Source organism: Dipodomys merriami, unplaced genomic scaffold (genome assembly GCF_024711535.1).
Source record: "Dipodomys merriami isolate MVZ:Mamm:240054 unplaced genomic scaffold, mDipMer1.0.p SCAF_72, whole genome shotgun sequence".
Lineage (NCBI taxonomy): Eukaryota > Metazoa > Chordata > Mammalia > Rodentia > Heteromyidae > Dipodomys > Dipodomys merriami.
This window is the reverse complement of record NW_027206313.1, coordinates 6404305-6627365: the sequence shown is the minus strand read 5'-3', so window position 1 is coordinate 6627365 and position 223061 is coordinate 6404305. Positions and strand designations below refer to the sequence as shown.

At 42.2% G+C, this 223061-nt stretch overlaps 1 protein-coding gene across 4 annotated transcripts; it reads right to left on the bottom strand.

The window, feature by feature from the left end:
* Window positions 1-1991: 1991 nt before the first annotated feature.
* LOC138818230 (GRAM domain-containing protein 2B) lies at window positions 1992-105060 on the bottom strand. 4 transcript variants are annotated; one of them, XM_070009248.1, is made up of 14 exons: window positions 104942-105060; window positions 29191-29310; window positions 25390-25501; window positions 22288-22354; window positions 20924-21027; window positions 19564-19659; window positions 16642-16713; window positions 16474-16554; window positions 13392-13503; window positions 11939-12061; window positions 10760-10847; window positions 10436-10540; window positions 7206-7299; window positions 1992-2701 (listed from the first exon to the last, which is right to left on the bottom strand). In XM_070009248.1, the coding sequence occupies exons 1-14, from the start codon at window positions 105043-105045 to the stop codon at window positions 2660-2662; spliced, it is 1320 nt and encodes a 439-aa protein (XP_069865349.1). In that variant the 5' UTR covers window positions 105046-105060; the 3' UTR covers window positions 1992-2659. The 4 variants fall into 4 exon arrangements, with proteins under 4 accessions (XP_069865349.1, XP_069865348.1, XP_069865351.1 ...); XM_070009247.1 differs by lacking the exon at window positions 104942-105060 and adding an exon at window positions 94038-94271; XM_070009250.1 differs by lacking the exon at window positions 104942-105060 and adding an exon at window positions 57471-57661.
* Between the last annotated feature and the right edge of the window lie 118001 nt (window positions 105061-223061).

Sequence of the window (223061 nt, the reverse complement as noted above, 5' to 3'; positions counted from 1 at the left end):
TTGAGACTAGATTCTTAGGGTTTGACATTTAAAGCTATGTATCCATTGTTCTGTTTTATGTTCCTAGGCAGCGAGTCATAGAAACAGGTCATGCGGCCCTTGCTCAATGCTTGCTTACAGCATTGGCTAGCTGTAACTAGACGATGTAACTTCCTGCTTGGCTTGCACCTACAGAAAAGAACACTTAGGGACTTTCCACCTGTGAGCAAACAAGGAGGTGGGTTTTCTGTCTTAAAAGGGGCCCCTAGAACAAGCCTGGGACTGCACTTTGGGCACCCGGCTGCCCAGTGTAATCCGGGTTGGTAATAAAGACTTTCTATTGGTTGTACTGTCTGTGTGGTCTCTCTTGGTGGCTTAACCCACAACACGCACTGAGCCAGGTGCTGGTGGTTCACATCTATAATCCTAACTTCTCAGGAGGCTGAGATCTGAGGATCATGGTGTGAAGACAGCCCAGGCAGGAAAGAAGGAAATGGAGCTGTGTCTGATGTGGTAGAGGCCAGCCTTGAGAAGGAAGCTCGGGACAGAGCCTACCTAGGCCTGCAGTTCAAGTCCCAATACTAGCGCGCGCGCGCACACACACACACACACACACACACACAGAGCCATGTGCTTCAGAGATGTTATTGTAACTAATCATCATACTGGTACTACCAATGGGTACTTCTAGCTTTATCAGAAAAATGAAAGTCCAGGGAAAAGGGTCAGGGAAATCTTACCTGGGGACTGGAACTTTGAGGCAAGCCTTGCTTTATCTAGTCATTTATTTATTTCACGGCTTGCTTTCTCACTGAACTCATTTTTTTTTTAACTTTTAAAATGCTTTTTCCGTATTGCCAGTTCTGGGATCTCCCTTGGCTTTTTCTGTGTAAGGTTAGCACTCTATCACTAGAACCACAGCTCCATTTCTGGCTTTGCTGGTTAATTGGAGTTAAGAGTCTCACAGAATTTTCTCCATGAGCTATTTGAACTCTGATCCTCAGATCTCAGCTTCTTGAGAAGGATTACTAGGGTGTGTCACCAGGACCCTTGATGTCTGAAGTAAATTGGAAGTAGTAGAAGTGTAGAAGGCATTATCAAGTACCGTATGTCTTAGTTTTGTTAGCAGGCTTTTTAAAAAAAATTGAGATTGGGTGATTACATAAAATTTACATACTTCACAGTACTGTGGAATAGTGATACTTAAAGTCACAAACACATTTTAACCATCACAAGGCAAATTGTCATCATCATGGTCTATAAAGTTTGCGAATGCTATGAACTTTGACAATACAATCATTTCTTCCACATCAGGTGATGTTTCCATTTCTTTCCTTTTGCTTAGTGTAAGCTGTTTCCCTCCCATTCCTCCCTTCCCATCACTTTCTTTGGGTTGCTTAGTTCTTTTTCTTCTATGTCCAGTGCAGCTGATGGGCCCATTTGTTGTATGTGTTCCGTTTCCCACTTATTCTTAGTAGGCTGTTTTATCCAATGAACATTATTTTAATAGCCAGTGGTGTTCCAGGCACAGTTGTCTAGTAGGCTAAAAATACAAATGATGTAACCAAAATTCACTCATTAGCTGATCTGAATAACAAAATACATTTCATAGAAATGATTATAAAATGCATTGCAGTTAGGAACAGAATATATTTTATACTTACATATCTTATGGTACCCTAAACAATTATTAATAAAAACCAACCAACCCAAATGGTAAATAGAGTAAGCAACCCACCAGTTCCGTCATTAATTTAGTTAAGTAAAAGAGAAAGATATACAGTTGCCATGCTGAAATAGGTTTATCATGGTTTAAACCTAGCCGACCTACAATCTTAAAAATTTCAGTGTTTTTCATCTGGCATTAAATCGCCATTACAACTTTTGGTTTAAAGATTAGTTTTGGCTTCAGAATTAAGTTTCATTTAGTATCACCTTCTCACATCTCACAGATTCTTGACCTGAGGTGGCTGAGAACCCATGTAATTAAATATTAGTTACAGAAACAAATAAAACATAAACAGGATAGTTTAATCCACTCTATTTAACATTCTTACTAAAACTGCATTGAGAAATTATGATACAGATATGATTTACATCAGAACATAACAGCAAAAGAATGAGAAAGAGAGAGAAAAAGAGAAATGTCAGTTCTGTTTGAAGCAAGCATGTCTAGTTAGACGTTCATTGCATTTCTGGAGACTCATGGCTAACTTATAAAGGACCACATGGGCCTTGTGGGTCACCATGTATCCCTTAGTCTGAAGGCTGGTGACTTAGAGATGGAGGGAGAGGGAAGGAGGAGAGGAAGGGTTAAAAAGGCATGAAGTGGAGTGTTCATTGACAGTCAAGATAATCTGGAACTACAGGAATTCCACAGTGTCCTCCTGGCCCGTCCTGAGGCCTCCCGAGATGGGTCTGTTTTCTTACGCAGCAGCAGCAGCAACAGGAGCAGCAAACACTTTCTCAGAGAGACAAGATCAACTTTTATTGCACAAGAAGCAAACGATTCCCCTTCTCCCTTTTCCTGAGCTGAAGCTCTTCAAGGGCAAACACAAACAAGCTGATTCTCATCCGCTCATGCCTCCGACCAGCAGGGGGCGCTCAATAAGACCCCCCTCTCGAGCACCTTCTTCAGGGGAAACTGAGGTATTACGTTGGCCCCAGCGGGTCTGGTTGGTCAGTCACCATTCTCTAGCAGCTTTTGTAAGTTGTTTTGAATCTTGAAATAAGAAAAGAGAAACTGTCATTAAACAGAATGGAGGATTTTAGGAACGTATTTGCTGTGGTTTGTAAATGCTTGAGATTAATCTACTCTACCTTGAGACTAATCTACCTTATGGATGGGTTAAATTTAAATGGGGTGGAATTAGGGGGAAGTGGGTTAATGTCTGTGTGTATGAATATAATAAGTTGTTTCACACAAAATGAAATGAAACATTAAAAAGTGGGGAAAAGGGGAGAAGAAAGAGTAATGGAGTGAATTTGATAAAAGTGTATCATATGTATATAGGGAAATATCCCAATGAAATCTCTGTCTAACCAGTACAGACTGATAAAGAGAAAATGAGAACAATGAGCTAGAGATACAGGTGTGACCCGATACATCCGGAGCCAATGTGGTCTTCACAAAACACGTCTGTAGTTTTAGTTAGACAATGGTACCTCATAATGTTGAGATTATAATGCACAACATGCCCAGGAGGATTACACATTTCATAGGGACAAGATCAACCATGTCCTGTGTTTGGGCCATACGACTCTAGTCCAAGGTTGGCCATTAAAAACACTCTCAGTGCTGAATAAATAGATTTTAAAGAATTCAGAGGGAGGCAGGCACTGAAATAACTAAGACTCTGATGGGAGTAGGAAACCCTGGGGACCAAAGGAACACAACCCCCCTTTGTTGTGGTATCGTATTTGTCCACCCTAACTCATTATGAACCTTAATCCCCGAAGTTACGGGTCAATGTTAGCTTGAGGTAGCTGTATTATAAGAGGAGAAGGATATACACAGTCAGCAAACTAGCTCTGTCTCACTATGTGAGGCTATTGTGGGACCTTACAGAAAATCCATCAGTAAGAGGTTGGTTTTTCGTTTTTTGTTTTTATGGTGCTGGTCCTGGGGCTTGAACTCTGGACCTAGGCCCTGCCCCTGAGCCTTTGTATTCAAAGCTAGTGCTCTATCACTTAAGCTACAGCTCTACTTCTGGCTGTTTTTGGTGGTCAATTGGAAATAAGAGTCTTAGGGACTTTCTTGCCTGGGCTGGCTTTGAATTGCGATCCTCACATCTCAACCTTCGGAGCAGCTAAGATTACAGGTGTGAGCCACTGCTACCCAGAGCAAGATTTTTCTTTTTTTCACTAGATAGAACTCCTTGATCTTGGTTCTTCAAGCTTCTAGAGCCATAAGTTCAATACATTTTTATTCTTTATAAACTATTCTGTCTGTGGTATTTAGTTAGGACTAGCACATCATTTGGAGCCAACCATGGAGGTGCATATGTATAATCTCAGAGAGGCAGAGATGGAGGATCATGAGTATAAGATCCTGAGCTACACAGTTAGCTCTAGGCCAACTTGAATTATGTTGCGAGACCTTACCTCAAATAACAACAACAACAAAAAGGGAAAAGCTACCCTTTGGAGGTGATCTGTGATGGACAGGTATACTCAGCGGACGCAAGAGAAGGGGGTTCTAACACATATGTACTGGGATTTGATGAAGGTTTATCTCAATCTGTGATACCACACAGCAAACAGAGGGCCAGAAAGAGTAAATAACAAACCACTTTCACAAGCAGTAACTTGCAGAGTAGGGAGAAGAAGAAAGGTCTGACTATGAAATTCATGATCTTTCTACTATCTCACTCTACCATTAATAAGAAAATAATTACATCTTTACACCCTGCTTTCTTCCCTCCACATTCTTGTTCCATAGCATTCCCGCCTCACCCTCAGGAATGAAGACAAGCAGAAAGACAGAGAAGGAAATGAAGCACAAGATTGATATCTAACATCTGCAAAACATCAACAACCCCCCCCCCCCCAAAAAAAGCCCAAACAAACTCCAAAACAACAAAAATCCCAACGTAAAGCAAATGGCCAGTAAATACATGAGCTGTGGCACTTTAGTAGTAATTAGAAAATACAGAGGAAAAATCCGTGAGATTCAGTTTTACAATGTCAGACTGGCAGTCAGGGGCTGGCTGGACCAAGAACGTGTGAATGGCAAGAGAATTGGAGAAATTTTTCCAACAAATTAACCACTTACTGGTAAAGTAGGAAAAGAACAGAGGTGGCAATTATTCTCAAAATTCCCATGAGGATGACCGAGAGAGCAGTGTTCACCAGGACTTTATTGTGGCTGTGAGGCTCTACCAGGTCTGCAGCACACCCAGCATGCGGCTGCTATATCGCCCCAGGGCTGTGCTGACTAATTTCCTGATTGCTGAGGAGAGACAACCAATCAACAAAAGCTCCAACTTGGATGTGAGGGCGATCTGGCTGTGACATCTGTCACCGCATTGATCGCCACGGTTGATTTGGCTGATCTGGCTGGCTAGGCGGGTGCCCCCTCCTCCCTCACCGCTCCATGTGCGTCCCTCCCGAAGCCATGCGCTCGGTTGAAGAGGATGACCATCCCTGATAGAGGAGGACCGGTCTTCAGTCAAGGGTATACGAGTAGCTGCGCTCCCCTGCTAGAACCTCCAAACAAGCTCTCAAAAAAAGCTCGAACTTAACCCTAGCAACTCAGGAGGCTGAGATCTGAGGATTGTGATTAGAAGCCTATTAGGGCAGACAAAGTTTGTGAGACTCTTATCTCTAATTATCCACCCAAATGGCTGGAAGTGGAGCTATGGCTCAAATGGTAGTCAGCATCCATGCCCTGAGTTCAAGCTCTAGGATACACACACACACACACACACACACACACACACACACACACACACACACACACACACACACACACACACACACACACACACACACACACACACACACACACAGTTAGGATGTGGCTTGTAACTCTTTTAAACACACATCTTTGAGCAATGTGTGCAATTTGTAACATTTTAGGATGTGAACTTCTTGGAATGTGCGTTTTGTCCCACATCGACTTTTACTTGGTTCTGATGGGGACAAAGGCGGGCTCTAACGGTAATGCTGGGCGTTGGAAGAGCAGCACTGCTCTGCCCTGAACACGCCTTCTGTTACTTGTCTCCTTCTCACAGAATGTGGTGTCCTGCACAGGCCTGGTAGGAGAGGGAAGAACCAAGGGAAGGTATAGCAGGATTCTGTGAGTTTCTCTCCAAAGAACATCATTTGAATGTCAGAATGAGCAAAAGCGAAAACCAAAGTAATAGAGAATCAGTGCCCAAGCACTGAGTTCAAGCCTCACTACCAGCACAGCGACAACAAGACAAAAAAAAGAAGAGAAAGAAAACAAATACATCCTAGTCTGTAAGTCAGCACGAAAGCCAAAGTTCTTTCTTAAAAAAAAATTATGTTCAATTCTCAGAACACAATGTGTTAAAAAGAAAAATAATTTTAGTAGCGAATCTATAACTTTTCTAGGCTGATATGAAATTCAAAAGCATTGTTTCCATGTTTGCCCAAAGATATAATGACTTTTTTTTGGTCTGGGCTTGGTTTAGATCAGCAGTTTGGAAACTCCTTGCTTAGTTGTTAAATACTTGATAACATTTAGGGTTGGAAAACAAACACAGTTTAATTTTGCACCTTTGAATTTCATATTTCTTCCCACACAGCACTATTATACAAAGCTACCAAAATACTGGAAACTTACAATTAGTTCAAATGAACACAGGAGTTCCCACCTTATACCTTTTCTTAAGGATCAGAGTAAAAATCAAAGTAATCAGGTGGAAAGGGACAGAAATGCTGAAAGGGGAAGAAAGTAAGACCTAGTAACTAGACTTGATTGTGGCATATTTCTGAGATGCTTATCTTCTAGTCTTAGTTCAGCCTCCTGTAATCTTCCAAGAATGTCACAAGCTAGGGACGCTCTGTCCTGGGAGGTAAGTACCTTTAGGGGCAGAGCTGCACTACTGCCTTGATCCATAATACCTAAGGCTGGATTCTGAGCAGCAGGATAGCAGAGGGCTGGTTTATTTCTTCAGTGCTGAGATTGAATGCAGGGCCTCTCACAGGCTAAGCTGTGAGAGCCCAAGCAGGGCTTCTCAATACAAATTTGCCGCTGAACATCCCTGGTTCAAATTCCAAGTCCCTAGTTAACTTTCTACATACATGACCTTGAGCAAGGGAGTTTGAAACTCCGTTCTTTCCTTATCAGCTAGTAGCAATGACATCTACTTTCTAGGGTCCTACTATGGACTGAGTGTGATTATTTTGGGTCTTGCAGGAATCAGCCTGGTGCAGTTGTAGCTGCATCTTTGTTCAGCCCCCATAGCAGTTGCTCACTTCCCACTGGGGCCTTCCAGAACCCGGGGTCGATGGTCACACGCCGCTGGCCTGCTGGTACAAAGAAATATGTCCAGCCAAGTAGGAAGCACAAAAGTCAGACCAACCAGGCCACAATTTTAAGGCAAATGTTTCTTCATTGAAATACAGAGTTTCTTTTTACACTGATTTTGCAACCTCTTGAACAAGGTTGACCACCTGAACGTATCTGAGTGTGTAAGCCTTGGCTGATTCAAATGACAGGAGCTAGTGTGATTATGCACAGGAAAGACGAAAGTCACCTTTTCTAGTTTCACTATGTTGGCTGTGAGCTCTTGGCAGAGGATCTCCACGTTTAACTGTACTTCAGACCCCAGGCCCGACGAGACAGTCTGTCTGTAAGAACAAAGAGAAGAGTCATTATGGGCAAGGGAACAAGAGACTGAACGCATTTTAGATCTAGCGGAAGAGAAGACTAGGCTACGGCAGAGGGACTGAGCACTTCTGTATGTATCAGGCCTCGCAGTAATGCCGAAGCCCACACCGGATATGTAGGAGACTAATCCCTTCAAGCTTAACTAGAAATCTGTTACACTACTTTGGAGCAAGCTGTGGCTTGGCTTCTAAACAAAAACCAGACCATTACTGTAGAACACGTGGTTTCTATCCCACCGTGATAGACACTTACAAGGATTACTGCTCATTTCAGGCACAGACATTATTATTTTTTCCTTGAATAGGAGTGATTTCTAGTAGAACTTTCAGAGAGTTTGGGAATGTCTTATCTAGATTAAGTTGCCACTGAAGTAGACTTTTTAGCTGATTCCTTGAGATCTGTCATGCAAGTATAGTTGGCCTTGCCTTACACTAAAGTAGGTGTAGTCAACATGCACTACTGAACTATTTCTGTCATGGGCTTTTACTCCGGGGTCTTGCATTAGCTAACAGTATATAGGAAATATGGGAAAGCACAATAAATACATTTAATTGCAGAGAGGGTCTGAAGCTATTTATGAGATATTCCACAACAAGGTTAAGAACCCTGGTCTGTACTGTTTCTGTATGTCCTGCTTTTGATTTCATGTTAGCTTTTTAACTTTGCATGTCAGTGACTGGTCTCATTGGTTTCACCTAGGGTCTACTTTTGAGACAGAGGCATTTGGTAAATGATGATGATGATTATTTTTGGCAGTATTAGAGTTTGAACTCACCCTTAACAGGCTGGTGCTCTACTGTTGAGCCATGCCTCCAGCCCTGGTTTTTTGCAGGCTAATTTTGGACATTGCCTGTGTGAGCACATGAACTATGATCCACTTATTTTAGGCTTCCCATTGTTGCTGAGATTACAAGCACGTGCCACATGTCTAGCTTCTCTTCACCGAGTTGGAGTCTGGTGGATTATTCTGCCTGGGCTGGCCTGGAATTTGGACTCTCAGTCTTAGCCACTTGGAATGACAGGTGCATGTCACCAGAGCCAGCTAGTGTTGAGGAGAGGTCTCCAGAACTCCATTGCCAGGGCTGGCCTCACATCTAGTTCAGCTTCCCAAGTAGCTAGGATTACAGGCATGAGCCACAGGCAACCGGCTTGCTTGGCAAATTATTGGCAATTATCCATATCTTAACAATTATCTGTTTTCTAGTGCTGAGACAAATACTGCACTCCTCATCTTCAACACATAGAAACGGAATGTAAATCTCTGATTTTCTAGATGAGGGAACCGAGGCCCAGAGAACTGTCATTCTGAGTGGCAGTGGTGTTCTCACTCCTGCGATGGGAATTCGGGGGAACAGCAGACCCTGAGGAGCTATAATCGACAGCTGTTGGTGTGCTGCAGCTGGTAACACGTATGGAGTCTGAGGGAAGGGGCTTCTGCACATGAGGAATCAGGTTGCCCGTGTGGATTAGTGTAGATGGGTCACTCCGGGGACCTGGGGAAGCTTGGCCCGGACTAGCACAGAAGCAACAGGCTTCCCTCCATGGGTGTCTCTCCATGTCCTTGAGCTTCTTGTGACTTCCTTTAAAGGTCTATTTTCAGACTCCTTCCTGAGTAGGTTCTTTCAAGAGGAGAATGAATATTCCACTTACTTATGGAATTTCCCCTCCCCTCACTTCCAAGTTAATGAACCGATAACAGGACATAAGGTATTATTCCCATAACTACTCCTATGTGACAGTGAACGAAAAGCCTGCAGAATCACTTGTTAACTTCAATTGTACTGGCATTCTGGACCAGATGGGAAAATAAGGGGAGGATCTGAATCTAGTGCAGACAATTTTTTAGACTTCTGTATTTCTCTCTCTCTGTGTGTGTGTGTGTGTGTGTGTGTGTGTGTGTGTGTGTGTGTGTGTGTGTGTGTGTGTGTGTGTGTGTGTGTGTGTGTGTGTGTGTGTGTGTGTGTGTGTGTGTGTGTGTGTGTGTGTGTGTGTGTGTGTGTGTGTGTGTGTGGTTTAAAATGACCTGAATACCAGAAGACATGTAAGCCACAGAAAAGAGCTCCTAGATAATCAGGTGACAAGAAAGTAGGTCCTAGAATGGTGTAGTACAAAACTTCTCAAAGTTCTCAAAGAAGTCCTAATCCCCTACCTACTGCATCAGAAATTCGGGAGTGGATCCTTCAATATCTCCTCCAAGGCCTCTAGATAATTCTGGTGCACACTAACGGATGAGAGGCTCTGGCGGGCTGGGAAGCCCAGGTAGCTATAGAGACCTGCATTTATACCATGTAACAAAGTCATTTAATTATTTGTCTCAGTCTCTGTTTCCTCATCTGTGAGACACAAATAACAGCTTCCTACAAGGCTACAATGAAAAATAATGAGGTTAAAATCATTTGACTTGTACATGTATATTTCCATTTTGATAATGATTCTGTCAGATGGTAGGTTCTATATAAACCCTGCTACTTAAGACTTGAGGCTGAAAGTATGCTTTCTGGTGGAATGTAATGATTTAACTTTATTTTTCATTCAATACAACAAAATCCTCAGGTAAATATGGTTTGGGAAATAATATGTCTGAATAGATTTAATTAGGTTAGGCATGTTGAAAAGTGACGCATGACTAAAGCCTTTATAGATGTATTCAACTGACTAGTAAACAGATGAACATTTATAGTGGTCAAGAAGTTTGTCAATAAGTTAATTTAATATGCATGATGCTCATGCTTGCTGACACATGCTGAGTTACTTGAATTGCTTCTTTCACTGCCATATCACAAAGACAAACTTGTATAGTCTAATAAATAGGCTGAAGATACCATCATGTCTTAGGATAACAGAGGCAGATAATTCAGTGTTAAGTGTGCTTCTGTCTGTTTCCTTGGTGACACTGTAATTCAGGAATAGTGCAGGGGTAGGTCATTTATTTCTATGGCCCTGCTACCTCTTTACTGTTCACATATACACTTAACCCAATGTCTCCTAGAGAGTGTGTTCTCGATTCATATTTGCTAAGCAGGATGCTAACTAAGCTCCAGTGAATTGGACTAATCTGAGCAGGGAACAGATGTGGGCTGGAGGGGAGGGTCTTACTCAGTACTGTGGGTGTCCACAGTGGATGTCAGGGACCCCAGCTGCTCCTCCAGAGTGTTAATTCTGTATCTCATGTAGAAAGTGGAGATGATAAGTGCACACACACTGGAAAGGAACAACAAGAAATTTCCAATAAGTTAATGGCAACCACCTGATAACAGAAACACAATAACGTCCTACACTGGAAGGATTTTCCAAAATAACTTGGCTAAAGAGATATTGAAAATGCCTTTTGAAGCCCGGTGCTATAAAGATTCCATGTGGAGATTTATTTAGAGAACTGAATCATTCACTTCTATACTTACTAGTCAAGAGATTACTTACACAATTGCATAGATTATAAGAATATGTTGAACAGCTGGACATTTCTCAGACTTGACTTTAGGTAAGATTCCAATTGTTTCTGACTGACCTGTTGGGTTAAAAACAAAAAAGGAGCAGTTTAAGACCAGGAACCTGAGGCTCATGCTTTTAATCCTAGCTAGTCAGGAGGCTGAGATCTTACAGGTTCTAAGTTAGCCTGGGCAGAGAAATCCCTGAGATTCTTATCTCCAATTAACCACTACCACCACCACCAAAAAAAAAAAAAGCCAGGAGTGAAGCTATGGTTCAAGTGGTGAGCTCAGCTTTGAGTGACAAAGCTAAGGACAGTGCTAAGGCCCCTAATTCAAGCCCCAGTACCAGCATATGCACACATGCACACACACACACTAACAGTTTAACACCATAATGCAGTATACTTCTTTCAAGAGGTACTTGTCATTCCTAAGTAAAGAAAACATCAACCAAGCCTCCCAGTGGCTATTTTAGCCAGTAGCTTCAAGACTTTCCAACAGTTTTGTTCAACAGTTTTTCTCTATGTCTATTTTATGAAGGGTTTCTCTGGGGACATATGGAGTCACTGGAGAACAAGAAAAGACCTTCCGAGCTCTTATGCCAGTATAACTAACAACTAGTGACTAGAACAATTAGCAAAAAAAAAAAGAATCTGAGTTTTACCATCAAAACTGTGGATTATCATTTCAAAGTAACTGGGATAATGAAGCAACTTTCATAAAGGGAGAATATGAGAGGCCGATCACCTAGTGAATTCAGAGCTGGATGCTATTTGTTGAATGAATAAGTGAGACTATGCAGAGACCTACAATAGGAGGGGAGGAGGAATATGAAAGGAGTCATATAAACGAAACATTGGGACTCTTTAGAAGTTCCAAACAGCCAGGTGCTGGTGGCTCAAGTCTGTAATCCTAGCTACTCAGGAGGCTGAGATCTGAGGATCGCAGTTGGAAACCAGCCTGGCCAGGCAAGTCTGTGAGACTCTGACTCCCAACACACTAATGAAAATTCCAGAAGGGAGCTGTGGCTCCAGTGGTAGAACGCTAGCCTTGAGCAAAAAGCAGCTCAGGAACAGCACCTAGACTCTGAGTTGAAGTCCCAGGACCAGCACACACACAAAATTCAAACAGAAATCGCCCCGTGTCCATAAAACCTTCAGTTCCTTACCATGTGTGGGAAGGGTCTTGGCTTTGCCATCAGGCACTCTGTTCAAATGGGTGTCGGCCCGAGGTGGTTTTGCCTCCCCTTTGGTGGCATTCAGAACTGTCTGGGATTCTGTCACGTGGAAGTCTACCAAGCCAAAGTGAGGTGGGGTCAGTTTGTTCCCAGATGGATTTGAAAACAGCATCAACCACAAAGCAAATCAATTCTTTTCCTTCTTTTTTTTTTTTTTTGGGCGGTGGTGGTGGTGGTTTTGAACTCAGGCATTTGCATACAACTCAGCTTACTTGCTTGGCTGGAGCTCTACTACTTAAGCCACACCTCCAATTGAGCGTGTGTGTGTGTGTGTGTGTGTGTGTGTGTGTGTGTGTGTGTGTGTGTGTGTGTGTGTGTGTGTGTGTGTGTGTGTGTGTGTTGCTACTGGGGCTGGGGCTTGAACTAAGGGCCTGGGTAGGTACTGTGTCTTAGATGTTTTGCTTAAGGATGGTGCTGTACCACTTGAGTCACAGATCCATTTCCAGCTTTTTGCTGATTAATTGAAGATAAGAATGTCATGGACTTTCTGCCTGACTGGCTTTGACCCTTGATCCTCAGATCTTAGCCTCCTGAGTAGCTAGAAATACAGGCATGGGTGAGTGACTGACACCTGGCTTAGCTGAGCTTTTCGGTGGTTCAAAGCCAACCCAGGCTGGCTTTGAATCCCAGTCCTCCAATATCATTCTCCGTGGTAGCTAGGATTAGTGGTGTCAGCCACTAGCATCTGGATAAAACAAATAAATTCTGAATCTGTACAACGGCCAAGAATATACACGGACTGGCACAAGTGGGGTGAGGTGGGTGGATTCAAACCCAATGCTCAAGCAAATAAGTAATAAAGTGATCCTGGAGCAGTTGTGGCTGAAGCCACAACAGTGGATACTATTACTGCAGCGAGAGGTAAGAAAACAGTGCACACTGTCATCCTAATAGAATGTCTTTGTGTGGTGTGTGTGTGTGTGTGTGTGTGTGCGCGCGCGCGCACGCACGTGCATTCGTGCGCGCTGTTCTGGGGTTTGAATTCAGGGCCTTATGCTCTTGCTTGGCTTTTTTTTTTTTGCTCAAGGCTGGCACTTTGCCACTGGAGCCACACTGACACTTCGGAGACAGGATCTTGTGAATGCCCCAGGCTGTTTTGGAACTTGCTTCATAGCCCAGGCTGGCCTCAAACTTTTGATCCTCCTGCTTTTGCCTCCTGAGCACAACACCATATCTGGCTCATTCTGTCAACTAATGAGACATTTCTTAAATACACATAAAAAGGAAATGAGTTTTTACTCTAGAAAGACATTTCCTTTTCTTTGAACTTTCAATACCCCCTTTCAGACTCCCTCTGCATCTGTTAAATAGGAAGAGTGCGGAGTGGGCTGTGCGTGTTTTGCGGGGAGTTAAGTTTGAGACAAGATACAAAGATTTTCCAGACCTCGGGAGTTCTCTGATTCTGGAGTCTGAGAACCCGAACTGCTGTATCCTTCCATGTCCTGCCTTCTTTGTTCAACCACTCCATCGAGGTCTGAGAATTCATCATTGAAGTCCTGCAGGGACACAGTGACAGTAGAATGTTCTTTATTCGTGAAGGGCAGGCCTTCATAAGCCCTGGCTCACTCTCACTTGACCCACAGAATATGGGGAAAAAAGGGACTGCCCTCTACTACTGGGATTTTCCTAACTCATCAGTTTCTGGTTACTGAAACTGAGATTCTTCTGGCTGGTTAGAATCCTGCCAAGAGACAGTAGCCAACTTGTTTGCAATAACAAATAGCTAGAAAAAAACAACAACACTAGAATGTTAATGGTGTAAAAGCATCCAAGCTTGAAACTAGAGAAGCTTCATTAATGCTTTGTAATAAGGAAAATGGACTGCTCTAGACACTTTACAAAAAGAAAACGTGAACAGAAAGTCAAGGATCCAAGTTTGAATCCATGTTTTAAAAAAAAAGAGCACATATTGCTAAAGTATTGTTTACAGAAAATACGGAAAGCAGAAAAGGAAAAGCAGGTTGCAAATTGGACCAAGAAAATTAGAAGCTCCTTAATCCCCCTAGATCAATCAAAACAGGTCAGACACATGACATTTATTATAGAACGGTGACAGGGAAGCAAGAGACAAAGCAGAGTGGTTCTGCTTGGGAAACCACCAGCTCCTCTAACGGAGGTCCCAGGTGGTGTCATGAAAATGTCCTGGCAAAGATACAATTAGGTTGAGCTTTTAGCAATTCCGGCAGCTGCCAAAGAAGAGACTCACCTTGTGACAGCTTTTCCCCTTGAACTTGCTGTCCTGTCTTTGGTTATTTAAATTAAATTCAATTTCATTTAAGAATTTACAGGTGTGTGTGTGTGTGTGTGTGTGTGTGTGTGTGTGTGTCAATTTCATTTAAGAATTTACAGGTGTGTGTGTGTGTGTGTGTGTGTGTGTGTGTGTGTGTGTGTCTGTGTACTAGTGGCTCAGGGAACTGAGATCTGAGGTTCTGAATTTGGAGTTAGTTCAGGCAGGAAAGGCCCAGAGACTCTTTTCTCTAATTATCCAGCAAAAAGCTGAAATGAAGCAGAAAGTTCAGGCAGGAAAGGCCCAGAGACTCTTTTCTCTAATTATCCAGCAAAAAGCTGAAATGAAGCAGAAGCCCAAGTGGTAGAGTACCAGCCTTGAGTGGAAAAGCTAAGGGAGAGTGTGAGTTCAAGCCTCAGTACTAGGACCCCCCAAAACAATTATAGGAGGAAGGAAAATTAAAACATCAAAGCTCTTCAACTTTATCAAATGCCTATTCTGTTTAAGATTATGCAAAACTGCTTATAAAATTACATTTAATCTCCATAGCCATGTCATGAGGCTGGCATGTCAATACATCAAGGAACTGAATGTGGGCAGCGACTGAACTTGCCTGGTGACCAAACATGACTGTGGGGACCCACAGGTAAAACCAGGCTTGCCACATTCCAAGCGTTCATATTTAATTGTTTTGACTTTATGGAAAGTGTGATACCTTGCAAGACTCTCTTACAATGTCAGGAAGTGACAGAAAACAGTTCCTGGGCAGCAGCGTGACTGTGAAGGGAACTGAGCAATGTTCTATGGTATACTGTGCTGTGTGGCTAAGGCACAATGTTAGGTCTATAAAATGCATTTTTCATGGGATTTTCAACCCATGCTGGGCTTATTAGGATGGAAACTTATCATCTGCAGAAGAGCATTTGTAAATGGAATCGTACAATATGTGGTCCTGTTTTCCCCACTTAGTATAATGTTTTCAAAGTGGAGCCTCTCGGTAACAATGTATCAGCATTTCTTTCTTTTTTATGGCTAGACATTATTCCTTTGTGTATATAAATCATGTTAAAAGATCTATTCATTAGATGAAGGACATTAGGCTCTTCCTCCTCACATTTTGGTCATTATGAATAATGAACAATTCTTTTTAATAACTTTTATGTAGTTGTACCGAGAGGTTACAACTCAAAATGAACATTCTTTGACAAGTTTTTCCGTAATCACTTTTTTTTTTTTTTTTAAATTTGAGACAGTGTCTCAAATGTGGCCCAGGGTTTAGTCTCCAATTCCTGTCTCAAACTTCTGAGTGCTGAGATTACAGGCATGTACCACCATGCTCCACTTGTGAACATGCTTTGAATCTAAATAAATAAATGCACATTTTTTTTGCGTGTGTGTGCCAGTCCTGGGGCTTGAACTCACTGCCTTGGCTTATTTTGCTCAAGGCTGGTGCTCTATTTTTTATTTTTGGGTCCGGTCGTGGGGCCTGAACTCTGGGCCTGGGTGCTGTCCTTCAGCTCTTCAGCTCAAGGCTAGCGCTCTACCACTCGAGCCACAGCGCCACTTCCGGCTTTTTTCTTTTTGCTTATGTGGTGCTGAGGAATCGAACCCAGGGCCTCAGGCATGCAAGGCAAGCGTTCTACCACTGAGCCACCTTCCCAGCCCTAGGCTGGTGCTCTATCACTTGAACCACACCTCCACTTCTGTTTTTTTTTTCTGATTAAATAGAGATAAAAGGCTCTTGGATTTTTCTACTTGGGCTGGCTGTAAGGCAGGATCCTCAGATCTCAGTCTTGAGTTTCTGAGATTATAGGTGTGAGGGCCTGATATTTCCCAGTTTGTCACAGAGAGTGTGTACAGTGCTTTGTGGTATGAGTTGTGCCCTACCTCATACAGACTTGTGACTCTCTTTGAATGATGTTACTGGTTGTGGATGTAGGTGAGGAGTTGAGCACTTGCTTAGAGTATGTGAGAGAAACAAAGCAGACCTTATGAATGGGTGGCTCACCATCACAACCTACTATCGTGTAGAACTTTATCTTCTGCAGAACAACTCTCAACTATGACAAACAAGCTTATGGCCTCCTGTGGTTCTTCTCCAGGAAAGATATGCTCTGTTTCTTCATCTGGGCCTCAAAAACTCTGCTCCTATGTTTTCCCCAGCCCTGCTCACGGTGTAGGCATAGTGCATTGTGGGACACACTCCTTTTGCCTTTAGATAGCTATGTAGGCAACTCACCAGAGGCAAAGATGAAGGGCGGTCTTCCCGGAAGCTGTTTTCAGGAGAAGATGGATTGGGACTGTTACCAACACTCGAATTCTGAAATTATTGAAACAACGTGAAAAACTAGACCAACCACAAAACCATACAAAATACAGGAATGGAGGCTCAGGACGCCACACTCACGTCTAAGTGTCCACACACAGATCTGAGCAGTTTGTATGTGGAATCTCTGGAGAGTAAGGAGACGAATATGTACTGAAAAAAAAAAAAAAAAAATCATGATTAACAAAGAACCTCTTGAGGAGATGAAAAAGTTCAGAGTTCAAAATAATATCTGTAATCCAGGCCCAGGTGGCTTATACCTGTAATCCTAGCTATTCAGGAAGCTAAGATCTGAGGGTTCTTGCCCAGGCAAGAAAGTCTGTGAGACTCTTACCTTCAATTTAGGACCAAAAATCCGAAGGGCAGCTGTGGCCCAAGTGGTAGAACTCTAGCCTTGAGCAAAAAAACTGAGGGACAGCACACACACACACACACACACACACACACACACACACACACACACACACACACACACACACACACACACACACACACACACACACACACACACACACACACACACACACACACACACACACACACAGTGGCTCATGCCTGTAATTGGAGGTTGAGATTTAAGATTACAATTTAAGGGCTGGGAAGGTGGCTCAGTGGTAGAGCGCTTGCCTTGCATGCCTGAGGCCCTGGGTTCGATTCCTCAGCACCACATAAGCAAAAAGAAAAAAGCCAGAAGTGGCGCTGTGGCTCAAGTGGTAGAGTGCTAGCCTTGAGCTGAAGAGCTGAGGGACAGTGCCCAGGCCCAGAGTTCAGGCCCCACGACTGGACCCCAAAAAAAAAAAAGAAGAAAAAAAGATTACAATTTAAAGCCAGCCCAGGCAAAAAAATCCTTGAAACTCTTATACCATTTAGCCAGCAAAAAGCTAGAGGTGGAGATATGACTCATGTGGTAGAACATTAGCCTTGAGCAAAGTATCTAAGAGACAGCATCCAGGCCTTGAATTCAAGTGCCAGGACTGGCACATACACACATTAAAAAAAGTATTGCTCGGGCTGGGAAGGTGGCTCAGTGGTAGAGCGCTTGCCTTGCATGCATAAGGCCTTGGGTTCGATTCCTCAGCACCACATAAGCAAAAAAAAAAAAAGCTGGAAGTGGCAGGTGGCTCAAGTGGTAGAGCGCTAGCCTTGAGCTGAAGCGCTGAGGGACAGCGCCCAGGCCCAGAGTTCAGGCCCCACGACCGTACCCAAAAAAAAAAAACCAAACAAAAAACAAAAAAAGGATTGCTCTACAGTTTTTATGTTTTTAAAAGACACAGACCATTCTCTCATTTATATTCTTAGTTTCCTCATTCAAACACTGTTTTTATTGCTTTTCTGGAATAAAGCAAGTATAGTCCTTCCAAAATAGCAACAAAAAAAAAATCCCTAAACTCTATTTAGGAGCAGTAATAAAGAAATGTAGGTCAAATGAAGCCTTTAAAAGTATGACCAAAGTGCCACACAAAAGCCTGGAAAGGCATGGGCGCTGTGACATCGGCAGTGTCCTTGGAGTCTCTCTCTCTTCAATCTGGTTTTTGTTTTGGAGGGTATTGAAGAATTCCCACGGGCCCGCTTTCTCTGCCCTGACCCAGATTTCCGCTGCAAACTTCCCAGCGGCTCTGCTTTGTGGGCTCATTTTTCCCAAGCCACCTCTGGATTCTTCCTTATACAAATATGGAGATTTCTAGTGGGTGCTTGCAAGTGAGCTATGGGAATGGGGTAAAATCTGAGGTAGACATATAATTTGGGGGCAAATGATAGATGGGAAACATTTACCATAAATGGAACATTCAGAAAATATTCAAAATATTCATCCATTTATGTGGGGGGAAAAAATCCCAGGATTTTGTGCTGATCCTCCTCATTTGCCAATAAAAGACGTTGATATCATTTCCAATGTAACAAGTAACAAATACTTGTCATATTCCAAAGTAATTAATACTGTGGGTTGTGGCATTAGACAGATCTAGTTGTAAATTTTAACTGCGATGCTAAGTGAATGCCATTGGGAAAATTGTTGAACTGTGCTTTCCTTACGGGATGAGAGAATGGGATTAAATAAGAACAAAGAAAGCCCTTGATTTATGCCTGACCATGAGTAGTAGTAGGATTACTATTTTAAAAAAATCCTAAAATACATACTTAGCTTATTTTCAGACTAGCCTCTTTTATCTTTCCATTTCTTTTCTCCTAAGTTATCCAGTAGGATAAAAAACTGAATATAACTTTTATGCTGCCATAAAAATAGCAGGTATAAGATTAAAAAATGGTTTCTAATGTAAATGAGTAACCAAATCCCTCTACTCCCTTTCTTGTATTAAGCTAAAACAAATACTGTTTCCAATGGAAGCATTTCTGACTGCACGTGCCTGAGATAGCCCAAAAACGAAGAGCGGCTCAATGATCTGGGCAGAAGGCAGGCTGCTCAGGCACCGGGCAGCCAGGAGAATCCCTGGAGCTCATCCTGAAGCTGCACTTGCAGAATAGGCCTGGGGTTCACGCATGCGGGGTGGCTCTGGGGAGGAGCCGACTGGGGTTATGAGGAGATAGTTGCCTCATCCCAGGATTTCCCAGTATCATCCTGCCTCACCCTGAAAGCAGGTGGTTGTTATTGTTTCCACTTAAGTAATAATAAATTAACTGGATATATCAATTTGTCCTGATGAAAAAGATGTTAGGGGAAGGAAACTCGGGAGGGTTTTTTTTGGTTTGTTTATTTGTTTTGGCCCTCTATCAGGCAAATCCATTTAAATCAGCAGGAAATTCAAACTTGGCAAAAATTATGTTAGAATATACCATCTTGTGGGGGAAATGATATTCCATAGATGTCTCTACACTATACTTGTACAAATGCACTTTCTAGAAGATAATCTGCCTCAGACATTACAACAGATGATAATATTTACGGCGCAGGGTCCTAGCGACTGTCAGCAGAAGGTTTATAAGGCAAAGGAGTCCAGAGCAGGCCAGAGGGAGAGGTAGTAGTCTTGCTCTTGGAGTACTTACCCTGTCTGTGACTGTTGTTATGATCAGAGCATTTGGCACCAGGAGAGCAGTTTTGGTTTTCTTTATTAGGGTTACTGAGAAAGCTGGAATAGTGATCTGAAACAGAAGAACCAACTTAATACTGGCTGAGACTCCAATTAACCATCAAAAAGCCAGAAGGAGGCTCAATTGGTCGAGCACTAGCATTGAGGGAAAATGCTAATGGACAGCACCCAGAACCTGGGTTCTAGCTTAACACAGCACCAGACCAAAACCAAAACAAATAGCAACAAAAAACAAAACGAAAATAAACCAGCCCACCTAAAAACCCTCCATGATTCACAGTCAGCGGTAGAGTGACTGAAAACTCAGAGATTACACAGGCCCAGGAGGGATTCTCTCTGACTCTAGGCAGTGTGAATGGGTGAAGATTAGATTTTCCCTTCTTTACGGGAGAGTTGGGGAAGGCGTGGCAGGAGGCAAATGACCGTGTCCTGTTGCTTTTTTCTTACACTCAGGATGTCACATACCTCAGTTTCCCCACACCCATATTTAATGAGGAGGAAGAGGTGTGCACCGGCAGGCACATACCTGGGGGTACAGGTGTGTGATTTCCCCAGACGGTGCCTTACATGCTCATTTACAGCCCTGACCCCTTCTCTCCTGGGAGCTGGTACGAACACAGTGCAAAAACAGATATGTTAAAAAGTGTTTTGGTTTCAAACATGCAAATTCTTTAAAAAGAATGTGTTCATGCCAGGGCGTGATCCCAGGGCCTCCCATATTCACCCGGCTTTTGACACGACTAATACTCTACCACGTGAGCCACACCTGCAAGTTCTAAATTCATTTGAAATGAAGCAAATTATGGCACCCTCCCATAGGAATGACGTAAGCATCACAGGTGACACCTGGGTAAAGAGGACTCAGGATATGGGGCGGGATCATCACGGCATGGTGCGTGTGTGCATATGTAAGGAAATGAGTGAACCTGCCACATAGGGAAAGAGGCAAGTTTGTGTCATCTGGGTGCATTTATTTCTGCAGTGTTCGGATCCTCAACAAGAGACACAATCATGCTATGAAATTTAAAATAATTTGAGTGGAAAAGGAAACCGGACAAGGATAGAGCAAGATGTCATAAAGGAAGCGGGATTTGAAATGAGCAGATGGGAAGGAGAGCAGGACCGATGGGTAAGTCTGATGAAGACACACTGAACTTGAATATGTAGAATTGCCCTCGTTCTGTTCCTCCTAGTCTCCCTCCCACATTCTCCTTCATAAGGTATTAAACTTAGGGACTTGTGCTTGCCAGACAAGCGCCTATCACTTGAGCTATATACCACCACCGCTAGATGTCATTTCTAGTCTTTACACTAACCTTAGTGTCTTTTCCAAAGACCTTGGAATGAAAACAAATCCAGTTCTCTGATACAAAGAGCTTTCCTTGGTACAGTATTTCTTTCTGTAGAGCACATGTAAAACCTGGGAGGAAACAGACAGATGTAGTAACATCATTTAGAAGTCCCATGAAAACATCATTTCCACTTAAAATAAAACCTGCATATGTTTTGCTGATTTAGGGATAGAGATAATAGAGATTAGAGATAAGCACTGTACCCTTGCGTTCTAGCACCTCCTTTTCAGGCTTTTCTTTCTACTGTTTCTTGTTTTGTTTTCCTGAGACAGGGTCTTGTTGTGGAGTCCATGTAGTTTGTGATCCTTCTACACAACTCTAATGAGTGCTCAGATTACAATTGTGGCCTACCATGCTTGGCTCTTTAGTCATCTTTAGTGGAATAAAACTGGTGACTAGAGTTTGTTTTTGAATTCACAGTCTTAGAGACTTCAGAATGGCAATCAAAATGGACGACAAATCTGCCACTGCCCATGAGAAACCAAGGATGATGCTTCAGGAAAACTCCAGGATTTGGGACAGCCGCCTGCCAGCCTTGTGCTAACAGGGCCGTCTGGCCTTCTTTCCCAGATGCTCATTAATGATGAGCCAGTTGCTTCCACTGGGGGCAAGAACACATGATGGCTCCTTTTGCCCGGACACCACAGTTGGAACCCAGCAGCTTGCTTTATCATTGGGAAGCAGACAGGCTGGAACTGAACCTCAAGGCCCATGATGGGCCCCTGCTGAACTTGCTTGCTGCGAGGCTGTTTTGATGTGACCACCACATCCTGGCTAGCTCTGGCATTACCTACAGCTCTGTGCACTCACACTGGAGCATGCACTTAACCTCAGTCCAGGCCCGTATCCTAACTCCTACCATGATTCAATTGCAGACATTTCAGCAATCAACACAGAAGGCAGGGAGGCCATGGTGGAACAGTTCTGGATGATTCCTTATCAGCTTTCTCATTCTTCTTTACAGTATGCTGGTACTGGGGCTTAAACTCAGGGCCTGGGTACTGTCCATTAGCTTTCTTACTCAAGGCTAGCACTCTACCACTTGAGCCACAGCTATGCTTCCAACTTTTTGGTGTTTAATTGGAGGTAAATGTTTCATGACTTTCCTGTCCAAGCTGGCTTCAAAAGGGGAATTCTCAGTTCTCAGCTTCTTGAGTAGCTGGGATTACAGGCGTAAGCCACTAGTGTTTGACTTCTTTTTCAGTGTTTTAATGTAAGGTGACTACATCTGGCATTATGGCTCCATTCTGTTCTTCTGGGTGAAACAGTCTTAGAAAGTGCCCTCCCCCACAACTACTTACCAACTTTTCAAACGTGTCAGAACTTACTTTGTCTCAGAGGCTCCTCGGTTGGGACTTCAAGGAACAACTTGTGAAAATGCATGTTTGCCTTGTACTGTGAAAACAGAATACAGACAGCACTTAACTTCTTGTCGGGCAGCACCACAATTCTGAGCTTTGGTATACATTAAAGAACAAGTGTTTCCTCACTAACACTTTTTTTTAAACCACCAATTCATCCTCTGTCATCTTCAGTAAAACACAGGAGCAGAGACGTTCATTATCTAACATGATGGGCACTTTGTTGAACTTACTAACTAAGCAGCTAGTGGACATTGAAGTATCAGGACCAGACAAGAATGTTGCTGATTAAAAAAATGGGATCCGATTCTAAGCCATCTCACTAGGGAAGATTCTGGGTTCTCACATGTACGTATGTAAGTAAGTGCCCTCTGAAAAGTAAGGGCTAAAAGTTTTGCACTGAAATAAACCTGAACTTGAGTCTTGCCTCCATCGCTTCCTTGGTGTGTGACCAGAGTCTAGACACTTAACTCTCCTGAGCCTCTTCTGTGACAGAGAGCAAAACCACTTCCGGCTTTAGAGGGATGTCAAGGGCTTCCTGGCATTATGGGTCTCAAGAGCCCTTGCTTGGGTTCTGTTGTATAGACTATGACTAAACCGTGGTGAAAGCCTTTCCTCCATCAAGGCAGGGCAAGTAGTATTTCAAATAAAAGACTGGACTCTGCAGGGCACTGGAAGGGGAAGGAGTCGGAAGTGTGGGGAACAGCTTCATTTTTAAAGCCTCTGTCTCCAGCAATCTAGTTTGTAAAATGTTTTCACAACAACCCTAGGAAAGCCTAGCATTCTCACTCTAGCCGTAGATGTCACAGCACAGGGCTGCTAGGAGGCAGAGTGTGGTCCTCCCTCCCCTCTTCCACAAGACGCCCCGCTGCCCTGCAGGATCTGCGGAAGACAAAGTCTGATAAGGAGACAGGGATGCTCCCAAGTCCGCCCTCGGTGCTTTCTTATGCACACCACGAGTGGTTTCAACCACACAACTAGCCTTACTGCAGTAAAAGAAAGTTCCAGACCAGGTCATCAAAATGCTAGATGGTCCCTGCAAGTCACTTTACACAACCTACACTAACTGCTGCTTCCTAAGAGTACATTTTGCAGCAGAACCCTGGAACTTTGGTTGAAAGTGAGTCTAGTCCTAGATCTCCATTTTAGCTGACATGTGAATTTTCAAATCCTCAACTCTGCACTGGTGGGGAGGGACACTGAGATTTTGGTTTTCATGGCTACAAGAGAGTCTTGGTTTCAGCCTTAATTTTTTTTTTTTTTTTTGGGCCCGGTCGTGGGCCTAACTCTGGGCCTGGGCGCTGTCCTTCAGCTCTTCAGCTCAAGGCGAGCGCTCTACCACTTGAGCCACAGCGCCACTGAGGAATTGAACCCAGGGCCTCATGCATGCAAGGCAAGCGCTCTACCACTGAGCCACCTTCCCAGCCCCGGTTTCAGCCTTAATTAAAAATATCCTAGGCCAGTTAGGCATGGTGGTGTGTGCCTGAAATCCCAGCACCAGGAAGACTGAGGCAAAAGGAGAAAGTTAGGCAAGTTGGACTATATAGGGACACTTTCTCAAGATTAAGAAAAGCAAAGGCTGGGATGTTAGCTCAATGGTAGGTAGGGTACTTACTTAACGTGTGGAGATCCTATGAACAACACTTGGTACTACAAAAAGTTAACAATAAAGATAAAAAAGGGAAGAGGGAAAGAGAGAAAAAAGAGGAAGAAGAGAAAACAAGAAAAAGGAAGGAAGAGAAAGAAAAAAAGAAAAGTGCTAAGAGCTGGTGCTTCATGTCTATAATCTTAGCTACTCAGGAGGCTGAGACCTGAGGATTGTGGTTCAAAGCCAGCTTGGGCTTTCTTATCCTCAATAAACTCCTCAGTAAAAGCCCAAAGTGGTGAAGTGGCAGTGTGGCTCAAAGGGGTAGAGTGTTAGCCTTGAGCAAAAGAGCTGAAGGGTAATGCCCAGGCCCCAGGTTCAAGCCCCATAACTGACAGGAAAAAAAAAAAGAGAGAGAAAAAATATATATTCTAGGCCATGGACTGTTAAAAAAATATCAGTGTAATAAATAAAAAACAAATATAGTAGGACTGATGTAGCTTAAAACCACAGTAACATAAATTCAGTATTTTGACTCCTGACTGGATCCTTAAGATAAAGAAAGAAAAGAACACTGTTATAAAGGACATCCTTTACTAAGACAACTGTGGACACTTAAAACAAATTTGATATTTAGTAAAATTCTGTGTATCAAAAAGTAGTTCATTTTAATGCCTCTTCTTAGGAGGTACATATTCAAATATTTAGGGATGATGTGTCAAAAAAAGAGAAAAACCGGGTGTGATGGCTCCTGCCTAGAATCCCAGCTACTCAAGAAGGCTGAGATCCGGAGGCTCATGGGTCAAAGTCAGCCCAGACAGAAACGTCCAAGATATCCATCTCCAAAATAACTACCAAAAAGGAACGCAGGAGACATGGCTGGAGTGGTAGAGCACCAGCCACGTAAATCCTGGTACTGTTGTTAGCATGCACAAGGTCCTGGGTTAAATCCTTAGCATTAAAACCAAAGACCAAACAAAAAAAATAATCAAAACCTCACAAACTTCTGACCTCCGTGAGCGTTAGACTCTGTGACACAGAATTAGGCTTTGTGGCCTGTCTGGGCATGTTTCAGGGAATTGGAATTACCCACGGAAAACGTGACCCAATGCGCAGGATGACCCTGTGCACAGGCCTCTCATGGTGCTCTTACTAGACTCTGAACTTCCTTACAGGTGTCACACCTTCCCCTGTCCTGCTGGTTACTGACTAGTACTGGACTGTGTGACCTCAGCTCCCTGGGTTCCCATCAGGGTTAGAAGTCACAGCCATATGCATGGAAGGGTCAGCTGTGGAATCTAATACTGATGAAAAGTTGACCAAAGGAATGGTTTCCCATCTGCTTTTCTAAATTTGCTGGGCTTTGTGCCTCTGTCAGGGATAGCCAGCAGGATGCTGAACCCTAAGATTCTTTTTTTTTTCCTCTACTGGCTCCAGTACTACTGTAAGTCTTGGAAGCCATATACATTCCAGTTTGCACTTACCTGGCTGGAAGATGAAGATTTTTTCCTTTCAGTCTTAGGGACATTTTTGCTTTCTGTTTTGCATTCGTTCTTGTCACCTGACACAGTCGCACCCTCAAAACTGGATTTTGACCTGGGGAAGTAAAACCCAGGGAGATCACAAGATGAACTGTCTGTGTCACGTATTAATTTATTGTAGCAAATCTCTATTATTACACATGTCACGAAGGAGCCCAACATTTGGTTTTCTCTTCTAGATATTCATAATCACTCCTGAGACACTAAGGAATTTGTCTAGCACAAGGCTCAGCAGGCTGTCATCCCAAACTGCAGAGACAGGGACTTACAAAGGGACAAACAGCGATGGAAATGTGAGTCAGCATATCACTTCCAAAGTGTCTTAAGCAATATAAAGAGGAGTACTTGAGGCAAATTACTAAATAAAAATTGCAGCTGAGGTTAAAACAAAGAATAATTCTGTTCCAGAATCTATTAATATTTAATAAGCATTAATTGAGAAGGGGCATTGTGCTGATGGCCTTGGGAACACAAAAGAGTCTTTATCCTTAGGAAGCCTATACACACACACACACACACACACACACACACACACACACACACACACACACACACACAAGCACACACACACGCACACACGCACGAAAAATTAGCTTTTTAAAAAGTCAGTACATAGCTGGGTGTTGGTGGTTCATGCCTATAATCTTTAGGTGAGATCTGAAGATTATGGTTTGAAGCCAGCCTGGGCAGAAAAGTCCATGAGACTCTTATCTCCAATTAACCACCAAAAAGCTGGAAGCAGAACTGTGGTTCAAGTGGTAGAGAGCCAACCTTGGGCAAATAAAGCTCGGGGACAGCAGCACCCAGGGTCTGAGTTTAAGCCCAGCATGCACACACACAGGCAGTACACAATTTAGCAGTATGCACTAATAGGGGTGGAGATACAATACCAATAGGAAGGGAAGAAGAAATCCACAGAACAATACACATTAGATATATAGGACCTAATAGGAAGAGCAGAGATGGATATGAGGGAAAGACAAAACATTCCAGACTGAGAGAACAGTACAAGTGAAATGTGGAGGGGGAGTAAGAACGTGTTTATCAGTTTTATTTTATTTTATGTTCAAAAGGGATTCACTGTGATATTTACATGCTGGCATACATGCGTCTAAATAGCTTCTGATCAAATTTACCCTGAAGGAGACATATTTAAATCCAAGTCTTCCACTGTCCTGTTAAAAGCAGCGGTCAGAGGCCCAGATTTTCTTTTTAGGATTATTCTAGTTCTGAGAATCTAGAAAGTTTATGCATCCTTTCAACCATAAAGCTAACAGCAGCAATTTTAGAGTGGAATGCATGATTTCTAGAGGTACTATATAAATGAGTTTTGTAGTTATGTAGTTGCTTTATTGTTTATGGAAGAAAAATGGTACATGTGACATCCACAACTCTTCATTATGATTCCTAAAAATGAGGCTGTGTTACTTATTTGGTTCAAAGTAGATTTAGGAAGAATTTGAAGTAATTTGGGTGCCATGGAGGGACAGAAATGACTGAAGTTAGACATCAGTCTCTGGTTTTCTCAGCTGGGATATCTCAGGCCTCTTCCAGCCCCAACAGCTCATGATTCCACAGTGCTCAAATCACAGGTAAAATACCTGTCAGTAGATCAAAGCACATGCATTCGATCCCCACCCCCTCTCTCTGTCAGGCCAGCAATGGGGATTAAACTCAGGGCTTGGGCTCTGCCCTTTAACTTTTCCACTCAAGGCTTGGTGTTCTACCACTTAGCCACAGCTCCACTTCCAGCTTTTTGGTAATTAACTGAAGAAGTATGTCATGGACTTTCCTGTCCAAGCTGGCTTTGAACTGCCATCCTCAGCTGAGCAGCTAGGATTACAAGCATGAGCACCAACACTTGGCTGGATTTGATTTCTGCTACTGGTTACTGAATCTATTCACCAGATAGAAATTCCCTGGGAATTCTAGAGATCATTGTTTTGGAAATTATAAAGAAACATCTGTACTCTTCTTGACAATAAAATTATTTTGTTGACAGTTTTGGGAATTTAACAGAGCTTTGTAGACAGGTAGGACCTGACAGGCAGGTGCTATACCACTTAAGCCATGCCTCCAGGCCTTTTGCTTTATTTTTCAATTTGGGTTTTGCTAGCTTGGACCTCAATTCTCTTATTTATGCTTCCTAAATGGCTGTGATGACAGGTATATACTACCTCACCCAGCTGGTTGAGATAAGAGTCTCATGAAGATTTTGCTCAGGCTGGCCTCAAATTGTGATCCTCCTGATGGCCACCTCTTAAATTTTTCTGAAAGTCAAAATAATAATGCCAAATGGAGTGCCGGTAGCTCACGCTTATAATCCTAACTATTCTGAGGATTCTGGTTCGAAGTGAGCTCAAGTGGAAAAGCCCATGAAACTCTTATCTTCAATGAATTAGCAAAGAGCAAGAGGAGGTGTGGCTCAAGTGGTAGAACACTAGCTTTGAGTGGAAAAGCCAACAGGAGTGCCAGGGACTAGTACCAGTACTGGTAAAAAAAAAAAAGCCATTAACTGATTACAGTGGCTTATTTCTGTAATCACAACAGTCAGGAGGCTGGTGCAGAGGACAGTAGTGAGCTTGAGGCCAGCCTTTGCTACACAATGAGACCCTATCGTACACGGACCAACAAAATGATGTCATTTATCATAGTACTACTATGCCGATTCAAGTTAACCTGTGCTGATGGGACTGCCGAGAAGATGGGCAGATCTTTTACAAATCTAAGGACTCCTACAAGTAGGACAGTGCTGCTTCTGATGACTGACTGCAAAGGGTTAACAGCTCAGTAAAGCGCATCCTGTCAACCATGCGATTCTCACTTGCTACAGGTGCACAGGACCAGAACCAGAAGCAACGTGAAACAGCAGCGCAGGGGCCCTTACATGAAGACAAGTAAGGGCCCTGTGAAAGGCACGGACTGTACGCCTGAGCTACGCAAGCAAGGCAGCCATCCAAAGCCCGAGGAAGCTTCAGTACATACATCAGGGTTGCGGGCATCGCACAGAAAACGACACATTCTGTGTCCTTGTGGGGTGCTCCCTGTGAGGTGGCAGAGATGCGCTGACGGGAAATGGCTATAGAAAAGGAAAGAGCTACAAATGAGGCATGCAAGACAGACAGACACAAAGATAAACAGGAGTCTGCGAAGGGAAACCGAGGGCAGAGTTAAGACTTACTCTTGGTCCTGAATGAGGCAGATTTGGAGAGATGATAAGGATAGGGGGTCAGGAAAGAAAGTGAAAAGCAGGAATTAGTTCATCATTGCTTAACAGAGGTGGAAGGAGAGAGAGAAAGTAGCAGTCTGAACAGTTCTCAGAATGGGGAAGGAGGGCAATCACAGGCTTCAGTAGAGATAAGTACCGTAAAGGCAGGGCCAGGGATGTAGTCGGGTGGTGGAAGACTTACCCTGCATATGCTAGGACCCACGTTCCATCCCCAGCACCACAGGAACACACACAAAGATCAAACAAACACCACCAACAAGACAAAATACAAAACAAAACAGCTGCACTCTGAGGTGCTTCACCCATCTACGCCTGAGCGTGGGAATCCCGCCCGCATCCATCAGCACAGCGGTGCTCCCCGAGGAAGCGGCTGCCAGGAAGAGATGAGAGCAGGAGGCGAGGGCCAGCCCCTGCTCTCAGGAAAGGCCCTGGGCTCTCTCGCAGGGCAGGGTCAGCCTCGAGTCAGTCCAGCTCTTCACCAGAGCCCCCACATAAAGAGCCGAGAGAGGACTCACCGCAGGCAGATGCTCTTTTTCTGGTCTGGAGATTCAGCTTCTGTGGATGGGGCAGGCGACGGGACTGTCGGGGACCTGCACACTTTCTTTCTGTCCTCCACACCATTCTCAGCCTCGGAGCTGGAGAAGAGAGAGAAGCACTTGATCTTAGACATCCAGAGAGAGGCGGACGGATGACCGATGAACATATCAGTTGCGTGTTTTGGAGCAGAATGATCTTCAGTTCTCACTGATAGGCTTGACTGGGATGGCTGTGACCTTTCCTGGGTCCATTCTAGCCCCTTCTAGTCCATTCTAGCTGGAAGGGCAGAGCTGCAGGTCACACCTGCTCCACTTGTAGATGTCTGAGTGTGCAGGCCCCTGCTCTGCTCGCAGGTCTGTGCTGCTCAGACTGTCTGGCCTAGATGTGTGCTGTAAAGCTGGGAGGGCCTTAGTGCACATGACACTGACACACACACACACACTTTATTTGCACTTCTCTGTGTCACTTACCACCTTTTGTTTGGGTTGTTGTTGTAAGCAAGCAAAGCAAGCACTTCCCTACTTTACAGTCTATAGTCTTTACAGGCCATGCAGGTGAGGCAGGATTTATTACCTTTGTTTTACAGGCAAAAACCTGAGGCTCTCAGATCCATCCTGCCCACGTTCACAGAGCTACCAACTGTCTTGGTCAGGATTCAAATTCCATTCTGTCCATCTGCCAGGTGTTTGTTCATCAGTTCTCTCTTCTTCCTCACCCATCACCCACCCCCATCCTTCCAATAACTTATTAATCCATTTTTCCTTCCGTGAGAGAGAGCTCTAGGGTGAAGTGAGAATCCTACTCAGTTTTGCAGTAACCACAGGGTCTAAGATATAGTCAGGATTAATAGGTTTAAGAAAAATTAAAATATGAAAAAAAAGAAAAATTAAAATATGGAAAATGAGAGATGGAAGGGAGTAAAGGAGAAGACCAGTGAAGAGCATCTGCCTACTAGGCCACCAGTAAATGGACGAGCAAAGTGATGGATGTAGAATTTCTGTAAACTCCCCCCATCGGTGGCTGAATTGGGGACCATTTTCAAGACGAGAGACAAGGAATACTGAAGGGAGGATGGAAGAAGGATTCATAGTTCAGCAGAGAACCCATCACACACACACACACACACACACACACACACACACACACACACACACACACACACACACACACACACACACACACACACACACACACACACACCCTTGGAAATGAGAACAGTGTGGACAAGCCTCAAGTAAGACACACAAATCAAGCATTGCTATGACAAGTTAATCTTCATCTACGGCAGTTATTGATCAGGCTGCTGGTAGACACAGCAGCACATACTAGGTGTCCTGTCTCAGAGGCATAAAGCATCGGGCAGAAATCCACTGGAGAAGTTTCCATAGGAAGACTTTCGTGCAGAGGGCAAGGATACATCTTAGCCTTCAGCTGAATATTAAGTTTTCTGCAGGGTCAGGTTACGACTCAAGGCAGAGCAAATGCTGTCTTGTCCTTGTGTTTAGCAGGAGTCATTCATGCTAAGAAGTGTCCCTTGGTGTGGGGATATCCTTCCTATTACATGGACTGGTGGGGATAAGATGCCCTGTGCTCTAGCACCAAATTGCAAGGGCAAGTTCATCCAGCTTGGGCTGGATTAGAACCCTTGATCTAGTCAGGCCCTTTCGTGCAGTGCAGGGTTCTTTCTAAGTGCTTAATGCTATGTGGTAGTTTGGCTCAGCGCTGAGCTGCTCAAGGTATACCTCTCTCTATTCATACTGAAGTAGCATCTTTCAGCATATTTCACCTGTGCAAAATACACGGGTGGGTTCCACTCAAAAGAGCCCATCCAGGTATTTTTCCACCCTTTGTTCTTGAACTTGAGCTTGTCTTCGGCACCGGCTCCCTCCTTCATGATCCTACCTGGAGCACATCTTCCTCAAAGCTTTCTGTCCTCCCTGGTCTCCTCCCACTGCACAGTCAGGAGCAGCAAACTCATCTCCTCAAAGCCTCAGTTACCCAGCAGGCTACCGAAGGTTCCGGCAGCCAGGGAGCTTCCCATTCTTCTCCACAGCACAACACTCATAATGTGCTCACAGTGGACATTTATATGTTGATTGGTGTGGGATTAATTATGCATTGCCTCATAGAAGAAGCAAATTCCAGCTAGGGGTCATTTCAGTGTTAGGTTTCATTTACTCAAAGAGGGTACTGGCTCAAGCAAGTTAATTCCCAGTAGGTGGGATTTTTCCCAGCCAGGGTCCCTTCCCTTGGAGGTCTTGGGAGAACAGGTGAAACTGGGTATCTAAACAGTGAGTGGAGTGTGAGGAAGAGGAACAGAAAGCGTCTGGGGCCTCTCAGGAACTGAGAAAATTCTAGTCAGTGAAGCTGAACAGGCTTCATTTGATCACTAAAATAAGAAAATCGGTTTCTGTGTGTATGTGTGCTTTTAAACCTGAAGACGAGGTCTTTGTAGAAAGATTGACTGGAAGAGTCAACTAGAAAACAAACAAAAACCCAATCCGCTCAACAGATGTTTACTGGGAAGCCCAGGACTTCCTAAGAGAGAAGTGAACCTGGCAGCTGTACCAACCCACAGATACAGAAGATGCTGGAAACTAGAATCAGCCTTCACATGGCCCAGTCAAGTTACTTCTTTCCCCTTGTCCGCCAAGAGTATGCAATGGTTTAGGGCCTTGACAGCTTTTCGGCAAGAATTTCAGAGCTGCCAGACAGTCATGATTATGCCAACTATGCCTCACTTCACCTAGTAGGAGACTGAATTTTTAGTACTAGCCAGGACAAGCTGGTTTCAATAAAACACTGCCACACACTGTTACACAATCTATAAATAATAATAATAATAAAACAACAAAAACAGGTTGGGTCAACTTTATCAACAACCCATTGTCACTTCCCGGAACTTATTAGCCTGATGATGACTTAAATTCGTATTTCACAATTTGTTCACAATTAGATTGTTAAGTATAGGGTCAATTAGCATCTTTGTGGAGAAGGGCTTGTGAGGTAAGGCAAATTCAACATGCTTTTCTCTGGTTGGACCCAGTGTCCCAGGTAAGCATTCTGGTATTTTCCCATGCAAGTCCAGGTAAGTAAGTAAGTGACTTTGAATAGAAAATTATGATTAAGCTGCATCTCAGGTGAATGAAAACAAGTACCTCACCTTAGTTTGGTTCGGGAAAACTTCCTTCTTTCCCTCCCTCCCTCCCTCCCTTTTTTTATTCTTTGTGCCAGTACTGGGGCTTGAACTTAGGGCCCAGATGCTCTTTTAGCTTTTTTGCTGAAGGCTGGGACTTCATCACTTGAGCTACAGCTCCACTTCTGACTTTTTTGGTTGTTAGTCTCAGGGACTTTCCTGCCTGGGCTGGCTTCGAACCTCAATCCTAGATCTTGGCCTCCTGAGTAGCTAGAATGACAGATGTGAGTTACTGGTACCCAAGTACCACATTGACAATTTCCTGTTGTGAGTGTAAATTCATTTCAAATTATTCTAAACGAAGGCAGAAAGAAATTCTGTCACTGAGCTTCTTTAGGAGCGAACAGGTGGAGGCAATCTTACATGTAGTACATTAAAAAAAAAAAAAAAGAGATCTCTGATCCTTACTTTAAAATCATGGAGCTCCTCAAGGAGCCAGGATATCCATACGGTAAATTCCTGAAAACGGCCACGTCAGGAAATGGAGAGCCGCTGAGCACTGTCTACGCCGAACACCCAGCCAGCCCCTGGACTTGCCAAGACTGGTGCCTCACCAGCTCGTGTTTCTGAGGTGCTGTGGCTCGATGCTGTTGTAAGGTAAATGATCAGAGAAGCCACAATTTTGGAAGATGGAATCCTGGAGCCTATTACATAGTTAGTGGTCTGCACACAGCTTCCCCTAAGCATGAAGACAAGATGCCAGACCCTACCATCCACTATATGGCCAATATGGTGCTGGTCAGACCTGACTTCCCTACTTCAAAGGAAACAAAGGACCTCGTCTTAATTTGTCTTACTGTTTTCAGATGACTCTGTATTCTTTACCTCACACACGGTGCACACACATGCACATCTGGGGGAAGCCGGCCTCGCTACTTCAATGTTTCTATGGTTTGCAGACAGAGGTACAAAATTTGGAAAACAAGAGTTAGCCAGTAATGACGGAGGAAAGTTCTGGGAACTGTGGTCTCAGAATAAAAACAGACATTCTTGTAACCACAAGGAGGGAGATTGGGGTGCCAAAACTCAAGAGGTTTGCAGGAGACCCGTTAGCTTCTCTAATTTGGTAAATTCAGAATTTCCCAATGTAGAGTTTTGCAAGTCAAGAACAGCCTTCCATTTACAATTCTATTTTACTGCATCCCTGTTTAGACATTTTCAATCAATCTATCAACGTACTTATATTTTGAACAGGAGCAGTACGCACCAGCATTAAACACAAGTTTCTAATGGAGACACACATTTCCCTCCTACACCTGTCGCCCCGTGGCCCATTTCTCTCCCCAAGACCCAGCTTTTCCCAGAAGCTGTGTGTCCTTTGTGCACACTGAAGTGTGTACCATTTTACATACAAATGATGGCACCCTATTCTTTGCTTTTTTGCTTATGTGTTTCCCCATCCCTACAGTCACACTTTTCCTCATTCTTTTAAATAACATCATGGAGTTCCATCATGTGGGATGAACTATAATTTAACCAGTTCCTTATCACTGGGCATTTAGGTGGATCTGAGTTTTTGCAAATACATAGAGCATGGCAATGAATGACTTTACAGGTTGATTATAGATGAACAGACCCAAAGGTAATTTCTTGGAAAGGCAACTACTGTGTCAAAAGGCACACTGCCCCTAGATAGAACTTCATGACCCACACCCACAAGACACAGTGGAGTTTACACATTCTTATATGTGTGTGTGTGTGTGTGTATCTATATATCTATGTTCATGTCCATGAATATGTAGGTCCTTTAGGTCTAGCTTCCACATATGAGCAAAAACGTATCTTTGGCCTATCTCTCTCAACATGTTCTCCAACTATTTTCCTGAAGATGACCTGATTTTTTCTTTATGGATGTGTCATATTCCATATCTGTATACCATTATCTTCTTTATCCATTCATTTGTTGTTGGGCATCTCCGCTGATTCCATTTGGCTACTGTGAACTGCAGTCACATTGCTATGTAATTATGTTAATGCACCTCTGTTCACAGTAGCCAGGGTGTCAGAAGTCTTATTTTCAGTTCCTTGAGGAAATGCCATACTAGTTTCTACAGTGAATGAAGGTTTCTGATTCCCTGAACCGTCATCAGCATCTGGTTTTGTTTTTTGTTTTTTTTTAATGATTGCCATTCTGACTAAGTGAGAGGGAATCCTAGTGTGGTTTTGATTTGCATTCTCTTATGGTAATGTTGAATACTTCTTCATGTATCTACTAGCCACTTATATTTCTTCTCACAGCTGTCTGGTTTGCTTGATCATTTAGTAATTGGATTATTTGTTCTTCTGCTATTTAATTTTTTTGAGCTCTTTGTATTACTCCCGTTGTTGAATAGTTGGAGAAGATTTCCTCCCAGACCATGTGTTGTCTCTTGGTTCTGATAATTGTTTCTTTTGCTGTGCAGAAACTTTTTATTTTTATTTTTTTTGAGAAAATGGACTTCTCTTTTTAATTAGTTGTAATGACAGAAAAGTTTATAGATGTCCTTGCCCTAGTATTATTTCAGACCATAAAAGTTATTATCCAGATTGCACTTTAGTTAACAATAATAATATGAAGCATGAACTCAGGGCCTCCTGCTCTGCTCTTACTTGCTTCTTTCACTCAAGGCTGGCACTCTGCCACTTAAGCCACAGCTCTATTTCCATCTTTTTGCTCATTAACTAGAGAAAAGAGTCTCACAGACTTTGTCTGGGCTGGTGTCACACTGCAGTCCTCAGATCTCAGCCTCTTGACTAAGATTACAGATGTGAGCCACCAGCACCTGGCTGAATCTTGAGTTTTTAATTTATAAATAATTTGAGTTAATTACATTAATTTTTGTTTAAATGTCCAAATAGTTGTAAATATCTCACAGCTAAATGAGAGAAATCTAACGTTTGCTACTAAGGTGTTTTTCAGATGGTACATTTTTAAGGACAGAATTCCAGGCAAATTGCAATAATGTAATACATTATACATTATTTTTTCATTTGTTTTCTTGGTTCCTCTCTATTGAAATTTTTTTCCCCAGTAAACTTACCAGTTTATAAGACTTATTTTTAGAAGAAAATAAAAAGTCTGGAATATAGCTTTAATTCTTTATTATTTATTTTTGTTAATTTTTCTTTTTTGCAGAAACTTTTTCATTTTTCCATTTGGCAATTCTTGCTCTTGCTGGGAAACTGGAGTCCTATTTAGAAAATAATTACCTGTGCCTATAACTTCCAGAGTTTTCCCTATAGTAAGCTTGAAGTTTTTTTTTTTTTTTTTTTGCCAGTCCTGGAGCTTGAACTCACAGACTCCCTGAGCCTCTCTGTGCTCAAGGCTAGCACTCTACCACTTAAGCCACAGTGCCACTTCTGGATTTTTCTGTTTATGTGGTGCTGAGGAATCGAACCCAGGGCTTCATGCATGCTAGGCAAGCGCTCTACCACAGAGCCACATTCCCAGCCCTGGAGTTGATTTTTATACAAGATGATGGATAGAGGTCAAGTTTCAGTTTCCGGGAAGTAGATAGCAATTCTTAGTAGCACCATTTATTGAAGATACTGTCTTTTCTCCAGTGTATTTGTGTGTGTGTGTGTGTGTGTGTGTGTGTGTGTGTGTGTGTGTGTGTGTGTGTGTGTGTGTGTGTGTGTGTGTGTGTGTGTGTGTGTGTGTGTGTGTGTGTGTGTGTGTGTGTGTGTGTGATAATAAAATGGCTGTTCTGTATGGTTTTATCCCTGGATCTTCTATGGTATTCCACATGACTCTGGGTCTGTTTTTGTGGTAGCACCAGGCTGTTTTTGTTACAATAGCCCTGTAGTATAATTTGAAGCCCAGTACCATGATACCTAAAGCAGTATTCTTTTTACTTAGGATTGCATTTGCTACTTTGGGCCTTCTATGCTTCAATATGAATTTTTGGATGTGTGTGTGTGTGTGTGTGTGTGTGTGTGTGTGTGTGTGTGTGTACCAGTTGTATAGTTCATTTTCAACATAGTGTCTAGTGGGAATCACTGCTACTCATTCTTTTTTGAAGCTATTCTTCTACTAGCGGTTGCTGTATATCAGAATAAGTTACTTTGCGTATACCAAAGATTTAATGGAGAGCATTTATTTGATTAGGGCTCTTGGCCTCAGAGTTTGTTTGCTTTGGAGAAAGAGTCTCAGCCTGGCCTGGAACTCACTACTCACTAGCCCAGGTGGGATTGAACTCATGACCCTCCTATTTCAGCCTCCCTGAATGCTGGGATGAAAAGTATGTACCACCACAGCTGGCTAGAACCAGTTTTTAAACAGAATAAAAAACATTCAAACATAAATACAAAGGAATGGGGCATTAAAGTCTAGAAAAAATTATATACAGTATCATATTAATAAATCTTTAGCTATTAGAGTAAATACTTAAAGTAGCATACGTATCGAAGAAGCGTGAACAGTAGCTCAGGGACCTTAGAAACAGCTATCAATTAAAACCTCGATTATGGAGAGTAACATGGTCATTGGGGATATTTTTTTAGACAGACAAGGCGCATGCCATGTAATAAATCAAAACAGCCAGTTGGAATGAAAGATAACTCTGAAGGATAAAATGAAACAGAGCTGTTCACTCTAGCTTCCAGGGTGATAAGAAATAACTTTCTGCTGTTTATGAGCCCCAGTTTATGGTGACAACAGCCTGATGGCATTAAGACACCGGGTTGTTTTTCTCTTGTAGGAAAAGAGTAAGTGTGGACCAGGTAGAGAGTAAGAAGTGAAAGGCGGGGAGGGGGGAGGGTGGTGGTGCACCGCCGTGGGAGGCGGCATCTCTAAGACAAGTTTTATGTGCAAAACATTCCTTCACCTTAATATAAATTCCTCTTGGATTAAGTTTCACTTCCCTTGCTGTTACTGTAGGGAAAGTGTACTGAGGGAAACAAATCTTATTGGGGTGCCAAGGGGTGGAATGCACCCTGGCAGGAAGCCGTGTATTTGGCCTCCAGAGACTATGGTACCTGTGGATAGTGAAGTCAGTCACATTTTTTTTTTCTTCTTCTTTTTGTTGGTCGTGGGTCTTGAACTCTGGGCCTGGGTGCTGTCCCTCAGCTCTTCAGCTTAAAGCTAGTGCTCTACCACTTGAGTTACAGCACCACTTCTGGTTTTCTGGTGATTTATTGGAGATAAGAGTCTCATGGACTTTCCTGCCCGGGCTGGCTTTGAACTGCGATCCTCAGATCTCAGCCTCCTGAGTAGCTAGGATGACAGACGTGAGCCACCGGCACCCGGCTAGTCAGCACATTTCAAGTTAAGAGACAAAGACAGGGCCACCAGAAGCAGTCTTGCGGGAGACAAATGTCTGCTTTGGTGTGAGGGCTGCGCTGTCCTCCCGGGGAGGGGCCGTGCTGCTCCTGCCCTGAGCTGTGTGAGCTGCCTCCCGCTTGGCTCCCGGAGCACCTGTGCTGGCTCGAAACAAAAGCCAGAGTGAGCTCCAAGCGAAGTTATACGGGCACTGCGCTAGACTTATGGCATAGAAAGGCCGGGCGCTGGCAGCTCCCAGCTGTAATCACAGCTACGCAGGAGGCTGGGATCTGAGGATCACGGTTGGAAGCCGGCTGGGGCAGGGAAATTCTGTGAGACTCTTTATCTCCAGTATACCACCAAAAGGCCAGAAGTGGAGGTATGGCTCAAGCGGTAGAATGCCAGCCTGGAGCGAAAAAAGCCAACTGAGTGTTGAGGCCCTGAGTTCAAGCCCCAGTACTGTCACCCAAATAAATAACAAATAAATAACAATAAAGGCACTGAGTGTCCAAAATATCGGGGGGGGGGCATTCCAGAAACCTCTCTCTGTTTTCTTTCTCCCTCACTCAACCTGCTCTCCTTCCTTCCTGCTTCTCTGGTGTGCTGATCTCATGGTTCAGTAGCACAGGGCATCCACAGGGCTGTGTAGAGGAACGTTCCAGAAGTGGGTGAGATGCATTGCTACATCATACCAGACAACCTACACAGTAAGCCACAATGCAGATATTGTTAGAACATGCCAAGATGATCTTTATTTAAAATCCAGGTGTTATTGCAGCCATCAGCAGGGGCTAGTAGTACCTGCTTGTAGTCTCAGCTACTTGGGAGGCTGAGGCAGGAAGATTGCTTAAGCCCAGGAGTTTGTAGTTACCCTAAGCAATACAGCAAGATCCGGTATAAAAAATATGTCCACACATGAACAATAAACACAAGCGAAGCAAAAGTAAAATGAACAAATTCAACCTTGAAAAGAGGCAATGTTTCTTCTCCCCCACATTTTTTTTTTCCAGCAGCAGGGCTTGAACTCAGAGCCTTTCGCTCTCACTTGGCTTCTTCACTCAAAGCTCAATTCTACTACTGAAGCCACCTTTCCTTTCCACAATGTTGTGTCTTAAAAAGCGCTTTACCTAAATATTAGAGAAGACAGTTCTGCACCAATGGCTTTGATTTAATCAAAGCAAAATACTTCTAAATCAAACATATTTAGAAAAATAGCAGTCACTCCTATCCTATGACAGAAATTAAGACAGCCTTTTGTTATTTCAAATTACAAAATTACAAATTTAATAAATGCTAACATAAGTGCCCTAAGAAATGTAATTACTTTTGAGTCAGGTTTTTCCCTAGAATTTACCTGTTTCTTGGTACATACTAGTGTCAATAATATAGTTATTCTGTATCTCATCACATAATGTAACAGTAAAATGTTATTATAATTTGTACATGCATGCAAGACACAGAATAATTGCAGAATTAGTGATAATTCCTCACTGTTGTTAAAAACTTTTTAATATTTAGTCCAGTAATTTATACTAGACAGCTGGCACCTTTGTTCAAGGAAATAAACAGATTCTAAACAGATTTCAGTTTTACTCGACATCCTTTATGTTTCCTGTCACAGAAACTCATTTCTCTATTGGCTATACGACACATGCAGTCTTGCAAAACTTTTTCCTCTGTCTCTTCCTTCTTTCTTCCCACTCCTTCCTACAGGGTTTCCCAGAGGACTTCTCCTTGCATTGTGCTTTGCTATTACCCTGCAATTTGTGCACTTTTTGAGGCACACAGTCAGACGAGAGCTTTGAGAGACCATAAAGCTGCCATCCTGGAGACTGCAGGCTCGCACTACTCTCAGACTTAGCCTATCACTTCCTCACCAAGACCCAATCAGATACCTGCCTCCTTGGTATTTTTCTAGTTAACTCTCCTCCTTTCTCTCGTTTGGTTGATTTAGTTAGGGTCTCAAATGTTTTGTCTGGATCACTCACTGCCCCTCTCACTCCTGAGTCAGACAATGTCTCCTTTTATTTCCCGAAAAGATCACTTTGCCCTGGGATCTTCAAGAAAGAGGACACCACAAACGCAGATGAGGTCACAGTATGCACCTGCCAATGAATCCCCTCACCTGCTTCAAGCCTTTGTGGTTTTCCCTGGCCTTTCAGATCAGAGGTGAAGCTGAGGAGTCCAGCAAACGGCTGTTCTGCAAGCCGCTGCCTCTTCAGAGGGTGGTGTTGTGATTGTTTGGCAGTACTGGGATTTGAGCTCAGGGTCACACTTGTGAGGTAGCAGCTCTACCACTGAGCCATACCTCTGGCTGCCTTAGGTCTAGCCTCTTGTCATGCTTTCTGCTCAGGACTCGACCTGGGATGGCTCTGCCTGCTCTTGTGTAGTGAGTGCGTCTGGAAGCCACGCATGTCCTTCAAGGTTTAGCTCTGGCTGAAGTCACATTCTTAAAGATGACTGCTCCACTCCATTGGGCCCTGAGGGCTGAAAGTCTAGGGGCTCCAACCCAGTTCCGTAGAAGGTCTGACTCTCATAGAAGCTTTAATCTTTCTCTGGCTTAGACCTTAAATCGCTGAAGGGTAGTTCAGAGACTGAACTAGAAGGCACTGGGGCTGGGAAGGTGGCTCAGTGGTAGAGCGCTTGCCTTGCATGCATGAGGCCCTGGGTTCAATTCCCCAGCACCACATAAGCAAAAAGAAAAAAAAAAAAAAAGAACTAGAAGGCACTTTGGCTAAGGCACCGGTCTGCTTTCCAGTTCTTCTGCACAAAGGTCAGACTGACTCCCTGAAGGTGCTGGGTGGAGAAGGAACATTTCCAGTGAAGCAGCTCTACCGGTCCTCTCCCAGGACGGACTGGACCTCCGTCATGGAGGACGGGTTACAGCTCTGGGTTATGGCTGGATGATCTCAGCGTTCCTGCTGGAGGGCGCCACCACACCTTCCTGCATTGGACTTTTAGAGTCTAAAGAGCCATGTTTAAATATAGACTTTTCTTCACTTTCCTCCTTCTCGGAAATGGAAAAGGCTCTAGAAGAGTCTTTGTTTTATGACAAGTGTCTGACTTAAGGACAGTCTTAATGCTGGAGCTGGGAGTGGCATCTTCATACAGGACGTGTGTCATGATGCATTGTCTGATGAAGATCCTGAGCTTTCCTGTCTCCACTCCAGGACTTCCTTCCCACAGCCTGTGTCACAGAGATGCCCGATATGAAGTGACTGTCCAATCGTTCTCCAGAAAACAGACTCTCCGTGTGTATGTGTGTGTGTGTGTGTGTGCGTGTGTGTGTGTGCGCGCGCACATGTATATGCCAGTACCAGGACTTGAACTCAGGACCTTGCACTCTCACCTGGCTTGTTTCCTTGGCTGAGACTCTACCACTTCAGCCATGCCCACAGCCTGGCTTTTTTTGCCAGTCATGGGGCTTGAATTTTGGGCTTGGGTGCTATTCCTCAGCTCTTGAACTCAAGGCTAGCGCTCTACCACTTGAACCACAGCGCCACTTCCAGGTTTCTGGCGGTTTACTGGAGATAAGAGTCTCACGGACTTTCCTGCTCAGGCTGGCTTTGAACCGCCATCCTCAGATCTCAGCCTCTTGAGGAGCTAGGATTACAGGTGTGAGCCACCACAGCCCGTCTGCTGGCTTTTTAATGGTTAATTGGAGATGTAATATTTTGGACTTTTCTGCTGGGGCTGGCTCTGAGCCATGATCCTCAGCCTCCCAAGTAGCTAGGATTACAGATGAGAGCTATCAGTGGGGCAGGTTATTATAACTGACATTAAAAAGTGAGTGCAATCTAGCTCTATGTAGTAGGATTTAGGACTAGAGTGGACTAAAGCCTCTCCAGGCAAAGGGCTGGGTATCTGGGAACCTGTATGCGGCTGGGGCCCCATTTCCTGCACTAGTCCCCAGGCTGCTGTTGCTTACACAGCAGGAAGTACTCACTTTGATGTCACCGGGGACCAGGGCCCCTTTTCTCTGGCGCCCTATGGCTCTAGCTATCCTCGAAAAGGGAAGAAACAAAAATGATATCCCCAAATCTCAATGGCTGGGTGCTGACGGGAGATTCCCAGTTGCAGGTCTCAGCATGAAGTGAGTTATAATTGTAAACAGAAAATATCTAAGTAAACAGAAAGGCATTACCATGACTCTAGGTGGGAGGATGGAGCCAAAGCTGTATCCTGTCTGTGCCTCGCACCGCTGCAGCTCCCCCATCCTCTACCCAGTGGAAAGTTCTAAGAGAATGTGAGTGCAGACACTCCATCAAGCCCACACTCAGGACTACCTGGGCTTTCACACAGAAGTGCTCATCTGGCTTCCCAACTTGGTAGACCTGAATATAGCTCTGAACCCATCTGAAGAAGCAGCACCATAAGGGTTTGAAACAAAATATGGAGTTCTAGGCACACAGTCCAGTCCAGTCCCTTGCTATATATAATTCAGTCCTCTGAAAAGGAAGCTTCCCGCTCTTGGAACTGTTTGTTGATTATACGCTGTGCTTAGACCCTATGATCAACGGTCTGTGGACTCTTCTCGGAGAGAGGCCCTCCACACGTGAGAAGCCCCTGGGGCTGGGAGGCAGGCGTGCTACCATGCACTCCTGAGCCTGACTTAAGACCTTCTCAAGTCTTTTTCCACCCTCAGAAGTCTTGGAAGCAGTGATCTGAGTACCAACAAAGCCAAGATTTTTAGGCCAAGTGGGAACAGAATGGATTGTTTTGCTTTTTCCACCCAGCAATTTTCTAAGGGAAGCTGGAAAGGAGTGGTGAATTTATCATAACATAAATATAGTTTGAAAAATGCACCTACAATAGGGTTTTGACTGAGTTTGTTTCAAAACGATGACTGACGTAAATAATTAACATTCAGATGAAGAAGGTGGCGAAGATGAAATGAGAGGTCAGTTGGTTAATGAAGTATCAAATCCTCCCTAGCTTTGGTTTGCCTAGTATTCATGGCTTAGATAATTTTTCTGTTCAATAGTAAACCCTTCTGTTTGTATGTAAGTGTCTTACATACACATTAGGAAGAATAAGTATTCCTCTTAGGATTTTACAATGCTGTTGTAAAATTTAGTTGTGTGTTTTATAAAGACAACACAAATACACTAAAACAAGTTGTTTTAGCCAGACAAAAAGTTTGATTTAAAACTTTTCAGTGCTAGAAAACAAAGATTTGAGCAGATACAATCTTGTAGCCACCATTATAGTTATCTGTCATATTTCTCCTTCTCAATGAAACACCTGAAATTCAGAAGTACATTTTATGCATCTGTAACAAGCGGGTTCATGTATTTCTATGGAAATCCATTGGGGAGCTCTTCTGACTAGAACTGCATATATTGTCTGTTTCACATTTTATAATTATCCATTACAATGGAAATTGTGAAATATTTGTTGCAGGCCACATTTTGTCTAATGGTTTTCCCATGCATTGTGATTAAATAAATGACCTCCATATGAAAACTATGGAAAAGAAGAAAAGTTGGGCCAGGCACCAGTGACTCATGCCTATAATCCTAGCTATTTAGGACGCTGAGATCTGATGGTCATGTTTCAAAGTCAGCCTGGATAGAAAACTCTTCTGAGACTCCTATTTCCAATTAACTAATCCTACCAACTAACCACCCCTCTCCCTCCAAAATATAAAAGCCAGAAGTAGAGCTGTGGCTCAAGAAGTAGAGCATTAGCCTTGAGCACAAAAGCTCAGGGACAGTGTCTGGCCTCAATGACTGTCCTTCGAATACCTGTATATAATCTGAACACTATATAAGATAAAGAACATAAAATGGAGCTTTGTGAGGATGACAACAGAGAGGGGTGGCTCTGAATGAACTTGGGAAAAGTTCCCAGAGCCTGCTTCCTCCTTAACACTCACAGGGGAGGAGTCTATAATGAGCAATTCACAGCTCACAGTCCAATGCTGTCTGCCTGTTTAACTTCATCCTATGACCTAAGACCCAATTTCAGGGTTAATGATTCAAACAGTGGACATTATCTTCATGCTATTACATTTCAAATAATCCCAGTTAATAACACTGTCTTAGTGTTGAAAACACACCAGTATTTTCTATAATACTAGGCATCCAAGCTTAAGGAGAAGAATATATTAAATTGTATGTTTTTATTAAACTCCTGGGGCTTGAACTCAAGTCCTAGGTGCTGTGCTAGAGCTTTTGTGTTCAAGGCTAATGCTCTACCAGTTGAGTAACAACTCCTTTTCTGGCTTTTTTGTTGGTTCATTGAGATATGAGTCCCACAGACTTTCTTGCCTGGGCTAGCTACATCAGCATCCCAAATAGCAGAAATTATAGGTGTGGACCATTGATGCCCAGGTATTAAATTGTGTCAACGTTATTCATTTTTCCTTTTGTAATTTCTACATTTAAGTCACATGGAAGTAAAACTTCTTACTTCAAGATTATAGTGGCTTTTGCTTTCTTCTAGTATTTCTATGTGTTTATTTTGTGTTTAAATGTGTGATGTCAGGAATTTACTGTAATTATGAAGAAAATAGGTTTCCAATTTAAGTTTTTTCCTGGTTGGTTTACCAATTGCTTCAAATCTGTGGGCAAACCCATCAGATTTGAAAATATCTCCAGAGAGTTTTGGATTTTTTTTTCTGGACCTTCAGTAAGGTACATTTACTGTGATAAGTTGCAAGACTATCTTGCTATCATTCAGATTTGATCTGGCTATTCCGGAATACCTTGCTGTTTGAGAAGAATCTGGATCATTCCATACTGTTTTCTCAGGAGTCTGAGATTTTGTTTGGAGTTGCACTAAATTTATAAATTTGAGGAACACTTTTATATTCAATTTTCTTTTTTTTTTGGGGGGGGGACCGGTCGTGGGGCCTGAACTCTGGGCCTGGACGCTGTCCCTCAGCTCTTCAGCTCAAGGCTAGTGCTCTACCACTCGAGCCACAGTGCCACTTCTGCCTTTTTTTTTTTTTTTTGGCTTATGTGGTGCTGAGAAATGGAATCCAGGGCCTCAAGCATGCAAGGCAAGCGCTCTACCACTGAGCCACCTTCCCAGCCCTCAATTTTTCTTTGGAAGAAGGTTAACATCTTCATTTATTCTTTAGTAGGTATGCTGTTTTACTTTACACCCTATTAAATTTACTTCTTGGTCTTTTATATTTTTGATTGTTTGAATGTACTTCCTATTCATTTTTTTAAAAATTTATGTTGGCCACACTTGCTCTCACTCAGCTTTCTTGCTTATGGCTAGGGCTTTACAATTGTGTCATACCTCCAGTTTGCATTCTGCTGATTAACTGAGATGGAATCTTATGGGATTGATCTGCCTGGGTTGGCTTTGATGTTCCAGATTTCAGCCTCCTAAAGTAGCTAGGATTACAGGTGTAAGCCATGGTGCCCAGCTCCAATTTTATTTTTTTACTTGTTACTGTTGATAAGGAAGATACTTGAAATTTATAATTTTTCTATTAACCGGTCAACTTACTAAATTTTCTTGTTTTTAACTGCTTTTGTAAACTTGGGTTTAATAAAAACTATGTAACACATTTCTACCTCTACTTAACTTGAATGTGAAGAAAGTCCAGCCTCCCACTCATTGCCCTGATCTGAGCTGCCTTTATTTTTCTGCCCTCTGACATACTTTCCCTTGTTTTAGAATTCTGACATCTAACGACTGTGACCTTTACTCTTCACCACAGAGATCACTTTACATCACAGTGTGGCTGTACCATGGCGTAGATTGCTCCATATGGTGATCCTTTGTCCCGTACTGTAATGTCCCCACGGCCTGTCTCTGTTCACTTAATCTTGCAATCACCACCCACTCTCACCTTCTATGCTCTTTGGCCTCAGAGACAGACATGAGTCCTTCGTATTTCTGTGTCCTTCTAGACCCTTCTGACTCGAAGACTTCCTCCTGGAGGCAGCTGGGGCCACACATGTGACTGACTGCTCTGTTTCCAGTCATTCCAGTCATCTGATGTCCAATCAGCATAGTACCCCTTGCCACCAGATTAGCTCAAAGTCCTGTTACCTTATAGATCCTGGATTCTAAGTAGGCTGAAAGGGGAAAAAAATGTACAGTCCTCTGGCAGATCGGGTCCTTTGCTGCTATTTGGACCCTCAAAGGCTCTTGGACACCGTCCTCTCCCGCTTCCTGAATTCATACTAAAAACACTCTCCTCACCTCTCCAGCGCCTATCCAAACGCAGCTTATCCCTGTGAAGGAGCTATGCCACGATTACACTAAGAAGAATGAAATCTGAAGTCTTCAAATGAGATCACCACGGGTCTCCTCCTGACCCACAGCTCTGTGTCTGCTCCTACCACATCTATGTCTATCCATCTCTCTGGTTTCAGAAGTTAAGCTCTCTCCCTCTCATTCATGCCCCAGTCCATTTGCTGATATTTCTGGGCTTGATCCACCAGCTATTAGATCTACCATCCACTCCTTCTCCTAGTTTATACATAGGTTCGCAGACTTAAAAATCAAAACTGTCCACTTACCTCACTGTCCCAGTTACCTCCTCTTTCTTTTGCTTCTTAGCCACACTCTGAAGACTGCTGTCTACAAAGCTGTGAAGACTCTAAACCACTGTCTACATGGACATGACTGCTTCTCCCATTGCCACATAACCCAGCCAATGGCAGCCTGGCTTCAAGGTCTACAATCCCAAAGTTCACCAGTGATTTCTATACCACTAAATGCCAGGAGCATTTCTGGTGGTATCTCCAATGGTTGGCTATCTCTTCAGATTCTCCTTACCTTGTCTGTTTTTCCATGACATGCTTTTATTTTGTGTTTTACTCCCCGTGGCCTTTTTGATCTTCATTTTAACATAGGCTCATTCCAAGGTTCTTTCTCTGTTTTCCTATTCTTCTCTTCATTGGAAATTCTATCCAGTCTCATCATCTTAACTACTACCCCTAGGCTAAGAGTCCCCAAATCTATCTTCCAGTGATCACCTCCATCTCCTAATCTCTACTTTCAGACAAGGCAACTCTTTGTGATGCTCACCACCTTTACTTTCTATGTCTTGGCGTTCATATGCGCAGCCCCTGGCAGGAGAGTGCCTCAGTTTCTCCTCTATCAATCTAACCCATCACCTCATTCTTCAGATTGTTCTCTCGTCAGAATTTCTCAAACCTATTTGCCCCAATTTCTCCTAGCAAAATAATCTCACATGAGTTATTTCACAGCCAGCTAATGCCTACTTCCCGCACTGTTTTCGAACAATTTCTATCCTAAATTGAGCCATGTGAGTCTTTTCTTAAATACTCAAACTTGACTGCATCCTAACACTGAAGAAAATACCTTCGATGAGTTCTAATACCTGATTTTAGGAATCAGCTTCAGCTCCTCTCCATTTCCTAAGATGCCTTCTTCAATCATCTTCCTGCAGCTTACTGTCCCTGCCCTGTGTATTGCCAATCAGTTTTATATATTTTATGTTCTAGTAGAACAAATTCTCTAATCACCAGGTTGTTTCTCAGCGCTCTCTCTCTCTCTCTCTCTCTCTCTCTCTCTCTCTCTCTCTCTCTCTCTCTCTCTCTCTCTCTCTCTCTGTCTCTGTCTCTCAAAGAGGGCTTAATACAAAACTTCCTCAGGTACATGTGTAGAAAAGGGAACCCTTGTATGCTATTGGTTGTGATTTAAATTAGTGTAACCATTTTAGAAAACTGTATGGAGGTTCCCCCAAAATTAAAGTTAACTAGAAATACCATGCAATTCAACAATTCCACTTGGGGGTATTCAACCAAAGTAAATGTAACCAATATGTTGAAGAGGTGTTAACATTCCCATGTTGACTGTAGTACTATTCACAGCCCCAAACAAATAGAAATAAGATAAATGGATAAAGAAAATGTGGTAGACATATACCATAGGATTCTATTCAGCCATAAAAACAATAAAACCTGGTCATCTGCAGCATGAACAGACTCAGAGGACATTGTGTTAAGTGAAATAAGGCAGCAGGACCTCGCCTATATACAGAATCTAAAGGATTGATTCCAGAAGATGAGCATAGACTGATGATGGCTACCAGAGGCAGTGAAGAACAGAGAAAGAGGGAGGGGGGAAGAGTTAATCAGTGGGCACTAAGTTATAGGTAGACAGGAGTAGGAGGTTCTGGTGTGATACTGCACTGTGTAGTAAACTATTCCTAATAATAATGTGCTGCAAATTGCAAAAGGCTAGAAATAAGGACTCTAAATTTAGTTTTGCCATAAAGAAATAATAAATGTTGGAGCATACAGATGTGTTTAGCCTGATCGAAATATTATATATATTGTATATAGTCAAACCACACATGGCATCCCATTAATATATACAATTTCAAACGTGTTTACGTAGCAGTGAAAAAAATACATAATTAACGAATTATACTGAAATGGAAATGAGGTTTTTTATTTTGCTTTTTTTTTCTTTGTCACTGTTCTTTATTTCTGCATCTTTTGTCTTCTATGTAAGTTTATGTTTTGGGGAGAGTAAGGGAGAGCACAGAACTGGAGGGACAAAGAGTAAACAAATGCACAATGATACTCACTAGACACTATGTTGAACTATACAACTCGTGGGTGGGGAAGAGGGAAAAAACTGGGAGAAGATGAGGGAAGAGGTGACACTGTTCAAAAAGGAATCTACTCATTACTTGACTTATGTAACTGCAACCCCTCTGTACAACACTTTTACAATAAACAACTAAAAGAAAAAAATCATACTGATATATGGTTTGAGTGCAGGACAAATACCAAATATATGTACTTTAAGTATACCAAAATGCTATTATAAGTATTAAGTTGAAGTGAATAGCTAGGAGCCCTTAGCATTTCCCTAATTTGAATTTTGAGAAAAAAGAGCTTCTTAATCTTAAATTTTATTGTTTTCAAGTATAAAGTAATGATGGTTTTCAGATCTTAAATGTGGATAATGGATGCGGGCCCCATGTGCATTACAGATTTTAATTAAGTTCCTTGATTAGGCATGTCTACTCTGCCTAGTGCAGCAAGCACTGTGGCCAAGTTAAATAGTCTGAATGCACTGCACATATCTGTAAATTTGTAAGAGTACAGTCTAGGTTTGTTCCAGTGGCAGTCCTGCCTTATAGAGGTGTAAATTTAAGTACAGAAAAAAGTAAGTAAGTAAATAAATCAAGAGGCTAAATCATGAAAGTCACAATTCCACATGTATTTTAAAAGCTTGGCAGACGCCAGTGGCTCACACCTGAATCTTAACTACTTAGGAGGCTGAGATCTGAAGACCATGATTTGAAGCTAGCAAAAAGTTGGAACTGGAGGTGTGGCTCAAGTGGTAGAGTACCAGCCTTGAGCAAAAAAAGCTAAGGGACAGTGCTCCTTAGCTCATAAGTTAATTAAAATAAAATAAGATAAAAAGTAAAAAAATAAAAAGCCTCCCTCAGTTTGTTCAGGCAAATACAATTTTTTTACCCAGAGGTGATAGGAGATCACAAGGCAGTAGGGCAGTTTCTTCAAAGGCTGGTGCTTTGCTGGCTGGAAAGGACCTAACAAATCAGATCACTCCCTCCTCTCTTCTTACAGAGAGGAAACTGAAGACTGAGACTAGAATGATTTCCTCCAAGTGTCAATGAGTTGGTGGCCAAAGCCACAAGTGAAGCAGAGCCAGGAAGAGCATGCTGGCCAGGCTCTAAGTTCCCTGTCCCCTTCACACTTCACTGGATCATCTAGCCCCATCGGTATAATCTCCAGAAGCCCTAAATCCTCATCAAGCATACTAACCTTGTTCTTCTCTCTGCATGGGATTGTATTTTCTTTCTTATCCATCAACCTAACACTTTAAAGATCCTAAGATCATCCTAAGAGAGCCAGAAGATCTATAGCTCTGTTCCCAGAGCATTTGATGACAACTGTGTGTGTGTGTGTGTGTGTGTGTGTGTGTGTGTGTGTGTGTGTGTGTGTGTGTGTGTGTGTGTGTGTGTGTGTGTGTGTGTGTGTGTGTGTGTCCCACGCTCCTAAAATGCCCCATATGTATCACTTAGCCTTCTGTTTCCAAAGCAGAGGAGGCTAGGTAATGCTTGGAGAATTACACTGGATCAAAAAAGAGTGGAGACAACACATAGAAGCTACCGAATAGTGTAGGGTTAACAGATTCCAATTAAAATGGCTATGTAAAGGCAGGTCTACAGAATCTACTCTGACCAAGTCGAAAGCAGAGAAACAAAGCCAGGTAACAGTGGCTCACATCTGTAATCCTAGCTATTCAAGAGGGTGAGATCTGAGGATTGTGGTTTGATGCCCAACAGGGCAGGAAAGTCCGTGATACTCTTATCTCCAATAAACTACTCAGAAAAATGACACTGTGGCTCAAGTAGTAGAGCACTAGCCTTGGGCACAAAAAGGCTCAGGGACTGAGTTCAAGGCCTAGGATCAGTCCTCGGGGCTTGGGACACACACACACACACACACACACACACACACACACACACACACGCTTGTCCTTATTGGCAGGTAAGCGTCACACACACACACACACACACACACACACACACACACACACACACACACACGCTTGTCCTTATTGGCAGGTAAGCATACCAGACACACACACACACACACACACACACACACACACACACACACACACACACACACACACACACACACACACACACACACACACACACTTGTCCTTATTGGCAGGTAAGCGTACCAGAGAAGTATACATCAGTTAGTAGATGTTAACTAGAGGTGACACTTAGGACAGAAGTGGAAAGCTTGATGCTAATAATTGATACTTACCATATGACAAAGTCTAGAGTAGTGAGTGCCTTAGTGGCTCATGCCTGTAATCCTAGCTACTAAGGAGACTGAGCTCTGAGGATCCTAGTGTGAAGCCAGCCTGGGCAGGCATATCTAAGAGACTCTTACCACCAATACCAACACTAAAAAGTTAATACAAATAAAATTGTAGATCAAGTGGCTCTGCCACTTATGTGAAATAGCTAAGAGTCTGAGGATCTGAGCTGAAGCCCCAGTACTGACACTAAATAAATAAATAAATTAATTAATTAATAAATAGTAATACTAAAAAGTAGTGCCTCACATGCTATGAGAAAAGAGCGTCTTGTATAAAACCAACATAGGAGAGGAAAAGTTAAAAAAAAATAATGTAGGGGACTGGGAAGATGTTTCAGTGGTAGAGTGCTTGTATGCCATGCACGAGACCCTGGGTTCGATTCCTCAGCACCACATAAGCAGAAAAAGCTGGAAGTGGTGCTGTGGCTCAAGTGATAAAGAGCTAGCCTTGAGTTGAAGGGCTGAGAGGCTGCGCCCAGGCCCAGAGTTCAGGCCCCACGACCAACAAAAAACAAAACAAAACAAAAAATAATGTAATTTTCACACAAATGTAATTCCCAGTATGTACAATAAAATAGAAGGCAATACAAGATAACGGTGATTGTTGAAGTTTTACTGTATTAACCCAGGGATATTTTTTCCCAAAATTATATTTTCTAAAATACACAAAATATGCTTCTAAAGGAAAAAGGTTTATATAAGCATTGCTTTATTTATATAAGCATTGTTTTAATGCTTATGCTACATCAACATCTACTTGAGTATATTATAAGCACTAAGATGATTTTAGAACAGAGTAATAAACCATAAAGATTTGTTGTTTTCATAATGAGGTTTCAAGATAATAAATGCTGATTGGAAAGTGTAGAATGAGTTTGTAAGTACTGCCAAAAGCTGCCTTGTTATTTTATAATCACATTTTGTTTCTGATCAAAAATGATCTCTTTCACAGAGAGGTTCCTAGGTATTCAAACTATTTTTATTCACTAAATTTGGCTTCAAACAGCTTCAGGCTGGTTCCAAAGCCCCAATTAACTTTCTTTTTTTTTTTTTTTTTTTTTTTTTTAAATTTTTTTTGGTCCAGTCATGGGGCCTGAACTCTGGGCCTGGGCGCTATCCTTCAGCTCTTCAGCTCAAGGCTAGCACTCTACCACTTGAGCCACAGCGCCACTTCTGGCTTTTTTCTTTTTGCTTATGTGGTGCTGAGGAATCGAACCCAGGGCCTCAGGCATGCAAGGCAAGTGCTCTACCACTGAGCCACCTTCCCAGCCCCCCCAATTAACTTTCAAAGAAGACTTGCCAATCCAATGAGTATTCACAGTTGGTCGGCTCTAGGCTTTGAAAATAACACAGTACGAATTTCCAGATTCTGTGCAATTATGGCATTGTTGGAAAAGTTCTTGGGTTCCTTTGGTGACCATTTTTAAACAGAAAACAATCACATGCTTTCTAAAACAAATCAGTCATATTCCTTTATACAAACTCTCTGTGCACTTCTGTGTACAACTACTTCTGGGCTGATACTAGGGCTTTAGTTGTCCCTTAGTTTTTTTACATTCAAGGCTGGTGCTCTATTACTTGAGATATATCTCCATTTCTAGCTTCTTGTTGGTCAGCTGGAGATGAATCTCACAGACTTTCCTGTCAGGGTTGGCTTTGAACTTTGGTAGCTAGAATTACAGGCATGAGCCTCTGGTTCTCAGCTCCAAGGATGGTTTTAGACATTTGGAATTTGTGAGCAAGTATTATATAGATCAAGATATGAAACACAAACTGAAAAAACTCACTTCTCTTCTATCAGATGAATATATCTGAAGCGGTACATGTGCTTACAAACGCAGAGCAAAGTACCAGTGCTCAACTGACAACTAGTTTTATTTTCTAAAGAATACCAAAATCCTTCCCATGTTACAATTATAGAATGGAAGTGTGCTTTCATTTCATAACTGGAAAAATGTTAATGAAAAGTTCTGCTAGTTCTTGGTGTCTCATGTCTGTAATCCTGGCTATTCAGGAGACTGAGACCTGAGGACTGTGGTTCATAACCAGCCTGGGAGGAAAGGTCTACGAGATTCCTGTCTCCAATTAACCAGCAAAAAGCTGGAAGTGGAGTTGTGGCTCAAGTGGTAAAGTCTTGAGCAAAAAAACCTAGAGAACAGCACCCAAAACCTGAGTTCAAGCCTCAGTACCAGTACAAAAAAAGTGTTCTAGACATTTAATAGGTGGTATTGAACTGGGTACTGGTGGCTCATGCCTGTAATCCTAGCTACTCAGGAGGCTGAGATCTGAAGATCGTGGTTCAAAGCCAGCATGGGCAATAAAGTCTGTGAGACTCTCTCTTACCTCCAATAAACTACTAGAAAACTGGAAGTTGTATTGTGGCTCAAGTGGTACAGCACTAGTCTTGAGCTGAAGAGCTGAGGGACAGTGCCCAGGCCGAGTTCAAGCCCCATGACTGACCAAAAAAAAAGAAAAAAAAGGTGGTATTGTATCTTTTGCATCCATGTTCTTCCTTAATGAGCTTGTATAATGATTTTAGGATGCTAGTTCAGATTAGTGTTCCTGCCATTGAAATTTAGCTTCCAGTAGCTGTTAGGATATTGAGCAAGTTACTCTGTCTCTGTTGTATATAAAATGTGGTGGACATGGTACCTACCAGTCATATGTATATATGTAAAAGTAAATTTACTTCACTTAGTTTAAGTCTTAATGTGCCTCTTGGCACTATCTAGAGTCTTCTTTGAAAGATCAAATGTCAGAACTAACCATTTTTTCTTCTATTGCATTCTTCTTATCTTTCTTATCCTGCTATCTCTTCACACTGCTAACTGATGTTCCCAAATGCACAAAACTATTTAATGTCAGCAGAGCAGATGGTCAGATCTCTATAGTCCTTATCAATGACTAACTTCTTCCTCTGTCTTAGTTGACAGTGTCTTTTAACTCTCATCTCTTAGGTTCTGAGGAAAGGTCTGATATTTGGTGATTTTAGAATCTGAGAAAAAGTGTTATGATTCTTTGTGAAATCCTTGAAAAAGATTCATACAAGTGTTAGAAATGTATGAATGCCATTTCAAAATGAATTCAATTTTGCATACAATCGAATTTCTTTTTTAAAGAGGAGCAGAGTGGGAGAACTATATTTTCCAAGGTTTGTATAGGCTTTTAGCAGACCACATTATATATCATATATGATATCCAACACAATATTAAGAGGTTCATGAGGTGCAATTTTCTAATGAATTATAGAAGCAATATAGTGATAAAGTTGTCATGAAGAATTAGTGTTTTTCATCATTCTGCATACAATAACTCAATTTACAAAACAACTTTTATAGCCTGACATACTAGGGATTCCAAAATACTTATCCTAAAAAATTGCTTCAGATAATAATCCTTAAGAAACTGAGCATAGGCGGCTCACACCTGTAATCCTAACTACTCAGAAAGCTGAGATTTAGAGGATCATGACTTGAAGCCAGTGTGGGCAGAAGAGTCTGGAAGAGACTCCATCCCCAAATAACCAGCAAAAAAGCTGAGCTGGAGGTGTGGGTCATATGGTAGAGAACTAGCTGTGGGCAAGAAATTAGAGCTAAAGATCAAAGCTCTGAATTCAAACTCAAGTACCAGCATATTTACACACAAAAAAATGCTTAATGGTAGAGGACACAAAAATTGTTACATTTCTGAGGTTCTTCCCAGTTCGAACTCATTACGCAAGATGGAAGCCATAATTTAAAAAAATCTCAAATATTACAAGTATGGATTTTTCCATACACCTGATCTATATGAACTTTAAGACACCACCCACCTGCATACATAGATCAGCAGAAGATCATTAACTCTAGTAAGAAGAGAAATATCACTACTCATCTCAGTGCCTGAAACTTCATTCACAAGATATAGAACCACACTGTGAGAGTCAATTAACAACATCCCCCTTCCTCTTCCTCCCTCACTTTCTTCTCTTTCTTTTTTTTTCCTCTTGACAATCCTGGGGCTTGAACTTGGGGTCTGGGCACTGTCCCTGTACTTCTTTTGCTTAAAGCTACTGCTCTACCACTTGAGCCACAGCACCACTTCTGGCCTTTTCTGAGTAGTTTATTAGAGAAGAGTCTCAAGGACTTTCTTGCCCAGGCTGGCTTTAGATAACAGTCCCATAGATTTGTCTGCTCAGGCTGGTTTCAAACCTCTATTCTCAGATTTCAGCCTTCTGAGTAGTTAGGATTATAGGCATAAGCTACTGACACCCACTTATGTAACACTTTTAATAAGACATTTGAAATTTACTCTTTTGAAATATACATTGTATTGCCTGTACTTAGTGATGCTGCTGTGCACCAGATCTCTAACCCAATCTCTGCCATGCACCTGAGGCGTGACCAACAACTCCCCACCCCTTCCCATCATTCTGCTTACACGGGATCAACCCTTTTAGATTCTACACAGAAGCAAGATTATGTCGTTTTTGCTTTTCAACGCCTGGCTTATTTCACCTACCATAAGGTCCTATAGGTGTATGTCACAAATGACAGAATAACATGAACTTGAATAGAGGACATTTACATGACACCCTTATGCCTACGTTCCACATCCATCCACTGATGAATACACCTTGGCTACTACAAATAATGTGGCAATGGACACACTACAGCGCTACTAGTATGATTGCTTGTCTATAAGATGTACATGTAGACTAATAGTAAGAAAAAAGGTAGAGTTGGGAGTGTGGTTCAAACAGTAGGATATCTTCAAGGCTGTGAATTCAACCCTGGAAGGAAGGAAGGAAGGAAGGAAGGGAGGAAGGGAGGAAGAAAGGAAGGAAGGGAGGAAGGGAGGGGGAGAGGGGGGAGGGAAGGAGGGGAAAAAAGAAAGGAAGAGAAAAAGTGAATAGTCCATGAGTATCTTAGATCATGAAGCATCTTAAAGTCTTGGCAGAGGGCACCTGTGTTTTAGAACAGGCCATGAAGAGCCACTATCAACTCTGGAGTGAAGGATATATTATGGTGCCATGGTAACAACTTTGCTGTGGAGTTGGAAGATCTATTTAGGCTTGAATTTCAGCTGCTCTGTTATTATCTCTATGATAATACCTAGTTGTATAACTCTGCCATGTTTCTAAGGTTCTTATCCATAAAACAGAGATAAAAATAGTGTCTGTCTTACTGTCTTTGCAAATGCATACAACTTGTTAAGCAGACTGTCCTCTAGTAGCCAGTCATCTCAATCATGCCAGCTGTTGGAAAGACCTGTTTTGTGTAACTGGAGCTAAAGATTGCCTTGAGGGAGTCCTAGACCAAGAGTTTAAATCCCAGGTTCTAGTTTTGCTTTTGCAATTTCGTGCTCTGGTCACTTTCAACATCTGTAACATGGTGAAAACACTGTCCACGGACCCCTTTCTCAGAGAAGAATGTCCGGTGAATGATTAAGTGCAAACATAGGTATTATTTTATAAGTCATTCTTCTCTCTTAGATTTCCATGATTACAATGTGGGGTTTGGGGTGGGAGTTACTTCTGGCCACTTTTTGCCACTCATAAAGAGTAAGAAATGTGAACGTAAGTTGGCATTGCCAGAAGACAAAGGAAGGACAGAGACCCTGGAAGACCATGTAGCCAATGAATCAGCACAGCTAACAAAGCTCTTCCAGGATTTCAGCCCAAACCGGTAGCACACAGCAATGGTACACTTCTGTGCATACAAGTGTCTATGTACAACTAGAAGAAATGATGAATGACATAGGTGAGTCTTCACTACTTAGGAATTTGTTATCCTTTCCTGACCGTATACCGTATCAATACAACATTTTAGACATCCCAACCACTTTATACCTCAAAAACTGGGCTTACTGAGATATTGGTTATATTATTGCTTAATGTAATAGTGATATATGAAAGATGCTTATTTCCTTTAAAAAAATCTTTGGGAATACAAAACACTTAAAAGTCACATTTCTGAAATAAAAACAAATCAAGCCAATGCCAGGTGCCCATGCCTGTCATCCTAACTATTCAGGAGGCTGAGATCTGAGGATCACAATTCAAAGCCAGCATGGGCAGGAAAGTCTGTGTTACTCTTATCTCCAATTAACCACCAAAAAGTGGGAAGTGGAACTGTGGCTCAAGTGGTAGAGCACTAGTGTTGAGTAGAACAACTACCCAGGCCCCGAGTTCAATCCCCAGTACTGACACAAAATAAAATAAATTAAAAAAAAATCAAAGTAGTATGAGAAGAGAATTGAGTTTCATTATAGGAAATTAAACCTTGTGATTACCAGATTTGTTTTTCTAAAAATTTTTTTTAAAAAAATCAGAGATCTTAGAGGCCAAATAAGGAGCAAACCCTATTATGCACATACATGTTTTATGAAGACCGTCAGCATCCAGCGTCTGCTGTGCTGTTTTACACTATGTGGATTGTGGTCTCCCTTTCCCAGAGAAGTGGGAAATAAGTTTGTGTGGAGAAATCAACGGAAGTCGCCGGGCCCTGGACAGGGACATAAAACACAATTCCGATCCCACTGTGTTTCCTCCCCTGAGAGGAAATAGAGAAGGCGTTGGGGGACAGAGAGAGATCCACCAGCCCTGAAGCGGGACCCAGATGTACACATCCCTGTGAAAGCAATAATCCTATCACAGCCTCTAGCCAGGGTCGACCGGATCTTGCCAGACGGCCCAAAGAAGTAGAACAACCGAAATCCATGTTATAGTGTTTTGATAAGGGTGTGTGTGTGTGTGGGGGGGGTCCCTTTGGGAATCTTGGGGGGGGGAGAAAGAGGGGGGGAAGGGAGAGAAAGAATCAATCGGGAGGCACTAAGGACACAGACTGTCCATATAAAAGTTCCAGAACATGAGAGAGAACATGGGGGAAGAGACAGGTTGCAGAGGATCCACAGAAAGGTCCCAGAAAGCCCTTCCCACCCCGCCCTGGGGCGCAGGCGGCCCGGGCGCACGGCACGCGCTCCGGGCTGGGTCGCAGCACCCAGCACCCAGCACCCAGCACTTACTGAGGCGGCCCGACTTTGCTCTCCCTCTTCCCGAGCACCTTCGCAGGCTTCGTGTCGTCCACTTCTTGCTGTAGTTCAGTCATCAGGGATCGGGGCCGCGTCGGCACACCGGGACTCCTCGCCGCTCGGCTGCCAGCCTCCGGGGCTCAGGCACCGGGCGGCCCCCGCGCCGCGCCTTCGCCTCGCCGCGCCCCCCGCAGCGCCCTCCCCGTGCGCCGCCGCCGGCCGCCCCCGCGCGCATCCGGGCCGGGCCGGGCCGCCAACCTGGACACGTCCGGGACCACGCGATTGGTCCCGGCTCAGGGACAGGGCGGGCGGCAGCGAGCGACAGCCGTCTCCTCCAATTGGAGAGGCCGAGGGCGGGACAAGGGAAACCTGTGGAACTCGTCTCTCTGACGGGCGAAGCTCATTGGCTGAGCAGGTGACACATTTGCCTAACTAGGCATAAAGTTGGCGGCTCCCGGTGCGTTGGATTTTCTATGTTGTCTCTTTTCCCCTTTAGCTTCTTCTCTATCGGTAATGAGGAGAATGAAAGACAAATGCACGGGCTGTAGAGACAGGCAGTGGACCGGGCCGAGTGGGCCAGCCGGCGCCAGGCTGGGCGTTGCTTCAGGGAGGACTGTGCCTGCACACACCAGCACTTGTCCTCCTTAGGTACTTGGATTCATTGACTTAGTCACACGGCGCCGGGGCTTGCACGCAGGGCGCGGATGCTGTTTCTCAGCCTCTCCGCTCAGGGCTGGCCCTCTACCCACTGGAGCCGCAGCTCCAGAAGAAGAAGTCTCAGGGACTCTTCTTCCGGGCAGGCTGGTTTCGAACCGCCCATCTTCAGATCTCAGCCTCCAGAGCAGCCAGGATTGCCGGAGCGAGCCACCGGCGCCTTGCTGTTCCTCCGATCGAATGCGGGAACCGCAGGGGTCACCGGGGTGGCGGGCCCCATCACCGGGGGGGGGGGGGACCACAGGCCCCATCGCCTTGGGAGACCAGCCCGGCCTTCTCCTCCCCGATTCACTCTGCGCAGCCTGGGTAGGGCAGGCATGCCCTTTCTTGCTGGCCTTTTGACGACCTTTTGACTTCCTGGATCCTTGTTAAGTTTGGCATCCGAAACATCCATCCATTCCGTCCACACATTCTTTTTGTGAAAGTTCAGTAACTTTTATCAGAATGAAGTAGGGAGAATCCGGGAGGACACCAGAGACACATTTTCCGCTCCCAGTACAAGACACAGGAGTAAGGGAGGCCCAGATAACAAAATTTGAGAACCGTCTTGTTCCAGGCAGAGTTCTAAATAATGACTTGTGACAGCAAATAACATTTGTTTGGATGGTTTTCCGGTTTGCTAGAGCTGAGAGTAAGCCTAACTGATAAAAGACCTTGTTGGAAACCTTAAAACAGTTACAACAAAATGGTGAGACAAAGGACAAAGTGCAAACCAATGCAACAGAGCAGAGATACTCACAAGATAATACATTGGAAATGAACTTTACAACGTGGGGGGGGGGTGGTGGGAGAAAAACAAGGGGGGAACTAATAATATTTGAAAAGAAATGTACTCACTCCCTTACATAAGTCACTGTAATTCCTCTGCACCTCACCTTGACAATAAAATTAAATTAAAAAATGGAAGAAATGACTAAACGTGCTCTGAGGCTCTAAGTTCTTTCGTTTTAATTAGTTAAATTAGCTATAGAGGTTTTAAACTCATGCCCTCCTGCTTACTATTACTTATTAGAGACACTTTTTCCACTTGGGACACAACCGAAACAGTTTTTGTTTTAGCTATTGTTATTTATTTATTTTGACAGTACTAGAGTTTGAAATCAGGGCCATAACCATGCTCAACCCCTTGCACCCTGCCTCCAGCCCTTAAATGAATGTTAGATTTAGGAACAAGACTAAGAATATACACCCCTAGTCTATATTATTTATGTGATGTGATGCGGTGTGGTGCTGTGGTGTATATATTTGTATGCATGTGCTCTCAACTTCTGTGTAGTGACTCCTCAGACCTCTGGAACTTTCTGTGCTTCTGCAACTGAGCTCACACTCCCCTGACATTTTCTCCCCTCAAAGAAATGTTTTAATTGTGGTAAAATATACATACAAAACACACATTTTAAACCAGTGTAGTATACAACATAGTACATTAAACATATCCATAATGTTAAACAATTATTATCACTATGCTCCATTTTTTAATCATCTCCGCCATAAAGTCTCATCAAGCAATGGCTTCCATTACCCCTGCTCCTTCTGCCTAATCCTAATCCTTTGTAATCTTCTTTCTACTCTGTATGTAGGAATGTGTCTATTCCATGTGACTCATGTTAAGTGGAATCATCCAATGTTTTTCCTGCTGTGTCTGATTTCTCTCTCTCAGCATAATATTTTCAGTGTCCATCCCTGTTTTTGGCATATATAAAATTTTCATTTTATGGTTTGGTTAAATAATATATTGTTATTGCGGATAGTACATATACCATATTTGATTTATCCATTTATCTATTGATGGGCATTCAAATTATTTCTACCTTGTGTCTACTGTGAATAATGCTCAAATGAATATTATATTTAAATTGCTCTTCGATTCCTTGCTTTCAGTTCTAGATATGCAGTTAAGAGTACTTCGGCTGGGTTATATTGAATGTCCATAGTTAGCCTTTTATAAAACCATAGTCAGTCTTCTTTTGATGCCTGATAAAGAGCTGGCCAGAGTGACTCAGACTGCTCCATATCTTGAAGCTCATGCTTTAGTGTCTGGAAGGACATCAATGGCACAGGCTAAAGCGAGAAAGCACAGATGATGTGGTAGAAAGGAGGGGGCTTGTAGGGAAAATAGCTAAATGTAAAGTATATACTTTTACCTAGTTGCTTCAGTTTAAAAGACATTGCCAAACAATTGCCTAATTTGTTTATATTTGGGGTTATTATTACAATAAAATGGAGTACAGTGTTTAAGAGATAGCAGCAATCAGCTGGTAAGAATAGTTTGTGGTGTAACCAAATACAGAGAATTATTTTAGAAGGCTCTTTGATTTTGTGCCAAAAAGAAACACATTTCTTCTTCCAGGTCTCAGGAAATCTTTTTTTTAATATCAAAGAACAGTTTTAGCTGATAGTTTTTCTAGTTACTGACATACTTTTGGTCAGATGAAAACTCTTTTCAGAAGTAGAAGCATCTATTCAAATACCTTAGAATATTTGCCAAATGCTTGGGCTGTTTTGTTTTTAATATTGATCAGATACACAGTACATCTGTCCACAGGCTCAGAGTTCAAATAGTGAGTTTGGAAATGTGTGTGGAGATCTGGGGCTGCTGCTTATAGACAGAGTTGCCTAATCCATGATCCATGCCAGGGTGTGTATTTATTAGTCAATATAAGAGTACCTTAAGTATCTGCATATGCCTGTCATTTTATGCATATTGTCTCATGGGATGTTTTGGAAAATGTTGATGACTTTATCAAGATGAAGCATGGAAGCTCTGTCATAATTTAACTATGTGTGGTATTCATAATGAAACAATGCCAGGAGCACTGGTCAGACTAATCCTGCTCTGAATTAAGGTCAATTATCCAAAGGAGGAAATGGGAAGAAATGAAAACAGTTTAAAAGAGAGCTTTACAGTAACACTGAAGAACTTGATCCTTTTCTTCTTCCCTTCTTACTCCTTCCTCTCCATGCCCCCACCTGCTTCTGCATTCTCTTCTTTTTCCTCTTTTTTTGGGGGTGCTGGTGGTGGTGGTACCAGGGTTTGAACTCATGCTTGCCAGGCAGGAGATCTATCGTGTGAACCATGCTACCCAAGCTCCATTTTGTCTTAATTTGTATTTGGGGAAAGGATTAAATACTACACACTAAACAAAATTTAAAAAAAAATCAAATCCCTGTCATATCTTAGGGAGAGACCTGAGTTTCAGGGAGAGTTCAGTGACTTGGTCAAAATTCAAGTGGTTTCAACAGGATGAAGACCCAGATTTCCTGGCCTCCAGTGAGCCCAAGATACATTTGATTAATGGCAGGACACATGCCTTCTAAGAGAATGTGTTGAGGAAAAGCTCAGTTGGGTGTCCATAGGTGTGAATTCCCAGGAAGAAGCATTTGAATCTAGAACCATGTTGGTGGCTACATTTTACAATTTTGAAAATATGGCGGCTTAAAGCCTCGTTATGATCACACACGAGTCCGTGGGTTCAGTTGGCTCGGCTGGCGCCTGTCACTTGTAGTCTGTTATCAGTTATAGTCAGAGCTCAGAGTTGGAGTCATTTTGAAGACTCAACCGAGCCAAACATACATGATGCTTTGTACTTCTGTGTGTGGAGCTTTGGCTTATATAGCTAGAGGGGCTAGCCTAGCTGAGCATTACTCTCTCCATGTGGCACCTCCATATGACTAGCTCTGGTGTCTTATGGAATGGTGAGCTAAGTACAGTTAGATTGTATTTTTCTTTTTGGGGCCTTGCTCTAGATCATATGTCTTGCTATACCAATGTAAGGCTTCTCATGAGATAATATCAGAGGCCATGTGGCTTTATCTGGGCTACATTCCCACCATTAAAGGTGAGCCCCAGGGCCAGCCCACATTCAGAGTGATTAAACCACACAAGATGTAAGGACCAGGAGGTATAGCTTACTAGGGACCACCTTTGAAAAACAGCTACCACAGTGCAGAGAATAGATTGGTCCTGATAGTCATAGACTTCGTCATTGAGCAGGTGGGTAAATGGACGTTTCTAATAGTCCTGTATAGAATTAAACAAAGCAGGCAGAGTCTATCTTGTAGCTCTTATATTTTAGTGGGAGAAGCCAAAATTTGCAAAGTAAAACCAACGCTCTGCATTTGCAGATTCTGCAGCCTCAGATTCAACCATCTGAAGACTAAAAATTATATAGTTTGGTTGTGTTTTTTTTTTTGTACTGGATAAGTACAGGCTTTCATTTCTCGTCATTATTTCCTAAACAATATAGAAATATAGCAACTACTTATGTGATATTGGGTATTTTAAGCCATCTAGAGATGTTTTTAGTTTAAAGTATACAACAAGATGTGGGCAGGCTGTCTGCAGGTACTACACATTTCATATAAAGGGCTTGAATAGCCTCAGATTTCAATATAGGACATGGGTCTTGGAAACATTACCTAGAAGACACTGAGACACCACTGTACATCAATCACATAGTTTCATGGAGAAGAGTTATAAATAAAACAGAAAAGTAGATAAAAGAGTAAGGCAGGCTCGTTTTGCATGGGATAACCAGGGGAAGGTTTCATCATCACTTGAGCCTTGAGTGAGGAGTAGAAGGTCTCTCTGTAATCGTCTGAGTTAGCCTGGGTAAGGTAGCTTACATCTGTAGTCCTGGCTACTTAGCAAACAGATCTGAGGACTAGAATTTGAAGGCAGGCCAGGCAGGAAAGTGAGACTCTCATCTTCAATTGATCACCCAAAAGCTAGAAGTAGAGCACCAGCCTTGAGAGAAAAAGCTGTCAGTTATTTCTCAGTGCTTGGGAGCTGAGTTCAAGACCTCATATCAATGCGTGTATGTGCATACAAACACACAAACACACACACACATGCATGCACCAAGTCTGGGTGAAAAACTTGTCAGTCAGAAGGAAAAGGTGCTGGGGCATAGACCCTTGGGCAGGACTGAGCTTGGCATCTTTCTAGGCCTAAGCAGATTTTCTCCATTTGCTGGCAGTGTAGAGAGCGAGAAGGTTGGTGCTTTATACAAAGAATAGCTGTTCTATTTGTTCTCTTCCTTAAGACTGTGTATTTCACACAAACAAGGACCTTGTCTGCTTTGTTCACCATAGCATTAACAGGTCCTGTTCATCTTAGATGCTCCACAAGCACTTAGAAAGTGAACGAATGAATCAATGGGTGGTTGTTTCTATCCACTGAACACCGACCATATTCCTGAGTTTTATTCCTGCTATTTAATAACTCGGGCATACTTTTCATTCTGCATCGAAAGAAAAGGAGTAAATTAAAAAGAAATAGAATAGAAAATGTGTCCTCTTAACTAAAAAGAAAACCATTGACTCGTACGACTTGTCCACTAGACAAATGCAAATGGTAAACAGTCCAATAGAGAGGAGCGGTCTCATGACTCCATGGCTGCCAGATGGTCTAACTCTGGAGCAGGGCCAATCACTGTTTATAACAGTTTAGAGAAACATAATCTCTCTCTTTCTCTTTCTCTCTCTCTCTCTTCTTAGAGAAATACTCACACAGACCCTTCTTTTCCTTGTTTTGGGAACTAAGGATTGCGCCATTGTACATGGACTGGCCTTTTTTTCTGCCATGTTTTGGTATGTTCTCTTTCTTTCCCTGTGAAATGTTTTGACATTTCTGTCCAGATACTGCAATTATATATGATTTTAAAGTCACTAATGTTTAATTGTTATCAAGGTTCTTAATTGTTAATTGATATGAAGTCATGAATGTTTTAAAGCTGTTACATATTGTTCTATCACATACATATTGCATACTCTGTATTGCTTATTTTGAATTTTTCATTCTTTTTATACTTTTTTCATTTTCTGATCATTTCTGTTAGCATTATCTTTCTTCTAATCTTTTCTCTGTGTAGCATGATTCAGTTTTTTAAAAAATCATTCCCAAGTAATAAGTTAGACCAGGAGGAATAAGAAAGAAGTGTACATAAAAACTGTTCAGATGAAGTTTTCCTCCTTTTTTTAATTAGCTACAGATTTGTTTTACTTCTGCTTTATAGTTGCATCTGATAAGTAGACTCTTTGTTTGAGAATGATTTGTGCCCCTTTCTTCCTTCTCCTTTCTTCTCACCCTCCCTTCCTTGTTGCTGCTCTTCCTTCCTTTTTCCTTCCTCTAATATTGTGTTTTGGATTTCTTTTGTGTGCCAGGTCATATTCTAGAGATACAGAAACAGACAAGCACCATGCTTGCTCTGGTGAGTTGGTAGTCTAATAGAAGACACATGCCAATAAGCAGACATTTATCAAACAAACTTACACAGCATTAGCCAGAATTCTATGTTTTCATCATACAAGAAGATATGGTGCCATCAGGGTGTCAGGTGGTGGACAGGGAAGGCTATGGCCACTTGATCCTTTGTGTTCTGTATTGGGTCACCAGTAAGCCATCTTCCCCCACATCCACACAACTTTCAAAAGAGGCCTAAGGCTGGAATAGAGGAGAACTGGGCTCTGGTCCAAGCTCTGTGTTTTGTGCTGGAATGTGAATCTATTAATGGAATACAGATTGAAAGGAACAGAACCGTGGGCCCAAAGAAAGGACCCAGACCTCAGCGTTACAGCGGCATCACGTCTGTCTTGACATAGACAAACCATAGGAATGAAGGGGACTATTTTTAGGAAGAAATTTTATATGAACAAATTGAAAACAAATTAAAAACTTCCACAAGGAGAGAGTAATTACCACTCACTCAAGAAGTCAAATGCACCCCGGTTTCTATGCCCATCCTGAGACTTGAACTCAGGGCTAGGTGCTGTCCCTAAGTTTGTTTTTTTTTCCTCAAGGCTAGTGCTCTACCATTTGAGCCACAGCCCTACTTCTAGCCTTTTGCTGGTTAATTGGAGATAAAGAATCTCATGGACGTTCCTGCCCTGACTGGCTTTATAGAACAACCCTCAGAACTTAGCCTTCTGAATAGCTAGGAATATAGGCACGAATCACCAATACACAGCTTTCAAATGCCCATTTTCTATATGGGCTTGGTAGTTTGCACGCATTTCTACTTTTAAAAGCAGACCAGATGAATACAAAACATTTCCTCACGTGTCAATGTCATAGACTAATCAAAATTAGAGTTGAATTTTTAGTAGTAATCAACAATCAAATAAAAGTGTATCTTTACCCCAGCTCAACAATTACAACTTACTACTACAGCATGAGTCAGTGGTATGGCTGGGCATTGGAAATCCTTGGTATTACAGACTGTCTGGCCTCCAGATTTAAGAAAACATTGCACAGATTTGTAGCAGACAGCATGAAGAAACAGCTGGTGAGAGTTGCAGGATAGTCCTGGGTCCTGGCCCCTCGCTTGTGCTCCCAGACAGCCCACAGGATTTATTTTTTCTGCTTTGGATGTCCAGGGGATTGCTCGTGGTGTCCTTTCAGTGAACAACATTTTTTGTTTGTTTGTTTGAGCTAGCTGTGCAAGTTGTCCTGGTGATGAGAAAAGCCCCAACCCAGAGGTAGAGAAAGGGAACGTGTGAGAGTCAGACTGATCTGGGAATCTTTTTTTTTGGGTGGGGGGGTCCGGTTGTGGGGCCTGAACTCTGGGCCTGGGCACTGTCCCTCAGCTCTTCAGCTCAAGGCTAGCACTCTACCACTTGAGCCACAGTGCTACTTTTGACTTTTTCTGCTTATGTGGTGCTGAGGAATTGAACCCAGGGCCTCATGCATTGCAAGGCAAGCGCTCTACCACTGAGCCACCTACCAGCCCTGATCTGGGAATCTTGATGTACTTATCATTACCTTGGACAAATGATGTACCTTCTCCAAACCTCCATTTTCTTACTTGCCGGGGGAATTTATGAATAGCAGAGGCATTGCTGTGATAGAATCATTAGAGGATTTAAAAAGATAATATGGATTGGGGACAGTGTGCCAGGCATGAAGTAGGTGCTCAATTCACATGAACTATTGATAATCATCACCACATTGTAATTGACCAGCTTAGCACGTTAACAAATTGAGGCCACTGCCCTGCTTTATTTCATCAGCCCGCAGCATGTAATGGCAACCCACAGCACGCAAAGCCTTCAGTCACACGCTGGAGGGAGTCACTAAAGGTAGACAGATGTGACCTCTGTCCTCCTCTCAGTACTCAATCCCAGTCTGTTTTCTTCATGTCAGAAGTTAATTAAACCCTGGCCCTTAGATCAGACACATCGGCGTGTTTAACTTGCTAGATCTCAGTCATCACCTTTGAAAACTCCTTCTTGTTGGTTTCCCCCCCGCCCCTCAAATGCCTTCATTACCACAAAAGTTTTAGCTTAACTGGTAAACAAAGCAACACAAACATTGGAATGAAATGTTAATCAACGTGAACTTTTCTGGAGTGGAGTTGTGTGACAGCTTGGAGACTGTGTCCCGCTCCATGAGGGACAATTCTGAGTCAGTCTTGCTGTTCTGGCATCATTCAAGTTGACTTCCTCTTATTTTCTAAAAATGTCCCGCTTGTAAAATTTAGATAGTCTATAGTATTGACCAGACTAAAATATACCAGCTCGTTTGTTTAGAGCTGGCATTTAATGAACCAATATCTTGGATTTGACTGCCTCATTGTTAGAGGAAGGTGAGGATTACTGTCAGTCATTCAATGTACTTCCAACCTCTATTAAATGGCTTAAAAGTTGGCAGAAGAGTGGGGTGAAAATTTATGCAGGAATGCCAAATGATCACAATTACATGAAAAAAACTCAAGCTCATGCTCCATTGATATCAAATCAGTCTCTCTCTCTCTCTCTCTCTCTCTCTCTCTCTCTCTCTCTCTCTCTCTCTCTCTCTCTCTCTCTCTTTCTCTCTCTCTCTCTGTCTTTCTGGAGCTGTTTTTGCTCACAGGTAGCTCTCTACCTCTTTGAGCCACAGCTTCACTTCTAGTTTTTGAGTGGTTCATTGGAGATAAGAGTCTCATGGATTTGAATGCTGGGCTGGCTTCAAACTGTGATCTTCAGATCTCAGCCTCTTGAGTAACTAGGACTACAGCCATGAGCCACCGGCTGGCAGCTTCATGACCCAATCAAGAGTTGTTTGACTTGTGACTATTGCCTATCTTGACTTCATTAATCACAGGTGAAAGTTTTGTTCTGACCTTGTTGAATCAAACTGTGTTGACATGGAGAGTGTAAACCATCACTTCATTCAGTGATGATTTCCTTAACTATTTTGCCCTAGAAAAAAAGAAATCATGAGTAATCCCACTCTTTTTTTTTTTTTTGGTCAGTCATAGGGCTTGAGCTCTGGGCCTGGGTGCTGTCTCTGCACTCTTCAGCTCAAGGCGAGCACTCTACCACCTGAGCCACAGCACCACTTCCATTCTCATTCTTGTAGAAATAAATTGGAGGCTGCTTCCTCTCACTAAGTTCCAGCTCTGAGTTTAATCCCTCTGAATGAATTCCTTCGAGCCTTGGGTGTCTATCTAGTGGTTTCTAAACTTCCAGTATGTAAGCTCCTTAATGAAAGATATCATGGCATACACCAGCAAACAAACAGAAAACAAAATCGGGCTCAGCATTCCTTTGTGCTGTCAGCTTCCCTTTTTACAGCTGTAGCTGCTCTGTTTGAAAGGATGGATGGTGGTTTCCTGCAGTTGCACTGAGAAGGACGCGGGACAGCCTATGACACTGGAAATGTTCCATGGTGGCACGCACATATGCACATGGAAGGTTTTAGCCAAAAGTGGTTAACTCAAATAATGCATTCTATGTTAATAAAGTAACAGAATGAAGAAACTATATCTATATCTATATATACATATATATATATATATATATATATTGCCAATATGATCTTTTTCTCTTTCTTTTCCAGCACTGGGGTTTGAACTAAGGGCCTCATGTTTGTTTGGAAGACACTCCACCACTGAGCCACACCTCCTCGTCCTTTTTGCTCTGGTTGAAGTGATCCAACTCCTTTACTGGGCCCTGGTTCCTGGACCATTGTCTCCTTGTTTTTTTTTTCTCATGAAGGGAGGATGACAGGCATGTGTTTGAAAACAGGTCTTATGAACTGTTCTGCCCAAGCTGGCATCAAACCTCCCTGTTTCAGCCTCCTAGTAGCGAGGGTGGTAGGCATGGGCCACTGGCTCCCATCTCTATTTATTTGTTCTATTTATCCTTTTCTATAATGCTCATTATCTCTGCTTACTTTGAATGAAAAAAAAGAATTTTTGGAGAGGATTTTTTCTGACTATTCTCATTCTCATTCATACGTTTATTTCAGTATGTAGCATTACAGAATATCTGTTGAAAACTTCCTTGATCTTATCAATCATGGTTTGTAAATAGTATCTTTATGTCTTTGTTTCTACTTATGTAGCTTTTAGCTGAATTGTGTTATCAAAAAAATTCGAGAAACTATCTTAAAATAAAATAGCTGCATGGTAAAGCAGAATCTTCTAGATTAAGAAAAATAACTCAATAGACTCAAAGCTCTTACATTTTACTTCCTTTAGATTCCCCAAAAGGTATTTTAGTAATGTGTAGCCAACCATACAAGAGTCTGGTTCACTAGATTGACATGAGCTCAATTGGATGATATACAGCGGAAGGAAACAGAAAGCTAACCGTTCGAGGGTATTGCACCATGGAAGAAACAGACTGGGAGCGGCAAACAACTCACCCTGTGTCACACCATCAGTAATTTAGTCGTATTGTTCTTCAAGCTTGCTTTCTTCCCACAGTGTGCCACCTCCAGTGATGTCACAAGAAGTGAGTTCCAAGGCCATGAGAGGATTCCAGGGATTCTGGAGATAGTCTCATCATTGTTTCTATTCTGGAGGCAACCAATGCAGACCCCCGCCCCCCCACTCCGGGAGGTGATGCCATCTTCCTCTGAACAACATAGAACTTAATATTTCTCCTGCAAGTTTTCCCAACTTCTTTTCCTACCTCCCACTTCATCTTGCCCCTATACCAAAATCAAAATTAAAACCATTCCATTCTATCTACATGATAGATGATCAAGAAATCTGGGCTTCCATTTCTAGTACCAATCATGAGTGCGTGAGTGACTTCAGGCAAGTTATTGAGCCTCTCTGAGCATCAAGTTCCTCACTGTAAACAGGGAAAAAGGTATTAGGTGTTGTGATAGTTGAATGAGTTTAAACATGCCAGGTGTGGTGGGTGGCACATACTTGTAATCCTAGCTACTCAGGAGATTGAGATCTGAGGATTGTAGTTCAAAGCAAGCCAGGACAGCAAAGTCTGTGAGACTCTTTAATTAACCAGGAAAAAGCTGGAAGTGGAACTGTGGCTCAAGTGGTAGAGCTCCAGCCTTGAGTGAAAAAGCTAACAGACAGCACCAAGGCCCTGAGTTCAAAGCCAAGTACCAGCAGCCAGAAATCAAACAAAACCACTTGGAAAGCCATTAGAATGGGCTGTGGCATGTCCAAAGTGTCCCATGAGTATCAGCACTTAGCTTTAGTTATTATGCCCAAGATTTCTCTTCTGATTTGTGGCTTGATTTTTAACTTGATGTCCAGGCTTGTCCCCTCATGAGCACAGAGACGGAGCTCACATATCCCCCCAGTATCCAAGAACAGGGCCTGACAATTCTAACACTGAATGAAGGCCTTGGATCCATTGAACTCTGCTTTCTAACTTTTCCACATCTTTCAGATTGCTACAGTTAATGACAGAACTCAAGTCTCCCAGATCTTAAGCTGCTCCTTTTGAGGAGACTGGCTAAGGACTTTGAGGCTGGCATTTCTCCTTGTCCACGGGTATTCACAGGGGTAGTTGTGTAGGCACAGATTTGATTTAAGAGTTATTTCTTGTTTGTTCCTTGTTAGAGAACTAACATCAAGCATGAACAGACTTCCTAGTCTCTGCATTATATTGTTGATGCAAACTGGTCTCGAGTAACAGTGAATTGATTCTATGTGCTTTCTCCCCACAGCTTCCATTGAACTGGTGCCTTCACCTCCTACTCTCTGGGATAAAGAAAATTAAGAATTTTGACTCTTTTTTACCTTCTTGATACCTCTTTTGCTACCATCCCAGGACTAATTTGATTTTAGGGTTTCATTATTTTCTTGGGGTGAATTGTCTGTAGAAGCCTGCAATTTCCTGATTTTTTAGGGAAGGTAGCCACTAGTTTTTGGCTTCCACTTGGAGAATGTAGTCTTAGTATTTCACTAGTAGTACCAAGACTGTTTTTACAAGTGTAATATGTCTGTCGTGTGACAGGCTTTCCAATTGAATGCACTACTACCAGACCTCAGCATTCCACCTTCTTTTGGCAGAGTTGTACATTATTTTCATTTGTTTAACAAATTTTATCATGAATATTTTAAGATTCAACTATTATTCAATATTGAATGTTTAGAAAAATGATGTTCTTTTCCAGATCATCTCTTCTTTCTTAGCAGAACTTAGGTAATAGATGTACTCATTTAGATAGTCTTTCTGATGTTTGTGAAAATTCAGATACTAGGCAAAGTGGTCCTCAGATATGAAGGACAGACATTTCTTTAGACAAACAAAAGGTGTAGCTTATCAACACTGGTGGGTTTCATCCCCTTAGATAGAAGGATGGTTCAACATATGCATATCAATAAATGTGATATATGGAAGTGGCGCTGTAGCTTAAGTGGTAGAGCGCTTGCCTTGAGCTGAAGAGCTGAGGGACAGCGCCCAGGCCCAGAGTTCAAGACCCACGACTGACCAAAAAATAAATAAATAAATGTGATATAAAACATTAAGAAATGAAAGACAGCAGGGTGCCTGTGATTCACACCTGTAATCCTAGCTACTCAGTAGACTGAGATCTGATGATTGAGGTTCAAAAGACAATCCAGGCAGGAAAATCAGTAAGACTTTTTTTTTTTGGTGGTTCATTGGAGATAAGAGACTCACAGACTTTCCTTCCCAGGCTGGCTCTGAACAGCAATCCTCAGATCTCAGCCTCCTGAGTAGCTAGGATTACAAGCATGAACTGTCGGTGCCTGGATCCTAAAGATATTCTTTATAGAAATAGACAAAATAATTCTCAAATGTGGATGGAACAACAAAAGACTAGGGCGATCTTGAGCAAAACAAAGTGGGAGGCAACATACTCCCTGATCTCAAAATAGAATGGAATCTTACAGTAACCAAAATGTTAATTTGACAGCACAGAGCAGAGCTGGACTCTACCATGCATATGATCTACATCAGTTGCCCACAGCTGAGGTCTTCCCTGAGCCATTCTGGTACCATGCATAAGGGACCATCTGGCACGTGCGCCGAGGGAGCAGGAGATATTTGTATCCATGTTAGTTGTTAAAGGACATGGGATATTAGAAGCAAAATGTTCATGGGAATTGTAAAAAGAAAACAGATACATGGGCCAATGCAACAGAACTCAGAGCCTACTAATAAATCTATCCATCTATAATCAACTGGTCTCTGAAAAGAGTGCCAAGAATACCTGAGGAAAAAAATAGTAGCTTTTTCAAGGATTGGTTTTAGAAAATCTTGGCTTGTATGTGCAAAAGAATAAAATTGGACCCTTATATCATGTACAAACATCCACAAAAACAGACTGAAGGTTTAAATATAGGATGTGAGTTAGGACGTGGAGTTGTGGCTCAAGCTGTAGAGTGCTAGCTTTGAGTGAAAAGATGTGAAAGCATGGAAGGACTGGAAGATATATTGGTCTGGGAAGTTCATTTTTTTTGCATATGATTCCAAAGCACAAGCAACAAGAGCAAAAATAGATTAAATGGGACTGCATACAACTAAAAATCCTTCTATACAGCAAAGGAAAAAAACCCAGTAGAATCAAGAGATAGATAGCCTAACAAATGGGATATTCAAACTGTTTATCTAGTAAGGAGTTAATATTCAAAATATATAAGGAATGCATGTAACTTAATAGCAAACAAACAGAACCCCAAAATCTTGATTAATAACTATGCCAGGGAACTTAATAGGTTTTTTTTTTAGAAAGAAGGAACACACATGAGCAATGGGTATATGAAAAGTTAATATCACCAGCTATCTGAGAAATGTGAGTCAAACCTCTAATGAAATATTACCTCACATCTTTTTAAAAGGCAAAAGAAGAGAAAAGGGAAAGAAGGAAGAAAAAAGAGGGAGAGGAGAAAAAGAAAGAAAATGAATAAAAAGGGCAAAAGACAACTGCTGTTAAACAGAGAGACCGCAGAGAGACTATACCCTGTTGGTATATTGTATCTTTTAGATTTGCTTAGAGAGAGGACTGAAGTGCTCTCATAACAAAGACACAAGAGGAAAAATGAAAAGGCAAAACAGATCCAAATTAAAATCCAAAAGTTTACTGGGAGCATAGTGTAAATGGTAAAGTGCTGGCCCTGAGTTCAACTCCCACAGAACCAAACAAAACAAAACAAAATATCTTCTTGCTGTGGAAATTGAGTAGCATACTCTTTCCTGCTGCTTTTGACTTTTTCAGTCCCATTTTTCTTTTTTACTTTTGCTCTTTTAAACATCTAACATTCTAGCATGAATACTTCACTTGCTAAAAGATTTTTTTTTTAAGTCAAAGCACTAAGAAAAGGCTGTAAAATAAAGACGTAAAGTGAGTGGTTGTGAACGCAAATTCATTTTCCACGAGGAAATGCTACGAATTGTGTGTTGCTTGGAGCCAAGCTGGGAAGATCAGAGACCAGCCCCTGGAATTTTCCCATTGCTTCTCATAGCCTGACTCTTAGGGACTATCAGGTCTAAGAGGCCATGATTTCAAATTCTCTGGTATACTCAGACTGAGATCAGGATTGTTACATTCAGATTAAGGTAAAGTGATCATATAATGTGCTGGTTAATAATTAGAAAATGAAATTTGTCGATGAGAATTAACAAGCAAGAATAGATTACACTTCATTAGTTTTTGTGCATAAAGATTAAATCAGACACTAAATGTTAATCATAGTTTAAGAATCCTTTTGGTATGCTTTTTTCCTTTAGCCTTATGTTTCTTTTTTTTTAATTACACAACACTGCTTTTCCATTATTCTGAAGAAAAAGTATCTTCTAAACACAAAGTATATCTAATTGAGTTACAAAAATCATTTGCCTCAAAAGCACACAAAACACCAAATCTATGTAGCTCATTTTCTTGGACGATGGTTTATTCATCAATGTATATTGGAGACTTCTAGTTACAATTTTAATGACTTGATGCTAATAGCATCCCAACTATTCTCTAGGCAAGCTCTAGGCTATTTCATAGCTAAGTATTATTAATTTAGTTGCCATATGTGTGCTACTCCAAATGTAGAGAAACCCATGCCTTTTATTACATGGATTTAGAATTGCTTGGGTTTAGGAAATACTGCCCCCCTACTGTCTCCTCTAAACATCCAAAATGAACCCACAAGAATCTAACTTGGAGGAGAGACAAAGCCAAGACTTTTCTTCATCTACATACAGCTACGTCAACCCTCCACACGCATTTGATGAAGGAATGAGGAAGGTGGAAGAGATCTATCAAAGGCTTAAACTCTTCTAACTTCAGGGAACTCATTCCGGCTCATGACAGCCCAGTTTGTTTTGGGGGCAATTTTGGTGGTTCAGCATTTTCTTTGACTATTGCACTTCTATCTCTTCCTGTGTGCTTGATTTAAATTTAGCTCTGAAGGCTGCATTCACTTGCTCTATCATATGATAAGCTTTTAAGTAGGAGCTGCCGCTCATGCTTTACTCTCTCTACCTAATTCTAGGTTTGCTTCTAATATCCCATGTCCTTTAACAACTAGCATGGATACAAATATCTCCTACTGTCAGATCCTCCCCTCTGAGCCTGGGCCAGATGGTCACTTGTGCGGGGTACTAGAATGGCTCAGGGAAGACCTCAGCTGTGGGCATGATTACCATGTGCATTATAGAGTCCAGCTCTGCTCTTTGCTGTCAAGTTAACATTTTCCTTTCTTTAAGGAAACAATTGTTCGGCTTTCCAGAGGGAATTTTTGTAAACCTGCCCCGTGACGGACAGCTGGGGTGGGAAGTCACTGTGACCTCGGAGACTGGCTGAGTGCACAGCGTTGATTTGTTTTGTCTCGTTTTTCAAGTTGACTTATTCAGAGTAATTAGACTTCGTGAAGATTAAGCCTGGACAATTAGGTGAGAGGCCCTCTCTGGACAATCTCTTCTAGAATGTTTTCCCTGAGCAGCTAGGCCAGCTATTCAGATAGCCAAGTTGGATCCCAGGGAAGTAACATTTCCCCACCTGGGCAGATATGATGGAAAAGAGAGCCCTTTGACCTTTGTCTCGCATTTTGTTATTCCCCTTCCCTTCCCAGATCAGATAGATGTAAATTCAAGACACAGGGTACCAAAACCAAAAGCAGTGACAACACGGTATAAACCAAAATGAAGGAAAAAAAGAATTTCACATAGGACATTAAAAACACCCTTCTTGGTTCCACAAAGGGCGGAGGGTGAACAGTACAACAGCAATACTCACAGGTCACTATATTGGAAATGAACTTTACAACTTGGGGTGGGGGGAGGGGAGGGAAAGTGGAAGAATAGGGAGGGGGTCACAATGTTTGACAAGAAATGTACTCGTTATGCAACTGCAACTCCTCTACATCACTTTTATAATAAAATTAAAAAGAGATCGTTGAGAATTTTGAAAGACTGGTAAATAAGAATTGACTATATTGTTCCATAGGGCTGAAGGTACAATTTAGCAAAAATAATTTGATTTCCATAATCTATGGTTTCTAAAGGTCGTTTTAAGTTGAACTATCAATTTGGAAATTGAAGGTGGTTGAACACACAAACAGGAGTTTTAATTAAAATCGTCTTCTGGCTGGGTATGTGGCTTAGTGGTAAAGTGCTTGCCTAGCATGCATGAAACCCTGGGTTCGATTCCTCAAACGCCAGAAGTGGCGCTTTGGGTTCAAGCCCCAGGACTAGCAAAAACCAAAAATCATCTTCTAGTGATGTACTTATCTTTCGTGAGCCAGAGAAACAGAATTGTAATGGAAAACAATTTCAGCCCAGTGCCAGTAGCTCACCCTTGTAATCCCAGCTGCTTGGGAGGCTGAGATTAAGAGGATCATGGTGTGAGGCAAGTCTGGGAGGAAAAGCTTGGAGACTCCCTTTCCAACCTATCACTGGGTGTACTGGCACCCAGTGTGATGCCAACTATGTGGCTCATTTCTGTCCTCCGACCTATACAGGAGGCAGCGATGAAGAGGATTGCAGTTTGAGGTCAGCCAGGACAAAAGGATTGTGGAGATTCCATCTGAATCAGTAGCTGGGTGTGGTGACCTAAGCCTAGCTATGTGCAAAACGTAAACAAGAGAATCATAATCCAGTCCCAGCCCCAGCAAAAAGTGAGCTCTACACCTCTGCTGTCATCTGTCCTCACGTTCCTTAAAGGACACCCTGGATGGAGGATGTGGTAGGGGGCTCAGCTAGCTTGGGTGAGCCCTGCTCTTAGTTCCCAGCGCCGCAGGAGTGGAGCAGGGGGAACATCAGGGCTCCAGGGAGGCACCAAGATTTATTTCCACTGCAGGGACAGAACCCAGCTCACCTGCGACGTGGGCGTCAGCGCACTGAACTTTGGAAGCAGACCCTAGAGCGTGCCCTTAGCCCTGCAGTGATGCAGAGCCCCAGCCAAAGGCTCTTTCTATCTCCATCTCTATCTGTGTCCTTCAATGGGAGGTTTTGAGATCTTTGCCTTTTATCTCTGGGATGAAAAGTTCACCCAGAAGTCCTGGGGCTGCTATTCTTACAAAAGCTTGTTTACCAAGAGCAGGGCTCTCCCACACTGGCATGTGGGAGGCCAAAGTTTTGGTCTTGGTGCGGCTATGTAGACCAGAAAGGTGGCTCCTTGTGCCTAGAACTGTGACATGATAGGCTTTAGGTTGAACTGTGGCTTCCCCCGGGGGAGTGTGACTTCGGCGACTGTGCTAGAGGAGACCCACGTATGGAATCAGCCTGCAATGAGCACCTGGGGCCTGCGTCACAGCAACAGACTTCCTGGTACAGAAACCCTGCCCACATGTTGTTTGCACAACTCTTCGTGGGACACACAGGCACTCATGCGCGTCAGGAAGCCTGTGCACACTCTCCCCGTGCCTTTCCCCTGTGATCCCACTTCATGGATCCCTAGGATCAATTACGCATGCATGAAAGTCTTCATGAGGTATTCCTTCTGGTGAGTCTCTGAGGGTGGGGTGGTCTTGGAGTCCCCTCAATCCCAGGATTCATTCTGATAAATCTCTACCTTAACACATGGAGAGATAAAGAAAAGTGTTTGTGACATAGCACATGTCCAACAAAATATTCATCTAGAATATTTAGTTTAAGGAAAAAGTGTCAATCCTTTAGACAATTTTATCAGTCATGGGAAATTTGTTTATGTATTTTGTGCCTACAGAGTATGAACTTTCAGCAAGGAATGCCTGTTATAAGAGTCTGGCTCAAAAAAAAAAAAAAAAAGAGTCTGGCTCACACCTGTAATCCTGCCTACTCAGGAAGGCTTAGATCTGAGGATCAAAGTTCAAAACCAGCCTGGGAAGGAAAGTCCCTAAGAGTCTTATCTCCAAGTAACCAGCAAAAAGATGGAAGTGGAGATGTGGCTCAAATGGTAGAGTACTAGCCTGGAGCAGAAAGGCTAAGGGACAGTGTCTAGGCCACAAGTTCAAGTCCCAATAAAGCACACACACACACACACACACACACACACACACACACACACACTCACACACACAAGAATCTCTCATTAGCTTTTAAAATATAGTAACATTATTGAGATGTAATTCTTATACTGTAAGATTCTAACATTTGATGTGTATGATTCAATGCTTTTATACCACAAAACAGAATTGTGTAACTAACACTACTATGTAATTTCTGGATGTTTTCATGACTCTCCTCACGGGGAACATACTAAACCAAACCAACCATAAAACATCGATATTCAAAGCCCTGGGAACTAGTAATTAATTTTTAGTCTCTACAGATTTGCCTCTAGACATCTTCCATAAATGGAAGTATGCAGCCTTTTTTTTTGGGTCTGGTCGTGGGGCCTGAACTCTGCGCCTGGGCGCTGTCCCTCAGCTCTTCAGCTCAAGGCTAGTGCTCTACCACTTGAGCCACAGCGCCACTTCCAGCTTTTTTTCTTTTTGCTTATATGGTTCTGAGGAATCGAACCCAGGGCCTCATGCATGCAAGGCAAGCGCTCTACCACTGAGCCACCTTCCCAGCCCAGCATGCAGCCTTTTGTGACTCGTTGCTTTCCTCATGTTGTAACATATAATCGCACTCATTCTTTCTTATTGCCAAACACTATTTCATTCTATAGATACCACACATTTTATTGATTCATTCCATAGTAGATGACAGTTGGGTGTTTCTACTTTTCGGTCATTAGTAGCAATGTGGCTGTGAGTATTGGTCTTCTTATTTGGACAGTTTTCTCTCAGCTTTATTATTATTATTGTTGTTGTTATTTTCAAGTTCTTATGTGGACATAGGCTTTCCTTTCTCTTGGGTAGATACTTGAGAGTGAAACAGCTGAATCCTATGGTAGCTCTTTGAGAAACTACCAGTTTGTGTTTTCAAAGTGTGCACAGCTTTACATTCTCAGCACCAATGAGGAAGGCTCCGCTTATCCCCTGACTGCTCAGGCAGCCATTCTCTTGAAGAGATGCCTCTTCATGGTTTTAATTTTAATCTGCGTTGTTGGCAGGAGTAAAGACTTTATCAAGATGTGTTCTTCCTCTTCTTAGTGGCCACTTGGATGAGTACATGGGAAATGTCAAGTAAAACTTGTCTCTGTCAGTTAGATACAGGACTTTACAAAAGGTCATTTGATATCTCAGTTAAATATTTACCACGTTTTACAATATTGCCTTAGAACTTACATACAAATGCTGGGATCATTTAAGTTGAGAACAAGCTGCAGAAACAGGGCCACAATAATAATAATAATAATAATAATAATAATAATAATAACAATATAATAATAATAATAATAATAATAAGAAGAAGAAGAAGAAGAAGAAGAAGAAAAATGCTGTTTCATTATTATATACTCAGATATTGGTGAAAGTAAGAGCCAAACCACTTTCCAGTTTGGGCTGGCTCTACATGGCAGGTTCACTAATAAGAAGCATCTTCCAGGGCTGGGAATGTGGCTCAGTGGTAGAGTGCTTGCTTAGTATGCATGAAACCCCATGTTTGATTCCTCAGTACCACATAAACAGAAAAAGCCTTCCTTCCTTCCTTCCTTCCTTCCTGCCTGCCTGCCTTCCTCTTCATAATGCTGGTATGGGGCTTGAACTCAGGGCCTTATGCTCTCAATTGGATGTATTCCCCTCAAGGCTGCCAGTCTACCACTTGAATCACAAGTTCACTTGTAGCTATTTGCTAGTCAATTAGAGATAAAGGTCTTTTGGATTTGTCTCAGACTCTTGAGTAACTAGGATTACAGTCATGACCCACTAGCTCTTGCTTATGGTTTTCCTTTTTAACAAAGATTAAAGAGCTACTACATATTTTCCATGACTTTCTCTAAAATGAAATTCTGTATCACAAGTATATTCTATAAGCTAGTGGGCTACATTGTAGTATATTTAATGTGGTTACCCTGCATAATAATATGGACATTCTAAGTTAAAAAGAAGTATGTCTGGGAGTGGAGCTCCACCTTCTCCAGCGAACAATCATTTTCAAAATAACTTTCATAGCATGATAATGACTTCTTGTATAGGTTTGTTAAATGACCTGATGGTAATATGCCATTTACAAGAGTGAAATCCTGATACTATTATTTAGGAAAATAGGTCTTGGTGGGAAAGTTCATCTCCAATTTGACAATAACCACCAGGACAGTGTTAGTTTTGTCATCGGTGGCTTTTATGGTATGGGGAAACTTCTTTGAGGAAAAATAAAAAGTTTGATGTATATTAAATAGGATAGGTAGAGACAAGTGATAGACCTTCATTAACTTCATGGTCAATGTACCATGTTAGCTAGAACCAAGTAAATTCAAAAAATACCATGATAATAAAATAACCTATGAAAGAAATTATTCTCCTTTACCTTCCACACTCTCCCAAAGAAAATACTTATTTAATTTTTTCCCTTCTTCTTTTTGGAAAAGTCTTATTCACGATAGAGCACTCCATTTACGAGATATGGAGGGAGAGCGTTCCCTAATGCTCTCCAGGAAATGGAAGCCCGCCAGGGACATGGCTGGCACTTTCCGCTTTCAGTGTACAAATGTGGAGAAATGCTATTTTCAGTGCTCATATGCAACACCCTGTTTTTCTAGTGTCTTTATTTTTGGCTTATCCACGGAAGAAACTAAGGCTGGGGCCATTTAAAAGCATGCCACAATACAAATGGTCAAATTCTTGGGTATGAATCATCAGTTAACTTCATAAATCAATAGCAATGTTGGAAACATCGATCATTGTTGACATGAGATAGACTTGACCATTTGAACGTGTCTTTTTTCTGGAGAGAATCCTCTTTTATTTTTTCCAGAGAGCTGGAATTTTGAGAAACAGACATTGCTCAGTATTGGTATTAGCCTTTGGTTTTGGTTTGTTTGTTTCCCCTTTCTTTTAATTCTCTCTCTCCCTCTCCCTCTCCCTCTCCCTCTCCCTCTCCCTCTCTCTCTCTCTCTCTCTCCTTCTCTCTCTCTCTCTCTCTCTCTCTCTCTCTCTCTCTCTCTCTCTCTCTCTCTCTCTCTCTCTCTCTCTCTCTCTCTCTCTCTCTCTCTTTCTTTCTCTCTCTGTGCTGGTACCGGGGTTGGTATTCCAGGGCCTGGACACTGTCCCTTAGCTTTTTTTGCTTAAAGCTGGTGATCTTTCATTTGAACCACACCTCCACTTTCAGCTTTTTGGTTGCTAATTGGAGATAAGAGTCTCATGGACCTTCCTGCCCAGGACTGGCTTAGAACCAAGATCTTCAGGTCTCAGCCTCTTGAGCAGCTAGCATTACAGATGTGAACCACTGACACTCAGCTTTAATGCTGCATTTCCTTAAGTAATTAAAGACTTCCGCTGTATGAGAAGAATCTTAAAATCTTTATGGCTCCTAGATGTATTCAGATATATAAAAGTAAGTCACTTTTTGCTTTGTATCCCTTTTCCTCCCCCGTGTTTGGTTTGCTAGCTTATAAACAGTTCATAGAAGTAGAGCACATGGCAAAATCTTTAGGATTTGACAGAGTGTTGTGTGGGTGATGATTTCTAATTCCATGTCTACAGTAATGATTCTCTCTAGTTTCTGTATTGATCTCACCAATCATTTGCTCTGGGAGGGTCAGCTGACCTGAATTAAGGACATTTAAAGAACTCAATTCTCTGGGAGAAAAACTGAGGCCTGCAGGATACCAGACCCTCTGCATGTGCATAGAAACACCCCCCCAACCCCCCTACCCCCCGCCAGCCTTGGCTCCCAGAACTTCAGTGAGTGCCACAGTCAGAACGGCCTTGCTAGTTTTTAAGTTTTAATGTGCTATGAAGCAACCGAAAAGCCAACTCTCTCTCGCTGGCTCTCGCTCTCGTTCTTGATCTCCTAAGGACTGAAACCAAGGATTCCCACATGACAGGTCAGTGCTCAACCACTCAGCTACACCCCCAGCCCTAGCCGTCCACAGCTCCTCAGTGGGGAACGTGCTTTCTTGGTGTGTTTGTGTTCATGTCAGTGACTGACTGGAATTTGGATTTCACTTTGTATGTTGGGCAGTATGGAGTTAGAAGGTTCCAGGGGCCAGAGCCCTGGTAGGGAGGGCACTAGAGTGAATGTCCTTCATCCCTAAAAAGATGGGGGAAGGGGAGAGAGAGAGAGAGAGGGAGAGAGAGACAGAGAGACAGAGAGACAGAGAGAGACAGAGAGACAGAGAGAGACAGAGAGAGACAGAGAGAGAGACAGACAGAGACAGAGAGAGACAGAGAGAGAGACAGAGAGACAGAGAGAGACAGAGAGAGACAGAGAGACAGAGGGACAGAGAGAGACAGAGAGACAGAGAGAGAGACAGAGAGAGACAAAGAGAGACACACAGAGAGAGACAGAGAGACAGAGAAAGAGAGACAGAGAAAGAGAGAAACAGAGAGAGACTGCTAACTCACTTTCTACACTAGCTGGATAGGGTCTCTGGAAGGAAAGCTGGGTGATACTGTTTCTAGAGTTGGGACAAAATTAAGCCTTTGACTTCCTTTTCCTCTTGGAAGAAAATGTGTCCAGGCTCTACTTCATGTCCTCTGGCCCCCCCTCTTGTTCAGAATGGAAGGGCTTCTTCTCTTCCACAGACAGGGGACGGGAGAGCGGGCAAAGGCTCATCATTCAGGTAGAATGTGTCTTCCTCTTCTCTTCCAGCTACACCCATTGCCTAAGGTTCAGATCTCCCCTGTTTCATTTCCCTGCTCTTTGGCTTTAGGGCTGGGCTGCCTCCCCTTGCATTCTATCTACCCTGTGTTCTGTTCCCTAAGGAACCCTCAGAACCCTTCTTTAATGCCATCGTTGGACTATAAAAACCTAGACGAGCCAGGAGTGAACTAGTATACTGAATCTCAGCATTGGCACGCTGAGGCAAGAGGATCAGATCATACATTTGAGTTCAAGAGTCAGCTGGGGCTATATTGCAAGACTGTCTCAGAAAGTGAATAACTCGGACTGTGCTTACTTTATTCACTGCTGGATCTCTAGGGCCTTACTACACTATGAAGACTTGTTAGTTGAGTACTGTTTGAGGTAGCTATTACCCCAGGTGAAGAAAACAAGAACAAAGGTGAGAAGACTTCAAAGTGTGTGGCATGTGAGGGATTATTTATTAAATTAAAAAATGATGTCTTATTGGAGGAAATGCCTATTTCTTTCACATGTCATTTAGCTCAATTTTACACTAAATTTACTTTTAGACTTTAGTTCAATGTGACATTAAATGATATTGAAATTTCTAGAAATAGAAATGTCAGCCTTTATTGCTCCCGGTAGCCCTTTCCTTGTGTAAGCCCCTGCCCCCTCTCCCCCCCACCCCGCAACCCCCAATTGCAAAGATAAACCATTTGAAACCACAGAGAGTCAAATACTGGATCTGATCTAAGAATAACTCCAAGTGGAGTGATGACCAGGCCTGTACTAGGATCAGAAGGTCTGGGGCATCATCTGACTTGGCCATTAGCTGCGCCCCCTGGACTGGGCAAATTAATAGTTGGTGTGCTCCGGTATAATGCTGGGTGAGGTCAGCAGCGACCCCAGCGAGTGGTGTCCCGGGGAACTGCTCATTCATCCCCCACCCTCTCCACATTTACTCCTCTATCTAATGTTGATCATTATCTGTTTGGTGCCGGGAACCGCACTGAGCGATGGGGTAGAATGAAAAGACAGCCCCGTGAGAAGGAAAGACACACATCACAAGTGTAACTTAATGCCCGATGAACGCCAGGCTGGAACTAGACAAGAGTCATGGTGTGCACACAGACGTCTGGAGGATTTCTGAAGGCAGTGACATCAGCACAAAATGTGCTCTATCAAAGTGCTGTAGACAAAGAGGAACGTGCAGCGACCCTGAGTTAGCATGCACCCCTGGGTCTGGACTTCCCGGAGCACAGGGAAGAGCAAAAGATTGCACCACCTAAGCCGAGCAGGGTCTGAGCATCCTCCTTGAAGCTCCAGGGTCACTGTGAGATAAATGAACACACTTGGGCCACTTCACCATTCCTGCTTCTGAACTTCTTCCTTCTCTGCACAGACCTGTGTTTGAAGTGAGGTCTATTGTCCTGCCCTGTGAGGCTGCTGGGAGGAAAAATATAGAAGGTTTCTTCTCCTCCAAGAGCATCCTGGCAACCAGCAGTTTTTCCATATTAGGCAAGGTTTGTTCTGTTGCTCTAAGAATTTGAAATATCCATGTTATTTCTAGATAGAAGCATCATACCATAGGATGAACAGGAAGCATGTTGTAGAAAGTTATAGTTTAGAGAGTTAGGAAATAGCTGAATTTTCAAAGTGTATGCACATTATCTGACTTCTGACATGTGTGTGTGTGGGTGAGAGAGAGAGAGAGAGAAAGAGAGAGAGAAAGAGAGAGAGAGAAAGCCCATTTAGCTACTCAACAAGTCTCTTGTAGGTGCTGGGCTAGAGCAGAAAGGATGTATTTCTAGCTTCTAGAAACTCTAAGTGACAAATAAAGATGCCATTCCTCTGTGGACGCATCACCCTACTGCCTTGAAATAAGAGCTGCCATTAGAACATGTGCTGAGTGCTGCATATTCATGTATTATACCATTTAGTATACCATTTAGTATACCATTTAATGCTTACCTTGTGATAATGCCATTCAACAGTTGGAGAAAGGCATAGCTCTTGGTGTGTGTGTGTGTGTGTGTGTGTGTGTGTGTGTGTGTGTGTGTGTGTGTGTGTGTGTGTGTGTGTGTGTGTGTGTGTGTGTGTGTGTTTGTCCTGGGGCTTGAATGCAGGGCCTATGCACTGTCACTGAACTTTTTTGCTCGAAGCACCATACCACTTGGGCCACAGCTCCTTTTCTGGGTTTTTGGAGTTTAATTGGAGATAAGAGTGTTATGGACTTGCTTACCCAGGCTGGCTTTGAACCATGGTCCTTTCTGGATCTCAACCTCCTGGGTAGCTATTACTGGTGTGAGCCATTGGCACCTGGCCTAGGCACAGCTCTTAAGTGACAAAACTAGCCATACACCAGGGAGGCCTCTTTGGGCAGAAGCTTCTTGCGCAGATGAGAGAGGATACTCCACACTTATTAAATGAAAGCACCTGTCATACTTTGGTCCCTCATCAAAAGCACTTACAGCAAATACCACTGTCTTTTATAGCTAGAGAGGGTCCTGGACACAATTTTTTAATTTTTTCCAGATGTATCATCATTTGTATTTTAAATCTTTAATTTTTCCAGGGCTTTGGCAGGTGGCATAATCTTTTGCTTTAATGCCAGTTAATGGCTGAGAGCTGTAGCCGCATTTGGTCACATCACCATGAGAGGAAACCATTGACATATGATGCACACGTGTGTCTAAGCAATAATGGCCCATAGGTTTAGGTGAACTAAATATGCTTCAATGTAAGGTGCTTTCAACTTCCATTGGGTTAATAAGGAAGGAAATCCATGCTGAGCTAAGGAGCATCTGTACACTTCACTAGAAACTCACAGAATCACATGATGAGTCAGTGCAGGATTAGAACTCTCCATGATCTTGTTCCTCCAAACAATATTATATCTACTTCTGGGGCCAACATCCTCTCCAGGGCTCTAGAAATACCCCATGTGGGATAAAGAGATGGAACTGAATAACACTGGAAGAGAGATCTGAGTTTTGGAAATAGGCTAAATAATTTGAAACCAAGCCAGGTGAAAAAAACTTATCAATTAAGTTGGAGAAGTCATGGTTCTAGTTGTATGTTCACTCCTGGAACTAATTTTGTTGGCTTAATTTAGTAATATAGCCACAATGGAAAACTTCTTTCCTTTATCTGTTACTTGTTTTCCTCACTTAAGCAATATAGAGCACAACTGTACTCTATCACCTATAGTGAACAGCCACCAAGATTTATAAGATCACGTCTATTAAAAATAAAAATCTCTAGCTGGGTACCTACCATTGGCTCACAACTGTTATCTTAGTTACTCAGAAGGCTGAGATCTGAGGATTGTTGTTCAAAGCCATCCCAGGAAGAAAAGTCTGTGAGATGATTTAAATTTTTTTGTTTTTTTTTATTGTAAAAATAGTGTACACATAGCCGGGCGCTGGTGGCTCACGCCTGTAATCCTAGCTACTCAGGAGGCTGAGATCTGAGGATCGCGGTTCAAAGCCAGCCCGGGCAGCAGAGACCGTGAGACTCCTATCTCCAACAAACCACCAGAAAACTGGAAGTGGCGCTGTAGCTCAAGTGGTAGAGCGCTCGCCTTGAGCTGAAGAGCTGAGGGACAGCACCCAGGCCCAGAGTTCAGGCCCCACGACCGACAAAAAAAATAAAAATAAAAATAAAAATAGTGTACACAGGGGTTACAGTTACATGAAAAGGTAATGAGTACATTTCCTATCAGGCATTGTCACTTCCTCCTTTGTTTTTCCCCTACCATCCCTTCCCTCCCTACCTCCCCCCTCTCCTCCAAGTTATAAAGTTTGTTTTCTACATAGTGTCTTGTACATCTCATTGTTACAATGGGTCTTTTATCTCTAATTAACTACCAGGAAGACGGAAGTGGTGCTGAGGCTCAAAGTGGTAGAGCACTAGCCTTGAGTGATAAGCTCAGGGAGAGCCCCCAGGCCTTGAGTTCAAACCCCACAACAGACAAACATGAAATACATAAATAAAATAAAAATAAAATTCCCTGTGGGCCTGAAATCCTAGCTACCCAGGAGGCTGAGATACACAGATCATGGTTCCAAGCTAGCCCAGGCAGGAAAGCCCGTGAGACTCTCATCTCCAATCAACCACCAAAAAGCTGGAAGTGAGTAGAGCTCTACAGCCTTGAGCAAAGAAACTCAGGGACAGAACTCTGGCCCTGAGTTCAAGCCCCATTACTGGCGCATACACACACACACACACACACACACACACACACACACACACACACACACACACACACTACCAGTGACTCATGCCTGTAATTGGGGGAGGGGAGGGCTTTGAGAGGGAAAGAGGGTGAGCATGATCTGCAAAGTTTAATGTATGAAAACAGCACTAGGAAACCCATGGACATTGTTTTAAGAAGGAGGAGTGGGATGTGGGATGAGGAGAGGTGATACATTGTGGGTATGAGTGGAAATGTCACACCGACACCCCATTGGTCTGCGAGGGAAGTACAAAAACATGTCCCTGTGCAGAAGCCCCCTGTGTGTGGAGAGAAGCGGCGGCTGTTTTCACTGCTGGGTTATATACAAGCAGCCACTGGACACTCACATCCTTCCTGGCAGGGCGTCCGGCCTCAAGTATTTTCACGCCAGCTCCCCACCAAGTCCCATAGGAAGCAATTCCTGGAGTGCTCAGCTCCCTTATACCTGCCTGGCTCTGATCTGTTACACACACAGGCTAAAGAAATAATAAACAAATCAACATGATGACGGCAAGCAAATGAACTGGATTTGAGTTTTTCAATCTGTCAAGACAAAACGATTCTGTGTGTGTGTATTTGTGTGTGTGTGCACACGCGCGTGTGTATGCTTGAACTCAGAGCCACGGTGCTGTCCCTTAGATTTTTTTCTTTCTCCTTTTTATTGTTAATTTAAAGGTGAGATACAGAGGTGTCCCTTCGATTTGCTTGCCCAAGGCTGGTGCTCTACTACTTGAGCTACAACTCCACTTTCTTTTTTTTAGAAAAAAACGTTGGTTACTTGGAGATAAGAGCATCCCAGACTTTCTTGCCTGGGCTGGCTTCAAACCACCATCATCAGATCTCACCCTCCTGAATAGCTAGGATTACAGGCCTTAGCCGCCCCCCTCCCCCCAGCGAGTAAATATGACGAACAAAACAATGAAAGTGATGGAATGCATCACCAAAAAAGACTTTGATATGGGTTTAAAATTTCATTTAATAATAATAATTATTGGTTTTTTTGCTGCCCCTGGAACTCTGGGCTTGGGCGCTGTCCCTAAGCTTCTTTTGCTCATGGCTAGAGCTCTACCACTTGAGCCACAGCACCCCTTTTCAGCTTTTTCTGACTAGTTTATTGGAGATAAGAGTCTCCCAGACATTTTTGCCTGGGCTGGCTTCAAACTGCAATCCTCAAATCTCAGCCTCCTGAGGAGCCTGACTGACAGGTCTGAGCCACCAGCATCTGGCTAGAAATGAAATTCTTGATAACACTGACAAATTACATACATATCCTAAATCTACAAACGTATTGCAACACTCAAATAAATTATTTGCTTGACATAGTATGATTTTTTCCCCATAATCTTAAGTAATCCTCATTGAATTGATCACATGGCATCAAGTTTTAGTATTTTCAGTTTAGAGAATAGATTATTTTGGTTTTTTTTCCCCTCTCTCTCTTTTCTTTTTTCAGTCCTGAGGCTTGAACTCAGGGCCTGGACCCTGTCCCTGAGCTTTTTTGCTCAAGGCTAGGGCTCTACCACTTGAGCCATATCTTCACTTCTGGTTTTTTGGTGGTTAATTGAAATAAGAATCTCCTGGACTTTCTTACCTTGGCTGGCTTTGAACCACAATCCCCAGATCTCAGCCTTCTGAGGGGCTAGGAACCACAGGTGAGCCACAGGTGTCTAGCTAGGTTTTTTTTCTTAAAAAAAAAATAGAACTGAAATCTGGGCACCACTGGCTCATACTTGTGATCCTAGCTACTCAGGAAGCTGAGATCCAAGGATCAGGGTTCAAAGACAGCCCAGGCAGGTAAATCTGTGAGACTCATCTCCAATTAGCTACCAAAAAGCTGAAATTGGAGGTGTGGCTCAGCCTTCAGTGAAAAGCCTCAGTGCAACACACACACACACACACACACACACACACACACACAAACTCCGTACTTCTTAATACATAAGAGATTTTTTTTCAAATTCACCCCTATTTTTGGTAATGCCAAGCTCACCCATGAGTGACATGGAGATGTAATGGCTCTCGTCTAAGTGTTATTTCTCTGAAGCACAGGAATTGGCTAGATCTTATTGTGTGCAATTACTATCAAAAAAGAAGAAGTATACGATTGATTACTTATAATTTTATCAGCTGCATGACTAACAACACAGTCTTGGCAGAAGCTAACTTCTGTTTTCTCTAAGCAATAACAATAGCAAAGTCCAGCTAACCAATTTCCAGGTGTAACTGGAAGAATTTCCCAGAGCCTAGCTTCTAATCCCACACATTCAAGCCTTGTTTCTCTTCCACTACCCACATAATTCTGGTGCCCAGCACCTGCAGGGTAGGTTCATACGACGAGGTTATGTGTGGTCCTGCACCTCTGTGCTACTACTAAGCAGGGTGAATGGCTTAGTAAGTGGTAGCACTATTTCTGGATGCAATGCCTATGCCAGATGGCCTGCAAAAACTTCTGTATACAGAAAAGTGGAGGCAAATCACAGAAACGTGTTCTCCAGACTGCCAGCTAAATACATCTCCACACAACATCCCCTAGGTCAGGATGCCAAAAACGCCATTGGCTACCCTGGACCAGATGGGAAATGTGGCAGAGGGAAAACTGCCGTGGAGAGGAAGAGCAATCATAATTTCAATGGAGCTAAAAAATTGCATGTATATTTCATACAAATGTATGGCTATGTGAATGTCTTGTTAGGAACCTTCCCAGGGCCTGGGGGAGGTGGTGGCCAGTGAAGGTAGAAAGTTAGCCTTCCTAGGCTAAAAATATAGGTAAAAATATACCCGCAAACACTACATTCTGCTAAGTGGCTAGCTTAAGATACCATGCCAACAACAATGGAAAGACTGGAGGGCGGGAATGGGGCCACAGAGCCATCCCTCAAGATTGCATCTTTCAGGAGGTGGGTCATGAAAGATAAATAGGAATCTTGGGGCAGGCAAGGGGAGAAAAGGTCCTATGGCATATTTAGAAGCCTGCAACTACACAGAGCATGAAAATTGAGAAACTGGTATGTGCTTTGTATAAGTGGAGTATGAAGAAGGTCCAGTGGAGTTGGGAGAGATGGGATAGCTCCTTTCTTCCCAGAGGAAACACCTGCTGAGGAGCTGTATCCATCCCTGCTTGGAAAATACTAACTCCCCCAACCAAGAGGCCTAGTCCTATTGCTCTGCATGTATACTTCCGGGTCACTATGCCCAGGTGCATGTCCTTCTGTCTGCCTTCTGAATTAGCTCGCCTTTCATTCTTCTTCCTGAGAGACAGGACACAGGTACTAACACTGACTTTACTCGTTCACAGAAATATCTGCCTTACACCCAGGAAATGAATGCTGTTATCTACTGCCTTCACATAGACTTGATTTCTTTGACTGTTACCAACTCATCCCCATGAATACAGAAAGGAGCAGGAGCTTTTGCATTTCTCTATAATCAGCCTGATTCTAAGCATTTTTAAGCAGTACACTTAAGCATTACTCTTGTCCCAACAGCTCCAGTGAGTAAGAGCTGACAATGAGTCATGATAACTATGTCTGCCATGTTCTTGTTCTTCAGATTAACAGTCTCCTGTCCTTTGCCAGTAGTAAGAGAAGAAAGCAAAGTTCTTGGTAGGGAAGAATCCAAGGCTTAAAAGGCACACATTCTGAATATCCCCACAGATAGAAGAGCAAAGAGTATCAATAGCTCCATTGGAGCTGCAAGAGGAGGCTTGCAGGGCTGCTTTGGACTCCACTGGAATCAAATTGGAGATTGGTCTTTGCTCATCAGAGGAGGCAGTCTGGAATAGCCCCAAAACTCTAGAGTTCAGAGGTTAGCAGGCACGGCCTGGTTTATTCTCCTACATCCAGACTTAGCTCTGCATCATCATCTTTGCTCTGTTCAGCTGCCATCACGTGCCCCAAAGCTCATGGTACTCCATTCTGCATATTAATTCCACTGAGGAACGTTCACCTTTGACAAATGGCATATTAAGTTGCCAGAAGCGACTTAGTCCAATAGAAATTCTTGATTTTTCTATTTTCTGAATGACTAATTTATGTAACTATTAATTCACCAAAGCCTTTCCCAACCAACTATAGATAAAGGCATAACCATTTATGTGTATTTTTTATGAGGCTGTCTAATGTAATGCTTATTTTAGTGAATGATGCTTCTCATGAACTTTGAATTTTGGACTGCTGTACAGATTATGAATTCATACCCTAGTTTACAACAGAGCAAAGATCCTTCCAGAAAGGGCCTTGATGTGAAAGAAAAGCACATTTTCAAAAGAGAATACATCTAAATATTCTTATCACATCAGGGTAGAGAGAGATTTCTTAAATGAGTTATAAAGAAAACGATCAGTTAATTAAAAATAACGTCTTGAATATGGCAAATTCAAATGCTTGAAATACATTTTCTAACACATATAACTAACAAAAATATCACATGACAAAGTGTTTCAAATACTGTCAAGAAAAGGATGGTGAGCCAGGCTGCTGGTGGCTCAAACCTATAATCCTAGCTGCTCAGGAGGCTGAGATCTGAGCAACAAGGATGGAAGCCAGCTCAGGCATGAAAGTTTATAAGACTTGTATCTACAATTAGCCACCTAAAAGCTGCAAGCAGAGCTATGACTTCAGTGGTAGCGTGTCACCCTTGAGCAAAAAAGCTAAGGGACAGTACCCGGGATCCGGGTTCAAGCCCGGATGTTGAAACAATGCCCCTCTTACTAGTACAAGTAATTCACATGAAAGCTATACCAAGATGTCATTTCACACCTTCCAGACTGGAAAACAATGAGAGTCAGACAGTTCACAGGTCATGGAGCAGCAGGATAACTGTGGGTGGTAAATGACAAAGATCTGGAAACGCAATGGACATTGTTGGGAGAGTCGGTCACATCCATAATCTATAATGAACCAAGGCTTCTCTAGGTGTGAATCTTAAAGCTGCTGATGCGTAGATACACCGGGAGTTATGAGTAGGTGTAGCTTTGCTTGGATGAACAAATCACTGTTCAGAACCCACAGGGAGACCTGAGTGCTTGTCTGAAATGAGCACACACCACCACAAGCCCTCCATGACTCCTGGCACACTTGGAATAGAACGCTAGCCCTCACGGTCTCCTCGCTTCTGACTTTTCCAGGTACCATGCTCCACAGTTTCCCCAGTCTCAAGATCTTCTTCCAACTCAGCCTGGAAGGACATGCTCCTTCCCAGCTCTTTCCATTACCTAATTCCCCCCAATTTCACCTCTTCAAGGTGCCCTTTCCTTACTATTCCATGCAAATTAGCTTTCCTCTCTTATTCTCCTTCTCAGCTTTTACTTGTTTCCTATAACAAACAGTAATTTTTGAATTATGTGTGTATGTATGTATGTCTACATTCATTTGCATTTTCTACCTGCCTCTGATAGGAAACTAGTCATCTCCAGGAAGCGAGAACTCTGCTTACCTTGCTTGAGACTGGACCTTTCAACCTGCCCAGTAGCCTAGCCCTGCGACACTTAATAAGCTTCTACTCAGTTGAATGCATGCATTCAACTATTGCACAAATTTTCTCTGACTCTGTTTAAAGTACATAGCTTATTAGTTCCAGTTCATGGCAAAAAAACTGGATTTCAAGAAGTCATATGAATACTATTATTATTAAGGGAGAGCTTTCTCTCTCTCTCTCTCTCTCTCTCTCTCTCTCTCTCTCTCTCTCTCTCTCTCTCTCTCTCTCCCCTTCCTCCTTCCCTCTCTTCCTTCCTTTTTTTTTTGAGATTTTTTTTTTTTTGCTCAAGGCTAGCACTCTACCACTTGAGCCATAGCTCACAGTTCCATTTCTGGCCTTTTTTTGGGTTGTTCGTTGAGTCTCAGGAGCTTTCCTTCCTAGGTTGGCTTTGAACACAATCCTCAGATCTCAGCCTCCTAAGCAGCTAGGATTACAGGTATAAGTTACAGGTGCCCAGCTACTTCACATTATTATTATTGTTGTTATTATTTTATCTAAAAAGTTAACCAATGTGTGCCTGAAGGCTTCTGCAAATTATATATGATGGTTTTACACCCAAAACATAAATAGATCTTTCAGTTAGGTGAAATGTCTATACTGTTTCAAGTATGCTAAGTATTTTCAAGTGAGCCCTGATATACATTTAAAAGGAGCATTAATAAATGTTAAAGTTAGAAATTTAATGTTTCACATTCAGGGCTGAATATTCAGATTCTTTCTGAAAGAGGTTTGCATTTAGATTAATGTAAGTTTTTATTTTATTTTATTCTATTAATCATCATGAAAACCACATTTATTTATGCTTATTTAAGTTACACTTTCAAATATGGATTTGCTTGCTGATGAATTTTAATTTAATAATTTTTTCTGGTTAGAGGTTGAATTCCAAAGGGGAGTTGGCATGAATCTACTTGAAAGCAAGGTGAGTAGACACAGTGTTTTGAGAGATACTTGAAGCTAATGAAATATGGAAAAAATGCAGGAGTTTTACATTTTGACCATCGAAGTTATACTCTTGCCCGAACAACTACAAGCAAATAAAAAAAATTTATAGCTAAATCAAGCTAATGTGAAAATGGATCCTAAATGGATCTTTGCTTTGCAATACTATTTAACTTTATTTCATAACCTGACCTACTGATATATGAATGCCATGGAACAAAATGGGACTTCTTTGTTTTTAATTTAATTTTTAAAAGCCATAATTTAGAGTGTTTACTGTGTGAGTGATTTTAAATAATTAATTAATAAGACAAATAGTCATGTTTAATTCTTGACTTTCTCAATAGGGTACTATCTAAAAATAAAGCTGTGTGTGGAGATTATTCCTTTATTTATTTATTTTTTTCATTTAGGAAGTCATATGAAAATTACACAAAGGTTTGGATGAGATACTTCTAATATTTGGTTTCCACTTCTACTGGATTACATCTTAAAAATTTCTAGAGAATTCTCATTTAGAATATCTGATTGAGAGACAGGACAGATGAAGGAAATGGAGGCCTGGGAAAGAGGAGGCCAGGAACCCTGAGATTAACGTTGTAATAATAAATACCTTGATTAAAAGCACAAGGCATTATTTTCCTTGCTTTAAACATTACAACTCAGCAGTAAGCTGCAACACTTTGTAAAAAGAAAAACAAAAAAGGAGAAAGAGCATCTTTTTCCCTCTGGCCTTGCCCAAATGATTAGCATGCCTTGGGGACAGGTCAGAGAGAGTAGCAGCCTGGAAGAAGAAATAGCAAAGTACCCAAGAAATAGAAAGAAATAGAAAAGCAACCAAAACAAAGAAAAATGGGTCTTCTGGGCACAGAAAATTATCTGAGGACTAGACACTGTCCTTTGGACTGTTCAATTCTTAGCTTAAAGGGATGCTTAGGCACTCATATCATTGGGTCCCAAAATTGAGTCAATAGCCTGACCTTGGAAATCACTGGCCCAGTAATAAGACAGTTTTACAGCAAGAATGACAAAGCATACTAGGTGTCCAAAGCAGGGGGAGGGGAGCAATCACCCCAGGGCACATTAATGTCAAACTCCCAATCTACTTCTTAACTATAAACACTTTGGATGTTACAGTGTTCATTGCACTGGTGATCAAAGGAAAAGATAGAAAGAGAGTAAGCAGTTTTGGTCTCTGCCTCAGTGTATCTTAAGTTTTTATTTTTATTTTTAGGACAACATGACTAACTTGGTACCCAAGGGTCAGGTGGAGGGCTTGTCCCTTTTGGAGACTTCCTGCTTGGAGAATCATGTGTTCCAGTTCCGGTAACAGTGGTTTGGCCACTCCCCTGGCATGAGCATGATTAGTTTGGTAACAATTCCACTCTCTTAGTGGTATTGATGTGGATATTAGTATTTACAGCCTAAAAGTCTGTGCTCAGAATCAGGTCAAATCTACTATGTACATCTTTCTACAGGAAATCATTGTACCAAGGAAACGCCAATGCTATTTTCATATGTAATTTAGAAAGGCAAACGTCTTAGTAGCTTAGTAACTACTACTTCATAGGAAGAGTTTAATAACCATCCAGGTAGTTGGGGGTACCAGGGGAGGTCTAGTTTAATTACCTGGCTTTCCTTGCTGTGAACCTCAGAGGAAGTCAGGAGCGGAGACACTGCTCAGTAGCCAAAAGAAACACAAAAAAGAGAAGCGAGAGATGGCTTTGCTCAGAGCTGGCAATAGTTGTGTTTGCTGGGATCCTCGCTCTTCCTTTTGTACTCCGTCAGAAGCACTGGACCGGCTTCCTGGCCTGTGTCTTCCCTTTCCCCAGGCTAATTGCTACCCGGGGAGCTAAGCTCTCTACGGAGCACCCTGGGCGCCCCAGGCCACCTGCACTCACCTGAGGAACACGGAGCTGGGGCTGTCGGTGGAGCTGTGCGGAGTCTCTACTCCTGTCTTCTGCAGGCCGCCAGGAATCTCAAACCTGAACACGGTATCACCAGAAGACAATCTTTTCTTCACCATTGTATACGTGTCCACCGCTTAGGCAAGAAATCAGCTCGAAGGCTTATTTCCCAAGCTCCCAGAGAAAGTGGAGAATCTGGTGTTTCAATGCTGACGGTTCCTGCATTGCAGGAAGAGCCTCACCTGATTTCTAATCTAGCCGAAGCTATTTGTATTTTTCAAGTTAATGAGTAACTGATTAGTATGACACAGGTGGTTTCATCCTACTGACATTTGCTCTGGTAGAGAAATCTAGCTCTTAGTTTACTAGTATGAAGCCCCACCCACCGTGGATTTAGGCAAAACACCTATGGAAAATTAAACAAGCAAAATACAGGGGACTGGAGGCCAGAGGCATGTGGTCACTGAAAACAAGATGCTTTGCCTAAACTCCTGAGGCTGGAAGGCAGCAGGAGGATGGAGGATGAGCCCGCACCTGCCATGCACCGGGCACCGCCAGCCCTCTATGAGCACGGAGACTGGTGTCAGGCTGTACTGTGAGCGCGCACGGGCTGGTGTTAGGCTGCAACGTCTAGTTGCTGAGAGTTTGAACCCACACTGCTGTATTTGACATCTGCTGAGCCTGTATCACAGGCTTAGGATGCAACTAAGCAGGACACTACGCTTCAGCATTTTATAATCAGGCTATGGCTTATCGTTATCATCTGGATATACTTGGTGTGTAGCCCTAGAAAAGACAGGACATGAGTTCATTTGTGTATTAAGCTTCAACCACTTAATGTTTAAGGCCAGGAAGTATCAGGGGCCTCTCACCAATCCTTTTAGTAGTAGGAAAAGACTTGTTCAGCATAGCCGTGAGCGCCCTTCTTGCTGTCTTAGTGATTAGCCAGTGCATTAAGAGAAGCGCATAGGCTGTGACTGTGGAAGAGAACACAGTTACCTGACAAGTTAGGGGATGTTTGTGGAGGTGAGGAGCCAGCAGGAGAAGGGGGGACAAAAGGGTAGGGACTGTGACTGAAGTACTTTATATGCGTGTATGAAAACGGAATAATGATATCCATTAAGATGATAATAAGCAGAGGGAACAATAGTGTTGATTTGATCCAGGCATAGTATCTCTGTGTGTGTGTGTGTGTGTGTGTGTGTGTGTGTGTGTGTGTGTGTGTGTGTGTGTGTGTATGTATGGACATATCACAGCCAAATGTCCTTGTATGACAATCAATGCATACAAATTAATAAAAAAAAAGCAGAGTGGAATACGAAAGGGTAAACATGAGTAATTTTTTTAAAACTTCAACCGAAAAAACACAAAAAGAGCAAATAATATGAAGTTACTTGGGAAATCAAACCTTCAAACCTTTAGCCTTGGCCTTGGGAGCCCTTTGCTCTGTCCAACTGTTCAAGGACAAGTTTGTGGGTGGTGTGGTCTAGCATGCTTTTGAAATGATACAAAAATGTCTTCCAGGAGGATTTTCCTGATGCCTAGTAAGGCGACCAGCTTATTCTGGTTTGCCTGGGATGTTTGCAGCGTTCAGCATGGAATGCCCTAAATCCTAGGTCCCCATGGTGGTGGCTCATCGTGATGTCCTCATGTTGCTATTCTGCTCGGGCTCCACATCTAGGTTCTCTCCTACACTCAGCTTTTCTTCTGGGAAGGCACTAGGGCTGGAGGTCAGGACTTCAAGTTCTTCCTCAGTTTTTTCAATTGTGGCTGGTGCTCTGCCACTCAAACCATGCCTTCAGTCCAGGCTTTGTTGCTAGCTAATTGGAGATATGTTTCTTGGATTTGTCTGCTAAGGTCGCCTCAAGCCTTGTTCCTCAGATTTCAGCCTCCTGCGTGGCTGGGATTTTAGGTGTGGGCCACTAGTATGTGGTTGAATCCACCCTTTTATTGTTCTCTTTTGTCCCCTTATCTCTGTTCTGGCATTGTCAAGGAAGACATGTTGGAAAGGCATTGCATTAGCAAAGTTATACTGAGGGGTTAAATCACACCAGTCTCTATACTGGATATAATAGAGGCAAACTGCTCAGTAGCTTCTACTCCTTGTAAACAAAACATTCTAATCAGCACTGATGTTCCTACCCGATGAAGTGTAGTATATGACTCTCATGAAGGTTTAGGTTTTAACCTGGGCAATGCTTATCTTAGAGATACCTGGAGCAACTTAGAGCTACAGGGGATTCCAGGGTCAGAAACCAGTTTCCAAGCATAATTCTCACTTAGTAAGCTCCGTTAGTGCACATTCAATTAACACACATGCTTATGGGCAAGACTCTGTGGTAGGTGCAGTGGCTGATGGAAAGACAAAGTTTAGAAATGAGTCCTTGTTCCAACATTTTAGGTGCACAATTGAAGAGTTAACTAAAAATAAAGGAATTAGGAAGGTAGTAAATCAGGCTTGTATTTCTTGATTCTTTCTAGCACTTAGTATCTTTTGAGTCTATTTATCATCTCAACTAGGATATTAGCATCTATAACATGTCATGTAAGACTTGCTGAAACTACCTTTTTATAAATGAAGAAACAAGACATTTATAATTTGCTATTGCTAAAAGTGAGACTGTGGTTTATGATGGACTTTGTTCATTACACAATTATATATTATGCACAAGCCCTGAGTTCAAGCCCCAGGACTGGTGGGTGTACACACGCACGCGCACACACACAATGGAATGAAACAAAAAGGAGACAAGATCATCTGAGATCAAAATGACTTAGGAAAGTCTCATGGATTGACTTTCCATGAGGGCACACTGGAAAGGCAGAAGGAAAGGAGACAGGCTCATAAGAAGGTAAGTGGGCATGCCCAGTGTGCATGTGCCAGTTTGTGTTGGTGAAGTGGGGAACTAGGGTTAAATGTTCACATGGAAGCTAAATTACAATGAACGTCAAGGGCTGCTGTGGCTATTTCCCACTTTATCCTGTAGGAAATAAAACTGAAATGATGGAGGATTATTGTGATGATCACATTGATGACACTGTGAAAGCAGGAGATGACTTAGACCATCACTGTAGTTACCTGGAGATGTATTTTATTTTATTTTCCCAGGCAGCAACATTCTGGCCTACGGGAAGTTCTGAGGTAGTTCAAAAGTCTTGGCTGAACTCATGTGAAATGTTAAGTCCTCATCATAAGCGATTGTGCCTAAGATGAGATTTGCTGTGAATCTAGAGTGGAAGTCATAAATGTGAATGCTTTCAGGAGCTGGGAAGGAAGTAAAATTATGGGGCAAATAGGGAAGCCACAGAGGATGGTAGAAAATGGTTTATGCCTTCTCCAAGGACAGCCATGTTTTAAGAAAAATGTATTGTATTGTTATTGTAGAGGTGACGTACAGAGGAGTTACAGTTACACTAGTCAGGAAATGAGTACATTTCTTTCTGAATCATGTCACCCTTCCCTTGCTCTCTTCCAGTTTCCAATTTTTATTAATTAATTAATTAATGTTTGTGCTGATACTGGGGCTTACACTCAGGGCCCGAGGGCTGTTGCATAGATTCTTTGCTTAAGACTGGGCACTCCACCACTTGAGCCTGGTTATAAATTCTCATGGACTTTCCTGCCTGGGCTTGAACGGTGATCCTCACATTGCAGTCTCCTGTACAGTCAAGACTAGTGGTGTGAGACACTGGTGGCCAACAGGGCATCCGAATTTAACTGCCAGTAGAAGGAGGCATCCTACAGCTGTACTAGGACTATATTCAGCTGGTGCTTGCCTTGGAATTTTTGCTACTTTTGTTTTCAGTGTTGCAGATGGAACACATGGTAGTGAAACACTCCATTCCTGAACTACACCCCAGCTGGATTTCCTTCTTGATAGAAACTGCCATGGTGAGCCTGAAATAGTCGTTATGGTTACACTTTACGTTCAAATGGGAAGAAGGCTGTGATACACATGGCCACTAAAAGGAAATGTGAATTCTGACTGCTCTGTTTTTCTGATTAATGGCCGTCGATTGCTAGGCAGCGACCTACGCCACAAGCCCAGGTTTCCTCCTGCCAACGTTACTGTGGTCTCTCTTGTCTTTGTGATTAGTCAGTGACATTTAGAAATGATCTCCTTTGACCATTGAGATATGACCTTTGCCCACAGTATCCAACCCTCCACCAGCCTCCTCTTCTTCTTTTTAATATATGAAATTAGAACAGAGATCAGGATATCAAAGATCAGTATTTTTAACCTTTATAAAAATACCATTATAAAAAGAGCACATGCACTGGACAAAACAAATAATATATGATGAAAACAAGCCTACAACTAAAAAGCAGTAGAAACCCTTTTATATAAGAAGCTGAGGTTATTAACGACAACAACAACAACAACAAAAATTCCAGGCGCCAGTGGCTCACTCCCATAATTCTGGCTACTCAGGAGACTGAGATCTGAGGATTGTGGTTCGAAGCCAGCCAAGGCAGGAAAGTCTATGAGACTCTTATTGCTAATAAACCATCAAAAAGCCAGAAGTGGAGTTGTGGTTCAAGTGGTAGAGCACTTGCCTTGAGTATAAAAGCTCAGATATCGCTCTCAGGCTCTGAATTCAAGCCTAACATTGGCACAACAGAATAACAACCACAAAACTAACCAAAAACTGAAACTAAACAAAAACTGAAACTAAACAAAAACTGACACCTGGAAATTTCAAGTAAGACCAACAATAATTTAAATATCTCATTTCCCCCCAATACTCTTCAATAAATCATAGTGTTGCAGCTTTATAAAAAGAGTTTGACATAGATAAAAGAGAAATAGATTTGGGCTCTTGTCTTTGGTAAGTCAGTTTACATCTTTGGAATTTGCTTCTTTTCTCAAACCAAGAGATTGTAGGTCAGATTTGGTTTGCTGACATGATCTGCTGGGTCTTACCATGTTTTGCAAATAGATATTACTTACCCCTTTCATTTGACGTACATGTAACTGGTCTTTCCTGAAACATCAGACCTAACAAAAGAAGCTCCCTCTTGTGATGTGGCTGAACTCTTAACTGGCCTGAGACTCCAGCCTTTGTAGTCTCTGCATGATCATTTTCATAATCCACATTTTATTTTAAAATTCCTGGCTTAGAGGATGTTGAAAATTGTCTCAAGGCCTTTGTGAAAACTCCACTGACATCATTAATGTTTGACTATAAGATTTTCTTTCTTCAATAGCACATAGTCCATAGTTCCAGCAATTCAATATTATGCAATGACAATAGTCTTGTTTATTAAATCCAAGCATTCTGAAGTCCACACATAAGGAAGTAATGTACTTATTGGTGCTAGGTTAGATAGAAGGGAGGATTTTATGCCTATTTAGTTTCCTCATTCCCACTTCCCTCTCCTTTCTTTTTCCTCTTCCCTCCTGTACCTCTTCTTCCTTCTCTTCCTCCTTTCTCCCCTCCCCCTCCTTATTCCCCCTCTTCTTCTTCCTCTTCTTCTTCTTCCTTGTCTTCTCTCTCCTTCTATTCTTCCTTCTAGGTATTTAGAATTTTGGAATCAAGATACAAGGTCAAGTCAAAAACAATATATAAGTAATTGAGCTTCATTTACAGTGATAAATAAATGAGATTTCCTTCACAAATTAGGCCAAGTTAGAAATATTTGTGTTTTCCCATCTAACTGGGTTCCCGCTAGTGTTAGTAATTTGAGTTTGTATACTGCATGCCAGTACTATTGCTGTGGAAAGCCCCATCACTCAGTTTGTACATCATATAACGTCTTCAACATATGCCATTTATAATGATGATAATTTTTTAACTCATCTCATTTTCAGTAACATTGAGTTATAGGTCATCTTATTGGAAGGCATGTTTTGTTTGTCTCTGGGTGATCTATGCTGTGTCTGCATACAGCATTTCAGAGAGAGAGAGAGAGAGAGAGGGAGAGAGAGAGAGAGAGAGAGAGAGTGTGTGTGTGTGTGTGTGTGTATGTGTGTGTGTGTGTGTTGGTGTTAACCATTTGGGTGCCTAAGGTGCTGACATTGGTGGAATAGTCTAGAATATCCCAGTCTAACTCATAAACTAGATCACATCTGAAGTCTGTACTGGTCTCCTCAAACTCTTTTGTTCTGTAATTTCTGTGATAAACATTAGTGTGGAAGTGAGTTGCTCCCCTGAGGTCCTGACCCCTTGTTTGAGCAGCTGCAGAGAGAAGGCCTGTGTTGTCCTTGACAGACAGCTGTTACTACCTGGGTATCGTAGCTCACACCTGTAATCCTACCTACTCAAGAGACTGAGATCTGAGGACTGCAGTTGGAAACCAGCCTGGGTAGGAAAGTCTGTAGCTTCTTTTATCATTTATCTCCAGTAAACTACCAAAAAAAAGAGCAAATAAATTACCACAAGAGCTCAGGCATAGCACCCAGGCCCTGAGTTCATGCCCCAGAACCAGCACCAAAACAAAAAGAAGAAAAAAGAGAAAAGCTGTTTCAGACCATGGTGCAGGACTGAATTCTGCCCCCAGAAAGACTATAAACTTGATCTTCTAGTAAACATAGCAAAAATCAGACTTAAAGCAAACTTTCTGTCTATTGAAAAATATGATAGAAGATAAAGAAACGTGAAAACCCAAGTTCTTGCTCGGGTTCTCCTACCAGCTGGAGCAAGCCCTTTCCTGCTTTTCATTTTATCAAATGAATCATCAATTTATCAAATGAATAAGACAGCTGACGTTAAACATCGCATTTTTGTCCAGTTCTTTTGCTTGATCCACACATTCATTCTTAAACAGTGAGGTACGGATGAACTGGTTTTCTTGAAGAGGCAAAAGCCCTCATTTGTAGTGCTGGCCGACTTCCACAGTGTAAAAACATCCGTGATGAAAGGTCTCAAGCTCTCCATCTACCAAAGGTGACGCCTTGAACGTGGTTTTGGGAAGCGATGCTGACAAGTGCTCATTGAAGTTTGTACAACCCGACTGCCTTGCTCTGCTGTAAATGTTTCAACATTCTAACAGGGTATTTGCATTTGTCTCCAGAGTTATTGGATTTAGGAAAGCTGTGTTCTTTGATTTAGACAGCATTATCACCTGATAAATTGTACAGTAGCTACTGCGTATTCTGCCTTGGTTTGAAGAGCTTGGATCCAAGCCTCACAATGCTCACCCTTGTACAGTGCCTGCTTCGGTTTCCAATTTGTGACTCCAGTAGCTTGAATTATAGGTGTGTACCATCCCACTTGATGGGAGTTTTTTTGGTATTATTTTTATTGTATTGGAATATAAGTATTCTATTTAACAGATAAACATAATATATAATAGCATATATTATATAATATATAATATATAATAGCATATAATATATAATATATGCTATATAGAACATATGCCATATAATTTGTTAATTTCTATTATTCATAAAATATAAAATTTACCATTTGAAATTTATAATTTAATGACATCAACTACAACATATCATTGAACTCAAAGACTTTCAACTGCATTTTTTTGTTTCTTAAACAAAGACATATTTACTGAAAATACCTTGAACATTCACAGAGGGAAAAAGTTTTAAAAATATCTATTTTCCTTAGATCTCAGAGATAAGTATAATGAACATTGTAGCATTATTAAAATTAGGTTTTCTGCCGAAGCCTGTCAACTAGTTTGGTACTCCTGAAAGTATAACCAGCATTTGTTAAATGTACTAAAAAATCATTTTCAAGTGTTTTCTCCAATCTTTGCTCATAGCAGGAGCACCAAGGACCAAAAGTAGTTGAAATAGAATTAACTGCACATTCAGAGAATTCCATCAAACAGATGTGAGGGATGTTTGTGTTGGCGTCCGCAGAGTAATGGCCAAGATACTTTTGAGTTCAGTCCAGAAACCCAAGGTACAGTAATGAGATTTGAAAACCAGTATAGATCGCTGAGAGCATCAACTTAAGACACTGGAATTCGTGTCCGAAGAGGTAGATAACCTTCCCAAGGTCACAAAAGGAGTGAATGGCAGAGTGAGAAATACACCTGATCCACACTTCAGTTCCGACCTGAAAACGAGGGCGCTTTTCACACACGGAGCTGTGCGGGGAGCCTTCTCCACACTGGTAGCAGAATGCCATTCCTCCAGCAACAGCCTCTCTGTTTCATACTGTCTTCTTGTTTTGGGGTTGGATTTTTGTTTTTTTTTTGGAGATAGGATCGTGCTGTGCAGCCAACGCTGGTCTCCGACTCATTCCTGCCTCCAGTCTCCAATGCTGGGATTACAGACAGACACCACATCGCCAGCCCACACAGAGGGATGCAATCACATAGCCTACAGCACTTCATTTGCTACTGCTGCCTTATAACACAACTCTATGGCCAGGTGCAAGAGGTTCATCTGTAATCCTAGTTACTCAGGAGGCTGAGATCCCAGGATTGAGGTTCAAAGCCAGCTTGGGCTGGAAAGTCCATGAGACTCTTTTTTGTTGTTGTTGTTGTTGTTGGTCATGGGGCCTGAACTCCAGGCCTGGGCGCTGTCCCTCAGCTCTTCAGCTCAAGAGCCACAGCGCCACTTCTGGCTTTTTCTGCTTATGTGGTGCTGAGGATTTGAACCCAGGGCCTCAAGCATGTGAGGCAAGCGCTCTACCACTGAGCCACCTTCCCAGTCCATCCATGAGACTCTTAGATCTCCAATTAACCATCAAAAAAGCTGGAGGTGAAGCTGTGGCTCTAGTGGTAGAGCATAAGCCTTGAGCACAAAAGCCCAGGGACAACACCTAGGCCCTGAGCTCAAGCCCCAGGATATAATAAATACAATATATGCTGAGACAAGGACACAGGATGACCCATTGCAACAATGATACCCACAAGACACTAGATTGGAAATGAACTTTACAACTTTGTGGGGGGGGGGAAGGGGAAGAGAGGGGGGAGCAGGAATAGGGAGGAGGGGGAGGGAAGGGATAATGGGAGAACAACAAAGGAGAGGGTAACAATACCGGACAAGAAATGGACTCATTACCTTACTCATGTAACTGTCACCCCTTTGTATAGCATTTTACAATAAAATAAAATTAAAAAATAAAAAAATATATAAACATAACATATAATCAAATATAATAATAAATAATAAAATAAAAATAAACCAACCATGTGTTCACGTGGTATAAATTTCATTCTCAGGTTCTATTTGTCGTAGCTTCTGTCATCAATAACAGTGCTAACATTTTCTCAATCTCTGAATTTTATGGGTTTCCTCCTTAAAATTTGCAATTGGATTCCAGGGCCAGTACATATTTTGTTTGGAAAAATTGCACCCTTTGCTTAATTTTACTGTGCTAGGAAAATGAACCATCTATGTGTTAGTGACATAACCTGTTAGGTGCAATAATTATTTTTAATCAACACTTGCAATAAAATAATAGGGCTTTATGTCAAATAACAAGTTATCTCTTTTTAGAGCGGTTTGTAAACTATCTAATGAAGGTGGAATTTATACAGCACCAAGCTCTCCTGTTTCAAGTGTACAATCCAGTGGCTTTTAGTATATTTACAGAGTTGTGCAACGCTCCCGGTTCTCTAATTTTAGCACATTTCATCCCTCCTTTTACTCAAGAGCAGACACCTCCCCTCCCCCTCCCACTTCCACTCTGCCCTGGGCAACCACAAATCTCATACTTCCTCTATGGGAGACATCCCTATTCTTGTCATCTCTATTCTATTCTGAGAATAAATGGCAACAGACCACAGTTTTAGATGCAGGTCAGGAGATTCCAAAGTCCTGTGCCTGTTACACAGTCTCCCTCAAAGGAAAACAAAGCTCCTGATAACCTTAACCCATTTACACTTTATATACACACACACTCAGACAGTGTGTGTGTGTGTGTGTGTGTGTGTGTGTGTGTGTGTGTGTGTGTGTGTGTGTGTGCACATGTAATGTCTTTGAATAATTTCTGGACACATTCTTCTTATTGTCCTGAGCTTCAAAACCCCCAGAAAAGTCTTTAATCTGTCTTTGATTTAAAAATTGTTGGAATTGGAACAACAAAAATTGTCTTAGAGCCTCTATCAGGTGGCAGCTCAGAATCTAAGGTTCTCTCAAGGTTTAAGACAAGACCGACCGAAAAAGGAGTTTATGAAATTCGCAAGTCAACCTCCAGGTGGCGGTAGTGATATCAGCCTGTCATCCCGGCTATGTGGGATCTTAAATAGGAGGAACACGGTTGAAACTGGCCCAAGCATCAATGCAAGACTCTATTTGAAAAACAAAGCAGAAAGGGCTGGAGTCCTGATTGACGTGGTAGAGTATCTGCCTTGGGAGAGCAAGACCCTGAGTTCAAACTCTAGAGCTGCCACCCCCACAAACAAACAGCCCTCTACACGTAGTTGTTTCTCTGCAAAACTTAAGACTAGAAAGCTCTCTACACCAAAAACCTAAGCCATAGTGCCTGCAGGTCAGGAACTCAAAGGCAACTAATCCCAAGCCAAACCTAGCTTTCTGGATTGAAAGGAGCTTGAAACCATTCCCCCACCCTGCAGAGCGAATAGGGCAAGGTGACAGAGGTAACCTTCAACAGGAAATGCCTGGCTCTGAAGAGGCTGAGGCTCAGCCACAGCCTGACAACAAGCCACGCTTCTGCACAGCCCCCTCCGCACCAATGCTTCAACTTCAAGAACTCAGCCTCTCCCAGTTCTTTTATGCAACAGAAGAAGCCTGTGTCTAAAAGCTTCCCGAGTACATTCAAGTCTGTACATTCAAGTCTGTAGTAGCATTCTCGCGTTGCTCAGGATGACACACAAGGAAAATGCCTCGAAGGGACAACTGAAGCTCTACTCCATGGAGATAATCCATCCTGAGGCTCCCCAAAGACGTCCCAAGGCTCAGCGACAGCCCTCCACCCTCAGACATGCCAGCCCAGCCTTGAAAACCATCACTTACAATCCCAGCGCCGGGTCCCCGGGCTTCCTCCATGGCATTAGGTGGGCCTGCAGGGTGCGGTGCCTTCTTCTCTTTGCTGCTGCAGCCTGCTGTTTGTCCTCCATCTCCGAAAGGCCAATTTCAAAGAGACTCTGGGGAGTAGCAGGAAGGGACTTCACACAGCCATATACTTAGGCAGCCAATGGCTGTCCCAGTGGCCTCTGCTCTTCCCACAAGTGCTAGATCACCGTCTCTCTTCCAGAGCCTGCTCAGACAGGGCAGCCACACCCACCACTCACATCTGCAGGTCACAAAATGACCACAGCAGCTTGCGGCGTGACGGCTGAGACCATCCTCCGCCCGCCTTACCTAAGAGCTTCCTCTTATCTGACATTCTCAGAGCCTTACTCACAGCTTCGAGGCCCCACTCCACTTCAGATGGCCTGCCTTCCTAGGAGACAGTGGGCTCGTACTGCTCAGGATTTCTACCTCCCCCACTTCTCCTTAGTTGACTTCTGTGAATTCATCACTCTATGGAAGTAATACACTACTGGTGTTCAGTTAAGAGGGTAGCGACGAAGGAAATGGGTTAACGTGATTTAGAGAAAGGAGAACAGGAGACACTGCCTGGGGAAATGGAGTTTCCAGGGCTTTGCTGTCCAGGCCACAAACCGTAATCTTCCCAAGCACTAAGGATTATTATGGCACTAAGGATTATTATGGCACTAAGGATTATTATGGCACTAAGGATTATTATGGGCTTCGGTCACCATCTCTTTCTCCTTGTGGTTTTTTTTTTTTTTCTTAGAGAAAGAAAAACTAAATTAACCAAATGGAGACTAAAAAAAAAATACAAAGATTCAATGAATCCATAAAAGAATATTTTCTTCAAAACGGGAAGGAATATGTGAGCACACTCTTAAGGGTCATCTCACCTTGTGTAGAGATGACAACCTCTCTGTTTTGTTATTCGTTGTTGCTTTCTATCATTGTTTTGTCCGTTTATTTCCTTGCTGCTTTTTTCTTGTGTTGTTCAGCCTTGTGTCCCTGTATTAGTGCGCATGCCCCAGTGCTCAGATCCATCATAATCACAGAGTCGCTATGGTTTGAATTTTCTCCTTCAAAATTGAGGTATTGCCAATAGGATGCTTTTGAGAGGTAAGACTTCTTGGGCCGCAAGAACTTAGACTTTTTTTTTGGAGATTAAGGCTTTTATAAAAAGAAGTTTCTCAAAGCCTGTCACCAGTGGCTCATACCTGTGATCCTAGCTACTCAGGCATCTGAGATCTAAGGATCTGGGTTCAAAGTTAGCTCAGGTTAAGAAAGTCAGCAAGACTCTCATCTTCAATTAACCACCAAGAAGCTGGAAGTGGAGCCAGGGATCAAGTGGAGAGTGCCAGCCTTGAGCAAAAAAGCTATGTAAGAAGGCAAGGCCCTGAGTTCAAGGCCCAGTGCCGGCACAAAAATAAAGAGGTTTCTGACAGTGTTCATTGACTTTTCCTCCTGCCTTCTGCACCGGGGAGACAGCAAGAAAGCCTTCACTATGTTTCCTCCAACTTTCCTCCATGGAAGTCACCGTCAACTCCCAAATACTGGAAGCAGAGTTTTAGTGAAAAGGAGGTAAAGGCTTATTAATTTTGCTTGGCAAAATGAGAATTGTACACACACACACACACACACACACACACACACACACACACACACACACACACACACACACACACACACACACACACACAGATGGCTTCCAAAGGAAAGCCCAGAAGCAGCGGTTTCTGGGTGCAGGTGCTAAGGCCTGACTTCCGGTCAGATGGTGGTCTGGGCTCCACTTGTTTCCTAATGTGCCACTTCTGAACTTGTAACTCACCCTGTTCCTCTCTCCCTGGCCAGAGTTGATGGCCTTGCCTGGATCTAGAAAGAAAGTTCTCAAGTATGTGGGAATGGTGGGGCAGGTGGGAATAAGGAAGGAAGGAAGAAAGAGAGACGAAGAGAGAAAAAAAGGGCGGGGTGGGAGTGGGGGGAGGGAGTCTTGTTAAAACTTGTGCAACTAAAAGCAAGCAATAAACTGAATTCATTATCTGGCCCTAAACCACAGTTATATAATTAGATGCCTGTTCCAGTTAGAACCAGACAGAATGCTGGCATCTTGGTCTTCAGCCCTTAAGCTCTCACAAGAGTGAGGAAATCATGTTCTCTTCTTTATAAGTTACCCATTCTGAGATACTTCGTTATAGCAGTGGAAGCAGACTAAGACAAGCATTAGTCAAAGAAGTACAGTATTTGTCTCATTTAATTGGCTAGGCATTTCTGTTCAATGCATATTTAATAATAATCAAGCACATGTAGTGATAAATACAATGTCCTCACACAGATTTCAACTGTGTGGATTTTCCAGAGAACCTTTGAAATGAGCTTGCTATCTGCATTACAATTTTAATATGCAAAAATGCAAGTGAAGAAGAAGGAAGAAGGAAATAGCTAAGATGTAGACAAGTGCCTTTGCCCCCAGGAGTTAAGAAAAATACGCCAATGATTCCTGTTCACATTTGAAGTTCTGGCCATTGGGAGCAATCAGAAGGTACAAATGATAAATTAGCTGGGTGCTGATGGCTCACCACTATCACCCTAGCCACTCAGGAGGCTGAGATCTGAGGGTCATGGTTCAGAGCCAGCGCACTAGAAACTTGGAAGTGGCGCTGGAGCTCAAAGTGATAGAGAGCAGGCCTTGAGCAAAAAAGACCTCAAGTTCAAGCCCCATGATGGACAAAAATAAATAAATAAATAAATAAATAAATAAATAAATAAATAAATAAATAAAAGGGAAGCACAAATGATTAGTTGTGGAATTTACCCGATTCGTATCTGATGGCTCATTGCCAGCACACACGGTGGACATTCTCAACATTTGTACTTAGGAGGTAAGAAGCGAAGGGCAAAACTCCTGTCTATTAAAACCATGATCATTTTGAGGGGACACTCTAAGCTGACAGTGAGTGGAATGGTGGCTTAGTGTGATGTAATCCTTTTCTAAAAGTTAAAGGTGGGGAGGGATAGGTAAATGTATAGTGGTCCAGAAAGTCACATCTTTGAGTTCCTGGCACCATCTAGTGGTCAATGAATCCGGGTTGGCCAACAGTTGTTTCTGAAAGTGTGGTTTTCACACTTTCTTAGTGCGCTTAATTGCAGAATTGAAGCTCTGTTTTTAGACCCCAGTCCTAAAGTCCAGGAGTTCCAAGTTCGGACCACCCACTTGCCCCATGTTCCAAATAAAGAGGCCGGTGAAGTGCAGAGAACGGAGGTTTCCTACATGCTTATTATATTCATTACATTATGTCTTCCAGGGCAGCCATGGAAGATAGACAGCACTTTAGTACATCTTCAGCCATTTTCCTCTGTACACAGTGCCTTCAGATTAAATAGAGAGAATTGAAGGCAGGGAGCAAGAAAGGTCCACATAGCTACACCAGTCCAGGCCACAGGTATGTGGCCTAGTTGACCATTAGCTTACTCTTTGTCCTTAAAGGAATTCCAGACAAGTTACTACTTTATTATTAGAATAGAAAAGGAGCAAGGTGGTTTCCTAAAATTTTGGCTGTTTTAAGATAATAACAATAAGACATCGACTGTGTGAGGGGTAGGTTGCTCTTCACACCAGATGTTATCAATGAATGGGTTTTCCTTGGTTATCAGATCAAAGGCCCAACTACAATGGGGGAGAGGAGGACTTTTAGTTAATTCACTTAACCTGCAAAGGCATCTTCTAAATTGTCTCTTACAGAATGATATACAAACAACCCACACCTGTAGATTGTGCCTGTAGGTTTAATGTGGGACTTGGACATCACCATTTTTTTAAAAAAAGAAAACAAGTTTTCTAGGTGATTCTTCTTCAGTTGATTTTAAAACACAAAGCTACCCCTTTGAAAGCTAGACCACTCTCCTGTCCTGCAAAAGAAAAAGCACCGTGTAAGTTATTTTACAATGCATGATCCAAATGAATGGCGAGCAGCACTACTTAGAAAATTTCTACTGATTTTGTGACATAATCAAAATGAAGATGAGACTATATTTGGGAGAACTTAAGTTGCCTAAAACTAGCATTAGGAATATTTATCCTAGGCTGGGAAGGTGGCTCAGTGGTAGAGTGTTTGCCTAGCATGCATGAAGCCCTGGGTTCGATTTCTCAGTACCACATACACAGAAAGAGCCATTAGTGGCACTGTGGCTCAACTGGTAGAGTGCTAGCTTCGAGCAAAAGAAGCTCAGGGATAGTGCCCAGGCCCAGAGTTCAAGCCCAAGGACTGGCAAAAAAAAAAAAAAAAAAAAAAAGGAATATGTGTCCTCCTCAGCCAATAGCTACTAAGCAGGGCATGGATTTCTTTGCATAATTTCAGGGAGTATCTGCTAGTAATTATCATCTTCCATCCTACTGACATTTTCAAGTTTTAAAAGAAGTGTCTCAAATATAGGATTCTCGTATTGTTTAGCGAGATTTCCCAAATCATGATGTGGTATATAATCCTAGTCCAAAATGAGAAACACCAACACAGCTACAATACTATTTATTACTGAATCCACAGACCTTATTCAAATAAGGTCCTACTGATGTGCTGTTCTGGACCATGTCCCAATCCAGAACTAACTTTCTTTCTTTCTTTCTTTCTTTCTTTCTTTCTTTCTTTCTTTCTTTCTTTCTTTCTTTCTTTCTTTCTTTCTTTCTTTCTTTCTTCCTTCCTTCCTTCCTTCCTTCCTTTCTACTTCCTTCCTTCCTTTCTTTCTTTCTTGTGAAAATACCGTACAGAGGGGTTACATTTACATGGGCAAGATAATGAGTACATTTCTTATCAAGCATTGTTGCCTCCTTCTTTGTTTCCCCTTCCAATCCCTTCCCATTCCATCCCCCCCCCAAAGTTGTAAAGTTAGTTTTTGACATAATGACTTGTGCATCTCATTATTGCAATGGGTCCACCTGTATCCCTAAACGATTTGTTTTTTCCCTTCCCCTCCACAAATTATACCAACATCAAATACAGTGAAAGCAGAGGTTATACCGTGGGGGAGGGACATACAAAGCAACAAAGAAATCATCTTATAAATGTGTTAGAAACAATCGCATGAAAGGAAAAACATTTGAATACTTATATCTTGGGGTTCATTTCACCTAACATCAACTTATCTGACCTTTTCTGCTTAACTCAGACATATACTAGTTATTGCAAATAAGGGAAACCATGGGACCTATGTTTCTTTGGGCCTGGCTTACTTAATATGTTTTTTTCCAAGTCTTTCCATTTCCTAACAAATGGGGCAATGTCATTCTTTCTGATGGAGGCATCAGGGGTTGGTTCCATATCTTAGCTATGGTAAATAAGGCTGCAATAAACATAGTCGTGCTGGTAGCTTTAGTGTGGCCTTGTTTGTGATCATTTGGGTAAATACCCAAAAGTGGGATTGCTGGGTCATAGGGGAGCTCGATGTGGAGTTTTTTTTTTTTTTTTGGGTCCGGTTGTGGGGCCTGAACTCTGGGCCTGGGCACTGTCTCTCAGCTCTTCAGCTCAAGGCTAGCGCTCTACCACTTGAGTCATAGCACCACTTCTGGCTTTTTTCTTTTATGCTTATGTGGTGCTGAGGAATCTAACCCAGGGCCTCAGGCATGCAAGGCAAGCGCTCTACCACTGAGCCACCTTCCCAGCCCCTGTGTGGAGTCCTTTGAGGAACCTCCATACTACTTTCCAAAGTGGTTGAACAAGTTTAAATTCCCACCAACAATGCAGTAAGGTTCCCTTCTGTCCATAGAGGAGATATTTCTTGCAGTTTTGTGGCAGTATCATTCTGAAAGAATCCTGGGGCCATATGTAAATCACGGTGGGATAATAGAACCTGTTGGTTAGAACGCGCAAATCCGAAGTCCAGGAGCCCCAAGTTAGGTCTGGTCACTCACCCTCATATTCCAAAATGAAGAGACTCAGTGAAGGGCGGGGAAAGGAAATTTGTTATATGGTAGCTGTGAGAAGTCTGCGCTTCAGTACATCTTCAGCCATTTTCTGGGGGTAGAGACCTACACCGGCCTCAGATTAACTAGGGAGAAAGGAGGCAGGGGACGACAAAGGTGCACAGAATTAACCGCGACCCAGGTGTAGCCCTGTCGATTATTAGCTCAGCCTTTGGCTCAGGAGGCATTCTGGGGAAGTTTTTGGTTATCACTTTATTATTGAAGCGGGAAACAAGGTAGTCTCCTGAATGTTGAGGCTGTTTGCTTCAAGAAAATAAGAAGATACTGTTTGCTTGAGGAGCAGTTTGCCTTCACACAAGATTGTTTTTCAAGAATCTGGCCTTTCTTGTTGATTTCAAAGGGATGATAGCGGGGAAGAGCTCAGATCAAACGGCACAGCTTGGGAACTGGGGGCTTTCCGTTCCCTCCCAGACCCAGCAAATGCAGCTTTGGTCTCTTACAGTGTCACTAAAAACATGGCCAGTAGGTCGAAGGTCTGAAGACTACCTCTGGGGACTAAGGTAAGGTGTCTTTATGGTCATTTCCTGTCACCTTTAGGAGACTCCCCAAGAAATGGGCCCTTGAGAGGCAGCCTCTGAGAGCCTGGTAAATGCCCCCCTCCATTCCGATGTACACACCGCTGTGGTTCTTCACTCAGGTCTCCTTTGCTCTGGGATCTTCTCTGAGAGTCTGAGTGCTGTCAGGAGCTTTCTAGGCAAATTCTCATCTTGCAAGTGCAGCAGAGGGCAAGATTGTGGCACAGGCTGTGTGAGTGGGCACCAGGATGCCTGGGGAGATGCTGTCCGGCCTGCTGCTCCGGGTGACACCTCATGGAGAAAGGGGGTGAAGACCGCGACCACTCCGGGGTTGTGTCTAATAGACGCAATTGTGTTAAATTGGTGATTATGTAGGGGTCAGATGTACATGGTGTGTGTGGAGGTGGTGGTGGTAGGAACAGATGTAAGCAATCAATCACAGTTATCCTGAATAGAAATACATGGAGACCAACTTCATCGGCAGTCAGAACTTAAAAATGGAGACTAAAAGAAAAGCCCCAGCTCTCCTACCCATTTCCTTATTGAGTCGGTCCATTTGGTAGCCAATGAAATAGATTTTGTGTGCCTGCCTGTTTTCTCTCGCTAGGTTAACAAGCATTCTCTAGGTTGAGTGGCTTCTAGCAAGGATTTCCTTGTGTGCAGAATCAGAGTGTACTACAGAGATGGGTCTGCGTAGCTCTGTGCTGGTGTGTTCAAGTAGTTGTTGTCACCTAGATGAGGGATGGTTTCTTATGGCCCTTGGCAGTTTTTCCATCCTGTGTGATCCCCTCCCTACCCTCCAGTAGCCTGACTCAAGCTGTCTCCTAGGGGGCAAAGGTCAACAAGGAGAGGAGGTGATCTCATAGATCAAAGCACACACCTGAAGAGTGAGCACAGAAGTCACTCCACATCACCCGTGCCACATTCTATTGGTCAAAGCGGTCACGAGTCCCACGCACATCCACCTGGCGTGGAAGGAGCGCACACTGCCTAACATTTACGACCAGGAAGTTCATGAAATGAACTTCAGCATGCCCTGTTCTATCTGCGTTTGTTTATTACAACTGGAATTTTATGTGTTAGTAACTCGCTCCTCTCTTAGTAATAACCTGGTGAATATTGTGAAATCCTCACTCTTATTGCTGACAAGTATTCAGTTAATATTCTGTAAGAAGGATGTATGGATATTTTTTTTAAACGGGTGGCACTGAACTCCAGGCCTGGGTTCTCTGCTCCGAGCTGTTTTGTTCAGGCTGGTGATCTTCCACGTAAGCCACAGTTGCACTTCCTGTTTGTTCGTGGTTAATTGAAGATAAGCTTTTCCATGGACTTTCCTGCCCTGGCCGGCTTGGCACTTTGACCCTTAGATCTCAGCCTGCGGAGGTAGCTAGGGTTACAGGCCTGAGCCACTGGCTGTTGTCTTGAGAGCCTTGAAATATATTCCAGATCCATAAAATTTTACATTTTTCAGTGCTTTAAAATTAGACTTGAAAGAGTTGTTTTATGAAAATAAAGTTTGTGTGTGTGTGTGTTTGGTTTTTAGGTACTCGTAAACTGACGTGTTGAATTGAAACCCTTTTGTGCAACTACTTAAAGATAAAATAATCATTCAGGTTAATTTGCAGGAGGATAAGTGTGTTTATGACAAAAGATCAATAGTCACATTGCCTATCGTCTTACAGTTACAAGAAAATGAGGTTCAAAGACAGAGAGACCCATAATCAGCCAATGAACACGTCCACCCGGGGTTTGTATGGATGAAGGCAGCTCCCTTTGCAAGTGTCTGCTTGGTACCAGGATATTCCAAATTCACTTCCTTTTCCTTTCAACCCCCACTCCTGCCCCAGGTACCAGCTTTCTGTTTTACCTTTTTGTTTTTACAATTCATTCTCCCACTACTTCTTTGTGCTTCTGCTCTTTATATTTAAAGGGTGTAGAATTAGCCAGGGACAGTGGTTCACCCTTGTAATTCCCCCCTACTACAATCCTAGCTGTTGAGGTTGAGATCCAGAGAATAGCAGTTTAAAGCCAGCTTGGGTAAAAATGTCTTCCAGTCTTCATGTCCAAAATAACTGTCTAAAAGTAAGGCTGGGGGCATGGCTCACTTAGGCAAGCAAGCTAAGCAAGTTCGAGGCCCTGAGTTTAAACTTCAATACTAGAAAAAAAATGGTGCAGACCCCAGTTAGAATGGCCATTATCAAGAAAACTAACAATAACAGATGGGGGGGGGATGGGGGGGGATGTGGCCAAAGGGAATGCTTCTACACCGTTGGTGGAATGTAAACTTGTTCAACTACTCTGGAAAGCAGCATACAGGTTCCTCAAAAGACTAAACATGAGGGGGGGTGTAGTTGTGGAGGTGGGAGAGAAGGAATGGTAAGGGAAAAACAAAGGAGGAGGTAACAATGCTTGATAGGAAAAATACTCATTACCTTGCTCATGTAACTGTAACCCTTCTGTACAGTATTTTTACAATCAAAAACATATTTTTAAAAAAGGATTAAACACAGAGCTTCCCTATGACCCAGAAATTCCACTCCTGGACATTTACCCAAATGACCATAGACAAGGCCACACTAAAACCACCAGCACAACCATGTTCATTGCAGCATTGTTTGACATAGCCAAGATATGGAATCAACCCAGATGCCTCTCAATGGACAAATGGATCGAGAAAATGTGGAATACATACACAATGGAATTCCATGCTTCAATGAGAAAGAATGATATAGTACCATTTGTAAGGAAATGGAAAGACTTGGAAACATTTATATTAAGTGAAGTAAGCCAGACCCAGAAAAACATAGGTTGCATGGTTTCTCTCAGTTGTTGTAACTACAATGTGCCTATAAAAATACACTTAGACGGGCTGGGAAGGTGGCTCAGTGGTAGAGCACTTGCCTTGCATGCCTGAGGCCCTGGGTTCGATTCCTCAGCACCACATAAGCAAAAAGAAAAAAGCCTGATGTGGCGCTGTGGCTCAAGTGGTAGAGTGCTAGCCTTGAGCTGAAGAGCTGAGGGACAGCGCCCAGGCCCAGAGTTCAAGCCCCATGACCGGACCCCCCCCCCCCCCCAAAATACACTTAGACATAATAAATTATACAAGACTCTAGACATTCACATAGTGAATATTCTTAGGAGAGGATCACAAAGACTCAGTGATGTGCCTATGATCATATAAAATGGTATTTCTTAAAATGAACTCCAAGAAATGGAAACAAAAGGTTTCTTGTTATTGTTTTTCTCCTTTGTTGCTGTTTTTGCTTCTGGACTTTTGTATGTAAGTTTATCTGTTTTGGGGAGGGTAAGGGGGGAGCACAGAAATGGTGGGACAGGGGTGATCAAATGCAACAATGATACTTGCTAGACACAGGGTTGATAATGAACTATATAACTTATGGGATGGGGTCAAGAGGGAAAAACTGTGAGGAAGCTAGGGAAGGGGTCCAAAAAGAAATGTACTCATTGCCTGCCTTAGGAAACTGTAACTGCTCTGCGGTGAAAAATTTAAAAATGTTGCACAGAGAGAGAGAGAGAGAGAGAGAGAGAGAGAGAGAGAGAGAGAGAACATGCACATCGGTATAAACCATGTGTCCTTTAATCAGATAGGCTTCAAACATTTCTGGGTGGCTCATCTTTCTCTTCAGTGCTCCTCAGGGGCTTCCACAAAGCTAGTTCTTTTTTCCCCCTGCCACTCCTGGGGCTTGAACTTGTGGACTCCAGCTCTCCTTAGCTTTTTCTGGTGAAGGCTGGCACTCTACCACTGGAGCCATGGCTTCATTTCTGGGTTTTTGCTTTACTTGAAGATCTGTCTCCTGGTCTTTTCACCTGGGCTAGCCTCAACCATGGCTCCTTTGATCTCAGTCCCCTGATTTCTAGGATTACAGGCTGAGCCACTAGTGCCTGGCTATAGAACCAGTGTTTCAAACTCCTGGATTGGAGTTTGTAGCTTCCCAGAGTCAGAAATAAGTATGGCCAGGAGTATCCTGAGGCCCATAAAAACTTTAAGGAGGATGCTTTCCCTGTTGAATTTCCATCTGGACACTTCCAGGAAATTTCCAGGAAACTGTGCTGTGGTCATCCAGGATCAATTGTCTATGTTGAAGAAAGTGGAATGCAGCCATGAAAAATCAAATCCATTTCCCCTTGTCGGCCACTGCCTTGCTGAGTGAGAATCTCTCAGAGCGCCACACCTCATTTGCTCTGCCTTTCCCCACAAAGATGCCATGAAGACCCCTGGCTGAGATGAAGACCACTTTGAGGTCCTAGAAGAAAAGAGAGAGCTAACCTAGCATCAGTCCTTCCAAGTGGCCCTTCATTTATACTTGATTGACTGGAGGGTAGAGCTCTTCGGCACCTAGATGTCTTTCCCTGAGTGTCTTCTTGTCTAGGAGAATAGCCCGTGGCCACTGGTCTTCCCAGGACAGGACAAAGGAGAACTGTTGGTGAACCATCTGTCAAAAGCATTTCCTACTGTCATTTTGGGCTCTTTTGGTCTCCTTCTCTGAATACAGCACATGAAGGGATTGGAGAGGGATGGCCTTTAAGCGGGGAATCTCATCTGCTGGCTCTGCTGTGTCAGAGATGTTAGTCTCCTGGAGAGGGTGACCCTCCTTTGATCCTCTCAGGCTGCTGGTTAGCACAGCCTGCCAAGAGCCTGAGCCCCGTGTAAGGGATGGATTCTAGGCAGCAGAAACCTCTGACGGGCAGCCTTCCTGACCTCTCTGAGATTCACTGCGAAGCTGTACCTGGAATCTCTGTATTTGAAGTCATATATCTTCATTAGGACTCAATAGTAGATACGTTTTTTTCAACCTGTAAGAAGGAAGCAATTTGTCTTGAGCACGGTGGATTTGATCTTTAGAGAGAGGTGAACAGCCAGCTTTTTCCCCCTCCCCTTCCAGTGCAAGCTAAAGATGATGAATGAAACACCCAGGGCAAGAAAGCTTCTTCACACCAGCAAGAATGATCTGTGGAAGGATTCTAAATCAATGCACACATAGTTACCTGGCTAAGGAGTGATTGGTAGCTTTATTTTGCTTCAGAAGCCTTCTGTCCCTCAACACACACACACACACACACACACACACACACACACACACACACACACACACACACACCCCATAACTGTATCTTTATTTTGCTTCAGAAGCCTTCTGTCCCTCAACACACACACACACACACACACACACACACACACACACACACACACACACACACACACACACACACACACACACACACACACACACACACACACACACACCCATAACTGTATCTTGCAAACCTGAGTTAATATATTTCCGTCCAGTGAAGTGTATGTTATCTAGAGGTTTAGTTGGGCTTCGTGAGGAATACTTGTAATCCAAGAACCTGGCAGGCTGAGGAAGGAGGATCATAAATTCCAGCTAACCTGAACTACACAGTGAGACTGTCTAAAAATAAAGCCAGAGAAGAGAAATAAGTGTATGTATCAATAAATGAGAACCAATGGAAGGTTGTTTGATGCAGTAATAAAGAATTTGAGGCACACACTATTTTGATGGATTACAAAGATTTGCGTATGTGCACGTCAGTTTCTATAGCATTATCTGGTCTAACCATGAGTCATTTGGTCAAAAAAAAAAACCAAACCCAAAACAGGGAACATCATGGGTAGTACTTTCGTCATGTAATGTGAGAAAACATGGTTGGCTTTAGAATGATTTAAGATCTGATTCTTGAACGCCTTAAAAGTGTTCTAAACTTAAGCCACACCCCATTCTAGGTGTTTAAAAACATATGTTTTATCATTTAATTCTTTAAACCTCTGTCTGTGAGAGGTACTGTTATCCCACGTTACAGATGAGGAAAGGAAGGCACAGAGAACACAGGTTGCTGGAGGTGATCCGTCTGTGAGTCACAGATCTGGTGTTCAGTCCAGGGCTCTGTCACAGGCCATAACAGCTTCCAATACAAGGAAACCAGAGCTGGCCCATGTCTATTGTGAGCCTGAAGTGGGGAGGTCAGGTCTGGCCAGTGCCATATGGGCCACGTGGTTAGAGGGAGGGTCTGTCTGGCATGGTGGGGGAAGGGGCAGTCCACCCGTAGGTGATGGGTGTGCTTGAAGCCCTGGAGACAGGGGCGTGCACTTGGGCAACTGGTTACTGAACCTGTCAGTCTAGTTCCTGGGACTGGGAGCTTCCTGTGACCTGCCCCCTGACCTGACCCTATATAGGTCTGGAGCAGCTCAGGCGCTGTTACGTCATGCCATGTGTCTCCGTGTTCGTGTCCTGTCTCCGGTCTCCTGGCTCTCCTCTGGTCACCGTGGTGTCCCACTTCAGCTCTCCATTGGAGCTGAATTGGTTGGTTGGTGTTGTTTTTGTTCTTTCTTTCTTCTCTGGCCTGCTTCCTAACTGTGTTAAGTATATTTGTAGGCTGTAGGCCTTTGTAACAATTGGCTGCCTGCACACCACTAGCCCTCCAGTAAAGTCTCCAAGATTTGACCTCTCAAAATGTGGCTTCGCTGAATTCTCACCTTATAACATAGCTGTTGCAGTATGGCTGGCACGAGGAAGTTAGCCTAAAATGGTTCAGAATCGCCTGGTGTTAATCTTGGCAAGATCACATCTTTGCCGGTGTGACTTAAAGACTGAGAAATGCATGCGACTATAAATGCTTTTCAAGTCATTTAGAATCATTGAAGAGTAAGAAAGTTAGAGGAGTTGAGAGAGTACAGTAGAGGTGAGTTAGAAGTACTTTGTTATATAATAAGAGGAAAGAACATTGAATAGGGGAAATGATCAGCAATAGTTATCTGTGGAGCGGAGTTTTGGTTGAGGTTTGTCTTGGACCCTGAGCTCATCAGCTGTGCAGAGCACTTCCTGTTTGGTGTGAAGGAAAAGGCCTGGCCCACAGCAGGTAGCTCCCAATCCCCTGCAGATCCACCTTGTCCAGGGGTCACTTCACCCAGAGGTGTACCTAAACACAGAAAGGTGGAGATCTTAGCCCTTCAGAGCCGAGGCCAGCCTGCGACACACCAGAGCAGGAGCAGGCCTACCCTTCAAAGCTTTTGTTTTTCCAGGAATTCTAAAACATCATTGTAATTAACAAAAGGGAAGGGATTCCAAATCAATTAAAGTTAAGGATCTTACATCTTGGCCAAAGAGAGGCCTAACATGGAAGTAAATTGACTGTACCTGTATCTTTGATTCTGAGTTTTTGACCAAGCCAGAAAAAAATTAAAGACAGCAAATTAAAAAAAACCCTATTTCTAGATTTGATGTATTAAAATCTGAGTTAAATGTGCTCAGACTTACAAAGGAAGAAGTCTGTGAAAGCACTATCAACCAAAAAGCAGGATCCCGCTACTCACCTTCCTTATCTAGCAAGAGGCTAAATGTTCTTTCCCACACATTCTGATCATTTTCTCTGGACCGGAGTAGGAATGTACATTTGAAAAATAAATAAAAGCTTCTTTCCTCCAGGTGGACTTTGGGAGCCAAAGTGGAAATTTGGACTTATTTTATTACTAGATTTATACAAAGAGTTTTGTCTATCATTATAGTAGGCTGAGCACCTGTGGCTCATGCCTGTAATCCTAGTTACTCAGGAGGCTGAGATATGAGGATCATGGTTCAAAGCCAGACCAGGCAAGAAAGTCTATGTGATTCTTATCTCCAATAATCACCTAAAAGCCAGAAGGCCCTGAGTTCAAGCCCAGGACCAGCACACACTCAAAAAATGTGTACAAGAAGTCTGTGTAGCCCAGTGGAAGAGGTACATCCCCAGCACAAGCCCTGTATTTAAAAAAGAAATTGATTGCCTTTTCTCCAGGCTGAGGTGCTACTGCTCTAGAGCCGCAGGACTCTAGAACATAAACTTTTGTCATCTGGGGTTTCTCTTACAAAGTACAGCAGTTGTCACTCCTAGGAGCCTATAAAGGAAACAGACTAATAATAATTAATGCTACTTTGGAAAATTCATTAAAAAGATTTTCTTTGTAATTTTAATCCCTTTAACAAGAACTCTGAGCAGTGCAGGTAACTGAAAAATTTCATCATTTATGGCCTATTTCAGGGTGAATGGCTTAAGCCACAATTATAATACATTTCAAATAATAATTGAAAACTATAAAGACATCAGCTGGGATGAAAATTAAAGAATAAGTAGATTTAGTTGATGTTGAGCCAAAGTGATTTTTTTTTCTGTCCACACACCTCCATTGCCGTCTGAGCTTGTTTGGTGGTTTTATCCTGCCACCTGGTGGTCATAATCTCTTACTGCAGTGAGCTTTGAATTGTTCAGAAGTATCCACAAAAGATTAAGGCTTTTCCAAGCAGCAATTATGTGTCGTTTTATTAGTAACTAAGTAGAATCTATTTCCAGGAAACAGAGATTATTAATAAATTCCAGAAGCTTTGGCTCTCTTTACACTTGGGTTTTCTTAATAGTGCCATAGATGATGAGATTGATGACTGATAACAGGGATCTGTCCATTACCTGTGGCGCATTGTGATTTCTTTCTTCTCTGTTCTGGCTATTAGAAACCAGTCAGTTTCACACCATTTTGGTGGCTTGATCCAACTGCTGACATTTCACTGTGAATCACATTTGGGACCCAGAAAGAGAATTGAGAAATAGAAACAAACTAGACAGCCTAGGAAGAGCTTGGCTGAGGTTCAGGAGGGATGGGCCAGAGTTCACGTGGAGAGGCAGAGTTTCAGGGCCCCAGGATTTTTATTCTTTACTTACTTTGTTCTATTTAAGTAGTTGTACCATAGGCTCTCAATTCAACGTGTCAGTGTATGAGAACAATGCATCGTGATCAGTACCACCCTTTCATTACCCTCCCCATCTCTCCCAACCTCCCCCATCCCCCCTACTGCTGTTTTCATAGAAGTATATTACGATTGAATTCCCTCCCTTTGGCTTCCCATTTATCTACCCCTCCCCCGTGATGAAATGAATTTCAGCTTCCTGGTATTCATTTTGTTACGTGGTAAGTTAGTTGTTGGGAGGAGTTATACTACTGGAATTCTCCACTGTGCATACCATTCTTTAGTCAGTTTGTTTGTATACATACGGATATGGAACCTGTATATGTTTTCATTTATGTTTAAAATTTGCATCTAACTTCTACATTTGAGAGAAAACATGTGTTCTTTCTCTCTCCAAGCCTGACTTGCTTCACTTAACAGCATTTTTTCCAAATCTATTTCCCTGCAAATGACACACTTTTCTTCCCAATGGATGAATAAAATTTGTATATATATATATATATATATATATATATATATATATATAATCACATTTTTGATCTATTTGACTATTGAAGGGCATTTGGGTGTTTCCAGAAATTGGCTTTGGTGACCAGTGCAGCAATGAACATGGTGGTGCAGGTGTCTTTGCTGCATCCTAGCTTGCATTCATTGGGAGAAAAGCCCATGAGTACTATCACTGGGACACAAGCTATTTCCATGTTTTTGTGGGTTTTTTTGAGCAATCTCCAAACTGCCATAATCTTTGATGATAATCTAGCTGGAACAATCTCTGTCACATGTTGCCCATGGATGAATTTTGCATAACTCATAGATTACTGGTAAAAGAAGATCTCTTTGAAAATCAGAAAATTGAAGTGAGAATTCGCAGCTGTGTGACTGACCAGGGCAAGTGTGTCCCAACACTTTGCTGATGTAGCCTGCATAGCATCTATGTTTGCAGTCCTTGTCTTATAGTGTCTGGAGTTTAATGGCATACAAATAAAACCTGTGGGATTAAAACTGGAAAAGATTCATGAGGATCTTGACTGAATCTTTTCCTTTCAAGTAAGGAAGGAGACGTGTGTTTGTACAATATTTGCACCTATGGGGAACTGATGGAGCTAGGACTCCCTGTACTTTTCATATTTGTTGAGGGATGGTTTAGATTCTGGATCATCTAAGGCAAATCATTTAGCACAAAAAAGGCCTTTTTTTTTTTTTTTTAAAAGCTGTTGTTTGGCTAATTGAAACAGAATTTCTGGTAACTTTGTCAGAAGAAATATCTAGTTTTTACCATGGATGGAAAGCCTAAGTTCAGTAAAACATCAAATTCATGAAGATCCCAAATAAATACAACAGAATTTCTTGGATATTATCTGTCTCTTTCATTCACTATGGTGGCTGCGACTCACTTTTGGTTACTTCAGCTTGCATGTAAATGAATAGAACTGGAATACAATTCAGTTCTTCAGCTGCATTTGTCATAATGGACTGCCCACATGTGCACCGTTCACACCGTGGCAGACGCTTCTACAGGAGAGCACCGATGTGACTGAAAATGCCTTATGATGATTTCCGACGCTTTTCGTACATCTGTACCTCACTCTTTACGCTATTCTGATGAATTCCATTCACCATAAAGGGCAAGAGTTGAGATTTCATCTGCTCAGGATCCTGTAATAAGACATAGCACATCAGATAGCTTTCAGGCGTCAGAGGTTTGTTTCCTCCAGTTCTGGAGGCTGGGAGTTCCGAGGTCAGGTGCCAGTGTGGTTGTGATCTGGGGACGACTTTCTTTGGCTATCGCCTGCTGTCTTCTTGCTAGGTCCTCACGTGGTGGAAGAGGCAGATAAAGTCTTTTAGGTCCTTTTTTAAAGTCCTGAGCACTGGCAACACATACCTGTAATCTACTATAATCAGGAGGCTGAGATCTGAGGATGGCAATTCGAAGCCAGCCAGCCCAGGCAGAAGAGTCACTGAGACCCTTATCCAGAAAGCCGCAAGTGGAGCTGTGGCTCAAATGGTAGCGCACTGCCCTAGCTCAAAAAAGCTGAGACAGTACCTAGGCCTTGAGTTCAAGGCCCAGTACAGGCATATATACCAAAAAACCTAGCTGGCAGTGTGGCTCAAATGTACAGCACCAGCCTTGAGCAAATCAATCAATCAATGGATGAGAACTTAATCATCATTTAAATTTCCAAAATGAAAGCTCACCGGCCCTTAGGACAGAAGGGCCTAGGTCTTCAGATCAAGGCTTTGGGCTTCCAAAGTCCGAATCTTCCCTGCGTGGGCACTCTCTCTTACGAGCCAAATCTGCAAGGAGAAGATGGGTAACTGCTGGTGCAGATAGCACTTCCTGGACTCGCGCGCGCGAGGGCCGCGGCCGGTCCTGCACGGCCGGGCCGTCCTTCCTTTCCCGCGGTGTCTGCTTGCTTTGCTTTTCCTCCTCCTCCTCCTCCTTTCCCTGCAGCAGGGAGGGGGGAATGTGCGCTGTCCAGCCCGCAGCTGCAGCCTGGCTTTGGCCGCGTGGGAGCTGCTGGCAGGAACAGAGCGGGGCACGCGGGGGGCGGCGCTCTGCGCGTGGCGTGCGCTCTGCGCGTGGCGTGCGTGCCAGGCATGCGGGGGGGGGGCGGCGTGAGCTCTGCGCGTGGCGTGAGCTCTTCACGTGGTGTGAGCTCTGCGCGTGGCGTGAGCTCTTCACGTGGCATGCGTGCCAGGCGTGCGGGGGTGGCGTGAGCACTGTGGGTGGCGTGAGCATTGTGCGTGGCGTGCGCGCTGTGTGTGGCTTGAGCTCTGCGCGTGGTGTGCGTGCCAGGCGTGTGGGGGCGGCGTGAGCTCTGCGTGTGGCGTGCGCGCTACGCGCTGCGCGTGGCGTGAGCGCTGCGTGTGGTGTGCGCGCTGTGCGTGGCGTGAGCCCTGCGCGTGGTGTGCGCTCTGCGCGTGGCGTGCGCTCTGCGTGTGGCGTGCGTGCCAGGCGCGCGGAGGCGGCGTGCCAGGCGCGCGGGGGCGGCGTGCGCTCTGCGCGTGGCGTGCGCGCTGCGCGTGGCGTGCGCGCTGCGCGTGGCGTGCGCGCTGCGCGTGGCGTGCGCTCTGCGCGTGGCGTGCGCTCTGCGCGTGGCGTGCGCTCTGCGCGTGGCGTGCGCTCTGCGCGTGGCGTGCGTGCCAGGCGCGCAGGGGCGGCGTGCGCGCTGCGCGTGGCGTGCGCAGGCTGGTGCGGGCTCCGTGCTCTGCGGGAGGCCGTGGCGCCTGCGGTGTAGACAGGAGCCCGTGCCGATCCGAGCCTCGGCGTCCCCCAGGAGGCCCGCGTGGGAATTGTGAGCGGGAGCGGGAGGAAGGAAGGGCGCTGGCGCAGCGGGGACGGGGCCCTGCACAGCGCAGCAGCCGGCGTCCTCGGATACCACGAATCTTCTGAGGAGAGACAGCGCGGTGTGCCCCGGGGGCGTGCCCGGGCGCTGGGCGCGTGTGAACGCGGGGAAGGAAGAGGCGTGGAGGTGCAGAGCGCGGCCCGCATTCCAGCCGGTAAAGGTTGTGTCTTGGGCTCCGTTTCCACTCCTGGGACAGCTCCCTAGTCGTGGCCACGGGGACTTGAACCCTGAATCTCAATTTACTTAGCGAGATAATGAAATTCTTAACATCAGTTCAGATGGAGGCCAGCCGGGACTACAGACCGTCCTAGACTCGCCCTCCTATTAGCATGCACCGCAGCACGTTGTCAATTCTGGCCATCGCTGTCTCCCCCTTCTCCTCTCTCCGCCTTTACCGTGGCAGTTAGGACGGGAAGGAGCTTGGTGATGTCCTTGGACCGAGAGGGGAAGAGAAATCCTGACACTAAATAACACAAAGTGGGCCTAGACATGGTCGCAGGAGAACGCGCTCAGAAAAGTTAATTAAACTCAGGAAATAGGCTGCGAGATAATTAAGCGTAGCCCTAATTTTACACTGCCGGCATTCTATATTGTTTGTGCAAGGGTCCAAAGGAACAGGAGACAGAAAATCTCCAGGCTGTGGCTTGATTCATAGGAATCGTTACCAGCAGTGAAATGGCCAGACAAATGGTAAACCGCGGTAAGCAAATTATATTCCATAAAGTAAATGTGATAATTATGCTGCACCTATAAGACATTTGTAATTCCTTTTAATTATCAGGGAACTGTTAATTATGTCAGTATTCAGACATAGAAAATAATAAATGTATAAACCTCCAAATCCAGGTCCTTAGACATGGAGTTTTCTAAGTTCCTTTATTGTATTTTAGAGGAGTTGTGACACACACACACATACACACGCACACTACACTTTTGATTATTTAAATAGAAGCATAATGGTGTGTACTTTATGAGATATAATGTGATTATTTTCATATATATGTTAACATATATACATATAAATGTTAATTATCCTGATTTATGAAAAGTGGAATTATTAAATCAGGATAATTAAAATCTCCATTACCTCATTACCTATAATCTTTGTGGTATGAAAATGTGAAATTTCCTTACTTATTGACATATATAATACATTATTACTGATGGTGAACACCATCAGTAATAACACCTGTTGAACAATAGATTCAAAATTGAATCCTATCAATCTGAAACCTATACCAATGATCAATACCTTCCCTCTTTTTTCCTTTATCCTAAGTTGAATATACTTTACACTATAAGGCTGGAAGCATCCTTGATTTCTTACTTTAGTATGACAGAATTAACACAAAGCTAAAAAAATCCCTGTCCCAGGCAAGAGCAAAACACATTCTTTCACCCCAGCAGAGGTGGGGTGGTTACCTGCTGGCTGGGCTCGATGTTCAGGTAGCTGGGCAGTTATAACTCAATACTACAAGGCCAGCAGACAACTGATGACACGTTCAATTGTCTGGTGTTTAGTTTTCTCATGCTTCCAGGGGAACTTGACATTGCTTTTGGACAGGGAATGAAATATTTATGTAATAACTGACCTTGGATTTCCTCTATTCCTTTCATTTATTTGTTTTTCTTTCTTTCTTTCTTTTTAAAAACCCATTTCTCTGCAGGACAGGTAGAAAATAAACCAAAGTCTATGTCTTTGCTTCCAAAGTGAGTTGAATCCATTCTATTTCTTATTTACTCTGTTGGAGAAGTTCTGAATGAAGACAACTTGTCTTGTGTTCTATTTGATCAGCGATTACTTGTAACACCAGGAGGCACCGCTGTTTCCTCTCCCATCTTCCTCTGAAAGGGAAAGAGTTGGAGGAGTCTGAGCTGAGGGCCTAGGGCTTGCTAGCAAGGCAGGTGCTCTCCTGCTGAGCCACGGCCCCAGGTTTGGCCTTTCTTTCATCCTGTACAGCCTTACTGACAGTTTGCGGCTTATCTGGAGCCCAGAGTTTCCCAGGGACCTCGTTCTTGTTGGGACAAGAGGTCATCAGGGCAGAACAGACAAACATAGAACCAGATGTTACATAGGACAGATCCTGTGATCTCATAATTTTTGTCTAAAAATCCACAGAAGAATAAGTAGTCTCCTCCACCCCGTCCCTCTCATGCCTATCAAGAAAGAGTTTAACCCTGAGGCTCAGCCAGGCTTGGGAGACGAAGGACCAAGTGTATCCAATCTGTTTGCATCAGAAGCTGACTTACTGGTGTGCGCAGTGGTGCCTCTGCCCTTACAGGGCCCTCCGCAGGGCTCACCCAGACCGAGGGAGCAAAGGGAGCAAAGGGACTGGCGTGGGCTGGAGGAGGAGTCTTAGCTGCTTGAGCTGGCCTGCTGGGGACGGAGTGCATTCCCAGCCCTATAAAGCTGTGGCCTCTCTTATGCAGCCCAGTGGACAGAGACCGTGCATCTACCCAGTAGACCTCAGACTGGAGAGGAAGGTGAGTGAAAAGCAAACTCCCCTCTCTCCAGGACTTTTTAAAGAACCCAAAGTAAAGAAACGACAGCTATGTATACTTACTGAGCTGTATTGCTCAAATGGGAGAACTCATTTGAACCCTCAAAGATCTCAGGATGGGCGTGAGCCTCTGTTCTCACGGAAAACATTGGCCAGCAAGAATGCGCAGGAGGTGGCAGCTGATTGCAGCAGTCTGTGAGAGCACCCGTCATCTGTTGCTCTTTAAGTTGTTTTCCTAGTACTTGGCCTTGTGTTCTTTCTTGCTCTGCTTTCTTTCTTGCTCAAGGCTGGCACTTTACCACTTGAGCCACACCTCAAGCCCAGCTTTTTGCTGGTGAATTGGAGATGGAATTATATAGACTTTTCTGTCCAGGCTGAGTTTGAACTGTGTTCCTTCTATCTCAGACCACCACGTATCAAGAATTACAGATGTGACCCAAATAAAGAAACTCAGAGATGAGATTGGAAATGTCACTACAGAAACAATCAAGATTCAGAACATTATAAGGGATTACTTCTCAAATCTTTGTGCTAGTATGTTTGAGAATCTGGAAAAAAATGGACGATTTCCTAGCAAATATTGACATGCCAAAACTAAACCAAGATGAGTTAAACCAACTTAACAGACCCATATCAACATCAAAATAGAAACAGCAATAAGAGACCTCCCATCTAAGAAATGGATGGATTTACAGCAGAATTCTACAAGGCCTTCAAAGCAGAACTCACACCAGTACTCCTCCAACTCTTCAATGAAATTGAAAGAGAAAGTTCACCACTGAACTCTTTCTATGAAGCCATCATAACCAGCATCCCCAAACCAGGCAGGGACTCATCAAAGAAAGAGAACTATAGACTCTTTTCTTTGATGAACATTGATGCAAAACTTCTCAACAAAATTTTGGCCAATTGACTTCAATAATTCATCAAAAAAAATCATACACTATGATCAGACAGGATTCATTTCAGGGATGCAAAGCCGGTTCAATATATGCAAATCAATATAATTCATCACATCAACAAGATTAAGGATAAGAACCACATGGTTATCTCAATAGATGCAGAAAAAGCATTTGACAGGATCCAACACCCCTTTGTGATGAAGGCTCTGGAAAAACTAGGAATCCATGGAACGTTCCTCAATACAATAAAGGCTGTATATGACAAACTTACAGCCAGCATTATACTTAGTGGCAAAAACTAAAGCCATTTCCTCTAAACTCAGGAACAAGACAAGGATGTCCACTCTCTCCCCTTCTCTTCAGTTTAGTATTAGAATGCCTAGCTACAGCAATAAGACAAGATGCAAACATAAAGGGGATCCAAATAGGGAAAGCTGAAGTAAAACTCTCCCTCTTTGCAGATGACATGATCTTGTATTTAAAGAATCCCACAGACTCCACTCCCAAATTACTCAAGCTGATTCAAAACTTTGGCAAAGTAACAGGGTATAAAATTAATTCTCAAAAATCAATGGCTTTTCTGTATGCCAACAATGAGAAGAGTGTGGCTGAAATCAGGAAAGCAACTCCTTTTGTAATAGCCCACAAAAAATAAAATCCCGAGGAATTAACTAAAGAAGTGAAGGACCTGATGAAAACTTTAAAAACCTGAAAAAGGAAATCAAAGCAGAACTTAGAAAGTGGAAAAAACTCCCATACTCCTGGACTGGAAGGATCAACATTGTGAAAATGGCAATACTTCCCAAGGCTATCTACAAATTCAATGTGATACCTATCAATATTCCAACCTCATTCTTCAAGGAAATAGAAGAGGCAATCCAAAGATTCATATGGAACAATAAAAGACCCTGAATAGCAAAAATGATCCTCAACAGAAAGAATAGTGTTGGAGGAATATCAATACCAAATTTCAAACTCTACTATAAAGCCACAGTAATCAAAACAGCTTGGTTACTGGCACAAGAACAGACCTCAGGACTAATGGAATAGAATTGAAAACCCAGAAATGAACCCACAGACCTATAGCCATCTAATCTTCAATAAGGGAGCTAAAAAAATAGAATGGAAGAAAGACAGCCTCTTCAGTACATGGTGCTGGCAAAATTGGTTAATCATCTGTAGAAAACTAAAGCTAGATCCGTATATATCACCTTGCATGAGAATCAACTCCAAATGGATCAAAGACCTCGGAGTCAAAGCAGACACCCTGAAAATATTACAGGAAGGAATAAGAAATCCTAAGTCTCCTTGGCACAGGCTGAAATTTTCTTAATAGAGACCCAGAAACACAACAAATCAAAGAAAGGTTGGACAAATAGGATTGCATGAAGCTGAAGAGCTTCTTCATGGCAAATAACATAGCTAGCAAGATCAATAGAAAGCCCACAGATTGAGAGAAGATCTTCATTAGCCATACAATAGACAAGGGTCTCATATCTAAAATATACCTGGAACTCAAAAAATTAAATCCCCCCAAAACAAATCCTCAAAGAAACAACTGTCCGATAAATAAATGGGCTAAAGACTTACAGAGAAACTTCTCTGAAGAGGAAATAAGAATGGACAATAGACATATGAAGAAATGCTCAACCTCCCTAGCCATAAAAGAAATGCAAATCAAAACAACATTGAAACTCCATCTCACCCATTAGAACGGCTATAATCAAGAACTCTAATAACAACAGATGCTGGAGTGGACAGAAGGGAACCCTACTGCATTGTTGGTGGGAATGTAAACTTGTTCAACCACTTTGGAAAGTAGTATGGAGGTTCCTCAAAAGACTCCACATAGAGCTCCCCTATGACCCAGCAATCCCACTTTTGGGCATTTACTCAAATGATCACAAACAGGACCATACTAAAGCTACCAGCACAACTGTGTTTATTGCAGCATTATTTACCATAGCTAAGATTTGGAACCAACCCAGATGCCTCTCAGTAGATGAATAGATATATATGTATATATGTATACATATGTACATATACATATATACATATATATGTATATATACATATAAATATATGTATATATACATATATATATACACACACACGTAATGGAATTCTGTGCTTCCATCAGAAAGAGTAACATTGCCCCATTTGTTAGGAAATGGAAAGACGGAAAACATGGTAAGTGAAGTAAGCTAGGCCCGAAGAAACATAGGTCCCATGGTTTTCCTTATTTGCAATAACTAGTATATGTCTGGGACAAGCAGAAAAGGTCAAAAGCTATGTACATATGACCAGATAAGATGATGTTAAGCGAAATGAGCCCCAAGATAGGGACACAAGTGGTCTTTTCTTTCTTGCTATTGTTTCTAATGTATTTATAATATACCATGTGATTTTTTTTTCTTTGTGTGTTCCTCTCTCATGGTATAACCACTGTTTTCACTGCATTTGATGTTGGTGCCCTGCATCTTGTATATACACTTGTCTAATTTGGGGAGGGGAAGGGGGAAAAACAAAATGCTTAAATAGGGATACAGGTTGACTCATTGTAACACATTGTAACAATGAGATGCACAAGACACTATGTTGAAAAACAAACTTTACAATTGGGCGGGGAGTGTAGTTGTGGAAGTGGGAGGGAAGGCATGGTAGACGAAATACAAAGGAGGAGGAGGTAACAATGCTTGATAGGAAATGCACTCATTACCTTGCTCACGTAACTAACCCCTCTGTATTTTTACAATAAAAAACATAAAAAAAGAATTACAAGTGTGAGCCACTGGCCCATCCATTATTCTTTTTGAAGAGATCACCTGAGTCACACTCTCTGCTACTTCCTCTCTTTGATGAAAATGGCTCCAGCATGACCAAGAGCAAGTTGTGAATGGCCCTTTCCTTTGCCCACCAATGCTAGCACACAGAACCTTTTCTCCACACTAGAATCCACTGCATGCATGGGCCAGTGTCCCGTGGGCTCCGTTAGATGAAGGGGTAGAACAATTTGGCGAATGCCGAAAAGAAGAAATGTCAGTGGGGTTCTGGTGGCGATGGGAAAAGAGTCCAGGAATCTAGGTACTTTTTAGACTCTGAAGTCAGAAAAACAATGCTTCATTTCCTGCTTGGTCTCTTCCTCAGTCTTGGGGATTGCCAGCCCGGGTCACTCTATACAGCCCTGTGGATGGAGCTGACAGAAGATTGTGGGGGAGCGCTGGAGTTCAGAAGACTTACGATTATTCAGCGGTTGTCTGGAGAGATCGTGTCCCACAGAGTGCTCAAGGCCAGCTGAGAGGCTGCTCAGAGCATTAGAGGTCGGGGAGGCCCTTAAACATCGCGGGGTGCTCTTGTTCAATGGTTCTGAGAGATGAACTGTGGGTTGCCATTCTGTATGACAACATGGTTTCTTGTCGGTGTTCACCAGGATTTGAGAAGACCGAATTTCTGGAAAGGGAGCCCAAGAGGTGTTGTTAATTCTGAAAAACAGCTTTGGCCAATTTGGGATTTATTTTTAAATTTGGGCCTTTTTTTTTTTTTTGAAATCACCCACTGCCATTTGCAACTGCGAGTGCAGCAGAGTAATAATATATTTTCACTGTCTTGCCCCAGGGCTGTGTAAATTTTTTTTCGCTCTGTCACGCTGTTGATGAAGGGATTTTAAATCACCTGGAAACCTGAAGCTTATGCAATCACCTATTACAGAGATGTTTTAATTAGGAGAGACAGGGACGCCATTCTCTGGGCTTCCTCCATCCAGCCAATGACTTCTAGCACTGGTGGCTGAGAGAAAGGACCATGAACATCTGACCCCAGAGAGCTCCTGTTCTTGCACTAACTAGCCATCTCTGGCTTCAACATCCCTTTTATAACTGAAAACTTCCATCTTTTTACAAAAGGATGTGTGTGTGTGTGTGTGTGTGTGTGTGTGTGTGTGTGTGTGTGTGTGTGTGTGTGTGTGTGATTGGCAGCATCATCACCGGGATGGAAGCTGAGAACGTAGCACGGATGGGTGAAGCTGTGGAGGAGCGGCAGCTGTGGGCTGGGTAGAAGCAGCCCTTTATCTTCATCACCTTAGAAATGTGGTCTCAGGAAGGGGAGAGGCGAGGAGGGGAGACTGTAGGGTCTTGGGGTTGGCACATGAAGCATCCAACGTGTCTCTAAAGGACAGGGTGACCCCTAAATTCCCACACATGTGGGATAGTGCAGGTGATTCAGGTCACCTAAAGCAATGTAAGTGTTTCCTCAGATCATCTCCTGTATGTGAAAATGAAGGCAAATTTGTGTTCTGTTGTCAGGGTTGGAAGTTCTGTCTCCTGGTCACTTGTCTGACATGTTGCTAGGGACTCTGTGTGTGTGTGTGTGTCTCACTGTGGAGTCTTTAAAAATTCTAGAAATCCACTAGAAAAAAAAATCACTTCTGTTTTTGGTAGCTGTGGACGGATGCGAGTGTGGGGAGCGAATCACCGCGGCTGTGTCTGCTAACGCGCGTGTCGCTGTCAGCTCTGGGTCCTCTTCAGATGGCCTGCGGTGACATCTGCTGTCTCGTGGCAGGGAGGACTTGAGCTGGTGCTGGCTGTGACCTCAGGGTCACCCACCAAAAACGTGAATTAAAACAACACGCAAAACAAAAAACAATAGACAGGCTCACCCAAAGCAAGGCCTGGCAAGTGTTAGCCGGCATCATTTATTCCCTATCACTTTTTCCACATGTGTTAATAGAGTCACATGCGTGGAAGGCGTGGAAGTTCACAGAGTGAACCAAGTGCTCCCTGTCCACGACGTGCTCCCTAGGCGTGCTCCCGTCTGATCATCTTACAGGCAGGTCCTTTCCACACCTGATGATTCTACCCATCATGGGCAGAAAATACTTGAATCCCGCCCCCCCATACTGAACACGTGTAGACTTTTTCTTGTCATGATTCCCCAAACCACATAGGGTAACAATTATGAACACAACGTTGGGACTCAATCAAGTACTGCGTGTCATCTAGGCTGACTGAGGGGACATCAGAGGAGGCCTGTGAGTTCCATGCAAATGCTCTGCCATTTGCAGGATGTGCTCAGAAGTCTCACAGAGGAGAGCAGCCTCAGAACCTGGGCGTCTCTGTGCGTCTGAGATGCATCTGTGCAGATGCTGATTGGCATTTGTTTGCAGACAGTGCTCTGGGCTTGTGTACCACTTGCACATCTTTGAGGTTATAGATGCACATAATGCTCATACTTAACATGCTTTTGAGGCTCTAGATGCAACATGCTACACGGATTTTCATAGTCTATGGCTTCTTTGAAAAGCCATTTAGCTTCGTATAAGTGTTTGAGATGATTTTTCTTTACTGCACTGCATCACCCTGGGAACACAGTGTTTACATACTTTTGTAGGACACATCTCTCAAAGGGGAATTGCTCTATAGGTGCATTTTCACGCTTGGTAGATATTAACAAATAGCCTTCCACACGATTTCCCCTATTTTAAATCTTAACCAGTTTGAATGTGTATTTCCCCTGCGAATACGGGGTGTTTCCAACTTTGGGGTATTTGCCAATTGGAGTGAAAAGTGGTATCTTTACATAGTTTGATTTTTGTTCCTCTTGTAAGCAAGCTTGTATTTTAGAATGCAGACTTCACAAATTTTCTTTGAAATCCGAACTCTTATATCCAGCATTGTTTACTATGCTTTTATTTTATGTGTAAAGTGCTAAAATAAACGCCACAGTGAGTACTGTTTTCTTTGGGAGGAACTTAATCAGCACTGCAGTATTGAGTAGTTCAGTCCTCTGACGCAGATGGATGCCTAGGAAGAAACATAGCCTGATCTTTGCAATGCGGTTTTTACAGCCGCATGCTCCCCATCTCCGCCCACATACTCAAAAACCAAGACTCCTTCTCTTCTTAATTCTCTTAAAAGTATCACTTAGATGGAGAATGATCTGGTTTTCCAGCTGGTTTTCTACTTCTCATAGGATTTGTCCAGAGAACTAAACAAAGGTAGAATCCTATTTATTATGAAAAGCAAGAAAGCAAACACAGAAAGCGTCTTTTGTACTTGGTTCTGTTTTATTCCTCATCTTAGGAAATCTTGTTGAGGACCTGGCACTCTGCAGCATGTATAATCCACAGGGAGACCGTCTCCCCCACTTCGGAACTCTAAGCCCTGGCGTGGAAATTCCAAGAAGGCCATTCCCATAGCACAGGTGGACGGATGTATTTAATTTTTTTCTGGATGAGGTATATCAAAAACTCACTTTTCTCTGTCCTCAGATATATTGCTACCAGACTTTATGAATTCAACTTACTACTACAAGCCCAAATATGTCCTTCTATGTTTAGCAACCATAAAAGTATTTCTACAGGAATTAAGGTGTGAGTCAGGCCTCAGGCTTCAAATGTCACTAAATCTCTCCTAGTTGAAGAATTTTAATTTTCAATTGGAACTACACACAGATGACTAGAGGGAGAAGATCTGACTCAAGACTTTATATATATATATATATATATATATATATATATATATAAATAAAATATATGAAGTGTGTTCACTAGTAGTAGCTTTGGTGGAATTGAGGTGTCTCGTGTTGAGCCTTCTGGCTTTTGTGGAGTAGATCCCAGAGCAATCCCAGGCACACCCAAATTCCACATCCTCATCTTTATATATGACTTCCTTCCTTCCCATTCATAGTCTACACAGACACCACTTCTCATCTTTACCTGGAAATACAGGTGTACAAATCCTTATCCGTATCCATTGGCGGGTACTGGGTTCGAATTCAGGGCCTTGCACTTGCTAGGCAGGTGTTTGGCACCCCTTTTTTGCTTCCATTACTTTTGGAGTGCCTCAATTGCTGCCTGGCAGCAGCTTGGGGTGTCCACTGGGTTTGCAGAAGTGCACAGACATGCTAGGCTTTCATTATATTTGATTGATCACTTCAAGGGCCAGTTGCTGGAAGAAGGGAGGATAGTTTTTCTCCCCTCATGCTTTCTCCATAGTCATTTAATATTTATACAGTGCCTTTCATTTTTCTATCGGGTTGTTTGCTTGCTAGGTTTCAAGAGGGCTTTTGGTATACAATCAACTTCCTAGGAGGTACAGAATGGAAAACTCAGAAGATAACTCCATTTTTTTCCATGGCCACCCGGGTCATATGCTCTGTGAGTGTTCATTTCTGTTGTTTTAAAGGTAAACAGAGTGAGTTGATTTGACAGCGAGGGGAAGGCTGAGGAGGGGCGAGGCCTGCCATTGGGAGGGAGTTTCCCCAGGGTGGTGTAATCACTGACCTCAGCAGGCTCTGCCCAGATGGCATGCAAGACATTGTGTGTCCCACATGCGTTCCTCTCCAAACAGTCCTGGGGGAGTGGGGAGCCCCAGGTATCCCCATACATTTTCATTAGAGGGCCCTAATTCCCTGGGAAGGGGACCAATTTACATGTTAGCCATTATGTAAAGAGTTTCCTGGGGAAATGAGAGTTAATTGGCACATCTTTCTGTGGGAGTCAGCGGTGCTTCGGGGCCCCTTGTAGATCAGATCCCTCCCAGTAGCCCGAGACCCAGCTTTTAACTCAGGCTCTATTCCTTCATCTGGTTTTCAGTCATTTCTTTTTCTGTGAAGTCTACAGTTTAATGATAGGAAAATACCACCAGTCACTTTTGCCAGATGGATGTGAAGTCTTTGAACTGCTAGACTGTCCTTGTAGCTTTTTTCACCCCCCCCTTCCTTTTCTGGGTAGCAGTTGGTGTAATGTGATCTTTTCATTCTGTTAATAATAAGTTATGCATCGTCACATCCTTGTCTAATTAGACTTACAGTTTTCAATTAACAGAATTTTTGATGATACATTATTATCCTTATTAGTGAGGTCACAGACTCTATTATCACAAAGACTGAAGTCTCTATTGTCAGCATAATCTTGAAAGAACCGTTTAACTTCGCGGAATGTATCCGGTGAAGGAGCGTCATACTTTGATGTCTAATTTGACCCCCATCAAGAGCCAAAATGATTCCCCTCTTCATCCCCGTCTCAGAACGAGAAGTGTGACTGATTCTCTTAGTTTAAGATGCAGACCTGTCCGAACATGAAACCTGCAGTATTACAACGTGAGCAGGTGAGCAGCCAGATCCTCTTATTCCATGGCGCCTCATGTCCCCGGATGTAATTTACAGTGATCTGTGAAACTGATGAACTCCAGTAGTTTTTAATATCATTCTTATGAGGGCTTCAGGCCTCTCCAGAAGGCGGCTTTGGGCTGGGCATCATCTTTGAGTTGGAATTAAAAACACTGTTGGGTTTTGATGGTGGTCCTTTGGGTTTTTCTTTTATTGTTCAGATGCAAAATAATGAAGACCTGTGGATAGTGTAGGAGCTGTGTGTTGCAGCCATTAGATGATTGATGTTGAGTTTTTTCTTCCTGACTTGGGAGGATTTTGAGTGCTTTGATGCTCTTAGATTCACAAGTGGCCACAAATGGTGTGGTGGGCGGGGGTAGAGACAGGTGTAGCTGCTTCATTGTTTCTCTAATTTGTTTGTTCGTTCATTCCTTTTTCTTTCTTTCCTTCTTCCTCTCTCTCTTCTCTCTCTCTCTCCTCTCCTCTCTCTCTCTCTCTCTCCCTCCCTCTCCCTCCCCCTCTCCCTGTCTTTGAACTCAGGGCTTGGGCACTGTCCCTAGGTTTTGTGCTCAAGCCTAGCACTCTACCACATGAGTCACAGCTCCACTTCTGGTGTTTTGGTGATTAATTGGAGATAAGAGTCTCACAGACTTTCCTGCCTGGGCTGGCTTTGAATCCAGATCCTCAGATCTCAGTCTTCTAAGTAGCTAGGATTACAGGCAGGAGCCACCAGCACCTGGCTTCATCTCTCTCTCTCTCTCTCTCTCTCTCTCTCTCTCTCTCTCTCTCTCTCTCTCTCTCTCTCAAAGTGAGAATAGCTATAGAAGCTGGAAAAGAATGTATAACATTTGTATTACTATTACACAAGTAACTTTGATACATAAGCCATATTATTTCCACTATATATGCACATAAAAGCTAGTGTTGCAAGTTGTTATCTGTTTGGGTGTTATGTGTTATAGGTAGAGTGTGCACCAAACATAACTGGGGAGTGGGGGAGGGAGGCCAGGATGCAGATTAAGCTGCTCTTCCAGGCTGGAAATACTCTGTTCCACAGCCAGCGCCTAAAACAGACTCACGCATTGCTCAAACAACCTGATCAGACAGGGGCCCCAGCGTGGGAGAAAATGCAGCAGTGACTTGGTGGAACAGATCCACACCCAGGAGACAAAAGATGGTTCTCCATGTCCTTGCATTTGAAGCTCTGGTATTTCAGGTTTGAATAGAAAAACACCTTTTGCAAACACCTAGAACCTCTCCGTGATTGCTTGAGATGATTCCCACACTTCATTATTCTCAGAGATTAGCAAATAATTCCGTTTAGTTTTAAGAGCAAGTCCAGTGACATTTCTGAGATAGAGTATCTTCTATCATAAGAGAAGACATATATACTTTTTTGTGTGGGACAGTTCTCTCTCTGTAGATCAGGCTGGACTTACACCCTTGAACCTCCAGCTAGGATCCTCCCAGTGTTGAACTTACAGGCATGCACTGCCATGCGTGGCTGGAGGAACTGAGCACACTCATTTCTTTGTGTCTATGTCTTGTGCCTTGCTTATGGTAGACGACTAATATTTACTGATGAATTGTTGAGGCTTGGTCAATATGCCCCCAAAGCAATAACCTTTATTAAGAGATATATCCCACGTTCTTTGTGAATTGCTAAGTTCCTATTCAGCCACACAGATGCCCTCCATTAGTGAAAGATCCCGTACTTGCATCTGATTTTCATTGTTCTCACAGCTGCTTCAGCAGGGCTCAGAGCAGTTGATTTGCTGCTGTATTCAGCAAATATAGTGAAAGATCCTAACCTCCCGACAAAGGCTCGTGTGGACAGCATTGAGTTCTAGGTCCTGCTTGGGGAAACGCAATGGCCATGAGTGCCCACTTCCACTTCCACGGTGTGTGCGTGGACCGTGTCTCTCCACGGGCAGCGGGTACCGTCTGCTTCCACACAGCCCTGTGCTGCGTGGTGCTCTGTGTTAGCACAAGTGTGCATGAGCATTGACTTGCAGTGTGCGTGGCAGAAGGGCGTGTTTAGCACTAACTGTAAAATTGCCCAGCAGTCAATGGGGTAACCAAAGTTTTGGATACTAACAGTAGCTGCAATCTGAGTGTAAGGAGTAGATCAGGCCGGTGGCTCATAGATGTAATCCTAGCTACTCAGGAGGCTGAGATCAGAGGATCATGGTTCAAAGCCAGCTGAGGCAGGAAAGTCTGTGAGGCTTTTATCTCCATAAACCATCAAAAAGCCAGAAGCAGAGCTGTTGTTCAAATGGTAGAGCACTAGCCTTGAGTGAAAAAGCTCAGTGATAGCACAGTTCAAGCCCCAGGACCTGCACAAAGTGAAGAAGAATTAGAAGAAAGAAGAAGATGAAGAAGAGGAGGAGGAAGAGGAGGAGGAGGAGGAGGGGGAGGGGAAGGAGGAGGAGGAGGAGGAGGAGGAGGAGGAGGGGGGGGGAGGGGGAGGAGGAGGAGGAGGAGGAGGAGGGGGGGGGAGGGGGAGGAGGAAGGGGAGGAGGAGGAAGAAAAGGAGGAGAAGGAGGAGGAGGAGAAGTCAAACACATGGGCCGCGCTTAGCTTAGAATCTGGTAGCTCACACTTGTTCCTCTCTAGTGTGTCTACTGGTTCTTGTGTCAATTATCTTCAATGGAAGAGATGTCAGATACATTCACAGAGAGCATTTTCAAGAAACAGATGTCAAGGAGTTGTCTCCACTTAGAAATGCTGCACTAGACCATCCCCACTCTGAGCAGACATCTGGAGCAAATACAGCTCAGGACTGAGAGGCACTTGGTGTGCAGTACTGTATTTCTCAACTAGAAGCCAAGACTAGCTGGATGTCAGTGACTCCTGCCTATAATCCTAGCCGTTCAGGAGGCTGAACTCCTTCAGGTTAAAACCAATGTTGGCAGAAAAGTCTGTGGGACTTTATCTCCAGTTAACCAGCAAAATGATGTTCTGTAGGTATAGCTCAAGTGAGGGATTGCCAGCTGTGAGTAAGCAAGCTGATTAAAAGTGCAAGACCCAGAGTTTAAGACCTGGTACTAGCTTACACGTGTGTGTGCACATGCACACACACACACATGCACACACACTAAAAACCAAACAGACAAAACACGCTACACTCACACTATACTCACTTGTGTGCTGTGAACAGAAAAGGTAATAGTACATTAAATAAAGGGACACTGATAGAGAAATATAGATAGATAGAGAAATATAATCAGATTTCATGCAAATCAAATCTTTGGAGAAGCATTTTAATGACAACTTCTCCTGCAAGTGACTCTTTTTTTTTTCCATCCTAATTTTTTTTAATTTAATTTTATTTTATTTGTGAACATACTGTACAGAGGAGTTACAATTACATGGGCAGGATAATGCGTACATTTCTTACCAAGCATTGCAGCCTCCTCCTTTGTTTACCCTTCACATCCCTTCCCAGTCCTCCCCTCCCCCCCAATCCCAATCCTTCTTCTTCCCCCCCCTTCTCCCCCCCTCACACTGACGTTGTAAAGCTCGTTTTGGACATGACAACTTGTACTTCTCATTGTTGCAACAGGTCCACCTGTATCCTTAAACAACTGGTTTTTCCCCATCTCCTCCACAAGTTATACTGGCATCAAATATAGTGAAAGCAGGGGTTATACTGTGGGGGAGGGACATACAAAGCAACAAAGAGATAATCTTATAAATGTGTTAGAAACACATGCATGAAAGAAAAAAACATTAAAATACACATCTAAGGGTTCATTTTCCTGACATCACATTATCTGACCTTTTCCGCTTGACTCATACATATACTAGATATTACAAATAAGGGAAACCATGGGACCTATGTTTCTTTGGGCCTGGCTTACTTCACTTAATATAATTTTTTCCAAGTTTTTCCATTTCCTAACAAATGGGGCAATGTCATTCTTTCTGATGGAGGCATAGAATTCCATTGTGTATATATACCACATTTTCTTGATCCATTCATCTACTGAGGGGCATCTGGGTTGGTTCCATATCTTAGGTATGGTAAATAATGCTGCAATAAACATAGTTGTGCTGGTAGCTTTAGTGTGGTCTTGTTTGTAAAGATTTGGGTAAATGCCCAAAAGTGGGACTGCAAGTGACTCTTAATTCAGGATCCAACTTTTTTTTTCTTAAATGAAAATCTCAATTAAAAAAATATTCCCCCAAAGAAAAAACTGTAGGAACTCTTGAGTCACATGCCATGCAATATACCTGTTGCTGTGTTTTGATTACGTATGAAGTCTACACAGGTGCAAATGTGTTAAACAAGTAGAGAATTTGAGATTCAACACATGAGTTAAGTGCTTCTGCTTCCAACGTTTGGAATCACAAAACTCTTTGTAGAAGGTTTGCTAGTGCTGATTTCTAATAGGACTTGAGTTTCATTTGATGACTTTTGTTTTTGGTGGTACTAAAGTTTGAAGACAGGGCCTTGGGCATGCTAGGCAGGTGCTTTTCTGCTTGAGCCACAGCTCTTTTGTTTCTTTAGATTTTTAGTCACTGTTTGGATATGGTCTTACATTTATGTCCAGGCTGGCATGAAGTATAATTTTCCTGCGTATGTTTTCTATGTAGCTGGCATGCTCCTATACTCACAGCAGAATGCGCTACTCAGTGCTTTCCTGTGGCTGCATCCCGGGCCGACGGCTCACCGCCCCCTTGTGGCAGCTCTGGGTACTGACGACTCACCGCCCCCTTGTGGCAGCACTGGGTACTGACGACTCACCGCCCCCTTGTGGCAGCACTGGGTACTGACTACTCACCGCCCCTTGTGGCAGCACTGGGCACTGCCTGTTCAGCAGCAGACACTGACTACACACTGCCCTCTTGTGGCGGCATCAGGTATTGACTGCTCACTGCCTCGCAGTGGCAGTGTGGGTACTGACTGCTCTCTACTGTCTTGGGCCTAATGTTTTAGGCACTGACGACACAGCGCCCCCCTGTGGCAGCGTCGGGCACTGAGGACACAGCGCCGCCCTGAGGCAGCGTCGGGTACTGACTACTCCCACCTTGTAGGCGCGCACATGCGCACAGACACACACACATATGCACACACACATATCCCCACTATGAAAAATCGGCATGACCCTTGACCACTGTTATTGTTTTAATTGATCAGGAAGCGTCAGGTTTTAATCAGCCGAGGGTTGAGTCCATGGGCAGCTGCTTTCTCGGTGCCTACGTGGGTGCGCGCGCATGCGCATGCGCGTGTGCCTGTGTGATGCCTGTCTCTCCGCCTGTCCTAGGGCTGCCCGGTCCCGTTTGGGTTCAGGGCTCCGGCGCGTGGCGCCTGCGCAGTCCCGTCCTGCTCGTCTACGTCCTAACCCGGGGTACATGTGGCGCCTGCGCAGTCCCGTCCTGCTCGTCTATGTCCTAACCCGGGGTACATGTGGCGCCTGCGCAGTCCCGTCACTTTCTCAGCATCGATTAACGATCCACCTGCGGCTCCGCTTCCAGCCTGGCGCCCGCCCCGTCGGCCGTGGCGGGGACGTGCTGCGCCCCGGGTGGCGTGCAGCGAGGGCGCGCGTGTTTGTGTCGGTCCTGGGGCTTGAACTCTGGGACCGAGCGCCGCCGGCCTGGAGCCTCAGGTACAAGCCGAGCCACCGACCCGACCCACCGAGAGTCTCTGAAACTGGGCAAACGTCCTTTCCAAAGCGGTTCCTTGCACGCTCGCGGAACTTCCGATGAGCGTATTTCTGAAGTTCAGTTTCTTCTTCTTCTGCTAGGACGGCAGCCTCGCCCTCGATAGTTATAGTATGCATTTATTTGCAGCATTGACGCGTCTGATCTGTCGACGTGAGATGTCTTTCTGCTTCGGTGGGGTTTGTGTTTGTTTCCCTCGAGGATTGGTTGTGTCCATTTTTGTTGCTGTCAAGTTTATTCTTTTTGATGCTATTGTAAATAGCTTGCTTTTCTCAAATTTACCCTTGGATTGTTCGCATTCACAGTGCACTGGTGAGCCTGTCTGCTGGTTCTTGGGTTTTGTTGGCGGCTCTTAGGACTGTCTATATACAAGGTCACGCTACTGGTGACGAGGGTCATCCTTTGTCCTTTACCACATGGCGGCTTCAAGCTCTGAGTCTTTGGACGGAGGCCGTGTGCCAGGCGGGTGTGCTGACCGGATTGTCTACGTGTTTTCGTGGGCACAGGGAATCCTCAGACCCAGCTGCAGCTAGGCTGCCTTTGGGCTGTCATCCACTTTCTTTTGCATCTCGCATCCGCGGTGGAACCTGACTTTTATCTCTGGCCCTCTCCCTGCTCGGAGTTCTGCTGGCTCCATCTACCAGAGATGAGATCCCTGTTCTACACCCAAAACAAAGACACTGTGATCTTGCTCTGCAGACGGCGCCTCCGTTCTTTTCCAAGTGTCTGATCGCCTCCCCCAGCGATCACTTTTACATCCGGCCTCAAAACTTACCTCCCGATTCTCAGAAGTTCTCCTGGCGGCAGCTGGGATGTGGCAGAATGCTGATTTTAGCTGCCAGGATGCAGGGAGCCGCGTCACCATGGCAACCAGCCGCAGGCCGAGCGAAGCAGCGGCTGCAGGAACGCCACGCAACAAATCAAAGGGAAGTGTCTCCGGAGACGGTTCTAATGATCACACATTTGTCCTTGCAGTCAAACCAAGGTGCTCGGGAAATGGCACCATTGGCACTGGGCATCTTCGGGTCACAAACTCATGTGAACCATCCCGAGCCCCTCGGTGAATTCCCCACAGCCCCCCGCAGCCCTGTTGAAATGGATTCTTAGACTGACCTTTTCCTTGGAGTTATCACCAAGCCCTGAATAGTGATAACCAAAATACTGTGTAGCTTATGGTATTTTATGGGTAGCAAAGCAATTCTGAAAAGCGTCACATTTGTAAGTCTGATAGGTAAGACACCTGAGATGGTTCTCTGATACCCTGAAGAGATTGCTTCTTTCTCTCCCCCTCTCCCTCCTCCCCCTCCACCCCCTCTTCCTCCTCCTCCTCCTTCCCCCTCCTCGTCCTCTTCCTCCTCTTCTCCCTTCTCCTCCTCCCCCTCCTCCTCTTTCTCCTCCTCCTCTTCCTTCTTTTATATTTGTTTGCATTCCCTTTAATGTAAGTGAAGTTACTTCAGGAATCTTTAATACAAGTGAAGTACAAAAGAGGTATGTTTAGATGCAAATATATGCAAATCATGCCACTATGAGGCAGTCACGGTTCCTGGAGCAACAACTGGTAGCATCTATGTTTGCTCATGAAGAGACTGCTCAAGGTTACAAAGCAATCACTAAACACTAATTTGCTGGGGAAATAGTCGTAGAAATCCTTTCCTACTCTTAGATGTGTCGAAATCAAGGCTGTCAAATTCTAGAGATAGGCAGAGAGGTGATAAATGAAGACAAAGCTTCACTTGACTAAAATTCCAGCTGCCTTTGTTAAGAGAGCGGCTTTGACCTTCTTGCAGTTGGACCTAGCTGCGCAAGGCACCTGCATTAGTAAGGGTCTTTAGCATATCTGTTCTGCATTAATTCATGTTTCTGAATGGCATATGCTGGGGGCTGGTCTGAATCACCTTTGTTTTATTAAAGGTGCATTTAAGGTCAACTACCACTAACTGCATTGTTAAATATTGATTTGGCCATTTGGATTAATGCAATTTTCAGTTCTTTCCTGACTTAATGTACACGGGCAGTCCTGTGACCCAGTCAGACAGAAGATCAATACGTGACTACTCATTCATCCTGTAGCTGGGCTTGTCGGCTGTTCGTGTGCTTGGTTATTTTCCTGCCCAAGTCAAAGTGCTCAGGATAATGGACCGTTGGCTTCTCTACTTACCTCCTGTGAAGCTTCTGAAAGCTTTCATCTTCTGTGCAACGTCTCTGACCTACTTAGTATTTCTCAGACTGCTTGGTTTTCCTTGTTGAGGAAAAAAATGGCATGAAGTAAGCAACCTCCCTCCCCCCGCAAAACACCAAAAAACCAAACCCCAAACAAAAAACCACCACCACCACCACCACCAAAACAGCCCCAGTGAGCTACAACGCAAGCAAGGTCCATACTCATTCGATTGCTACGTTGCACAATTAAAGAAGGCCTTAGAATTGCTCTCCTATGACATTGACAATGATCCAGAGTGTCAAGGGCTTTCATTTGTAAATTTAAGTGAAAAGATTTAAAAATGAGCTTTAAGTACTTGTACAAGGAGGTTTCAATCCAACCTATCAATTTATAAGTACAATGCCTCTTGTCTCCCATCTATACCAATGCCACACACGCCCTCGAGTTGAACTGCCAGCACGAGACCCACATGCCAAGACTTCCAGAATGTACCAACTCCTAAGAAATACGTTTGCCTTTCTCCAAACCGAGGCAAATCAAAGCATGTTGTGACCAGATTCATGAAAAATATTGCCGTATCCAGTCAGAGAAGCTTGATATCAATGTGAAATAGTTTATTTTGGCAGAAACCAAATGGCGGTTTTATTCCCACCACACGACTGTGTGACCATTCTAACTCAGCTAGGCAGACACGGGACGCTACCAACTCACTTCACTTAACAAATGAACAGAGAGGGAAAAAAACAACTTTGAAATTGGGATCGCAGTGAATAGTTGGTGTTCATTCTTTTCCTACTGTGTGTCCAGTTAAGACAGGTGCCATGAGGCCATGTTTGCTGCCATATTGAAATAAAGCAAACAGAAACAACCCTAACAATACAGAAAATATTTGAGGAAACAGAGCTAAGAGGTGGAAAGAGAGGTCAATTCCTGGCATCAGAGATGCCGGGCTCCAGCCAGGCCTGAAGTGGGTGTTGCCCCTGACAATGAAGGTTATAGAAATCAATCAGGCCCTTTATTTGCTTATGTCCAGATTTTTAAAAAAGTTCTATTATTTTTCATTTTTAAAATTATCTTTAAATAGCTGATCAGTGGGGCTTCATTTCACCATGTCAGTTTATGAGCTGGGTATTTGAAAAACACCGGGACTTTGATGGGTGCAGCATCAAGCTCCGAATTGTGTTGTGAAAGGCCGGGCGGCCGGGCATGGTGATGACAGTTATCCTCAGCATGTCGCAGACTTGCAGGAGGGTCATGAGGTTCAGGCCAGCCTGGGTTTGAACCTTGCAAGATCCCATCTCAAAAAGAAGTACTAATAAATACAAGATGGAGACAGAGGTAAGAGATAGATCAGACGATTTTCCTGAAGTGTGCATTTCGCTCTTCAAGTGGTAGCGAGGCTCATGTGGCCTTGTAGTGTAAACGTACATTAACCTTCGATGTCCAAAGCCATCACATAATGGAAAGGTTTTCAGGTTTCAATGACAGCTTCCCGATGGTAGGGTATCTCCTTCATGTCTGAACCATAGTTGTCCAACGTTTTAACTTTAGAGAAAGTTGTGCTGTTCCCAAGTTGAAATTAATTCTGCCCTAAGAATGCACTGACAGAGTGGCTGGGAGAAGAACCCAAACTCTCAATTTCCAGGCAGCACAGAGCCCCGAAGGCTCGGCCGAATGACCTACACAGTCAGCCCATTTAATCTGGAGCCAACATTGACACTCACATCTCCAGCCCAGGGAGTCTGTTCTGCTTAGAGTTTCCCAGTTTCCTTCCTGTCTCCATCTTGGCATCCCACTGGGAGACAGTTTATTATTAGGCTGCCCGGGGTTCATATTTCTAATGTTTAGATGATCTAGGACAGTAGAACAATTCTCTGATAGCTGACAAAAGTAATTTCGTTGATGCTCACATTTTCTAAGTTCAGGTAAAGTTGTAGTAGCTTTCCAGTCTTGGTAGGGCTCACGGGTTGTAATTAGAAGATAGAAATTTAAACCAGGCAAGAAGAATTAACGGGAACAAACACAATCGACAGAAATCAGATCTTTTGTCTCAGCACCTGGTTACACAATGAAGTGCAAGGGTCAATGACAAAAGCCACGCAGCTTTAGCTAGCATCCTGACCTGTGAACCATGGTAGTAAAGACAGATTTTAGTTCGTCCAGTTCTTTGTGTGGTTTGTATGCACATTTCACAGGCCTCCTTGGAAACACTGTAGTTATAAATGGAAGTGTTTATTGACATAAGGGAGGTGTTATAATATTAAAAAGGTATTAGATATTGATGGTTTTTTGTTTTTGTTTTTAATGTATCAGAGGTGGTGTCCATAGGGCAAAAGTCTGTAAGAACCATCACATCAAACTTAGAAAATGTTTAGATGTGCAGTTCATAAAGCGGAAATGACTTTTTTTTCCTCCCCTTAAACAAAGGCAGATGCTTGTGTAGATAGATATCTTTTTTCTGTGTTCTAGGCATTGCTTTCATTTTTTAAAACCCTTTTAAGTACTACATGAAGCATGAGGCCCTGGAGTGAAAAGAGATTAAAATACACCTTGGGGAATCTTAATTCCCTCTAAATCACCTTTTTCCCCCTTTTGAAAAAAAAAAAAAGAGTTGGCCTCCAATGAAATGGGAAACCTTATCTTCCTTATGAATAATCTTCTCTCTTCTTTCTTCAGCCCCTGAGTCCCAGGGCTCCCTGACAGGTAGGTGGTGATTAAAAATTCGCCGAGTGCCCTCTCCTTTGTCATTCGGCAGACGGGTATCAAAGCTGTAGCATCTATGTTCTTTGAAGACTAAGCAGGTTGGACATGCAATTTAGATGGAAAACAATTACTCTGTGTTAGCTTGCTTTTGGCAAGAGTGTTTTAAGGCTCATCTCACTGATGGGAAACAAAAGCTGCACTTCATCCTCATGAATTTCAAATGAAGGAGGGAGGGGAGGGAAGCTGGGGGTTTTCTGGCAGGGGCTTTTCTGTGTAACCTTCCTGATGGGATCCCCTCAGCCTCGGCCTGGAGAATAATGCCTTTCTCTCCCAAGCACAGATGGGTTCACAGGCTCGCACGCTCACACCCGTTCAACTGGTGGGGAGCCTTTCAAACACCAGAAGAGACTAAGCGGCTGAAGTGCATGCTGTGGCCTGTTTTTTTTTTTTTTTTTGAGCTTCTGAAAGGAAGAGAATTAATAGCCACACTGTGCTGACATATTTTGCTATAAATATGTTTCGTTTCGAGCAAACAAGCATACAACAGGGAATCTTGTACGCTTTCAATTAGGTTAGACTGGAAGAGACACCACTCTATCTTCAGGCACGCCATGGGAAGAGCTCACTTCAGAGAGAAACCCCAGCACCAGCTCTGAACGCGTGCGTGTGCACTGCTTGTCATGGCAGAATGGGTTGCTGGCCTTGATGGCTGAAGGCAGAGCGCAGGGAGCTGAGGGGGAGAGCTGCAGTGGTGCTCCAGGAGGGAACAACACCGAAAGAAGCATCAGGTGCAGCGTGGAGAGCCAATAGGAGTCACCCCAGCCCAGGGGCCTTGACTGTGCTTGGAGGAATTGGTGGTGGGAGGGCCGGGCCAGCCGGCTTTAGGGTGTGAGTGAGTTCACTGCAGCCACTGGGCTCCACCCGTGCAGCCACGAGGCCGGTCTTTCTCAGTCGCTGCTCTCTGCACATGGCTGCTCATCTTTTAACAAGGAGTCCTGCATTTTCGCTTTGACCCTGGACTCCTAATAGTTGGTGACCGGTTCTGGTGACCAGTTCTGAGCAAAAGAGATTTTTCTCATGGAGAATGACCAATGGACGGTACACGGCTGGGTATCCGAACTTTCCACGTATGTTCCGGCTACACCTGTCTTAGTGTAGGTTAAGAGCCACAGTCCAAAGTGCAAGAAGCTGCAGAATGCAAAACTTTTCAAGTGCCAGCATGCCGCCATTGTGGGAAAGTGCACGGCAAGGCCCAGGCGACAAGTTGAAGCCAAATCACAAATATGCCAACCACACAGTGCAGTCACCTTCAGGCTGTGTGGGCAGTGTGTGCGTGACCGGTGTTTATTTACTATTCACCATAGCAACGCTGTGGAGACAGCCCGATGCCCTTCAATCCTCCAATAGATCAAGGAAATGTGGTGTTTACATACCATGGAATTTTACCTCGTCCATCAGGAAGAATGATGTTATGTCATTTGCAGGAAAATGGAAAGATCTGGAAAAAATTAAGTAAGTTAGGCTCAGAGAGACCAAGGATGCGTGTTTTATTTGTGAAAGTTAGATCTAAATGATAAACATATGTGTAAATATATACAGGGGCACTTGTATATGTACACAATTTATGAATGTATAGTATATACAAGGAAGGATTCCAATGGTGTAACCTCCTTGAATAACCACCTTACAGCTTAACAGAATGAACACCAGGAAGCAGGAACATGTGTTGGCTGCATGTGTGTGTGTGTGGGGTAGACAAATGGAGAGAGAGAAAGTGGGCAAACGCAGTCATACTAGCCAATGTACGAATGTGAAATTGGAACTAGGTAGCTGGAGGGGATGAAAGGGATTGGGAGGTGGGAGAGAGTGAGGAAAATCTGACATTGATCAGAGGCATTACTCAAAAACGGACATGTAGAATTGTACAGCTTTGTATGCTACTTAAGGACAATAAAAATATATAAATAATAAACGTGTGAAACTAAATGGATTTTGTATTTAGACTTGAGTTTCATCCCAAAGATACCTAAGTATGTATATACAAATATTCCAGAGTCTTAAAGAAAAAAAAAACCACCCTTTAAAGCCAAAGCATTTCTGATCCCAAACATTTCAGAGGAAAGGGATGGCAAACCCATTTTTTCCCCATAGGAAACAAACCTATGAACAGATTAAAAAAATTCTGTATGCATTTGTTTTAAGTATAGTTGTAGTTCCACCTATGGCTTATGGTCAAATTTTAATTCCTAAGCTGGTTCATGTTGGAGGTTTGTTAAAATCTTACCGAATTCCTCAGATTTCAACATGCCCCATGGTGGGCCAGTGTCCGGAGCCTAGTGAAGTACCCATTGGGACATAATGGAGGAGCCACAGAGCATAGAGCAAAGAATTTGGAACAATTTGGCTGTGCTGGTCATGAGTTATATGCTTTTAGGAAAGTCATTTACTTGGATGAAGGCTCAGGTTTCTTAAATGTAAAATGGGGCTAAGAGTATTTCCGAACAGAGGTTGGGTCACTGTTAAAGGAAATTAACTATAAAATGACTATGAGAGTATAATCAACTATGGCTTGTGGTAGAGGTTTAAAAATATATATAGCTCTGTGATTATCATTTTACAGAGAACTGGCTATTTTTTTTTCTTCTGTGAGACATTATATTGCTTTGTAGCCCATCTTACTACTGTAGTCAAGCTGGCCTTAAACTTGAAATCTTTCTACTTCCCAAATGCTTGGATTACAGGTGTGCCTCACTATTCCTGGATTGCTCTTCTGAGTCTTTATTATTTAGATGAAACTGACTATTAAAACCTGTTCAAATGAGTGTTCATCTCAAATTCATTGAGGAAAGAAAGAAAACAATCACAAGTATTTAATAATTTTATTTATTTTATTTATTTTTTGTTTTTCTTTCTTTTTTTATTGTGAAAACACCATACAGAGGAGTTACAATTACATGGGCAAAATAATGAGTACATTTCTTATCAAGCATTGTTGCCTCCTCCTTTGTTCCCCTTCCTATCCCTTCTGGCCAAAGTTGTAAAATTTGTTTTTCGACATAACAACTTTTACATCTCATTGTTGCAATGGGTCCACCTGTATCCCTATTTAAATGATTTATTTTTTTCCCTTCCCCTCCACAAATTATACAAACATCAAATACAGTGAAAGCAGGGGTTATACCGTGGGGGAGGGACATACAAAGCAACAAAGAAATCATTCTATAAACATGTTAGAAATAATCTCATGAAAGAAAAAACATTTGAATACTTATCTTGGGGAAGAAGAAATATCTTATTTTGAAGAATATTTCTTTATACAATGCTTCTTTGTTATTGTAAAGATGATGTGCAGAGGGATTAAGTCAGGTAAGGAATCCGTTTCTTTTTGAACATGTTACCTCTTCCTCATCTTCTTCATCTTCTCCCAGTTTTTCCATCTCGATGCCCCCCCCCCAACAAATTGTGTAGTTCATTTTCAACATAGTGTTTTCTGAGTATCACTTCTGTTTTTGTTCGTTCTTTGTCCCACCTTTTCTGTCCTCTCCCTTACTCTGCCCCAAACAGATAAGCATACATACAAGACAAAAGGTACAGAAAGCAAAAACAACAACAGAGATAAATAAAAACCAAAGCCGAAATAACAAAAAGCCTCCTGTCTCTATTTCTTTCTTTTCTTTTTTTTTGGGGGGGGGGTCCGGTCGTGGGACCTGAACTCTGGGCCTGGGCGCTGTCCCTCAGCTCTTCAGCTCAAGGCTAGTGCTCTACCACTTGAGCCACGGTGCCACTTCCGGGTTTTTTCTTTTTGCTTATGTGGTGCTGAGGAATCGAACCCAGGGCCTCAGGCATGCAAAGCAAGCGCTCTATGACTGAGCCACCTTCCCAGCCCATCCTGTCTCTATTTCTTGGAGTTCATTTTGATAAACATTTTTTATGATCATATGTACACTACTCTTGAGCCTTTGGAGGATCTTAGGATCCTCCCCTAAGATACCATCCTTTGGTCTCACGGTGTGAATGTCGGGAGTCCTGTATAAACCAACAATTCCACTCCCAGGCATTTATCCAATAGATCACAAAAGAGGCCACACTAAAGCTACCAGCACAATCATGTTCATTGCAGCATTGTTTACCATAGCCAAGATATGGAATCAACCCAGATGCCCCTCAAGAAAAGATGGTATCTATACACAATGGAATTCTATGCTTCCATGAGAAAGAATGATATTGTCCTATTCATAAGGAAACGGAAAGGCTTGGAAAAATATATTAAGTGAAGTAACCAGTTGCATGTTTTCATTCATTTGTGGTAACTAGAATGCACCTGTAAATCTACAGGTAAACACACTGAATAGTAAAATACAAAAAAAAGTGCACTTGAACATTATAAATTATACAGGACTCCAGACATGCGTATTATTTTGTATAGAGACCTATAGAGGGCATACCCTGATCCAGAACATTCCCTTTGCATAACACAGCTTGTTAAATTTCCAAATTGTGTCAACTCCAGTGCAAATTACAAGTCAGTTACTATTTTAAAAGGCAGCATGGAAATGATCAGGCTAATCTAAAACCCATGATAATATAATAAAAGAAAGTCTTCCATTTATCCAATGTTCTATTCACTTTGTGACTCTGTAAGTCACCTCCACACTGCTTCCTTGAACTAGGCTTATGTGTTTACATTTAACTTTTTATTACTAAGATGTGTATGGGGGTATAAGGTGTGCATTATTAAGGTGTTAAGGTTTTATAATTCACGTAATGTGTATGTTTCTCGTTTTGACAATGCCATCCCTTCCCTTGCTTTTCCCCTGTTCTCCCTTCCTCCCCTGCCCACAAGCTACATAGTTCATTTTCCATACAGTGTATGTATATTGAACACCATGATTGTATTTATTCACCCTTCTTCCCTCCCTTTCTGCCATCCACTTCTACCCTCCTAAAAGAAAAAAAAAACTCAAAGCAAAAACAAACACTAACAACACAAACAACAACAGCTACCAAAAACTGATGTTTCCATTTCTTGGAGTTCATTTCTGTAAATATTTTAAATGCTCAGAGAAGTTACACCTTTGTGTTCCTCCCTTAAAGTTCTTACTGTGTGTGAATACCTAGAGTCCTGTATAGATGATCATATCCAGTTATGTTTAGATCTAGCTTCCATGTATGAGAGAAAACTTGTGCTGTTTTTTTTGCACTGAGATTGTTTTACATCACTTAGCATGATTTGTTCTAGGTCAAGCCATTCCCATGAAAATGACATAATCTTTCTTTCCCTCCTTCCCTCCTTCCCTCCTTCCCTCCTTCCCTCCTTCCCTCCTTCCCTCCCTCCCTCCCTCCCTCCCTCCCTCCCTCCCTTCCTCCCTCCCTCCCTCCCTCCCTCCCTCCCTTCCTTCCTTCCTTCCTTCCTTCCTTCCTTCCTTCCTTCCTTCCTTCCTTCCTTCCTTCCTTCTTTCCTTCCAAAAATTACTTTGGCTATTTGAAGTCTTTTGTTCTTCCACATGAATTTTTATCTTGGTGAAGGAAGTCATTGGGATTTTGATGGGGATCTCATTAAATTTGTAGATCACCTTTGGCAGTATGGCCAATTTTACAATCTTAGTTCTGCTTATCTGCAAACATGGGAGGCTTGATGTTGTCTTCAGTTCTTTTCTCAGAGTTTAATAGTTTTCACCATAGAGGTCCTTTGCTTTCTTGGTTAGATTTATTTCTAAACTTTTCTTTCTTTTAGGATGTCGCAAATGGGATTGTTTTGTTGATTTTCCTCTCTGATTGTATATTGTTGGTATACAGAAAGGCTTCCAATTTTTGTGGATTCATTTTATATCAGGCTACTTCACCAAAGCTATTGATCACCCCTAGAAGCTTGAGTGTGGAGTCTCTTGGTCCTTTAGATATAGGATCATGTCATCATGCACAGGGATAGTTTGACTTCTTCCTCTTTATGTCTTCCTCTTGCCTTTCTGCTCTAGCTAGGTGTTCCAGAATTATATTGAAAAGGAATGGAGAGTGTGGACATCCTTGCTTTGTTTCTGATTTTAGCTGAGATGGTTTTAGTTTTTCACCATTTAGTATGATGTCTGTTAGTCTGTCACATGTAGTCTCTAGTCTGTTGCAGTGTGTGCCTTCTATTTGAACGAGGTCTCTTTTATGGCTCATATCACTGTTGAGGGATTAAAAGTTCTGACTTCCATCCTATGAGTGGGATCCTCTGATGTCTTTGGTGGATCAAAGGTGTGTGTGTGTGTGTGTGTGTGTGTGTGTGTGTGTGCGCGCGCGCGCGTGTACATGCTACTGGGTCCTGAACTCCAGATCTTCAGATTTTGCCTGACTTTCTTGCTCTTGGTGCTCTGATTGAGCCCCACTTCCAGCATGGCTTTTTTCAGTATAGTTTGGTTACCTATGTTGAAGATGGAGTCTCATGGAAGTTTCTGCTCAGTCTGTCCTTGAGCCATTATCTTGAGAAGCTAGGATTACAGGGATTAGCCTCTTGTTAAAAATACTGATGTTTATAAATTCCTCATGAAAAAAATTCATTTCCTATAAAATAGACTGACAAGAGTGTGTCTTACAGAAGTTAGCCAAGTAATTTGTCCAGGTCTGTACGTTTTCCTCAAAAGATATCCTGAATGAAGCATGAACTATATGACATAAAATCACCCAAGAAGAAGGATGGTTTTAAAAAATCATGAAATTGTTATAATTTTGGGGTTAAAAATCCACAATATTCTAAAAAAAACCCTTATAGTCATGTGTATTTTTTTTAAAAAAAGTCAATCACTCAGTTTCCTGAGAGCAGATATTGAATAAAAGTATTAATTCAGATCGTGAATTAATTAATTTTTTATACCTTTGTTGGGGCTTGAACTCAAGGCTTGGGTGCGTGCTTTAGCATTTTTGCTCAAAGTTAGTGTTCTACTACTTGAGCCACAGCTCCACTTCTGGATTTTCTCTAGTTAATTGGAAACAAGAGTCTCATAGACTTTCTTGCCTGGGTTGGTTTCAAACCTTAACCCTCAAATCTCAACCACCTGAGTGGCTAGGATTACAGGTGTGAGCCATCTGTGCCTAGCTTTAAATTGTATACTTTGTGAGTTCCTTTTGAGTGTATTGACACATCCCCATCTCTCTAACCAGGCACACACATTTCACATTGCCAGTTAGATTCACTAATTTCCCTTTCTGCTTTCCAAACTATAGTTTTATTAGTGAACAAATCATTGAAATGAAGCAAGTGATTGGTTTGGTGCCTATGTGAACAGATGGGAACCTCTATGACTTGTAGAAAAGATATCCCCGCTCATTCCTAGAAATTCCTAGTTGAAATAAAAGAATTCAACTAAATGCAATGCTTACTAAGTTTAATATATTAGTTATGATACAAAAGGGAAGAAAATTCTTTGTTTTTATTCTTGGGGGTTGAATCCAGGACCTCAACATGCCAGGCTGGTGCTCTAGAATTAAGTCACCCTTCCAGCCCTGTTTTTCTCTGATTATTTTTAAGATGGGGTCTCACTTAGTGCCTGAGAATACACCCAAGCTTAGTCCACTTTAACGCTCTGAATATCACCGTTGGGATCATAGGCATGCACAGCTACATCCAACTTCCCTCGGTGGATGGAAGTCTCATGGACATTTTTGCTTGTCCAATCTAGAACTATAATCCTCTTGTTCTCAGTCTTTCAAGTAGATAGGACTACAGGCCTGAGCTACTGGTGCTGGGTGTAGTCTTGTTAGGAAGATTCTTTTGGTATTTGGTGATATAGGTGAGTGGCTGGCACTTGGCTGGCCACTGGTGATAGATGTGGGAGGCAGAAGACTTGGAAGAGACAGTATTATAGGTAGATGCTGTAGGTGTGAGACTTGATAGCATCTTTGGCATCAGGTGATCTGGAGCAGGCGTATACAACGCTTGGTTAAGACAAATCTGAAAACGTGTTAAGATGAACAATGCTATGCAGAGCATTCAGGGTAGCATGCCTAGTAACTCAGATGACAGTACTAACTACAGGCAGGCTGAACAGAACCCTGCTGACCTGTCCTGCGACACAGACCGTAAAAAGCCAGGGAACCCAAACATGTACGCACTGCACTCTAACTTCTACCAACTGGATTTTGATCATCTACAGTCCTATAAACGAATATCCTGCAGAATTAAGTTGTGTTCAAATAAGCCCTTGGACTTTAATTGTCTTCTTTAAAAAATAGCATTGCTAGTCTAGAACAGTGGCTCATACTTTTGACCCTAGCTACCTAGGTAGTTGAGACCCAGAGGATTGAAGTTTGAGGTAAAAAAAAAATTCATGAGCGCTTAAGCAATTAAGAGTTGGGTGTGATGGTATTTGCCTGTCATCCCAACTATGTGGGAAGCATAAAGAGGAGAATCCCAGTGAAAGCAGGTCTGGACAAAAATCTAGGCCCTACTAAAACTAACAAAAGTCATAGGGCTGGGGGAGTGGTTCAAGTGGTAGAGAACCTTCCTGACAAGCCTGGCACTGAGTTCAAAGTGCAGTATCACTCACACACACCAAGAGTATTTCTCATTTAGATTACTGTGGTGTATATGGAAGAGAGATTCCTTTTTTTGCTTGAAATCATACTTTATTTGATTTCAGTGTTTGAACAGAACTTGCAGTTGTTATTCTTACATGCTATGCTTTTTTTTTTTGGTGGGGGGAGGGAGATAAAGAATTCAGCCAATTCCTTTGTTATTAGATATTAAAATACAATGTGATCTTTTCCAATTTTAAAATGAGTCCAGAAAGCTGGGCACCAGTGGCTCCAGCCTGTAATACTAGCTACTCAGGAGCTCTGAGAATTGTGGTTTGAAGCCAGCCCACAAAGAAAAGTCTATGAAACTCTTGTCTTCAATTAACCAACACAAAGCTCAAAGCGGAGCTGTGGCTCAAGTGGCAGAGTGCCAGCCTGCTATTGAACAGCACTCAGGCCCTGAGTTCAAGCTCCAGTTCCAGCACTAGACAAAGCAATACTATCAGTTCAGAGAGCTCTATTTTAGAATATCTCAAATTTCTCTTAGAATTTTGTATTTTCATAATTAGAGTTAGACTTTTTTATATTCATCAGGCTGTCGGCTATAATTAAACAAGTACCTAGGGTTTTCCAGTTGAGTAGATATGACAATGAGTTAGTAATCAAACGTTGCTGTCAAATGAGACAAGGGTAGTCGTTGACATCTGTGTTTGCTCAGAAAATCATATGGTTCTCACTTGTATCTACTTTTCTGTAAATCTGGAGCTTTGTAGAAGTTGAAAAACAATTCTTTTTGTCTTGACTTTATCCTGACGGGATTTTGCTTAGGAAAACTAATGTGCAGTTGTTGAGGGTGAATAAAGAAAACATTGGAACATTTGGCATTTGTTTGCTTTCTAGGACAGTAGGCAAATACTTCTGAAGAGAAAATTGATCCAGAATCGGATAATATTGAGCATATGCTACGAGGGTGATCTTAGGATCTGAATTCATCATGACCTGAAATCTTAGAACCTCTGAGAATAGTCAGTAAAAATTTGGAAGTGTTTGGTTCTGATACATAGCTTCTTTTTTTCAATAAAAACTACAATTAAGCTGGAGTTAGTATTAAGCTGCAGGGTAGTTAGGATGCAGCTGATATCAGGGGAAATTCCACTTTTTGTCATACTGACTATGTTACTAACATACACTCCCAACATTTTAACATAGTACAATTACTTTGCTTTTGATAGATGGTATTTGTTTGTTTGAAAAGATTATTGCTAAAAGTACCATCTTCAGAAAAATGTACTCAAATTTGTATTTTAGATGCATTTCACAGCTGCACTTTTATAAATAGTTGGAAAATAGCTGGATGCTGATTTATTCTTGACAGCTAATGTTAGTGTATTCAGAATTTCTGCAAGGATACTTTGACTTGCTCCCTGGAGTCTTCACAGCTCACGAAAACTCCAAACAGCATTAAGGACAAAGAAAAAGAAGAAAAGAAAAACCCTTTAATACAATATGTTCAAACCTCAGTGGATTAGCTTGTGCCAGATTTCCTAAACTAGCTTTGGTTTGGAACAGTTATTTTCCCCAATTATTGTCTGAACAATTATAGCAGTTGCTTGAATGTGTTCAGTGAATATTAAAAAGCTTACAAGTGCCTTGTGGATGTGAAAATGCTGTAGGGTCACAGGGCCTTATCTGTGGACGATTTTGGCTGGCAAAAAGTCCACTCACGCTCTGCAGGGACAGAGGTAGAAGTTCCTTTGTTTGTTTCGGTTTCCTTATCTGCACAATATAGATGTTCAGAGCAACAACTTCATGGGGCATTAGGAAGGTTAAATAAGGTAATAGGCAAAGAATTTAGCCAAGCATGGTGGCTTAAGCCTACCCATGTGGGTGCAGACATCAGAGGATCTTAGTTTGAGGCCAGCGTGAGCAGAAAAGTTCATGAGACTCCATGTCAATCAACGGCTAGGTGCAGACAGGGAAACACAAGTAAGAGAATCACAGACAGGATAAGCCTGGCATAAACAGAGATCCTACCTCCAAAACAAAAAGACAGGCAAAAAGGGTCCAGAATCGTGCATCAAGTGTCAGGCCTTGATTTCAAACTCCAGTACTATTAAATAAAAAGAAGGAAAAAAAAAGATTTTAGAAATATTGAGCCTATCAGGAATCTATGATCAGTTCACATTAATTAGTATCTGTATGTGTATATGCCAAGTATATGCAAATAATAGAAAGTATGCATAGTACCTAAATTGTATTCAATATACTTCCTTTTTCTTTTGATGGTGTTGGGCTTTGAACTTGGGGACTTATGCTTGCTAGGCTAGATATACCTTCAGCCATTTTGCTTTAATTTTTGAATAAAATCTCCCTTTTCTGTTGTATGTTAGCCTGGACCACAACGCTCCTATTTACACTTTCCCAAAAGTTGAGATGACAGGTTTGCCATTGGACTCAACGTTTTGTTGATTGAGGTAAAGCCTTGTGAACTTTCCACTTAGGCTGCCTTGATCTGCAATCCTCCTACCTCCTACCTCCTATTATATCTAGTTTTACTGTACATTCTTATATTTTACACCTGTTCCTATGACTGAGTGTGTGAAAGTGGCTGTATTCTGGATATATGAAATATTGAATACTTCAAAGATAGAGACAAAATACATGCAGCTGGTTATTCTGGAAAAAAATGCCCACTGAATTTTCCCCAGTTTTATCCTTAAACATTTCCAAGATCTAGAGAAAATTTGGAAGACTCTGCAGAGCTCCTAAGTGGATGGAACGACCAGATCAGATTGTGGATATCAGCATGAGAAAGGATGCAACAAAATGGATCAACACACCCATTCTCTTTTTCTTTCTTCTTATGAGAAAAGTGTTTTTGCCCCTACACTGTCCTCTGGAGACTTCAATAAATAACTCTTTTCTGCTATGCCTGCATGTTCCTGTTTGTCAGCGTTTGTCTCAGAACTGGGTACAGTGTGGGAGGCTCTGTGGAGCTGTGAGTCTGACCTCTTTGTTTACAGTGATTGATGAAAGTTATTCTGGGCTCTCTACTCTCCCCTCTCCCCCTGCCAATGTTAAGACTGGGTCTTGTTTGAGCATGTGTGTTTTGCATTCCAGAGTTCCTTTGTAAAATGCTCATACCTAAGTGCTTAATATGGAGTAGTATCTGCGTTTCCTGCTTTATATTTTTCATTCTGAAGATCCAATTACCTCAAGTCCTTTTCTTGAATATTTACTGTGGGCCTGCTGACCTGATAAGTATCTTCTCTTGGATTTCCATCATTAAATCGACTTGAAGTTGCATCCCCTACACACACTTGGGCTGAAGAGCATGTGTGAAGGACAGAATCCGTGGCCCCCAGCAGGAGGAAGTGGCTCTATCATTTGCGAGCTCAGCCTCAAGTGTATCCTCGAGATTCTGCCCTCGATTCCGGTGGCATTTGCCAGGTTTGTTGCTGAAAATCCAATTGTACCATCATCAGCGACAGTGGCACAGCTGCTGGGATCTTTGGAAATGCTGGGACTGGCACAGCGATGGGAGAGGCGTCAGGTGCTCCCTCTACAAGTTCGGTGACCCTGCGTCTTAGCTCTGCCAGCCCATTACTTTGTCCCTGTCCGGGACTGCTCAGGACAGTCATGTTCTTTTTGAGGTACTACCATCCAGTCGCTGACCACTTTCTAATCTCTTATTCTTCAGAACGTAGTCACGGGATGTTTCACTTTTCTTGATGGCTCTTGAAAGGATAACTCTTTGAACTCCAATTTGAGCACATGTAAATCTGGTATAATAGATTCTATTAGAATATTAAATACAGATAAAAAAATTTTTGGGTCTGATCTGGGCAGACACCTTTACAAGTGTTTTGTGCATCTACATTTTTTTCAAATACACAATCTGATTAATACTGGTCCTGCAAGATATTTGCTTGTTTTTCTTTTTCTCTCTCTTTCTTCCTTCCTTCCTTTCTCTCCCTCTTTCTTTCTTTCCCTCTTTCTTTCTTTCTTTCTTTCTTTCTTTCTTTCTTTCTTTCTTTCTTTCTTTCTTTCTCTCTCTTTCTCTCTCTTTCTTTCTTTCTTTCTTTCTTTCTTTCTTTCTTTCTTTCTTTCTCTCTCTCTCTCTCTTTCTTTCTTTCTTTCTTTCTTTCTTTCTTTCTTTCTTTCTTTCTTTCTTTCTTTCTTTTTCTTTCTTTCTTTTTCTGTCTCTCTCTTTCTCTCATGGGACGAACTTGGGGCCCGGGAGCTGTCTCTGAGCTCTTTTGCTCAAGGTTAGCGCTCTACCACTTTGAGTCACAGCTACACTTCTGTGTAATTTTTAGGGGTTAATTGGAGATTAGAGTCTCTTGGGGACTTTTGTGTCTGGAATGGCTTCCAACTGCCATCCTCAGATCTCAGCCTTCTGAGTAGCTAGGATTGCAGGTGTGAGCCACACTCCTGGTGATATTTGCTTTTATCCCCCTGACATCAAAAGTAGGCTGGAGCTCAGAGGGCAGACGTTTCCTCCGATGGCCCACTTCTAGGAGAGTAGAGCTTCTATGATCCTTTCTTTTCTTTCTAGAGAAGCTCAGCCACAAAGTTGTTCAGTGCTTTCTTTGAGGGCCTGGTACATCTTATTTTCTGGAGGAGCTATCTGTTGGAGCTGCTACAAGAGGTGCTGGCACACTGAGAGGCAGTGTGAGATCCGCCCTCAGCTGGTTCCAGTTGCCTGCAAGTGTGCAGTCCCCAGTGAGAGGCAAATTTAGATTCTTGCTTTCTCCTGAGGCTGCTTAGGAGAGGGGCTGACCTCCCTCTTTCTCTGCTTGCCTTCTTCATTCTCCTTCCTTCTCTCTGTCATTTTCTCTTCTCTCCTTTGCCCTACTATCTGTATCTAACCTTTTTCACCATCCCCCCCCCCCAGTCTCTATTTTCAGTAAACAATAAGACCCCTATTCTATGTTCTGTCTCTACACATTCACCTATTCTGGGTTGCTCATATAGATGGGATTTTGCAGTATGTCTCCTCTCGTGTCCGGTTAATTTCAACAGTGATTGCAAGGGTCATCTCTGGATAATATTGTACCATATATCAAACTTTCATACCTTTTTAGGATTGGAATACCTTCTATTCATATATACACAAATGCATTTTGTATATATTTGCAAATATATACACACAGTGTATATATATTTATATATTTATGTAATATATAACGAGTATATGTATTTATCCATTCATGTGTTTCTGCGTCTTAGTCCCGTTTTTGAGGAGAGGTCTGTGGACAGTTTCCCAGTTCCTGGGAATGTCATGCCACATGCACATGCCCGAGCATTTGTTGTGGGAATATCGTCATTTCTGAGGTTTACTTTCAGGATTGAATATGCAAAGTTTGTCCTTTGAAATTAACAAGAGCCAAGTAGTTGTTGCAATCCAAGATGTCTGCTTTGTTTTGACAAGAGAAGAAACACCTCCATCTGTAGGCAGTTGTAGACTTGACTGTTCTGAGAGAAACTTAGCTCAGGCCCACATATGCACACACATAGCATCCTTCATCCCCCAAATACCACCCCAGGACACACACACACACACACACACACACACACACACACACACACACACACACACACACACCTCTGCTTCTTCTAGATCCTTTCTACCCTGCAAGAATGGGAAATAGGAGTGTGAATTGGCTGTTATTCAGAGTGATTGGGCAAGCCTTTGAGAAGAGATGGAATGTGAACTAGATAATCGAATATGGGTATGATTAGTATAGGTTTAACTGTGGGTAAGGCCAGGTTGGGGAGAGTCTATTAGGGAGAAGAAACTACGTAGCTAGAGTTTCAAAGTCAGAATTGATACAGTGGAGAGTGGGTGTGGTGTGGAAGTCTTCTGGGAAGAGGCTGTTCTGGGGAAGAGCTGTGGGAAGGTGTGGTAGAGATGGGGAACATGGTAGGAGACTTAATACTAGGCTGAGGAGGTTGATTGTTACCCTGGAAGCTGTACCAAGAAATGACAAATCTAATCTGAAACCATTTCTGTAAGTCAGCAGCCTTCGTACATGGAGAGGCTCTCACGTGCTGGGTTTGATGTGGGCCTGGGCTCCGGGAAAGCTGGAAGTGTCCCCAACATGAAAGCCAGGGGGCACTGAATCTGTGTTGCTGTGACAAGCACTTACAATAACACCTTCATGAAGAAGGGCTCATTGCCGCCCACAGCATCAGAGGTGTTAGCCGGTGACGGTGGACTCTTGTTTTAGGTCTGTGGTAAGGCAGAGCATCGTGGACGAAGGGTGTGGGGAAAGAGACCTTTCAGTGTGGACAAGAGGCAGAGAGAGTGTCAGGAAGTGGCTAGAGCCAAGACATTTCCTCGAAAGACACATGCCCATTGACTTTCTTCCTCCCACTAGGCCCCACCTGATAGTTCCCACCACTTCCCAATAATACCATTGGTTCCGAGTCTGTTAACGTATTAGTCCATTGCTTAGCTTCAAGCCCTCATGACCAATCATGAGTCCCACCTCTGAACATTGTACTGGAGAGAAAGCCTTCAAGGCATGAGTTTTGGTGGGGCATTCCATATGAAAACCATAGCAAAAGGGAGAAGAAGACAGCCATAAAAGAAGACAGAAATGAAGAAAGAAGAGAGATGATGTCAAGAGCATAATCACAAAAGCTAGCTAGGAGGGCTTCCTCTTGCATGAACGCCCCAAAGAGAGGAAGGATGAGATGGATATTTCCTACTCGTTTTGACACATGTAAATAGTAGGATAGTTTGGTGGACAAGGCACCTTAGACTCAACAGTGAGAGCAAAATCCAATATGCAATGTGTTGATGAGTTTCTGTGGGATGTCTGTGCTCTCTAAATGAATGGTCATGGAGAAGAGATTAAGGGTAGTAGCAGCTGGAAGGGATATTTTTAGGAAAACAGGTTCTTACCTGTGTCACTGTTAATAGTAGAACAAAGAGAAGCCAAAGTAAGTTTTTCAGATTAGTGGTAAAGACTTAGAGGAATGCAGCAGTTGGATTAATCAGCTGGGAAGCATTGTCCATGGAACAGGTGGCTGGATAACTGGTGGTTCTGAAAGATGGGTCTGACAGCGGCATGCTAAGCAGGCTGAGCTTTGGAGCTGTCAGGGGCAGTGGTAATGATGTGTAGGGAATGATTGCTGAACAGACATGAGTACTGAGGTGGAGATATCTTCATCTATGAAATTTCAGGGAAACAAAGGACAGGGTTTGGCATTAATTCCATCAAAGAAGCCCTCAAGTTTGGCTGGTGTTATGCTTTGAAGTGTTCCCCTAAAAGATTTGCCTTGAAGGCTTAGTACCTTATGAGGGGCTATTGCGTGGTGACTGGATCATGAGGGAACAGATTTAATCAACGGGTTAATCTATGGATGAGAACATACTCAAGAGGTCCTTAGGGGTGAAGCCTGTTCAGAGAAAGGAAGTAAGTAGAAGTGTTAACTTTGAAAGGCGTTCTTTGTTCCCACCCTCTCTTTCTGTGTCTTCATCTTTCTTTTCCTGTTCTTCTCTCCTATTTCCTTCCCTCCCCTGCCCTGTCTCCTTCTGTCTCTCTGCCTCTCTCTCTCTCCCTCCTTCCTTCCTAGCTGTCAGGAGGTAAACAGCTTTATCAGCTGTACCCTTCAGCTTTCCATTTCAGGCCTCAGACGCACAGCAATGGGTCTTCAATCTTTAAATTGGTTGTGTGTGTGTGTGTGTGTGTGTGTGTGTGTGTGTGTGTGTGTGTGTTCTTTCAAAGTGATGAAAATGTCACACACCTGGGAGTCAGGTGCACTTAATGTACGAAGCCATTCATCTCTGCTCTCCTGCCTGAAACTCAGGTCCATGGGAACACTTCTTGTCTAGGGCCTTTGATAGTGACCCTGAAGAAAAACCACAGTCTTGTTTTCCTTTGAGCTCTGTTCCTGCCGCATTGGGATCAGTACCACACCATCTTCCAAAACTTAATTCATCTGATTACTGCGCATGTCCTCTTCCTTCTCATCAGCGAGCATCCATTAGAAATCAGTTGAGTCATTAGAGTAAGAGAGAGAGACTGGGAGCCCACGTCTGTGGGGGCTGAGTCTGACCTGTCAGGATGAAAGCTGGGAGCCACTCCACAGTGCACCTGTTCACATCATCATTTTGTTGTCAAAGCTGCCTTTCCCCCTTCCTTCCCTTTGTTCTCGCTTCAAACTTATTTTTGGAGCATTTTTGTGACCTTGAACATGAAATGAAAGGGTGATGCCACTTCTCAGGGGAAATGTGTTCAGATGTGCTGCTTCATGAAAGCGAGTCATCAGTGAGAGGTCCCTAAGGGCTTAACCTTCATCAGCTTTTCAAAGAGAAAAGCTGTTTCCTTCCGCTCACATAGAAAGCTCTCCCCGGGTTCCGAGCCTCGTTTGCTTCCCACCGCTTTCCTGCACGACGGTAGATTTTTTTTTTTTAATCTTTTGAGTCTTGTGGTGTGAATGTTCCATCGCAGTTCAATACTGTGGTGGTTTTTTCTCTCTCTCTGTTTCCCTTTTCTCTCTGTTCTTTTCTGACACCTGCAAAGTCTCCACCATTGTCAGGAATATATTGGAAAATGTTGAAAAATTATCTATCTGAACACTAGCTCAACTGTTTCTTGTAACTTGGATACATGTCTGGAGAATCTTGGTTCCTAAAGCATAATATAAAGTATAATATAAATGAACAGTAGATGTAGTTTTATGGAAATAATCTTTTTTCCCTTTTTATGACTTTCTGCCAAGAAGAAAAAAAGGGGGTTCACCCCATAAATGTACAGAATCATGACCCGTCTAGTAAAATTTATTTGACTACAGGGAGGCATAGGGGAAAATAATCATTTAGCTATGTTTTCTGATGACAAAATTATGCCTATCTCTACTTACCCTGGCAGCTCCCAACCATCTATGAATGAGAAATGATGCTCTAATTTGATTCGCACTCTGCAGATGGATTGAAGCCCGTTCTCTATTGATGAGGGTAAGTTAGGAGAGTAAGACTTTTCATGGGGACAGATAAAGAGAGTGGTGGTGGGAAGTTGGTGACTCTGAAAAAGGAGGAAGGAGGTTGATCGGCTGGGGCCTAGTGTGGGAATCAGAGGGCGAGGCAGAATCCTGAGTGATCCACTCAGGGGCAGAGTGGGGTCTAAGAAGGCCAGGTTTAGCCTCAGCTCAGTCTTGGAGTGAGTGGGAACCTGCTCTACTTTCCAGGCCAACTGGAAACTCCAGTACTCACTGGAGTCCTTTAGAGACCTGACTTGGGCTTCTGAATTCAAGTTGTCAGTGACTTGGACCCTTGGTACAAATGCTTTCCCCAGAGTGCTAGCCCCGGCTGAGCCCTGCGTCTCCTGCCCAGTGGGAGCATGAGGCCTGAGGCTGGAGAGCTGCTGGTTCCTTGTGTCTGTGGAGTGATCGCCCCTGCGGTGTTCTGGAAGCAAAGCGTGTGCGTCTTCCCCACACTTCCCTCTCTCTTTGATTCTGGATAAAAATCTAACCTGGCTGGGGGTAAAGGTGAAAGATCTTTCCTGGTAACATTACCATTCCTTTACTGCTTCTGCCTTGGCGTGTTCTTTATTCATTCGTTTTTAAAAATAGCACATGCCGGGCGCTGGTGGCTCACGCCTGTCATCCTAGCTACTCAGGAGGCTGAGATCTGAGGATCACGGTTCAACGTCAGCCCGGGCAGGAAAGACTGTGAGACTCCGATCTCCAATAAACTACCAGAAAACTGGAAGTAGCGCTGTAGCTCAAGTGGTAGAGCGCTTGCCTTGAGCTGAAGAGCTGAGGGACAGTGCCCAGGCCCAGAGTTCAAAATGAATATTAGGAAGCAGGGACAGTTTGGATGGGAGAGGACTAGTGGGCGGCGTGGATGACTGGAAAAGGTACAGGTGTGAAAAAGATGCGGATAACGTGCGATGGCGGGGCAGAGGAGCAGGGAGGAGGAGGGAGAAGGAAGGAAGGATGACTGTGAGAAGAAGCACCCACACCTTCATGAGCATGTCACATGACAGCCCCCTCGAACAACCATTTGAACTTGAATAAAATCCACCTAACTTGAAGACTACCTTCATGTGGAATTATCAGACACATTTTATTTGAGGTATTATAATTTTGTATTTCATATTTAATTCCATCTGTCTTCATATGGGAAAAATGAGTCCTACTCAATGAGGTTCTTTTGTATTTTCAAGTATAGATAGGCTAATATGTAAAAGTCATAACTTTCAAAAAATCTTTCATGTTATCAGTGTGCTGGTGGCTCACCTATAATCCTAGCTAGTCCAGAAGCTGGGATCTGAGGATTGCAGTTTAAAGCCAGCCCAGGCGGGAAAGTCCATGAGACTCTTACCTCTAACCAGCACAAAGCAGAAAGTGGAGCTATGACTTCAGTGGTAGAGCACCAGCTTTGGGTGAAAAGGTTAAGGGAGAGGGTCCCAGTCCTGAGTTCAAGGCCCAGCATCAGCACAGAAGTAGGAAGTATATTTGATTTTATAAATTTACAGTTTTCCATAGTAAGACATAGAAAGTTGGACTGGGAAGGTGGCTCAGTGGTAGAGCGCTTGCCTTGCATGCCTGAGACCCTGGGTTCCATTCTTCAGCACCACATAAGCAAAAAAGAAAAAATCCGGAAGTGGCGCTGTGGCTCAAGTGGTAGAGCGCTAGTCTTGAGCTGAAGAGCTGAGGAACAGCGCCCAGGCCCAGAGTTCAGGCCCCACGACTGGATTCCCCCCTCCCCCCAAAAAAGACATAGAAAGTTGCTTTTCTGGAAATTATGTGAAATTATTTTCTTCCTATTAGCATCTGTAACTGTAGGAGATATGTGTGGTTAAAGAACTATGGCAAAGTTTAAAAGCAGTCCTTTTAGAGATGATAAAGTTCAATAATTTCAAGAGATAGAAAAGAAATTTGAGTTAGTTTTTCATATTGACTCTGAATGAAATTCACTTTTGAGTATTTTTTTTCAGTTGGGGAGGCTTAGAAAAAACTGGGAATATGTATTCCTAGAGTTCATTCTTCAGAAAATCCTTCTCCTCTTCTAAATTCTAAGACTTGCTCTGCCCCACCAGCTAGTCCTAGCCTAAGAATAACCATGACAAAAATAACAAAGTATAAGAGCACTAGCAAATGTGTTAATTTGTTTTATGTAGTCAGCACGAGGGTAATGGAGTGGCTCTGACTGACAGTTATTGCATGATCTCAGTAAAATTCATTAGCTGTGTGATGTTTTCTATATTGCAAGTAGATTTACTATGAGCTGGTTCTGGATAGGAAGACTAGTGGGGGAAATGTAGCAGTAATTTAAAAAGGAAAATGGCCTGGGATGATAGCCCAGCTGGAAGTGAGGATGGTTCTGTGCCGAAGTTCAGTGTCGTTAAAAGGCTCTAACAGCCATACGGTCAAGTTAATAGCTGGTAGGTTTAATCACTGGCCTGAACATTTCTCCTGCTGCCACGGTTTAAAAGTGGAAGGATGATGTAAGAACTCTAATTCCTCCAAAGAAGCTGGAATTCTACAACTCCTCTCTACCCAGGCAGTTCAAGACATAGTGGTAGTGCTTTGAAATGGCACGGAGTCTTGTAGAGACCATTGGCTGGTGGCAGATTGCAAGGTGAGCGATGTTCGCTTTCGGCAGCCTCAGTTCTGAAAGAGCAAGGGTATTTGGAATGCTGCTCAAGTTTTAACGCAAATTTCTATTCCATTTGAAGTGTAGGTTCTCAGTACCAAAGATGTCTTACAAAGAGATCTTATCTGCCAGATGGTTCAAAAGACATAGAGCTAGTCATATTACAAACTGAAATCATTTTTTACAACATGAATGTTACCATCTAGGGAATGGGTCTTCCTCCCTGATTATTTTAAGGAATTAAGAAGCAGGAAGGTAAGTTCAGAGTGTGGCAAAGAGTAAGGGGGAGAGCCTCAGGCTGTTAAGCTTTTGTTACGTGATGAGTCAATAGAACCACCTGACCAGAGCAGCAGTGGGCACCCTTAGCTCATACAAGGCCGCAGCTGAGAGGAAATGCTTGAAGAATGCCAAAAGACAGAGTATAGGGATAAAAGATTTATTCCAAAGCAGAGCTGAAAGCAAAAGTAACAGGCTACTCTGAAGAGATTCTAGAACCAGAGACCAATGATATCTTCTTGCGTTTCTCCTTATATCTGCTTTTAAACACCCCACCTCTCCTGTACGTATCTCAAGTATAGTCCTGGGGGGAGGAGGGTCTAGTCTTTAATTCTATTCCTTTTGACAAGACTGGCTGATTAAAAACATCACAGATGATAGCTATAATTGAAGTCAAGAAGCAAATAATTCCAGGAAATATCAATACCAGGAAATAGTATTATACAAGGGTTTCTGGTTATAAGATGGAGGGATTTTAGTTTGACAAAAAGATTATTTTTAAAATTCCCACGATAACATGGTTAAAGTCGATTTATATGTCAGTAACTTATATGTTGCCTCTAAAATATAAAGAAAAATCTCAGGTCTAATTTATGTACACCAAATATGCTAACAGGAGAAAAGAAGGAGCAACACTGTCCTTGTGATTTCCTTGGTAATGGGGAAACGTGCTGGCGTGGAGAGGGAGCGCTGCCCAGGAATTTGATCTTGAGCATGTTGAAGACGTGATTTTACTCTGAAGACTAGCTTTTACTCTGGTAAAGATGGAAACCAAGGCTGGATTGCTGAGTTATTTAGAACACATGGCTGGCTTTTTTAACTTATGAAAATCAAGTCCATGATAATCATGGTCTCTCTGGAAGTGACTTGATGAAAAAGAGTGAAAGTTCTGTATTTAACTCCAGCATAGTGCTGGGATTGGGTTTGTGGGGTCCATGGAACAAAAGAGAGATAAAAAAGGTCATCTTTATTCATTGGGTGGAGGCTCCAGTCACAGCACAGCTGTGTGAGATCTCTAGACAAAAAGAGAGAGATTGATGTGAGCGAAGACAGCAAAATAGCCTTCAGGAATGTTAAAAGAGCCAAACACAGGCGGCTTACACCTGTATTCCTAGCTATACTCAGGAAGCTGTTTGAGGATTGCAGTTTGAAGCCAGCTCGAGAAGGAAGGACTGATATTCGTATCTCCAGTTAACCATCAGAAAGCCAGAAGTGGAGGGGTAGCTCTAATGGTAGAAAACTAGTCTTGAGCAAACAAGCAAAAGGATAGCAACCAGAAACTGAGTGTAAGCCCCGTACTGGCATGCACATGCACACACACGCACACACGCACACACACACACACACACACACACACACACACACACACACACAAAATCACACACACAGATCCAGCAATACCATTTTATCACCCTTGGGCATTTAACTAAAATAATTACAAATGAGGATACAATAAAGCCACCTGCACAACCATGTTTATTGCTTCACTTTTCACTATTGCCAAGGTATGAAATCAGCCCAAATGTCCCTCAGTAGACCAATATTTCAAGAAAATGTGGTATTTTACTCATTCATTAGGAAGAATGATATTACATCATTTGCAAGGAAATGGATGACCTCAAAAAGAGTCGCCCAGAGAAACAAAGGATGCATGTTTTCTCTAATATGTGGAAGCTAGATCTAATTTATAAATGTATAAGTAAACACATATAGTTGTATGCAAGTGTATGCAAGTGTATTAATCCAAGCATGGTATTTGCAGGGGAGAATTCAAACAGTTCAATTCCATAGAAAAACCAACACATAGTCCAACAAAATGAATACCAGGAAACTGGCTTTTGAAATGTGGTTGGGGGAGGTCAAAGGGAAGGGGTAGAGGAATGGAAGAGGAAGGTGAAAGAATGCAATATATTCAACTTTGAGAAGATTGAGGGGGAGGAGCTGGGCTGGGAGGAAAGGGGGGCGAATGATGAAAGGGGGTACTTCCATCAAGGTGCATTGTGTTCCTAAACCCATTGGATGAATGGTGACTTGTCCATGCAACTACTTAAAGGAAACAACAAATATAATTAAAAATGGGTCCTCTGTTCTTGAGCAATACAGGATCACCTCTGGTGTGAGGATTACTGAATGGATATTAAATATGATATCAAAAATCTAAGCCAAGATTGGGGCTCTATAAATCATTTTAACATTAGAAAAAGTTGCGTAATATTTGGAACTAGGTACAAAGATGGCTGGGTGATACCGAGTTTTGTGTTCATAAGCAAAATGAATGTTCCCTGCTTAGGAGGATACAAAATTTTGTCAGGTGGGAGGAAATGCAATTGATGTCCTCCATCGCCTGCTTGTTCTCGGCAAGATGATGGAAACATACATTTTATCGTCCTTGGATACTTGCTATTCTTGCATCGATTGCCAAATTCATTACAGCACTGCTGTATATGTGCCTTTCAAATGTCCACTCAAACTGCTTTCATCTTACTGACTCTTGTTAGCTAATGAATGAAGTAGAATCTCTGACACACTCATTTTAGATTCGAGTGAGTCATGATCTAATCTTTTCTAAAACTGTCATATCATACAAGTTTCCAACAAAGTTAATGTGATCACACTGATCCTTAAGATGATTAAATGCTCAATTCCTCCTTTTTCTGATTGCTTTAGAACCACAATCCTTTGCCTGTGGGGACACTGAATAATTTGAATTTCTAGCTTTACTCTTGAGTTACTCACTGCTCACTGACTGCCCCTTCACTTCTCACCCTCAGACAGAAAGGCCAAGGGAACAAGAGTTGGTGACTCAAACACCAGTCTAAGAGACAACAAACTCAGGGGAAAAAAGATTAGTATAGTATCTTTGATTTTCACCTTCTTACTATGTTTTAGGAAATTAGTATATTTAATAGTGTATGGTGGCATAAACTGAATTATTAAAATATGAATTATACTACATGATGTTTATTATCATAATTCATATCAATTTTAATCAGTAATAAAATGTATCAGTTAAAATAATAGATTTCAAAAAATTATAGGATCTTTCGATTCATTCATCACAAATTTCTCCATGGATGTAACCTGGTTAGACACCCACTTCATTCTCAATAATTACACTAAAACAAAGAGATCTTTCAAGAAAAATGTATGAAGTCAACTGGTTTGTAGATTTAGTCTCTTTACTTCTAATCCTCTAATTGATTAGTTTAATATTATATTACCTAGAGATGCAGGAATTGCAACATATAACTTCCTTCTGGAGAGATGTGAGGGGTCAGATTGTATGTGTGTGTGTGTGTGTGTGTGTGTGTGTGTGTGTGTTTATGTGTTGGTTGGCTATGGGGCTTAAACTTGGATCCTGGGCACTGTCCCTGAGTTCTTTATGCTCAAGACTAGTGCTCTACTGCTTAGAATCACAAAGCCACTTCTGGTTCTCTGGGGGTTAATTAGAGATAAGAGTCTCACAGATTTTCCTGGCAGGCCTGGCTTTGAACTGGGACCCCCAGATCTCAGCCTCCTAAGTAGCTAGGATTATAGGTGGGAGCCCGGTTGGTTGTATGATTGTTCTTGCTCAAGAGCTTTAAATCTTGTTAAGATAAATGCTCTCTATGGTTTACATGACTAGTATAAAAAGATTTCATGTTTTATGTTGTGAATTTTGAAACAAAATGGTTCTTATAAAAAGTGGATAAAGGGCTGGGAAGGTGGCTCAGTGGTAGAGTGCTTGCCTTGCATGCCTGAGGCCCTGGGTTCAATTCCTCAGCACCACATAAGCAAAAAGAAAAAAGCCGGAAGTGGTGCTGTGGCTCAAGTGGTAGAGTGCTAGCCTTGAGCTGAAGAGCTGAGGGACAGCGCCCAGGCCCAGAGTTCAGGCCCCAGAACCAGACCCCCCCCCCCCCCGCAAAAAAAAAAGTGGATAAAATGTCCCTTAGAAAATACTGCATCCCCCCCCCCCGCCCCCAGTCACATATCCTGTGATCTGAATGTCACTAGAAAATTCCTACTTTCAAACGCTAAACCTCAATGTGATGACATTATAAACAGTGGATCATGGGAGATTAGTGCTCTTATAAAAAAGGCATCTGAATGCCATCTTCCTCCTTCCTCTGCGAGCGGGAACAGCAAGCCGTTGCCCGCTGTGAATCAGGGAATGCACGTCACCAGACACAGAATCTCCCTTTGAAGTTTTCATCTAGGCTTTGTATTTTTCTCTTTTCCCTTCAATTTTTATTAAATATATGCATTGATAATCACCATTTCTATCTCTGATAATGGTAACTATGGCTTGTTATATTAATTATGAAAATAACTGCACTGATCAAAACAACATATAAAAGTGTTATAAATGCTGTAGAAAGCATTGAAATATAGCATGAAAAAATCCAGTCTTCCCTGTAAGTCTATCCTTTCGAAATAAATCATATTAGGATGACTGAGTATTTCAGTTCAGATATGTCTTCATAAACAGATGTGGCTATATGTGCGCATATATATATATGCGCACATATATATGTATATATATACATATATACATAATTTTAGCAGGATGGCCTCAAATTTCTGATCCTCCTGTCTTAGCCTTCTGAGTGCTGGATTACAGTGGTATGTTACCACACTCAGCTTTGAAAAACTTTTTGATTAAAAATATTAAGGAAATCTTTCTGCATTTGTACGTATCTTCTAGAGTATATATTGCTAACCACAGCTTCTGGAGTTGAACTGGTTTCAGTCTCAGTCCTGTTATGTGATTTCAGACTTATAAATTAGATGAACTATTAAGTACCTACTTTGACAATTTGTTATGATAAGCTAAAATAGTCTTTGTAACAGGTCCTTTTAGACAAATTAGAAGTGAATTCTGGACATCATTTATCATGCTGTACTCGTGAAGGGTTACTTTGATTGTAACCGAGCAGTAGAGGTGCAGGTCGCCTTCTTCCCAGCTTACCTAGGGCAGATTTGAATATTTGAAGGCCTGATGGCGGCTTTCACTGTGAGAACACGGAGACTGCATGTCGCTCCACCGCCTTCTGAAGCCTTCCCTCCCAAACCTGCCCCACTCATGGTGGATCCACTCCCTCGTCAGTGTTCTTGATAGACTCCTATGAATTATGAAAGATGGGCCTGTGTAAATTTTGAGGTAAAATATGCATAAAATGTAATAAAGTAAAATGAGGTTTTAATTAAAATCCTTCAATATTGGCATGTTTATGGATCTTATTTAGTGACTTTAATTCTAAGGCCCTGTGTGCTTTGTGCAGCAAATGCAAAAGCTCAAGTCTGGGGCTTCTAACATGTTGAGATGTTCTCTTTTAGGGTACACTCAAATGACTATTTCTTTAAAATTAAGGGTTAGCTGTAAGAGTATTGGGAAGCTTGTGGATTTTTTCAAAAGCTTAGCTATTTAGCACTGGCAACGATCCATTAGTAACGTGGATTTCATTTAGAAACTCCTTTCCTTTCACATGCCATTTCTATGTGCAGCATATAAAATGTGATGCATGAACAGTCATACAGTGTCAAGGGAGAGGCTATTCATGGTGTCATCTGACATGTTTCTTTATAATCATATTTTCTGGTGAAGAAGATTGACTGAAAGCCAGAATATTGAACCAGAAAAATGCTATCTTATAGACTGTGTAAGATGTAAGTAGGTATACTGGTTGTATGAGCTTAGCTTTTCACTTTTTTGTGTGTGCTAGTACTGGGGCTTGAACTCAGGGCCAAGGAGTTCTCTGTTAGCGTTTTAGCTGAAAGCTGATTCTCTACCACTTAAGCCACTTCTGGCTTTCTGGTGGTTACGTGGAGATAAGAGTCTCACGGACTTCTCTGCCTGGGCTGGCTTTGAACTGTGGACCTCAGACCTCACCCTCCACAGATGTCTCAAAGAGTCCCTAATTCAGCATGGCTGGTAACTCGTAGAAGAATGAAATCAGGACCCAGACCCACACAGGAACGTGACCAGGTGGAGGGAAAGGTCGCGACTGCAGTTTTGCTTCCATAAGACAAGGAACACCTGGGAAATACCGGCGCTGAAGAGACTAGAAGGCTGCATCCCAGTGGAAGAGACTCTGGCCGGAGCAGGGCTCTGCGAACACCTTGACTTCCTACTTCTAGCCTCCCCTGCTCTGAGAGCCACATCTCTGTGGTTTTAAGCCATCTAGTTTGAGGCACTTGGCAATGGTAGCCTTAGGGAGCTCATACAGAGATCAAAGGTGACAAAGGAGTCTTTATTAGCTGGCTGGCCACTGCCTCGCCCTGGGCTAAGGTGTCTCAGAACTAAGCGCAGCAGCAACCTCTAGTGGGGCAGGGCTTATAAAGGGAATAACCACACGCAGGTGGGGGTTTCACAAGCAAGCTGGTTTACAGAGGATCATTAGGGGCAGGGCTATTCTTCAGCTGCTGGACATTAACGATGGTCAGAACCAGGGGACAGCATTCTGCTGATGCGGGTGGAGGCCAGAGGTACCCACAGTTTTGGGTCTGGAGGGTGAGGGAGTCAATAAGAAGTGGAAAAGTGGGTTCTCACTGGCTTCTCCTTTATCCTAAGGCACTGCAGGATTCTAGGACTGGGATTCTGCCCATGTTTACAGCCTGGGGCGGGGTAAGGACAGAGGGATTGTTTACAAGGTCGGTCTTCAATGTGGGAGGTCTTGAATGACCTTGACAATCTTTTGCATGTTTTTGATTCCTTTCTATGGAAGAGGAAGACACACACACAGATACAAACTTGGCATAGAATTTTACGTTGGCTCATAATCTCTCCAGGGGATTTCTGCTATGCCAACTAGGTGTCTGTAATCCCAATTACTTGGGAAGTGGAAATGTGATGATCTCAAGTTTGAAGCTACCAGGGGAGAACCTATCTCAAAGACAAAATATAAATCAAAGGACTGGTGGTGTGTGTAAGTGATAGTGTACTTTGTCTAGCATGTGCAAGGCCCTATAAAATCCTGCTCTAGAACTTTAGTTTCAGAATGCTACTTTTAAGATCAAAGAGCACAGGTACACAGACATAAAATGATTTCACATTTACAAAATGGTGATTTTTTTTTAAGTTGTTGGGTCGAGCAATCACCTTGGGAATTTATGTGTGAATGTAACTGTTTTGCTGTGTTCACTTTACGTATTTGCCTCATAGCATTGTGAGAAGTGAGCAGGAACGAATTATAAATAGGATGAGTGTTTATTATGTTCTCAGCGCTGAGGGAGGTGCTTTACATTCATTTTTCTTAGAATATAGGCCTGTGTTTGGGATGAGGATGGGGTGTTATCACTCCTAAAAGGATGGACCTCAACTCTTAATTTTTTGGGGATGTGATTTCTACATTTGGGTATGTACACACACAGGACACACTAAGAGAATCTAAGAACACAGTCATCAGGCAAATGACCTCTGAATTTTGCATGTATATATAAATAAATCCTAAACTTCTCACGTGAGTAGCTCAATGGTAAAGATGGATTTTATATACTTGTATATGTATTTTTCAGATACTAATGTTTGAAATGTAAATTTTAAAATTATTTGTATTGTCTTTGCATAGTTGTCCAAAGGAGTCTCCATCAGCCTACTAATGTTGACATCTTGATTTCTGCATTCCCTCTTCAGTGTAATTAGTTTTAGAAACTGGCATGGGTCTGGGGCTTTCCTGACCTTGTGAGGTGCTCCTAACCACAGCTTTTCATCAGTCCCCCACCAGGGACTCCCCTGAGGTCCTTGGCGGCAGCAGGTCTGTGTGGGGCCTGGCAGTGGATTCAGAGATGGAGAACCACCATGCTAAAGGGAAAGCAAGCAAGACCTTGGGCCCCATGGAAAATGTTTTTCAGATTTCCTGGGTGGCCAAACTTGTCTGTGGCTGTGCCCTTGTGATACACACAACTGCGACTGCCTTTAAATGCATTACACTTGACTAGATCAGAGACGTGCAAGCTACTTGGCTTCACTGACATTTGCAGTAGTCTACTGATGCTATGGGGTTGAAGATGGTGACAGGTCTACCGTGGAAAAGAACCTCATGCCCCCTTTCTGCATCTGTGTGCCTGAGGGACTCACCACTTGGCTCATTCAACACACTGGACAAGGGAGACAGTGCTGGCTACTCTCTCCTTGTTCTGAAAGGGTGTATTCCAATGATGAAAACATCAGAAGGCGCCAGAGGAGACATAATGATTCTAGCGGCCAGGGGCCACATCCCAGGGATTCTGAAAGGAGTAAGAATGCTGGACGCCCACGTGGGTCCATGTAGGCCATCTTAGCAAGGCAGCTGAGGCTCATTGTTCTATTCAAGGCCACTATCACTGCTCTAGTAGGGTTATTTTTCCACAAGAGGTATGATGTCTTGATTATCCGCATGCAGAATAAGGACAGTAGGGAATCACTTTGGTCAATGTTCCTTGTCTTAAAGTTAATAACCTATAGGACATAGTGTTTTAGGAAATGGGTGGAGAGAGGAAGGGTGGGCAAAAGCAGCTATGCTATTCAATGAACACACGTGAAAATGGAACTAGGGAACTAGAGGGGATGTGTGGGGTTGGGAGGGCTGGGGGAGAACAATGTAGGGGAGACATTGATTAAGGTGTATTGGACTCACAGACTGACATGTTGAATGGAAACCCCCATTGGTACAACTACATAAAGATAACACAGTATCTATTACAAAGTTTAATGTATACTAGGTCTGATGGCTTACAGTAGATGAGAAATTATGGAATTATCAGAAATCTAAGATTCTTCAAAAAGGTTTAATTCCTTTAAAAGACTTCCTCTGGCTGGGGATGTAAGTGGATGGGGCATCGGTCTGGCACCATGAGGTCCTGGGTTCTATTTTAAACACTACAGAAGTAAACAAGTGCCAGCTGCCAGTGGCTCACACCTGTAATCCTAGCTACTTAGGAAGCTCAGATCTGAGGATCATAGTGAGAAGCCTGCCTGAGTTAAAGAAGCCCATGAGACTCTTATCTCTAGCAAAAAAAGCTGAGATAGTGTCATGATCCTCAGTTCAAGTCCTAGTACTTGTACACACACTCAGACACAGACACAGACAGACAGACAGACAGACATACACACACATACAGCTGTTAGGGAGGAGCTGGACTGTGCTGTCAGTGACAAGACCTCTCTGTGAGAGACACTGTGTCCTGGTGTCCTAGAACCTCCTATTCTTCTGAGGCTGCCGGAGCTCCAGCTGTTGCTTCCCACTTCACTCTTTCAAGCTTTCAGATGCCTGTGACTGAAATAGAGACTGTCTGTCCTTATCTTCCTTTTACACCCATAAAAAGAAAAAAAAATCCTCAACTGGTTTTATCTTTGTTGCTGTTGTTTTTAATGTAGTGTGTGATTTTTTTTTGTTTCTTTTGTATGTTCTTCTCCCATGGTATAACCCATGTTTTCACTGCATTTGATTTCAGTGCCCTGCATCTTGTATATCCATTTTTTTCTAATTTGGAGAGGGGAAAGGAAATAACAAAATGCTGAAATAAGGATACAGGTTGGCCCATTGTAACAACGAGATGTACAAGACACTATGTTGAAAACGAACTTTACAACTTGGTGCAGGGAGGGGGAGAAGCTTGGGAGGTGGGAGGGAAGGGATGATAGGGGAAAAACAAAGGAGGAGGAGGTAACAATGCTCACTAGGAAATGTACTCATTACCTTACTCGTGTAACTGTAACCTTCTATACAGTATCTTTACAATAAAAAAAATCCTTAACCATTTGCACCATAATGATAATCTTTTCTTTGCCCCTTTTCTGCTCTGCAGAAGGTCTCTGTTTACTGTAGGTGAGCCTATCTTGTTCTCATTCCTTCATTTAAAGAATTCCACCTCATTATTTTCTCTGCTGTAGACAGTGTTAAAAGCATGCTTGCTGAAAAAAGATTAAGTATCTAGACAATTTATGTAGGTCACCAAGAGGATAAAATAAATAGTTTATACCACTCAGTGACAAGTTCTATTACATTTTACTGTGGTGTCTTACAGAATATTAATATATATGTGTATCTACTTCATACCAAATAAACAATGGTTAATGCTATATTCTTTTACACAGCTTCTTAAGAAATATACTTCCAATATTGGTTTTCATGGCAGAAACATATTTTATTATATGGGTATGCCATAATTTATTCCACTCTTTATTACTAGATATCTGGTTTATTTTCTATTTTTTAATTTGTTGATGTTTTCCAAAGACTTTCAGATTTTAAGGTTCAACTTTTTAAAAAAAACCATGTGCTTAAGCTTTCCTGAAAACAGAATGTTCAGGCATAATTCTTCTTGATTAAGCTCCTGTTCCCTAATATAAAACTTTATTTATTTATTTGTTGATTGATTTATTTGTCAGTCATGGCGCTTGAACTCTAGGCCTGGGTGCTGTCCCTTAGCTCTTCAGCTCAAGGATAGCACTCTAACACTTGAGCCACAGCACCACTTCTGGCCTTTTCTGTTTATGTGGTGCTGAGGAATTGAACCCAGGGCCTCATGCATACAAGGCAAGCCCTCTACCACTGAGCCACCTTTCCAGCCCTAAAACTTTATTTTTAAAGGTAAGGCTGGATGCCCGTGATTCATGCTTATAAACCTAGCTACTCAGGAGACTGAGATTCAGAGGATTATGGCTCACAGCTAGCCTGGGCAGAAAAGTAGTTGAGACTCCATCTCCAAAATAACCAGCAAAAGGTCTGGGCTGGAGGGGTGGCTCAAGAGGTAGAGTACCAGGGGAGCAAATGAACTGAAGACATATGGGACTTTGAATTAAAAAGGAAAACAAAACGAAACAAATTCTAAAAGACAACCCTAGCAAAGGCATTTAAACATAAACGCATATGCCCCTTGTTTCTTTCTTTTTTTTTGGGTCTGGTCGTGGGGCCTGAACTCTGGGCCTGGGCGCTGTCCCTCTGCTCTTCAGCTCAAGGCTAGCGCTCTACCACTTGAACCACAGCACCACTTCCGGCTTTTTCTTTTTGCTTATGTGGTGCTGAGGAATCGAACCCAGGGCCTCATGCATGCAAGGCAAGCGCTCTACCACTGAGCCACCTTCCCAGCCACCCCTGTTTCTTATATCCACTAGTTCTAAACGACGAGTGCCAGTTATGTGAGGCGCCTTTGCCTGTCCCACAGTGTTTAATCATGTGGGCAGCAGTGGAGGAGGGCCGGTTAGGGGAGGGGACCCCTCCTCCATCTGGGGTTCCTCGGCCTTACACTGGTAGGACGTGGTGTGAACCAGCTGAAATGGAGAGATACCAGGTATTTGCAGGAAATGAGGAATCCGTTTTGCCAGAGACAATATCTCCATGTCCTTGAGAGGCAAGCCATGGCTTTTGCCTTCGTTTATTTTTGAGGCATTGGGAGGAGGAAGTTTGTCCTCCTCTTTGGTACAGAACTGTGGGAAGCAGCACGTGGGTAGAACAGGCTGGTGGAAAGACACACTGCCACACCAGGAGTCGGACTTAAGCAGGACCTGAACTGAAACCGGTGGGAGAACTCTCTCCCCGTGGGAAACTGTGGGATTGAGTGATGCACATGGAAGGGTGGGAGGCCTCTAACCTGTGCATAGCGGAAAGACAGGGAAGTCAGAAGGGAGAGTTGGAGGGAAGTAAGGAAATGTGTAGAGAAGAATTGGGGGGTGGAGGGAGAGGAAGGCGTCCAGCTAGGAACAGGTTGCCTGTGTTACCAGTGGTCCAAGCTCTGCTGCAGTGTGCCAGGTACTAGAGTTTATTCACAAGAGAGATCACACTAGCAAGAGTGGGCGTGGGCTTGGGGTAAGAACTTGGGAGCCCTGTGGTTTGAGTTAATCCATTTTATTCTTCAAGGGATGGGTTTCAGTATCGCCTAATGAGAGTGATCAGGCTAATGCTAGCCTTGGACGGACAGGTCCTGGTTATATAACCCAAGCTACACTATATGGCTTCTGAATGCTCCTTCCTGAGGTTTTAAATCAGATGCATAAGATACAAATAGTATTTATGAGCAGTTGAGTAGGGACCGCAGGTAAAAAGGTAGTTACTGTCAGAGGTGGGCAAAATGAGCATTGCTGTGGAGCCGTGGGCGCTGTTTTTCTCCTCTTCCCCCGTTTGCAGATGCAGGTGACAACCACACAAAAAAAGGGCATCTGGAGTTGTTTCTGGGTGGTCCCGGGATGAGTCACTTCCCACCTTTCTCATGTACCCCAGCTCCCACGACCTCTGCCCTGAAGTCCCAGTTGCCCGGATCAGTGAGGAAAATGGACTTGGTAAATATTTTCTCGGTCCATTCTGTTTTGGATTGGCACCAGAAGAGAAGGTTAAAATAACGCGCAAGCTTGCCTTGCTACTCAGGAGGTTGAGATTAACATAGTCAGGTTTGAAGCCAGCCAGGAAAGACAAATCTGAGAGACTCTTCACCTCCAACTAATTAGCAGAAAGCCAGAGTGAAGGTGTGGCTCAGGAGGTAGGGCACCAGTAGTGAGCAAAAAAGCTGAGCGAGGCTCCAAGGTGAAGCCCTAGAATCAGCACCAAACAAAAGAAATCAAAGTAGACGAGGTCTCTTTTATGCAGCCTGGACTCAGGAAAACAGACATATTGATACTGATCTATTGATATGTTGGTTAAATAATTCTAGTTATTCAAGTATACACTCTGAACAGAACACTTCAAAGGCTGAGCAGGAACGGGTGACCCAGAACTGGTTTGGTGACCCAGGGTGGTCAGGTGACTGGGTAGGCTACAGGGACATCTGACATCTTCCAAGGTAGATTACGAAAGTGGATTATAGGTGTGGATGCCATGGAAAGAAGATTAAATTTGAGGAGTCATCTTGATTTGTCAGACTCATAAAAAAAAGCCAGTGATCAGTAACTCTAGGGGGTGTTTTGTTTTTTTCTGCAGATGCTGAAATACATGCTTCCTGGCTAATTATTCAACCTGGCATCTTTAATAGGTGTGCTTTGTTTTAAGAAGCAGGTGTACTTGCAGGAAATGGTGGCTAATCCACTTTTTTTTTTTTTTTTTTTTTTTTGTAAATTGACTCATTTTAAAAACAGCAGGGAGTCAGCCTTTTAAAGGAAACCCATGGAGCATCTTTTTATACAGGACAGAATATTTTAGAAAGCAGATATGTTTTGTAACTTTCTCCTTTAGGGGAAGGGAATGAGGGTCAGCTCCGTAGAGAAACATAGATACATGTATTGATTGACAGAATTTGATAATTAGAAAAGAAGGCCTTTGGAAAACAAGAGCAAACTTCCCTTCAGATTCTTTGGTCTATACATATTTTAGAAGGAAAACCCCAATTCAGACCCCTAGTTCTTATTTTTAAAGATTTCTGCGTGTGAACAATCTCTGGTTTCATTTTCATTGGTGATCACAACTGGAGAATTAGGAGACAGTTGCATCAGGCTGTGCCCGGGACTGGGTTATTTGAAGATACACACTTTGCTTTCTTTTGGTTCTGTGAGTAATGATTCAGTGGAAAAAATGTGCCTCTCAGAAAGAGACAGCATCTACCTCTGTGATTGCTTATTCTCAGGAGTGGATCGGGAGCATTTCTCAGTGATTCTGATGTGTGATTGCGTTCCCCAAGCCTCCCTGGTGACATATAGACATTACCCTAGAGAATGCTGGTGATGGATTTTCTTCCTTTAGTGTTGACTTCTAGGTCTGCTTGATAGGGAATTTGTCTAGGGAGCAGGAGCTTTTCCAACTGTTCATCTTCCTCTGAGAATCAGATCTCTAAGAGGGTTCTCGTGACTTCTCTAGGGTTTGGCGTGGCAGACACTTAGGTTTGATGCAGAATAAAACACAAAATACACAAAAACCTTTATTCGGCCCGTGTAATATATGTATCCTACCTGCTTTCAGCTACAGTGAGTTATATTAATAACCTGTTATTGTAAAAATGTCAAGAGCATTTTCTGCCTCTTGGAGTGATTATTTATCTGTGGAAAGTATAGAGTTTATTTTAACACTCTTGACAAGAAGAAAAAGGAAATGTACCTTTTGGGGAAATGTTCATTTTTCAAGCTTTTTTTTTTGACATTAACCAAAAAAATAGCTCTTGAGCTGACACAGTAAAATGTTTCAACAGTATAGAATCTGAAGTAGCCTCTCATTGCATTTCCTTTTACAGACGGCTACAGGACTATACTCTTTTTTTCCCCACAACTCTATTATCATACTGATTTTATCTTCTATAAATAGCTTTATCATTTAAAAAGAACCAATGAAATGCTCCGTATATTTGTTGGAAGAAAAACATCTTTAATTTTCTCTCCACCTCTGTCTACCTGAGTGTAGACAGATAGACAGGTACAGCAAAGTAAAACTGCTGATTAGAAACCCAAAAGTATCTTAAATGATTCCTTTAGATTGACCCATATTGACCCTTGACCTTTATTAACCCTTGACCTGATCATGAGTGGCTACCAATTGATAAGGTCAAGATGTTGGCTTTATCACTAGCGTATATTAAACAGTTCTTGGGTCATTGCATGGTCTATTTATAGTTGAAAACTGGAGCAACTATTTTTAAATCTAAGTGGAGAAACGAATGAGAGAGAAGCCAAGGATGTGGTTTGTTCTCGAAGGCTTGTGGTTTGGGAGCGCATCCTCGGGTGGTGGTATGGGGCGGGTAGTGAGGACTCTAAGGAGAGGTCTCTGGATGCCTCTCCCTGAAAGCACTCCAGTGTCGCTGGCCTTCTGTTTGGTGACGTGATTGCTTGCCCCACCTTGCCACCCGCCATGACGTATCATAGCTAAGGGCGACTCTTTCCAGAACTATTTGGATATTTAGCTTCTAGAACTGTGAGCTAAATTAATCTGTATTGTTGATGAAGCTAGCCTGTCTCAGGTATTCCATTATGGTAGTGAAAAACTGACTATAAATAATGTAAATAATACCATGTTTCTTTCTTCCATCTCCCAACACGAGGGCCTAGTACTAAATAATTAATATTGATAGGACTCGCCCTCCCTCCCTCCCTCCCTCTCTCCCTCCCTCTCTGTCCCTCTCTCTCTCTCTCTCTCTCTCTCTCTCTCTCTGTCTGTCTTATTCTTCCTGCTGGTTGCATTATCATTGAATCTTAGACTACAGCTTTGTCAGTCTAGAAACTTTATCTGAACAGACATGTGGAAACAGTTCAGGTTTTAACTCACATTAAACTCACAACTCAATCTCCACTTGTCAGTGATGGATATTCTTTTCAGGGAACAGAATGCACTGACCACTTGGGGACCCCTGGAAACCAGGGCATCTTAAGGGGTAGACCAGAGGCTACCTGATGAGCCAGGAATACCAACCAAGGGCAGTGGCCCGTCTTGAGTAATACCGCTCCCGCCCAGGAGAAGCCTGGTGACATAGCCCACTTTCCAAAGCAGAAGTTACTGGTGTGAAGCGATGAGTTGCAGCATGAGACTCGTCCCCTGAAAGGGCAGACAGAAGTGGTTTGGCTTGTTGAGCGCTGACAAGGAAGGAAAAGGGAAGGGATTAGGAGAAGCCCCTGCGGGCCATGGCGAATGCAGTTGAACATCTAGCGGTAGGAGCGGAATGAGCTTCCACTGGAAATTTAGATTTTAAAGTTGTGTGGGGTGTATAGGTGATGTGGAAACAGTCTTTTTTTTAGTGTTATTTCTGGGAGAAAGGGCAACAGCTTTTCCACCATGGCAAATCCTGAGCCTTACTCTCTTATTCTCACTGACTCAATAAATGGCCAAAGCCACTGGTGTCCAGAGCCTGGAGTGGTCACATGGGCAGTTAGAGGGAGGGAGCACTCACGCAGGGAGGGAGCACTCACGCAGGGAGGAGGTGGGTGCTCTTGTGGTAGTTGTGTGAGGTAAAAGAGAGGAGTAAGGAGGGAAGGGCAAGGGGAGAGGAAGAGAAAACAGGGGTGCACTTGGAGTGTCCTTACAAGATCTGGAAGGCAGCGCAAGCCCAGCCTGGGAAGACTGGCCCGGTAGGTAGGAAAACACAGTAGCCGACCCCGACTTGTACCCACTCACCCTTGAACTCTGTGTGACCTTGGAGCTGCCATCAACAGTCTGTCTTCTAAGAACCATTTACTCTTTTCACCTACATCTGGATTATGCTTGCCGTCAGGAAAACAGGAGATGACATGTAATTATAGTCTTAGATGAATTACTAAACGGTATGCTTTGGTAAGACTTTTCAGGCCAGCTCAGATGCCACACACTCCCAGGAAGCGTGGAGATAATGGTTGGTTCATGGGATAAGACGATTCCTTGGCTTTGACTGTGACTTGAGGGAACCCAAATCTTGTGTGACCACCTAGTGTCCGGCCTCCTTTGGCAGTCTGTGTCCCCTGATCAGCATCCTAGGCGCTCAGTGGTAGGAAAGGTACTATTTCCCCATCACTGGTCCTGATTGAGACCTGAAGGTTTCTGTCTCAGTGGCCACACCCATGCATGCCCAGTCCTCATCCCAGGAGCAAGGCAGAGTTGGCTCAGGGATCAGGCTTGCCTCTTGGCTAACAAACAAATGTTTGGGATAGGTGGTTTCCCAGGGGGAAGTGGGCTACTTAGGAACGTCTGAATAGGAGACAAGAGCAAATATGAGCAAACTTGAACTCCTCCCCCCAAATATGGGTAGTCAAGTAGCTGCACCTGGATTGCAGATGACCTGATAAAAGATGAATGGAACTCCAGGCTAGACAGAATTGTAGCCTCCATCAAGTACCTCTCTGATTTTAAGTTCCCCACAGACTTGCTGGGGAACAATCATTTGGAGAAAGGCAAAAGCTGATGTCCAAGGTGGCGGAGGGGGGGAGGGAGGTAAAGTATCTTGTCTTAGCTGAGGAACTATTTTGCACCAGGTACCAAGCTACCATGTTTCCTATTGTCTAACTTAATTTGTCAAAGAATACTGTGTCCCAGGGACTATTGTGATCCTTGTTATAGAGATGAGAAAACTGCGGCTAAAAACAGACTAAAATGACCTAAGGTAACACAGCTAGTAGTTGGTTTTATTTTTCCAGAGAGCGCTGTCACTATGTTGAATCCAAATTTATTGACTGTGTGCTGTCTGTGTCGTCCACTGGGACACAGACTCCCTGTCCGTGTCCAATTTCACCACTTTGTTTCTATTGCTCCGGGTAGCACTAGCAAAATAATACCCCTTCCATGCCTGGCACATGGAGGACTTTTTATGATATCCTAAATCTTTCCCAGAAAAGAAGAGAACACAAACTGCACCAGACATTTGTAAATTTATTGTTCCCCTCTCCAGGTTCGAGCCAATCTTCAGCTTTATATCTACCCCCGTGACCTCCTTGTGAAATCCTGCACGTTAGTTTATCCAGTATCCCAGCTGGCTACTTCCTGAGGAACCTGGAAGCTTCTGCCCATTTTTCTTCTGCCCTGAAGGTTTCCCAGCCATTGAGTACAGGCTGATAAATGTCTTGCTATTGAAAAAAAGATCCATGGCCTTAAAAATATCCTTGAGACATTCTCTCTCTCTCTCTCTCTCTCTCTCTCTCTCTCTCTCTCTCTCTCTCTCTCTCTCTCTCTCTTTCTCTCTCTCTCGTAGATTTCATGGATACATCTCCACATGTGTTTGCATTGTCCTCTTCCGTGTGTGTTTGCTAACATGAGGACTTTATCTTGGGGTATAACTCTCTTGCTCAGCTTTCTTGTTCATGGCTGGTGCACTACCACTTGAGCCTTACCTCAATGCCATGCTGTGATATTTTGCTGGTTCATTGGAGATGGAGCCTCAAAGACCTTTCTTCCTGGACTGACTCTCCAGGTATTAGCTTCCTGAGTGAGCCACTGGTAACCAGTGGCACGAACATTCTTTCTGGTGGTGACTGCACTGTCTTGTATGTTGCTATTGGCTTCATTATGCTCCACGTTGGCTCTGCCATTAACTGAATGTCATTTATGTTCGGAACTGCATAAGCAAGCTCCGTGCTGGTGCCTGCCAACTGCCCTTTCTAATAGGAGGTGTGTAAAACCTTCTCTGTGCTTGTAGCTGCAGGTCTTTGAAGCATCTACTGTTTAAGTTGCATTTTGGTGGATGCTCACAATCAGACACTTAGAGGGCTGAAGTTACAGTGAGGCCTAGAGGTTAGACGTTTGCATGATCCTAAATTGTAGAACTTTAGGGAATGAATTCAGAGTTTGAGAGATTTCATTTAATTCCACATGCAAAGTTACTTTCAAAGAATTCAAACTGCAAAAGAATCAGGCGGCTGGCTGGGAAAGTGGACTTACTCTGGTGCTATCAGTTGAGCATGTTTGCAGGGAGATGCGGGCACCCGGGGAGCATTGAGCTCACCTGTTTCAATCCGTGAAGTGTTCTCCTATTTTCAATCTGTAGGTTACAGCTCCTCTGGGACAGGCCATGGGTGGACTAGGAGGATTTGATCTAAACCTAGATGTGAGGTTCAGCTGAAAATGGAGGCGCTTCGGGAGTGTGTGTTTGAATGAATATAGAAAAGCAAGAATGAGAGGAGAAAGGGGCAGAGCTGGACAGAGGGGATGATTTTGTGTGTAGGAAACAACAGGCTCACTTACCTTCACCCCTGGTTCTTCTGTCTTGGGATCCACGTTGGCACCATTATCATAGCTACTGGAAGGAGATGCAACGTCCTCTCAATGTGTGGAATGAAGCTTCGTGTCTCGGGTTTTGTTTCTTTGTAACACTTACTTGGAAGAGTGACACGACTTGTGATTGGAGCAGGATGGAACCCTTGTCCACTGTGCAGCCAGATTCTGGCTTGTTCTCTATCTTGCTCAGCTCCAGGGCACTTTATCCACATGCCCGGAACTACACAGCATCCTAGCTAGGTAAGCGGTACTACTCCCCAGGCAACAATGAAACAACGGAAGTGATCTAAGACAGGGAGAGAGCCCAAGGGCTAGAAAGAGAAAGCATCAATGACGCTGGCTGCCAGTTTTATGCTTAAATTCCTTTCTTTTTTTTGTCAGTGGTGGGGCTTGAACTCTGGGCCTGGGCGCTGTCCCACAGCTCTTCAGTTCAAGGCCAGCACTCTACCACTTGCACCACAGCACCACTTCCTGTTTTCTGGTGGTTTATTGGAGATAAGAGTCTCATGGACTTTCCTGCCTGGGCTGGCTTTGTACCACGATCCTCAGATCTTAGCCTCCTGAGTAGCTAGGATTATAGGTGTGAGCCATTGGTGCCTGATTTAAATTTCTTAATCAACACTTTTTAGTGAGGGATTCATAAACTAGTATTGGTTCACCCAGTGTTTCTTGTTTCTTGACAGCCTGGGTGTGTCTGACTGGGTTGGAACCAGTGACACTATCCAGGTATCTAGAATCTTCCCAAACATCTTTGAAAGTCATGAGGACTGCTGCTTTTCACCTGTAAATTGTCCATTCAGAATGTTGATCCTGTGGTGTTTGACACATATACACTCTGTGTGTGTGTGCATGTGTGTGCGCACGTGTGTGCATGTTTTCACCCAAGGCTGACATTGTACCACTAGGGCTACACCTCAACTTTTGGCTTTTTGCTGATTAATTAGAGATGAAGAGTTTCTTGAATTTGTTTTCCTAGGCTGGCTCCAAACTGTGATTCTCACATCTCAGCCTCCTGAGCAGCTAGGATGATAGGCACCCAGCCCACAATTATTTTTGTTAGAATTCCAGTCTTTAAGCCTGAGTCCATCTGTGGAGTATGTTTGTGTGTGTGTGTGTGTGTGTGTGTGTGTGTGTGTGTGTGTGTGTTTGTAGGAGAGAGAGACAGAGAGAGACAGAGACAGAGAGAGACAGAGACAGAGAGAGACAGAGAGAGACAGAGAGACGGGGGAAGGGAATTATGCAACCTTTCCCTGTGCTTTCTTTTTTTTAAATATTTATTTATTTTATTGTGAAAATACTGTACAGAGGGGTTACAATTACATGGTCAAGATAATGAGTCCATTTCTTATCAAGCATTGTTGCCTCCTCCTTTGTTTCCCCTTCCCATCCCTTTCCCTGCGCTTTCTTGCTCTGTACTTTCAAAGGAAGATTTCTTCATTGTATCCTTCTACTAGCAATCTTCTGAACGTGAATATGAGAAAATTACTTTTTCTGGGGAAAAATATTGCTGCGCATCTTGACATTTTTGGCAACTCGTTTTCTCCTTGTAATGGGAAGTTTTGATAAAGTGAATGATCTCCTGTGCGGGATTGTTTTCTTTGACACTTCTCTGTACCTACCATTCTCGAGGTTTTCTATTGAATCATTATTTTCTCTGTTATTTCACAAGTTGTAATTGCTTTGCTATCAGAGAGGGAAAGGTGGGTTCATTTTACCCTTTTCTCATTGAGTATCGTGGTGAATGGAGTGTAGCCCTCTTCATTACCGCAGCTTTGTTCTGCTCAGTTTTTAATGATAATTACCCTTGTCATTCCTTGTAATAGAAGCTATTGAAATCTTCTGTAAGAGAAGGGAGAGATGAGCAAGTCAGAATATATTTTCAAAATGAGTTGATAAGGAAATTTCATGTTTCATTTCAAACCACTAATTAAATGACAAGGGGCTCCTGAAGTGGAATAAACAAAGAATGGACAAGTGACACTAGAATAACCCGTTCAGGGGCAAGCCACGTGAGCACGTTGATCGGGGACAGAGACCATGGGAACTGGACATTCATTCTCCTGCCCTCGATTTATAACCCTTTCAGATGCATTAATTCTTTGTCCATTAAAAACATAAATGGGTGCTCGCTACTTGTCTCTCTCTTCTTACAAGACCAACCTTCTTTCTATTTTTGTTTTCTAGATTTGGTTTATGTTCAGGATGGTTAAATTGACCCTGTTCAAGGTTGAACCCTATAAGGAAAAAGTTCCGCACTGCCCTCTTCTGTCAAGAAGAGGAATTGCCTGGGGAACCAATCTCATCAAATAAGGTTAAACCTGCAGGAAATCCTCAGTGGTAAATGGTTCTGTGCCTGGGTGATAAAGTCACTCTGGGAAGCAGGTAAAGAAAGCAAGTAGTGTGTTTCCTGCCCAGGATCATCAAACATGAATGAGGGCTATGTGAAAAATAAGTCCTATTTTATCCCCTTTTATTTTACATTTATGTCTGTCTGCCTAAATGCCGCTGCTGTTGCTAAGTTGCAAACTAATCCAGTCCCACAGTCTCATTTTAGAAAAGAGGTTGGGGGGCTGGGAAGGTGGCTCAGTGGTAGAGCGCTTGCCTTGCATGCCTGAGGCCCTGGGTTCGATTCCTCAGCACCACATAAGCAAAAAGAAAAAAAGCTGGAAGTGGTGCTGTGGGTCAAGTGGTAGAGCACCAGCCTTGAGTTGAAGAGCTGAGGGACAGCGCCCAAGCCCAGAGTTCAGGCCCACGACCGGACCACCCCCCCAAAAAAGAGGTTGGAACTATCCTTGCCTGCTGCTTTTGATGATTTTGGCCAAGATGAAAATAATTTGTCTTCCTAGTTCAGTGAAAAAAAGTTATACTTAAGAAAAAAACATTATTTCCCCCCCAAACCAATAGAATCATCCTAAAATTTACACCACCATAGAATGGAGAATATATGTATATATATATGTGTATATACATATATATGTATATATACATATAAAATTAGAGTTCTAGCTGTATATCATTCCTCTTTCACAAAAAATAGATAATGGCCAGCTTGTTTTATTTCTAATTCTACTCACTTTTACTCATATACAATTTTGTAGAATGTCTAAGATATCTATCAGTTTTTCATACATATATTAGTCTTGCTTGTAAAGATGATAGCTTTAAAACTATTTGACCACAACATTATCATTACATTATATATTATATCTACAATATATCATTAATTCCTAAATATCATCAAATAGCCAGCACGGAAGTTTTCTCTTCCTTTGATCTCATAGTTGGTACCTACTGAAACCTTGATGTATAGGTCAATCACTTAGCTTCTTGATGCAGTTATAGAAGGCTGCGGGTGTAACGTTAGACATTTTTTAAAAAAGAATATTATTTTATTCCACAGTGCAGGTCAAATTTGACAGTTCTCCTCTAGTCTGAAGTTCTTCCACATTCTGAATCCTAGCCAGGGTCTCTTGCCAGGATGGGTGATTGGGAAAGGATTTTACTCATCAGGGGAAAGTTGGGATCAAGTGAGTGATCTTTTTGCATAGAGGCATTTTTCTTCATATATCTCTGTGTCTGCCATTCTGTTTATTCTTGAATTATTATTTTTCCCCTTATTACCTTACTAGTACTAACTGCTTTCTAAACCGAACTGCTCATTGCTTTTCTCTGAGTGTGTGGGTAAAGAGAATATCTACTTCAGTCAGAAGAAGATTTTTCACATTGGCTACTGAAGATTCCTTTAAAGCACAAGAGTTCCGCCTCCCACAAATGCTCTTCTCCATTCAAATTGATGTGTCTGTTTGCTCAGAGGGCAGTCCTGTCATGGTGAATAATTGCCATGGTGAATAATACTCCATCACCTAATACTCTAGCATAGAGACTAATAGAGGCTCTCAATTTCTGTTAAATAAAGGCATTCAGTGCATATCTTCTGTTTCCATGGTATTTAGAGTCAGATGACATAGCTTACTTTTACAGTGATGGACCCTAGAATTCTTGTCTTTTCACTTCAGCTCTTAATCTTGCCTCAGTCTGGGTCACTGGATTCTTCCAGCGTGTGTAATGGTGATGAAAGCGCATCTGGAGATGGTTCACAACAGGAAACGTGTGGACGCAGCCAATGCCCAGTTTCCCTGCAGAGCCACTGTCATAGAGCACTTCATTGCCGTTGCCCGAGGCAGATTCCTACTTCGGGGTGTACCTGGTCACGCTTCCTCCAGCTTGCTGCTTCTCTGGAAAACAGAGAGGACTAAGAGTCCTAAGCCCACTGGTCAAAGCAGCACCACAGTGTGGGCTACTAATTCTTTTCTCAAGCTCAGATAGTCTCCATGTTACAGATACCTAGGGGGAAGACTGAGGGGGAAGACCATCCATTCCTCCAGAATGGATGAAATGGTAATACAGTATTTGAGACCACACTTTTGCTCTTCTAATTCTTTAACATGATTGCCATGATTTTATAATGCTGTAGAAGATTGAGCAGTAACTTTTGAGACTATTTAATTGACTTGGTGATACTATACTATTACTCATCATGACACTTAGTAGTGGTTGTGTGTGTGTGTGTGTGTGTGTGTGTGTGCACCACTCTGAGATCTTTTGCTCTTGCTGTTTTCACTGGCACTTGACCATTTGAGGTGTGGCTTTATCTCTGGCTTTTTGCTGGTTAATTGGAGGTAAAAATCACAGATTTGTCTACCATAGCTGGCCCTGAACTATGATCTTCAGATCTTAGTCTCCTGAATATGTTAAATGATAGGTGTGGGCACCAGCACCTGGCCTCCTTAATTGATTTCCTTAAAGGTATGGTGTTTATTAAAATTTTAAGTGAACAGTTTTCATTGTGACATTTCCACACACATTCACAATGTATTCTGATCAGCCACCCCGCTCCATTGTCTCCTCACTATTGTCTTCTAAGTCAAATTTCTCCCTTTTCCCCAGTAAGAAGAGCTATTAAGTGAGGCGCTTATGCCTTTGAAGCTTTTACCCTTTGTAGCGCTCTGCTGTCTTTTAGAACTTAGCATGTCCACCCTTTCCTCCCATTTCTTCTTTGCAGGACTTCGCACGTAGGCTACAAACAAAAGATTTTTTTTGAACTGAACCTACGTCCGAATGCTTGTTTCTTTATTCTATTTTTTGCCTTATCTTTTCCATCTATTTGTCTACCCGAAGCTTCTTGAAGGCACATCAAAGTAGATTCAAAGCAGTCAATTAACAACTGATTAAATAAAAATGAACATGGCCGGAGAATAGACTGTACTAAATTTATGGTGACTAAATGGGTGATGGTATCACGATGAGAATCTATATAATATAATGGAAAGAAATGGTTTGGAGCCCAAAATGAGCTATGATAGGAAATAAGAGAACATGGTTATTTGAGTAAATGACCTTAACACTCTGAAGGTTGTTTCCTTTATTTTAATTTGTTTCCTTTCTCTTAAGGAGTGGGTGAAAAATTCAATGCAAAATATGAAAATATGGATTCATTCATACCACTCAGCCTGTACACTGTCATTTTCTCTTTCTTACTGGTTAGCCTGCATCTCAAAACAAAGCCTTTACTCCTGCCTAGCCTGTGTGGACATAATTGAATATTTGACATGTGTTTCCAGATATGCATATATCTTTATCAATTATAGAGTGTCATTCTGTATGACTTAGGGTTGGTCCGTGTGATTGTTCTGACGAATAGGCCAAGGAGATCTAACTATATTTGGGTCTAATTCCTGAGAGACCTTGCTGGTTCTCATTTTTACTACGCCATAGAGAGGCATCCCAAGAGGAAGGGAGTTGCTGGTTTGGGGCTGGTGATGATAACAATATCTTATTTCTGGAGGTATTTTGTTTGCTGCTATGCTTTTGGATATCAATAAATGAAACATGATTTGTCAGTCTATAACATGGGTTTTGTATAGATATCAAAGTTTCATAAGTTTGAACTTGATTAAGGATCTATTAAAAATACCGATTCTTTTGCCTTGTCTAGAGATTTTGGGGGCTTAGTCACATATACCCTGAAGGGTATGGAGAGTGATTTAAATGAATCACAAAGAAGCATGCTGTTTATGATATAATGTGATAATATTTAGATATCCAGCATTTATCTTTCTTTCACTAGTCTGTTGATCTTGCTCATATATCTTGAACATATTAGCTTCAAACCATGTAATTGATACTTTTAGGAACACATCCCCTCATGGAGATGTAGAAGGGACGGCTTGCTTAGGTGGTAGTTCACCAATGATCTCTACCTCTACCTCTACATGGGGAGTTTATCTGCTTCAAATTCTTCTCTGTACCAGAGAAATCTCTTCTTCTAGCCTCCAAATGATCAGCTTTTAAGGCTCTAAGCCAAGCCTGGGTTTTCTGGCCAGCTGGTTCAAATGAACATCGCTGTTCTCTGTGTATATAAAACAGAAGGTGAGTCCACGAAACGAGGCCTTTCCCTTCTACGCATCTGCTTGCCACCGAACCTGTGACTCAGAGGACTGATGGCTTCTGATGGAATACATTTGCTGTCTGGGAGAAAGTAATACCTGTTTTGGTAATGATCACAAACATCTATAGAAAAAAATGGCTTTTCAGATTTCTAGCTGGTTAACCAACAAGGATTGAGAGACTGGGTAGTTTTGATCACAGGAAACTAGACAAGAAATATTAAGAAGTCACGACCCTTTCATAGGACTGGGATAGCAGTATGTTTACTGGAAATCACTATGGAGACTTTCAGGAAAGAGAATTATGTGATCTCCTGGACATATTCATCCTTTTAGGGAAAGAAGACTCATGTATAATGTATTTCTTGTAATTAGGGTTTCTATTTTGCTAAATAGTGCTGCATCTAGTTCTTAAAAATTGAAAGTTGAAGGTTAAGAAATAGCTTCTAGGAATATATTATTGTAATTATTATTATTGGGAAGTAAGTGCTGTTACACTTGAGAGCCCCAGCCCTTAATTAGTATCTTCTTCTTTTTTTTTTTTTTTTGGTGCTGGTACTAGGGTTTGAACTCAGCTTGGTTTCTGTCCCTTAACTTTTTGTTCAAAGCTAGTGCTCTACCATTTGAGCTACAGTTCTTTTTATGGCTCATTATTATTATTATTATTATTATTATTATTATTATTATTATTATTATTATTTTGCTAGGAAAAGAAGACTCTCACAGACTGACTTTTCTTCCTGGGCTGGCTTTGAACCTTGATCTTCAGATATCAGCCTCCTGAGGATTACAGGTTGGTCCTAAAATACCTGTGACGACATGGGCAGGAATTTGTTCAGTAAATACACTGACTAGCAATTATACATATATAGAATAGAGTTTGGAAATGTTCTTTGCCTGGGAAGAATATGGGGTGTTTGGAGGGAGCAGTTGTCATTTCTAAAGGTCTCCTTAGTGAATGCCACATAGCTTTGCTGTGTATTCAGTAGCACGTGTCTCTGTATGTATACAGTGGACGGGTATTTGCACTCACTTCACTCCAAAACACTAAACACAAAACAAAACAAGAAAAAAAATCTTTTAATGTTGTGTAACACTGAATTTAAATAAATAAATAAATAAATAAATAAATAAATAAATAAATATATATATATATATACATATACTTATTATCTTTAAGTTGTTGTACAGAGGGATTATCACTGAGCACTTTGGTTTATAAGTACAGTGCACCTTGCTCCATATTGTCTTTCATCATTCTCAACCCAACTCATGCCTGCAGGGTTCCCAGTTTCATAGGATATGCATGGAATATTATGACCGCATTGATCTTTTTGTAGAGTTCATTTCTTTGTCCATGACCAGAGTTTCTATTGCCAGACTCCTTCACACTTGAATGTTCTGTGACTTTTAAGGTTTGGCTGTGGTTTTGTTTTTCTTTTCCTTTTCCCACCTGGACATTGGAATGATAATTTTGTAGTTTCTGAGAAGAAAGCCCAGTCCATTCTTATTTTTTTTGAAGGTTGGAGCATTTCTTTTGTTATTTTTCTTTTCTTTTTTGTTTCAATTGGAGAGTGCCGTATATCAAATTCTTTTCCTCAGCACTTGAGAGTTTTTTTTAAATCTTTTCTGATCAAATCATTGATTGTCTGCTTATTTAGGACAATTTTGTGTGTGTGTGTGTGTGTGTGTGTGTGTGTGTGTGTGTGTGTGTGTGTGTATGTGTGCACTAGGGCACTGGGCACTATTTCTTAGCTTTTATGCTCAAGGCTAGTGTTCTATCACTTGAGCCACAGCTGATTTTCAGGCTTTCTAGTGGTTAATTGGAGATTGTCTCACAGACTTCATTGTCTGACTGGATTCACATGACAATGATCAGCTCTCTTGGGTAGCTAAGATTACACGTGTGAGCCATTGGTGTCTGGCTTAGGACCATATTTTTCTCACATACACAATGAAGATTTTGAGATGGAAGTAACTATGATTTTTGAGTTTTGCTTTTTAGCTACACTGTCAACTCACTAAAATATTCTCTATTCAGTCAGGCCCCCAGGAGCACCAGATTGCTTAATAAATATGATTTGATAGTGATTAAAATGACGTTTTCCAGCAAGCCATCAAGGTCCCTGCCAAGTGCTAATCTTCATGTTTATATACTGTCACTTACTTAAAGCACTGCACATCCTTTATGAGCTATCTCTTAAAGTTGGTGTCAGTGTCAACTGCTGTTGAGACATCCCTTGACATTATTTTTAAAATGTAACAATAGAACAGATAGCTGAATACACTCAGGGATCTCATTTTGTTGGAGAAATGGGAAATCAAATATATTAGCTCTCTAAAAGGAGTTGTCACCAGGGATATCTGGCTTTCTCATTGTGTTTAGTTTATTTTTTATTTTTTCTCTGATGCGAGTAAAAGAAGCAGGATCATGCATGTTTTATTGCTCTCTGTCTTTCATCCTGGGGACTGAACTCAAGGTCTTATGCTTTCTAGGCAGATAGACTACCAGTTGAGTCACACCTGTAGTCCCTTTGCTTTAGTTATTTTTCCAATAGGGTCTTGAATTTTTACCCAGGCTTGCCAGACCACAGTCTTACAGCTTACTGCTTCCTGTGTGGCTGGGATAACAAGTTGTACTCTTTGATTGAGGTGGAGACTTGTAAACTTTTTGACCCCTGATCCTCCAAATCTCTACCTTCCAAGAAGCTAGGATTACAGGTGTGAGCCACTTCCCTGGGCTTGATTTAGCTGTTATTTGGCCAGATCTTATTCAAAATAAAATTGGGCATCAAGAATTATATCTAACAAAAATGGTTAGTATATTGCTTGATATTAGTAGCACAAATGTTTAAGTTATAAAGTATATGCTATTGGTTTATTAACTGCACAATATTCCATGTCCTTGATCTTTTAGTGCAGAGTTAAACTACAGCCCATGATTCATTCACACATTGCCACAGCCTGTTTTTTTTTCAAACAGGTTCTGAGCAGTGTTGGTGCATACAGAGTTGTCTTTGCAATGCCTGTGATAGTAGCTTTAATGCCCTACTGGCAGACTTGAATATGATCTACAAAGACCAGTTTTATTACCTAGCCTTCACAGAAAAAGTTTGTTGACTCACACTTAAAGTTAAGTTGAATCAGTGTTCCCTTAGTGTAGCTGGTTGGGGGGTGTTCACTCATTTTGGTAATTATATTCGGGAAAGCTAGTTTTAAAAATTGTATTTACTTTACATTTTTGTACCCTTGAGCACGTGCTGTACTTCTTTATTAAATTAATTTTCAGCTGAGGATTTAAGTTTATCCAGTAGTCATTCATTAACCTATGTGTTGTGTTACCACCTGAAGGTTCGGGACAAGTGGCAGAGGACTCTACACAGAATCGTATGTGTAGGTTCTGTGGGGTGTGTGTGTGTGTGTGTGTGTGTATGTGTGTGTGCACAAAAAAGAAAGAGAGAGGGTACAGATGTTTTTCTTTGAGTTTCTTTGCATTTATTTTCAGTATTTATGTTGATTATTTTACCTGCTTAGTTTGCTTTCTGTATGCTGCCTCAGTCAACATTTGTGGACATAATTGGCATTTACCAAATACATATTTCTATTTACTTGTTTTATTCCATATGTTTTAATTGGGATATTAAATGTTTCTCTAAAGGTCAATGTGCTGGCCGTTGCTGGTAGCTTATACTTACACTTGTAATTCTAGTTACTCAGGAGGCTGAGGTCTGAGCATCATGGTTCAAAGCCAGTCTGGGCAATAAAATCTGCAAAACTCTTAATCTCTAATTATCCTTCAAAAAGCAGGTGGAGCTGTGGCTCTTATAGAACATTAGCCTTGAGCAAAATCTCAGGGATAGCTCAAAGGCCCTGAGTTCAAGCCTCAGGACTAGCACACACACGTGCGTGCACGCACACACACACACACACACACACACACACACACACACACAAGCTCACATGTTAATGGCTTATTTTCTGTAAATGTACTATTGGGAAATGGTGGAACTCTCAAGAGGTGGAACCTAGGGGTAGGTGTTCAGGTTAGTAAAAGGGAAAGGGAAGCGTGGGACCCCAAATATGAGGTGAGCTGCTTTGTTCAGCCAGGAGCTCCTCATCACAATGTAATGTCCTTTCATAAGAGGACCACCTGATCAGGGACTGAAACCTCCAACTCTACTCATACACAGATCCCAGGCATTTATTACAGTGACACAAAGCTGATATCAGGAATGTCAGAGAGCCTATAAGGACAAGGGAAGCTCTCCCAGACTCATTTCCAGTAGCCCTTCTTTTAGCCATTTAAAAAATGTTTACAATGAGATGTACAAGACACTATGTTGAAAAAGAACTTTACAACTTCGGGGTGGGGTGAAGGGAGGCATTGGGGAGGTGGAGAGAAGGGATGGTGGAAAAAACCAAGGAGGGGTAGCAATGCTCGATAGGAAATGGACTCATTACCTTACTCATGTAACTGTCAGCCCTGTACAGTATCTTTACATAAAAATATATAAAGTGTTTCTCAAAGTTCTCTAAATAACATGTATAAACCATTATTTCTTGATTTAGTAACCATGGGCAGTTTCCACTTTCATCTGTGAAGGGTGAGGTTTGGTTCCTCTCTGGCTCTTAAAACATTAATAGGTACGTTATTATTTTAACTCTATGATTGGTTCTCTTCATAACTTTTGAAAGTATATCAACCATTCTTTTTCTTCTGCTTCTTACTTTGTCAAGCGGTTGATTTTTCTCTAAGTTGAAAACTTTGTGCCTCTGTCCTTTCCCCTGTCACTTCTTTGTTTTCCTCTTCACTTTCCTTCAATTTAATTTCTTTTACGTTGTCAAGGTTGATAACATTTACCTTCTATTCTTCAATTACAACTTTACTGTCTGTACTTTCCAACTGTGTTTTGCCCTGGAGGCGAAAATAATCAATCTTTACATTACTATTAGTGTTTTTTTTTCTTTTACTGCCAAGACCTGTGGCATGCTATAATGTGATTTCTTTCTCTGCATTGTTACATGCCCTCAAGCCACTTATTAGTGTAAAAGAGATTATTCAAAGTTATTTTCCATCTATATGTTGTATTAAAAAATATTTAGCAGTCAGAGACAGACACTGGTAGCTCAGGCCTGCAATCCTAGCTACAGGGGAGGCTAAGGATTGCGGTTCAAGACCAGCCTGGGCAGATAAGTCTGTGAAACTCTTGTCTCAATGTCTCAATGCAGAGAAGCTAGGTCTCTGTCTGCGGGGGAGACCCTGTCCTAAAAATAACCAGTGAAAAACAGGGCTGGGGCACAGTTCAATGCTACCAGACTAGCTAACTGAGTGCTGAGTTTAAGCCCAGGTACCACCAAATGAACCAACCAACCAAACATACAATACCCAGCACTCTCCTACTCTTTTCTTAAGCTCTTTTTGGACAGTGCCAGGGTACACAGCATGTCTTGTGTCAAGGTGTCTGGATTAGGCCTGAGAAACAGCTCTTCTGAGTTCGTGTGTACATGGTACTGTTGGATTCCTTGTTCTGTCATCCTGAAATCTACAAAAGACTTCACCTTATGGATGTCTTATAGGTTCTCAGCATTTTCAGGAAATTATGTCTGAGGTCATTTTTAACTTCCATTCAGTGAGTTTCAAATAAGAGCTAAAGTGATCATGAGCTTGATGACTTTGACTTCAGATCTCGCTGTAAATTTTCTTTTAGATACCCAAAGTACATCACAGATTACTCTGTACATCTAGATTTTCTTTTCTTTTAATTAATTATTATTAATAATATAATTATTATTATCTGTTGGGTTGGTCCTGGGGCGTGAGTTCAGGGCTTGGGTGCTGTCTCTGACCTTTTTTGCTCAATGCTAGCACTCTACCACTTGAGCCGGAGCTCTACTTTCAGCTTTCTTTTTTTTTTTTAATTTAATTTTATTTTATTTGTGAACATACTGTACAGAGGAGTTACAATTACATGGGCAGGATAATGCGTACATTTCTTACCATGCATTGCAGCCTCCTCCTTTGTTTACCCTTCACATCCCTTCCCAGCCTCCCCCCTCCCCCCAATCCCAATCCTTCTCCTTCCCCCGCTTCCCCCCCCCCCCACCGACTTGTTTTGGACATGACAACTTGTACTTCTCATTGTTGCAACAGGTCCACCTGTATCCTTAAACAACTGGTTTTTCCCCATCTCCTCCACAAGTTATACTGACATCAAATATAGTGAAAGCAGGGGTTATACTGTGGGGGAGGGACATACAGAGCAACAAAGAGATAATCTTATAAATGCGTTAGAAACACATGCATGAAAGAAAAAAACATTAAAATACATATCTAAGGGTTCATTTTCCTGACATCACATTATCTGACCTTTTCCGCTTGACTCATACATATACCAGATATTACAAATAAGGGAAACCATGGTACCTATGTTTCTTTGGGCCAGGCTTACTTCACTTAATATAATTTTTTCCAAGTTTTTCCATTTCCTAACAAATGGGGCAATGTCATTCTTTCTGATGGAGGCATAGAATTCCATTGTGTATATATACCACATTTTCTTGATCCATTCATCTAGTGAGGGGCATCTGGGTAGGTTCCATATCTTAGCTATGGTAAATAATGCAGCAGTAAACATAGTTGTGCTGGTATCTTTAGTGTGGTCTTTCAGCTTTTTTGATGGTTTATTGGAGATAAGGGTCTCACAGACTTTCCTGCCTGGTCTGACTTTGGACCATGATCCTCAGATCTTAGACTCCTTAGTAGCTAGGATTATAGATGTGAGCCCCAGGTACCTGGCTCCTTTTCTTTTTTGAAACAATACAAATGTTTCTCAAATATTTGGTGACAGCTCAGGTGCTTATGATGAAATGAATGCCCACTTTATTTTGCTTTCTAATTCCAGTTTTCTCAAGCCAGTTTTATTTTCATATATATATTTATACAGAAATATATAAAAGTTTAAGATCTTATATAATTTTAACATGGAATTTATAGTTACATTTATTTTTCCCTCTGTAGCAGCTATAGATTTCAAATGAATTCAAGAAATGATCAGTTTGTTTTTGTTTTTATTTATTTATTTTCAGGTACTAGGATTTGAACTCAGGGTCTTGTGTGAAGCTGTACTCTACTAGGCACCTCCAGCTTGGATTTTTTACTCATTTGCTTTATTATAAAACCAGGAATTAAAATGAAATGATTCATCCTCCCCCATTTCCCTTGACATATAAGTACAATATTAAAGAAAAGAATGGAATTTTTTTGTGCCTACCTTTTCTCATTATTTTGGAGATGGAGATCTTACATATTTTTCTGCTCAGGCTGGCTTTGAGTTGTGATTCTCCAGGCTCTTGAGTAGTTAGTATTACAGGCCTGAGTCATTAGGGTCTGGCCTTCAAGTTCTTCGAACACAGTAGGCTCACGCTTTTCTTTGTTCTCTTTTTTGCCGTGGTCATTTGGTTATCTAATGAATTTCCTTTCTGACATAATTTTGTACTTATCTTTAGCAGTTCTAAACTATGGACTGGATTGTATCCCCACACCAAGTTAAAACCCAAAGTGACTGTAAAATTTGGAAACAAAACTTTGGAGATGGGAATGGGAGGGTCTGACCTAATGTGATTATTGTACTTACAAAAATTGAGGTCAGAGAGTGTCCTTTCTATGTATGATATCCCCGGAGGCATAGACAAAGCAGCCTTCTACAAGTCAGGAAGGGTGTTCTCACACCAAGTGAATTCATTTGTGTTCTCATCTTCTAGACTCCAGAGCAGTGAGAAATAAATTTCTATTTGTAGTGTGGTGTGACGCCACCCAGTCTGTGGTAGTTTGTTATGGTAACTAAAGGGAGGTAGATACTGCTTTGTTTACCATGACTTCTCTTCAGCGTCTCTTGCATGGGTTCTGTATAAATGTTTTATTGAAGAGCTTGATTCTCCTTAGCGAGGAGTGGCTCTTCTCACAGTCTTGGAGCAAGGTGGTTTTTTTTTTTTTTTTAATTTCTCTTTTTTCACTCCATCTGGGGAGAGTCTATAGCTTTCTAGCCTTTTTCAGCTATAAAAAGGTTTTAAAGTGGGTTTTAAAAGTCTACCTAGTTCAGGGCTGGGAAGGTGGCTCAGTGGTAGAGTGCTTGCTTTGCAGGCATGAGCCCCACATAAGCAGAAAAGGCTGGAAGTGGCGCTGTGACTCAAGTGGTAGAGTCACTGTGACTCACGTGGTCGAGCACTCGCCTTGAGCTGAAGAGCTGAGGGACAATGCTCAGGCCCAGAGTTCAGGCCCCATGACTGACAAACCCCCCCCCCCCAAAAAAAAAAACAACAACAAAAAGTCTACCAATTATACACTCAATTTTTCCATCCAATTCCAAGATTCTAGGCTGCTCAGGCTGCACCCCCTCATGCCAGGACTAGGAAGGGGTAAAATCTGTAGTGTCTGCCTTTGCCTCCTGTGTGGGTTAGTCCTTCAGCATTATCAAGCTCCTGGCCTCCACAGGGTCAGGAGTGAGGGAGAGTGGGTGAGGGGTGACGGGTAGGCTGACATGGCTAGCTCTGGGGTCATCTGGCCGCTGGTGTGTCCTGTTATTCCCAGTGGCCCCAGCACCCTCCTCTCCCTTCTACTCTTCCCTCATGTGGGTTAGTGCATATCCCTGGATAATCTCTTTTAACCCTTCCTTTTTATCTCTGTTCCCAACAGAATACTGTAGATTCTTCTTGACGAGAAGCCTAGCCTAGTACTTAGCGTTCTTAGATGAAGTCTTTCAAGGCATGTCATGAGTTGCGACCCTCCAGAGCCCCTGACAGCAGGAAACTTCCAACATGTCATCCCTAGGGTTTGAGTAAATGCTCTCCTTCTTCCTTGCTCTGTGATTTTTTTTCCTGTCATTGCTATTTGCCTTAAACACACTGTTATTTTGTGCTTCTACATGCACGAGGCGGACATTATTCTTTGCTTATTGAATTTCCCCCCCAAATTTATTTAGGCATTTGTGTTAATTTCTCCCAAGAATGTCTTGTATACTCTTCTGGTAATAGCATGATAAAACTGACCTATTCAGCAAGGGAACATCTGTTAGGAAGGAGCCATTTTCCTGCCTGCAGAAATCTCCAGGACTTCTGACTGATTCTGTTGGCTAGGGAGGATGTTGCCGACGAGAGGCAGAAAGAATCACAGGATCCCACTCTCTGGCTTCCGCATGTCCTTTACAGAACTTCTTAATGAGTCTCTAGCTTTCTCTTTTGTAGGTTGGAGGTGGGAAGTGCATACGGATAGATTAATTCTGCCACCTGTACTGAGTCTGTTTGGAAAGGCAGTTTCTCATTTTTATTGTCCTTTGTTTTGATACTTCAGTTGAAACTTTACAATTGTGTGCAAAATTTGTTTTTGCTGGTAAGATTTCTTTTGTCCCAGTTGCAGAAGTATAACTATAAGTGGAAAGGGAAAAGAGAGCTCCTTTCAATAGAAATTCAGACTCAAAGTGATTGAATTCATTTGCGTCCAGAAAAAAAAAAGAATATATTATATCTAGTTTCACTGGGGCTGTTTTCTGACCAAACTTTTAGTTGCTTATGCCTTCTTCCCTATCAGATAACGATCATGTTTTATACCAATGTCCCTAGAAGATAGTAAAGCACATTATAATTGGTACTTTATAAATATTGATTGAGTGATTAGCTATGAGCTGACTTGTTCATTGTTCAAGGGAGATTGATAGTAATCATCATTTGAAAAACAATTACTAAGGATCTGCATGGATGATGAAATTTCAGAAAGAATAGAGTTGTATTACATGTGACTACTGGAAGATGAAGGCCCTATCCAAACGGGCAGAGAGGAATGGAAAAGATTGAGCAGCTTTACTGTTAGTGCTTCCATTTTAAATTTAGAATAAATAACTCTGGACTCACTTGGATGGCAGTGCTAATCCTGGAAGAAGCAGTTTACAAGCTGCCATGGAGTACAGCTTACAAAAACGCTTTTGCTTCTCTCCTAAGATACTTTGGAGAATCACTTAACATCCTATTAAAGGCATAAGTCCATCTGTATTCTCTGCCTAAAAGGCCAAAAATCATGTGCTTTAAGTAGAACATTTCAGTTTAGGGCTATGTGTCTTCTATTGATGTAAAAATGGCAAGATTGACAGCTTCTTTGGATGACTGTGTGGAAGAATGTTATTTCCCATACCAATAAGACTTTTCTTTACTCCAAGATGAGATTGGCTTTGTAGTAGGTTCAAGCAGAAGTCCATGTTGACTTTCAGAAAATAAACTGTTATCTAAATCCAACTATTTGGAGCAGGTACAAATGCAACAGAGAAAATGACATTCTGTATAGTGCACTGGTATATTCAATTTGCTCTAGCTTGAAAAGTCTCCATGAAGAGCCAGCTTCAAACAATCTGATGGCATAAAGGATCAGAGGATGGATGAAGAGGAAAAATTACTTTCAGGGAAAGTGACTGAGGGAGAGAGACAGATACTGCTTGAAGGAGAGAAATAGATGAAGCACCTTTGTTGAAGAATGTCTAAACACTCTGGGCACCTGTGGCTCATGCCTGTAGTTTTAGCTATGGGAGAAACTGAGGTCTCAGAATTGCTGTTCAAAGCCAGCTTAAGCAGGATAGTCTATAAGACTCTTATCTCCAATTAACCATTCAAAAGCCAGAAGTAGAGCTGTGGCTCAAGTAGTAGAGCACCGGCCTTGAGTAGAAGAGCTAAGGGGCAGTGCTAAGGGCCTGAGTTCAAACTCCAGTATTAGCATGCGTGTACACAGACAGACAGACAGACACACATGCACACACGAATATCCAAATTGACATTGGTCACTCCAGCTTCTTGCCCCTACAGCATCCAAAGAACCGCAGCCCAGCAATCTGCTGTTTATGTAAATAGGGAAGTGTCAGTTAAGTACTCAGCATGCTCTTAAAGCATCTGCTCTTGTGAAACACTTGAAAATAATCATGCACTAACAGGAGTAAAACAGCTGCGCATGAATCAATAGCCCCCACCACCCGTGTGCCTGCAATAGATGTACAATCAACTCTGTAGAAATAGGCCTTTGGGGTATTTGGATCATTGGACAGACTATTGATTATGTATAATTTTACCATGAGCTGTTATTATTGAGCAGTATGGGATATACTGTTCTTGGAGTCCTAGGAGGAACTTCCATTCGTGGACGTGTTACTTAACGACCCTTTACAATAACTCTTTTAAAGCAATATATAAGCAAAAATGACTCTCGAGGGAAGGTTTGAAGTACTAGGAGGTGATGTGTCTGAAAGTAATAGAGTCACGCCATCACTCACTTCCCTCCCCCACATCCCCCACAGGACGTTGAATTCTATATTTTGTCCCCTGCCGTTGTTACTCCCTCCAATGGGGTTGGATTTTCTTATTTGTAGAGGCAAATTAGTTACCTGGGCTCCAAAGGCATTGCCTGTAAGAATCTAAATACTGCTTTGTGTTCATCCTGTCCTGTTAGTTCTTAGATTAAACCAAACGGCATTTTTCTATCCCTAGGCAGTAGAAAATGTGATTTAAAGAAAAAACTGCATCCATTCTTTTCTCACTGTATCTTTGTAGGTGTTGTTTCTGGAAATGTTCAGTCTTAAGAATGTTTTTTAAAAAGGAAACTAATAACCAATTGCTTCTATTCTGGTGAGTGTAGTTAACACGACAAAATATGAATCGATTCACACCCTCCACCTACTGGTGAGTCCTTGGGGGAGAACAGAAAAGGCCTTTTAGCTTTTCCCTCTTGAAGTCCAGTGGTGAAATGCTCTGATTGCTAGAGTTCTCTCGCAAGGTGCAGAGCCTGGCTGTTATACAGTATTCTGTCTAGATGCTATTTTTCTTGTGTTGAGAGAGCATTCCAAAATGTTTCAGCCTTTACCAGATTCAATCAGGCAAGCACTCAAAGCTGCTCAAGGGAGAGTTGTGCTTTTCAGCACTGACGTGTGGAAAAGCAATCAGACACTGAATTATATGGCTGGCTTTCTTTGTCTTCATCTGTTTAAAGTACTCACCGAGTCCCAGTGAAATAACAGTGCTATGTTTAAAAGCCCTTGGAAAACCTCATTCATCATGAAGTTGGTACTGCAACCTGAACAAACAGCTCAAGGGCTGCCTCCACAAAAGGGCAGAACAGGCAATGTTTTGATGTTTTTGGAACTCATGCTGTGCACAAGATTTCTCTTTCCTTTGCCCCACTTCCACCTTCCCGAGTTTAAACCAGGCTGTTCGACTCTAGTCAAAAGCAGACGGAAAGTATACTGCTCAGAGATAGCCACTGCAGCTGTTAAAATGACGGCATGACCAGGTATTGACCATGTGCTCTGATTACCTTCACTGTATCATGAGACGTATCGGCACCTATACATGTTAATGACTATGCCACTAGAAAAGCCACTAGGCTGCTCTAAGTTGAGGTGGAAAAGACCAGAAGGGCTGGGCCTTCCAGAGGCTGGAATTTAGAGCTGCTGGCTTTAGAGCTCCTCTCCCTATGGGAAATAACTTCTCACCGGGTTATTGTTTATGGTTTAAACTTTTCAGTTTAGCTAACATTCAGATTTCTTCATTTGGTGTTTGGGCTTAGGGGAAGCAAAGGAATGCTAATGTTTGTTGAGGCTGTAATTTAATACGGTAATTTGATTTTAGGGAAAGAATGCATTATGAAAACCAAAGACGTGTTGTTTTTAGACTTACACCTTGGAACTATAAATTGGCCTCTCTATAATACAGATACTTTGAAGTAATTTGAAAGGGTGTTAGAGAAATGAGCCATCATTTTAGCTTTGTTTTGGGAGAAAAAAGGAAGTCATTAAAATTGGATTTCTTAAAAGAGATTAAATGAAATCTCTAATGTCTAAGAGAGCCTAAGAGAGACTTATGATAAAGCATGTGGCAATACAATTGGTTATCTTCTCTGTGTGTGTAAGCCACTTGATACTGGGTGTGGGCAGGCATGTGTGTGTGTGTGTGTGTGTGTGTGTGTGTGTGTGTGTGTGTGTAAACGCAGGTGCATGTACTGTGGTCGGGTGGAGAGCATTTTCATAGAGTCCTCATTGCCATTTTAGTGCTGAAATGGTTTTTCAACTGGATTTTAGGAAAAGGAATGCTATTTGTCAAAAGGTGACCACTGTGAAAGATTTTGCATCAATACATCAGGCCGGAAAACTGAGAATCAAAAATTTAAGAAATAGATTGGGCAGAGCACAAAATGCTCTGTTAGTGAATCGTTTCTCCAGAAGGCAGGCCATGCATTAGTTAGGTCATCTTGCAGAGTGTTTGAGGAGAAGCAAATCTCCCAAGCAATTGTGTTGGAATATCAGTATCTTAGAGACCATTTAGCAATTCCGGATGTGGACGGAGACAGTTCATTTTGTTCTCTTCCAGAGATTATGACCTTGATACATGAAGCAACATATAGTGAAGGTAACAAATGTGTTTACACAGAAGAAAATCAGCATCTCTTGGATAACTGAAGAAGTAACAATTTCTTTTTAAAAAAATAAGTTTTTTTATTGTGAAACTACTGTATAGAGGGGTTACAATCACATGAGCAAGGTAATGAGTACATTTCTTATCAAGCATTGTTGTCTCCTTCTTTGTTTTTCCCCTACCATCCCTTCTCTCCCATCTCCACAACTACATCCCCCCCCCGCCCCAATTGTAAAGTTCATTTTTCAACATAGCGTCTTATACATCTCATTGTTGCAATGGGTCCACCTGTATCCCTATTTAAACAATTTGTTTTTTCCCTTCCACTCCCCAAATTATACCAACATCAAATACAGTGAAAACAGAGGTTATACTGTGGGGGAAGGACATACAAAGAAACAAAAAAAAATCACATGGTACCTTATAAATATGTTAGAAATATTAGCAAGAAATAAAGAAACCACTTGGGTCCTTATCTTGGGGTTCATTTCACTTAACATCATCTTATCTGACCTTTTCTGCTTGTCTCAGATATATACTAGTTATTGCAAAGAAGGGAAACCATGGGACCAATGTTTCTTTGCGCCTGGATTACTTCACTTAATTTTTTAAAAAACAAACCTTTTCCAAGTTTGTCCAAAAGAAGACCCTATAGGTTCTTGGCTAGCAGAAGACAATTCAGAATGGTTGTTGCATACTTGGACTGTTGCTTTCTCCAGAAACAAATTTCAAACTGGTCCAAAGAGGGTAGATGATAAACATTTGCAAAGTATGAAGAAATCAGAAGTTGACTCTTAATATGAAGCATTATGGGAAAGCCTTTGATATTTGCCATACACTGTTCTACTTAATTGTACAATGTAAAAATAAATCTCATTGTATGTTGTGAATTCTAGTCTTTTCAACAGATCCTTTTATTTAGAATCCAGTGTTAAAGAAGTACCCTAACCACTATATATACACAGATCTGTGAACTGTGAACTCCATTCTGGAGTCTTGGCTTGGCACTGATGGCTGACATCTGCATTCTAGCTACTTGGGAGGCTGAGAAATGGGAGGTTTTGTGGTTCAAGGCCAGCCTAGGCCATTGTATATGCATATTACAGTGTGATGATCTTTCTCTAGAAAGATTATTTCTGGAAACATGTTTCCACATAAGGAAACAGAGTAGCAGTGAACATTCATGTCTGTGTTTTTGTATGGGCTTATGCTTTCGTTTCTCTTGAGCAAACACTTAAAGAATAGAAAATCTGGACCCTATATTATTTGGCTAGTATTTTTATTGAAGCAAAATTCATCTGCTATACAATTCTGTCTTTAAAAATGTTTTTGGGCCAGGAGCTGGTAGCTCACACCTAAAATCCTAGCTACTTAGAGGATGGTATCTCAGGATCACAGGCTGGTCAGGAAAGACCTTGAGACTCTTTTTTTTTTTTATTAATAACTTTCAAAATTAACAGTTGTGAATAGGACACTTTAAGATACTGTTTACTACATAGTGAAATAAACATCTGTTGTAAATTCAGAAACCCAAACATTTACAGTAAAATGTGCTTACACATAAATATGACCAAATTCATTTAAAGTCCCTAATTAGATAGACCTAAATACATACAATTACCATGTAAAAACAAGACCATGAGTTGATGTAAAAAATGACAAAGTCACTAAATCACCAAAACTAGAAAAGAAATAATGAAATGGAAAGTAAGAAAAGACAACTAATAAAACATAAGAAATCTAACAAAGCAGCTTTAAACACAGGACAAACTAATCTTTCCATTTGTCTGGGTGGCGCCGTCAAGTCATCTCTGAGTCCCTGAGACTCTTATCTCCAATTCAGCACCAACAAAAAGCCAGAAGGGAGCTGTGTCTCAAGTAGCAGACCCTAACCTCGAGTAAAAAGAAGCTTAGGACAGCACCTAGGCCCCAAATTCAAGCCCTAAGATTGGTTAACACATATACAAGAGTGTTTTCAGAATCATCATCACTAAGTACAGAATATTCTTATAACTTCTCATCCAGAAAATCCCAGCCTCTGGAAGTTACTAATCTACTTTTTCTACCTCCATGGAGTTGCCTGTTCTAGGCAGTGTATATAAGTAGAACTGTGTAGGCTGGCTTCTTTCACTTAGCACAATGTTTTCAATGTTTATCATGAGTTCCTGCATGTGATCCATTCCTTTACAGTTGAGAAATGTTGCATCATAAGTGCATCCTGTATTTTACTTATCCATCCATCCGCTGATGGACATTTAGATTATTTGTACTTTTTAGCTATTGTAGAGAATGCTGCCTTACTTGTAGCCTGATTTCTCTCTTAATTTCATGCTGTTTAATGCATTGGAAGTTTAAAGAGAAAGAAATGCAAAATGAATCAGAAGAAAACCATTATGAATGTATGTATATTAGACAAAGTAGATATCCAAGTATTGCTAGTGAAAAAGATAAGTCACAGTTCACTAATAAAATAGTCTTAAGTGTGTATACACATAAAAATACAAATCAAGAATAAAATAAAGCAAACATTGACAGAAGAGAATCAGTAAATGTACAATTAATTAAAGATGATCTAATCTTATCTATATATAAAGATTATCTTATATTTATATCTTATATTTATACAAAGATAATCTTATATTTATATCTTATATTTATATAAAGATATAGAAAATTCAAATAAAATTGTTAACTAGTTTGACCTAAATATATCTATTTGTATCTATTATAACTACATTGTAACATACAAAATATGTATTATAATTACAAAATATATCCTGTTTATAGTGGAAATAAAAGATGTACCAAAATAGATCATGAAGTCTGATGTTTCAAAGAACAAAAATAATATTTATCTCACTAAATAAAATTAACTTGGAAATTCACATAAAAATATACTAAGTACATCCTTAAATAATGAAAAATTTGACAAAGTACTGACTGCTTTATAAAATTTAATTAATTGTTTTAAAATCCAAGGAAAATAAGAAGCTCTTTTGAGGTTAATTTCAATGAAAACAAACTATCTCAAATTTATGATACATAATTAGTACATTATTCATAAAATTACATGGCAAACATTTACTAAGCAAGATTTATTAAATTTTATAACTTAAAATTAATACTTCCTTCTCTAGATGCCATAAAAGAAGAGTGATTTAAATCCAAAATAAATAGGAAGGAAATAAGGAAAACATGAGAGTGTGTAAGTCAGTAATACAGAAATCATACAAAGAGAATAGTCCATTCTCTGAAAGCTGAATAAAATAAAGAATATTTCACTTGGGGGAGGCTAGCTGGCAGAGCACCCAATTGGCATGTAGGAAACCCTGAATTTGATCTTTAGCACCATAAAAAATGTTCTAATAAAATGGATAATATCTTAGAGAGACTAATCAAGGAGAAATTTCTAATCCAGAAGAAACAGAATATTTAAAAGTATTAAAAATACAAGTAATAAGAGAGAGTTCATTACACATCCTAAAGGCATTAAATAATAAGAAAAAACTAACAGTTATACCATTCATTTGAACAACACAACTATCCAAATTTAACACAAGGACTAGGAAATCTATATATCTATATCTATATCCAATATCTATTATAGAACCGAGTTCAAAATTTAAAAGAAAAACCTCAGAAAAATAAAATTCTCACCTGACATGGCTTGACTGGTGAGTTCTAGAGATCATTTAAGAAAGACTGGATGCTAATCTTACATATTCTTGAGATGAGGAAATATAGCCCATCATTTTATGAGAATGACATATCCTGGATATCAAAGCCCAATCCCCCCAAATACAACAGTCCGATACTTCTTATAAATATGAACAATAAACTAATACTTAAAAGTCTAGTCCAACAATATATAAAAAGACTAAAATATACTTCATTTCCAGTGTAAAATGGTATGAGTGGAACTGAATTTGACTACCTGACTACCTTAAAATAACTAAAACACAAAGAAAATATATGAATCAACAGAGTTTGGACTTTTAACAAATGGTAGTACAAAACAGTGATTTTTTTTTTATTGTGAAAATACCATACAGAGGGGTTACAATTACATGGACAAGGTAATGAGTACTTTTCTTATCAAGCATTGTTGCCTCCTCCTTTGTTTCCCCTTCCCATCCCTTCCCATCTCCCCCCCTCCACCCTGCGCCAAAGTTGTAAAGTTCATTTTCAACATAACATCTTGTATATCTCATTGGTGCAATGGGTCCATCCATATCCCTATTCAAACAATTTCAAAAAAATTGTTCCCAGTTATTAACTGGGGAAAGTTTACCAGCTGTACCTCAGGAAGGGAAACCTTAGATTGTGAACCCCATAGTCATCATGAGTTAAAGAGAAAAATCTGGAAACTTGCAGAGGCTTAAAGGTTCTAGAATTCACAGGACCAAAGTAGCAGAGAGAATTGCACTGCACAGGGAAGAGCCTTAGAGACCTGTAAAGGATTTTTCTCTAGTTTTCACAGGCACCTCAATCAGTGTGTACCCAAGGAAACTACCCAAGGAAAGAAAAACTCTGAGGCTTTCCACAGGGCTGTGGATTCTCATGTTTCCTGCAGCCTGAACGTAGGGCATCCGGGAACATACAATACTGTAGCTCAGTTAGGCCCGTTCTGCTATTATGCTCATCCTGCTTACCAAGGCTTAAAATCAAGGTTAAAAAATAGCAATGTTATCCCAGAATAGAGCTCAAAAACCCAGTGAAATTAAAAAAAAAAAGCAATCCAAGAAACAAGAACATAAATATAGTATCTAGCAGCTAATAACCCTCAAACTCAAAAACAGATACATTTTAGAAGTAGTAGGAAAGTTCTTAAAAGAGCTATTATCAGACCATTGATGGGGAAGGTGGGACAAGATGGTACATTTAATTCTATGTATGTGAAGCATCAGGGTAGCCAAGGAGCATCTATAATCTGAAATGAGAACCAGAACATAGAAATCACAAAGGACATGGAAGGACATGGAGAAAGAGAAAGACAACAGAGGAAAGTAGGAAACAGGCTGAAGTTCCAAGGACAGCTCTCTGGGTGGTGGAGAAGGGACGCTTACCACTCACCACAAGGCAAGCCACCAACGGGCAGCTGTAGCGTCAGGGTAAGTTTCTATTTCCTACAGGCAACGATCTGGTGTGACAGTGACAGCTTTCGGGTCTGGGGCTGTATTGGAGAAAAAAGTCGCGAAGTCACTGCCTGGATGGTGGGCATCGTTGAAAGAAAGCTTACTGTGTGAAGCTGCTGCGTCAGAGCAGAAGACCACGAAGAAGGTCACGGAGGGAGAGGGTCTGAGATGGGCCCACTGAGAAGTGTAAGGCCTGGGGAGCTCGGGCCATGGGCTGAGTGTCCACCGTCTCAAGTGAGGAGCCAGCCCTGCCATGGAGAATGAGTGCAGAAACAGTTGATGAAAGGCTCAGCCTCTGCTGTCCAGCTACTGTACTGCACTGAGACTGAATGTTCAGAGTGAAGGGCCTCAGGACCACATAATTCCCTCTCTTTCTCTTCCCCACGCGTGGTTCATTGCTGAGTGGGGTACAAAAGGGCTGAGACTGGGCAGGTAGAGTGCCTATTTCCAACTCCAATCTCTTCCAGGCCGGAGCCCAGTGTTCTTCTCACACTCTGATAAATTGGTCCCTTTACCTTCTTGTTCCAAGATTAACAAACTAACTTCATTGCTGTAGTCAAGAAAACAGAGCAACTTATTTGCTAGAGAAAAAAAAAAAAGGAAATAGGGATGTAATGAGCCTAATTACGTGGATTACTGAATTTCCACATTATCATGGAGAATATAAATGTAATTATATTTATAAATTTAAATGTAATTACATTCAAGAGGAAAGAGGCTTTAAAATGCAGATGCTTGTGTGTGTGTGTGTGTGTGTGTGTGTGTGTGTGTGTGTGTGTGTGTGTATGTTTAAGTGGACTAAATAGATCAGGATTTTTAAAGTTTAAGTATTCTCTTCTACTTGTATTGACAATGAACTTCATTGTAGAAAAGAGAATGGATGAAATCTGGTAGTAACATTTGTGTCAAAATAAGTCAAGGTGAAATTGTGGTTTAATTTTTTTCTATTGTTTTATTTATTTATTTATTGTGAAAATACTGTACAGAGGGGTTACAATTACATGGGCAAGATAGTGAGTACATTTCTTATCAAGCATTGTAGCCTCCTCCTTTGTTTACCTTTCCCATCCCTTCCCTGCCCCCTCACCCAATCCTCCGTCCCCCCACCCAATCCTCACCCCCCCAAAGTTGTAAAGTTAGTTTTTGACGTGATAAATTGTACTTTTCATTGTTGCAACGGGTCCACTTGTATCCTTATTTAAACGATGTGTTTTTCCCCTTCCCCTCCACAAATTATACCGACATCAAATACAGTGAAAGCAGGGGTTATACTGTGGGGGAGGGACATACAAAGCAACAAAGAAAAAATCTTATAAATGTGTTAGAAACAATTGCATGAAAGAAAAAAAACATTTAAATACATATCTTAGGGTTCATTTTCCTAATTTCACCTTGTCTGACCTTTCCTGCTTGACTCATACATATACTAGATATTGCAAATAAGGGAAACCATGGGACCTATGTTTCTTTGGATCTGGCTTACTTCACTTAATATAATTTTTTCTGAGTCTTTCCATTTCCTAACAAATGGGGCAATGTCATTCTTTCTGATGAAGGCATAGAAGTCCATTGTATATATATACCACATTTTCTTGATCCATTCATCTACTGAGGGGCATCTGGGTTGGTTCCATATCTTAGCTATGGTAAATAATGCTGCAATAAACATAGTTGTGCTGGTAGCTTTAGTGTGGTCTTGTTTGTAAACATTTGGGTAAATGCCCAAAAGTGGGATTGCTGGGTCATAGGGGAGCTCTATGTGGAGTCTTTTGAGGAACCTCCATACTGCTGTCCAAAGTGGTTGAACAAGTTTACACTCCCACCAACAATGCAGTAAGGTTCCCTTCTGTCCACATCCCCTCCAGCATCTGTTGTTATTAGAGTTCTTGATTTTTGCCATTCTAACTGGGGTGAGGTGGTATCTCAATGTTGTTTTGATTTGCATTTCTTTTATGGCTAAGCAGGTTGAGCATTTCTTCATGTGTCTATTGGCTATCCTTCTTTCTTCTTCAGAGAAATTTCTCTTTAAGTCTTTAGCCCACTCTATTGTTGTTTTAGAGGTGATATACAGCGAGGTTACCTTTACATATGTCAGGTAATAAGCACATTTCCTTCCACACAGTGTCATCTGCTCCCTCGTTCTCTCCCATTCCCTCCCTCCCATCTCCACGCACGAGTTGCACAGTTCACTTTCATCGATGTCCAGTGTGCTCCACTGCGGCACTTTTTCAGCCTTTTTCCTCAGATTCTGTGTCTTCCCTCACCCTCCCACAGATGAGCATGTGAATACACCATATATAAGGTAAAGAGTACAGAGTCATCAGAAAAAGAAAAAAAACAAATTAAGAAAAAAGTCCTTTGTTTCCTTATCTTTGGAGTTCATTTCAGCGCGTATATTGTTTTATATACATATGAAGAGGTGCTTGGGTATTGCAGCTTTATGTTTCTCTCCTAAGACTATCCTCTTTTGGTTTCACTGTATGTGAGTCTCTAGACTCCTGTGTAATTTGTCATATCCTACTGCAATTTAGATCTAACTTCTGCATATCAGGGAGAACATGTGCCATTTGTCTCCCTGAACTTGACTTACATCACTTAACATGATTTGTTCTAGTTCTATCCATTTCTCTGTGAATGGCATTATTTTATTCTTTCTGATGGCTGTGTAAAGTTCCATTGTCTATGGGTACCACAGTTTTTGGATCCAGTCAACTACTGTGGGACATCTGGGCTGTTTCCATATCTTGGCTATTGTGAATAGTGCAGCAGTGAACATGGATGTGCAGGTGTTTTTATCATCTCCTGGCATGTGATGCTGAGAGTAGATGCCAAGGAGTGGTATGGCTGGGTCACAGGGAAGGTCTGTGTTTTTTGAGGAACCTCCAGACTGCTTTCCACAGTGGTTGTACTAGTTTCCATTCCCGCCAGCTGTGTAGTGGGGCTCCTATTTCCCCACATCCCCACCAGCATCTGTTGTTCGAATTCACGATGTTGGCCAGTCTAACTGGAGTAAGATGGCATCTCGGTTGTTTTGATTTGCATTTCCTGAATGGCCAGGGAGGATGAGCATTTCCTCCTGTATTTCTTTGCCATTCTGTCCTCTTCTTAGCTCCCTTGTCTATTTAGTAATTGGTATATTAATTTTGGGAGGGGTTGGTTTCTTGAGCACCTTGTGTATATTGGATGTTAGGCCTTTGTCTAATCTATTGCTGGTAACTATCCTTTCTCAGTTTGTTGGCTGTCATTTTAGTTTAGTAACTATGTACTTAGCTATATAGAAACTTTTCATTTTGAGGTATTCCCACTTGTCATGTCTCTCTCCTACCGTGGGCCTGCATTCAGCAAATTCCTGCCTCTACCTATATATTCTAATCTCTCTCCTACTCTGTCTTGTAGTAGTTTCAGAGTTTCAGGTATGATGTTGAGGTCTTTGATCCACTTTGAGTTGATGTTAGTGCATGGCGACAAGCAGAGATCCACTTTAGTTTTCTGCGTGTGGCTGCCCAGTTCCCCGCCCCCCCCCCCCCCCCATATGTCTTTGGCTCCTTGGTTGAATAGCAGATGACTATAAGTATGTGGATTTGTTTCTGGGTCTTCTAACCTGTTCCATTGATCTTCAGGGCTAATTTTGTGCCAATACCAAGTTGTTTTTGTTATGGCTCTGTAGTAGAGTTTGAAATCTAGTATTGTGATACTTCCTGCATTGCTTTATTCTCAATCTGGAATCTTTTGAATCAGCTGAAAATAGGTGTATTTTAGTGAGAGAAGGCACAAGTGCATTTGTGCTTCTATCCTTTACAATTTCATTCTAAGCCTCAATCCTCAGAGTGAATGTCAGAAAAGGATTATGATACTTACATACTGGATAATTCTGAATGTGTTATAAGAGAATTCACAGTTGGTTAAATCACACACACACACACACACACACACACACACACACACACACATTCTATGCTCGCTTTCAGTCATTGCAATTAATGGAAGATTCAAATATATGACATTTATGTTTCCACTTTTCAGCAACAATGGGAATACATTTATAAGCTTGTCAAAGGTTCTTTATTTAAGGCCTGATATAGCATCAAATCCAACATATTTGCTATGCTGGACCATTTTTCAAATTGGTAGTATTGCTAAATATACGTGTCCTCTTACGTATAGACACTTGATGGAATTGTGGATTTTATTGTGGATTTAGTAATTGGTTTGTATGTATCAAGTTCATGCAAATGACTGAGAAAGGAAAAATGGATAAGATACTTTCTAGCTTCCAAGTGTTCCATAGATCCTGGGAGCTACACTGTGTATTTCTATTTGGACTGGCTCATCAAAGTTATGCTAAGTGTTACAGTACTGGGGCTTGAACTCAGGGCACTTTGCTCATCACTAGTGCTCTACAGTTTGAACACCAGCTTCTCTTCTGTTTTTTTTTTTTTTTTTTTGCTGCTTAATTGGTATAAGAGACTATCCTCTCCAGACTGACTTTGAACTGCCATCCTTAGATCTCAGCCTCCTAAGTAGTTAGGATTATAGGCATAACTCTGTGGTGCCCGGCTTAATAAAATGCTCTTATAAATGTGGACATGCAGAAGCAAGAAATGCTATTTATGCCACAGGAAACCAATTTTCATGAGATCTGTAAAGTGACTAGTTTTTTAGTGGTCAATTGAATCCTGTACTGAAAAATGTATTGAGTAAAACCAATTGTGATTAATGTATTTGCTTTGCTAATACTTTTCTCCTTTCCTGCTTTGTGTTTTACTGTCTCCAAAACAATAATAGGGCATATACAAGATATCTGAGACTCCTCCTTGCCTGCTTCATGTTTCTATAAAATATGGAAAATGATGATACTTCTCTTGTGAGACATTTGTGAATACCAAGAAAAAATAATGGCAAATAAAATGTTTAGTAAAGTACCTTGTTTAATTAAAGTTTATTTTAAGATGTTATTATTGTTGCTCTTTACTTGTAACATTTGTTTAGATCTTTAAGACCTAAGATCTTAGATCTTTGTCTACTACTTAGTCTGTGTTAAATAAACTCAATTCATTTAACATGAATGTTGACTCAAAGACATCATGAGAGTTTGTGAACACAGACCTTGAAAATGGACATTTTCTTAAATCTGGACCAAAAAAAAAATCATTATTTTAATTGTTGAGGTCTGTATTTGCCAATTAATTTTATTAGCTCGGAAAAACATTAGAATTATTTGGTACTCCCTATCAACAGAATAAGGCAATTGTTAATCAATGGAGAGAGGACACCAAGTACATTGCCAGCTGTGTGTGCAAAGGCAGCGCTCATGAGAGCTGCTGATGGTCGGGGATGGCCTCCCATGTCCTTCATGTGTCTTCAGCTAGCAGCCGGTCCTACATAATCTTTGCTGGCAAGTCGTAATGTAAGCTGGTATTCTACTTGTTTCATTTCCCTCTTCTCGACACAAGTCTAGTTTCCTTTCGGTTCAGCATTTTGGCATTTATAATCAGCACATTACATTGCATCTCCTTGCCTTTCCTGATCTTGGCAGAATCAAAAATCATAAATGATCACAGTTGGACTATTGTGTATTTGTCTATCTGATCATTATCTCAGTCAACAGGCATTTAGCCCCAATGGTCCATAGATGATATTAGCCTCTTGTGTATATGCCAGGATGACTGATGATTCAGTCATTTATTTGCCCAGGATGCCTGAGTGCATTCATAAGCTCTAAGGGCTTATTTGGAAGGGAAAGCATATGCCAAACTTCCCAGTGGCTCCTGGCATCCAGTGCTTGTCTAAATCTTCAGGAAGGAAAAAAAATATTCTGAACAAAAGACTAAAACATTTTTCTTTCCATGGAAGAAAAATTTTTACTTTCTGTCCTGCTATTTATTGTTTATGTCTCCCATCCTCAAAGGCAAATATACTCCAGAGAAGTAGTAGTGACTGTCTATTTCATTCATTGTTATTTTCCACATATTTAGGACTTCTAATTGTCAGACCTTCGTAAACACTGGCTGAATGGGTGAATGACTGAATTCATCAGTAAATTTCCGAGCATGGATTAGGTATTAATGTTCTACGACCTGGGCATATCAACTAGTTCAAAAAATAGTCGCTTGTTCTGGAAAAGCATACATCGTTGGGGAGGAAAAGAACAGTGAGTAAAAAATAGAGATAAAAATTACAGATTGTGATTATCTGTGGTGGAGGTTTAAAGGAAAAAGATTGATTAGACAAAGTGGGCAAAGCCAGTCAGAGGAGCTCTAAATGATGAGAATAAATCAGTGAAATGGGAAGCAGAGGAAGACACTGCAGATGGAACACAGGGTTTGGCAAAGAATATTTCTAGCCTGTTCTAGCATATTACTCCTCTAGCATGTACCTTTTACCTTTATATTAGTAGTTAGATGCACCTGTACGTCAATAAAAGAAAAGCAAATAGGCAATGATCTGTGATTCTTTCCTCTTTAACGTAATCTCAGAAGTACCTCATTACAATCACTGCAAATATTTTATTAGGGAGAACTCTGTCATGTGACCATCCAGTGTGCAAGATATGCTGGAAAATAATTTTTGTAGCTAGATCTATTTACACTTCTGAAACAATCATGGTTATATTCATAAATAAAAGGGAAGAATGACCTATGTAGGTACACTAGCCATCTCTGGCACAGTCCCAAATTTATTTCATTAGCCCAGATGTCCCCTTGGATCATGTGACTTAAATATCAAACAAGTAGTGTAAACTCTCCATGTTTGTAGACTATAAACATTTGAAACTGAGTACACACACACACACACACACACACACACACACACACACACACACACACGAACTTAAACACAATAGTGATTGCCACATAAAATCTGTCCCTCAGTAATAGTTAACTTTATATAATCTTGACGGGGCAATGGGTTACCCAGAAATTTAATTAAACATTATTCTGGATATGTCTAAAGCTGTTTTTATATGAGGTTAACATATGAATTGGCAGATTACATATATTTTATATATACATCTATATCCCTCCCTAATATGGGTGAGAGGCATCAAAAAAAACTACAGAAAGCCTTGAGGAAATGATACAGCTGAGTATGGGACCTGAATACTGCCTGGCTTTATGAATAGAAGCGTTAGTCTTCTCTTGACTTCAAAATGGAACTTATTACACCATGTTTTCTCCATCTTGCCAATGATAGAGCTTGAGCTTTATAGTTCCCAAAGCTATATGAATCAATTCCTCATGATAAGTAGTTATGTTTCTTAGGAGAATCCTGACTACTATGTCTTCCTCCAATTATCCTCTTTCCAGTAAACAATACTACCTCTTTTTCCCCTCCTCCAGGTCCAGAGGCTTGAACTCTAGGCCTGGGCACTGTCCCTGAGTTGCCCAAAACTAGTGCTCTACCACTTAAGCCATAGTTCCACTTCCAGCCCTTTCTGAGTAGTTTATTGGCAATAAGACTCTCACAGATTTTCCTGCCCAGGTTGGCTTTGAACTGTAATCTTCAGATCTCAGCCTTCTAAGTAGCTAGCTAAGATTACAGGTGTGAGCCATCAGCACCTGGTATAATTGCACCTGGTGATCACTAATTGGCCCCAGCATTCACAATGTAAATACTTATAGGTATCTATAGAAACCTAAAAACCATTCAACTGCCACATATCCTATTCTATGCAGGGAATTGTCACCACATGAGTTACTGCTTTATTCTACTACATTCCAAACCAACCCTTCCTCTCCATCTCCAATTTCACCACCTTAATCAAGTCATTGTCGCAAAGAGATTACTGAAATGTTTTCTAACTCCTCCATTTCTAGCCTTAGTCCACTTCACCATAATTTTCATGTGCATTTTAGCATTATCTTTAAAAGCTATTCATCAGCTAATATTCTCTGTGGCTCAAAATCCTTTAATGTATTTAAACTCTTATTACTGATTTTATCTTACCGTGTTCTGCAAAGCAGTTCTAAACCTCTCCAATCTCATCTTTTTCTCCTTGCTCACTGAATTTCAGCCATATCAGTCTTCTTTCCATTCTTTCCATATCCCAAATCTTGAGTGTTTTCATAAGTAAGATTTTATTGATTATGTCATGAATCAAAATACTGACATTTAAATTTATAAACAATTCTTAACACACACACACACCAAAAATCCAAAAACTTTGGAATGCATCTACCTGCAAATGTCTTATTTCCTAAGATATTTCAACCTTTAATTCATTTAGGCACTGTCAGGCTTCAGTTCATTGTGGATAATTCCAGTTGCTAACTAAAACAGGGGTCCTTAGCATATATAATCTATCATTAAAGGTGTTTTTGGCTGCAAATGATGGAAAGGTAGATTTTAAATGGTAACATTAAAAGAATTTTATTGTTATTATTAAGGTATTGTACAGAGGGGTTACCATTTCATAAGTCAGGTAATGTATACATTTGTTTTTTTTTTTTTTTTTTTTTTTGACAATGACACTCCTGTTTTTGCTTTACCCATTTCCCCACCCTATCCCTGCCCATAAGTGACATAGGTCATTTTCCACATGGTAATACTGAGTACTATTTGTTCACCCTTCTGCCCTCCTTTCTTACATCCTCTTTTTAACCTTCCTAAAAACACCAAAACAAACCCAAATACCACTACCAGCAACAACGGCACAGCAATAACGACAAAAACCCTCATGTTTCCATTTCTTGAAATTCATTTCATTCAATAGTATTTTAAATGTTCCGAGAAGTTACAAGTTTGTGTTCCTCCCCTAAGGGTATCTTCCTTTAGTGTGGCTGTTTGTGTCTGAATGCCTAAAATTCTGTGTAGATGATCATATCCAGTTATGTTTTAGGTCTAGTTTTCACATATGAGAGAAAACATGCAGTTTGTCTCTCTGAGATTTGCTTACCTCACTTAGCATGATTTGTTCTAGGTCCATCCATTTCCCTGAAAAATGACATAGCTCCTTTCTAATGGATGAATAAAATTTCAATGTGTGTATATGCCACATTTTATTGATCTATTCATCTGTTGGAGGGCATTGTGAATTCACTATTGTGAGTAGTGCAGCAATGAACACGGGTATCCAGGTGTCCTCACCATATACTGACTTGTAATGATCTGAGTAGATGCCCAAGAGTGGTATGGCTTGGTCGCAGGGAAGTTCTGTGTTTAGTGTTCTGAGGAACCTCCAAACTGCTTTCCAGAGTGGTTGTACTAGTTTGCACTCCCATCAACAGTGCTTCAGGGTTCCTTTTCCTTCACATCTCTGCCAGCTTTTGTTGTGCAATTCCTTGATGTTGGCCAATCTACTTGGGATGAGATGAGATTTCAAAGTTGTTTTGATTTGCATTTCCTTTATCATCAGGGATCTTGAGCATTTCCTCGTGTATCTATTGGCCATTCTTATTTTTCTGAGAAGTCTCTCTTAAGCTCCTTTGCCCATTTATTTATTGGTTTATTAGTTTTGAGAGGTGTTAATATTTGGAGCTCCTTGTGTATGTATGTTGGATAGTAGACCTTTGTCAGATGTATTGCTGGTAAAGATATTCTCATGGTCTATTGGCTATCTAGCTTTTTGTCTTATTGATACTACATATAGGTATTTTCATCCTAAAAAATTAATTGATTTCTGCTCTAAACTTTACTATTTCTCTCCATTTAGAAGTTTTGGGTTTGTTTTTTCTAGAAGTTTTACTGAGTGAGGATGCAGGGGCAGGCTTTGGGGACTGGAAGAGCTGTGACCCCAAGGGGCTGGTGTGTGGGGTGCTGGTATGCAGAGAGGTGGCGCCAAGGATTTATTGGGTCCCACTGGGTTGCACACCTTTCCTGGTGATATTATGCAAATGGAGGATGGTTGTGAGCAAGCTTCTGGAGTCCACGTAGGCATCGGTGGTAGCTTCCAGCAGAGGGGAAAGCAGAGAGTTTATTTTGGGGGGGGAGGGAAGGGGTTTCCAGCTGGACATACCCCCCTCCCTGGTGTTGGAGGAGGTCCCCTCGAATCCTCTAGCAACCTCATAGAGACACTTGGTCTCTGAGAATTAAAGCATAACACTTATAAAAAATCTCGTATAACTGAAGTTCAGGGAAAGCAGAGACTGCACGATGAATTCTTCCAGAGACTCTGTTATGGTGCTGTGGGCCTGTTTCACTCAGTTGTTTGTGTTGGCTTCAATCTCATTGGCTTCTGTTCATTTCCAGTGGGAGAGGAAGCACCTTTTGGCTAAACATTAAGTATAAGTACTTATCTTTATTCTGATGGAGACAATTAAAGGCACAATCTCATCCCTGAATGAGTCAATTGCCTAGGAGGAATTGGCTGATGGATTGTCTCCATCCTGGGTTTTGAATTAGGGGAAGAGATGAACCCTTACTAATTACAAGTCGAACAAAAATGGGTTCAATATTCAAATTATAGTGTTGCTATCTAATGAGGGAAGCATATGATGGATATTGAAAACTTAACCAAATACTATAATCTATCCTTTTACTCAACATCTAAATTTAGCTTCTCAGATAAACACATGAGTTTAAGATGGTAACACTAGCATGAAACATATTCATTCCTTGCTGAAAATAGGACAGCTCAAAATCTCTACTATGATGATTCTACATCTAGGTCTGTGTTTGGGTTGCTGATCCTTTCATCGTAGCTTCTCATTATACCAGCATTATAACACTATTATCTACTTTAAATATATTAAAATAAAATAGTAGAGAAAGAGCAAGATAAACACAGTGGATATTCTGTTTGGAAAGGGGGAGTAGCGTATATGGTTCACTATGCATGTAGCAGAAAATATAGCCTACTAGCTGGAAATAAAAATGGTTTCCTGACACAGGACCATAGGAACTTATTTTATCTTAATTTAAAAATGATCTTTAAATGGTTGTACACAGAAGGTGACATTTAACAAAGTAGTTTATAAATACAATGCATCTTGATCAGTGTCAGTCCTTCAACATTCACCCCTTTGGCCCTGGGGTGACTTCTTATGCTACATTGAAGCAGCATCCTGTTCTGCTCTCTGGAATGAAGTCACCTGTCAAATCTTTTCTGTTGTCCCAGATGTTGGGACAGTGAGATCGCTCACACCTATGCTTTGATGCTTTTACATGCGATCAGTTATGGGGTAAGAGGCCCGTCTGAGACTTCTCTGTTTTAACAACTGTGTGTGTCTCTGGGAATACCCAGATAATTTACATTGGTACTCATTAGGATTAAATTTGTGATTTCTTTAATTGATGTATTTATAATTCTTATTGCACAACAGCCATGCCAGGAGACATTCCCTCATGATCTTTTAGTTTGGGACTTTGGTCTGTTAGGCATCAAGACTCTACTTCCTAGAATCCTATGTATTGACTTCTATCTATGTTTGAGCTGTCCCCAGAAGAGATTTGAAAGAAAACTTTGGGCTGGTGAGCATCAACACTTCGTTTCCGTTTTAAGGCAGAGAATGCTTAGTGGGAGCGGAGTCTCAAGTTCTCTATGTACCTCAATCCATTCTTCCAAACCACCTATCTCCCAACCTTATATCAGCAGTAATTTTGTTAAAGCAATATTATGGTTTGAATGGAGAGGCTCAGTAGTGGGAGCTTGGATACTAGCTGGTGATTAGAGGTGATTTAAGGAAGTGATTAGATCCCGAAGGCTCTGACCTAATCAACAGATTAATCTCTTCATGGATTCCTAATATACTGGCATTATTGGTAGGTGGTGAAATGTAGTTGAAGCAAGTAGGTGACTGAGGACATGCCTTGGAAAGATATGCCTTACTCCATGCTCTTCCATTGTCTCCTATCTACCATGGGATGAGCTACTTTTCTCTATACCTGCTTCCCACCATGACTAGAAACAGCAGAGCAGACCGACCACAGGCCTCAACCAGCTGAACGGTGAACCAAAATAACCCTTTTCTCCCCTAAAATTACTTCTCACGTACTTGTCACAGTGGCGAAAAACTGATTAACAGGTAAGGAATTCAATTTTGTAGCCTAGAAAATTCTATAATTTTGGATTACAGAAACTATGTTCCTTCCTTCTGTGTTCCCAGTGGGCCATATCAGCCTAGTTCTTTCTCATATAAGACTTCATTCATGGTCTGAAGAAATATTAACACTCTAAACAAGTTTCTTAACAAGTCCCTAATTGCTGTAGGGACATTGACTGAGTTTCAACATAGAGGAAGCCAGTGTTTAACTGACACCTTCCATTTGGTATAATAAAACTGCCAGTTTACCAGAATGAAGTGGTAAAGAAAATAGTAAGGTCTTTTTCTCCCCCATGTTCTTCATCTTCTAATTAAATCAGTCTGTTTTTTTTTCTGCTATCCTTGCCTGATATAAAAATTTATAGTAATTAAAATTCACTCGACTGAAAATTAAAAAAAATGATGTGGGCACATACAGTAGTTCAGTCAGGGTTCAGTATATGTCACAGCATGTAAACTCCATGCTAATCAGGACAGAGTATCTTTCTGGTCACAGTAAGCCACGGGTACATGTGGTAGCCAAGATAGTCCAGTGACAGATAATCCCATGTCATTATGATCCTGAAAGCTGTCAGTGCCATCTTGTGAAGTCAGAGAAAAAAGCCAACTTAGTAGAAGATGAGACGAGACAATAGCTGGAGAAAAACCAGGTTGTGATGGCACCATTGGTTCTTTGAATCTAATCCTGTGTGGGGTATTATCTTTTCTCTTTAAGCTTGTTTAAATTGGCATTTCTGTCCAATTTAGCATTTTAGGCTTCTGGGCTGATTAGCAATTAAAATTTGAAAGTCATTCAAACTCACCTAAATAATTTTAGAGGTGAAAATGACATTTATTTTTGTTGAATCTAATTTTACTCATGATATGAACCCACATACCAATTTTGATAGCCTTTGTTCTAGCTATTTCCAGTCTAGTGTTGTTTGGAAATGCAAAATACATTGGTTGGCACCAAATATTAATCTTTCTAGAAATTCCTATTGCAAGCTTAGTTTTGTAATCCTAATGTATTTTTTTCCCATGAATTTCTGAACTGGAAAGATTTGTTTGTGTCAATAGTAGACCTCATAGTAACCTTATCTTCACACCAAAGATGTGCAGTGGAAAAATGTATGTTTGATCAGAAAAAAGTATATGTTTTGTAACTTTTGTTTTGAGAAAAAGATTAGATTTAAATAGTTGAAGAGTATAGAGTTCACAAATATTCTTGCTTTGTTTTCTTTTTAAAATTAGCATGTATACTGGTTGCTGGTGTCTCGATCCTGCCTTCCTTCCTGCATTCCTTCCTGCCTTCCTTCCTGCCCTACTTCATGCCTTTCTTTATGTCTTCCTTCCTGCCTGCCTCCTTGCCGCCTGCCTTTCTCCCTTCCTTCCTTCCTTCCTTCCTTCCTTCCTTCCTTCCTTCCTTCCTTCCTTCCTTCCTTCCTTCCTTCCTTCCTTCCCTCCCTTCCTCCCCGTTAACCCCCCTCCATCCCTCCCCCCTCCTTCCCTTCCTCCCTCCCTCCCTTCCTCCCTTCCTTTCCTTTTCTTCCTTCCTTCCTGC

Excerpts from the sequence above, each read along its gene's own strand:
- LOC138818230 (XM_070009247.1), bottom strand. The coding sequence starts at position 94,162 with ATGGTGAAGAAAAGATTGTCTTCTGGTGATACCGTGTTCAGGTTTGAG. Across the intron at positions 22,355-25,389 it reads AATCTTCATCTTCCAGCCAG|TACAAGGCAAACATGCATTT; the intron begins GTAAGTGCAAAC and ends CTGTTTTCACAG. Across the intron at positions 19,660-20,923 it reads TCTTTGGAAAAGACACTAAG|ATCACTATTCCAGCTTTCTC; the intron begins GTTAGTGTAAAG and ends CTTCTGTTTCAG.